The sequence below is a fragment of the Podarcis gaigeae genome, assembly GCF_964106915.1.
Source record: "Podarcis gaigeae genome assembly, chromosome: 15".
NCBI lineage: Eukaryota > Metazoa > Chordata > Lepidosauria > Squamata > Lacertidae > Podarcis > Podarcis gaigeae.
Window position 1 is genome coordinate 31,929,373 of NC_139692.1, and position 283,646 is coordinate 32,213,018.

Below are 283,646 nucleotides of genomic sequence, written 5' to 3' on the forward strand. Positions count from 1 at the left end.
TCGCAAATAAAAGTTTAGCCGTCACCGGGGGGTGGGGTGGGGACAAAAATGATGGTTGAGCTATGTTGAGATAAAGCTATGCACTATGTTTATTCATTGCATTTCTCCATGGAACTCAAGGTGGTATACATGGGTCTCCCCTTCCCGAAGCCCTACAACAACACTGTGAGGTAGGTTAGGCTGAGAGACAGGCACTGCCCAAGGTCAACCAGTGAGCTTCATGGCTGAGCAGGGATTTGAACCCTGGTCTCTCCAAGGTCATAGACTCGGTTTTTTATATACACAAATGTATAAATCATTTTTCAGATTCCTTGACCTTGAAAACACCGTATTTACAACTGCAGGTTCTTAAAATATTTAGATTCCTTAAAATATTTTCTTAGAATTCCAATAAAATTTACTCAGAATTTTTTATTTACTAAGAATTCCAATAAAAATAATTTCCAATAAAACTTCTGATTATTTTTTTTTACTTATAACATTTAATTCACAATTAGTGTGTTTTGCTAAATGTCCCACCCTTGCAAATCAAATATTTCCATTTAAATACTTTTGACCACAGGAAAAGAGAAATATTCACGAAACCTGCAAAAATGGCATAGCAGACATGCAACCCTAGATGCACTTACTAGGCAGCAGGCCCCATGACTTAGTGTGAAGTAAAGATGCATGTTTAGGATTGCCAGTATAATTTTTTTTTTTTTTTTGCTTAGACATGGGGAAAAAACACCAGATCATGTAGGACAGTGGACATTTTAATTCAAAACTTTCTGCCCTCCCCACTCCACACTGCAATCACTACATGCTAATTCTCCAGATTGTATAGCTACTCTGGAGTAAATTCAATTGGACTTAACTCCCAGACAACATTAAGGTGTTCTGTTTTGATATCAGCAACCTCCATTACAAAAGCCACATTGAGCAGTGGGATTTTTGCATTTGCAAAAGCCACTTTGAACAGTTTACATATCTGGAAAGTTGTAATCCTGAACACATGTATTATTTGTTAGCAGCCTCATCCCAACATTGCTCAGGAATTCTTAGAAGCCAAAATAAATCAGTGCAGCTTTGAAATCAGTGGTTAAAAGTAGTTTTTAAAGGTTCAGTCCTCCATCTTGATTCAAAGGGGCATCCAAGGTGGATTCCAATCCACCTTCTGCCCAGTCCTGGTTTACTGTTTCCAGCAGTAATTTAACAGAACTCTTATCACAACTCCAAGTTAGTACTGATAGGGTCAACCTTAAGAGATCGATAAGATCCCAACCACCGCCAAGGAGAGGAGATCACCTGCATGCAGACAGCCAAAATCTGCTCAGAGAGAAGATTACGTGATCATGTCCTGGTCAGAGCCAAACCAGAAGTTGTGGCAATACCAGGTCAGACTATACTTCACTCATCATTGCCTCTGGCATATCTTACAGGCAACCCCGGGGCTGTGGCTCAGTTGCAGGGCATCTGCTTTGCGTCCAGGAGGTTTCAGGTTCAATCCCCAGCATCTCCAGATCAGGACAAGAGAGAACCCTGCTTAAAATCCTGGACAGCAACTGCCACATGGTCTGGTTCACAATGAAGCAGCATTCTACATTCCTAGTTAAATCAGGGCCTTAATAACTTAAGAAGTGTCTGCAGGGTTCCTCAGCTTGGCTCTGAAACAGGGCTGATTCTCAGGGTGCTCCCCACTGTAAACGCATTGCTGAAATACTGTAAATGAGGCAACAAAGAGGGTTGGTTGGTTTGTTGTTGTTTTTTTAAAACAACTTGCTGGATTTCCCCCAGAAAGGTTAAATCATATGGATAAACAATTATAAGAACAAAAGAGGAGCTGGGTAGCTGATCAGGCTAAAACGGAGCCCTTCTAGTCCAGCATCCTGTTCCCACAGTGCCTTAGGCAATAAATAGCACACCCCCAATCAGTGCCTCGCAACCTTTTGCAGTGAAAAATGCACAGATTTAAATTGCATACTGTACACCTTCATAGGATTTGCAGTGCAATTGGAACTGACCTACACTCAGCTAAGTCTACCACAGAACATCTTCTTTCTCCTTCCATTTGCTCTCTCTCTCTCTTCCACCCACGGGACCCCTAGGATAATTAGGTAGGAATGAAAATGCAACCAGTCCCAAAGGCGTAATGAAAACTATCATTCTAAAGCAACGTATTTGAATCCAAGCTGCAGAAGACCAATAAAGCGAAATAAGCCGTTGGACTTTCTCTGACTACGCTACTGAAATATAGATTGCAGAGTTGGAAGGGATCTCTAAGAACCAATCCAGTCCAACCCGCTGCAATGCAATGGGGAGACTGAATTTAGTGGGGCTTTCACAGGCTAAAATCCGACACTTCCTTGCCTGGGAGTAGGTCCTAATGCATTCAACGGGCTTACTTCCGAGGAGACAGGCAAATTTTAGCCTCCCTTACTTAGAAAAAAGCAACCATTAAACCAAACGAGGCTTACTTCTAGGTGGAAAAGCACAGGATTGCCATGCAACCGGTTAACAACATGCAGGAATAAGGGTGGAACTTTGGGATGCGAGTTAAACCGTTTAAATGCACGTTTAAAGCAACACTTACTTCCCGCTCAGTATCCTCGCCGCCATCTTGCTCCCAAACTAAAGGTGGCTTCCGCGGCTTCAGCATGCTCTCTCCTCTCAGCCAATGGCAGCTCCCCGAAAGGTCAGGTGACATTCACGGCCAAAGCATACACTCGGATCCCCGCCGGCCACGCCCACAGGAAGGAGGGCATGCCGCACTTCGGGCTCCCATGCGAAGGTTGCCAGATGCGGCACAGAGACCCCCCGCCATTCGCTCTATGATTCATAATGGTGGAGGCCGTATATGGCTCGCCAGATGTTGATGGACTCCTAATAATAATAATTTATTATTTATACCCCGCCCATCTGGCTGGGTCCCCCCAGCCACTCTGGGCTGCTTCCAACAAAACACTAAAATACAATAACCTATTAAACATTAAAAACTTCCCTAAACATTCCCCCTAATACCATTCGCCCTAGCCAGTAAGGCTAGTAGCCAGGGATGGTAAGATTTAAGAAAGTAAGAGACCAGGTATGGCGTGGTGGATAGAGTTGGATTAGGACCTCACAGGGCTACTGCTGCTGAGTTCAGGTCCTCAATGCCTCAAGGACTGCCTCTCCCCATACAGTATATACCTACCCAGAACCTGCATTCATCTTCAAAAGGCCCTCAGTGAGATCTGGATGGTAGCAACATGAGAATGGGTCTTTTCACTGGTATTCTTGGAGCCATCACTGACTAAATGCAGGTGCCAGGCAACGAAACACTTTTGAGCCAAATTTTTAACCTGCTTGACATTGTGGCCTCTAAGTGGGGTGGATTTGTTAATGCAGCTTTTCGTGCGTATCAATGTTTTTAGCTTTCATTTCAGCTCTATGAAGATTTTTATTTTTGCATTATACTGCAAGTTGCTTTGAGTTGATATTTTGTGAAAAATGTGACTAATAAGTGCAATTGTGATAATGATAATGGTTGGATACATTCCACCACATACAGAAAAGCTGCATAAATTTGGTACTGCCTGCAACAGTTAGTATCCCAAGAAATCTTGTTTTTTTGTTCTCTCTCCCCCACCCTCAGGAGTTTCTTGTTCTCTTTGAGTGAAAGTATACACTTGTATGTGGACAATGTTTAGTAAAATTTCTAGAGGCGAGGGCCCTTACAGCTTAATGCCTCTCCCTCTCTCCCACTTGTAAATTTAAAGAAAGTTACAGTAATATATGCCGTGTTACCAAATTTACATGAACTGCCAAATACTGTACAGCTATTCTCAATCCATATTTTTCTGCAACACAGATTCTGCAAAGAGTCCCAAGTATCCATGAAGTTCAACACTTCCTTCCTAAATACCCAAGGGTTGCTGGGGGATCCCGGATAACGGCGGGGAAAACAGGCAAAATGTCACAAATAAACAATCAGCTTTTATTGTTTGAATTATAAAACATGTCAGATTTTTGGCAAATATTTTACAATTTCATTCCTTCTTTTTTTTCAACAGCCCGTGGAAGAGAGAGCCTTCTTTTCTTTTTTTTAGGTGATGGAGAGTTGGGAGTGGTGGGAGGGGGGGGGGATGATGGAAATTAGAAGATGAAAATTTTGGTGGACTTGCTTTAAAAGTAAAATAAAAAAGGAGGGGGAGGAATCTGACCCAAGTTCCCTCCCGCCAAATGAAAAAAAAATATCCAATTTCACATTTAATTCCACTATCCAAAAGAGGCCATGGGGGTATAAAGCAGCAGGCAAAACTCAGCAAAGTTTGCTGTGAAAAGCCGTCAGAAAGATGGGTTAGGGAGGGGGGACCTTCACAGCTGTTCTTAGTAGGGTCGGTTGCGTTGATCGCTTCTGAAGTCATTTCTGGAAGAGAAAGAAAGGAGGTTGTTTTTTTTAACCCGAATACCTTTGTGTCCAGTGACTGCACCCTAGAACCAGCCACCTGGACTATGGACCTGGCTGGCACCCTTGATAGATAGATAGATAGATAGATAGATAGATAGATAGATAGATTCTTTATTGTCATTACACAAGTGCAACGAAATTGGATGCCATCCCTTAAAAACAACAAAAGCAACACAACAACAACAACCAAACAAACCACATTCCAGCCACACCCACACCCACACCCATCAAACTCCCAGGTCACACTATCGAGTTAGTTTGCAAGCAGTAAAGGTATGGACAGCTTCAATGGGCCAGGTGTAAATTTGTGGACAAGGCACCCTAAGCCAAGTTTTCCAAAAAACTTCCCTTTTCTCATCTCCTTCCTCCAGCCTTTGACTCCTGAGATGTGCATTTCCAGGACCCAACCTATGCCTGTGGATGTAGTATGTTTTAACTGCTTTTAACTCTGAATTTTAAAACTGTTGCAACCCGCTCCGGGACCTGCTGGTGAAGGGCAGGTAACAAATCATCACAATCATCAGCATCTCCTGACCTGCGGCCTATCTAGACATAACACTTTTGTTTTTAAAACTGTTCATTGTACTGTGTCTACTTCTTTTTAAAGCTTGTTCATTTTTATCAATTCCTTCTTCTGGATACTTTAAATTATTCTATGAAAAACACTTGCATTTTGGGGGTTGGTTGGTTTTACAATCAATCCCTCGTCTCAGGGAACTATGGGAAACTGGAGCCATGTAAGGGGGAACCAGGGGCCTCCTAACAGCTCTCAACACGTATCAGAGACTACAGCTCCCAGGATTCTTTGGGAGGGGAAGCCCTGGCAGTTTAAAGTGGTATTGTAGCGCTTTAAAAGTAGGGTGTGAATGTGGCCGAAGACGCAATGATGGGGAATACTGATTTGGGTAAATCCCAGATCTAACATGCCCTTTGGCCATTCCAATAAGTAAATAAATTCAGCACTGACCGGCCTCCCATTTTTCCGCCAAAGCCACCACCTCTGCGGCCTCTGAATCCCCGGTCGCCTCCAAAGCCTCCCCGGCCACGGAAGTCTGGGGGGGGGGGGGGAGCAAGATGAGCAACACAAGGGAACGCTTTCTCCAAGCTGTGGCATCCTGCCCCCCACCCCATTTCTGGGGTTATGGTTTGCTTTGGGGTTGTTGTTTTTTTACACACCTCCTCCTGATGGATGCCCATCATCTGGCCTGGGCTCATCGCACTGATTGCAGGAATTTCGACGGGCAAAATTCATATTGCCGCAGCTCCTGAAGGAAACAAGGAAACACGCGTTTTAGAAAGTGCTCTGGATTTTTTTTTGGGGGGGGGGGACACTTGGAAATGCTAAATTGTGTTGTTGCAATTTTTGTATATGGCGTTCATTTTTATTACTTTTGTTTCCAGCCCTGTGACTGAAAACATATGAGGAGCAGACTACAAATACCATCAATAAAACAGAATGCAATAAAAATAATAGCCAGTGTGGTGTAGTGGTTAGAGTCCTGGCTGGGCTAGCTAGGACGCGGGAGACCAGGGTTGAAACTCAGCCATTAGACCCATCGGGTGACCTTGGACTAGTCACTCACTCTCAACCTAACCTGGACTCAGCGCCTAGCCAGTGGTTAGGGATGGTGCAACTCTCAAGTTCAACAACATCTGGAGGGCCACAGATACCCTATGCTGCTCAGCTTGCATTGCAGCTTCCTATGTTCCAACGTGGAAGAAGATGAAGCCCTTATTCAGATACAGGCCTAAGGATAGGAACTTACGGGTTGGGACAAACCCAGTCGCCACTTTTGGGTTCTCCGCCTCGGCCCTGGAAGCCGCCGCCTCTTCCAAAGCCCCCTCCTCGGGAACCTGCGGTCACAAATACATTGCAGTTAAACCAAAGGCACACATGTGGATATGAAAAGCATCAGAATGGCCTCTGCTCCCTGCTTCGGAGAGAGGGACAGCCAAAAAGAGATTCAGGGGAGAAAGTTGCTCCCCACACTCCCAGTCTCAAAATAACAGCACCTCTGGATCATATGCAAAGGAGACCGGGGAGGTGGTCCTGTTCCTACCTCGGCGACCACCACCACCACCACCTCCATTGCCTCCTCGCAGGAATTCAGGCCGTCTGGTTGCAAAGGAAACCCTGATAACACTGCCGTTGAATTCCTTTCCTGAAAAAAATAAATAAATAATTCTTGGTTTTTTTAAATTAAAAGGAAGGAAAGAAAAATCCACAGCTGCTCAGGCACAATGAAAAAGAAACCTTCCATCACAGATCCTAGAAGAGATGGCTAAAAGCTCGGTTACTTGACTGAGGATATGTACTCCCTGTGCTCTCACCCCCCCCCCAAAAAAAAACCCAGCTCCAAAAGTCTGAGAGAGCTTTCCTCAACCTTTGGTTCCCAGATGCCGTTGAACTACAAATCCCACCATCCTTCAAACACGGGCCGTGCTGGCTGTGGATGATGTGAGATGTTGCACTACAACATCTTGCGTCTCAAGGACTATATGTTATAAAGTAAAGCTAGCTGGTGCCTACAATAATCTTTAATTGAGCCAGCAGGAGGGAGAGAGAAAGAAAGCAGGGCAAATTAGCAAGCCATGAGTTCTCCAGATCCTGTTGTGAAAGAAGCCTCCAGTTCACCATCACTCTTGATCTTAGTTGTTTTAAGACTGCTGCATAAAAAGGAGGAGGGGAATCATGTACTGGCTACCGAGATGAAGGAGGCCAGTCTTACCATCAAACCAGTCGATGGCTGCCTTAGCAGATGGTGGGTCATCAAAAGACACTGTCGCTTCGCCCTTTGGCTTCCCAGTATCCTTGTCTGTATAGAGGTTAATCATGAGTTTGCCAGTTTTCTTGTTAGTCTGGGAAGAAAAAAAGAGAGAAAGGCCTGTCGTCACCCTCCATATAACACAGAACTGCTGTGTCTGGCATTGGTGGTGGGGGACTAATGTGGGGCAGGACCACACAGTGTTATGGTTCTGGCTTTCTCTGATCTTCTAGACATGGCAGATTAAGCCACAAACTGCGTGACTGGTGCCCATGGCGCTCTCTCAAATTTCCAAAAAGTGCCACTGACCTAAGAAGGCTGGCACCTCCTGCTCTGGAGCACCAGCAACTAGAGAAAGGCTGTTGGGTGCCCGAGGGGTGAATCCCCACCCACACCTCAAATATATATCTGGAAACATGTAACAGCTATGTTTTTGCAATGGATGTGCACATTGGTACAAGCGAAAATTTTGAGCGGAGGCTAATAGGTGACAGGTCTCCATATGAACAGGAAGTTGGATCACTAATCTTTTGGTCTTTTCACTCTAAGAACTTCCACTGGTAGAGATCCGGCAAGAAATTGCATCATCAAAAACAGAGGCCAGGTGACAGTGAAGGGGGAAAACCCAGACAGATTTTGGGAGCTGGTTAACAAGAGTTCATCACCACCAAGTCCTACAGGAACAAGAGTAACTTCTAGCTGAATCCATGACAGTTAGGGAAGGTATAATTAACTTCTTGGACTCAAGACAGAAAAGCCAGCTGCTTTCCTACACCCACCATGCCAGTGACTTCCTGAGATTGTCAGAGACCAAATTCAGATAGCTAAGGCACCAACACCAGGGTGTTGTGTGTAAAAAATAAGTCTGATGCCTGCCCTACAATTATGGACACCCACCAAGTCCAACCTTACGTATGCTCCAATCAGAAACCTGAAATGCCTCAGTTTTCTGATTGGTCATTCAACTTAGGAGACGTACCTTGCATTTATCCATTTGAGGATTTTGTTATGAACTATCACCTGCCTCAACGGCATTGTCCCCACAATCTTACCAGGTTTCTCTGTAAGTAGTTTTACTACTTCACCCACCTTAATGACACCTATTTGCTTGAAATACTCCGCAACTTGATCTGTTGAAACGTCATCTCCCAGTCCTTGTACAAAGATGGTGTTGTTGTCAGAGTTGTCAGACTCCGAATCTACATCACAGAGGAGCCAGAGTTATTTTAGAACCTGAAATAACTTCTGCAGGGGCCAAGCTAGAAGGAACAGATTTCCAAGACTACTCAAGTCAGAACAGTCACCGTTGCATCTGCAAGGCTCATCGGCAACAGCCCACTATCTTATGGAAAGCTCTGCATGTATATGGGGAAGTTGTGTCAGAGAACTTAATCATTTTAAGTTTAGGAAATAGAATAATAGAACTGTAGAGTCGGAAGGGAACCCAAGGGTTGTCTAGTCTAACCCCATGTAATGCATGAACCACAGATGAAGAATCACTGTCAGGTGCACATACAAAATCTGTTTCAAAGCTTCCAATGAAGGAGAGTCCACCACACTCTAAGGGAGCCCATTCCACTGTCAAACAGCTCTTACCCTAAGAAAGTTCTTCCTAATGTTTAGTCAGACACTCCTGTCATTTGAATCAGTTGGTTCCGATCCTACCCTCTAACGATTCAGGACCTGCTCTCGGACAGGAATGATCAAATTACTTTAATAGTGGCTGAATTTTTGAGTGCTGTCCATGTAGAAAGACTGGGCCATTATAAAGAGATTTAGTGGTTCTTAATTGATTGGTGAGGTGGTAGTGTTGTATTGCATTATTTATGCAAATTGATTTTATCTGGAGTTAAAGATCTGACTGGGACAAACTTTGTTATGCTGAGTTCATATTTACACCATTTGTATATGGTGTTTGTTTGATAATGTGTGATTTGCTATGCCTAATGAAGGATATTTCATTTCCTACCCTCTAGAGCAGCAGAAAACAGGATCACTCCATCTTCCATGTGACAGCCCTCTTACATCAGCTCTCAAGCCTTCTCTTCGCCAGGCTGAACATAAAGCACCTAAGAAGATTGGTGCACCTCCCCGTTGAAGAGGAAGACTGCTGTGTGCTGCCATTGAAAGTGAAGGAAATAACAGAAGCTGTGGAGCTATATGCTGATATGCTTACCTGTGTCTGGCTTCTGCCCATAATCCCTCTGACCTGAGAAATGGTTGAGAGAAAAACCAAAGGGTATTTTAGCCAAAAAAAAACCAACACCTGACGATACACAAACTGACGACGTAAATGAATTCTGAATTAATGAAAAGGTATATGCAACAAGCCGAGACAAGATTTAGAAGAGATGATTAAAAATGAAGGAAGGTGCATCCAAGAAGAAAACTGGTCACAGACTTTTTTTAAAAACCGAAGGTTGTGGCATCTGCCACCCAGGTTTATGGGGTGGGGGGTCATCTTGTGGGTCCTGGCTGGCCATTCTCAAGTCGTGTGCCGCGATTGTTCTCTCACTGGTAGGTTTTGCTTAGCAGAACTTTGCATTACGCGCCACTAAGTGGCAAGGAAAGGAACAACAACAAAAATCCTTTCATGCAAATGGACAAAAGGAAGAGAAAAGAAACCGGAATCCTGGTTTTTAACTTTATTATTACGAGCACCTTTTTTTCTTTTTCTTTTAAAGCACACGTACACACCAGCCTCAGCTCAAAGAGGGAAAACAAAGAGAACAACAAAAAATAAAATGCTTCTAATGGAACATGGTATTTGGTGGCTTTTAAAGACTATTATTTATTTATTTATTTATTGGCCTTTTAATGTGGAATTTCCACTGAAATGTTTTATTTCCGATGCTCAGCACTTACCACCAAAATTTTTGAAGCCACCTCGGTCACCACCACTGTAGAGGAAAAATTGAAGAAGTGATTCCTTCTTTTAAAGTCTCTACACCCTGAGCCCAAGGGCTCAAAAGCCACACTTACTGAATGTTACCGTGAAGCTGCTGAATGTATCCCCTAAGAAGTGGCACACACTCCTTCAGCAATAAATAACACGTGCTCAGCTCCTGCTCTGGAGCTCTTGTTAATCTCATTGATTAAGAGAAGAGGGTAGGTATGCAGGTGTTCCCAGGCCCACTTCTGCAGCCCCAAATCCCAGCAGTAATTTGTAAGATGCTTTTTACACCTGGGATGCGCTCAACAGGTGTGCATGTGAAGTCAGAGATGCAGCCACCATCCCACGGGGTTTGTTTCTTGAGCTCTGCCCTAAACAAACCATGAGTTCTGTTCAGACCAAGGAGTTTATTTGCTGTGACTGGTTGATCATGGGGTTTTGTTTTGGGAGAGGGGTGTGTATATTCTTAATTGTGCACACGCTCGAGGGGAAAGGTCTGATCTGTCCTTATGCACACTATATAGACAGCAGGTGCATGATAAAGAAATAAAGAGTAATGCAGTTTTCTATTCACAAGGGCACAAGCCAGAGAGAATGCTTGCTACCAGAAAACACCCTACAGTGAATGCTTAAAAATCGCTTACCACAGAATTCCCTTTACACACAGTTGAAGTTCCAAACAGTGTGGGTTTCCTTTTTTCACACTCACTCAATCATTGCTTGCTTTCCTACCCACTTGAGTAATTGCAAAAAATGTGTGGGTGTGCATATGCATGAGCGGGAGAAAGAGGATGACTGTTTCTAGGCTAACAACAGTTAGTCTGGACTAGCAGTCACAGTATTTGACAAGGAAGACCTGGGCTTAAATCTGCATCAGTCATGAAGTTCACTCTCGGCCAAGCCTCCCTCTCAACCTAACCTTCACAAGGTTGTTGTGAGGATACAAGAGGAGGAAGTTCTATGTGCCATCCTGAACTCGTGGCAGGAAGGGTGGGGTAAAATATACTCTGGCTCATTTTTTAAAAGGACAGCCTTTCACGAGTTTGGAGAAATACCACCCTCTGGCTTCCAATAAAATCTGCATCCTTAGCTGTGCAGCACAACATTTGGGTTAGGTTCGATATATAGGTTCAAAGCCCCAGCAGCCTATGAAGCTCACTCCGTGAACATGGGTCAGTCATTCTCTCTCAGGCTAAGGCTGGTCACTATTTGTCAGCCTATCGTAACTCATAAGGCTGCTGTGAGGATAAAAAAAAAGGTGGGAGGGGAAGCTTGTAAACCACCCAGAGCGCATTGGAAGGGTGGGATAAAACAATGCAAATAAATAAATAATTCTGGTCCTAAAATCTAGGCCCAAAAATACATCCAGTTTTTAAACTCCAATCCAGAAGATGCTTCACACAAAAAAAAGGACTGACAGATATATTAACCTACAGTCACGAGCAGACTCATTCCTTATTTGGGAATTATTTTACATATGCAAGGGTAACAAGGGAACAAGCTTCAGAATGCCAACCTTTGCTCTCATTCAAGCCTCCCTGCATTGCAAGAGTGACTCCAAGTCTTATAAACAGAGAGGTCACATTTGGAACCAAACACAGGGCTGTCATATCAGTTTGGGAATGTCATAGCTACCCCTCTCCAAGTTCTGGAGGCTTTCTTTTGCTTTTTAAAAAACAGGATTTAGATTTTCAAATTGCTAAAAAAATACGAGTATATCCAGATCCAAGTAAATGCAAAAAATTAATAATTGTTCTCAGTAAGAGATAATAAAGATTGGCTACATTCACATCATACATTTAAAGCGCTGCAACTTCCCCAAAATAATTATGGGAGGTGTGGTTTGTCATGGGGGCTGCAAGTTGTTAAGAGACCCCTATTCCCCTCCGAGAGCTACAATTCTGTGGGAGGGGAATACTGACCTCCTAACAACTCTCAGCCCCCTTAAGAAATTCCAGCTCCCAGAATTCTTTGGGGGAAGCCATGACTGTTCAACCACATGTCTCATAGAGCTTTAAATGCATGGTGTGAATGTGGGCGTAAAGTCTAGAACGCCAGTGAGGTTTCCTGGACATCAGAGAAGGTTTATATTTAGAGATACTGACACACAACAGAAATTGTATCCAGTTCTAGACGGTTATTTTAATAGTTGTGACCTACTGCACTCAACTATGCCACCCACCCAACTCCTCCACTCTGAACCTGAGCAAGCTACAACCAAGCGCTTCTGAACCACTGCCCTTTCCTTTCTGTGTCACCAAAATACACTCTTCCTCTGCCCTCAAGTAGCAGCGCCTGGTTTCTGTCCAGCCGCACTTCGTAGCTTAAGCTCCCACAAGGGCTTGTCAAGCACTTTAACCTGAGGCACCGAGGGAGCGAGAAGGCAAGGCCTTCTTCCATCATCAGCTTAACTGGGACCAGTGCCTTCTCACCTTCCACCCAAACAAGACTCCAACCAGTGGCAGTCCCACGTGGCCGCAAACCACAACCAACGTTCCTTAACTCCTGACTGGTAGGCACCTATTTCACCAAGTGGCACACTATTTATTCTTATTTAAATTTAAACTGTAAGCCAGTACTTAACTCCGGAATTTGCAGGTAAAGGGATTCATCAGTGCATAATTTAAAGCAAGGTGTGTGGAGCAGGGAAGAGCCTACCGCTGCTAACATGAACAATGGTCAGGGATGTTGGGAGCTGCAGTCCAGGAACATCTGCAAAGCTCCAGGTTCCCTGACCCTGTTGGCCAGGAGATTCAGCTGCAGAGAAGGCAGGTGGAACACCAAAGGCCAGGGTGAAGGAACTAGTTCTGCCCAAGGGCCACATTCCCCCTAGGAGCAAAATGGCGGCAGTGGGCAGGGCAAAGGCAAAAGTGAGTGGAGCAACAGGCGTACATTTGGACAGTACCTTTCGACACTAAGACTATCCCCCACCCAGGCAAGCAAGAGTTCAGGGACACATTCCAGTCAGGCAAAAACATTCAAGGAGAGTATGATGCAGGGCTGGTGAAGGGGATGGCCTGGGGAAGATGGGGTTTGGCTGAGGAAAAGGATGTGTTTTGGAAAGAGTCCTGTGACCCAGATACAGGAGCCCAGAGGGCTGCATTTGGCCCCCTCCCCTGACCAGGGTAGGAAACATATACGCAGCTTTGCCCCACCTTAATAAATCTGGTTCTTTTTTATACCTTGTTTCTGAGAACCTGCAGAGGTGCAATATGGCAAGTAGTCCTCCGCCAAGCTTCTGCCCCCTCTCCCTATTTCCTACACAAGCATCAATGGGCAACCTGAGCTTCGGCTTGGCACATCTCAACAGGCATGCTACCTCTCTCTAGCATGGCCTGTCTAGATGCAAGCTTGCATTCCAGGGGCAGGGAACCCTTCTCAGCCAGAAAGCTGCACCCCATCATGGACAACATCCCAGGGGCCACATGCCAATGGTAGCAAGCGCGAGAATAAGCAGCCATGAAAGAGAATGGGGCCAGGAAGGCTGTGGACCTCTGGGAAATAGGGTACCTTCCAGCCACATTAAAGCCAGACATTTCTACACACACAAGCCTCTCTTCATCCTCCACCCAAGCATGAATAATCACTACAATTTAAAGGACACATTCTAGCCAAGGGAAAGCATTAGAGGTGTGTATGGAGTGGGGCTACTGAGAGGCCTCAGGTTCCCCCACATCTATTCCAATCTCTTTGGAAGAGCAGCCACCACTGCAAATCTTGTTTAGCAATGTGGAAACATTTATTGCCCACCACTGGCTTCACACAGACTGCTTTATGAGGCAGCTTCCAGCACTGCCGATATAGCCTGCACTGTCTTGAAGTTGCCGTGTGACAAGCCTGCTTTTACTAGACTCTGCTCTGGTAAGAAACTGGCCACAGATAGCCAGCCACACAGACAAGCAGAGAATCCCTTCTGTCTGGGCAGGAAATCCAGTATATCCCTGCCTGCCATAAACACTCCACAGAGCTCACGGAGCTTCATCAAACTGGAAATCAACCATCCTAAGTTGGGTTTGAGAATCTTAGCTGGTAACATAATTTAAGGGAATGCTTGCTAATCATGAACAATGGTATACTATTAATTATATTTTCAGTATCGCTTGACATCATGCTGTCTTTAATAGTCAGAATTGCTTGACTAAATCATGCTGATATAGCCTTAGGAACACAGCAGCCAGGGCTTGTATGCTCAACTTTAAATCATTACCCTAAGGAAGAGTGTTCATCCAGTTGGCTTGCTGAGGTGTAAAACAGGGAGAAAAGCTGGCATGACTTTATGAACTGGGCCTGGGGAAAACCAGGCACCCAATCCCAGCTTAGGCCCAAGCTTATGGGTGTCTCAGCTCAATGCCCACCAGGGTCGCCAACTGAACAGAAAAAACCCTAGCTCAACTTGTTCCGGTGGCCATAGCCTTGCTGGGGTTTTCAGGACTTGCACAATTCCAACTGTGGGTCAATGCTTACTGACCTCACCCCAGAGAGCTCACTGCCCATGCATGGGGGCGGGGGTGGACGTAGGTTCCCCATGTGACTTAAAACCTGGCACGATCAAGGTCACACTTTAGATTGCGGACCCACAAATACTGTGGGCAATGCGGCTGGCAAGGAAGAATGGCAGGGTAAGGCCAGGGACCCTGACTAGAGTCATTTAAGTCAAAAATGCCTGAACAGGATTTATAACAGCTGTTTGACTTGGTTTTCTCATGGTACAATCAGGCCAAGGTGCTGTTAAAAGGTGAAGGACCTGTCAGTTGAGAAGAATCATTGCCTGCCTCACTTGTTAAAATGAACCAACAAGTGTAGACGAATTCTTTGCTGAAAGTATGGCTGGATCCTACTGGTCAACAGGCACTGCAGGTGTCCCATGATACCCAATTATTTTATCTTGCAGAAAGAGATTCCATTTCTACATTGGAGAATCTTGGTTGGTATGCCATTCCCACCAATTCTGTCCAGTTTTCAGGCAGTAGCCATCACAGAGTGCTTGAAGAAGAAGAAAATCCACTGCCTTCAAATCTCAAAGGCTCACATGTTTTTGCATGAGGATCCACCCAAGCAAGCCTGAAAAACAGTGGGAGAGGCAGCCACATACAACCTCTGCAGCTACTAGTGTAAAAATCCTTTACCTTAAGCCCAACATCGGGCCTCTGCTGTCAGAATCGAACCTGCTTCCACCTCCTCGGGGCCCACCATAGCCTCTGTTGTCTTCGCCATACCTACTCTTCTCACGACGATCATCTGAAGAATTACAAAGCAGTTACTGTGGACTGATAGACAAGAGGCGTCTCCTAACAACTAGGCACGCTTAACGAACTACAGCTCCCAGAATTCTTTGGGGGAAGCCATGATGTTATCATAGTGTTTTAAATGTATGGCGTAAATATGGCCTAAGTGACCCTGGAGCATTATAGGCTACTGAACCACGTGATGCTGCTTTTGTTAAACATTTCTGGGCAGCCTGTGCTTACCTTGCATGTTCTGGCTATAGCTTTCCTTCTGCTGGGATTGGTAGGACGGCTGGTTCTGGCCGTACGATCCTGGCGGCTGCCCATAGTTGGACTTCTGGTTGTAGGAGCCTTGCTGTGGCCCCAAATCGTGCTGCTGATCGTAGGAGCCTCGGTTTTGGCTGTAACCTGACTGCTGGTCGTACGAGCTTTGCTGCTGTCCCTGCTGGCTGTAACCCGACGGCTGGTCAAACTGCTTTGGCTGCTGGCTGTAACCGGACAGTTGGTCATAGGACCCTGGTGGCTGACTGTAACCTGAGGGCTGGTTATATGAACCTGGCTGCTGCCCATAGTTGGACTTCTGGTCGTAGGAAGTCCTATTGCTGAAGCAGAGGAGAAAACTGATGAAGAAGCATGACTGAAATGTGCAGACGTTTCGTCGGCTTATTGACAATGCATATACAGGACAGAGTTCCAAGGCAGTCAAGACAAAGGCAATGCAGTCAGAGAACTGGCTCATCCAGCCCACTGCTGTATACGGTGAAATGAAGCCATACTCCAGGGCCTGAGACAGAGTCTTTCGCAACCCTACCTAGAGATGCTGGGGAATGAACCTGGGACATTCTGCATATAAAACAGATGCCCTGTCACTGAACTACAATGCAGGAACCACTGCTGAAGAATCACTGTCAGATGATCATCCAACCTCTGCTTAAAAATCTCCAATTTCTATCAACCCCATCACGACCAATTCCTGGACGGACACCATCACCTCTGCTTATATTGTAACGACAAGCAGAATCCCAGCTTAACTCACCCAGCCAATAATCTACACCAGCAATCTTCGCCCCCTGAAACTGGCAGAGAACAATAGAGATTTCATTGCTGGTGTATAAAATGGTCCAGCAAAAGCCTAAGAAAGCCAGAATTAATCTGCATCCCCCCTTCCCTCCCCCCAATCAGGAAGCCAATGCAAAAGAAAGAGTAGTTAAAGAATTAATCTTTCTACAAGTTTTCACTGCTTCGCAACACAGAGAACTTTACAGCAGCTGTAGCTGGAGGATGTTAGTAGTTAAATTAGTGACGGAGTTTTATCAGGTTCAGGCAAAACAAGTCAGTCTCCTTACCTGCCTGATGGCTCTTTCTGCTGCCCCTGACTGCCATAAGACTCCTGGCTGTAAGAGCTCTGGTTCTGATTTTCATATCCCCCATATCCTTGCTGGCCGCTCTGCCCGTAACCTGAAGATCCAACAGGGAACGCTTTAGGTAAATGGTTGCCCCTGAACAGTGCACACATACAAAAATGTCAGCATGCTCAGCCAAACCTGTCTGGGTCTGTCCATAGTTTCCTTGATAGCCTCCATAACTTTGCCCATAAGAGGAGCTCTCCCCACTCTGCTCATAGCCAGGATAGCCCTGAAATCGAACAGGAAGAGGGCAAAAGAGAAGTCAGGCCACAGGCATTTGTGGAGACCAGGGAACTAAACCAAGACAGCCACTACAGCGGTATGCTTTGGGCAGGGAAACCTGGGTTTGAATCCCCTGATTAGCCACAAGGCACAGTGGGTGGCCTTGGGCTAGTCACAGGCCCCCTGCCTAACGTACCATACAGGGTTGTTGTTATTTATTAAGTTTTACATAACTTAGAAGCCAAAATAGGCTTCTAAGCAGCTGTGAGGATTAAATGGGTATCCCACTTTATGTTTTTTTAAGGCTTTACATTTTCCAAATAATTGTATCCCACTTACCCCTCACTCACTGGCTTTACCATTTTGCTGTTTGCTTTATTATATTGCAAGGTACAAATCTTCTTCATGCCATTTTGGCAGAAGGGCTGGGGTGTGGGATATAAATATGATTGTGACATCAATCAGTCACAGGTTGAGGAGGCTGAACAGGGAAAGCTATAGACTACCTCTGTTCATGTGGCTCAAGAAAAAGAACCCTCTGGAGTCTGGAGTAGCTGGCAGCACCAATCCGCCAACCAATTATCACAGGAGCGGAGAACCTTCAGGACCTCTCCCAGGCCTCCAGAGGCTGTTCTGGGCAAGCCATGCCCATATGCCCTATACCTGACATTGCATGTGATATGAGGTGCATGGCAGCTTAGTTGCCTGGGTAAATCATACATCAGGAGAATCAGCCTTATAGTACACTGATACAGATTCAACTCTGGCCTGGAAGGACTTTCCACTCTACGAAATGTAAAGGTAAAGGACCCTTGGATGGTTAAGTCCAGTCAAATTCAACTATGGGGTGCAGCACTCATCTCCACTTTCAGGTCAAGGTCGTTTGTCCACAGATAGCTTTTCTGGGCCATGTGGCCAGCATGACTAAACTGCTTCTGGTGCATGGGACACCATGATGAGTGCCAGAGCACACAGAAACACCGTTAACCTTCCTACCGCAGTGGTACCTATTTATCTACTTGCACTGGTATGCTTTCGAACTTCTAGGTTGGCAGGAACTGGGACAGAGCAACGGGAGCTCACCCCATCAAATGGATTTGAACCACCAACTTTACGATCGGCAAACCAAAGAGGCTCAGTGGTTTGACCACAGCGCCACCCGCGTCTGTCCACTCTACCATTACCACTCTACTATAACATGAGGAATAACTCATGATAGAGTGAGATCATGCTTGCTTTTAATGGCAAGCACTTTATCAATCCACATGTATATTTTCTGCAGTCTCAACTGGGCTCCTTCTTTTGTATCTTATTAGTCACACTTGATCATTCTTCCCACAAAGTTCACTCAAATACTAGCTGTCTATCTCTCTCAAGAGGACCAAGAAAGACATTGATTACACCATGATCCTGTCATTAAAAAAAACTGATGCTGTGATTTATTTATTTTTTAAAGCAGCACAAAAGTGGTCATTTTGCTCACCTGTGGTGCCTGTCCATAGCTTTGATTTCCTTGATTGCTATATCCTGTGTAGCTGGAAGAGAAGGTGGCAGATAAGTGTTATTTCCACACAGCACCTCCCTAGGGGCAAAAAGAAGAATTCACATCTATCTGAGCATCCTGCAGCATCTTAAAGAGCAGCTCTTTGTTGCAGCTTAAGCTTTTGTGAACTGAAGCCAACTTCTGGCACACAAACATTATCCACAGAACATGAAGTTTAGGGAAGGACACAAACTGTTCTTGCAGAGACCTAACTGTTTTCTTGTTGACCAGCAGAAAGTATAGAAACCAGTGACTCTGGAAATCCCTAGTGATGCCTTCTAGCCAGACGTGGCACACGGTCTGGCACTTTGTTCTCTTTGGAAAAAACATATGCACCTGGGCTCTTTAGAGCAGCCTTCTCCAACTTGGTGCCTCCATATGTTTTTGGCTGCAACCCCCATGATCTCCAGTCATCAAAGCTGTATCATGCTGGGGCAGATGGGGGTTGTAATCCAAAACATCTGAAGGGCACCAGGGGAAGGAGAAAGCTCTAGAGGAATTACTGAGTTCCTTTTATAGCACGTCAATAAGTGCTAATTTCCCACTGGACCAACTTCGCATCAGAAGTAATTTGCAAAGAACGCCTTCACTTAAGACATCACTTCAGCACAGACTTATCTCTCCAATTTGTACAGCTTTAGGTATTTGAAACCAGACCAGCGGTCTGGCTTATTTTTGCAATTCAATCTGCACCATATGTAGATTTTTTTTTCACATTAAGGAAGGACCGTAGCTCAGTGGTAGAGCGTTTGCTTTGAATGCGGGAGGTCCTAAGTTTACTCCCCAGCATCTCCAGGTAGGCGTGGGAAATATTCCTGCCTGAAACCCAGGAGAGCCACTGCGAATCAATGTAGATAATGCAGAACTAGATGGACCAATGGTATGGCTCAGTTTGGCAGCTTCCTATGTTGCAATAAAACAAACCTTGTTTAGACATATACGCACACACTTTGTGACTAGATCTGAATTTTATCCACAGTAGTTGAGGCTACTTTATAGATCACCACTTTAATTGTGCCATCCAAATGAAAAGTTTGAATGGGGGGGGGGGCATCCAGTAATTTTAATCAATACAGTATTGTTAGTGTATCAAACCCTTAACAGCTTGGAACCAGCTTACTTGAAAGACTGCCTTACCCCAATTGTGCCCGTTCAACAGCTTCAAAATGTGAAATGGCACTTTCACAAATTCCCCAAAATGTTAGTTACACGCTTGCAAGGAATCTATCCTTTTAGCATGACACCTACTCTCTGAAACTTTGAGCCTCTTATTATTAGGTAGGCATCACTGCTGTACAGTGGAACCTCGGTTTAAGAACAGTCCTGTTTACGAGCTCCACAAAACTGGAAGTGGTGTTCCGATTTGCGAACTTTACCTCGGTCTACAAACGGAAACGGAACAGGAACAGTGGAAGGGCACCGGTGGTGAGAGGCCTCATTAGGGAAAGCACAACTCAGTTGAAGAACAGATTTGGTTTAAGAACAGACTTCAGGAACGGATTAAGTTTGTAAACTGAGGTACCACTGTACTGCTTTTGAAGCCTGCTAAACCCTTTTTTTGTTTAGGCAAACCTATCCAGGTGAGCAATTTTATGACATATTTTTGTTTCTAAACTGTTGGTTTTATCTATACAGTATTTGATAAAAGTTATTATGTCCACTTGTTTTTAAAGTTTGATTTTACCAATATTTTCTTATGAATGTTTTATACTGTTTTTATGTAAACCGCTTAGAGGTTTTTCTGATTAAGTGATATCTAAATCTTGTTAAATAAAGTACTGTAAAATAATACAGCACCGGGCAGGAGAGAAAGGGATATAAGGGACAGGTATTTGTACTTGTTTGCTGTGAGGAAGTACACAAGCTGTTCTTTTTACCTGGTTGGGAGAGCGGGACAGGGAGGCTAAATGGTAACACTGAGCAAAAGGGAGGGTGGCAGAAATGGCTTGGACATAAACTGTAACTCTGCATGTGGGAATTTGAATGGAGGAAAATGATTCCAAAAGAGAGAGGCAGAATGGTAATTACCAACCTTCCAAAAAGCCTCAAGAAGATAATAATAATAAATTTTATTTATATCCCGCCCTCCCCAGCCGAAGCCGGGCTCAGGGCGGCTAACAACAATCAACAATCAAACAATCAGATTCTAAAAAACACATTCTAAAAATATTTCATTATAAAAATCAATTAAAATCAAATTAATGGCAACTAATTAAGCAAGATTCTAAGCAGGTTGCCAGAGGAGGGAGTCAGGCTGCGCCCTGGCCAAAGGCCTGGTGGAACAACTCTGTCTTGCAGGCCCTGCGGAAGGATGTCAGGTCCCGCAGGGCCCTAGTCTCTTGTGACAACATATTACACAACATGGGGGTTCTTGTGTTTTTCTCCCCAGGTTTAAGCCCTATATGGTATCATCATTAGATTTGCATACCTTTGTTGCTGATCTCCAGAATGGCTGAAACTTCCAGAATCTTAAAGGAACAAAAACAAAAATAAATTCCAAGTAGGCACTTATATAAGAAATGAACTTTTCAGCCAAAAATTATGATGAACTGGTTATTTATGATGAGGAGCTCAATGATTTATTTTACATAACGAAAGCTGGCACAACCTCTTAAGAAGTCCTCTGTTCAGATGATTTCAGGCTCTCTTGCAGAGAGGCATGTGTGTTACAATGCTGCTCGTCTGCTTTTAGAAGCAGGGCATCACATCCATACCATACATTAAGGCACACTGTGTTCCCCAAAGAAGCATTGGTACCCCCACAGAGCTACAATTCCCAGTGCCTTTGAACTACAGTTCCCAGGAGTCTATAGGAGAAGCCATGTGTTTTAACTTTATGATATGACTGTGACTAGGGACTTCTAAATTGTATCAGAGCAAGGCTGCCAATACCAGGAAAAACTGCCCAAGCTACATGCAAATGAAAATCAACATTCAGGCTTGATGGGATCTTCTCCTAGAACCCCAAAAGCCACCAAATACAGTCAAGTGTGAAAGACAAACATGTACAAGAACTATTCCACACAGCTGAGTGAAGGTTTTGGCCTCTAGCTTTCTGTCTGCTCCACCACTACCCTTTTTTCATATATGGCAGGGCTGGGTAATATCTGGTTTTCAGTATCGCAATATATCACCAGCTAAACATCACAATATATCACAATGTTTGAAATAAGGATGGAACTATGTAGAGGCGAACACGTGGCAATTGTCTCCAAAACTTTGCAAGAGGTGGGAGAAGTGTGAAGGGGAAGCAAAAAAAGCAGGGAATGACTGGATCTCAAAGCAGGTGTAGCTTTCCTTCTGCCAAGAATGGAGAGAGGGGTGTGGATGGCTGAATGCCCACTGGCAAAGGACCATCATGGATTCATATTGGATTTGTAGGAGTGACAGTAACTCTGTTCCCTGCTCCATTCCAACCTGATAATGGGAAGAAAGTCTAAAAGAGGCCCAGCCTTATTGCAAGAATAGTTCCCTGTATGTGTTTTTAAGAGAGACTAGGAGAGACCCTCCTTTAAAGCCAGTCTTAGATAAATATCCCAGGCCACAGACCCTCACATGCAGCTGCAGTCCTGCACAAAACAGAAGATGAAAATCCCAGCATGTTCATCTGTGGAAAAGATTGCTGGTGCTGGGGTTGAAAGGGTGGGGGACACAAGATAGAGGAAGTTCAGATGTGGGGCCAAAGTTCACAGTGCTTGACAATCATTGCCTTAAGTATTTGATTTTTCGATCCTCTGTTAGAGATGTCAGCAACTGGAGATGAACAATTGAGAAGACAGGTGGGTACTTGAGCTGAGCATGATTTCAGACACGGTGAATGAGGTGTGCAGTATCTACAACTATAAATAACTCGTCTTGGATATCATTTGCTATTTAACATAGGTGCATGGCTAGCCATGTTGAACAGCCACAGAACTCTCTTAAAGATGCTTGTGCCCAGCAGAAGTTTGCAATATGTTTCCAAAAACTGTTTTGCTTCTCTCCTCCCTTCAGTTACAAGAAGCCTATTTCCAACTTGAACTCCCACTGCGAAAGAACTCTAAGACTGCAACAGCCGCTTGGAAAGGGCTATGCTCTGACCACCGCCAAACATTCCACACAAACAGCAAGAGCACATATGCCTCATAAGGCATCCCCCATTAGTAGCCAGCATCATCCTTAACGCTTAAGAACAACCTTCCCAAACCTGGTGCTCTCCTGATGTTTTGGACTAAATCAGTCCCAGCAAACATAGCCAGTGGTCAAGGATGTTGGGACCTACAGTCCAGCAAGCATCTGGAGGACCCTGGCTTGTGGAAGGAGATAGGATTATATTGTAGGCTGAGGCTGAGAGAGGTGTAGAGGGAACTGTTCATATTCCAGCCACGCAAAAACACTCAAGGAAGGTGTGAAACACTGCCAACAAAGGTTGCAGCCTGGGGACAGCACCAAGGGCCAAATAAGGAAACCCAGGGGGGCAAATTTGCCTGAAGCTTCCCAACCCTACCATAATAATATTATTATATTCAATCTTTTCAGATCCAGGACCCACCTTTAATTCAAATATATCTGCATGCCAGTGGTGCTCCTGCTGTGACCCACCTTGTATCAGACATGACCCAGTAGTTGATCCCGACCCACTAACTGAAGACTACTGTATTGCCTTTCCCAAATTACAAAAACATAAAAACTGCAAAATATTACTATAAAGCTGTAAAACACTGAACTATTGCCAACAACATTTTTATTACTATTTTAAAAAACAAAATAATATTGCTATTATACATCCTTCAAGGATTCCAATTTAAAAATAAATAAACCACAAACTGAGGCCCCACTCACGCCCCGACGGGCCAAGAATAGTCCCAAGGGGCCTTGAGCACGTGAGACGAGTCAGCTGTAGGGCGAGCGCGCAGGCGCACTCGCGGGTCAGTCGAGCGCAACCTTTGCAAAAGGGCCTAAAACTTGCGGGAGGAGTCATTGCGCAGGCGCAACACTCTCAAATATGGCAACTGCCAGACCCGCTGGGGTCCTTCCCTCCTCCCAGAGGCCACGCCCCCTCCCGCCTCCCCTTCAGTGACAGCCTCAAGCCCCGGTTTCCCCCAGCGAGGGAGGCGGCCACCTACCCGACGCCATCCCGGCCAGCGACCCCGGCGGGGAAAGAGGTGAGGCGGGGGAAAGACGCGGGACCCCGGACAACCCGCTCCGTCGGCCACTCGCTGACTGACTGACTCCGCCAGCAGCGGCAGCAACAGCAGCGTTGTCGACGCCGCCGTCGCTTCGGCTGCGGGGCGGCGCAGCCAATCAGAGCGGGCGGCGCCTACCAACTGAACAGCGCGCGCAAGAATGGGGGGGAAAGAGATAAATAGGCGTGTTGGAACATACCTATTGACGCCCTGCAAGGGTGTGTGCGAGAGAGAAGAGAGAGCAAGAATATTGTTCCAATCGATCACGGGCGGGGAGGTTTCGTCCGTGTTCCAAAGCGGGCTGTACCACCTTGGCGTACAGAGGAGGAGAGGAAGGGACTGAATGGAACGTACCACTGTGGCTTCAGTGAAATAATAACTTTTGGGGCTCTTTAAAGCGAAGGGGAAATGTACTAATGCATTAATATCCCAGCTTTCAGCCAAGGAGCTCAAGGCAGCATATATAGTCTGTCCCCCGCCTTTTTATTTTTTTCTCACAACAATCCTGTGAGGTAGGTTAGATTGAGATAGTGTTCTGCCTAATATCTTTATGGCAGCGAGAATTTGAACTTGGATCCAGTCCAAACACTGTAACCGCTACACACTGGGTCCCTGTAATTTGTGAAGAGGCAAAACTGTGATATTAAACTCAGTGTGTGATATACACACCATTTTAGCTTGCTTAGATTTGAATGATAGGGAACCTTTGAAAATAGCAGCTTTATACCAGGCGTTCCTTTGGAAATGGCAAGAAACCCAAAAATCCGTACAGTGTTGAGATCAGCTGTTGAAATCAGTGCAACCATGAAAGGTTCAGTTTGCTATCTTGATTCAAAATTACACCCAATTATATCCAAACACGGACAAAAGTTGCCTCCTTAACCTCAGGAGCCATCAAGCAAAATTTAGTGATGATATCTTATGAAGTGTCCAAATAAATAGAGGACCAACAAACAAATTTCCAAACTGTAGTAGATAAAATGTCTCTGATGGCGTGCAGAGTGCATTTGGCTGTGCAATCAGAGCAGTTCCCTCACACATCCTAGCAATAAGGGTTCATGCCTCAGGAGAGCTGTCACCTCTTTTCCCCCACAGGCATGGTTATTGGGGCCTTTAGCTGCTATACAACAGCCAGAAATTCTAAAGGTGTAGCTTTCTTGGCCATCACCATGCCATAAATTAATAGTACTGTACAAATCTAGTTTCTGTGCTTTTAACAGCTGCATCACAGTCAATGCCTCTTAACCTAATCTACCGCAGAAAATTGAGCCAGTAAAACTGGAGAAGAGTTCTGAGGGCCACCGAGAGAGGCATGGAGGGCAAAATGTATTGGTTACATTGGTGGCCTTACCTTTCCAGGCTCAATTTAAAGGTGCTGTGTTGAGTCTTTAGAGCCCTGGATGATTTGGGACCTTGTGATCTGAAGGAAAAGTAGGAAAAACCACTGGGCCGGTAAGATACAATCTAAGTCAAATCCCTTATGAATACACAGTGGAAGTGAGGAACAGGTTTAAGGATCTAGATTTGGTGGACAGAATGCCTGAAGAACTATGGATGGAGGCTCGTAACATTATACAGGAGGCAGCAACGAAAGCCATCCCAATGAAAAGGAAATGCAAGAAAGCAAAGTGGCTGTCCAATGAGGCCTTACAAATAGCGGGGGAGAGAAGGCAAGCAAAATGCGAGGGAGATGGTGAAAGATACAGGAAATTGAATGCAGATTTCCAAAGAATAGCAAGGAGAGACAAGAAGACCTTCTTAAACGAGCAATGCAAAGAAATAGAGGAAAGCAATAGAATGGGAAGAACCAGAGATCTGTTCAAGAAAATTGGAGATATGAAAGGAACATTTCGTACAAAGATTTCCATAATAAAGGACAAAAGTGGAAAGGACCTAACAGAAGCAGAAGACATCAAGAAGAGGTGGCAAGAATACACAGAGGAACTATACCAGAAAGAAATGGATGTCTCGTATACCCCAGGTAGTGTGGTTGCTGACCTTGAGCCAGACATCCTGGAAAGTGAAGTCAAATGGGCCTTAGAAAGCACTGCAAATAACAAGGCCAGTGGAAGTGATGGTATTCCAGCTGAACTATTTAAAATATTAAAAGATGATGCTGTTAAGGTGCTACACTCAATATGCCAGCAAGTTTGGAAAACTCAGCAGTGGCCAGAAGATTGGAGAAGATCAGTCTACATCCCAATCCCAAAGAAGGGCAGTGCCAAAGAATACTCCAACTACCGCACAATTGCACTCATTTCACACGCTAGCAAGGTTATGCTTAAAATTCTACAAGGAAGGCTCAAGCAGTATGTGGACCGAGAACTCCCAGAAGTGCAAGCTGGATTTAGAAGAGGCAGAGGAACCAGAGACCAAATTGCAAACATGCGCTGGATTATGGAGAAAGCTAGAGAGTTACAGAAAGACATCTACTTCTGCTTCATTGACTATGCAAAAGCCTTTGACTGTGTCGACCACGGCAAACTATGGCAAGTTCTTAAAGAAATGGGAGTGCCAGATCACCTCATCTGTCTCCTGAGAAATCTCTATGTGGGACAAGAAGCTACAGTTAGAACTGGATATGGAACAACTGATTGGTTCAAAATTGGGAAAGGAGTACGACAAGGCTGTATTTTGTCTCCCTGCTTATTTAACTTATATGCAGAATTCATCATGCGAAAGGCTGGGCTGGATGAATCCCTAGCCGGAATTAAGATTGCCGGAAGAAATATCAACAACCTCAGATATGCAGATGACACAACCTTGATGGCAGAAAGTGAGGAGGAATTAAAGAATCTTTTAATGAGGGTGAAAGAGGAGAGCGCAAAATATGGTCTGAAGCTCAACATCAAAAAAACGAAGATCATGGCCACTGGTCCCATCACCTCCTGGCAAATAGAAGGGGAAGAAATGGAGGTAGTGAGAGATTTTACTTTCTTGGGCTCAATGATCACTGCAGATGGTGACAGCAGCCACGAAATTAAAAGACGCCTGCTTCTTGGGAGAAGGGCAATGACAGGCCTAGACAGCATCTTGAGAAGTAGAGACATCACCTTGCCAACAAAGGTTCGTATAGTTAAAGCTATGGTTTTCCCAGTAGTGATGTGTGGAAGTGAGAGCTGGACCATAAAGAAGGCTGATCACCAAAGAATTGATGCTTTTGAATTATGGTGCTGGAGGAGACTCTTGAGAGTCCCATGGACTGCAAGAAGATCAAACCTCTCCATACTGAAGGAAATCAACCCTGAGTGCTCACTGGAAGGACAGATTGTGAAGCTGAGGCTCCAGTACTTTGGCCACCTCATGAGAAGAGAAGACTCCCTGGAGAAGACCCTGATGTTGGGAAAGATGGAGGGCACAAGGAGAAGGGGACGGCAGAGGACGAGATGGTTGGATAGTGTTTTCGAGGTTACCAGCATGAGTTTGACCAAACTGCGGGAGGCAGTGGAGGACAGAGGTGCCTGGCGTTCTCTGGTCCATGGGGTCACGAAGAGTCGGACACGACTAAACGACTAAACAACAACAACAATCTGAAGGACTCTGTGCACCTGTATGTATCTGCCAATACTGTAAGATCAGGAGAGGTCCTGCTGTTTGCCCTGGCTGCAAGAACCATGAGGCTGGCTGGCAGTGGTGGGCAGGGACCTCTCAGTGGTGGTTCCACACCTCTGAAATGCTATCTTTGTGGAGATACATATGGCATTATTGATAGAATAGAACTCTGCTGAAAACAGAGTTCAAGGGGACTTACTCCCATGAAAGTCAGTATAAGGGGATTAGAGGGAGGGGCTGAATCACATTGAGTCATTTTATTCTGTTTTAGCGCCAATTGTAGTTGAGCCAGCATGCCATAGCATGGCTGGAGTGTCGGTCTAGGGCATGGGAGACCAGGGTTCAAATCCCCACTTGGCCACATGAAGCTTACTGGGTAACCTTGGGAGCCAGTCTCACTCTCTCAGCCTCACCTACTTTGCAGGGTTGTGTGAAGATAAAATGGTGAGGAGGAGAACCATGTAAGCCACCTTGAGCTCCTTGGAGAAAGATAGTGGAACAGAAGTGCAATAAATAAACAAACAAATGCTGTCTTAAGCCTTTTGTAACCTGTTTGAGTGGATGCCTGAGGGGCAGGGCATAAACCATCCTAACGAAGTGCAGACATGCAAAGAAATGACTCATCAGCCACAAAGTTTAGAGGGAGTGGAAGGGAGTCAAGTTCCAGCAAGCAAACTGCTAGCTGAGAGATGGGAGAATCCACAGGCTCACTTTCCTCCTGAATCTAACTTCCTACTGGATCAGAAGACCGGAGGGACTAAGCAGAACAGCTCCTTTGTAGGTTCGGTGAAGAGGAGGGTCTGTTTCGGGTCTGGCTGCCAGGGGAAATTGTGAGTAACACTTTCTCCCTGTTTTAAGAAAACAGAGGTCTTTTCCCATCATTGCTGATGTGAACAAAGATGGCTTCTCTCTCGCCGGGAGGGCAGTAGCAACAAATCTGGAAGGAATTAAGCTACAGTGGTCCCTTGGGTTAAGAACTTAATTCGTTCCGGAGGTCCGTTCTTAACCTGAAACCTTTCTTAACCTGAGGGACCACTTTAGCTAATGGGGCCTCCAGCTGCCGCCGCACAATTTCTGTTCTCATCTGAAGCAAAGTTCTTAACCTGAGGTACTATTTCTGGGTTAGCGGAGTCTGTAACCTGAAGCGTCTGTAACCCGAGGTACCACTGTATTTGCAATGTATTTTATCCAGTCTGCTGGGACAAAAACATGCTGTGTGCTTTGCCTTTTTCTCTCTTTCCCTTTACTAGATAGCTCAGTTGGTTAGAGTGTGATGCTGATAATGCCAAGGTTGCAGGTTTGATCCCTGTTTCGGTCTCCTGTGTATTTCTGCAGGGTCTTCTCCAGTTCTACAATTCCATGATTCCATTAATCTCCCCCTCCCCGGCCTCCCCCTGAATGTTATTTTCTGCTTTCTTTTCTTTTGCAAGGGACCTTGGCACTGAGCAAAAGTGCCTCTTGCAACAAAATGTTGCAGCATTATCGGCACTCCCTACAGGAGTGCTCCTGTTCAATGTGCCAGCCAGCTAACCAGGCTCCCCTTCAGCAGACCATTCCCTGTCTTTTCCTTTTCCAGCTGACACACAGCATTCCATGGCTGCTGGATATGCATAGTCCTCATTGGGTTGGGCTTCTGAGAAGGGGTGGGGCTGGCTTTTTCATTTGTTTTCCATAATTTTATTTTATTTTTGTGTTGCTGGAAAGCTCCACATTCCTGCAGATATATTCTGATGCAGCCCACTGGTTTCTCTGTAGACCACATTTAGATTCCAGTCCAGTCAACACTTGGCCACTTGAGTTTTCTATTAGAGGGAATAACAATAATCATTCTGCACTTGTAAGACATTGCTCTGTTAGTGTGGAAGCATCTATATTGTGGAACTTCCTGCCTATTGACATCAGGTAGCCGTGCCTTTGCTGTACTCTCTTCAGTGTCTCTTAAAAACATTGTACAGCCATGTACAGTGGTACCTCGGGTTAAGTACTTAATTTGTTCCGGAGGTCCGTTCTTAACCTGAAACGGTTCTTAACCTGAGGTACCACTTTAGGTGCCACGCCGCCGGAGCACAATTTCTGTTCTCATCCTGAAGCAAAGTTCTTAACCCGAGGTACTATTTCAGGGTTAGTGGAGTCTGTAACCTAAAGCATATGTAACCTGAAGCGTACGTAAGCCGAGGTACCACTGTATAATGTTTAGCGTATAGCTGGTTTTAATTATTTTTGAATGTTTTAGTAATTCTTTTTAACTGATCATTTCGCTGTTTTATTCTTTTCGTAAACCTCTTGGAGATTTTATTTAGAGTTGCCCCATTGACTAAAGTGGTGCTTCAGGTTAAGAACAGTTTCAGGTTAAGAACGGACCTCCGGAACAAATTAAGTACTTAACCTGAGGTACCGCTGTACCACCTTTTGGCTGAAGGGAAAGGCCCCCCGAGGCAGCTTACAAATAATAAATAGATACAGAAGAACACAAATTTGAAAACAAAAACCCTAATATTTCAAAAGTATTTAAAATATCCATGGTCCTGCCAAAAAGGCAAAGAGCATTCTCTACAAAAGCATCAAGAGAGGAAAAGAGCAGAATGCTTAAGCATCAGCTCTTCCTTATGAGAAAAGCCCTAGCTCGGGGGTTCAATCCCAGTTTCAATCCCTGCTGGCATCTCCAGGTAGGGATGCGAGAGATTCTTGCCTGAAATTCTGGAGAGCAGTTGCCAGTCAATGTAGGCAGCACTGAGCTAGATGGACCAATTGTTTGACTCCGTATAAGGTAGCTTCCCATGTTCCTGTAAGTGTCCCAGGCAGGGGGATTGGGCAAAGCATGTGGAGATGCTTGTGTTGTGATAGTTCCAGCACTCTCTGCCCTGTAAGACTATTGCTGGACACAGCCCACTGAAAGATTGTTAAAGCTGCAGATCTGCCCTGTGTTTCATCACAGTTTTATTAAAGATGTACATATACAAACCCTGCAGGTGCAGCCGGACAGCATGGCTTCAAGGATGGCGCCTCTGCTGGGCCTGTTCCTCCTCGCCATCTCCACCACCAGCGTCTCCCACGCTCAAAGCTCAAAGGCCTTCCAGAGGAAGCACGTCACGTTCCTGGATCACATAGACCACAACCAATGCAACAGTGAGATGCGGAACAAGCGGATCTCTCAGACCGACAGCGGGTGCAAGCGGCTCAACACTTTTATCCACGCTCCCGAGCAAGCCGTCGACCAGGCGTGCACGGCAGGGGAGCCATACGTGATCCAGAACCAGGAATACAAAAAGAGCCCCAAAAAGTTCCGCATCACAAACTGCAGGCTCTCTCGGGGACACGGGGACGACTGCGAATACGTGGCGGAAGCCAGCAGCTTGAGATACATTGTTGTGGCTTGCGACCAAAACGGCCGGCCGGTCCATCTGGAGAGGACGCTCACCGATGCAGCTGCTGGAAAGCCAGACGACAAGCAGCCAAATTTGAACCCAACCAAGGAACCATCTAATTCTGCAAGTGTAATAAGCGCCCATTGGGTTCGAGGGCAGGGAAGTTGGTGCATGGGACGTTTGGGGGGAGTGCTGCTGTTTCTTTCCCTTGTCCTCTTCTGGTGCCTTTAAGAAGGAAATTATTTGAAGACAAGCTTGTCTCTGCTGCATTTGGTGAAATGGTGAAAGCCAGGGAGCCCCACAATTGCTGTTGCCACACTTGCACAGTGAGGGTCTTCTTCTGAGAAGACCCAAGGAGCATCCTCCAACCAACCAATGGCCAGCCAAATATGCACATAAGAAGAACTTGCTGGTCAGGCCAATGGCTCACCTGGTTCAGCATCTTATTATCATGGTGGCCAAGCAGATGCCCCAAAGGGAAACCCACAAGAAGGACCTGAGCCCTCTTCCCTCCCGTGGCTCCTAGCAACTGGTATTCAGAAGCATTGCTGCCTCCAACTATGGACTTCTTTTGCTCTTTCTGAAGCTTTTCAAATTTTACAAAACCCTTTGTAACCAGAACTGTGCACAGTATTCCCAATGCAGCTGCAACATAGATTTTTATAACAGCATTATGATATCTGTATTTCTCCACACACTGGAGAGGGGCAGGGTCCTGGCAGCTGGACGTTTGATCCAACTGTTTTGGGACTACAATTTCCATCATCCCTGACCACTGGTCCTGTTAGCTAGGGATGATGGGAGTTTTAGTCCCAAAACAGCTGGAAGGCCAAGATTGGCCATCACTGAGCTAATACCTTCCAACCCTTTGTGGGGCCCTGGTGGCAACACAGATGTTTAGGGGTTAGGCCTGAGGATATTTTCTGCAGAAGAGAACACTGCCTTCCTTCTTTTAATACTTAAATAGTGCATATATTTGGCCAAAATAGCACGTTGGTGGACTGGGAGGGTATATCCTTTCAATATGGGCAATTTTTCTTATCTCCAGTATTTAGCTCTTGCTGCAAGAACTATTGAAGAAAATAGTTCTTGATCTTTTCAAATTACATTTATTGCATAACTCAATAAAATAAGTTCTAAACTGGCACATTTTTTGTGATTCTATGCATTTCATTTATGGTATCAGGCCATTTATGGTATGAGAGATGCCCCGAACATTATTCAAAGAGGGAAGTAGAGTGGGCTCCACCTCTGGAAAATTGGGGCCGTCTCTTCACATCCAATACACCTGAGGAGAAAAGTGAACTTTTGAACTTGCCTGGATGTAACTTAAAAGGTTGCCCGAATGTAGGAGGAACAACTTAGCCCACGATCTGCAATGAAATGTATGTCGCTGCCTTTGCTCACTGAGCAATGGGTGGTGATTGTTGAGCCTCTTCCTTGGGATATTTGTCCTTGCAAAGGCCACCTACATGGAGACGATTTAAATCACCTCTATGAGTTAAAAAGGCTGACACTGTTAACAAAGTAAATGGATGTAAGCCAAGCAGAAGGCAAAATGTAATACATGCCGAAAATAGTGTTGCAAGTGACATCTCAGTGTTCGCCTCTACTGTAGCCACGCCCATCATGGACATTGGCTCTCATTTAACCACGCCTCCATGAATTTATCTCATTCAGCCATGCCCCTTGGGAAGCAAATCCGGTCAGCCACGCCCTCAGTGGCCTCGCCTCTCCTTTAACTGCTGTCCTTCACTGATGACGCCTCTCCCTTAACCACGCCCCGAAGGAACCCGTCTCTCCCTCAGCCACGTCCCTCCCCTTTAACTACTACAGGGATTGATGTCACCTCCCACCAATCACCTCAGACCGCCGGGAGCGAGAGAGTCTCCCTCCGCGAGGACCTGGGGAGGCGGTGGGGGGGGCTGTAAAAGGCGCCATCCTATCGGAAGCAGGCACAGCGGCGCCCCGCCCTCTTCCCTCAGCGAGAGAGACAGCCTGCAGGCTCCTTGGCAACGGACGCAACCAGCAAGGGCCCGGAAGCAAAACCAGGACAAGGCGGAAGTACTTCTGATCCCGGCAGTTGGACTCTGAGGGAAGCAGGAGGAGGATGGAGCGGCTGCCGGTGGCGACTTTCCTGACGGTGCTGCTCTCCTTCCTGGCCTCTGGGCCGAGCCTGCTGTGGTGGGGCGCGGAGCGGGGCCTGCCGGGAGACCTTTCTTCCGCCTTTTCGCTGCGTCCCGAGGCGGTGCTGGAGGGGCAGGGTGAGGCGGAGGGACGCCGACCCCCCTTTCTTTTCGACGGGGGGGAATTATTGCCAAAATGGGGGGTAGGGTCTTCGGGGGTCCTGAGTCAAGGGAGGAGGAACTGGGGACTCCTACGCTAAGGGCTGAACCTCAGTGGTTAGAGCAATGTTTCCCAACATTTTTTGGCCATGCCCCACCTAAGCATCTCTCAAATCCTGATTCTCCTATTCACGTGGAGGAAGCCTAAAAGGCCATTCACTGTTGCTAACTCATTCTCGAATTGCTCCCCTTAGAAATCAAATTACCCCCCTGTGGGGCGTGTGCCCCACGTTGGGAACCACAGGGTTAGAACATCTGTTTTGCATGTCTCAGGTTCAGTACCCAACCATATGTCCAGTGAAGGCTGGGGAAAAGAGAGCATGGTCTGAAACCCTGGAGATCTACACAAGATTGAGCTAGGTGGACCAATTGTCAGCATAAGGCAGCTTCCTATGTTCCTCTTTAAACCAGCCCTTAGTTTAGAATAACGTGGACTGGAGCTTTCCTTTGCTTTTAAGTAAAAGCTCAGGGGAGAGCACCTGCTGTGCATGCAGAGGTCCCAGGTTCAGCCCCCAATGACATCTCCAGATAGGGCTGCAAGCGTCCGCCAGTTTGAAACCCTGGAGAACCACTGCCTGTCTGTGTGGGCAACACTGAGCTTGATGGACTTACCCAGTGTAAGTCAGATTACTGTGTTGCTTCTTGTGTAGGAACAGGATATATTTTACCAACATGGCATTTTCCTCCCATCTCAGTATATAGGCTGGTGACCTACATCTGTGTATATGAGGATGTGATCTCCTTGGGATGTGGCGCCATCATCATTTGGTACTTCGCCGGCAGCTTTGAGAAGACTGTGGGCACTGTGAGACACTGCTTCCTCACTGTGGCTTTTGCCGTTTCCTTAGCTCTGCTCTACCTGATGCTCTGGGCTGCCCTTTCCAGGCTCTGGGAAGTGGCAGATGCCAAAGGCTTTGTGCCTGTGGCTTTTGCCATGCTGGCTGCATCCGTTGCCCGCTCCCGGATGAGGAGGACACTGCTGTTTGGGGTCAACATCCATGTGGCACTGGTGCCATGGGTCCTGATTTGCGTGGCTTGGCTTATTCTAAGTTCCTCTCTCCTAGGGAACATCTGCGGCATCTTAATTGGAGACATCTGTATCCTTTTGAATAGATTCCCATAAGCCAGTTTGGGGAAATGCTGAATGGGGCCCTCCAAACCTTTTTATCTGGACATTAGGACCCTCTCCTGGTCAAAATTGAATTTGGTTATTGTGAACTAGGACCTGGGAGAGTCCAGGGTTTAAATTCCTGACTCTGCTGTGAATCTGGCTCCTGATATTGGGCCAGTCAATCTCTCAGTCTGTCCAACCTCCCAGGGTCACTGTAAGGATAAAAAGGAGAGCAGGGGCGAACCACTTATACCACCTTGGGCTCTTTGGCGAAATAGTAGGATAGAAATGTAAAAGGCCAACCAAAATAATCAGGACATCTAGAGCACTCTCATTGTGAGAAAAGGCTACAGTGTCGGTGCCCTTTATTTTATAACAGAAAGAGTGACTATGGGGAGGCTGAGCTAAAGGAGTATAAAATAATGCACCATAGGGAGACAGCCTGGGCTCTTTTTCTAGCTCTTCCTTAGCTACTTGCCAAACTCAGATGGTTATGGCTACTGCTTCGGTGCAGATCTCCCTGAATCAACAGTCTCCCGTCTGGATAAAAAGTTCCCTTTCCGTCTGCTGAAGAGAATACCAGGAATGAAGTATGTTCCAGGATCTATAGCAGAGAGAAGGGCTTCTCAGAGCAGGAAGTAAGTATGTCAGTCCCGGTAAGGGAGTCAGGTGCTCGATTGGCTTTAGATAAGAACATAAAAACATGAATAGCCCTGCTGGATCAGGCTAGTGGCCTATCTAGTCTAGCCAGATGCCCCAATGGGAAACCCTCAAGCAGTACCCAAGCATTAGAGCCCTCTCCCCTCCTGGGGTTTCCAGCAACTGGTATTCAAAAGCATTGCTGCTTCCAACTGCAGAGGCAGAGCATAGCCATCAAGGTTAATATATATTGATAGACCTCTCCTCCATCAAGTTGTCTATTAAATCCACCTTGCTGGCCATTACTTCTTTCTATAGGAGCAAGTTGCCATTGTTTAACTATGTGCTGTGTGATGAAGTCATTTATTTTATCTGGAATGATGCCTCTCTCTTCTCTTCAGGCTAAACCCACCACCCGGTTCTTACCCCACTCAGAGCTATCACAGTTCCTCTCCTCCCTCCTTGCTTGCTGTTCATATGCAACACCCCAGTACATGCCCTCCTGGATCTCAGCCACAGTGCATACCCGCTCCTGTGCTGAATCAGTGCACTGGTTCCCTTGGAGGGTCATGCATCCAGCACCATTTCCAATCTCCGCCAGGATCCATCTCGCAGCATTTCAGTGGGTCTGACTCAGGGGGACCCAAGAGGACAGATTGCTCCAGTTTCCCCCATGCACTTGGGTTTCCAGCTCCTGGAGCAGCATCAGAATCAGCAGAGCTTTGCCGAGTTCACGTAGGGTGAAATTCCTGTATTCTACTGCCTGCAATTCATGTGAGGATCGGCAAAGGTTTTCCCTCCAAGATGGGAGTCTCCTCCACGTGGATGAAGGATTTTTAAAGTTCTAAACAGCTTCAATTCAATGTACCAAGGAAACCACCTTCTCTCCATGTCTTGTGACATCCCCTTAGAATCAGATGATGGTATTCTCTCTACTCGATCATCAGTGTAACACAGAGAGCTCCATCTCCTTGTTATACCTAAGCTTGAGCAATCTTACAAAATGATTTCATGTGGTTTATCTTTTGACAGGGTCTGGCTGGGCCAGAACTGGTAAATTTCTACTGTGCCTTTTCTGTATATGTGTGTGTTGGCCTTGAATCATTATGAGCCCTGAACCCTTGGATGGGGCATCCTACACATGTGATTTCATAAGGGTATGGAAAGGTGGCAGCTAGTACCTGCTTCAAAGCATGGTGTCTTCAGGTGAGCTTTCTACAGGACTTGGGTCTGCAACCACAGACACCCCAAATCAGGGACTGTAGCCTACAGCTCTGATTTATTTTTTACAGGTATGTTCATTTGGCTTTGGGGGTTATGTTGCTACTGATAAAAATCATTGTGACTTTGTATGAAATAATGCTAGTTTGCTTACAGTTCTGGGAAGGGCTGTAGCTCAGTGGCAGAGCTCCCACTTTGTTCAAAAAAGGTTCAATATTCAATCTCTGGTATCTTAAAAAAGACTGGGTCGCAGGTCATGGAGAGCCTCATCTAGTCAGAGTAGATGTGGCCGGTCAGACAAATACTCTGACCCTGCTAGAATGCAGCTTCCTAAGTTCCGTGAAGTGAGGAAAGGGGAGGGAGGAGACTTCAGTCTTATCCCAAAACATACATAAACCAAATATATCTTCTACAAAGATCACTGTGGCTGTTTCCAATCACCCTGTGCCTCACAAGGGGACCTATGTGCCCTGCTCAGTGCCAGCGACACAACCAATTTTATTTTATATTTTTAAGCCAGTGGGAGAACAGTCATTATATCTTCTATTTCCCAGGAGGCCTTGGCAGAGGCTAAGCTGCACAAGCCATTCAGATCTGCGTCCCATGACAGTTGCAAATTGCAAATACCAAAATCCTCTCCCTTGTTTCATTTAAAATCCAGCCTGATGAGCAGTTCTGGAGGTGTTGAACGCTTCCTTGCACCTAGCTGGAGAGGTTACCGTCTACCAGGGTGCTGTAGCAGGGGGATGGACTAGATGACCCGCAAGGTCCCTTCCAAGCTTGGGATTTGACTTTATGACACTTCGGCTGGGCCAAATAAAGTGATTGCCATACTGTGGTTTATGGATGTCTCCTCCAATTTTTGTGTAGAAACCTCTCAAGCTAGCTGGCTCTTTAGTATGATGGGGTGGGGGCTGGTTGCTGGATGGGAGGAACACTCCAGGGGGAGCTGGCTGTGTGCTGTCTGACCATATGAGGACATAGGTCCTTCATTCTGAGCTGTACTTCAGCCATCAGCTGTGCTGGACATTTTCAGTCCCCAGATTCAACGCCTGATGTCGCAGAGATGGGGAGAATGAGGCATTATCCCATCCTTTCTTGTGAACGCTTTGGACAACTGATTGGTTTCCCCCAGGACTGACATTTCCTCCAGTCAACAGAGGTTATGACAAGACATAATAAATCTTTAAAAAATGGACAGCCTGCATGCAGTTTGATCTGGAATATAAACAACTTGTAACATGTGGATGAGCCTCTTTGCACCCTCCCTGTTTGCCCACAAAACACCACTATTCCTCCTGGCCATAATGCTGCGTGTAGATGGTTTTTCCCAGATGCTTTAATGCGGCTTTGATGTGTGTGATATGGGGTAGGTGTGGGGAAGGCCATGTCTGCCCCCATGTTAAAATTCCTTCCCATCAGCCCCAGCCAGCAACTGTAGTCCAACCACACTTGGAGGTCCAAAACACCCTTGTTTGGGGGGGGGGGGGCGGAAAGAGAGAGAGAATGCACAAAACCATTGAAGAAGTTGCCTTACTTTATTTATAGGCCACTTTTTCTGCGGAAAGACCTTTCAAGTGGCTTTATGAACAACTATCAGAGAAATGGAAAACCCACCACGGTAAAAGATAAAATAAAAGTCTAGCCATGCAAAGTAGCTGGTTCTGCAGAAGAACTATCTAAACTTACATGAGAGAGGATATGGAAATCTATAGACTTAATAAAATGCAATCTGTATAAGAAATGCTTTCAAAGGCTAGGATCAAATGCCTACATAAAAGATCAGGCAAAAGGTTCATCCTGCTGCTCACCCTGCCCAGCAAGGTTATTCTGGGGATCCTACAAGCAGGACCCGAGTCCAGTAGCCTTTGCCTCATGTTCCCCAGAAACTGGGCCTCTGGGCAGACACTGTACAGAAGGGATGGGGATTGTCTGCAGCCCTCCAGATGATGATGGACTCCCCCAATGCCCATCAGCCTCACCTGACATAGTGTCACCAGGGAGGGAGGATGGAAGTTGTAGTACAACAATGTCTGGAAAGCTACCAGGTTTGGGGGAAGCTGGACTAAAAATTAGGAAGCCCACCCCACAGTCTCCCATTGAACAAAATCTTGCTGGCTGTATGGAGCTAGCTTTGAATGTTTAGCCTGCAAAAGAGGAGACTAAGAGGAGGTATGATAGCCAGCTTCAGATACACATGGAAGAGAGAGCAAGCTTGTTTTCTCCTGCTCCCGAGGGGAGGACCTGAACCAATGGTTTCAACTGAGAAGAAAGGAGATTCTGACTAAACATCTGAAAGAACTTTCTGACAGTAAGAACTGTTTGACAGTGGAACCAGCTTCCTTCGAAGGTGGTGGACTCTCCTTCCTTGGAGGTTTTTAAGCAAAGGTTGGATAGCCATCTATCAGGGATGCTTTAGTTGTGTTTCCTGCATTGCAGGGGTTTGGGCTAGATGACTTGGGGTCCTTTCCAACTCTACTTCTGTGAATACACATGTGGTCCTCGACAAACCCCAATCACAAGGAGCCCAGAAGGTCCTGCTTCAGCAGGCTGAGGACTCCCATCCCCCTTCTTGGGAGCAGTTGAGAGCTGATCCATGGAACTAGAGGGGCGACACGCACAAAGGCGGCTGATTGGCTGGTCTCCTTTCCTTTGCTTTGACTTTCCACTGAAGATATAAAGATTCCCTCCAGGTAAAGCTGCCCATCCTCTCCTGGGCAGACAAAAAGCCCTCCTGTACTCAGCTATCAAGAGAGAGAGAAAACCAAAATGTGAAGATGAGCTGCCAGAGGATTGCAACTGGAAAGCTAGCAGCCATATTCAGAAGCATCACTGCCTCTGACCCTGGAGGCAGAGCATAGCCATCATCCATGAAATTCAAAGCAACAGGGTAATTACCTGAGGGTCCTTTTTGAAGTTGGATGGCTGTGCACAGGTGGAGACCAAGGAAGAGGTGGGGACGCAGCTGTCCAGCAAGGTCACGGTCCACTGAAGGATGTCAGGGTGAGCTGCTGGAAAGGAACGCCACAAGCCTCTAAGGATCTGCCTGCCCTCTTTGCTCTTTTCCCCCATGGGTTGTGATCTTTTCTCCAAGCCCATCAACCTCAGCTGCTCAAAAGTCTCCCATAAATAACTCTCGTTACAATTCAAATTCGGATGCACGGGGCTCCCTGTCTGTGGAGCAATGTGAAATCTGCTTATCCTAACTCATGGACTATGCTTTTCTATTGTCAAACTTTACCCAAGATCCCTGCAATGCTTTTACACATTCATTTTATCTCTTCAAGACAGTTTGCAAGACAGAAATAGTACCCCACGATTTCCCCAGCCATTCTTCTTTTGGAAGTATATGTTTATATTTTTGATGACAAGGATAAACCAGACCAGCAAACGACCAGTGCCTTTTATAAGACCTCTCTTATTTGTAAGATTCTGAAGATAAACCAGAGGGTCAGTATTTTCTAATGTGAAAGTGCAGTATACAAACAAACCTCTTGTGGGAGCCAATGAGTTAGAAATGCCCTCCGACTGGACCTGTTGCTGGTATATCCTAAATAAACCTATAGGGTAACTTTGCTATAATTCACAGGGTTTCCAGGGGACCTCCTGAAGAGGTGCTACAGCAATTGCATTGGTCCTTACTTGGACTTAACCCATGTGCAACTGTACTCATTCTATGTGCCTATTTTGTAGTTTTGCTTTTCATCTTTTAATTTTAGGCTGTTGTTACAGCTGTTGTTTTTGTTTTATATAACATGAAATTAAATTTAAAAATCCTTTACCAAAATATAAAAATTGCAGGTAAGGACTGGGAAAGTGTGCTGCCTGAAACCCCGTCAGTTGCTACCTGTCAGTGTAGATAATACTGAGCTATATATGGATCCATTGTCTGGATAAGGCAGCTTCCTATTTTCCTATATATTTCCAGCTGTACAGCATTCCTGAACCACATCAAGCAACATGTAAGCTAATAATATATTGACAATATTTATATAACACTATCAAACTGTTTCAAAATTCATAAACAGTGCAGGGAGTCACAAACTAATAAGAATCAAGTATAGCGCTGTGGTCTAAACCACTGAGCCTAGGGCTTGCTGATCGGAAGGTCGGCAGTTCAAATCCCCGTGAAGGGGTGAGCTCCCGTTGCTCGGTCCAAGCTCCTGCCAACTTAATAGTTCGAAAGCACGTCAAAGTGCAAGAAGATAAATAGGTACCGCTCTGGCGGGAAGGTAAACGGCGTTTCTGTGTGCTGCTCTAGTTTCGCCAGAAGCAGCTTAGTCATGCTGGCCACATGACCTGGGAAAAACTGTCTGCAGACAAATGCCGGCTGCCTCAGCCAGTAAAGCAAGATGAGCGCCGCAACCCCCAGAGTCATTCCCGACTGGACTTAACTGCCAGGGGTCCTTTACCTTTACCTTTTGTAACTCTTCCGTAAACAGAATGATTAGAATGGTATGTCACTATAGTCTATGCCTTTTTGTACACATTACTTTGCTTGAGAACTGCACCACAAAATTTGGAGAAGTGTACATTTCAAGGGATGGCTGCATTTCGGTTTCCATATTGTTTCAGAAACTGCAAATTAGGTAGATTGAAAAATGATTTTAAGTGAGAACGGAATTAAATTTTGCCCCATCCCCATGAGACACTCCCAGCCTCCAGAGACAGAAACACCTGTGGCTTACCACCACGTTCCTTTGATCCTATCGCCCAGCACCCAGTCCCAGGTGGTACAATGTGGAGCGGGTCAGGAAGGCAAATGGGACGGGTGGTCGATGTGATCGGTGCTGGTTTTGCCAGCTGGACTAATGCGACATCATCCTGGGCACTTGACGAGCGAGGGGTCATCTTGGCAACTGGATATAGCTCATCTGAAGAAGTGAGCTTTACAGAGTACAAGGAGATGTTTCTGCAAAAGCAAAAAGATGGGCTGGAAGTTACATGTGATGGGGGGGACAAGGGGGAGAGGATGGCGTCGCAACGGAGTCATCAGGCTTGTATAGGAAAGCAGGAGGGCTATACAAAGCTCATTGGGTGACCTGGGGCCAGTCACCATCTAACCTACCTCAGAGGATTGTTGTGAGGGTGAAATGGAGAGGAGGAAAACCAGTTACACCATCTTGAGCTCCTTGGAAGATAAAGGTGGCATATGAATATAGTAAATCAATAACTAATAAATACCTCTAGCTTGCTGCTGGTACAGAAGAAACAAATTAGAAGAGCCTGCTTGGTCAGGCCAATGGGGGCCCATCTAGTCCAGCATGCTGTTCTCACGGTGGCCCCCCAGAGCCCCCCAAGGGAAACCCACAAGCAGGTCCTGAGCACAAGAAGCATGACTGCTGTTGAGGCAGAGGACAACCATAATGGCCAATAGCCATCAATAGCCCTCCGTGAATTTGTCCCATCCTCTTTCAAAGCCTCTTCTAAAGATTATCAAGGGAATTCTACTTGCGGCACTGCACATTTCAGAATATCACAGGATAGTTTCCTGAAAAAGGGCATTTTCTGCTGCTGCTCCTGTTCATGTGAGAAGGCCCTTCCCTCTGCCAGATACGGAGCATGAGTTATCTTGTGAAGACTTTTAATCTTTTTGCTCAGGCTTTCCCCTGCCCACGCAATTGGACCTTAACCTACGAAGGGTATTGTAGAGTTGGAAAAGCATCAGAAAATGGCAGCCAAACTGATCGAGGGGATGGAGCTGCTCTCCTCTGGGGGAAGAGCACTACTGTGCTGAAGTCCTACTCGCCAGCTTCCCATGAGAGTATCTCGTTGGCCACTTGGAGAACAGAACAGATGGGCCTGGGCTCGATCCAACAGTCAGGCTCTTTGAGGGTTCTTTTGTCAAAAGGCAGGGAGTTCCAAAGTGCAGGGTGCTGCTGCAACGAAGGACTGACTTCTTGGTAAGGCGGGATGAGCATTAGCTGGAACTGATCGGCTTCTCGGCCACGAAACCCATCTTCTGCCTTTACTTAACAGGATGAAGTTTTATTGGAGGATTACGAGCCTCAACATTCCTGTTTGTGACCTAACATGGGCTGTATAGTAGGCTGAATTGTGAGGAGGTGGGCGAGCGGGTGGTTTGCCCTTCTTTGGGACACCGAAAGCTTGGTGTCACCAGCTTCTAGCTTCCTCTGATTCCGTGTCTCTGTACTTAGTGCACAGGATACAAGGTTGGATTGCGAGCACCAGTCACCCGTTGCTTTTGACACTGCAGAATTTTGCAATACAAGTTTCTAGCCCTCGGGGCTGAGGAGATGTAATTGGGAATGAGGCAGCTTTCTCAATGCACAACTCAGTGAGTTTGTTGGGGCAGTGCGTCTGCTTCCGGAATGCACAGTCAGCATATGGAATTCTGGTAAGGGTTACAAAAATGCTCAGATTGCGTTAGGGTATAAATAATAATTTATTTATACCCCGCCCATCTGGCTGGGTTTCCCCAGCCACTCTGGGCGGCTTCTAACAAAATATTAAAATACAATAGTCTATTAAATATTAAAAGCTTCCCTAAACAGGGCTGCCTTCAGATGTCTTTTAAAAGTCTGGTTGTTGTTCTTCTCTTTTCTCTTTCTCTTCAAGGTGAGGCGAAAGTATGGAGCCCTAATGCAAAATTTAATCTAAAAGCCTTCTCTCTCTCTCTCCCTCCCTCTCTCTCTCTCTCTCTCTCTCTCTCTCACACACACACACACACACACACACACTTTTAACCAAACCATGTCCCGCTCAGTGGAATATTAGAACAGAATACTGTCGTACCTTGGTTACTGAATGCCTTGCGACTCAAACGTTTTGGCTCCTGAATGCCGCAAACCCGGAAGTGAGTGTTCCGGTTTGCAAACGTTCTTCAGAACCCGAACGTCTGATGCGGTTTACGTGGCTATTGATTGAGTGCAGGAAGCTCCTGCAACAATCGGAAGCCGCGCCTTGGTTTTCTAGCGTTTTCAGAAGTCAAGCGGACCTCTGGAACAGATTCCATTCAACAACCAAGGCACGACTGTATAACTTAAGAGCCTTCTGGATCAGACCAGTGGCCCATCTATTCCAGCAGCTTGACCTCACAGTGGCCAACCAGATGCTCAGTGGTGGTGGTGGGAAACCTGCAAGCAGGATTCAAACACAACGGAACCCCCCTCCTGTGGTTTCCCGCAACTGGTATTCAGAAGCACTGATGCCTTCAACCATGGAGGCAGAACATGGCCATTGTTATAGCTATTATTATTGTTACTATTATCTCTCTTTTTTTAATGTTAGCAGTAACATCAAAGTCACTTCATCAAGGAAATGGGTCAGTTCCTTTTGCCTTTAGCCAAATCCTGTGCTGGACACGTTCACCATTGTGTCATAAAAAATGTATATAAAATTATGCATGGTATGAAGAAAGTGGGCAGAGCAAAGTTTTTCTCCTTTTCTCATAACACTAGAGCTAGTGGACATCCCATGAAGCTGAAGGTTGTAAGAGTCGGAACAGACCAAAGAAAGGACTTCTTCACGCAGTACATAGTTAAACTACGGAACTCACCCCAACGGGAGGGCAGCGATGGCAAACAACCTAGATGCCTTTTAAAGGTAAAGGTAAAGGTACCCCTGCCCATACGGGCCAGTCGTGTCCGACTCTAGGGTTGTGCGCTCATCTCACTCAAGAGGCCGGGAGCCAGCGCTGTCCGAAGACACTTCCGGGTCACGTGGCCAGCGTGACAAGCTGCATCTGGCGAGCCAGCACCAGTGCAGCACACGGAAACGCCGTTTACCTTCCCGCTATAAAGCGGTACCTATTTATCTACTTGCACTTAAGGGTGCTTTCGAACTGCTAGGTGGGCAGGAGCTAGGACCGAAAGACGGGAGCTCACCCCGCCGTGGGGATTCGAACCACCGACCATGCGATCGGCAAGTCCTAGGCGCTGAGGTTTTACCCACAGCGCCACCCACGTCCCATCCAGATGGCTTTAAAAAGGATAGGACAAATTCACAGATATATATATATATATATATTAGCCTTGATGGCTATGCTCTGCCTCTGTGGTTGGAGGCAGCAATGCTTCTGAATGCCAGTTGCTGGAAACGAGGGGACAGTGTTCCTGTGCTCAAATCCTGCTTGCTGGTTTCCCTTTGGGGCATCTGGTTGGCCACTGTGAGATCACCATGTTGGACTTGATGGGCCTTTGGCCTGATCCAGCAGGCTCTTCTTAGGTTCTTAAACTGCTGCAGAAAATCTAACATTCCCAAGTTTTGATTATGTGTTATGCCTACTGGCTAATGCAATAAAACTGAAATATAGCTGTAACCTGCACCACCGGAGTTCATTACTTCAAACCAGCCAAGTGGCTTAAGTTACCATTGTGTACACGCTTACCTGGTAATAAGCCCCATTGAATTCAATGAGACTTACTTTGATGTGGACATGTAGCGGCTTGCACTGTTAATTTCATCAGCAGACAGCCAAGCTCAGATTTCACAGTTATTGACAAAGCCAGATAAATTTGAGATAGACAGGAGGAGCCAGATTTGCAGTTGAGCAAGCCGCGTGCTGAGGTTAATTTGGTGGGTTAAGAAACTTTATAGGATAAAAGATTAATAGGGATCATAAACTGGAGCTCATTCTTACAATTCTACGAAGAAAACACAGCGATTGTTTTTAAACCATTCCTGATGCTGCTTCTATCTCATTTTCCTTATAGCAAGATTATTGATTGATTGGTCAGAAGAACTCTGTACTATGCTTAGGTACTGAATAACTTCTGTGGAACTCTCTGCTCCAAGATGGCCACTGGCCTAGATTAGGCAGCCATTTGCCAAATGGATCTTCCATGTGAGGGAAATATACCTCTAATACCAGATGCCATGGGGACAAAAAGCTGTTAAGGGAAACTTTAAATGAAATGAATGTTTTAAATCATGGTTGTTTGTGTTTTCAGAGTTTGTCCCTGGCTTACGCTGCATTTAATGTAGTAGGAGCTGTTGTTGTTAATAATAATAATAATAAAAATTATTTATATCCCGCCCTCTCCAGCCGAAGCCGGGCTCAGAGCGGCTAACATCAAATGTATAACATATTAACATAAAATCAGACAATCAATTAAAATACATCCTCAAATCAGATCAGAATCAGTATAAAATCCAATCAAATGGCAACCCGCAGATTAGGGTTGGGGACCTTAAATGCTCACCAGGCCCAACTGTTTGTGCTGAACTTATATGGGCCTGTAAGAAAAATTGGGACGCCACTTTCATGCAAGTTCTTATGAAAGGGGAGAGGGAGTCAGACTGAACCCCGACCAAAGGCCTGGCAGAACAGCTACGTCTTGCAGGCCCTGCGGAAAGATGTCAAGTCCCGCAGGGCCCTAGTCTCTTGTGACAGAGCGTTGTTGTTGTTGTTGTTGTTAAACTCATCTGAACGAGTTTCCCCAGCCACTCTGGGCGGCTTAAAAAGGTAAAGGGACCCCTGACCATTAGGTCCAGCCATGACCAACTCTGGGGTTATGGCGTTCATCTTGCTTTATTGGCCGAGGGAGCCGGCGTACAGCTTCCGGGTCATGAGGCCAGCATGACTAAGCTGCTTCTGACGAACCAGAGCAGCGCACGGAAACGCCGTTTACCTTCCCTCCGGAGCAGTACCTATTTATCTAGTTGCACTTTGACGTGCTTTCGAACTGCTAGGTTGGCAGGAGCAGTGACCGAGCAACGGGAGCTCACCCCGTCGTGGGGATTCGAACCGCCGACCTTCTGATCGGCAAGTCCTCGGCTCTGGGTGGCTTACAGCATATCTAAAAACATAATATTGTAATGATAATTGGCTCCAAACAATAATAAACCTTGAACTTTGGGTCCCAGCCAACTCTACAGTTCTATGATTCTAGGAATAAAGCAATAAAGTCATTAAAACAGTTTAAGGGCATAAGCAGAGGTCAGGTCAAACTAGTTTAGCATTCTGTTCTCTCAAGGGACCAACCAGATGCCCCAGTGGGAAGATCCCAGGTAGGACCTGAATGCAACAGGACTCTCCCTGCTTGTGATTCTCAGAAATCCTTTTTCTAATGACCCCCAAAATTGAATTTGCTTTTTTCACAGTTGCTGCACATTGGGTCAATGTCTTCAATGGAGCTATCCACTATGAACCCAAGGTCTCATTCCTAGTCAGTCTCTGCCAGTTCAGACCCCATAAGCGTCTATGCAAAATTAATATATATATATATATATATGCAGGTTTTGGTGTCCTCGGGTGTCTTCCCGTGTAAAAGTTGGGGTGTCTAGGCGACGTTTCGACGAGGTCTCACTCGTCATCTTCAGGCTGAAGATGACGAGTGAGACCTCGTCGAAACGTCGCCTAGACACCCCAACTTTTACACGGGAAGACACCCGAGGACACCAAAACCTGCATTCCTGTACCCGTGAAAATCTACGAAAGCAAATATATATATATATATATATATATATATATATATTGCCGTGGTATGCATCAGTTTACACTTGCTTACAGTGAACTGCTTTTGCCATTTTACTGCCCTTTCACTCAGTTTGTTTTAACCACCCCAAACAATTTGGTCTCATCAGCAAACTGGGCCACATCACTGCTCATCCCTAGCTCTAGAATGTCTTATAAAGTGTGAGTCCCAATATGGATCCTTGTGGGATTCCACTTTCTGCATCCCTCCATTGGGAGAACTTCCCATTTATTCCTACTCTCTGCTTTCTGTGTTGTTATGTACTGTACTGAGTTGAATAGGATTCAGAATGCAGCAGTCTGATTGGTTCTAGAACAATAGGATTCAGAATGCAGCAGTCTGATTGGTCCTAGAACAATAGGATCCAGAATGCAGCAGTCTGATTGGTCTACAGGAGCCACCCAATCCAGCTCCAGGTGGAAGTGAATCTGCAACCAGATTGGCCTACAGGTGAATCCCGGAATTAGCCAATCACGTGGGGCCCATTATGTAAATAATGTATATAAAGCAGACATTCTGGGGGAACTTCCATTCCTCCTCACCACTATGAGCTGAATAAAGAGCATGAAATCCACTCTCGATTCTGAGTATATTTCATGTGTCTTTATGAGTTCCTGATGCACAGGATGACCCTGCCTCTTATCCCATGACTGCTAAGCTTATTCAAGTATTTCATGCGGTACTTTGTTGAGAGTAGTCACTTGAAATAGCCAAAAGATGAATCAAATTGCCAGTGGCATAGTCTGAACAGGGCAAACTGAGGTTCAGGCTGTCTGAAGGACTGTATTTTCCATATGAACCTGCCCGGGCTCTGAGATCTTCAGAGGAGGCCCTTCTCTCAGTCCCACCACCTCACAGGCATGCTTGGTGAGGATGCAGGAGAGGGCCTTCTTGGTGGTGGCTCCTAGGCTTTGGAACTCCCTCCCTAGAGAGGCCAGACTGATCCCCTCCTTGATGTCCTTCTGCCGACTGTTTTATTCCGACAGACCTTTGGGAAATGACTGTTTTTCCTGGAAAGGTTTTTTAAATAGTGCTGTGCTGTTTTTATTATGTGTGTTTTAATAGATTTGTTTTTAAATTGTTTTAATTCTATTAGAGCTTAAATAATAAAATAAATAAATAAATAAATAAATAAATAAATAAATAAAGTAATTAAACTATATCTATATATTTTCCTGTTAGGAATCATAGGTGTGGAACTCCCAAAAGAAAAGACTGTTTATGTATGCAACGACAGCAGCAAGGATGCTCTTAGCCCAAAGATGGAAAGAAGAAAAAGCACCGGCCAGAGAAGAGTGGCAGACCAAACTGATGGAATAGGCCAAAATGGTAAGATTGACAGGAAAGATCAGAAACCAGGAAGACCGAATATTTGTGAAAGACTGGAATAACTTTTTAACATATCGAGAGACCACTGTAAACAGTTGAAATCATTGGGAGGAATACAGTGACACTTGTAAAGTAACATGAACGTTGAATACTATGGATATATAATAGAGAGGTTAGGCTGGCCTCAACTAGAGCCAGGGCCTTCTCGGCTGCGGCTCCAATCTGGTGGAACGCTCTGTCACAAGAGACTAGGGCCCTGCAGGACCTGACATCTTTCCCCAGGGCCTGCAAGACAGAGTTGTTCCACCAGGCCTTTGGTCAGGGCGCAGCCTGACTCCCTCCTCTGGCAACCTGTACAGAATCTTGTTTAATCGGTTGCCATTAATTTGATTTTAATTAATTTTTATAATGAAATATTTTGAATGTGTAACTATTTGATTGTTTGATTATTTGATTATTGTTAGCCGCCCTGAGCCCGGCTTCGGCTGGGGAGGGCGGGATATAAATAAAATTTATTATTATTATTATTATTATTATTATTATTATTATTATTATGTAAAGGTAAAGGGACCCCTGACCGTTAGGTCCAGTCGCGGACGACTCTGGGGTTGCGGCGCTCATCTCACTTTATTGGCTGAGGGAGCCGGTGTACAGCTTCCAGGTCATGTGGCCAGCATGACTAAGCCGCTTCTGGCAAACCAGAGCAGTGCATGGAAACACTGTTTACCTTCCCGCTGGTAAAGGTAAAAGTACCCCTGCCCGTACGGGCCAGTCGTGTCCGACTCTAGGGTTGTGCGCCCATCTCACTTAAGAGGCCAGGAGCCAGTGCTGTCCGGAGACACCTCCGGGTCACGTGGCCAGCGTGACGAAGCTGCTCTGGCGAGCCGGCACCAGCACAGCACACGGAAACGCCGTTTACCTTCCCGCCAGAAAGCGGTCCCTATTTATCTACTTGCACTTAGGAGTGCTTTCGAACTGCTAGGTGGGCAGGAGCTGGGACTGAAAGACGGGAGCTCACCCCGCCGTGGGGATTCGAACCGCCGACCATGCGATCGGCAAGCCCCAGGCGCTGAGGTTTTACCCACAGCACCACCTGCGTCCCCCTTCCCGCCGGAGCTGTGCCTATTTATCTACTTGCACTTTGACGTGCTTTCGAACTGCTAAGTTGGCAGGAGCAGGGACCGAGCAACAGGAGCTCACCCCGTCGCGGGGATTCGAACTGCCGACCTTCTGATCGGCAAGTCCTAGGCTCTGTGGTTTAACCCACAGCGCCACCCACGTCCCATCTATCTATCTATCATCTATCTATCTATCTATCTATCTATCATCTATCATCTGTCTATTTTTCTTATGTATATATGTTTTTAGCTTTCTGTATTTTATCTGTTTTAATTTACGTAAGCCACCTTGAGCCCCAGTCTGGGGGAAAAGGAGGGATGTAAATAAATATAATCATAACGACAATGACAATCATAATTTAGAATAGGGACGGGCCATAGTTCAGTGGCAGAGCATCTCCACTGTGTGCAGAAGGACCCAGGTTCAGTCCCTGGCATCTCCAGGTAGATATGGGAAAGAAAGACCCTGCTTGAAACCACAGAGAGCTGCTGCCGGTCAGGGCAGACAATTCTGAGCCAGATGGACCAAAGGTCTGATTCAATACAAGGCGCCTTCCTACGTTCTTGTGAATAAAAACAAAATATGTCCAGGTGAGAGGGGAACTGTAGGACTGGACTCCAGGGTTGCGACTTCCCAACCAACCCCTGTAGCTATGCTTCAAAGGAACAGGCCCTCTTCTTCTAGGGATGCCACCATGCATTGACCTTTCTGCCCAGAAAAGAAATGTCAGCAATGGCATTCTGGAAACTCACCCAGATTCTACACAGCTCCTGGCGCTCAGCACCCAGTTTTCTGCAACCAGGCTTCCTGCACAAATGGGATCTCCGCCCTTCAGGACAGTGGCAGCCCAAGGCCATTTCCCATTCTTCTGCAGATCTTTGCCACCCCGGTTGCTTTTGTGATCCTTCTGGGTGCCTGCGTTGTCACCCACACCGTTAACAGACAGCAATGATGGTTTCAACAAACAGAATCCGCTGGAATCTAAATGTGGGGGAGAGAACAGGTTTGTATCAGAGTTCCTTTGGGTTCACAAACAACTGGTGTTCTTCATATTCTGCATATTCTGATCCTTTAGAAAAACCAACAATTTGAATTCTAAATATTGAAAATAAGTAGGCAAAAGTACACATGAAGATGCCTTAGGCTGAGTAAAGCCCATCAAGCCAGTATGGTGGTGGCCTCCAGATGTTGTTGGACTCCAGTTTCCATCAGGCCTGTGTGAGATTAAGAAATAAAGGAAAAATTACAAGCAAGGGTGTGCCTCAAACTCAGTCTGGAAAGTCCCCATGAGCTGCGTACACAGGATAAAGAAATCCAAGGGGCGTAGGCCCATATCTGATAATAGATGAAGTGGTTAGTGTAGAGTGGACAATGTATTAGAAATGTGTTGAACTCTGATAAGTAGATTGTAAGCCAAGCCTCTGAAAGAGGGGCGGCAGCTGTAGGGATAAAACTGCTGCGCTTATGCCTGATCGAGGCTCTTCGTATCTACGGGTACGGAGGGTCCGCCTTTGCAAACGCGACTAATAAAAGGGTTAACCTTATATTGAAGTCCTTTGTCTGTTTGTTTCCACGAACGACTTCTCACAATTCTGGCGCCCAACGTGGGGCCCTTGACGGGTGGCTCGAGCGATACTCGGACCCCGGGCAGGCGCCCCTCCGTCCTTTCGGAGTGGCTCGGGGCCGGGATTTGTTCATAGCAATCCACAAGGGCTAAGACAGGACTCAATATAGGTGGGAGAGACAGTCTCGATTATCAGCGGTCAGGGACCGCGAGAGCCCAGCGGGGACGCCCGCCTGTTCACTAGTCGCGAGAAGCGGCGCTGGACTGTATTGGGTGAGTAGACGTGAGAATTTTTGTAAACTGTGTTACGGGGCGGGGGTGAGAGACTCGTCTCTTGAGTGAAAGAGAGGTTCCATATGGACGCGTGAGTGTGGATCAGGGCTCTGCCCTGACGAGAGGATTAGCTTGCGGTTCCGTCTATCCCGCGAGGGAAGCGGCCAGGCGATTCCGTGTGATTGTGATAGAAAGTGAAGTTGGAGACATTGTAAACCATGGGTAAGGGTCAGAGTAAGAGACAGAAGGAGATAAATGTGAAGGGTCCTATAGACCCTAATAGTCCATTAGGGCAAGTATTAATACAATGGAATGAGGATTATATGAGACAATATACAGTTGGTTTGTCAAAAGTGACTATGATTAACTTCTGTAGGGTGATTTGGCCAAAATACCCTATAGGGTCGGACAAAATGTACAACTGGAACCCTGAGGGGGAGACTGAAAGGTATTGGATGACACAATTGAAAAAGTACCTTATAGAAAATAAGAGAAAGAAAAAGAAAAAGAAGTGAGGCAGGATTCTATAAGATTATTGAACTGGTTGGGAAAATTAGGAGTAAAAGTGTCAAAGGAAAAACTGCAGTTCGTGCAAAAGAAAGTAAAATATTTAGGGCATCTGTTGGAGGGAGGAACAAGAAAACTAGACCCAGAGAGAGTCAAGGGAATTTTGGAACTGCAACCCCCAAGAAATAAAACAGACGTGAGGAGGATGTTAGGACTACTGGGATATTGTAGATTGTGGATAGACCAATATGCAAAATTGGTTCAATTTTTAAATCAAAAACTCATTGGGGACGAAAAGGTAACATGGGAACAGGAGGATGGATTAAAATGGGAAGAAATAAAAAGGACTCTGATCGGGGCCCCGGTCTTAGCACTGCCCAATCTTCAGCAACCGTTCCACTTGTATGTAACGATCGGTTCCCAGACTGCTGTAGGGGTCTTGGCCCAAAAGAGAGGGGGGGCGATATCAGCCAGTTGCATATCTTAGCAAAACCTTGGAACCAGTAGTACAGGCATGGCCCACCTGCATCCAGGCGGTGGCAGCAGCGGCTGTATTGGTGGTTGAGAGTAGAAAATTGACTTTTGGTGGGGCCCTAATAGTTCATAGCCCACATCAAATATCTACTGTGATGACGGGGGCAGCCTCCACCTGGATGACGGACGGTCGCTTAGTAAAATATGAAACTATTTTGAGGACAAGCCCCAATATTACTCTGGGAACCGACCGAAATTTAAATCCAGCTGAGTTTCTGATCGGGGAAAGAAAAGAGTGGGAGCCAGATGAACATGACTGTATGAGTACTATACAATTAATGTCAAAAGTCCGGGAAGATTTGTCAGAAGTGCCCCTGGAGGAAGGAGAAAGATGGTACACTGATGGTTCTAGTTATGTTGAAGAAGGGAGGAGAAAATCAGGATACGCTATAGTTAAAGAAGATGGGGAAATTCTCGAAAGCGGGGCTTTGCCGGCAACCTGGTCGGCTCAGAAATGTGAAATCATGGCCCTGACACGGGCTCTCGAGTTGGCAAGGGGCTTAGAGGTAACCATATGGACAGACTCCCGCTACGCATGGGGGGGTGGTACATACTTTTGGTAGAACTTGGCGGGACCGGGGATATATATTAAGGCAGATGGAAAACAAATAGAGCACATGGCATTGCTAGAAAGGCTATTGAATGCCCTTACTGGACCAGAAAAGGTGGCAGTGGTTCATATTTCAGCCCACACCAAAGGAACGAGTCCCGAAGAAGTAGGAAACAGGTGGGCTGATTTGAGAGCGAAGGAAGCCGCCAAGGGCATCCCTAGAGCTGCACTGGTTCAACAGTATAGTTTGAAAGTACCTGTCTTGACCAAAGCGGACACAGAAAACCTGGTTTTTACCCCCCAAGAAATTGATTACATGAAGAAGGAGAGATGGAAACAGAGGGATAATGGATGGGAAACCCCAGCAGGGCAAGTGGTAATACCAAAAGCTATAATGATGGGGATCCTAGAAAAGGTGCATGAGGGTGGGCACTTCGGGACGGAAGCAATGATCAATATGGTAAAACCCCTATATTGGAGTAAGGACATGTGGCCTATGGCACATGCCATAGCCTGGAAATGTTTGATATGTCAAAAAGTAAACAAGACCAGGGCCAAAATAACTGAGAGAGGAGGGAGGCCGTTAGCAGTATGGCCTTTCCAAAGAGTGCAGGTAGATTTCACTGAACTACCCGAAAGGGGGGGGGGCAGAAATATTTATTGGTGTTCAAGGATCATCTCACGGGGTGGATGGAGGCTTTCCCTAGCAGGAAGGCGACGGCACAAGTGGTTACTAAGGCTGTTCTAGAACATATCGTTCCCCGGTATGGTATAATCGAGGCCATAGATTCAGATAGAGGTACACACTTTACCCAGAAAGTGTTACAAGAAGTGATGGCAGCCCTGGGAATTAAATGGGACCTCCACACACCATGGCATCCTGAAAGCAGTGGGAAGGTAGAAAGGGCGAACGCAGAAATTAAAAAACACTTAATTAAATTATACTTGGAAAATGGGCTACCCTGGACGAAAAACCTTCCCCTGGCTTTGTTAAGAATACGAATAGCACCAAGAAAGGACCTGGGAATCTCCCCCTTCGAATTGGTGATGGGAAGACCATACCTAGCCCAGCTGGGTCAGCCCCTGGTAGAATTTAAAGATTTGTTCCTAAGAAAATATTTGCGGTCACTCTCCCAGTCTTTGTTGTCTCTTCATAGACGTGGCGTTTTGGTCCAGCGTCCTCCACTATTGGAACATCAGCACACATTTCAGCCTGGTGACCGGGTCCTGATAAAAGCGTGGAAGGCGGAGAAGCTACAACCTGCTTGGGAAGGTCCGTTCCAGGTACTGCTTACCACCGAATATGCAGTAAGGACCAGAGAGCACGGGTGGACTCACTATCATAGGGTCAAGAAAGCTCCGCAAGATTGGAGGGTATCTGTTGATTCAGACAACCCACTAAAGGTGACGCTTACCAATCAGGGAACCAGGAACCAGAGAGGACTCAAACGCTGACCTTAATGTGCCTATTCTGTGATTGCAAGTGCTTCTATGAATGTTGTTGTTGTGTCCATTGTGAGTGTTGTGTATTATGCGTGCATTGTACAAGGTTATGTAACATAATCTTCATAGAGGACATAATTATCCAATATTGCACAATCACCTTAGAAGGAGAGGTCCATTGTAGTCTGACTAGAACCCCTACAGTGGTGCAAGCAGTGGACCAATTAAGACAGAAACAATGACAAGGGAGGGAGTAAAGAAAGTAGTGATGGGAATTGGCCTGTTGATTATGTTAAGGGGTGTCACGGCCAAAGAAATTCAGAATTGTGACCAGTGCATCCAGACTACTAGGACTGGGACTATGATTACACAAACTCTAATGTATTACAACGTTGCTCCAGAATGTGTGAAAAAATTAGATCCCTGTGTCCATAATCAGACCCAATATTTTAGATGCAAAACTAGAGAAAATAAGACAGAATGTTACGAGCCCCTAGCAGTGGGACCCATTACGTCCAGCATATATGTATATGGATATAAAGGGGGAAATGCAACCCTGTATGTTTATGGGCTAAGGAACGTCCTTCCACTAGCCCCAAATATATTCATTTTGGTTTAGGGATAGATGGAACCGGAAGGGATCCTTATGGGTATCTGGTCATAAAAATACATACCACAAGAGTTAGCAAAAAGCCCATTTCAGTATATGAGAGCTTCGAGGAAGAAATACAGCAGTTAAACAACTTACCCCTACCCTCAAGAGCCCATAACATGTTTTTAAGCCTGGCTGAGACCATCGCCAAAGAGTTAACTGTGAGGAATTGTTTCGTGTGTGGAGGGACAAACATGGGAGACCAATGGCCTTGGGTGGCTCACGAGGTAAATTACACTGAGGTCTGGAGAAATGAAAAGAAATACACATACCATCATCCAGGCAATGAGGTCTGGCAAATATCAAATAACCTGGTGGGAATGGAATGCTTTGTCAGGAACGCGCCAAGTACAGAGGGGAGCACCAAGGTGGGAGATACCCCTTGTGTGGGACAGTGGAATGATAAGCAATGGTGGAGTTCAGATAACAATACCAGAGAATGGCCACCTGCATTAGCTAACATGATTAACATGACCTTTCTCCAGGACCCCCAAAACACCTCAAAGGAATGGACAACCCCAGATGGATTTTATTGGGCATGTGGGGGGTATGCATATAACAGGCTGCCTCTAAATTGGGTAGGGTCCTGTGTATTGACCACCCTTCGACCCAGCTTCTTCTTACTCCCTTTAGAGACGAAAGCTAAGCTGGGTATGCCTGTATATGAAGAAATTGGGCCCAGGAGAAAGAGGGCGATTCACATAGGGACCTGGCAGGATAATGAGTGGCCCCCCGAAAGAATAATTCAATATTATGGTCCCGCGACTTGGGCTAATGATGGAACAGCGGGATCTTTTGGGAGGGACCCAATTTATCTATTAAATCGTATTATTCGCTTACAAGCTGTAGTAGAAATTATAACTAATGAAACCGCTGCCGCTTTAACAAAACTCGCTAAGGAAAGTGCAAAAAGCCGTACCTATATTATGCAAAACAGATTAGCGCTCGAATATTTATTAGCGAAAGAAGGCGGGGTTTGTGGAAAATTTAATCTAACAAATTGTTGCATTGAAATAGATGATAGCGGAAGGGTAGTAAAAGATATAGCTGACCGAATGATAAAGTTAGCGCATGTTCCTGTGCAAACATGGGAAGGCCTTAACTTCAAGGAATTATTCAGCTCATGGTTTCCAAAATTACCTGGATTACAAGCCATTGTAGCTTTAATTGGGTTAATAGCCGCTGGATGCGTACTAATCCCCTGTGTATTGCCCATTTTCGTTAAGACTATTAACAACTCACTCTCCCTAATAGCCCAGCGGCATGTAACCACTCAACTAATGGCAATGAGATACGAACCCATACCGACAGATGAGGAGGAGAGAAATCACTGGGAGCAGCTACGTGAGTTTGAGGCAAGGTATCAAAGAGAGGGGGGATTGTGAGATTAAGAAATAAAGGAAAAATTACAAGCAAGGGTGTGCCTCAAACTCAGTCTGGAAAGTCCCCATGAGCTGCGTACACAGGATAAAGAAATCCAAGGGGCGTAGGCCCATATCTGATAATAGATGAAGTGGTTAGTGTAGAGTGGACAATGTATTAGAAATGTGTTGAACTCTGATAAGTAGATTGTAAGCCAAGCCTCTGAAAGAGGGGCGGCAGCTGTAGGGATAAAACTGCTGCGCTTATGCCTGATCGAGGCTCTTCGTATCTACGGGTACGGAGGGTCCGCCTTTGCAAACGCGACTAATAAAAGGGTTAACCTTATATTGAAGTCCTTTGTCTGTTTGTTTCCACGAACGACTTCTCACACCTGCCAACATGGATCAACAGCAAGGGATGATGGGAGTCGTAGTCCAATAACATCTGGAGGGTGCCATATTGGCTTCCCCCAATATGGAGTATTGGTGTAGACACTTGCAGAGGTGACTTGAATTCTTGTTGAGGAGCACACTTAGAGTGGGCTTCCAGTTCCACAGTTGCAAACTGCTGGATCAAATATGAATCAATGTCATATGATGGCAAGTGACTGACAGGTGGCCCATGGACAATGGAGGAGTTCTGGGTGGAGGGGGCCCTTATTTAGAGTCTTCAGGGTCTCAGCCAGAAAGAGGTCTCTTTCCCTGCCAAACCTACCTCCTAGATCCATTTTTCATTTATTTTATTATTTTATTTATTACATTTGTATACCTCCCTATACTTGTAGGTCTCAGGGCAGCCCACAACACAAAGTTACAATATACAAAGCACAACATATGTAATAAAAATAATAAAAATGTAATAAAAATAAAAATAATCAAAGCATAATAAAAACAATAAAAACAATTAACAATACTAATGTTTACATGCTGGAGGTGTCAGAAATGGAACCTCAGCACTGTATATATCTGGTAATCAGGGAAGAGGAGAAATCAGCTGTCCAGGGTGCTGAAGCCCCGCCCTGGTGATCCTGCCAACTCCCACCTTCCTCGCCTAATATAGTCCATAACACAGCCCTGAGAACTAGAAGCTTGAGAGATGCATGTGTAGGTTTTAAAAAATGAAAGGGGTGATTCTGTGCTGGTGTAGGGCTGCAGAACACAGACAGGCGTGGAAGTTTTTAACAGAACAGCTCAGAGGATTGTGGGCAGAGGATCTGGCCCCTCCTAGTCAATTAGGTCTATCTACATTTCTGGTCCGTATAGTAAAAGCTATGGTTTTCCCAGTAGTGATGTATGGAAGTGAAAGCTGGACCATAAAGAAGGCTGATCGCCGAAGAATTGATGCTTTTGAATTATGGTGCTGGAGGAGACTCTTGGACTGCAAGAAGATCAAACCTATCCATTCTGAAGGAAATCATCCCTGAGTGCTCACTGGAAGGACAGATTGTGAAGCTGAGGCTCCAATACTTTGGCCACCTCATGAGAAGAGAAGACTCCCTGGAGAAGACCCTGATGTTGGGAAAGATGGAGGGCACAAGGACAAGGGGACGACAGAGGACGAGATGGTTGGACAGTGTTCTCGAAGCTACCAGCATGAGTTTGACCAAACTGTGGGAGGCAGTGGAAGACAGGAGTGCCTGGTGTGCTCTGGTCCATGGGGTCACGAAGAGTCCAAACGACTAAACAACAACAACAACACATTTCTGGCCTTTGGCAGACTACAACAGAGTCTATTGCCTCCCTCCTTGGTAAATATATTGGCAGTGTTTGCACGCCGTGCTAGGACACTGTAGCACCTCATAACTGAATTCCATAATTCCAAAATTCTGGTGTCGTGTACAGAAAATAGATCTGTGTGTATCTGATGGATTAAATCTGCTAGTGGGTTGGAGCAGAATAAGCAATGCTTGTTAAATAAGTAGAGAAAATCACAGAAGGAAGGAAGGAAGGAAGGAAGGAAGGAAGGAAGGAAGGAAGGAAGGAAGGAAGGAATTCAGTCTGGCTCTCTACAAGGGGATCATTCTCTGGTGAAGTGCATGATCTCTTTAGAAATGCAGCCTGAAGAAATTAAGGAGAATATTTTTATTTTTATGACATTTATATCCCACCTTTTCTCCAAAGAGCTCAAGGTGGCATAGTAACCTCTTGCCTTCAACATTTAATGCTGCCTTGTTTGCTTTTCAGTGAACTGTAAAAACCTCAAGAAGTCTTTCTTTGTTTGAGAGAGGGATAAAAAAATATTTAAATCAAATAAATAAATAAATAAATAAATAAATAAATAAATAGTGTACTGTACTTTAGCGGCACAGCCCACCTTCAATATGTACGTTCTCTGCATCTACCAGGACTCCGGTTTCATTGTGAGTTTCTTGGTAGCCACGCTTCATTTCCTGGGACACGTTGTTGGGGCTCAGTTTTGACGCTTGGGTGCTTCTGCGAAAACTTGCCGGCTCTGAAGTTCTGGATTTTGGGCCAGCCCTGGAAAAATAAATCAGGAGATGGCAGCCCCCCAAAGAGGTTTTCCTGCCTAATCCCTGCTGGCCTGCCCTCGAAACTTATGCACATTGTGGATAAAGTTGTAGCTTTGTGGTAGAGCTTCCACTCTGGATGCAGAAGGTTCCAGGTTCAGTCTATGGCATGTCCTAAATCAGAACTTTATGGAGAATCATGAGGACTAGTGTCTCACTTTTAGTGAAAAACAAAGCCATTTTTGCAAGCTATTTCCCCATATGCACTTTCATTTGTCACTTTCACTAATACATGCTTCTTTTTCTGGCCCACATTTACTTGCTTTGCAAGGTGGGTTGCGAAATTTTGAGACATGCAAAGTTCAAAGGTGATTGCATTTGTGTTCTCATCACATTTCAGGAAGTCTGGATTCAGCAGATTCACCTTTAAGCGTAAACGGAACCAAATTTCCCCGTCATCCTTCCTTTTGACTCAGTCATCCCCAGTCCCTTCTCTCTTTCCACTTGCACAACAGCAAACTGATAGTGCTTTTCCCCTCCTTGGTTGGCAGCTTTAGAATCCAAGTCTGCTTATTTGACTGCTTATTTTATCCAGCTCCAGACAGACTCAGATTCAGCTGATGCACCAGTCACCCTGTGTTGATTAAATGCATCTTGTATCTTTAAAGATGGATTTTACTAAGTTGGCAACCCTAATAAGCAGAAACACTAGGGCCATCTTGTTTATCTGGCAGTCTAGTAAGGTCAGGTTTGTTAGAGACAAATATAGGAAGATCCTAAACTCTGCACTCATCGGATTTCAAGGACAAATATAGACACATTTATTTTCTTTAGTTAACAGTGAACTGTAGGAGAAGCAGCTTAACCTACTTCAATTCCAGGGTGGATGACCTTCGATATTGCAGGTTTAACACACCTTTAGCAAACGAGTTGTTGATCTGAAAGAAAGAGAGATGTGGGGATGAGAACCTCGTTTAAAACTATTTTATGTACTAAACAACACAAATCCAGTTAAAGTCCTTCCCAGGTACATGCAGTATTTTCCAGGTTTACATGTGATCAACGTCTGGGTCCCTGAGAGAAATACTCTTTTCAGCTGACCTTCTACTGAGTTCTCATAGTGAGGCTAGAAAATCCCTGCTAGTTTGGTGATAAATGAAAAAAGTGTCCAGATATGATTGATTCTGTTCAAAACGTTCCACAAAACACATGACTTTGTTGTCTGAAGGACAAGGCATATGGCATGGATGGAAGTTGAACAAACAGGCTGTTGGATCTCAGTGCTGGCGAAGGGCCCAGCATCCTCCATCACACCTTGAGAGCAGAAGGCTAATTTAAGGGAATGTAGAACAGGGTGCGTAAATTTGCACACCGTTCTGTTATTCAACACTGAACTGCCACCCCTCAGCATCTACCATCTGAGGCAACCTCCTCACTCCGCCTATTGGAAGGGATGAAGGGGAAGCAGTCAGAAAAGTCTAAAACCATCTCCGACAGAAAGAGAAAAAAGGGTGACAGAAGGAGTCACAGAAAGAGAAAGAGTGAAAGGGGTGTCAGATGGAGGGAGACAGCTATATATAGAGAAAAGGGGGTATCAGAGAGGAAAACAGAGTCTCAGAAAGAGGAAGAGAGAAAAGGGGATCAGAAAGAATTATACACAGAGAAAAAGGGGTGTTAGAGTGAAGGTGTCTCAGAAAGGGCAAGAGAGAAAGGGGTGTCGGAATGAGAGAGGTAAAGAGAGAAAGGGAGAGAAGGGGTGCCCAGGTTTTCTCTCTGAGCCCACCCACACTGGCTATGGCCATTGCCACCATCATGGGCGTAGCCAGGATTTATGTTGGGGGGGCAGAACCGAGCTATGTGAGATGTGATTGGTTAAGTATTTTTATTTATTTACTTGATGGAGGAGTGCAGCTGCCTCCTTGCCCCCCTGGCTAGACCCTTGGACAGCATGAAGCCCTTGACAGCTTACCACGTTGTCCTCAACTGGGGGCAGGAAATCAAAGTTCCCCACCGCTAGTTCAAAAGGTGGGGCGGCCCTCCTGGGCTGCTACGGTCTGGTACTCCTTCACGAGGCCCAGTCAGGCGGCCCTGTTGAGCTGCAGCTCCTCCGTTTGACTTCCTGGGGCCTACCCTGTCTCTTGTTTTCAGGCAGGGCCTGGGATTGCGCACTGAATGTTCTCCTGGAAGAGGCGGCCTGCCAGAGAGCAGGGTTTTGAACCCTGGCAAACTTGGGTGACGGCCACCCCTTGGCACGCAAACCTCTGCTCTCGCCTAACCTGTTCCAAACAGGGACCTTTGGACCCTCCCCAAGGCTGTTCCTGATTTAGGTGAGCGTGTCAGAGGAGTTTGCAACCCGAGGGGAGAAAGAGCAGCGAAGAAGGCAAACCTTCGCACAGACACCCCTGCGATGGGTTTTCATGTTGTGAAAGAGCAGCTGAAAATGCAGGCCGGGAGCCACATTCTGAAATGGCCTGGCTTAACCCTCGTCTCCATGGCAGCCTGCTGGGAGCATGAACACAAGCCAAGAAGGATGGGCGGCTCCTGTACTTCTGCTTGGAGCGAGGAGACCTCTGAGGCTCGTGTGCATCCCTTATCTGGTTCAGTTCCGATATGCAGAACTGGCTTTATTACAAGTGCCACATAATACCTGTTCCACATTTGTCAATCTTTAAGTGTGGCGGCAGCTGAACTTTGGAACTCCCTGCCTATTGATCTCAGGCAGACGGATCCTTTGCTGTACTCATTTCGGTGCCTGTTTTGTTTAGGCAGGCCTACCCAGATACGGTGGTACCTCGGGTTACATACGCTTCAGGTTACATACGCTTCAGGTTACAGACTCCGCTAACCCAGAAATAGTACCTCGGGTTAAGAACTTTGCTTCAGGATGAGAACAGAAATTGTGCTCCGGCACAATTGTAACTCCTTCACAGCAGGCAGCAAGAGGCCCCATTAGCTAAAGTGGTGCTTCAGGTTAAGAACAGTTTCAGGTTAAGAATGGACCTCCGGAACAAATTAAGTTCTTAACCTGAGGTACCACTGTATCTAGAATGCCAACATGTTCTTAGTCTATTACTGGTTTTAGTTTTCTGAATGTTTTGGTTTTTTTATTAGTAATTTTATTTATTTATTCTTTTTTGCAAATCGTGTTGAGGTTTTTACATACCGATTTCATAAATCCTAGGAAATAAAGAACAATCTATTGACAGCGTTCGTGCCCCACCCATTAAGTTGAAAAGGTCTGACATGAATCAGTTCTAAGGCAGTCCCTGCCCGCAGGTTCACAATCTGAAAAAGGCAGGGCACGTGAGGAAAAAAGGAAGGGGAGGGCGAAGGAGGAAAGCAAGCTCAAAATAAGTACTTAAAGTTACGGCCAATGTCAGTGGAAGTTATCGTTCTCTTGCTCTTGGAATCCTCTTCCACACAACCATCAAAGGCGGAAGAGCTCTGCCATCCTTGGCATATGGCAAGCTCATCAATGGACAGTGGCTAAGGTGGCAGAAACACCAAGATAATAAGGCCTTACCCTTCTTGTCCCATACATTAAAGGGAGGGGCAGTGGCTGCAATTACTCTGTTGAGGAAAAGGGCACTCCACATATGCTCAGGGGCACTGCATCTTATCCTCTCTAGACCAGCAAACTTGGGGAGGCACCTTCTCTCCCATCAGCCCACCCTCACCTATGTGGTGTAGTGGTTAGAGCAGAGGTGCAGAACCTTTGGCTTGCAACTCCCATCGGCCCCAGTGCCAGGAATGCCAGTGGTCAAGGGAGTTCTTGGGAAGTTTATTCCAAAAACAAACTGGTAATTGTTCTAGTCCATCAGGTCCCACAAGGATAATTCCTGCTCACATCTGTCCCTTTACAAAGCAAGCTATTCATTTCCTTTTAAAAAAATATAATAATGAGATGGTATCTTATCCTCTTACTCCTTTATTTGGGCTCTAAAGAAAGGAAAGGAAATCACAGTGGAATTAAAGCACCTGCGCTTAGTCTTTATATAAGGTATTACATGTGTAAAGATGGCATTTCGTCGCCAGGAGCAAAATAATCCAACTTAATTATAAGCCTGCCAGCTTCTGAGGAAGGCTGTATCTCAGGCATGACCAACTGAGGGGTGGGGGGGGGAGGCTGCTTCCTGCATGCACGGTTATGCAAGACTTTCCTGCATCTGCGGTAGAGGCATACATATTGGTCTCTGTGTCTTGTTCCAGCCCTCCTACTCCTTGAGAAGGTACTGGGAGCTTACCTGGCAAGCCCTCCTGTTTGGTAGTGCTGTTGCTGAATGCCAGATTGGTTCATAATAAGGCCATGCTCATCCATGAAGCGGCTGGTCTGGCTTACAGAATTATAGAATTGCAGAGCCGGAAGGGACCCCAAGGGTCATCTAGTCCAACCCTCTGCAATGCAGGAATTGGAGCTCAAGAATCCCTGACAGGTGGCCATCCAACCTCTGTTTAAGAACCTTCAGTGAAGGAGTGTTCCGCTGCCAAACAGCTCTTACCACCAGAAAGTTCTTCCAAATGTTACTTTGGAATCTCCTTTCTTCTCACTTGAAGCCATTGGTTTGGGTTCTACCCTCTGGAGCAGCAGAAAACAAGCACACATAGGCCCTGGTGCAGTCTGCCACTCTAATATGGCTTTTGTAGTGTATGGTTGCCATATTTCAAAAAGTAAAAAACCAGGGCACCCCAGAAGTGGTTGAGCCTTTCATAGACAAACCCCCAAGTTGTTGAGGTTTGCCAAAGAAATGCAATTTTTCGACTGACTTGCCTAAGATCCAGGACAAAGCGCTGCCTTTTGAAAAAATCCCCCTTTGAAATCTGGACGTATGGCAGCCCTATTGTAAATACGAACTTTTTCTGTTCTTTGCTACTGTGGATCATGACATACATTAAGGTTGGCATAACTTAATATGAGTAAAGATTCCCATTATGAACTTTTTTGACCCTGGTACCAGCCTTATCTCCAACATGCCCTGAGCTCATAATACTTTATGTAAAGATCAGCATATGTAACCTGGTGACCAGCAAAGTTTAATCTACACCTCCTGTAAAAGAATAGTTCCCACCTAGATAATGCTAAAATAACTTTAAGACAGGAAACAAACAAGGAAATCTACTTTAGTCATTGCTCGCTATGGTTATATTCTTTCAACATTCAGTTAAGCAAAATAAACAAAATGGGAAATAGGCAGCAAATTCAAAGAAGAGACAATAGAACAATATAAATATTGGAATTAGAAGAATTGCTCATTTCAGAGTCCTCCTCCCTTTTCCATTAGAATGCAGTGAAGCATTTCTTCCCTTGACATTAGTGTGGGTCCTGTGGCAAAACTGTCACACTCACTTTCTTTAGGCTTTAGAGAACAGGGATTCTGTTACTCTTCAGAGCAAGGTGTTTATGTACTGTAGTATTTGCTGCCTGCTTAAATTGAAATTTGGCTATCCGAAGCAGCATTTATATACTCCATCACTTTCATTTCATGTAATAAAGCAATCTTTCTTTATTTATTTTGTGTGAGAATTTTGTGGGCATAAGGTTCAGGGCAGACACATATTCATAACGAGCGCACATCATATTTCTAGCAAAAGATTCCAAACCTCTTGGTAGTGTGTGTAGAACTACAGGTGAGGGGCACACACACATGTGCATTTAGTCACATACACTGTATGTAACACTCGCATAAACCAAACATCCTCATTTGGCCTCTGCCTTTCACCTTCCGCTTTTACTGTCTTACATACCTTGCCTCCTCAAGGCTTTTTGGACCTGAAAATTGGGTTAGGCTGTTTGCATTCCCCTTCCTTCTCCCTAGAGAAGAGCTCACCTGTAGCCTAATAATAGGAAATGGAAATCTCAAATTAGCATCATCATGAGTTAGGATCAGGTGGCCACTGCAGTGAATTAGCAGAACGGTTTGTTGCAACATTAAAAGGTGTCAATTCATGAAACAGAACAGGCACCGCAAGTAATTTTGCCTGAGGCAATGATGTCACAGGGGGAATAGCAGAGCTCTATGGAGCAGCAGCAGTGACATCATCTGTCAGAACACACATGGAATTGACAGACTCCCTTTGCTCTGCAAGGGAACCCGGCAATAACAAGCCTTTCAAATTTGTTTCTGGCAGATTAGCCTAGGCCCTCAGCCAGCCTTTGCCAAGTTAGTGATCTCCTGATGTTGTTGACCCACATTTATCATCAGCCCTTGTCTTGCTTTAATTTATTGTATGTAAGCTGCTCCGGAAGCCTTCTTGGTTGAAAGGCTTGGTACAAAGGCTCTTTTTAAACTAAATAAAAAATAAATATAAATATGCAAACTTCCCAAAGCATAGCACAAGGCTGCACACACGCCTGTTTTTCAAGAAGCATCTTTTTCAAGAAGGAGTTCTGCAGACTGCAGATCTTTGCAGTGGAATAGAACAAATGCTTGCATCTCAGCCTCAGTGAAATTTTCACCGCCCCATCATCGGTTTCTGGTTCGGAGTGAAACATGAGCGATGCTGCTTTGGAATCAGGGGTCACAAATGTTCTTGGGCCTGCCGTCTGAAGATTGTGAAGTAAGATGAAAGGTGAGATCTGCGAGCATGTGCAGAGTGCCTTTCGTAAATTGCTCAACCCACCAGGTCAGATCAGAGCCTATGACTCCAAAGCCCCATGTGGTCAGTTGTATCACTGCAGCTTCTTAGTGAAGAACCCCACCCTTCCAGATTGACTCCGCCCAGGCTAGTGGTTGGCTCTACCCACAGAACCTTGAAGGATTAAATGTGGGTTTCCTGTCATCAGTGAAGCTTTGCTTGGGTAACATGACCCAACGTGTGTTGTGTTTCTAGTTTTACTGGTTGGTCCAGACTCTCGGCTCGTTCTCAGTCCTGCCTTTTGGTGTGTGCTCTGATTCCGATTGCTCTTTGGCGCTCAGTGCTGGTTCCCAGCTCCTTACTTGCTCCAAGCTGGTCTCATGGCCTCCTCTTTGTACACCCAATGGCCTCTCTAAGGGTAAAGGGACCCCTGACCATTAGGTCCAGTCGTGACCGACTCTGGGGTTGCGGCGCTCATCTTGCTTTATTGGCCGAGCGAGCCGGCGTACAGTTTCCGGGTCATGTGGCCAACATGACTAAGCCGCTTCTGGTGAACTAGAGCAGCGCACGGAAACGCCGTTTACCTTCCCGCCGTTGCGGTACCTATTTATCTACTTGCACTTTGACGTGCTTTCGAACTGCTAGGTTGGCAGGAGCAGGGACCGAGCAACGGGAGCTCACCCCATCGTGGGACTCGAACCGCCAACCTTCTGATCAGCAAGTCCTAGGCTCTGTGGTTTAACCCACAGCACCACCTGCGCCCCAATGGCCTCTCTAGGGTGGCTAAATAGGAAGGATCTGGTATCTACTTACTGAGATGCATTAATGGTCTGACTTTGCATCAGGCAGATTCCTCCGCTTCTATTTAAATCAGCCCATGTTTCAGAACCACGTGGACTGGAATCTTAGCTTATATTTATACAAGATGCTGTAGCTCAATAGCAGAGCTCCTGCTTTGCATGCAGAAGGACCCAGCTTTGATCCCCAGTGGCATCTGGGAGAGACTTCCTCTCTGAAACTCCAGAAAGCCCTTGCTGCCAGTCATTGTAGACAATACTGAGCTAGATGGACCCAAGGGTCTGAGTATAAGGGGGCACCACCAGCAGTTGTGATCGGGAATTTGTTGAACCATTCCCAGTATAAGCAGAAAACCAAAGGAGTTTGTCCACATTGGCTGCAAAGGCACTATCACGAGTGCTAAAACCTTCCGTTTCAAAAAGGTGGATCTGTTCAGTGCTTTTGTTCTAGAAAAAATGGTTCTAGCACTGCAAACCCTTGGGCACCTCCAGGGGAAAAAGCACTGGATCTGTTGTTAAAGCTGAGTCAGAGAAAGAGCAAATATATTTAAAAGAAAATATAATTACATGTTGTTCTGATAACAATCTTGTCATTGCTTCCCTGGAAACTGAAAATGCTGGATGGGGTAGCAAAGGTCACAGAGAGCCATGCAGCATTAGTGACCAATTTGCAATGATGAAGAGGCCATCATTAAAATGATGTTGTTAGATCTCTGTGATCTGTGCCATGCAGAGGCTGCCTAACCTTTAATTTGAAAGGTTGTGGAGTGGCACCTGACAACCCTTGTCGGTTCATCAATGAAAATAAGGATGTTCTTGTGCTCTTAATACAGCTGCCTCCAAAGTTAATAACAAAGTGACGAAAACAATTTGTGGTTTTGATTGCAGGCAAGGGGCATAAGAAGAGCCTGTTGGGTCAGGTCAATTGCATATCTAGTCCAACATTCATTCATTCATTCATTTATTGAACCTATATTCTGCCCTATACCCAGAGGTCTCAAGGCAGCTCACAGAACATCCTGTTCTCACAGTGGCCAACCAGATGCCTCTTCTGGTAAACCCACAAGCAGGACCTTGAGCACAAGAGCCCTCTCTGCTCCTGTGGCTTCCAGCAACTGGTACAGTGGTACCTTGGGTTACACACGCTTCAGGTTACAGACTCCGCTAACCCAGAAATAGTACCTCGGGTTAAGAACTTTGCTTCAGGATGAGAACAGAAATCGTGCTCTGGCGGCGCAGCGGCAGCAGGAGGCCCCATTAGCTAAAGTGGTGCTTCAGGTTAAGAACAGTTTCAGGTTAAGTACGGACCTCCAGAACGAATTAAGTACTTAACCCGAGGTACCACTGTATTCAGAAGCATTGCTTCCTGCAGCTGTAGAGGAGGCAGAGCACAGCCATCACAACTAGTAGCCATCAATAGAGCTCTCTTCCAGGAATTTGACTAATGCACCTTTAAAGTCAACCAAGTTGGTGGCCATCGCTGCCTCCTGTGGGAGAGTTCCGCAGTCTAATTCTGTGATGCATGAAGGAATTTATTTTTTCTGTCCCAAATCTCCTAACCTTCAGCTTCATTGGATTTCCACAAGTTCTAGAGTTAGGTGAGAAGAAGAAAACATTCTCTCTATCCACTTCCTGCATGCCTTGCATAATTTAATAAACTTCTATCATGTCACTTTTTACTCACCTTTCCCCTGAACTAAAAAAATCCCAATTGCTGCAACCTTTCCTCATCAGAAGGGAGTCATTCTCTCTCCCTGATGCTTTTTGTTCCCCTTTTCTGAACCATTGTTCATGTCTTCAATATCCTTTTTTGAGGTGAGGTGACTAGAACCCAGGGCACTGGCTTACACCAAATCAGACCACCAACCTCTTTTGCTCAGTAATGTTTGCACTGCCTAGCAGTGGCTCTCAGGAATTGGGGGCTGGAAGCTTTCCCCAGCCCTATCTGCTACCCAAGCAACAGCAGGAAGCAGAACGGTGCTGCTGGTAACATTGCAGCCTGTTGTAAAAGGATGTTGCGCACCCACAGCCAAGGGTTGTGGAGGTCACATTTCTCCAAATGATTCTATCAATGCCCCGCATCTACTCCATCCCTCAGGAAGATGCATCACATCAAGAGATAAAATTCCTTGGTGGTCAACAAGCTGCTAATAAGCAAAACTCTTCAAGGATGAGATTACTATCTTGCCTTGTTGTTCTGCTGGTATGTCAGCTGAAACGTGAGTGTGGTTAGCAATGCATGAGAGATGCGGTCATAGGACCTGGCCAAGGAGAAAAGCAGGAGCCTCTCTTGGCAATGAGGAAAGGTCTCGTTTTAATTTAATTTTCTGTTTGTGCAGGAGGAAATGGAGTGTGCTCATCACCTCTGCTCTGCCCCGTCACATGGGGCAATGCAAATGTGTGCTGTGATGTCACTGCATTTTCCCAGTCCACTTCCAACAGCTGTTAGGGGCATAAGAAGAGCTGGCTGGATCAGGCCAATGGCCCTTCTAGTTCTGCATCCTGTTTTCATGGTGGCCAACCAGATGTATCAATGCGAAACCCGTAAGCAGTGCCTGAGTGCAATTGCATGTGATTAACCAGAAATTATTGAGAGGCATCTTCTGCCTCCCACAAAGGATCTAGAACAGGCACCCCCAAACTTGGCCCTCCAGCTGTTTTGGGACTACAATTCCCATCATCCCTGACCACTGGTCCTGTTAGCTAGGGGTGATGGGAGTTGTAGTCCCAAAAGAGCTGGAGGGCCAAGTTTGGGGATGCCTGATCTAGAACATAAGAGGACCCATGCCCACCAACATTTCTCCAATGAAAATAGGGATGTCCTCTTCCATAATAACAATTATAATTATTATTTTATTTATACCCCACCCATCTGACTGGATTGCCCCAGACACTCTGGGCAGCTTCCAACATATATAAAAACATAATAAAACATTAAACGTTAAAAAAAACTTCAGATGTCTTCTAAAGGTTGTATAGTTACTTATCTTCTTGGCTCAGGGATCGCGTAACTCCATGCCCCCCAACATTTCTGCAATGAAAACAGGGACGTCCTAAGAAAAAGCGGGACATTCTGGGATCAAATCAGAAACTGGGGTGGCTTCTGTAAATCCAGGACTGTCCCTGGAAAACAGGGATAGTTGGAGGGTCTGGGAACGTGAGTGCTGGTTCAAGGCCAAAGGCCCATCTGGTCCAGCATCCTGTTCTCACAGTGACTGACCAGATGCCTCTGCTGGGAAACCCATGAGCAGGACCTGAGCACAAGAGCTCTCTCCCCTCCTGTGGTTTCCAGCAAGTGGTAGTAAAGGTAAAGGGACCCCTGACCATTAGGTCCAGTCGTGGCTGACTCTGGGGTTGCGGCGCTCATCTCGCTTTATTGGCCAAGGGAGCCAGCGTACAGCTTCCGGGTCATGTGGCCAGCATGACTAAGCCGCTTCTGACAAACCAGAGCAGCATATAGAAATGCCATTTACCTTCCCGCAGGAGCGGTACCTATTTATCTACTTGCACATTGACGTGCTTTCAAACTGCTAGGTTGGCAGGAGCTGGGACCGAGCAACGGGAGCTCACCCTGTCGCGGGGATTTGAACTGCCGACCTTCTGATTGGCAAGTCCTTGGCTCTATGGTTTAACCCACAGTGCCACCCACGTCCCTTCCAGCAAGTGGTACTCTGAAGCATTTCTGCCCCTGACTATAGCAGAGCATAGCCATTGTGGCCAGCAACCATTAATAGCCCTCTCCTCCGCGAATGGTAATGGGAGACAATGACACTGGTGACTCAACGACATCATACCAGGTGTTTCACAAAATAGCTGGGAGGGGGAACAGGGATGGGAGGAAAAATGACTGGGCTGTTGCTTTTATGGGTGGCCATGCACTGGCTGTGAAACATGTCATTCTGCTGTGAACCACAAGGCTCTTCAGGCATCAAAACGTGCATAAATGATGTAAAGCGTACAAAACAGGAAACAGCCTTAGTCAGACTACTGGCCCGTCTAGCTCAGTGTTGTCTTCTCTGACTGGCAGCATCTCTCCAGGAGTTCAAGGAGGGGTCTCTCCCAGTTGAAAATGCAGATGGCAGGGACCATAGCTGTCAACCTTCCCTTTTTTTGCAGGAAATTCCCTTATTCCATCGCCATTTCCTGCTGCTTCCCGCTGTTAGATATCCCGTAGACTGTCCCCGGGACAGGTGAGGCTGCTGATCCCTTATTTTCAAATCTGAAAGTTGACAGCTATGGCAGGGACATCTTCTGGAGGCAGTAAAGTGATGTAACATGATTTCACACAGCTGCTCAAGGGTAACAGACAAGGAAGAAGACCTTGGGGTCATGGTGATGGTTCAACGAAGACATTGACCCTGTGCAGGTCAGTTTTGAAAAGGCAAATTCCATGATAGGGATCATTAGTAAAGGAACGGAAAATAAAACTGCCGATCGCACAGTGCTGTTATACTAAACTTTGGTGCAACCATGTTTGGAATACTGCATACCGTCAGTGCTTTTTTCAGCTAGAGCACACAGGAGCATAGTTCCAGTGCCTCTCAGGTGGGTGCCCCTGCGGGCCAGTGCTCCCCCCCCCTTCACCTGCTTCTTGCCTTTGTGTATTTCCAAGAAGCCCAAAATGAACATTTCAAGTCAAAATGGAAGCTGGCCGGTGTGTGCGAGTCTATACTGTGGTACCTCTGGTTACGTACTTAATTCATTCCAGAGGTCTGTTCTTAACCTGAAGCACCACTTTAGCTAATGGGGCCTCCCGCTGCTGCCACACTGCCGGAGCACTATTTCTGTCCTCATCCTGAAGCAAAGTTCTTAACCCGAGGTACTATTTCTGGGTTAGCGGAGTCTGTAACCCGAAGCGTATGTAACCCAAGGTACCACTGTACTTTTTTAAAGAACTATGACTCCACCTAGCTCCTAGCCGCGATTGGTCAAGCTACAGGGCAGGGCCAATTTGCATTTCCTCTTCTTCAATCCGTCTCCCATGTAGTGGCAGCAAGCTTTCAGCTTTCCAGCCAGCCCTCTACTGTTGCACACATGTGCATTTGCACGAGGGCTCTTCTAAGCTGCCCCAGCCATCTGCCTCAATATAAGAGAACACGGGAGGAAGGCATATTTATTTGACCTGCACCCCAACCAGGGGTGATCCCCAAACCTACTAGGGAGATAGCTTGCCATAGTTTTTAGCACCACTGGCAGTGAACGAAGCTGTTGTCAAACCGGCATTTGTTCAGGGCTGCCCCGAATCACCAGGAAACTAATAATGATAATGATGATGATGATGATGATGATGATGATAATAATAATAATAATAATTTTATTATTTATACCCCACCCATCTGGCTGTGTTGCCCCAGCCACTCTGGGTGTCTTCCAGCACATATAAAAACATAATCAAACATCAGACATTAAAAGCTTCCCAATACAGGGCTGCCTTCAGATGATGTATTTTAAAAGGAGTACAGGAAACTGACCTGGATGGGCCATTGGTCCAATCCAGAAAGGTCTTCATACGCTTTTATGATCAGCCCTGCTAGCTTGTGCACATGCTAGATACATCCTTTTGTCCCACAGGAGCAGCAGGTGCCCACCCTGCTTGCCTTGCCAACTGGCCCACTTGGAAGAGGTTCTCATGCCTTGATTTAGAACCTTTGAAGCATCTCTGTTGGTCTGGGTTATGGGTTCAAATTCCGATGAGATCTATTAGCCCAAATTAAAGGCTTAGTTATCCAACTAATGTGGCATGCGGATGTTCTAGGTATGAATACAGGAAATCCTGGATAGGCAGAGAAGCTTGGGAAATCAGCAGAAGCTGATAATGGTATTGAACTGGAGGCGTACTCCATCTGCATATCAACTCAATCTACACATCAAGCCATGTCAGGGAGAGGCCAGAGTTCAGTTTACCAGGCAGCCAGTCCCTCATTCAATCCCTGGTATCAGCTAAAAGCAGGGGGTGTCTATGGGTGTTATGACGCCTGTGAAGGCATTTAGTGGTGCCCCTGGGTAGGTACCCCAGACTCTGAGCTTTCCGTAAAAAGTAAGTCACCAGCCCTCCTAGAAAGATAGTTATAGGGCAAAATGTACAGGTACCTTTTAAGTTATTCCTCCCAAACAAGACTGGTGCAGCTACCTCATATATTTTTCCTGGTACTGAGAAATGCTCTCTGTTGTTATTAGAAACAGCAGCATCACAACAATATGTGTGTGTGTGTGTGACCCCCAAACCAAGACGAGCAGAACATAGCTATTTTCTAGGATCAGCATGAGGTCATTGGAGTGGTTATCTCTAACACCATGCTCCCCATGGAAGCCATTTTGTGTTATGCCATGCCCCCTCCCTGGCAGCCATTTTGTGATGTGCGTCCCCAGCACACTCTCAACATTTGAAATGTGCCCACTAGTCCAAAAATGGTTGGAGACCCCTGGTTAAAATATCTCAGTTTCAAAGCGGGTGATGAAGAAAGGCTGTTTTCTGCCTGTGGCCCTGTGGGACCGGTGTCAGTCTCAGAGTGGAAAATCCTGATCCAGACGGATGAGCAAGAAGACTTGTGAGGCTGCTCTGCATGCTGTCATTGTAAATGTGAACAGGGGGCACGTTTGCCAGCGCAAACGGGTCAAGCTGATTCAAGCCAGCCAGTCAAGCCACACATACAACAAGGGAGGAAGCAGAAGCTTTTATGATACACTGACACACCATGAGATGAGGGGAGAAACTTATTAGAGATTCATTAGGATAGTGGTCATACTCTAGGACTAAAAAAAATTGCTCCCAATGTTCCTTGCCCTTCTCCCCTGTCAATTTCAGTGTAGGATATTCACCAGACATCCTCCGAATATTTGGATATTTCCTGAACAATCACAATACTATATTGAAAGCCCCTGAATATTTATGCATTTCCCAAATAATCATGAAACGTTCACAAATTCTGTTTCAGATTTGGAAAAAAAACTGACACCCAACGTTTGAACAGCAGGCTAAAACGTTGCTGCATTTAGGATGGTTGCATAGATATCATTTAGTACACGCAACGGATAGTGAAACATTATGCTTACCATATAGTCCAGCTTTGTGGCCTCACTGCTGGAACTTTCCAAAGTTGAGACTCTGTAGCTTGTCATCAACTGAAGTAAAAAAATGGATTTTGTGGTGGAAGTTGTTCCTTTCATGGCTGTGGTTAGCTGCTGTAGAGGTAGCAGACTGGTGAATTGGGTTAGCTGTGGTGGAGAAGATGGCATGGCTGAGGAAATCTGAGGAGATCTCAGCTTTTTGGTAGCAGCTAACCACAGCGGAGAAGCTGAGGTTGCAGTTTTGGTTAGGTGCTGTGGCATCAGCTGCACACTTGCAACTGAACGAGTTACAAACTTCTGTTTTGTGGCTGAACTTAGCTGGGTAGGAGAAGGCCACTTGGTGGCTGGGGTTATTGGTTGTCCAGAAGACTCCTCCATTGGTGAGGGGCTATGTTGAGGCATCACCGGCTTCACATCTGAAGTTAGCTGGTGAGGAGATTCCAGTTTTGTAGTCGTGGTTGGCGGAGGCAATGGTTCTGCAGCCAAGGTAAGCTGCTGTGGAGGCATCCATTGTACGAGAAGGTCCAGCTGAGTGGACCTCAGTTTCGTGCTTAAGGTGGGCTGCTGTGGCGAACTACCTTGTGTCACTGAAATTAATGGCGGCAGTGAAGTCTCTGGATTGGACTTCTCAGTGGTTGATGGAGGAGAACCCACCTTGCTCTGAGATGAGGCCTGAGGTGACACCGACTTCAGGGGTACTGTGGGCTGCTGAGAAATGATCTCATTCATGGTTGAGGTGTGAGGAACAGTCCTGAGAAATGCAAGGCCTTTTGTAGGTGTGGTTGAATTCCTCAAGAGCTCTGCCTTACTCCCACTGTTTGCTAATGTAAGATCGGAGAACTCTGTTGGGGTGGGGACATGTCCACATTATTAACCGAACCAGTTTAGGCTCCCTCCCCTCCCAGTTATGGAAAGGCAGCATACAAGTAAGTAAATGTTACACTCTCATTCAAAGAAGGCACAGATAAAGGAAAGGGCCTTACCTAGAAAACAGCGCAGGAGAGTGAAGACAGTCGCTACCAGCAACAAGAGGAGGAATCCGCTGAGGACTTCCACGAAGCAAATGCAGCACCGTTGCACTTTCCTCTTGCGCTGCGGAAATAGGACCCAGAAATAGCCATTTGACTCTGGCACGTAATAACTGCCTGCGCTGGATCAGACCAAGGGTCCATCTGTTCTGGCACACTGCCTCCAGCAGGGAACAGAAACCAAAACAAAGGAGAGAAGGCACATTCTAGTTTATCAATGCCTTTCTTAAAATGTAGTGTGGAGAACGGGACTTCACCTGATCCCGATTATTATTATTATTATTATTAATATTATTATTATTATTTCATTGATCACAAACCACTGTCTCAAGGCAATTTACATATGATATCATTAAAAACAGTTTAAAACATACATGCACATACCCAAAACCAAATGCATTTAAAACAAGACTAAAAATAATGGTGTAGTGGTTAGAGTGTCAGAATGGGGCCTGGGAGACCAAGGTTCAAATCTCAACTTGGCCATTAAGCTCACCAGGTGACCTTGGGTCTGTCATCAACTCTCAGCCTAACCTCCTTCACAGGGTTGTTGTGAGTGTAAAACGGTGAGGGGACATACCCACACACTGAAGTTACCTTTTGGTAATGGAACTGCACCATTCTGACGTCTTGCAGAGTAGTCACCTTGCTGGCAGAGGTAAACCCACCTGAAATGCAGTAAATAGATATGTGCCCAGTCTTAATACATTAAGTCTTGATGGCAAATTTTGTTGGGTGGCTTTGGATGCACAGGGAAGTATTAGAGGTGCTTGGAGTTTTACTCAAATCATTAAAACGTTTGCAATCTCAAAGTAGTTTGAGCTAAACAGCCCTTGGAGGGTAACCAGAGGGGTCAGAATGGGAGCTGAGAAAGCCCAGGGTTCAAATCCCCACTTGGCCATGAACCTAGGGGCCAGTCACTGCCTCTCAGCCAAATCTTCCTCACAAGGTTGCTGTGGGGATTAAATTATAGAATCGTAGAATTGTAGAGCTGGAAGGGATCCCAGGGTCATCTAATTCAACCCCCTGCAATGCAGGAATGCTGAGGGGGAGAACCATATATACCACCTTGAGCTCCTTGGAGAAAATAGGTGTGCTATAAATGGAATGAATGAATGAATCATTTGTACGTGAACCAGAACACAGGAACCCTTAAAAATCCACACTTCCCAGCTAGAGTTCCCGGAAAGGGAAGGGAAATGTACCAGAAGCATCCATGAGGGAAACAACCTCACCAAGATGCATCTATTAGTGAAAATAATATAAAAATAATTGCATTATATTAGGAACTTGGGGCAATATCTGCTGGCAAGGTCTCCATTGACCTTCATTCCAAGGAAAATGAACTCTGGGAAACCACTTGGAATCCCTGGGTTCTCTCAATGCTGGAAGATTAAGGTTTCACATAACAATATAGTTAAACCAGACAAAAGGAAGGAAGGACTGGGAGGTTTGGGGAGCAGTTGTTGCCTTGGAACAGGAATGAAAGAAGCACAGTGTACATTTAGGGCAGGCATAGGCAAACTTGGCCCTCCAGATGTTTGGGACTAGAATTCCCATCATCCCTGACCACTGGGCCTGTTAGCTAGGGATGATGGGAGTTGTAGTACCAAAACATCTGGAGGGCCGAGTTTGCCTATGCCTGGTTTAGGGTGTGTTCACGCTGTCTCTTTAGAGCACGGCGAAGTTGCATTTGCGCAGCTTCATTACTGCCAGATTGGTTTCTGTCTATGTAAACATAGGGTTGGGGGCGGGGAGTTCGATGTCTTTGCCCTGTGCAAAGGCTTCAGGACTCCCGTCAGTGTGCTGGTTTTGAGAAACCAGGCATCAAACAGCAGCAAAAGAAAGGAAATCCTTCACCCAGCAAGTAGTTAAACTCTGGAACTCCCTCCCACAGGATGGCTTTAAAAATGCAGGCTATTAAGAGTACACTTCACACAATGGTCTATGGGTGTTTGCTTCTGATTTCTTCTTGCTTTTCACTAGTTTTTAACATTTTGTGATGTTATTCTTTTATATTGTTGTAAACTGCTGTGATAAACAGTATATTTATGATACAGCAGTACATAAATATTTTCAGGGCATTTTTTCTGGGGGTACACAGGGGTACGTGTACCCCTAAACATTTTGCGAATCTTTGAACTTTTATCCATTTACTGTATTTATTTTCCCCGATTTGTACGGTGGTTTTCTTGAGTAAAAATGAGAGTGCACCTAAACATTTTTTAAAGGAAAAAAAGCACTGAATATTTTTATGAATGAATGAATAGGATTGGACCAAATTCATGGAGAAGGCTATCGATGGAGATGAGCCTTGGTGGTTGTGCTCTGCCTTCGCGGTCAGAGGCAGCAGTGCTTTTGAATCCCAGTTGCCAGAAGCCACAGAAGAGGAGAGGCTCTTGCAGACCCTCCAAGTGTCCCTATTTTCCTATTTTTATTGGAGAAATGTTGGATGGTATGGAGTTATCCGGCTCCCCCGAGCCATCTGAAGGCAATCCTGTAGCTTGAAAATAGGCATGTCCTACCATACCCACCAACGTTTCTCTAATGAAAATAGGGACATCCTAACTGATGGTGACAGCAGCCAAGAAAGTAAAATACGCCTGTTTCTTGGGAGAAAAGCAATTACAAACCTAGACAGCATCTTAAAAAGTAGAGACATCACCTTGCCAACAAAGGTACGTATAGTTAAAGCCATGGTTTTCCCAGTAGTGATGTATGGAAGTGAGAGCTGGACCATAAAGAAGGCTGATCGCCGAAGAATTGGTGCTTTTGAATTATGGTGCTGGAGGAGACTCTTGAGAGTCCCATGGACTGCAAGAAGATCAAACCTATCCATTCTTAAGGAAATCAGCCCTGAGTGCTCACTGGAAGGACAGATCCTGAAGCTGAGGCTCCAATAATTTGGCCACCTCATGAGAAGAGAAGACTCCCTGGAAAAGACCCTGATGTTGGGAAAGATGGAGGGCACAAGGAGAAGGGGACGACAGAGGACGAGATGGTTGGACAGTGTTCTCGAAGCTACCAGCATGAGTTTGACCAAACTGCGGGAGGCAGTGGATGACAGAAGTGCCTGGTGTGCTCTGGTCCATGGAGTCACGAAGAGTCGGACATGACTAAACAACAACAAGGAAAAGTGGGACATTCCAGGATCAGATCAAACGGCTTCTCTAAATCAGGGATGTCCCTGGAAAATAGGGACACTTGAAGGATCTGGGAGTGTGAACATAGCTTTAATCAGGACAGGCAAAATATGATTACAGCCCTGGGCTGGATTGCGTGCTTTGCGTTTTGCTCTGGGGCTTATTGCGCCTGCAGCTTTAAAGCTACACGTGCAGAGTTATCGATTAATTCTTAACAATTAGCACCCGATGCAGAGCCTGTTTGCTAATCTTACTTACGCATTTCCTGATACTCAAAGCCATTTCCTGTTTGTCGGCCAAGGTTGCCAGGTCTCATGATGCCCATATTCATTTAATTAATTTAGCAAATATTTAATTTAATTTACAGTCTAAATGAAACATTTCATTTAATTCAATATTTAATCCATCTACAGAGTCCACGTTTGTAAAAAAAATAATACAGCAACATGAAAAACAACTTTAACTTCCCCCCTTTTCCCTTTCTCTTTCTCTTCTCTTTCTCTTTTAAATTACAGTATTTCCTCACTCTCTTTCTCTTCCCTTTCCCCCTTTATCCCTGCTCTTGCTCTCTGTCTCTCTATTTCTCTTTCTTTTCTTTCTTCTCCTTTTGGTTTGTGTTTTTATTTAGATTAACACTTTAGTTTTGATCGAAAAGATATTTGATAATGATATTTGTATTCCTTTCTCCAAATTATAATAAACATTATTTTTACAAATCACAATGTTTCCAAAAAAATAAAAATAAAAATACAAGCAACAATAAATAGTAGATGGCTAAAAGAAGGTCACAGAAGGGACTCCAAGAGAAATCTAGTCGAACAACCTGCAATGCAGAAATCTCAATTAAAGCATCCCAGACAGATGGCCATCCGACCTCTGCTTAAAAACCTTGGGGGGTGGGGAGGCAAGTCTGAAATTGGAAGGGCGGACACTGCAGAAATCAGCCCCTCCAAACATTTAAAAAACACACTCCCTGCTAGGGACAAATCCCAGTGATTTATCACAGGTAGGTTCCAGGAAATCAGAAGTGCCCTTGTTAAGCAGAGACCCCTGGAGCAAATGTCTTACCTTCCAGACCAGGTTGGGAGGTGCGGCAGTCACCAAAGATCTATTGAATGTCCTGCAAGATGAAGTGGTAAAATTGCTGCTTGGTCCGTTGAGAACAACAGCACCCCCTCAGCTGGAAAAACTCCCCAGGATAATGGTTCAGAAGGTCCCTGCTTTGAATGAGATACCAACCAGCAACTGGCAGCCCCACTGGCAGCTCAGCGTATTGTTGCAAATGCACCTGTGCTTTTAGCTCCATTATTCACCTGGGAACAGGTGCATCCCGAGGTTGAGTAAATAATAACACAATTACGGGTCAGTGTACACACTGGCAAGGAAGCACCCAAACTGAGGGGCCACCTGTGCTATACATTTAAGACGGTATCATACCACTTAAAATAGTCATGGCTTCCCACCCCGACTCCTGGAAACTGTAATTTGATGGGGGCACCCAGGGCGGTAAGTAGGGAAATGTTGGTCTGCCAGGATGAGAGAAAAAAGGAAAGATCCCAGATGTGTCAAGCTATGTGTGGCAGACTAACTGCAATCGCTCTCTAAGGCTTCTTGGATAGAAAGTTGTAATAAATTGCTTCAAAAATTATGTTTTGATCCACTGACCTTCCTGTCATCTAATGTGCATTCTAGCTGAAGGTTTATTTTCAGGATCTATTGGCCAAACGGGATACGGAAACAGTGATGGTATCTAGATTCTCCACAACCTATCCTGTCAAAAAGAACAAGTTTGGAACTGAGAAAGATCTATGCCAGTGAAATATCCAGACAATGAAAAGCAACTTCCTGGAAGGGCGATATGAAAACATTCCCAAAGAACATGCCTGTGCAGCTGTGGATGTCAGCCAATTGAGGACCCCATTCATTGTATGTTGTACTGTAAGCTATACGAAATTCTGAGGGCTAAATATTTAAAGAAACCCCCTTCAGTGACATTGATAAAATCAATTACCTGCTGTCTAGCTCGAACAAGCCGTTTATGTTCAGGGAAGTTTTTAATGGCTGATGTTTTATTGTGTTTTTAATTTTATTGGAAGCCACCCAGAGTGGCTGAGGAAACCCAGTCAGATAGGCGGCATATTGCTAAAATAATAACAGCAGGAGCAGCAGGCAGTAACACAGCGTAGTTTGCGCTAAAAGCCTCTCAACTCAGGAAAGCCCTAGAGTCTTGTGCCCTGAGTTTTCTTCCTTTTTCCGCCATTTGTATCGATCTGCCAAGTGTTTTAAAAATATTTTAATCATATGCTTTAAACCCCCAATTAGCCATGTATGCCACGAGTCCCATGGGGACTTCGAAATCTGGGCACAGCTCCCATTGGCTAATTACAGTGACGTGTTTCCTCTGCCTTCTTACAATTGCAGCATAGCCTATATTTCATTGAGTAACCTTCTTTGGAAGGGTGGTGCACTTTTCAAGGATGCACTTGCAAGTACACACGCATCAACAACTTAATTCGTTAAAGGAGGACTGTATTTTGAATAGAGCAAGAGCCAAAGGCACAACTGACCCCTCTTACTTGCCCCTGAGATGCTAAGGTCTCTTTGACCTCCCACTTTGGAAGGAGCCTACTAGAAACATAGACTCATAGAATGGTAGAGTTGGAAGGGACCACTATCTTTTACGCAACTCTCTCACACACATCTCACCTCTTCATGGGTGGAAGCAGCCAAAGTCTTGCTGTCCTCCTCTCTTGGAGCTCAGGGTTTAAGGAGCCCCTTGCCCAAGTCTCAGAATCAGTGGTGGAGGGTGGTTCTGCCAAAGCCTCTTGCTGTCCTTCCTTAAAACTAGGGATTTAAAGAGCCCTTTGCCTGGGGTCAGGGATGCGGGTGGTGCTGTGGGTTAAACCACAGAGCCTAGGACTTGCCAATCAGAAGGTTGGCAGTTCGAATCCCCGCGATGGGGTGAGCTCCTGTTGCTCGGTCCCTGCTCCTGCCAACCTAGCAGTTCGAAAGCATGTCAAAGTGCAAGTAGATAAATAGGTACCGCTCCAGCAGGAAGGTAAACGGCCTTTTTTTGTGCGCTGCTCTGGTTCGCCAGAAGCGGCTTAGTCATGCTGGCCACATAACCCGGAAGCTGTATGCCGGCTCCCTCGGCCAATAAAGCGAGATGAGCGCCGCAACCCCAGAGTTGGCCATGACTGGACCTAATGGTCAGGGGTCCCTTTACCTTTACCTTTTTTGCCTGGGGTCAGTGGCCAAGGGTGGATTTTCCAAAGCCTCTTGCTTTTCTCCTCATTTGGAGCTAAGGGTTTAGGGAGCCCCTTGACTGTGTCTTTTACAAGTGCCAAATAATATTCATTCTGCACTTACAATAAATCAGTGATTCAGGGCAGCGGCAGCTACACTTTGGAACTCCTTGCTCATTGATGTTAGGCAGGTGCCTAATTTGTTCCAGATATTTTGCTCCAGAATGCCTATGCAGGCATGTAATTTTAGCCTGCAACCTCAATCCATTATTTTAGTGTTTTATAATTACTGGTTTTATTTCATATTATATATTTTTTAAAAATGTCACTTGTTTTTCCCTGTATTTTTGATGAGCATCTTAGGGTAGGTAAATAGGTAAACGATGTTTCCGTGCGTTGCTCTGGTTTGCCAGAAGCGGCTCAGTCATGCTGGCCACATGACCTGGAAGCTGTACACCGGCTCCATCGGCCAGTAAAGCGAGATGAGCGCCACAACCTCAGAGTCGTCCGCGACTGGACCTAATGGTCAGGGGTCCCTTTACCTTTAACCTTCTGTAGCAGTGGATTAATCAGGCCGGAGTACTGTGTGGGTTGATTTTGTGTTTTTGTGTGTGTGTGTGTGTGTGTGTGTGTGTGTGTGTGAGAGAGAGAGAGAGAGAGAGAGAGAGAGAGAGAGAGAGAGAGAGAGACTCTATGTGCAAGCCAAATAAATGAAAACAAACAAGCAAAGCACACTATGCTTTTACTATGCAAGCAAGCTGGCAGGTTTATTTACAGAATGTGAGTCAGCTTGCTTTCTGACATGCTTGGAAAGGGCACTTCTTGTGACATTGATGTCCTCCAGCACAAAATTTGGGAATAGTCATTCCAAAATAAGCACCAGAATATTTTTGCATCACAGAGTTGGCTTGGGTGGCGTAATTAAGAGCAACAAATTTTGGAAAAGGGTATGTCTATCTGTCCATCTCAAAATATTGTCACCAAACTCAGCACAAGGGTTCCATACTCTCCATACCTTTCCAGGGACAGTTCCGGAATTACCAAAGCCATCCTGTCTTCTGCTTTGATCCCAGAACGTCCCTGTTTTCCTTGCCAGTGCTGCCACTGCCAAGCTTGGAGAGGAGGATGAGCTGGCATTTGTCCTGAGCAGCGGTGGCAGCAGCAGCAAGGGAGCATCCTGTGGCCACCCCATGGGCTCTGCTGCTGACCTCCTCCCTTGGGCAGCTCATAGCTGCTCCTGGAGAGCAGAGGAGGAGGAGGAGAGAGGCCGCTAACACTCAGCCCTGTGTGACAGGTGGGCAGAGGGCAGGGTCGCCCTGGGTGGGAACAAAGGGGGAGCGGAGCGGAGCGTAAAATGTCTTGACTTTTTTTTTATTAAAAACATCTATTTATGCATCCACATCTAATCTCGCCCCTTTCTAAAATTTATTTATTGGTGTGTGCGTTTTGCAAGTCTACCAAAGAATAAAATAGGGTTTAAGGGTGGAGGGCATGCATGCTGCGTTCTGTTGGTGGAATGGTGGTGACATTCACACTTCTTTGGATAGGAAATGCTGGGGGGGGGGGGAATGAGAAGATCAGTTGGAGTGGGGGGACTGAGCCATGTCCCTATTTTCATCTGAAGAATGTTGGAGGGTATGGGGTTCCCAAGGTGGGGGCAGCAGTTGTTGTTGATGTTTGGCCCCCAGCCACCATTTTGAATCAGGTTAGCAAACCCAAACATCACTTTGGCATGACTGTTTGGATGCCGGGCAGTATTTTGAATCAAAATGGCGGACCCCAGTGCGGCTTGGCTGTGACTTTTTTGGCATAGGTTTGGCTATCTCACGATATATTATCGTCAAACTCAGCACGAGGGTTCCTGAAGTGGTCTAGCCATGTTCATTGGTGTTTGAATACTGGGAGCCATTTTGAATGGCTGGGGAAACCTAGTCAGATGAGCGGGGTATAAATAATAAAAGTTTTGATGGTGATGGTGATAATGCTGATGAATCAAGATGGCAGGCTGAAATATAACTTTGGAGTGACTTTGTCCAATTTTGGTGTGACAGGTCCAAACTCGCAAATTGCACTAACCATTTTAAAATCACAATCTTTTTGGGTTTCTACACAGCCCTAGGCAGCACTACATCTCTCCCCACTAGTGCCCCATAAAGATCAGAAGTTTGAAAGCCATGTGATCTCAATGAAGACAAATGTCATTTTTTCTTTTTCTTTTAGCATAGTGGAGCTGGTTTGGAGAAAATGCACTTTTTCCTCTCCCAGGGTGAACTCTGAAAAAAACTGACCCTACAAGTCTCCAGACTTTTCCAACTAGGAAAAGTTGGCTGTGGTAGGGACCTACTGGCTAGGACCTGTAACGTCACTTGCACACCTCTCACTGATATCTGGAGCACTTTTCTCAAGTGCATGCACCTGGTGAGAGACTCTGGGGTCCTTGAGCTTGGCTTCCTTGGAATGAAGGTCAATGGAGACAGTGGTGTCTTTTGGATTTATGGTTTTATTTACACATCTATACCACCTGAGCATAGGATGGATGGGCTCACAGCATTAACACCCTGAAAGATCTGGCCTCCCTAGAAGGTTTCTGGGGAAGCCCCACAGTCAGCTTTGGGTCTAGCTCAGAGCAAGACATACCTATGTGTCTCCAGCTTCCATAATCAGCCTAAACTTACAAACAAAACTCTGGCCATTGTTATTCTATATTACAAAGTGATGTCTCTTGCAACATGACTCTGTGGCAACAGGGCAATCTGGCCCGGAAGCAAATAGGCATGAATTACCACATTCCACCAGCAAAGGGTTGCACACTGTTGCCTGCAGTATGGTTCATTGAAAAGTTTGCCACCTTTCCAATTTTGGAGAGCCTTCCCCATTGGGACAAAGCCAGCTGTGCTAGCCAATCAGTCTCCACCCTCCTCCTCCATCCCTCCACCCATTTCCGCAACTGACCTCTGGCACAGGCTGAATCTAGCAGGAAGAGGCTTAGGATAAATAAGAAACTCCAAGGCAAAGCTGTGTATTGAGATCCAGAGCAAGGGGCAAAGCCAGCTCAGAGACATCAAGTTCATCATTCATCCAGCGGCACTTTTTCCGTGTGGACTTTACAACGTTTACATCAGCTGGGTTGCGCAAGAAAGAACTATCACTGGGATTTATTGAAAGAACTTTCATATCCAACTTCAGAACAGGTTAGTGGTTCTCAACCCTCACCAAAATCAGAGCAGTACAGTGGTACTGCTGTACAGCGGGTTCCGGCAGAGTGGCAGCAGCAGGAGGCCCCATTAGCTAAAGTGGTGCTTCAGGTTAAGAACAGTTTCAGGTGAAGAACGGACCTCCGGAACAAATTAAGTACTTAACCCGAGGTACCACTGTATACAACAACTGGGCATGGAACCACACCAGAAAAACCGTATCGGAAAGCTGAAATCAGAAATCAGCTGGCTTTTGTGGAAAGATGTGTCGACAATTGCCTGTCATAAGCCTGACAGGTTAGAAAAGGTTTCAGGAGGTGTTTAAAAGTTGGCACAGAAGCCACTTACTAAATCTCTAGTGGCAGAGCATTCTGCAAGACTGGGCTGATGACGCTAAAGGCTCAGCTCCTTGTTGTTGTCAAATGAGTCTCGTCAACCCAAGGAATGACCAGTGGTGCTCTTAGAGATGATCTCAGCGATCGAGCTGTGATATAAGGGTTCATGCAGTCCCCTGTTCCCTGGACCCAAGTAGTTCAGGGCTCTGTAAATTACAGCCGACTCACAATTTACATGCATTTAACTTGTGCAATTACAGCTTTACGTGCTGGGGGGGGGAGGGGGGACTGTCAGTAATCTCACCCACTATATCGCACTCACCTGGGGGAGTGTGGTAAGTTAAGTGCTGTGCTTCTTATGGTTTTTATGGGTTGTTTTGACTACACAGTGGTACCTCGGGTTAAGTACTTAATTCGTTCCGGAGGTCTGTTTTTAACCTGAAACTGTTCTTAACCTGAAGCACCACTTTAGCTAATAGGGCTTCCTGCTGCCGCCGTGCCGCCAGAGCACGATTTCTGTTCTCAACCGGAAGCAAAGTTCTTAACCTGAGGTACTATTTCTGGGTTAGCAGATTCTGTAACCTGAAGCGTATGTAACCTGAAGCATATGTAACCTGAGGTACCACTGTTTCTGATTCTAGCTTTAGGCTCTATCCCCGAAACATAACCCCAGTGTAAGCCAAGAGTGGCCTGCAATACAATGGCCTTGAACTTGGATCAGTAGTAAATGAGCAGCCAATGCAGCTGTTTTAACAAAGGCGTTGCATGCTGTTAGCCAGCTGGCCGCCACATTCTGCACCAGCAGGAGCTTTTGAACCAGGCCCAAGGTGAACCCCACACAGAGTGCATTACAGTAATCCAGTCTTGAGGTTATCCACGCATGGACTACAGTGGTCAGGCTATCCCTGCCCAGGAATGGCTGCAGCTGGTGAACAACACAAAGCTGGTGAAAGGCTCTTCTGGCCACAGAAGACAGTTGAGCCTCTAGCGACAAAAATGTATCCCCCTCTCACTCCCAAATGTGATTATTTGACAGCAAGTCCAGTGGATTTCCAGGGGTCTTTTTATTTTATTTTATGGAAGTGGGCTGAAAACAGAAGCAGCAGAATCCTTTGCTTAGAAGAAATGCTTTTCCATGGGAATAGCTGCTGAGTGTGGTTTAGATTTGAACAGAAGGACGCCAACTGATTGGTTAAGTATCTGCCTCGCAAACGGAAGATCCCATGTTCAATTCCTAATGGCATCTCCAGGTAGGGCTGGTAAAGATTCCTGCCTGAAACCCTGAGAGCTGCTGCCCATCAATGTAGACCAGAGGTGGGGAACCTGAGGCCAGCCAGATATTACTGGACTCCAACTCCCATCATCGCTAACCAGCATGGCCAATGGCCTTGGAGCGTAAGGCTATCAATTAGCTCCTAGACACAATAATGGCTATGTTTTGGCTCCATTGTGGGAGGCATCAAATGCTTCTGTTACTGAAAAACCACAGGAAGAGGAGAGTGCTCTTGCAAAAGTCCTGCTTGGTGATTTCCCACAATCATTTGGCTGGCTACTGTAAGAACAAGGGTAAGATTGGCCCTGGTGAATGATGACATCTGCAGACACATTTGCCACAGCCACCCACGTACATTTAGATGTATTTATGCCATGTTCAAAATGTGACACACTGGGTTTGATTTGTATTGAGGCAAAACATCTAATTCTGGGCAGACTAGCTTTGCTGTCTCTTCTACGCTTATCCTGATAAGCTCCAACAGGATACCTGAAAAAAGAGGAGGGAGGGGAGAGCTTGATTGATTGATTAATCAGTATCATACAACAACGACAAAATATGGTGCAACCAATCTGGATTGCTTCAAAAGAAGATTGGACAAATTTGTGGAGGGGGAGGCTATCCACGACTACAAGAGAGAGCTAGTATGGTGTAGTGGTTAAGAGCAGCAGACTCGTAATCTGGGGAACCGGGTTAGCTTCCCCGCTCCTCCACATGCAGCTGGTGGGTGACCTTGGGCCAGTCACACTTCTCTGAAGTCTCTCAGCCTCACTCACCTCACAGAGTGTTTGTTGTGGGGGAGGAAGGGAAAGGAGAATGTTAGCCGCTTTGAGACTCCTTCGGGTAGTGATAAAGCGGGATATCAAATCCAAACTCCTCTTCTTCTTCTACAAGCCCTGATGGCTACAGATCGCCTCCACACAGGAGGCAGAAATGCTTATGGATTCCAGTTGCTGGTAGCTGTGGGAAGGGAGAAGCCTCTTGCGCTCAGGTCCTGCTTGTGGGGTTCTACCTACTATTAGTTAGCACTTTAGAGCATCTTGGAGAACAGGATGCTGGACTAGATGGGCCATAGGCTTGATCCAGTAGGGCTCTGCTTATATTCTTGGAAAAGGGGAAAAGATACTTCAGAGGTATGCTAGAAGCCACCTTGAGTGTGAGGACTCGCTCCCTGGGAGTCACAGTAAATACAACTTCTGCCAGAGCGTGCAGGGCTGCTTCAGCTGGCCTGGGATGAGCTTGGTTCAAGAGCGCGTCAGGCTGTAAAACGCTGCACACAATGGTGCCACCGTATAATTAAAATAATCAAGATTACGATGAGTAATGTTACATATTATTAGCATAGAATTTTATATAATTACTTATATAAAAGCAACCCCATGACCTTAATAAATTTTCCTGCTGATTGAAGCTCTGGAAATGTCAGCAGCCCTCTCCCTGGGGGCTTCGCCTGTTTTGCGGTTAGGCTGATCTCCATTAGAGACAAAGAAATGGGTTTTACGTTTTCCTGAAAGTAAACTCCACCTCCAATGAGTCAGTGATATTATTATTATTATTATTAAGCCTTCAGCAGGGACTTTTGGACCAGTCAGGCTGGTCAGTTTGGCACCCTTGCTGCTTTTTTAAAAATGCATATTTTCCTGCTGCTTCTCTTCCAAAAAGAAGGAGTCACGAACTCTTTAACCTAAAACAAAACTTGCAGCCTGGTTCCCCTTGCAAAAGGCCCGACTAATTGGGCTTCTGAGAATCCACTCGCCTCCCCACCTGCGCATGCGCCGTCCCTTTAAAGTCTGCCTCCCTTCGGCTCCGAGCAGGATGGGATGTACCATTACGCGCGCATATAGAGGGGGAGAGGAAGATTGAGAGGCGCGTTGGGAGCGCCCGCCTTGCCATGAACGGGGACGCTGGAGGGGATGCCGTTTGCTGCTCCCCCGCGTCTCTCAGTGGTAGAATCCTCCCTCCTCTAGCTCCGCCCCCTTCTCCCCTCCCTTTCTCTTTCTCTCTCCCTGCGCGAAGGGAAGGCCCTGCTCGGTTCTTCTGCTGCCGCCGGCTTGCACTTCCCAGCGCCGCTTTCTAGAGGGGGCTCCTCGGTGAGTGGCGGGGGAAGGGGCCCGGACGCCTGGGTTCTTGGCGGAGGGTGGGGTGGGGGGAGAAAGAAGAGCAGGACGCTTGGGTCGCTCTTGCTTTAAAGAGGCTGAGAGCTGAGGCCGGACGCCTGGGTCCCTTTTAGAAACTGGGTGGGGGGAAAGCGGAGAGTAGAATCTGCTGGACGCCTGGGTCCCTTTTGCTTTTGAAAGAAGGAGGGAGAGTAGAGGTCGGTCTCCTGGGTCCCTTTAAAAAAGGGGGGAGGGGGGTACAGAGTCAAAGCCGGACGCCTGGGTCTCTATAAAAAAGGTGGGTAGAGTAGAAGCCGGACGCCTGGGTCCCTTTCATTTGTAAAAGAGGAAGAGAGTTAGCACCCGGACTCCTGGGTCCATTTTGCTTTGAAAAGGAAGATGTGAGCGGAGGCCGGACGCCTGGGTCCCTTTAAGTAAGAAGTAGAGGAAAGTTAAGATTCCTGCAGGTCGAGTAGGGAAAAGCGTCCTGTGCTTGTTCCGCAAGGACGTGGGGGGGGGGGAGAAGGGCTGAAGGCAGCAAACAGCTAAATAAATCGGGGACCCCCTTTTCAAGGGGGCGTTTCAACGGTGTCTTACAGAACCAGGAGTCATAGGGGTTCTCTGGTAGTTAAATGCGAAAGGTGCTGGACTCCTGGGTTCACTTGGGTCGCGGAGGAATGAAGTGAACTCAGACCTCTGAATTTTCTTCTAAGGTCTTAAAATATATATTATGTCTTTGCTAAGTCTGGGACTTCTGAGTTTCTTAGGTGCAGCTGCAGGGCTTCCGTCTTCTTTGAGGAACAAGGAGTATGTTTCGAAGAGCCAGAGTTCCCCAGCATAACAGATAAAAATCAAAGCCTTTGAAAAACAGCAATCATACACACAGATTTTTACTGTTGTTGTAAAATGAAATGTGGATAGGTGGGAGAACCGTGTATGTGTCCTTTGAGGGAAAAGATGGGATATAAAGACAATACAGTGGTACCTCATGTTACAAACGCTTCGGGTTACAGACTCCGCTAACCCAGAAGTAGTACCTTGGGTTAAGAACTTTACCTCAGGATGAGAACAGAAATCGTGCAGCGGCAGCAGGAGGCCCCATTAGCTAAAGTGGTACCTCAGGTTAAGAACGGTTTCAGGTTAAGAACGGACCTCCGGAACGAATTAAGTTCTTAACTAGAGGTACCACTGTAAATAGACGTGTCTCAGGGTTGGCGACCACCTGTGCAGCTCTGAATGTTGCTGTACTGCAACTCCCATCATCCCTGTCCCTGGTAGCTGGGGCTGCTGGGAGCCAGGGGGGGGGGCTCCTTCCTTCTGGACCCTGGGACTTTCAAATCCTTGCAGGCACTTTGACCCTTTCTACATGTATACTTTACCAGAACTGTCTATCAGAGAGAGCTTGTGCTCTGGAAAGAAGTTACAGGGGGAAAGGCAGGGGATAGATAAATATGTAATAATAATGATGGGGATGATGATGACAGCTCAGTCGGTAGACTGTGAGACTCTTAATCTCATAGTTGTGGGTTCAAGCCCCATGCTGGGCGAAATATTGCAGGGGGTTGGACTAGATGACCATTGGATCCCTTCCAAATCTACAATTATTTGACTGGAAGCCAGATTCTGAAGCGTTGCTTGCTGTGGGGGTTATGCAACGTGGACACCAGGGACCTCCTGAATAAGCACAGTGTTTGTGAGCCAGGAGCACTTGTTGAGTTTTCTGGACCGTGGATAATAAGAACCAGCTTCTTTGGGATTAGATGTGACAGCAAGGAATGTTTTGACTGTCATGGCCCCCTGGACTCCAGTCTTTTCTGGAGCATGGGCATCAACAGCTTTTCCCCAAGCAAACCCAGATGTCTTTCACCTGGTTTTACTTGGGAGTCCTGGTTGATGGCTTTTTCTCCCCTTGCCTTTCAAAGCACGCTTTATAGGTGGACTGAGAACTATATGCTGTCCCCTGGTATTGGAGACAGTATGCTGGGGATCTTGAGCACTGTTATGTTCAGGTCCAAGGGATCTGGTTGGCCACTGTGAGAACAGGTTGCTGGACTATTAAACCCCCCCTCCATCCCTTTGGCCTGATTCAGCAACCAGGCACGTCTTAGGTCATGTGACTCTTCAATGCTAGGCGTGACTTCAGATGTTAGTAGCAGATTATAGTGACTCTGATTATAGGAGATTGTTTTATTAGGCCACTTTTGCACCGCCTGTCAGTCAAGGCCTCCAGCTGATTTGTGAAGTAGTAAAAACAAGAAACTATGAAATGCAACCAATATCTTCTTTAAAAATCAAGATGTGAAAAACAGTGCTGGCTAGGGCAAAACTAGCCAAAGGGTGTGTATGTGGGTAGCTTAATGAAACCCACAAGTACCCATTTCCTTCCCCATGCCTGTTTAAAACCAGTAAAAGATTGGGGTGGTGGATAATTAAAGTCACCAGCCCTTTCCATAATTTTATTCTCTCTTCTCTATAGCACTGAAGGAGGATAGTCACAAAAAAGGGAATGAGCCCCCTGGATTAGTTTAACATAATCGCTTTGCTCGATGGCCTATCTAGTGCAGCATCTTGTACATGCAGGACCCAAGCACAAAAGCACCCTTGGACTTCCAATAGTTTCCAGCAACTAGTATATGTGATCTTGAATGTGTTGGGTCTGGTTTGTTAAAAGTGGTCGGATGAGACTCTCTCTTGAGGTGACCAGAGTTCCTCTACGATCTGGATCCCCATGACCACCCCCATCCTGGGAGGAATGAGTTTTCAAAGGGCATCAAAAGCCTTGGCCTCCTTGCCTCCCCGCCCCCCCCCCCAATGTGAGGTACAGTGGTACCTCGGGATGTGAATGGGATCCGTTCCGGAGCCCTGTTCGCATCCTGAACAGAACGTAAGAAGTGACAGCGCGTGTGTGGGTTGCGTTTTGCCGCTTCCGCGCATGCGCGTGACGCCATTTTGACCGTCTGTGCATGCGCGAACGGCGGAACTCGGAAGTAATGTGCTCCGTTACTTCCGGGTCGCCACGGAGCGCAACCTGAAAATACTTATCCTGAAGTGTGTTTATCCCGAGGTATGACTGTAGTCAGTTCTAGGTTAGTGTTGACCTGCCAGCCCTGGTCTGAAATGGAGGCAGAATGCCTTTCCACAGTCAGTATCCAACAAACATGAGATGGTGGGTGCTCCAAACGTCGCAATAGGGTGCTCCAAGCACAGCAGCAGACAGAACAGTTCTGTCTGATAATGAAGAAATTAATTGTCCCCAAAGGTACATCAAATGGCCATGGATCAGTGATCACTTAAAAGCAGACTTCCTCAGACTCGGCACTCCAGATGTTTTGAGACTACAATTCCCATCATCCCTGACCACTTGCCCTGCTCGCTAGGGATCATGGGAGTTGTAGGCCAAAAAATCTGGAGGGCTGAGTCTGAGGAAGCCTGCTTAAAAGTGTAGTAAGTTGATCAACACCCAACATCTGCCTCCATTTCAGTGATCTTTGACAGTGGCTTTACCACGCCAACCATTCCTGTTCATGGAACATTTGTTTGATAATTATAAGTTTGTGACTCCACACACATATTATATGTCTTCTGTTTATGAATTTTGAAACAGTGTAGTGTTATAAAAACATTGCCAGTAGATTATTGGCTGACATGTTGCTTGTTGCTGTTCAGAATGTTCTGTTTTCCAGGCTTGGTTGCGCAGACCTGCTTTGGGTCCAAGCTTCCTGAGCACGTTTGTTTGTTAAAGCTGCATGTGCCTCCCTGTGATTCTTGGAAATTATTTCTCTCTCGTTGCATAAGGCCCTCGACTTTGCTTGTTCCTTTCCAACACACTTGAGGAAGGAACAACCTCAGGGTTTTGCTTAGGGTCTGGCTCCTTGCCAGGCCGTTGGATTTAAAGGGACGGCGCCACCTGTTGGCTCAAGGGCACCATTGCTTCCATTAGGACAAGGTCTCCCAAGAAGCCTAAGCTATTTGGGCAGTCCTGGTCTGGCACTGGCCTTTGGGATAACCTTTGCCATGACTTGGCAGGGTGGTGTCTTCTCTCTGCGTAAGCCAAGCTTGGCATGTGCCCCAGAATGCACTGAACCTGGCCCTGGAATGGGGTTCGTTCCTGGTCTCTGGTTGGCCAGGTGCTTTGAGAATCTCCCTCCCACACTCCAACCAATTTGTCTCACGAAACTTTTGCATTGCATAATATTTCTCTTTCCCTGCCATGAAGTTCTTCCAGTGGAGAAGGTTTAGGGCAGGCATAAGCAAACTCGGCCCTCTAGATGTTTTGGGACTACAATTCCCATCAATCCCCTGACCACTGGTCCTGTTAGCTAGGGATGAAGGGAGTTGTAGTCCCAAAACATCTGGAGGGCCAAGTTCGCCTATGCCTGGTTTAGGGCCACAGTCACTCCATGCATTCACAGTGCTTTGATTCCACTTTAAGCAGTTATGGCTCCCCTCCCCCCAAATTTTCGGAGCTGTAGTTTAAGGGCGGTGGGAGCATTTGCATGAAAATACCCACCACCTGGTTTAAAGAGTGGCCCCATTTTAGCCATGCACAAACCATGTGTTAGACACTCAGATATATAAGCTGGGCAACAGTCACCAAAACAGAATGCCTAGTTGCCATTTTGGGGCCAGATGCCTCAAAAGCTGTATTTTTCAGTACGATTTTTTGGTTCCTGAATTTCATTCTGATTGTGCAGATAAAATTTAACAGGTAGAATTCTACAGGATGTGTTGCTGGTGTGTGAAAAACAGTAAAGATCCGAGGATCCCCAGGCATGTTCCACCAAATGGTGAAGATGTCAGGGGCCATCCTGGCAGTATGTGGGGATAGTCAAATTATTTGGATATCTAAGAAATTCAGTAATCAGCCCTTAGATATATTGGAGACCAAGTTCCTCAAACATTTGATAAATAATCAACTGTACAGCATAACTTTTACTTGCTGGGTGCTGAAGGCAAATTGTGGACAAAAATATCAGGAGACCGCGGGCTTAATAGACTATAGGGTTGTAACAGCATTCAAAATGCCCTAGGCAGTGGGCACATTTTGTGATTGGTGTGGGTCCAGTTGCAACCACATGGAGATCTCTGGGTGGCAGGTTGGTGACTGACATCTCTTCATCTGGCTGGCCTCTCCAGCTTTCTTAACCAGGTAAACAGAAGAGCTTATTTATTGCATTTATATCCCACCTTTTTCTCCAAGGAGTACATGGTTCATTGTCCCCCTTGGCTAATCCTACAATGACCCTTTGAGGTAGGTTAGGAGGCTGTGACTGACTCCAGGGTCACCCTCTGAGCTTCCTGACTGAGTGGGGATTCGAACCCTGATCTCCCAGGTCCTAGTCTGGCAGTCGAACCACTACACCCCACTGGCTTGCTAGAGTATGCTATGGGGCATCTCTATAAATTAAGTAGGTAAATAAATATGAGGAAAACAAAATGTCACTTAGAGAAGGATTCGAAATATTTTCCTTGAAGCTTGCATTTGTTTTATTCTGGATTGTTTTATTTGATGTTTTGATGTGATGTAAACGACTTAGAGATTGCTTCTTTAAAATATAAAGCAATATAGAAATGATATTACATTTGTAACTCGGAAGTCAAATGCTTTGCGAGATGAACGTTTTGGCTCCCGAACGCCGCAAACCTTGAAGTGATGGTTTCGGTTTGCGAACCTTCTTTGGAACCCGAACATCCGTTGCGGCTTCCATTGCTTCCTGCAGCCAATTGGAAGCTGCGCCTTGGTTCCTGAACGTTTTGGAAGTTGAACAGACTTCTGAGGTACGACTATATAATTATTATAATAATAAGTATACAGTCGTACCTCAAAAGTCTGTTCAACTTCCAAAATGTTCATTATTATAATTAATATAATTATATAATTATAATAATTAATACATTATTATTTATTAATCCCCACAGGGGGAAAGATGGAACCTAGACATTCTGTTGTGGTGACCGTAACCTAGGTTTAAGGTGCTATTTGGCAATTGGCTTATATATCTATGTTTCTATCACTGAACCTCAAAAGGGTAATCAAATCCACCCCTCTGGAATGCAGGACTCACAGCTGAAGAGTCCCTTGGGAAAGGCTACCGTAAGGAAAACTAAATAAAAAAAGTTTCTCTTCCAGTAGCACCTTAAAGACCAACTAAGTTAGTTCTTGGTATGAGCTTTCGTGTGCATGCACACTTCTTCAGATATGCACACGAAAGCTCATACCAAGAACTAACTTAGTTGGTCTTTAAGGTGCTACTGGAAGGAAACTTTTTTTATTTTGTTTTGACTATGGCAGACCAACACAGCTACCTATCTGTAAGGAAAACTTGCAGTCTTGGGGACAAGTCTTTCTCTGAGCTGCTTTTGCAAGCCATTTTGGAGAGGGTTGTGTTGAGTGGCTGAGCTGTAACTGATCTCCCTGAGACTCTGTTTGAATAAAGAGACTCTCATCCCCGCCCTGGTATTGAGATTGTGTTGCTAACTGGCATTATGAATGCATAATGCCTCCTTTCGTATTATATAACTGCCCTGTTGCTTATGGCTGGATGCAAGACTCTGGGAAGGGTGTGTATAATCTCTGTGCGTGCCTCCACCCCTCGGCCCAGGTCGTTTTATTCACAAAAGAACTTTTACAGAGTGTTCTTAAGAACCAATCAGATTTCTTCTGAGCATTTCAACAAACCCCATGTGGGAACAAAGTTAAACTACCAAAACTAATTAAGCATGGGGTAAATAAAACAGAGGGGACGCAGGTGGCGCTGTGGGTTAAAGCCTCAGCGCCTAGGACTTGCCGATCGAAAGGTCGGCGGTTCGAATCCCTGCGGCGGGGTGCGCTCCCGCTGCTTGGTCCCAGCGCCTGCCAACCTAGCAGTTCGAAAGCACCTCCGGGTGCAAGTAGATAAATAGGGACCGCTTTCTAGCGGGAAGGTAAATGGCGTTTCCGTGTGCGGCTCTGGCTCGCCAGAGCAGCGATGTCACGCTGGCCACGTGACCCGGAAGTGTCTTCGGACAGCGCTGGCCCCTGGCCTCTTAAGTGAGATGGGCGCACAACCCCAGAGTCTGTCAAGACTGGCCCGTAAGGGCAGGGGTACCTTTACTAAATAAAACAGAACTACAAAGGAGAGCATTTGGCAACCCCTGAGGTCATAAACAAGCAATATACATGATAAAAAGGATGGCCAGGAGGACAGGATCATTATCACCTTCAGGTGAGATCTGTTTACTGGCCCTGATATTAACATCCTGGGATTAACATATCAGAAAGGCTACTTCAAAGAAACCGCCCACTGTCTGTGATGACCCAGGAGCCTGCCTGTTCAAGTGTGTACGTGACTTGTGAAGAAAGAGAAATGGAACAGGGATGCAGAGGTGTGGATTGATCAAAAATCATATCAAAATAGTTTAAACCCAGTCAACGCAATGCTTTCATTGCTGGCTTACTCTATATTTGTTATAATTCCTCATACCAATCCCACCTAATCACTACAATTGGTCCATCTAGCTGAGCACCATCTACATTGACTGGCAGCAGCCCTTCAGGCTTTTGGGCAGCGGTTTCTTCCAGCCCCATGCTGGGGGATGAAACCTGGAATCTTTTACAAAAGCAGGTGCTCTCTCAGGGAGATACAACGCTTCCCTCTAAATCAGGCATGGGGACCACGAGGTCCTCTGAACTGTTGCTGGACTCCCAACTCCAATCAGCCCCAGCCAGCACGGCCAAAAGCCTGAGATGATGGGAGTTGTAGTCCACCAACATCTGGAAGGCCATAGATTAAAGCACACTTTAATGATTCTTTGGGAGTCATTTTGGACTCACAGCTGTCCATGGAGGCACAGGTCAAATCTGTATCCAGGGCAGCTGTTTAACAGCTCCATCTGGTATGTAGGCTGAGACCCTATCTGCCTGCAGACTGTCTTGCCAGAGTGGTACATGCTCTGGTTATCTCCCGCTTGGACTACTGCAATGCGCTCTACGTGGGGCTACCTTTGAAGGTGACCCGGAAACTACAACTAATCCAGAATGCGGCAGCTAGACTGGTGACTGGGAGCGGCCGCCGAGACCATATAACACCGGTCTTGAAAGACCTGCATTGGCTCCCAGTACGTTTCCGAGCACAATTCAAAGTGGTGGTGCTGACCTTTAAAGCCCTAAATGGCCTCGGTCCAGTATATCTGAAGGAGCGTCTCCTCCCCCATCGTTCTGCCCAGACACTGAGGTCCAGCTCCGAGGGCCTTCTGGCAGTTCCCTCACTGCGAGAGGCCAAGTTACAGGGAACCAGGCAGAGGGCCTTCTCGGTAGTGGCGCCCACCCTGTGGAATGCCCTCCCATCAGATGTCAAAGCGATAAACAACTACCTGACATTCAGAAGACATCTGAAGGCAGCCCTGTTCAGGGAAGTTTTTAATATGTGACATTTTAGTGTATTTTTCATTTCTGTTGGAAGCCGCCCAGAGTGGCTGGGGAAACCCAGCCAGATGGGCGGGGTACAAATAATAAATTATTATTATTATTATTATTTGCATACAATTTAGAGCAGGAGGTAGGGGATTGTGCTGGTTAGCTGTGTCTTCTGGTCCAGAGGAATGGATGCCCACATCTTCTCTAGAAAAGGAATTCAGAAAGCAGGAGCGTTGGTTCCAAAATCGCTTTTCTTGAATTTTGACTTTAAAAATCTTCTTGGCCAAAGAGCTGGGGAGGATCTCCAAAAACTAATTCAGTATTGTTCTAAGAGAGGCTGTCAGGCAGATGTTTTCCTATCTCAGGCTGAGTGTTTAAATGTCAGATCGACCCCATCTGAGGTCGCTGCAACTACCCCAAATATGAAATTCTGCGAATTGCGCCAAATTATGTACACTCAGGAGGCCCTTTCAGTCCCATTTTGCTTTCTATAGCCTCTTGTCTGAATAAAACCCAAATTACCTTTAGTGGGCAGATTAATAAGAGGAGCAGCTCTCAAACAGCAAATTTGCTCAGATAATATTTCTGCGCTTGTGTGTGTATTACGTGTCCCACGCCTGCTGTAAGAGACCAAAAGAGCCCTGTGTTTAATGGCTCTTAATGTAAGACACGTGGGGCAGAGAATGTAACTTGACCCTAACTCTACAGCTAATCTTTGCACAAAACATTATAGCTGGGCGGCTTCCATGCATGCTCTCAGACAAGGTGTGCTCTTCAAAATGGATCAACACCTGAGAGGTTTGGGTTTTGCGGTGGCCAACCCTGCAACGTGAGCAGAGACGACATCATGGCTTTCAGTGTTTTGGTGGCATGTGTTTTTTAAAGCCTTGCCTTGCCCTTTTCACATGGTGCTTCCCTCTTACAGATGCACCTGACTGATATTACTTTTAATCAGTCAGGTTTGGTGGTAGAGCATCTGCTGTGTATGCATGAGGTCACAGGTTGAATCCTCGATGGCGTCTTTTGGTAGGGCTGAGAATGTCCCTGGCCTGAAACCATGGAAAGCTGTTGCTGCCAGCCTGTGTAGACAATGCTAAGCTAGATGGAGCTTCGCCCTATGGTGCCAGGGCAGGCTGCAGCAATTAAAACATGATATTAAACTGTTTAAAGCAACTTCCAGTGGCAGAAATAGGGTGGACCCAAGAAGCGTACACCTGACCTCAGGTGTCAAAAGCCAGGGTAAAAAGGCACGTCCTCAGCATTTGCGAGTTCACAGCTTAGGGGGCTACCACAGAGAAGGCCATCTCCCAACCCCACTGAGACTCTGAGGATAGAGGAACAGTCAAGAGGACCCCCTCTGCTGACAGTTGTTGTTTAGTCATTTAGTCATGTCCGACTCTTCATGACCCCATGGACCAGAGCATGCCAGGCACTCCTGTCTTCCACTGCCTCCCGCAGTTTGGTCAAACTCATGCTGGTAGCTTCGAGAACACTGTCCAACCATCTCGTCCTCTGTCATCCCCTTCTCCTTGTGCCCTCCATCTTTCCCAACATCAGGGTCTTTTCCAGGGAGTCTTCTCTTCTCATGAGGTGGCCAAAGTATTGGAGCCTCAGCTTCAGGATCTGTCCTTCCAGTGAGCACTCAGGGCTGATTTCCTTAAGAATGGATAGGTTTGATCTTCTTGCAGTCCTTGGGACTCTCAGGAGTCTCCTCCAGCACCATAATTCAAAAGCATCAATTCTTTGGTGATCAGCCTTCTTTATGGTCCAGCTCTCACTTCCATACATCACTACTGGGAAAGCCATAGCTTTAACTATACGAACCTTTGTTGGCAAGGTGATGTCTCTGCTTTTTTAAGATGCTGTCTAGGTTTGCCATTGCTTTTCTCCCAAGAAGCAGGCGTCTTTTGATTTCGTGACTGCTGTCACCCGCTTTGGGTGTTGCTATCTGCTATCTAACAACAACAACAACAACAACACATATAAAAACATAGTAAAACGTCAAACATTACGCACTTCCTGGTACTAGCCTGTTACTGGCCTGACATTCTTAATTTTTAAAATAATAATAATACTCTCTGCAGTAATGTAAAAGAGATAAACTACTACCTGACATTTAGAAGACATCTGAAGGCAGGCCCCATTCAGGGAAGTTTTTAATGTGTGACATTTTAATGTATTTTTAATCTTTGTTGGAAGCCGCCCAGCCAGATGGACGGGGTACAAATTATTATTAATAATAATAATAATAATAAATATGCTGATCAGTTTGGGAAGAGTCAAAGGCTTCTGTTGTGTCCTGGGGTTATAGCACATGTCCCACTGGGTGGAACTCGCACCCAGATCTGGGTGGGAGGCGAGAGTTACAGGTGAAATCCTAGGCGTTCGCATGCCAGCCTCCTCCTCCCACTGCATCTTGCGTTAGTTCCCTGCCCTATCAACAGTTGCAGTTGTCCCATTCCACACGTACACAACTCTATGCACTGGTCTACCTGGTGGATAGGTCGTTTATCTTTGCTTCTATATAGGTGAGATGTAGGAATTGCCACACTGCTCAGGGGTAAAGCACCCACCTCCCATACAGAAGGGACCAGGTTCAATCCCGGATGCCTCCGATTAAAAGTATCTGGCGGGGGGGGGGGGGCAGGACATGGTATTTTCCAAAATGCTTCCTTCAGATGTGGATGGCAAAGGCAGCCATAGCAGAGGTTACTGTCACAAGAGAGAACATCCCTCTTCTAAGAGGTCCTGTGGCCCAGTGGTAGAATGCTCTACATGCAGAAGGTCCCTGGTATCAATTGCATTTCCAGGCAGGTCTGTGGCAATAAATCAATGGGTTGTTATATACAGTCATATCTCGGGTTACAGCCGCTTCAGGTTGTGTTTTTTTCGGGTTGCGGACCGCCAAAACCCGGAAGTACTGGAACGGGTTACTTCCGGGTTTTGGTGGTTGTGCATGCGCAGAAGCGCTAAATCGCAACCCGCGCGTGCACAGACACGGCTTGCGAATGCTGTGGGTTGCGAACGTGCATCCCGCATGGATGAAGAGTATGGATTTGATATCCCGCTTTATCTCTACCCTAAGGAGTCTCAAAGCAGCTCACAATCTCCTTTCCCTTCCTCCCCCACAACAAACACTCTGTGAGGTGAGTGGGGCTGAGAGACTTCAGAGAAGTGTGACTGGCCCAAGGTCACCCAGCAGCTGCATGTGGAGGAGCAGAGACGCGAACCCGGTTCCCCAGATTACGAGTCTACCCCTCTTAACCACTACACCACACTGGCTCTCACACTGGATCATGTTCGCAACCCGAGCGTCCACTGTACCAAACAGATTGGGACTTGGGGGTCACCATGCCAGAAAGGTTGGGTACCATTGGGCCAAAAGTCATGCGCTTAATTTAATTCCTTTTGGTTGGGTGATAAAAACTTTGTAGAGACAGTTAATGCGCTTTTTGACACAGTAAGTTTGATCTGAGTCAACCAGTCCCAGTGTTGTCTACACAGACTGGCAGCTGCTCTCCAGGGGGGACATTCCTAGTCCTACCTGGAAGATGCAATTGGGGGTTGAAACTGGGAGCTTCTGCCTCCAAAGCAGATGCTCTGTCACTGAGCTGTTGCCTGTCACCTAAAAGCAAGCTAAGGTTCTAGTCCTCATGCCTCTGGACAGATGACTGAATTAAAACAGGAACATGATGATGATGCTTTAAACTGAGTTAAGCCACTGGGTCCATTTGGCTCAGTAGTGTCCGCCTTGGCTGGCAGTGGCTCTTCAGGGGATATTTGCAACCCTCCGTAGACATGCCAGCGATTGAACCTTCTACATACAGAGCAGACCACTGAGCCTACAGCCCTTTCAGATTGGCATCTGTGACAGGCAGCTAAACAATAATAACATCACAGAGTTGGGAGGGGCACCAGGGGTCATCTAGTCTGACCCCCCGCTGCATGGCTCACAGCCAAAGAATTCCTGACAGGTGGCCACCCAACCTCTGTTTAAATGCCTCCAAGTTCTTCCTAATGTTTATGATGCAGAACTGGTTGTCCGTAGTGCTAGGCACTGTTCAGGGGAGGCTTTTGCCCTGGAGTCCTTTGTCCCTTTTCTGCGCTCTCATCTGATCACCTGGCTCCTGAGGAACGTGACTCTCAGCTGCCCTTCCCAGCCACAGGCGGATAAGCCTCCATTGTGTTGCTCCACGGTTGCATCAACCCTGCTTGCACAACGTGACTTTGGAGCGCAGAGAGCTGGCACAATTTGTGTGGGAGGCTGGGCTCAGCGCCCTGCAGGAGGCATTTCTGTTCTGGGGTGGTTGTGTGTGGGCCGTTGTGCCGGGAAAAGTTGCCACGCCGGCCTCTTTCCTCACCCGCATTTCGATGTCAAGTTTAGCAGCTGGCCTGGAATAGGGGAAAGCACCGGGTTGCTGGCCTAAAACAGGGGTGTTGGGTGGATGAGATGACGGCAAACCACTTCTCTTCCTGCAGCTCTCCAGGGCCACCTGGTTTCTGCACGACTGAGGAAGTCCTTTGCCCACACGTCACACTCAAGCCTTGCTTGTTGACACGCTACCAAGAAAATCACAGCTTTGTAGGGGATTATTGGCCCCGTGCCCACGCTCACCTATAAGAACGGCAGGGAGAAATCCAGGTGTTTTATTTGAGAGGCAAGGCCAGCAGGGAGAAGTGGGAGTTCAATTTACGACACCAATCTGGACAGTTCGGGAGATGTCAGGGTGGCAGTCCTTAGCTGGAAGATTCCCCCCCCCCTTTAAAATATAAAATGGCGTAGAAATGGACATCAAGAACCACAAGCCCCACTGGTGGAAAGAATGGCACCTAGACATACCATAACTGAGCTTTAAGGTGCTATTTGGCAATTAGCTTAAATATCTGAGTTTCTAACTCGGCCCCATTCCATTTGATTCCAGTTATTTATTGCATTTATATCCCCTTCTTCTCCAAGGAGCTCAAAGTGGTCTACATACTCCCCCTCCCCATTTTATCCTCACAATGACTACAGTGGTACCTTGGTTCTCAAACTTAATCTGTTCCGGGAGTCTGTTCGACTCCCAATACCATTCGAAAACCAAGGCGTGGCTTCCGATTGGCTGCAGGAGCTTCCTGCACTCAATCAGAAGCTGCAGTGGACAAAAATGTTTGCAAACCGGAACATTTACTTCCGGGTTTGCCGCGTTCAGGAGCCAATTTATTTGGCAACTAAGCCGTTTGGGAACCAAGGTTCCACTGTAGTTTATGCTAAGAGGCAGTGACTGGACCAAGGTCACCCAGGGAACTTCGTGGTCACCCCTGGTCTCCCAAGGTCCTAATCTGACACTCTAACCACTACACCACTAGTGGCTCTCGAGTCAGAACATTGGTCCATCTCATCCAGTATTGTCTACACTGACGGGCAGCAGCACTCTAGGGTTCCAGACAGGGAGCCCTCCCAGCCCTACTTGGAGATGGTGATGGAACTTGGGACCTTCTACATGCAACGCACCTGCTCTACCCCTGAGCTATGGCACTTCCTAACCTGCTTTTACGCAACTAGAATCTTGGTTCCTCTAGCTCAGGCACCTTCTAGGGTTTCAGGCACAGGATATTCCATCCCTACCTGGAGATGCCAATTGGGGATTGAATTTGGGGCCTTCTGCATGCAAGGCAGGTGCTCTTCCACTCAGCTGTGGTCTTTCCCAAAGGATGCTGGACTGGGTGAGCTTCTAGCCTGATATAAATTGGGGCTCTTGTCCACAAGGATTCTTTGCTTTCAAGGCACAGAAGCACGACCACCTGATCTAATCCAACTGCATTCTTGCACCAGATTGGAAGACAAATGTTGTCCTCTCTTGAACTCTGCCTCCTTTCTCTCTTCACCAAACTCTTCCAGCATTCTGCTCATTCCTCTGAGCCACTCCCGTTTCAAATCCTTTCTTACTTATATATTCACACCTTGTTCTTTGACCTGCCTCTTTTTCTCCCTCCTCTTTGCCATTTCATCTTCCTCTCACTCTTTTGAAGCCCACCCTTTGCCTTTCCTGCCTCTCAGGCTCGCCATTGGCTGGAATGCTGTGACATCAGAGCATCCTTTGCATGGCCCAGTCCCTCTTAAGACATCAGAGGCTGCCACCATTTATTTATTTTTACCACCTCCAGATGTTTTGGATTGCAGCGGGCTGGGGCTGATTAATTTGGGGTCACAACTCCTATCAGCCACCAGCCCGCTGAAATTGGCAAAGGTTGGCTTGAAATGCAGATGAATCAATGCAGAACAGAGTGTGTACTCTGCGTTTACTTTTATAAACACACCTGTCAGGTCACCAATGCTGCCTGGCCTGTTTAACTGCTAACTGCCATGCTCTATGAATTCCCTGCCCACTTCTCTTCCTCTCAGGGAAAGCTCTTTTCAGGAGGCAGAAGGTCAAAAATGCACTCAGTAAAGGGCTGTGCCTTTTATATAACCTGAGGACATTTTTGGGTCTTTGAGCCTCTTCCCCCGCCGCCACCTTCCCACAGCTCAAGCAGGAAAGGTGCGCACTGATGAGCCATGGAAAGTGGGTTTTTCCCTCTTATACAACTTGTTGGCTCTTCCCACGCCCTCGATTCCAGAGTCCCAGCTTTCTTGGAGCCTTTCTGAAAGTTGAGATGTAGGAAACAGCCATAATCAGACCCTGCTTAGCTTTGCATATTATCAGGGCTTGCGCCAGGCATAGGTCAGCAACAAACATCACCCCAGGCCAGTGAAGTTAAATCTTTACTCAAGGATACGAACCACAGAGCTCAAGCCTCCACAACTCTTCCTAGCAGGTTCGCCCCGATAATGCAGTTGCAAGGATCCCTCTCTTAGACTCCTCCTCTCCAGGCTTTCCCCCATGCAGTCTGCACACAACAAATCTTTGCTCTGCTCTTTTCATTCCTCTGTGTGTCCTGGGAGACCAGCGGGGAGGGGAGCTGGTTGCAGCAGGAGGGGGAGACTTCCTGGATTCTTCAGCTGCCTCTTGGACCCCACTCCTCTCCAGCCTCTGCTTCAGCCTTGGAGTCTGAACCGCGCTCTGCCACAGCCTCTTCCTGCTCACTAAACCCTGTTGCCTCTTTAGCTTCTGAGACCTCTTCCTCCCAGTCTGCTCCCTCTTCTCCCTTTGACTACTCATTGCCCATCTCACCACCAGTCCTCTGGCTCTGAGCCTTCTTCTGCGGGTTCCCCAGGGGGTTCCCCAGCCGCTGCCTCACACAACTCCTCTGCATCCAGACAGTCCATGACACATATGCGCTAGAAGTTTTATTTATTTTAGGATGTGAGAGAGAGGGTGTGTTGGGTGGGAAAGAGAGTGAGCGAAGGGACTGTGGAAACGTCAGTGACGGAGAGGAGGGGTGATTGCTTTGCACTCAGGAAACCAATCATTTTATTCTCTGCAGTCAGGCTGTGTCTTTATCCCATTCAACCCCCAGCTAAAACAGAGACGAAAAGCCCACATGCTTCATTGTTACTAATTTCATTTCTACACTGCTTTATATTTTAAAGAAGAAACGTCAAAGTGGTTTGCAGCACTTTAACATTAAAACATATTAAACATTAAAACATCGCTTTAAAACATTAAAACATTGCTTCAAATGAAGCAATCCGGAATAAAACAAATTCTGAAGTGGGTGCCGCTGTCATTTCCCTTCTCTCTGCTGTGGCCCCGTGAAAGTCAAACACAATCCACACACAGAATAACAGGGAAAGGCTGTGTCTCAGTGGTTAGAGCACCTGCTTTGCAGGCCAAAGGTCCTAGGTTCAATCCCCAGGTAGGTTTGGGAGAGACCTTGGAGAGCTGCTGCCAGTCAGTGCAGACAGTACTTGGATAAATGGGCCAGAGGTCTGACTCAGTATGAGGCTTTCTTTATGAAGTTGTTCTTTGGTGCTGCTGGTTTGGATTTTGTGTCTTTCGCCTGTTACGCCATGCTCTCTTTTGTAGCAAAGAATAACACGAGCTGCCTTGAAGTTGACATCTAGAAAGGCAGGATAAAGCTTGTGCCGTTGTGAGAGAAAAGGAATATTTGCCTTCTCTTTGTGGAGTAGACTCACTGGACGCACTCATGAGCCTCCCACATGCCTTGCGAAATTTTATAAGGTGTGGCAGTGCTGACAGCGTGCTGTCAAACTCTTATCTCAAGTCAAATCTTCGAAAGTTGTAGCATATACATCACACTACCTTGCTCCTCTCTGTAGGTGGCTGCAGCTACTCTGTTTAAGAAACTCTGGCTATGCTCAGAGGTGCTCTTTATTATTATTTCACAATATTCTGAGGTTGCTTCTCGCTGCTACAGAGCTGATCCCTGCTCATCTCCCCACAGCAGGGAGGATGCTTTGGTTTCAGAAGTTCTGCTTTCTTGCCAAGACCTGAAACCGATATATGACATGTGACGGCTATCTCTTTCTCCCCCTCGCTTTAGTTTTCCCGTTGCCATGGGGACAGCATCATCCAAGGATGACTCTCCCTCCGCAAAGACCCCAGAGGCTTCGGTCCCCTTCAGTATGACGGACGTCTTTCTCTTCTCCATCATCATCGGCCTGCTGACGTACTGGTTTTTCTTCCGCAAGAAGAAAGAGGAGGTCCCCGACTTTACAAAAATCCAGCCGCCAACGGGGTGAGTGGGTTGGTGGTGAGGTACATGGGTTTCACCCAGGGCGACATACACCCAACAGCTTCAGAGAGGCGAGTGCTGGAGTCACGTTGCACATGCAGCCTTTGGAAAGGGTTTGGAAGCTTCCGCTGGCCCCAAATCCTGTGGCCAGACTGGTGTCTGGGCCCAGGTACAGGAAGCACGTTAAGACAACTTCAGTGGCTAGCAGTCTGTTTCCAGGCACAGTCCAAACTGATTATGTCCTACAAAGCCCTAGGTGTCTTGGGCACAGGCTACCTGAAAGATCGTGTCTCCCTACATGAACCTGCCTAGTGAGTCCCTTCTCTTGACCCCACCAACACCAGAGGTGTAGCTGGTGGTGACCCACGACCAGCCTTTTCTGTGGCTGCTCCCAGATTGTGAGATCCCCTCCCAGGAAAGGTCTGACTCCCTCCCTCCCTGTTGTCCTCCCACCAGCAAGCTAAGACCTTCCTCTCCAGGCAGGCCTTTAGAAACTCACGTGCAGGAAATGCAAATCTCTGGGCTTTAATGGGTTTTCGTTCCCAGTTCTAAATGCACCTTTACTGTATTTTGACTACTGTTTTCGGATCCTTTGTTTTACGATGCGTTCTATCATGTTTGCTTTTAAAATGCGGCAAGCCGCCTCGAATCCCAGCTTGGGGAGTTAGGCCGGGAGGGAGAGTTCCCTAAATATGCCTCAGACAGGATGATTCCTCCGCACCATACTAGCATATTTCTTTCAGCTGGATTTTTTCACAAAAGCAATTCACGGTATGAAGCGATGAGGTTCAGAGGCAGCTGACCCAGATTGCCAGGTGCCGCTGGCTGGTATCAGTCAACGATGCTGCAGGGCTTGTGGTTTCTCCTCCTCTGAAATGCGATGGCAGCATAATTGGGGGGGGGGAGGTTGTCTATGCAGAATCCTTTGTCCAGTTCACCTTCCACCTTTGCTCCTGCTATGTGTAGATGGCACCTATTCCTGCAGGTGTGGTGACCCTCAGGCCTGGGGGGCGGAATGTGGCCCTGCAGGCATCTCTGTGTGGCCCCTGAATCTTTCCTCAGGCCGCAGCCCCTCTCTAGCCCTGGCTGTAAGATATTTTTGCCTGGCTGTAAGGTGTCCTTGGATGCTGATAAAGCCCCTCGCTGGCCTGGATGGAGGACAGAGAGGGGTCTGTGAGGATGTCTACAAACCAGGCTAAGGTAAAAGTCTCAGTTGGCATCAGGGGAAGACCTTGAGGGTGCCATTGTTTCCTCAGTGGCATGCTAATGGTGGACGTTGCATTTGCAAGTGTCCTCCTTAAAGCTGGGGGGGTAAACGCAGGTCTGCATTTAACAGCAAGCAGGGTTACTGGATCCTGGCCTTTGCCTCCCACCTGACTGATGGGAAGATGCGTTAGCAGGTCGCCAGTTCAAAGTCTCAACTCTGCAGCAAACATACGAGGTAATCTTAAGCAAGCCGCTGTCTCAGCCTCAGTTTCCCCCATCTATAGAATGGGAAGAATGACTCTGCTTAGGGATGTTGCAACTCCTACGGGGCTGTTGGGTGCTTACTGCGCGGAGCGACTTAATGGTGTTTTGCAAGTGCTGCACAAGTGCTTTGTCATGATTTTAAAGTAATCGTACAGCACTTCCAAAACACTGTAAGCAGCTTCCTAAGCCCAGGGGAGTATTTGAGAATTGCTTGTTAACCACCATCACCTCCAAAATTACCGTAGCTCAGAGGGGCAAAGCTGTATGAGAAAGGAGTACATCTAGATACCAAAGGATTGCAGCAGAGATCATGTGGAGCATGTGTTCTGGGATGGTGCAACCAGTTCAAAGTCTCAACCTCTTAACCACACCACTTTGCTTTATGGTGTGGAGGAGGCCTAGAGGGTGCCCCACCCAGGGCTCTCTGTGTGAGAATGCTGTCATTTTCCCCAGCTGGGGTCAGCAATTGGGCCTTCCTCAAGGGATTGGATTTTGTTTACAAAATAGCCTGGGGAGCAGGGGGAGGAATCTGCGGTTTGGTTAATGCACCTGCGAGAGGTGGAATGCCATGGTCCCAGTTCGCAAAAGAAAGGTCCTGTGGAACTCGCTCCCACAGGAGGCAACGATGGGCGCTAACCTAGATGGCTTGAAAAGGGATAGGGCAAATTCATGTAGCAGAGGGCTGTCGTTGGCTCAGCCCTGCCCCCACAGTTGCTGTGGCCAGGAATGCTTCTGAAAACCAATTGCTGGAAACCACAGGAGGGGAGAGGGATCCTGCTTTTCCCCAGGGACCTGGCTGGCCGCTGTGAGAAGAGGAATACTGGACTAGATGAGCCTTTTACCATTCTAATGATAAAAGAGGGAAGGAATAAGTATTCTCCAGAATGCAAAAGGTATTACCCGAAAGGGGAACCAACACTGCAGCCCTTTCCCCCCAGGCAATCTCCTCATTTTGCCATGGGGCTGGCTGGCTGTTCCTGTGGGGTGATGCTCCCATCTCGCTTCGTGACCTTGCAGTGTGATGGATGCCCCCACTTTACAGACATTTTGTCCCCTGTTGCTGTCTATCCGGAACGTGTGCGGAGAAGGGCAAGCAAGAGGATTAAGGGTTTGGAAATGAAGCCTTATGAGGAACGCTTGAAGGAACTGGGCATGTTTAGCCTGGGAAAGAGGAGACTGAGAGGCGACATGAGAACCACTTTCCAATACCTGAAGGGCTGTCGCATGGAAGATGGAGCAAGCTTGTGTTCTCCTGCTCTGGAGGAGAGGACCCAAACCAATGGATTCAAATGACAATAAAGGAGATTCTGACTCGATAGCCTGACTGCAAGAGCTGTTTGACAGTGGAATGGAATTCTTCAGAAGGTGGTGGACTCTCTTCACTCCATGTTTTTTGAACGGAGGCTGGATGGCCATCTGCCCGGGATTTTTTAGCTGCAATTCCTGCATTGCAAGGGGTTGGACTAGATGCCCCTTGGCGGCCCCCTTTCAGCTCTCCAATTCTGTAATTCTATCTCACAGCCTGTTGGCCTCAGTCTCTCCTTTCCGGATGTGCTCCATACATCAACAGCTGTCTTTTCTTCTTCCTCCTCACTAGAGGAAAATGCATTAACTTCTCTTAATAAATGGAACAGAGGAAGTGTTTATTCACACTTACAGTTTGCCCCCCTTTCCCCCCCCAGGCAGAGGTCTGACCAGGCATGACCTTTTGGGGAGTTTAAAGGAGTTTGTTGAAAATGCATCTTTTGCTTCGTTTGACTATAGCCAAGTCTGCTGTCATTTCACTTCTTCCTGCTTCCATTTGACTGTGAATAATATCTCTTTTCTGCCTCTAATCTTGGCCCCTGATCGCTGGCTTCCCTTTCTTTGCACCCTCTTTCCCACGACCCTCCTCACCGATCGCTTCTCAGGTGGCCAGGAACTGAAGCGATGGTTTCTCCAACAGCAGCCTGGTGGGAGTCGAGAGTCCCAAAACATTTGGAGAGCCCTAGGCTGGCGGGGGTTGCCTTACAAACCAGACCCACGTCACTCCCCAAACAATTGCTCAAGTCATAGAATCATAAGAGTTGGAAGGGACCCCTGGGGAGCATCTAGTCCAACCCCCTGAAATGCAGGAATAAGCAGCTGTCTCATAAGAGCATCGAACCTGCAGCCTTGGCGTGAATCAGCACCATACTCTTCTTATGTCCTTATGTTAACTGCAGCTGCCGGGATTCTTTGGGGGAAACCGTGACTCTTTAAAATCATTTGTTGATGCTGCTTTAAATGCATGCTGCAGATGGGGCTGCTGCGATGGAGGGTCTCTGGGTCTGGAAGCCCTGCGTTCAGCCATTCCTTCTGTCGCAGACTCTGCAGCTTGCCTTCGGTGCAAAAGCGGGATAATACAAACCAGCTTGTGCCAAGATATGCTGCGTGTTAATTCTGTGGCCTCTGCGTGCTGCATTTCCCCCACAGCGAAGGCCATGGGGCAGGCTGGCCGTGGGGAACAACTTTTTTTATTAAAGAAAGTTTTGGGGGAGAGGATTAACCTTTTAGGACACTCTCCCCTCCGTTCGCTTCCTCTGCACACCCCCCTTGAGTCTTGTTCTGAAAAAGGTCCTGCAGGGACAAGAACTCTGGGGAAGTGACAGAGATGCTTTTAATTATTTAATTAAGAAATAGCGCTGTGATGTAAACCTGTTGTTAGGGCAACGGGCGTTTCACTCCGTGAGATGTCTCTCTCTCTCTCCCCCCCCCCTTCAACCCTTGAATGGTTAGAGAGATGGGGAGTGTTGCAAGGGACCCTGGGAGTTTTCATTCTTGAGTTTCTCTCCCCCCCCCACCGCCACTCATTCCTTTCTGCTCCCGCCAGATGTTGGGAGTATAGTTGGGTTCGTGCCGGACCCTCCGGGTAACTTTTGCAAAGGCAGCCGGCACGAATCCCAGTGGGATCGAACCAGTCTCTTTGCAGGGACTTGGTATGCAGAGCTCTGCTCCGCTCTTAAACAAAAGGGGGGCTGTGGCCGCTGGCTTTTTAAGCTCCGGGAGAGGGCTCAGGGGGGCGAGGGACCCCTCGCGTGCGTGCCTGTCTCGCGGCGGAGCGCGGCTCAGCCCTCCTGGCTCCCTGCAGCTGGCATGAAAGTACAGGGTCGGAACCCGCCATGGGTTGCACATACTCGTCTCCACCCGAGGAGGGTCCTCCGGGGAGGTAAGTGAGCGGATGTGCCCTTTCGGGAGGTTTTGTGGCTCTGTGCCTCGGATGCAAGGCTGGCTCTTCTTGAGCTTCCTTGAGCCAAGTGTTTTGGATGCAAAAACTTGCCTGGAGGCTGGCGGAGGGGAGCTCCGTGGAGAGAAAAGCGCTCTGCAGTTCGCAGGGATGCTGCCATGCGAGGCTGGTGCGTTGCAGGAATGGCTCAATCCTCTTCCTTTTTCTCTCTTCTTTCCCCCATCGTTTTGGGGAAGGGCAGAAAAGAGCCTCTGCTTTGCATGCAGGAGGTCCCAGGTCGAAACCTCAGTGGCGTCTCCGGGGAGGCCTGGAAGAGTTCCTCGCCTGAATCCTTTGCTGCCAGTCCGTGTAGGCAGTACTGAGCTAGATAGGCCCAAGGTCCAACACCACCAGGATTTGTGTTCCAGTTTGCCAAAGCACCCAAAACTTCATAGGGGCTAGCCTGCTCTTTCTCGAAGGCCCAGGTGTCAAAATTAGGAGGAGGGGTCCTGTGGCTCAGTGCATGGCAGGATGCTAGCTCCTGGTTCAACACACGCCTCACCCTGCACCCTCAGTTAAAAGATCATGGAGAGCTGCTGCCAGTCAGAGTAAGTCCAGGCTAAGCTGGATGGTCCATTGCTCTGACCTGGCTCCATAAGTCTCTTTTCCAGACTAATAATAAATCTGTAGGTCTGGAGGCACATGAGGCCACTAGCCACCAAATCTGGGAATCCTGTATATGCCACTCTGCATTCTGCAACAGAGGAAAGGCAGGGTATATACATTTAAGGAAATTATATTAATAATAATTGTTCTTTGTGCAAGTTCACTGACATCAGCCTTGTAAGGTGGGTCAGTATCGTGTTTTCCCACCCACCCCTTATTTTGCACATTTTTACTTATTCATGGTTCTCGATATTCAGCATTGGTTTACTTGTTTGGAATAGTTAGCTTCCCTTAATAGATTATTTACCATGCCGGCTCGTATCAAGCCTCCAGGTTGGGAGGCAGTATATCTGTCAGTTTCTTGGGAGCACCAAGATGGGGAGGGGCTTCTGCCCTGCTTGGGAGCTTCCTGATTGGCTAAATCTTGATGGACCCATAGTCTCATCCTTTAATGTCATCATTAGTCACAAGAGGAGTGGAACCTCCATTTACAAAACCAGTCTATCGTTGATGACCAGATGTAACGGGGATCTGCTGCCGCCTCTGCCTGGTCATTTCCCAGAAGAGCGTCTTGGCCAGATAGTGTGGGAAACAGGATATTGGACCAGAGAGGCCCCTGGATCTGATTCAGCAGGGATTCTCGGATAGTTTTTAAAAGCATTCAGCTATGCAGCCGCTGTCACAGTTAGGATGGCAAAGGCGAGAGGAGAATCCCTTTTCCGATTCATGCTTGCAGATACCCATTGGGCTTGAGGGCAAGGCATAGTCCCTTCCGAACAACTAGCCAGGGCGGTTTTTGTAAACCAGAAGAGTTGAGCCAAAGCTGTCAGTATTGTACGAGTCATGAATTATGAGAGTATGTGGCTACATGGGTCTCCTGTGGACTTCACTAGCAAGACTGTTTTAATCGGTTTAGAAAGTTTCCGTGCAAGGAGCCTGCAGATTCAATTTCTGGTGTAACTGCACTTCCTGCTTAGAAAAAGGACCCATTAAATTTAAGAGGAATAGCTATCCCAAGTAAGAGTGTTTACCTGGGGTTTCCAAAGGCATCCCTTTACCTGCTTCTAAAGTTCCTTTTAAAAAATTACATTTTGCAGTGTTCTCTTTTCTTTTTTAATCTTTTGGCGGTGGCTGGCAGGGTGGGCTGATACATATTTTTGATTTTGCATCAAGGTGATTTTAAATCTGCAGCAAGAAAATCGAACTTGGTCAGTAGAGCATGAGACTCTACTGATGGCTAGTTGACTTGGATGGCCCTCTCCTCCACGAATTTGTCTTGTCCTCTTTTAAAGCCACCCAAGTTGGTGGCCATCACTTCTCTCCTGTGGGAGGGAGTTCCACTGTTGTTTGTCTGTTCTGAATAAATCAGTCCTGTCTTCTTTGCATGCCAGCGCAAAGGGCTCACATGCTCTCTGATGTGAGTGCTGTGAAATGCTGATCCACCATGGACCAGCAAAGACAAGGGGTGTGTTGTTGACGGTTTCAGCTTACAGATTCTCTGGCCATGGCTATACTGTTGGCAACAGCAGATCTCCTCCTGTAAAATGGGAGGAGAGAAATGTACCTCAAGAGTAGCTTTATATCTATATCTATATCTACCCTGAATCTGCAGGGTTAATATCCTGTCTTATCCTTCTTCTTTTTACTACAGCTCCCATTTATTCTTGCTTTTATTCATTTATTGTGTTTATATCTCACCCTTTTCTCTGTTGGGCGCACACATGGCATTTCCTCCCTATGAGGTAGGTTAGGCTGGGACTCAGTGACTGGCTGCCAACGTGGCTGAGTGGAGATTCGAACCCTGGTCTCTCCCAAGTCCTAGTCTGGCACTCTTAATTACTCCACCCCCACTGGCTCTCCTGAGATGAAGCTCTGGTCTATCTGCCTTGCCCATCTGCCTGTTGCCAGTTGTAATTGTTATTATTAATTAATTCATTATTTGTACCCTGCCCATCTGACTGGCTTGCCTCGGCCACTGTGTAGCCCTCGCTGACTCTTCCCCTCCCCTTTGAAATCCCCTCCGAGCTCCGCCCTCACCCCTGGCCCCACCCACTCCTGCTCTGACCCTGCAGAAAGTGACTGTGTGTGTGTGTGTGTCATAGAATCAAAGGACAATAGAATCAGAAGGGACCCCAGGGTCATCTAGTCCAACCCCCTGCAATGCCTCTTTGCGTGTTGTGCTGTGCTTGAAATCCAAAGCTGGCAAACCACGCTGATTCCCCCCCCCCCCTTTCCTTTCCCCGCCTGCCTCACATTCTTCTCCTATTGTGAAACAGGAATGGGAACCAATTCCATGTCTCTGCTCTTGGCTGCTGTTAGGAGCAGGCAGGCAGCCAGCTCCTCTCCTCCTCCTCCTTTGAAAAGCATCCTCGCCTCCTGCGGGATCCAATTAGGCCTCTCGCTCGCTCCTCCTCCTGTCTCTCTCTCTCTCTGTGTGTGTCTCCCCCATGCAAAATAAAAACATCTCCATCTCTTTCGCCTCTTGAGGCCCACGCCTCCCACTTCCAGATGTGTGCTTCGTTCAGGCCAATTTGGATGTCCCTCTCGGATGAGCTGTCCTTGTTGCTCACCGCCCGGAAGCGCTGCTTGCAAAAGCCTCCTTGGACCCTCCTGGACTCTTTTGAAGCTCTTGTTTGCTTGCCTGCCTAATGAGCTTGGCTCTCTACTCCCCTTCTTCTTCTTCTTCTTCCTTTTTTTTGGGGGGGGGGAGGGGGACGTCTGCCTCCTCCCCCTCTAGACAGCCTGGCCTCTCTCTCCAAGGCTGCTGCGCTAAAAGGCCTTGGCAAGGCAGCCTCCTCCCCCAGGGCAAGGTCTGTTGTCGCAACAGTCCCGCCTGCGGGGCATCAGAGCTGAAAGGGGGCCCCATTGGAGGCCAGCCAGCCAGCCCCTACCTAGGGTGCAAGATCTGCGGTGCTGGTTGCAACACAGCCCCCGCTAGAATCATAGAATTGCAGAGTTTGGGGAGACTCCCAAAAGCAATGCAGGTAGCAGCCTGGTCTCTCCAGCGAAGGAAAAGCAGCCTGTTCCACTGTCAAAAAGCCTTTCGCCCTTGCAAAGTGTTTCCGAACGCTCACCCAAAACCTGCTCCCTTGCAATGGGTCCCCCGTGGGTCCTGTTCCTGCCCTCTGGAGCAACAGGGGACACAGGAACAGGCTGCCGAATCGGGCCAGTGGCATCCTGTTCTGACAGTGGCCAACCAGATGCAATTGGGGAAACCCGCAAGCAGGATTCAAGCAGAAGAGCCCTCTCCCCTCCTGTGGCTTCCAGCAACTTTTATTCAGAAGCATTGCCTCGGTCCTGTATACCTGAAGGAGCATCTCCACCCCCATCGTTCAGCCCAGACACTGAGGTCCAGCTCTGAGGGCCTTCTGGGGGTTCCCTCACTGCAAGAAGTGAGGTTACAGGGAACCAGGCAGAGGGCCTTCTTGGTGGTGGCGCCTGCCCAGTGGAACGCCCTCCCATCAAATGTCAAGGAAATCAGCAACTATCCTACTTTTAAAAGACACCTGAAGGCAGCCCTGTTTAGGGAAGTTTTTAATGTTTAATGCTGTATTGTGTTTTTAATATTCGATTGGGAGCCGCCCAGAGTGGCTGGGGAAACCCTGCCAGATGGGCAGGGTAAAGATAGTAAATTATTATTATTCTTATTGCTTCCTCCGACTGTGAAGGCAGAGCAGAACCAGCATGGCTAGTAGCTACTGATAGCCGCCTCCTGCTCTGTGAGTTGGTCCAATCCTCTTTTAAAGCCATCCAAGCCGATACCTTCCTGTGGAAGCGAGTTCCATAGATTAACACTTCCGTGTGCAAAGAAGGACTTTCTGTTATCCGTCCAGAATCTTCCACGTTCAGCTTCATTGAATGGCCAAAGACTTCTAGTGTTATGAGAGAGGGAGACAAATCTTTTCCTATCCCCTTTCTCCCGGTTGTGCATCATTTTACAGACGTCTGTCATGTCACCTCTTACACCCAAATACTGCAACTTCTCCTCATAAGGGAGTCATCTTCTTGATCATTTCAGTTGTCCTTTTCTGGACAGGGTAAGAAATCCATTGTGAACCCTATAAGCATAGCTTTTTGTGTGAGCAGGACTTTTATTGAATATTTACAAAAAAATGGTAAACAGATATGGACATTGGCAGGACTTTTCTAATAACCTGCAGTTTTGTAAGAGCATATAAGTAGATGGATAAAAGAATGTTGATTTAGAATATGCAGGAAATGATAAAAATGAATTTAAGGAACCGCAGAAAGAGGAGGAAGTTGAGTTTTGAAATTTTAAAATGACTGTGAAACTATTGAAATGTATATAACTGAAAATCATAAATATATGTGTGTGTGTGTGTGTGTGCGCGCGTGCATATATATATATATATATGTGTGTGTATGTATGTGTATATATATATATATGTGTATGTATGTATATATATATATATATATATATATATAACTCTATCTCTCTTTCCTCCAGAGAGAAGACAACAAATGAGGGCAGCTTCATTGAGAAAATGAAAAAGACGGTATGTTTGGCTTTTATTATGTTCATACTTTTCAGCTAGTAGGCTAGAAATGGAAGCTGCCTAAGGCATTGTCCACAAGCCTTGATCCTCTGCTATGGAGTGACTGAGCCAGCTGAATGGTGATACTGGTTAGGAATGCAGGAAGTAGCTTTGTCCCAAGTCAGACCATTGATCTGTCTAGCTCAGTATTGCCTACACAGGGTGGCAGCAGCGGCTCTCCAGGATTTCAGATTGAAGTCTTTTCCCAGCTATTCCTAAGGATGATTCTGGTCCTTGTGGTACTTAGGAAAGGGCTGGAATGGGAAGATAGCTGCCTTATACAGAGTCAGATCATTGGCCTGTCTAGGTCAGTATGGCCTGCACTGGCTGGCAACAACACCGGGGTTTCAAGCAGGGAATATTTCCCATCCCTACCTGGAGGGATTGAACCCGGGATCTTTGCATGCAAAGCTGATACTCTGCCTCTGAGCTATGGCACCTCTCTGCCAATCAAGTGGTATACAAATGTTGTTTAATAAAAAAAAGAACCCACCAGAATTTATGCTGCATGCATTTCTCCCTAAAATACTAATATTTTTGCACTCATCCCCCCCCCACCCATAAACTCTGAAAATACAGTGGTACCTCGCAAGACGAATGCCTCGAAAGACGAAAAACTCGCAAAACGAAAGAGTTTTTTGTTTTTTGAGTTGCTTCGCAAGACGGATTTCCCTATGGGCTTGCTTCCTTTGTTTGTTTCCTTTGTCTTGCAGTTTGTTTCCTTTTTCTTAAAACCGTGCATTCACTTTGAGGAGCAACTCATAGCACACGGTGTGGTAGCCTTTTTTGAGGTTTTTGAAGACTTTGGTGATTTTTGAAGCTTTTCCAAAGTCCGTGCTACGCAAGATGAAAAAATCGCAAGACGATAAAACTCGTGGAACGAATTAATTTCGTCTTGCGAGGCACCACTGTATGCATTTCTTGAATTGAGGACCAGCTTGCAAAACTCAGAAGAGCATGTGGAACTGTGGTCCAATCTGTGTACTGGGTCAGGAAGTGCAAATTTGGGTCGATTTGCGTCAAACCCCCACAAAACTCTCCCCCATACCTTCCTGCTGTCTGAAATGGGTGCAGTTCAGGGAGGGTGTCCCCAGTGTGGAGCAGAGCAAGTTTTCATAGACAGATTCAGAAACCCTTAAGGTGGAGGTTTGGACCAGGCCTTTAGTGTTGAGCGATCCCAGAGTTTTTGAACCGACTTGAGTTGTCTTTCCTTCTCAGGGCAGAAACATAGTGGTGTTCTATGGATCTCAGACGGGAACTGGTGAAGAATTTGCCAACCGCCTTGCTAAAGACGCCCATCGTTATGGGATGCGGGGCATGTCTGCCGACCCAGAGGAGTACGACCTGGTATGTTCTCTGCAAAATCCAGCCCTTTTGGGTCCTTGACGTGATGAGGGACAAGCCCTGCTCTGCTGTTCCCACAAGCAAGGCCTTCCCTGAATTGCTTCAGTAATTCCTTTGTGTAACTTTGCCTTCTTGCAACCTAAGCATGGTACTCCCCTTCACATTGGAGACGTGGGATGAGTGGGTGACATAATGTGCTTTCAACATCTGTCTTGCACACAAATACTTGGCTCGTCCCAAGAACGTTTCCAACCAAAGGAAGATAGCTGCCTAAGATCACATGCCCAGGGGTGTTTGGGATTCTTCTGGGAAACTTGACATTCTCAGGAGCTGTCTCCTTAACGTGCCGCCCCACTCTCATTCCCAGGCTGACTTGAGCCGCCTCTCTGAGATCGATAAGTCGCTAGCGGTCTTCTGTATGGCCACTTACGGAGAAGGGGATCCCACAGACAACGCCCAGGATTTCTACGATTGGCTGCAGGAAACGGACGCTGACCTCTCCGGCCTCAAATTTGCAGTGAGCATTTTTATTTCTCCCTCTGCCATTCTTTTTCCGGAGCCCAGGTTTGACATATCTATGTGGTATGTGTGTTTGTGTAAAAGAAGCTGCATTGGGGCTATTTCAGGCTCTTTGCCTCAAAATCTAGTTGCATCTGTTGCGTATTTAGCAGATTATTATTTTTTTAATCATGATTTTTATTGAGCTTTCCATATTTCATTTCATTGTACATATCCAAAGCTTACATTATTACTCAAAAAGAACATCGACCTCCTTCCCTCCCTCTTTCTGACTTCCAAATTTCAGTGATAGGCTCTCTTTAGCATAAATGACAACTCCTCTCTTTTTAACCCTGTCCAATGAAATAAACTATTGGCCCAATCTTTTGTTGATCAGTACTTTCCTATGTAGCCTAATCACATGTGTTTCCTGTAAACAAATTAAGTCCAATTGTTCCTTTTTCAATAAATGGAAGACCTTCTTCCTCTTCTCCGGGGAGTTAAATCCATGAATGTTCCAACTTAATAATTGCAGAGACATGGTGTAGTTATTCTATTTACCTCCAACTGCTCCCAAAAGTTCTTCTTCTTCTGACGGTGGTATTATTTTTCCTAGTTTATCCAATCCCAAAGGTGTTGGTACTGTGTCTAGTACTCCTGGTTTTAAGGCTCTTAGCTCTTCTGGAACTTCTTTTTGCAGGTCTTCTTCGTAGTCTCTCAAATTTTTTTCCTTGTCTTCCACTGATCTTATTTGGAGTTTTTTCCCTTTAAAGGTAAAAGATAGCCCCTGGGGGAATTCCCATCTAAAAACAATTCTGTTTCTTCTCAGTAGGGCCACCAGATCTCTGTAGTTGGTTCTAAGATCCAATAAATATTTCGGAATGTCCTTAAAAATCTCCACTCTTGAGTCGTTGATTTCCAAAGTCTTCTGGAAGTGCGCACTCAGTATTTTGTCCCTCTCTTCTTTCGTTCGGAGGGCAACCAAACAGTCTCTCACCCTGTCCTTTCTCCCTCCCTTTCCAAGTCTAAACGCACTTACTATCTTAAAGTCTTGCTCCACCTCCAAATTCCAAAAATTTCCAAATTCCTGTGTAAGGTAATCACTGAAGTTATCTTTTTCAAGTTCCGGTACTGCCCTGATCCTCAGATTGGTCTGTTTCTCCCTCAGTTCGATCATAGACAAAAGTGACTGATGGTCCCCAATCTGCTTGCGCATTGGTTTTATTTCTTCCTCTACAGCCACTGCTTTTTCTTTTGCTTCCTCAGCTATTTTTCGATTAGACACAGATTCTTCCAGCAATTTTTTAATAGATTCTGTATTAGAATTCACCTTCTGCCCCAAATTATTAATGCTCGCAGTATTTTGGTCTATTTTAGTTGATTGTTCAGTAACTTGTTTGTTTAGGCCTTCCAATTTTTCATAAATTTTATTTAACACTGAAGTAAAATCCCCTTCTGAAGCCATTCCTTTTGGCCCAGCTTGTACAAAATCTTCCCCCTGTGTCACAGGAGGGCCGGGAACAGATGATCTACGGTGCTGGGAAACTGCGCTGGGCTGCTGGATTCTAGCCTTGCTAGATCTTGTTGTTCTATCTGTCATCACACTTTTGTCTGTGAATCAAGGTCAATCCCATGGTCAGGTCTTACCGTGGAAAGTCCCCAGAGTCAAGAATGGAAAAATCCCCCAGCTGGGTGTGCAATTTCAATGTTCCTCTAGGGGGACACTGAAACAGTCATTAAAGTTACAATAAAGAGTCTTTTCCAACTTTCCAAACTCCCCCTCCAGAAAGCAAGCAACAGTTTCAAATCCAGAGAAGACCTTCAGCAAATATCTCCTTTGCAGAGTTAACCATTAAAAAGTTACAATGTCTATAAGTAGTGCGACTCTCACAGCAACAATTCTAGTGGACCTGGCAGTCCGTTCCCTGGAGTTAAGTAATTGTCTCTATTTTTGTTCCACAAGTAGAAAAAAGTCACTTTTCCCTCTCCCCCCCTCCTATAGCCTGGGGGGGGAGTTCTTTTGCTTTGATGTTCGGATTTGAGGCTTTTAGAACACCACTCTCCAGGTCTTAGCTTAAAGAGTCTTTGCTTTGAACTGTATACAGAAACGGAAGGCGGACTTCCTGTTTACACTTTCCTGCTTCAGTGCCAAATTAATCCTTTTTTTCCTCCTTTAAGTCCCAATTCCTAAACTTCACCTACTCACGGGTTGTTGTTTAGCAGCTGAATTGTCCCAGGAAAAAGGTCAGCGCTCTCCGGCAACAGCTTTGCGGCTTCACCCCACGGAAAGAGCGATCGACTCTCAGCACCGCGCCAGACTCCCGTTGCGCTCCGGAGCCCCTTACGGGGTCCCTTCGCTGATCCGGGGGGCGCTACCGGTGCCCGCCGAGTCCCACGGTCACAGGCTTCTCCTGCCTGTGATTTTTGCAAGGGTCTCCGTTTCGCCGTAGCGGACAACCCGATTTCCGCGGAGCTTCTCCCTCCGAACTAGAAGGAGAGCACCATTGCCATTGGTGCCGCCTCCGGAAGTCTCCTTCCCTCCCTCTTTCTGACTTCCCTATAACTTTAACACAGTGTTTCCCAACCGGTGTTCCGCGGCACACTAGTGTGCCGCGAGACTTTGCCTGGTGTGCCGTGGGAGGGAGGCGGGCTCCATGTGCTTAGAGCAACAGGCTGCCGCCCCAAGCCTGCCAGGCGCGCAAGGCTTGGGGCGGCAGCCTGTTGCCCGAAGCACAGGGAGCCCTACGGAGGGCTCCCCGTGCTTCGGGCGAGTGTCTGCAACCCTGCGCGCCCGGCAGGAGCTCCTGCCAGGCGCGCAAGGCTTGGGGCGGCAGCCTGTTGCCCGAAGCACAGGGAGCCCTACGGAGGGCTGCCCGTGCTTCGGGCGAGTGTCTGCAAGTCCGGCGCGCAAGGCTTGCAGACACTCGCCCGAAGCACGGGGAGCCCTCCGTAGGGCTCCCTGTGCTTCGGGCAACAGGCTGCCGCCCCAAGCCTTGCGCACCTGGCAGGAGCTCCTGCCGGGCGCGCAAGACTTGCAGACACTCGCCCGAAGCACGGGCAGCCCTCCGTAGGGCTCCCTGTGCTTCGGGCAACAGGCTGCCGCCCCAAGCCTTGCGCGCCTGGCAGGAGCTCCTGCCGGGCGCGCAGGGTTGCAGACACTCGCCCGAAGCACGGGGAGCCCTCCGTAGGGCTCCCTGTGCTTCGGGCAACAGGCTGCCGCCCCAAGCCTTGCGCGCCTGGCAGGAGCTCCTGCCGGGCGCGCAGGGTTGCAGACACTCGCCCGAAGCACGGGGAGCCCTCCGTAGGGCTCCCTGTGCTTCGGGCAACAGGCTGCCGCCCCAAGCCTTGCCGCCTGGCAGGAGCTCCTGCCGGGCGCGCAGGGTTGCAGACACTCGCCGGAAGCACGGGGAGCCCTCTGTAGGGCTCCCTGTGCTTCGGGCAACAGGCTGCCGCCCCAAGCGGCATATAGTCAATATAGGCACAGAGTTAATTTTTTAAACATTTTCTAATGGTGGTGTGCCTCGAGATTTTTTTCATGAAACAAGTGTGCCTTTGCCCAAAAAAGGTTGGGAAACACTGCTTTAACATATTTATTGCATTTCTATAATTACTTCTTTACCTTATATGATATTTTTTAAATCACCCTCTCATTTGTAAATTAGCTCCTTCTTTCCACATTACCAAACATTTTCATGTGTTTACAATTTTCTTTCAAATAATATATATAAATTTGCTCCAGTCTTTTTGAAATCTTTTGTCGGGTCGATTCCTATTTAGCAGATTTATTGCGCTGCAGAAAGTATGCTGGGGAGACCACATGTTCAGGAAACAATGAAGAAATGCAGAAATATATTTTGCTTGACTTTAATTACAAAAACAAAAACTCCTCTTACATTAAATCTATAAGTATGACCCATTCACCAGGGTACTGAGAGAGGTACACGCTGCTGACACAACTTAATTAACACAACTTAACAGCACCTGCTATACTGCTTCACAGCTGTAAAACTAGGTCATGATATTTACTCGGGCCTTTAAAGAGATGCACATCTTGTGAAACAATAATGAACCTTAATATTTAAATAAACCATTCAACAGCTTCTCCCAGTGAATCTGAATTCTGAGTGGCAAATAACCTCAGTGATTTTAGCCCTGAAACATACCCAGCCCCTTAAACCTGCAGTGGCTCTCCGCCCCCTGCTCTTGCCATATTGTGGCTCTCAGGGAAACTGACGAAATGAGCATCTCATCAGAAGAATGTGGATGTCATGGACTGGCTAGATTCAGAGGAGTGGGGGAGGCACCAGCTGGGGAACCCCCAGGGAATCCCCAGGGGAAGAAGGGTCAGAGCCTGGGGATTGGTGGCGGGCTGACGATGAGTGGTCAGAGGCAGAAGAAGGAGGAGACTGGGAGGAGGAGGTGTCAGAAGCTGAAGAGGCAACAGGGTTTAGTGAGCAGGAAGAGACTGTGACAGAGAGCAGTTCAGACTCAGAGGCAGGAGAGGAGGGGGACCAGGAGACAGAGATGAGGCAGGCTGTCACAGAATCCAGGGTGTCTCCCCCTCCTGCTGTGACCCACTCACCACCTACCTGGTCTCCCCAAACACACAGAGAAATGAATAGAGCAGAGGAGAGATTGGTTGTGTACAGGTGCAGTCTCTGATCGCTTGCCAAAAACCCAGGAGAGAAGGGGACATAGGCGGCTGTGGGGAGACAGGGGACCTTCAGTCCTTCCAACTGCCTCATTGGGGCAAGACCTACAGGGAGGAGTTGCTGGAGCTCAACATAGTGGCAACGACTTTGACGCAACCTCCCCCAGGGTCCAGACCCGAAGACCTGTGGTTCTAGTTCCTTTCTCCACCCTGCGCACAACTTTTAGGAAACACGTCTCACGGTGTTGGTTTTCTTTGCTAAACAAAGCCAAAGCCTTCGAATCTTTACCAGACCAAAACTGGTTCCTGAGCTCCAGAGAGATATGCCTTTTGCAAAAAGAGCCAACAAGCTGAAGCCGGTTGTTGTCGTTGCTTTCTTAGGTGTTTGGCTTGGGGAACAAGACCTATGAGCATTTCAACGCCATGGGGAAATACGTGGACAAGAGGCTGGAAGAGCTTGGAGCCCAGCGGATCTTTGAACTCGGGCTGGGAGACGACGACGGGAAGTAAGTGAGCCTTGGTCAGCCTGGATAGCTCAGTTGCCATGGGTTGCAGGTTCAAATCCCTGTATGGGACAGCTGCATATTCCTTCATTTCTGGGGGTTGGACTAGATGACTTCTTTGGGACCCTTTCAACTCTACGATTCTAGGATTTTAGGACTTCAAGTGCCAAATTTGTCCTTCTCTTCTCACCCTTTAACAAATGCTATTCTGAATGCTTTAAAAAAAAAAAAAATCTGCTGGAACTGCTGAGAAGACTAGAAATGCAGCAGCCATGAAGTTGAGCATTTGTGAAAGTGGCTAAGAGCAAATGGCTTTAAACCAGCTGGAAGAGTTTGAGTGGCAGGTTCTGCTTTGAGAAAAGTGGCTCGGACTTTAAAGAGGCATTTCCGTGATTGTGGAGAGGGCTGAGCGTGAGAGAAGCAAAAGAAGTTGCGGGTGGGGTGGGGGAATGAACTTTTTCTCTAACCTGTGCATGCAAGAAGCTTTTAATCCATGATCCTGAAACAAGGCTTGAGATGCTAGGCATATAATAATAGTAGTAATAATGATGATAGTGATGATGAAATAAACAACTCTCTGACTTTTAGAAGACATCTAAAGGCAACCCTGTTAAGGGAAATTTTTGATGTCTAATTTTTTTTGCCATTTTTTATGTGCTGTGTGGTGCCCAGAGTGGCTGGGGAAACACAGCCAGATGGGCGGGGTATTATTATTATTATTATTATTATTATTATTATTATTATTAGTCCAGTGCCCTCCCAGGATGGTCTGGCATCTCTCTTCTGCCTTCAGGGTGGTGCACTGGCATTCAGCTTGCTGCTGTTTTGTTCTAAATGACAACTTTGCTTCCCACCCCCTACCCTGCCATCGCTTCTCTCGACAGCCTGGAAGAAGATTTCATCACGTGGCGTGAGCAGTTCTGGCCAGCAGTCTGTGAACATTTCGGTGTGGAAGCCACAGGAGACGAAACCAGGTCGGTCCTAAGAGATGGTGGCAGTGGTGGGATTGAGAACCGCTGCAGAGGGAGCATCAGTTTGAGTGTGGGAGATGGGGCTCTGCTGTTGGCTTGCCGTGTGGCCACAGCTGGGCCCCTCTGGAGTGTATGCATCTACCTTTCACTCTGAATGAAGTTAATGGGCTTTCCCCATTGTTTTCAAAGGATTTACTCTTGAGTATGTCTGATGCAACCCATTGTCTCTGTCTCAAGATTGGGAGCAGTAAACTCTTTTGAACCTGGTCCTGTCCGATGATGATTAATTTTATTTCTTGAAAATATATCCCACCCTTCCTCCTCAAGGCAGCAAACAGCGTACTGTTTAAAACAAAAGCAAAACAACCTTTTAAAGCAGATTAGAGCGCACTAGACACATTTAAAACAACAAACACATAAAACCAATTATAGTTCAGTTTTTAAAATAGCAGTTTAGAAAGTTAAACACATGATTTCATCTGGTGATCCCAAGGGGTTGCTTGGAACAATACTCTTTAGCCAGCAATGCGCCTGAGTCCACAGGAATTGCATTTCAAATGCCTGCTGCAGGCCAATAACAAGGGATACAGGTGCACCTCACTAGGCAAGGCCACCACTGAAAAGGCCCCGTCATGTGTCAGCGCCACCTAGGCAGCCCCCAGTGACAGCAGCACCAACAAGGCCTCACCTGCTGATCACAGGGTCAAATTTGGTTAGTATCACAGAAGGCACTCTTTTAGCTACTAGGCTCCCAAGCCATGTTGGGTTTTATATGCTAGTACCCATGTCTTGAAGGGACCACCCCCGAAAAGGCCCTGTCACGCCACAGGTCACGTACACAGACCCCTGTCGATGTTTCTGGAACAGTCCCAAGTCTAAGAACTGGGCAGTACCATCTGCGTGGCTCTCCTCTGTTGTCCTCTGGAGAGCTGAGAAGCTGGCCGTTTTGTCCTTGCCTCTGACTTCTCCTTCTTCTCCTTCTCCAGCATACGGCAGTACGAGCTGGTGGTCCACACGGACATCAGCCCCGACAAGGTTTACACGGGTGAAATGGGCCGCCTCAAGAGCTACGAGAACCAAAAACCGTAAGTGCCACATTTGTGGGAGCAGCAGGGTTGGTATCAGGACTGCCCCCCCCTGCAAGGGTCGCTGTAAGTTTGGGCCTCAAACAGCATTGCAGTAATTGACCTGCAGGTTACCAGAGCCATAGTCCACTGCAGCCAAAATTTAGGTGCTTCCACAATCTCTTACACATGTGGAACGGGTATTATATGGCACCGCTAACAGCACTAGTTCCATTATAATAATATAATAATAATAATTTATTATTTGTACCCCGCCCATCTGGCTGGGCTCCCCCAGCCACTCTGGGCGGCTTCCAACAAAGATGAAAAATACACTAAAATGTCACATATTAAAAACTTCCCTGAACAGGGATCCATAGATCAAAGAAGTCTAATGTGTGTATATCGGGTAAGACAATCTCAGAGGTAAACTGGTCCCAAATTGTTAAGGGCTTTATATACTAATAGTAACACCTTCTCTACTACTACTACTACTACTACTACTACTACTACTACTACTATTATTATTATTTAGTTTTTCAGCTTTTAAAATTTTACAATTATCCAACAACCAGCATAAAAACAAGGTTCCAAAGAATCTCCTGAACTTCCCTCCTCCCCTTTGTGGGTATTAACCTTTTCCTCCTGCATCTCTTATATTAATCCAAATCTTTCGCATCTTGATTATACCCAAAATTCAACATTAAAATACAAGTGCTATTCCAATCCTAATGTTTTTAGTTGTTTGCACTGGTTTTTCAGGCAAATTATGTATTTCCCCCATTCCTTATTAAAATTTTGGTCTTTCTGGCTTCTGATTCCTTTGGTCATTTTTGCCTTTTTGGCATAATCCACCAACTTAATCTGCCATTCTTCTCTGGCAGGGACTTTGTCTTCTTTCCATCTCTGGGCCATTAACATCTGAGCAGCAGTGGCCACATACATAAATAGTCGTTTCTGGTCTTTTAGCACCTAGAATTCCTAAAAGAATAAAAATAACATTTTTGGCAATACCTTCATTTTGATATCCTTCCCAATAATGATAAGTTCAACTTGAGGTGAAGGTGTTACTATTACTGGGGTGGGAGAACACATTCATTTTGGGGCAATCCTTGGAAGTGTCAAACCCCGTGTCCCCACTGCAGTGCAATCGATGACTTCAGGTACGTGGGGCAATAAGTCTAATGGGTCTTCTTGGTTCATTCCAGGCCGTTCGATGCCAAGAACCCCTTCTTGGCGCCTGTTTCTGTGAACCGGAAGCTGAACCAAGGCGGAGACAGGTACCTCATGCACCTGGAACTGGATATTACAGGCTCCAAAATCAGGTAAAATGTCTAAGAATGAATTTGATTCACCTGCATACCCCATCTTCCTTGAGTTTGTTGCATGACTTGAAATCTGAAGAGCTCTCCTGGAGCAGGAGAAAACAGAACCTGTCTGGGGCTGTCCCTTGATTCTCACAGTAGATGTCTCTTTCAAGGAATCCCATCTGCAGAATCCCATCTCTCCTGTCCTCCCTGCCAGCAAGTGATGTTCAGAGATAGACTGCCCCTAAAAATGGCAGTTCCATTTGTTTAACATTGGCTGGAGAAGAACAGTTCCTCTTGCCTTTCGTGAACCTCTTGCCTGCCTGCTGTTTAATCGGCACAACATTTTGCTTTGTACAGTGGTGCCTCGCAAGACGAAATTAATTCGTTCCGCAAGTTTTTTTGTCTTGCGAGTTTTTCGTCCTGGACCTCTTCTGAAGGCCGGCGGGGGCCGAAAGTCTTTGCTCCCCCCCGCCTGCCTTCAAAAGCCGTCCGGGATAGCGGGAAGCGCTTCCCTGCTATCCCGGACCGCTTTTAAAATGCTGGCGGTGGGGAGCAAAGCCTTTCGGCCCCTGCTGGCCTTCCTGGACCTCTTCTGAAGGCCGGGGGGGGGGGGGAAGGCTTTGCTCCCCACCGCCAGCATTTAAAAGAGGTCCCCGGAGATTTCCCTATGGGCTTTCTTCTTGCGAAGCAAGCCCATAGGGAAATTTGTCTTGCGAAGCAACTCGCAAACGGAAAACCCTTTCGTCTTGCGGGTTTTTCGTCTTGCGAGGCATTCGTCTTGCGGGGCACCACTGTACTTCTAGGCATTTTAACCATCTTGCATTTTCTGAGGGCATAACTGATCCCTGAAGGGTACAAATACTCTGCTCCCCACCCACCCCAATTTGCATAAATTCTCCTAAAGTAAAAGTGGGCCTGTTTTTCTCTGGTCTTTCAATCCTTTCCCCATGCCTAGCTTATGATTTTGCATAAAGGAAGATTGGAGCTAGGGAGGCCTCTATTAAAATGGATATTTTTTTGGGGGGGGAGGGAAGAAAATGCCAAGGATGTGTGATGGTCATGGATGATGGGAGTTCAAGGATATCTGGAGGGCCACAGATCTCTGTCTCTAGCCTAAATGAGTGCAGCATGGTGGAAACTCTCCCTTCGGCTCTTCCTTGGAAGTAAGCTCTGCTGAACTCAATGGGACTTCAGTTCCAACTATAAATGTGCAGGACTTCGCAGCGAGCAATGCGACGTCTTCCTTAAGTTGATGCTGCTGTTTAGACAATGAGGTGTTGGCAGCTCAGGTTTTTTGAAATCGTACTTCCAGGAAGCGAAGTGCATGAATGCAGAATAGGGCTGCCATGCTTCTGGAATCTCCTGGATTTGTGTGCTGAAAATAGCGTCTGGGCGGAATTTTCAGAAATTGGTTAAAATGTCGGGGAAAACCCTGGCGTATGGCAGCCCAAGGGTTGCTGTAAGTTTGGGCCTCAAATAGCATTGCAGTAATTAACCTGCAGGTTACCAGAGTCATAGTCCCCTGCAGCCAAAGTGTAGGTGCTTCCACACTCCATATCGGAAAGCTTAACAACTTTGCCCAAAACAAAAGAAAACAGCTTTTGAAATATGGCAACCCTAGAGACGTCCAAGAGGATTCCATCGGAATTATTTTCATGGATCACTACACAGAATATAGATCCCAGCCTTGTGCAATAATCACTCTCTTATACAATCACACGCTGAGACCTGATCAGATGCATTTATGCCACTGTATTTCTTCAATTGCGTTTTAAGTGGAATATAGACAGACCCACGGTCCATCTAACACAGTATTGTCTACACTGACTGGCAGTGGGTCTCCAGGGTTTCAGGCAGGGTTTCTGGCCTCCCCCACCCCTACCTAGAGATGCCATCTGGGTCTCCTTGACCCCAATTCAATGCAGCCTGGGAGAGTTTTGTTCATGGCATGTGCCATGGGGCTCTTGAGCGCAGAGTGGGGCACTCTGCTCTGAAAGACGGACCAGGTGAGACAAGGCCTCTCTCTTCATCTCTTTGCCAGATACGAATCTGGGGACCACGTCGCTGTGTACCCAGCCAACGACACTTCGCTGGTCAACCAGCTTGGGGAAATCCTTGGTGCAGATTTAGATATGGTTATTTCCCTGAACAATCTAGATGGTGAGTATTCTCTCCCCCGCCCCAGAAAAGCAGTCCTTCCAATTTATTCCCATTCATTTTGTCAAGTTGATGAACCGCCCAGTCTCCAGAACGGCAGTTCTCAAAATGTAAATAGCTCATGTAAGCGTAGAGATGATCTGCGCTCAAATGATCTTTCACCCCTGCATTTGTTTACAAGACCCTTGACCTAGCTGAGTGGAGGGAGGTGATCTCAAGTCAACAGCTCACTAGGAGATAAGCCAGGCACCCTCCTCTGAGAGCAGTGTCTGGGCGGAAATCGCTAAAGTGTCTGGGATGTATGGCAAGCCCTGCCGGAAGTCTAGATTTTGGTGAATTTCCTTAAAAATAGCTCAAAAACTACTTCTTTTTTGAGCTTTTGCAAAAAAATGCTCAGCAACTTTGGCCAAAACAAAATAAACCCTCAACAACTTTGCCATATTTCTGAAATATGGCAACCCTTACCCAAACCTCCTTCATTATTATTTAATGCCTTACAGCACATTATGGCCACATTCACACAATACATTCAAAGCACTCTGGTACCACTATAAGCAATCCTGGCTTCCTTCAGAGAAGTCTAGGAGATGGAGTTTGTTATGGGTGCTGAGTCTCTAGGAGTCCCCTGTTCAGCTCCCAGAGCTAAAATTTCCCATAGTTCTTTGTGAGGAGGGTTTGATTGCGTAACTCCTCTCGGAATTGTAACTGTCTGAGGGGAATGGGAGCCTGCCAGCAACTCTCAGCACCCTCAACTAGCTGCATTTCCCAGAATCCTTCATTGCGGGGGGTTTGACTAGATAACCCTCGGGACCCCTTCCAATTCAACAATTCTATGATTATAAGATGTGCCCTTAATCTTCTCCCCTCCTTGGTGCTCCTTTACGTACCAAACAAGAGGTCCACCCGCCTTCTACAGCGCAGTAGGCGTAACTCTCCAAGAATCTGATAAAATTGTCTACTCACATAGGCATTTCCAAATCTGAACGCTCTTTATGGCGTCAGGCAGAGTTGCACTTGCTGTACAACACTTGCTTCTGCTTGCACAATCTAATTCCATGTTGGTGCAAAGAAGCTTTTTGTAAAGTAAGAAAAACAAAACAGCTATCCAAGTTGGAACGAGCTTTCTGGCAGAACCAGTTTCTCTTCCCATGAGGTACTGGATCTAAAGCTGTTTGGCGCCCAGCTGTCCAGTCTGGTTCCTTGGCTTGAAGTCTAGCCTGCCTTCCAGAACCTTTTCCCATGCTCTTTATGAACCTGAGATCGCCCATGCATTTTCTCCTTTTTTACCCCATTGAATTCACAGTTAAGTGGTGGTGGAGACCCAGGAGTGCCTTGAATAACTCTGTCATCTGCAGTTTCTTTCCATTTGCCCAGAATCCTTGAGGAGTTTGGCTTTCCCTCAGGCAGGCTCCTTGCCCAGTGGCCGATTGAGGCCGTTCAGGGTGTCGGTTCTCGTAGCGCTCATTTCTTCTTGCTTGTCCCATTCATTTGCTGTCATTTTTCTTCAGTTGAGCCTCTCTGATTTCAAGCGTGAAAGGGCTTGCACGAGTTCCCTTCAAAAGAACTTGAGAAGAGCCATGCTGGATCAGGCCAGTGGCCTATCTAGTCCAGCATCCTGTTCTCACAGTGGCCACCCAGATGCCTCTTCTGGGAAACCCACAAACCCAAGAGCCCCCTGCCCTCCTGTGGTTTCCTGCAACTGATATTCAGAAGCATCTGTGCCTCCGACTGCAAAGGCAGAGCATAGCCATTGTGGCTATTAGCCCCTGATAACATTTTAAAGCCATCCAAGTTGGTGGCCATCACTGCCTCCTGTGGGAGGGAGTTCCATAGTTTAACCGAGTGAAGGAGGACTTTTTTCTGTCAGTCCCCAAACTTCCAGCATTCAGTAAAATGGGATGCCCATGAGTTCTAGTGCTATGAGGGGGAGGAAACCTTTTTTCTCTATCCATTTTCTCCATGCCACGTGTAATTTTATAACCTTTTTTTTAAAAAAAAATTGTTTATTTGGTTTTCAGATCAAAGTTATACAATCACATATCCAATATGCAACATAAAAACAAGATTCCAAAGAATCTCCTGGACTTTTGTCCTGCATTTTTTATTATTATAGAAATCTTTTACATTTCCATTATGTCCAAAATTCACCATTAAACTACAAGTGTTATTCCAGTCCTACTAAGTTATAATTTTTCCCCATTCCTTATTGAAATTTTGATCTTCCTGGTTTCTGATTCTTCCGGTCTTTTTTGCGAATTCAGCATAATCTGCTATTCTTCTCTGGTAGGGACTTTATCTTCTTTCCATCTCTGGAAAACTTCTATCCCGTCACCTCTCACTTGCCTTTTCTCTAAACTAAAAAGTCCCAAGAGCTGCAGCCTTTTTTTCACAGGGGATTCGCTTGTGCCACCAAAACTCAGTGAGAGTGGGGGTCTGCCTTAATCTCAAGAGAGAGAAAATGGGGAAATCGCAGGGTGGGAGAGACCACTGTTGAAGGCAGCCCTGTTTAGGGAAGCTTTTAATGTTTGATGCATTACTGTATTTTAATATTTTGTTGGAAGCCGTCCAGAGTGGCTGGGGAAGCCCAGCCAGATGGGCGGGGTATAAATAAATTATTATTATTATTATTATTATTATTATTATTATTATTATTATTATTCTGAGCCCCAGTCACCTGGACTTCCATAGCTGATGCAACAGCTCACAGGACATCCCCAGGGGTGGTTCTTGGGGCCATCTTTATAGGGGAAGCCCCATTTCCAAATTGAGACCACGAACAGCAGCATCAAACTGCTTTGATAACCATGTCCCATGCAGGCCCACCAAAGGGTTGGGGAGCTGCCTGGACTTTCAGAAAAAGACCCCCGCAGCAGTACTTGGTGGCAGCGCAGCTCCCCAACTCTCCCCTCTCTGCCTCCTTCCTGCAGAGGAGTCCAACAAGAAGCACCCGTTCCCTTGCCCCACGACCTACCGCACAGCCCTGACCTACTACTTGGACATCACGAACCCGCCCCGCACCAATGTCCTCTACGAGCTGGCGCAGTACGCCACAGACCCCACCCAGCAGGAGCACCTGCGCAAGATGGCCTCCTCCCACACCGAAGGCAAGGTAGGTCCCGGCCACATCCTCCGCAGCTAGCTCCCCCTAGTGGCGTGGAGGCGATGTCTCGGAAAACGTTGATTAGGGTTCTGCAATTCCAGAGCTGGTCGTTGTGTGTCGGGCGTGGTGGGTACACTGAGTGGGGCAGGGGCTGCTTTTCAGCCAAGTGTGTGCATGTGCGTGCCTGTACCTGCTTAACCCTTTCCCTATCAAGAGTTAGAGGAGTCTTGTTCAGTGGTCCAGCAGGAAACAGCACCTGGTGGTTGAAGAGAGCTGAATCACATACTCCCTGTCTGTGGCTTCACCTCAGTGAATGTCTGATTCCTGCTTTGATTGATGAGAGGCAAAAAGTCGTATTTCCCCCCCCCCCCTAACCTAGGAGTCCTTCCAATTGATTCCCTTTTGTTACGTCAAGCTGATGAACCGTCCAGTTTCCAGAATGGCAGTTCTTGAAATTTAAATTGCTGGAGGTTTGCCCTGATTTTTCACCCCAGAAGGACTTGCTTTCAGCTCACGTAAGCGTAGAGATGATCTGTGCTCAAATGATCTTTCACCCCGCATTTGTTTACACGACCCTTGACTGAGCTGACTGAGGGAGGTGATCTCAGGTCACCAGCTCACACTTAGCTTGGTAGGACAGGGAGCAACAAGTGGTGGTCTCCTGGCCCTTTCCGCCAGGATTCTCCTTGCAGACCAGCAGTGTCTCTCCAGGGCTTTGACCAGAGAGAGAATTCCCTTTGCCTCCCCATCCCTACCAACTTGGATCCTTCGTGGTGCTGAAAACAAATTCCTAAGCTGAGCACATGCTCAGGTCTGTTCAGCCTTAAGTATTTGTCTTCTGCCATAGAACTGACCTTATAGTCCTTTTGCACTAAAATCTTCTCTTAGTTCTCTGTGTCTGCATGCATCATTGTGGGTCATTCTAACAAGTGAGGGCAGGGAGGAGCACCTCTTCGGGGGACGGCCTGTAGCTCAGTAATTCCCAAATCTTTTTTGGGTCGCTGTCCCCTTTGAGTTCTATGAACTCACTCCCAGTGCCCCCTACCCTCCTAAAAGCATTATTCAGAAGAGCGGTTTGCGCAGAATAAAATTTAAAACAATAGCAACAAATGGCACATTTAATTAATCCCATTAAAACTATTTAGTTTAATTCAACAAAACGGATGAACTTGATCCAGTGATACCAGCTTTTTGATACATCATCATCATTATTATTATTACTGTGTTGTTTTTGTTATTATAATTTGTATACTGCCCTATGCTTGTAGATCTTGGGGCAATTCACAACATAAAATTACAATATAAAAACCACAAGATACATAGCAAAATCTACACCTCTGGGAAACCCCCCCCCAACAGCCCTCCTTGCCTTTTAGCACCCCACCCCCAGGTCCTCCCGCCGCCCCTGCCCCCAGGGGGTGCTACTTCTCCCTTTAGGAACCACTGATGAGCAAGTGCATCTCTTTGTGGGCCTGCCCAGCATAATATGTGGCTCACCGGAGGGCGTCTCTTCTTTCCTTGATCCACACAGTCGCTGTACCTCAGCTGGGTCGTTGAAGCCCGGAGGAACATCCTGGCCATCTTGCAGGACACGCCCTCCCTCCGGCCCCCCATTGACCATCTCTGCGAGCTGCTGCCCCGCCTGCAGGCTCGCTACTATTCCATCGCTTCAACGTCCAAGGTGAGCACCGGGTAGCATAGGGAGAGGGGGGGAAGGATGTGTTCCGGGGCTTCCTTAGGTTCCCACCCTAGCACGCCTTGTCTGCTGGTTATTGTGTGGCATTCAGTTCTTTCCATCTGCCAGCGCTAGCCTTTAGTGGAGGTTAGGGACATAGGTGGTCTAAACCACTGAGCCTCTTGGGCTTGTTGATCAGAAGGTTGGTGGTTCGAATTCCCGTTGCTCTGTCCCAGCTCCTGCCAACCTAAAGGTAAAGGGACCCCTGACCATTAGTCACCGACTCTGGGGTTGCGGCGCTCATCTTGCTTTATTGGCTGAGGGAGCCGGCGTACAGCTTCCGGGTCATGTGGCCAGCATGACTAAGCGGCTTCTGGCGAACCAGAGCAGTGCACGGAAGCGCCGTTCACCTTCCCGCCAAAGCAGTACCTATTTATCTGCTTGCACATTGACATGCTTTCGAACTGCTAGGTTGGCAGGAGCAGGAACCGAGCAACGGGATTCAAACCGCCAATCTTCTGATCGGCAAGTCCTAGGCTCTGTGGTTTAACCCACAGCACCACCCGCGTTCCTCCTGCCAACCTAGCAGCTCAAAAACATGCCAGTTCTAGTACTCAAATAGGTACAGCTGTGGCAGGAAGGTAAATGGTGTTTCCATGCGCTCTGGTTTCTGTTGCACCAGAAGCAGTCTAGTCATGCTGGCCACATGACCTGGAAAGCTGTCTGTGGGCAAATGCTGACTCCCTTGGCCTGAAAGCGAGATGAGCGCCGCAACCCTGTAGTCGCCTTTGACTGGACTTAACCGTCCAGGGGTCCTTTTTTTTTAGTGGAGGATTCCTCACTCAGGACTGGTCAAACTGACCTCCTACTTCCCTCACGCCAGCTGCACTGACAGTTGTCATTCTGTGCCTGGCCCTTCTGGTTCTTCATTTTAATGCAGCAGCCTGGATACTTTTGGGGGTGAAGGGTGGGGGAGAGGAAGACAGGGCCTGCTGAGCCGTTCTATCCCACCTTGGTCATCTGCAGGGCCGCCGCTGGTTGTTCCTCCAGTGTCATTGGCCCAGGCCTGTGACTTGAAGCTCCTCCACCAACCCTGCCATCAGCCTTCTCCCTCTCTTCTCAGGTGCAACCCAACTCCATCCACATCTGCGCTGTGCTGGTGGAGTACAAGACCAAGACGGACCGCATCAACAAAGGGGTGGCCACTAGCTGGCTGAAGAACAAGCAGCCCAACGAGAACGGGCACAAGTCCACAGTGCCCATGTATGTCCGGAAGTCCCAGTTCCGCCTGCCGTTCAAGCCTAGCACTCCCGTCCTGATGATCGGGCCTGGCACTGGCATTGCCCCCTTCATGGGCTTCATCCAGGAGCGGGGCTGGCTCAAGCAGCAAGGTGGGTGCCGTTCAAACAAGCCCACCCCCTTTACTGGGCTCTGATTGGCCATGCCAGTGGCAAATGGGATGGCTTGTTGTTGAATTCCAGTGGCAAATGGGATGGCTTGTTGTTGAATTCCACAATCTGCACTAGGGGTGATGGATCTCAAGGCCTAGAGTGCCCTTGGGACTCTGGCCGCTCATTGGCTGTGCTCTGTGCCTGCTGCAACTGCTTTTGCCTGCCTGAAATTTGTCCTTGCATGACTTAGATGGAGAGGTGTCTCTGTAGAAACCTCTGGCTTCTCCATGGCTTCCGCAGTTCTTTTCCCCTGTAAAATGCTGGGGTGGGTGCACGAAGCACTGTCTAGCTCTGATTTGACTTAACAGTGCTTTGTAGGCCAGTGCTGCCAGGCGAAATAGCAGTGTTGTGAAGTCCAATCAGAGCAAGGGCGTGAAGCGCTGCCCTTGCTCTGAACTGGCTTGCTGATACAATGGAGGTCAACGCTGTCAATGTTGGTGTTGCCTGAAACCAAATCAGAATGAGGGCACTCCTCCCTGTCTTGGCTCTGGCACCTTGGGAGGGAAAACTGGATGGCACCCTGCAACCCACTTCTTTGTCTTTGAGCTCCTTTGTAGGGGCACAATACAAGTTTAATAAAATAAAATAAAATAAAATGAGTCTTGCAATTGGGAGCTCAGTTCAGAGCAGGGCTTCAGATAGAGGCGCAGTGGGCAGCCTCCATCACAAGAGGGGGCACCCTGTCAATAAGTTGCACCAGAGTGAAGGATGGGGGCATTTTTTCCGTTCCAGGCAAGGATGTGGGCGAGACGGTGCTTTATTACGGTTGTCGGCACGAGAACGAGGACTACCTCTACAAGGAGGAGCTGGCCAAGCTTCTCAAGGAAGGGGCCCTCACTCAGCTCAACGTCGCTTTCTCCAGGGACCAACCTCAGAAGGTATTCCTGCGTTGGACTAGATGATCCTCTGGGCTTCCTCCAACTCTGTGATCCTGTGCCACCTCACTTGCTTTTTACAGGGCTTTGTCAGTCAAGCGTAATTCTGACACGGCAGTGAGGCCATTGCCCTCCTCTTTTCCATTCTTGTCTTCCTCCTCTTAATTAAATTGACGTACTGTCCTTCATCCGAAGGCCACGTGGCGGTTCACCGCTTGCAACATAAATTTTGCAACATAAGGATCAACACAGTTATATAAATGCAACTCCAATAAGGAATGCAAGGTGAAATGCAAATTGTCATAAGAGCATCAGCATAAAAAGGAGGACGGAATCAGCAGTGGGGCATCTGAAATACAAAGGCAGCACACAAATCACTTCTAAGGGTTGACAGGTCTCTTCAGGGGGTAGGAAAGGGGGCTGATGGGAGAGGAGGGGCACCCCCTTGTCTCTCTGCCCCCCCCCCCCGGTGCAGCTGAGAAACATGGCATCATGGCAAAGAACTCTTGCCAGGCCGATATACGTGCTCCCCAATTGAGTTTGTGGTAGGGCCACTGCGATTGTCCACCTGGGCACCTCTCAGTTGTCTTCCTTAGCTCCTCTCTGTTTAAATGTGCCAAGTCACCTTTGCAATCATAAGGACTAGAATCTTTTCCGTGTGTGTGTGTGTGTTTTAATGAATCTTTTCCCTGTGTGTGTTTTAATGAAGCAGAGGATAAGATTCTGTAATGCCTTCCGGGTGTTGCTGGAATACAACTCCCATAATCCCTGGCCATTGCCTGTGCTTCCTGGGGGACCGATGGGGGCTAGAGTCTATCAACACCTGGAAGTTACCATGTTGGCTGCTCCTAGTGGATGCCACACGGAATGCTAACCCGGCACCCTCCAGATGTTTTGACTACAACTCCCATCAGCCCCAGCAAACTTGGAAAGGGCCGAACTAAAGTGTTTAAGGCAGGCATAGGCAAACTCGGCCCTCTAGACTACAACTCCCATCATCCCTAGCAAACAGGACCAGTGTTCAGGGATGATGGGAGTTGTAGTCCCAAAACAGCTGGAAAGCTGAGTTTGCCTATATGTGTTTTGAGAGAGAGTTAGGGTTGGTGGGAAGTTGCTTTGTGCTTCTTACGATATGACTGCCGAGGATACAACTGGGAGACTTCACAAGCTTGAACGACTTCTGTTCCCCATCCCACCCCCTTAATCTGCTTCTGCTTTTCTAGATTTACGTCCAGCACCTGCTGAAGAAAAACAAGGAGAATGTCTGGAAGCTGATCCACGAAGGAAATGGGCACATCTACGTGTGCGGGTGAGTAGGGGGCTTGGTTTTGGGGGTGCAGAGCCCTCTCTTGAGGCAGCTGCTGCAGTCCCTTTGCCTCTATGAGCTGCAGAAGATGGAGCAGACAGGAAAAGAAGGAGGCCAAGACCGGAACTGGTAGCTGGGAACTGCGCAGGAGCAGAATTTTTGGCTAAACGTTTGGGAGAAACTTCCTGAACGCCTCAGCTGCTCCGAGACCGGAATGAGCTGGCTCAGGAGGAAGTGGACTCTCCTTTAGAGAGGAGGTATGCAAGCAGGGGACGGTTGCTGTGTCCTGCCTTGAGCAGAGGAGCTGGACTGGGTGACTCTCTTAAGGCAACTTCCAGGACTTTGATTCAGCTCAGAAGTGAGGCTACTCTACACTCCTGGCAGTGGCTCCCTGGCCCTGCCTGGATATGCCGTTGTGGATTGAACCTGAGACCTTCTGCATTCAAAGCAGGTGCTCTGCAACTGGGCTAAGGTTCTTTCCAATCTCCCGTTATATCTGTAAGAGGAGACAATCCTGGGCAAGGCGGACTTATGATAGTTTCATGTACAGGTATTTACTGGAAGTTCTCGAGAAGTGGTGAAGCTGAACTTCTCCACCAAAAGGCTGTGTATCTCAAGAGCCATGTTTCAGTTGAAAGAAAATGCCTCTGTCTTCCAAAACGATGGGGAATCTGTCTTCAAACCCAACATGAGTTCCTTTTGTTGAGCAGGGTTTCCTCCCAGAACCTGGTGCCTTCTGCTCTGTCACTGAGCTGTGAGCCATTAAAAATTAAGACATAGGATTTGAATTGTAGAATTTTAGAGTTGGAAGGGAGCGCATGGGTTATCTAGTCAAAGCCCCTGCAATCCAGAAATCTCAACCAAAGCATCCATGACAGACGGCCATCCAACCTCTGCTTAAAACCTCCAGTGAAGGAGAGTCCACAACCTCCTGAGGGAGTCCGTTCCACTGTTGAACAGCTCTTACTATCAGAAAGTTCTTCCTGATGTTTCAATCAAGGGCAATGAGTGCCCTTGGATGCAATGAGTCATCCACTCATTTTCCAAAAAAATGTTTTCCCACGAGGTCGCATTAAGTTGCATAAAACTCCTTTCACAGTTTGCTTCAGCCTAACCTGAAGGTTAGGGACGCGGGTGGCGCTGTGAGTTAAACCACAGAGCCTAGGACTTGCCGATCAGAAGGTCGTCGGTTCGAATCCCCGCGACGGGGTGAGCTTCCATTGCTCGGTCCCTGCTCCTGCCAACCTAGCAGTTTGAAAGCATGTCAAAGTGCAAGTAGATAAATAGGTACCGCTCCGGCGGGAAGGTAAATGGCGTTTCTGTGCGCTGCTCTGGTTCGCCAGAAGCGGCTTAGTCATGCTGGCCACATGACCCGGAAACTGTACGCCAGCTCCCTCGGCCAATAAAGCGAGATGAGCGTGCAACCCCAGAGTCGGTCACAACTGGACCTAATGGTCAGGGGTCACCTTTACCTTTACCTTTTTAACCTGAAGCTGCCCACTGAAATTTCAACCCTCTGTGTGTTTCCTCACCCTGCCCACCTGCATCCTAAAACCTGCCCTTGAGTCAAATCTGAAGAGACTTCCGTGTGGTTTGATTGTTAAACTAGTGAGAGACCTGGTTGGGTTATGAATGCAATAAATAAGGGCTGCACTTGGCCTAACAGGACCTCCCCCTCTCTGTGGGGGCCTTCCTCTTTGCAGCGACGCCCGGAACATGGCCCGCGACGTGCAAAACGCCTTCTACGAGATTGTGGCTGAATACGGGAAGATGAACCAGCAGCAGGCTGTGGATTACGTCAAGAAGCTGATGACCAAGGGGCGCTACTCCCTGGACGTCTGGAGTTAGGGTGGGCGGTGCTTGCTGGGTAGGGGGGGTGGTTCTCAGTGGGTGGCTGCAGGAGGGGCAGGGAAGGGACTTTCTCACTTGGCTGCGCATCCTGCCCCCCTGTGGGACTGTGCTCAGGTGTGCACACCTGGCTCCCTCCTTGCTCCCTCCCATTCATTCCATGTTAAGAGTGTGCCGCAGGGCGACTTGGAGGGTTTTCCAGGGGGTGGGTTAGGCCACTTCAGGCCAGAATCACGTCGCGCTCACTCTCTCTCTCTCGACAATTGCTGCTGCTGCTGCTCTTCAGAGGACTTCTGGGTGTGCAGCGTTTTTCATCCTCCTTTCTCTACATGTCAAAACTTACTTTCATTTTTTTGGGAAACAGAACTTCGCTCCAGTCCCATCTGGCGGGCATCTCTGCATCAGGAGAAGCTGCAAAAGCGGGGCTCAGGTGCTGACCTCCTCCCCTTAACTCCTCGGAAGATGCGTAGCTTTCATTTAGCCTGCGGGAAACGATCAGGCCCCCCAGACCCGTTCCCCCCGCCCTTTCCCAAGCTGCTGGGGAAGGTGCTCCTGCCGCAGCCAGAGATGGCATTGCTTTGGGTTTTAGTGACCAGTGACCTGTGCTGTTGGGGGGGGTCCTCAGTTGGATAACAGGGTGGGGGTCAAGTGGAGAGCAAAATGACATATTTAAGAAGCCAGCAGTGTGAGCGGAGGGGGGCTCTCTTCTCCTCACCCCCTTCACTTCTTACTGTGCCTAGAACAAGCTTGGAGACCTTATACAATCTGTGTGAAATTGGATCAGACGCGGGAGGTGTGCATTTGGGTTGGCGGCTGTCCTGATCTGATACCTGTGCTGAAGGCAGATTGGTGCTGCATGCTGGCATGTCTCAGGCTCACCTGACTGGGGATGGCAATGCTGCCTCTTTTGCCTGCGTCCCCTCCTGTTACAGCCTCATTGGATGAAACTCTCCCCTTCTCTGCTGTGTCAGCAGACAGCCGTGGAGGGTGGCAGTGGATCAGGGTGACACAGTCCAGTCTGTGCTGGAGGACAGTACCTGGCTGACCAGTCCTCTTTCGTTGGCACTTAATTTCCCTCCCTCTCCCCCCCCCAAACAGTGGGGAAGTCCATTCCGGACATGGCGGCCCCCTCCGGCCAGTTCCTAGGCCCACCTGTCATTTCCCCCTTGCTGAGACCGATGGGGTGCTGCCCCTGGCATGAGAAATGTGTGTGCCATGGCCAAGCCCAGCCATGGCGCTTTTCAGTCCCGGTGTGGCTTGCCTCCCCAGCCATGCAACTTAACGGTTCGTGTTGAAGCTGCCAGTGTGTGCCCAAGGATGTACGTTTGGATTGAGTGCTAGGGTGAGCAGCCTGTCCACTGAATGTACATAACTGTAAGGAGACTTTGCTCTTGAAATAAAATATGGCCTGATTCTTTTGCTCTGCCTCCTTCTTGGGGCTTGTGGAGCTAAGCTGGAACTGGAGTGATGCTTCCAACCATACCTTCCACGGATGTACCAAACCATTCGTTGATACATTATCAAGGCACATGTAGTGGGCAGCAACCCACTCACCAATGCTGCTAATCTTTACAGACTGCCGATGGGAGAGAGCTTTTACTACAGGGTTTCCCAAGCTGAGGTCTACTTGGAGTCCACAACGTGGTCTGTAGATTTGGGGTTGGAGATGGGAGGCAGCACAGCCAATGCATTATTTCTTACACTGGGTTACCATTTGAATTGTGTGAAACGTAAGGAAGGAATCACAGAATTGTAGAGTTGGAAGGGACCCTGAGGACCATTTTAGTTCAACCCTCTGCAATGGAGAATTATGCAGCTGTCCCATATGGTGCTCGAACCTTGACAACCATGCTCTATCGTGTGCTTAGGAAGCCACAAAGCCAGATGGCATCTGGCACGGTGCATTACAACGGCTACAGCAGACCGGGGGGGGGGGGAATCCTGAACGGGTCTGCAAGGATCTTCAACTTTCAAGTGGTCAGGGTGTGTTTGTGAAGTGTGGGAACCACTGTAACTGTCATGGTGAGGGTAAGAGGGAGTGGTGGTCTGCTTCTCCTTTTCAAAGCCCCCTAAGCTCATAGGGGCCAACCAAGCATCTTTTGCCATCCGCATAAGAGCCTGCTGGATCAGGCCATCAGAAACTTCCTCCAATAGTGGAGATGCTTCACAGCCATGCATTTGTCGATAACGTTTTAAAGCCATTCACATTGGTGCCCATCATTACTTCATCAAAAGGCTTACAGTTTAACAAAGCCCATAAGTGAAGAGCTCATGGGATCAGAACTGTAGACTTGGGAGAGATCCCCCCCCCCTGCAATGACGTAAACGCAACTCAAGAATCAATGACTGACAGCCACTCTAAGCTCTGCAGAAAAATGTGCAAGGAAGAATCTCCTTGTCATTTGAATCTATTGGCCCAGGTCCTGCCTGCTTGCTCCACCTTCCATGGGACAGCCCTTTAGATAGTTGAAGAGGACTATAAGGTCACCCTCTCAGTCTTCCCTTCTCCAGGCAAAGCACATCTAACGCCTCTCTCTCTGTCCTGTACAAAACACTGCATCCCATGCAAAAATCGCACAACCTGAACAACACTTGCATTTTCTCTCTTTCCTTTTACTATTTCACATATGCTGCTTTCATGGGAGGAGCAAGGATAAAGCAGAAATTCAACACAGCCACCTCGCTGGCTGCTTTAGGACTGCAGCTGATGGGCAAGACCTGCTATCCTGCGAATTGGAGGCGTTGCTTCAAAAGAATGAATGAAAGCTGAACTCCGCACTTCCCTCAGATGTTTGACGCTCTCCCAGAAGCTCCTGCTCAGAGGTGCCTTGGCACTTGCACAAGACTCCTCCTTAATACAGGAATCTCTTTCAGCCTGAGGACTGCATTTGCTTCGGGCAATCTTTGCAAGTGGGTACGAGCAGAACAGCCTAGTAGACTGTACTGCCCTCCCCCAAAATCAGGGTGGTTTTTTAAAAATGCTTACGCAAGCAAGAGGCATTATCACATTTCAAGGACACATTCCCATCACAGGAAGGCAGGGAGAGAGAGGAAAGAGTTCTTTCCAAATGTAAAGGCATGCAAAGGAAGCTATCCTTTTCTCTTGCTGCCCAGATACCTTGCTGTAAAAAGCCACCCAATGTCCCATCTCTTGTCTCTCATCACTATGCAATGGCCCAAAATATGCCTTCCTGTTCAGCTGGACCCATTAAAAGCCAACCGTGCTGGCAATTGCAATGGAGACTGTGCAAAACCCTGACCCATTCCTCTCCCCTGCTGGTTGAAAGGCAGGAGAGGCACCAAAAGCATTTCCCTTTTTTTCTTTTATTCCAATAGGTTTTTTCCTTTTTTTAATACGACATGCGTACATTCTTTAAGACGATTGTGACACAGACCAGCTCCTCCCAGCTTCCTGAAGACATCGATATGCACACAAACACACAAAAGACACCACAAAGCTTGAACAAGACACTGTCCCCCTACGACACCATCACGTAGCAAATCCAGACCATGCTGTTTCCTAATCCCCATTTTCCTGAAAGCCTTTGGAGGCTTCTGAACAATGGCAGCGCCGGACCCTCAGCAGCGGAGGCATGCCATCCACTTCTCACTGCTGGCCAACCGCCAAGAACCATTCCTGGGTCACAGGAGGGGGAAAGTTGCTTGCGTGCAAGGCTGGGGCAAGCCTCCCTTCTGCCGCCCATGCACCCTGGCCTGAGGATGTAAGAAAGTGGACAAGGATACAGGACGAGGGTCCCTTCTGAGAAGCAGAGCAGCACTCCAAGGCAGGAAGTGGTGCTCTGTATGGCAAAGGCAAAGACTTCTTTCTCTTGCAAGGCGGTTCAAAATGGGGCAGGGGAGGCCCTGCACAACATCCTCACTACTTAATACATACTGTGGCCTCAGTTGAACCTGCTTCCTTGTTAAAGGTCTGCTAGAAAAAAGCATGGCGGCTGTTGGCAATCCATCGCCTGCTCTTGTAGGAGGGTTGGGCTCAAGGGTACCATAGAGAGTCATGTCCAAGTGGGTCGCTCTAGGCCTCCAGCATGCTGCTATGATCCTGGAGAATCTCCTCCCACCGTTGAGGACGAGGTCCTGTCCTTGGCGGAAAAGGGAGCAGGAGTTGGCCCATTCACACGCCGCTTTGTTTGAAGCACTGGTTCAAAGTCAGTGGACTCTGGGAGAGTTGCGCCCAGCGCTGAGTGGATTGTCCGTTCAAGACCAGCTGGGGCAGGACCAGCGCTGCCTCCAGCCAGGCGAAAAAAACGGCAGAACACCAGATGGCAATACAGTTTTGTTGGCGGGGGTGAAGGTGGGGGGAGAGGACAAGGAGAGGGGGATGGGACAGGCAAGCCCCGCAAGCCCCGCCCCCTTTACTCCACCTTGGCCTTGTCCTGGAATTTCTGGTGAACAACCCGCAGGGTGGTGAAGAAGTTGCCGGTGAAGAGGACGAAGAAGGGGAGGCCACACATCAGCACCTGCAGGAGGAATTTAAGACTTGGTGAGACTTTGCCCTGCCAGGAGGGTGGGTGGGGGAGACGGCAGGGGGTGACCCCAGCAGTTCTCCCAGGTGGTAGTTCTTGGAGATGAGTGGACATCCTGTCCCCATCCAAAGAAAGAAGCTGTCACAGACCCAACACGATGAATGAATCGATTTACTGCGGTCGAGGACCAGAGTGTGGCATGATAAATCTCATTTGTTTGAACTTGTTCCAAGAGCTGTTCAAAAGAACCTCTATTTCTGCCCTCATTTTACATCCTGCTTCCAGAGCTCCAGCAAGTTGTGTATCCCCCCCCCCCCCGGTCTTACTTGCCTTTTGGCTCAAGGTCCACGCCCCCCCCCCCCCGGTGAAAGCAGGACATTTATAGAATCATAGAATTGTAGAGTTGGAAGGGACGGCAGCGGCCATCTAGTTCAACCCTCTGCAATGCAGGAATCACAGCTAAAGTTTAATTTAGCCAAATTGCATTACCATCTATCCCATCAAAAAAATAATTATATCCTGCCTTTTTCCTTGACAGGGATGTAAGGCAGCTTACAGATAAATTAAGAACAGCTAAAGATGTTTTTAAAAATAGTTAAAAAAACCAAACACTAATAGAATTCAAAACTTTAAGATCTACTGAAAACCATACACATAAGTACAATAAAAACAGCATAGCACCAGCCCTTTCATGAAAAGCAATCAGTTCCCAAAAGTCTGTTGGAGTAAGAAAGTTCTCACTCCCTCATTAAATAATTTGCTAGTTTTCTTTTTGAATAGGATCTATAAGTTGCACCTGGCCTGCAGAGAGGCCCATGGTTGGTTCACACAGCAGCAACCAAAATCACACACCCTGCCCCTCGTACGGAAGGGGGAAAGGAGTTATGGGAGGCTGGGGTTGGAAATGATGGCTCCACCCAGAGGTTCCCCAGCCCCCCCCCGAAGCAGCCTTCAAAGTGGGGACCAGGCCTTTAGATAGAAAAGAGAAGGGCTTTCTGTCCTCAGGAGGGTCAGTGTTGACAATCCTAGCCTAGCCGGGCCAATAGCCCGATGCTGCATATATGGAAGCTTCCTCTGAACGTTTCACTTGGTTAAAACAAGAGAGGGAAAAGTAGCTCTCTGCCCCAAGGAGCTCTTACCTGCCACTCTTTGCATTCTGGGTGCCTGGCCAGTTGGAAGAGGGTGAGTGCATTGTAAAGCTGCCAGAACTACAAGAGTCGGGGAAAGAGAAGGGAGCATAGACATTGATTTTATTTGCAACATGTTACACAAGCTGGTGTGGACCAGTGGTTAGAGTGCTGGACTTTAGGGATGGGGAGACCAGGGTTCAAATCCCAACTCGGCCACGAAGCTCACTGGGTGGTTTTGGGCCATTCGCTGCCTCTCAGCCTAACCTACCTCACAGGGTTGTTGTGAGGACGAAATGGAGAGGGAGGAGACCCAACTGCACCACCACCTTAAGCTCATGGGGGGGGAGGGGGGGTGTAAACATAGCAAATAAATAAATAATACCCCACCGTTTCCATCTCACGTGAAAGTGACAGGTGGTTGGTGGAAGGACCCCGAGTGAGAGGCAGGGGATTGAAGATCTCCCAGGGTGAGAGGTGGGGAAAGGAAAAGGGGAGATATGGGTCGCTTTCTTTCAGAGATACTTCTGTATTTGTGTGCTGCCTTTGCAGTTGAGATACCGTGTTGCTGATTTTCTCTCCTTTTTATGCTGTTAGGAGAATCTGCATCGTACTATGCACTCCTTATAATAATTTTATTTTTTAATGTTGCATCAATATGACATTATGTTATTTGCGGCGTACCTTGTAAAAACGCCCTGTGGGCTTCTGACGAAGGGTGGCATATAAATTGAATAAATAAGAACAAAAGCCAATCTTTTTCACAAGCCAATCAGAAGCCACACTTTGGTTTCCGAACATTTTGGAAGTCGAACAGACTTCCAGAAAGGACTCCGTTCGACTTCCGAGGTACCACCGTACTGCCTTCCTCTCCTCTGGGAAGTTCAGGAGGGTGGGGTTTCTCCACCAATCCTCCTCAGTCTCATCTCCCTCAATCCAGTCCCTGACATCCCACCATTCCTAGATGCCCACCCCCAAGATGCCACGGCACACTTACCTGGCCAAAGAAAAGGAATGGGAGCAGGAAGGTGAGGCCTCTCCACATCCAGGACTGGAATCCCTCTGTGGGTGGCAGGAGAAAAAAAAGGTATGCTGCAGAGAAGTGAAACTACCGTATTTTTTTGCTCTATAAGATGCACCAGAGCATAAGACGCACCTAGTTTTTGGAGGAGGAAAACAAGAAAAAAATATTCTGAATCCCAGAAGCCAGAACAGCAAGAGGGATTGCTGCGCAGCAAAAGCAACAATCCCTCTTGCTGTTCTGGCTTCTGTGATAGCTGCACAGCCTGCATTCGCTCCATAAGACGCACACACATTTCCCCTTACTTTTTAGGAGGGGAAAAGCGTGTCTTATAGAGCAAAAAAAAAAATAAAACCAACAAAACGGTGGTTGCTTTTCTTGCACTACACCTTGCGGCAGGAGTCTTAAGCAGTGGCAACCATCTCACAGCTGGACTGCAGCTCCCAACAGCCCCAGCCAGAAGTGGCGATGGGGAATGCAGAACAGCTTGAAGGGTGACAAGCTTGCCTCTCCTAAGCTTGGGCTTCTCCTAAGCCTGGAGAGGCTTGCCTCCTCAGCAAGAGGAGAGGAGGCCAAAGCAAGAGATGCCACTTACCCACCGTGAGGTCCATGGTGTGCCGCTCACCCAGGGCTCTGAGACGGTACAGGCAACCGCTCTGGTAGTAATACTGGAGGAACTGGACAAAGCCTGTTGGAAGGAGTTGGTGAGAAAGGTCACTGTCGCGGGTGGCTTGGAAGGCCAATTCCAAAACCTGGCTTCTCAGATGTTGCAAAGGCTTTCAGAGCATCAGAGGTAAAAAAATAATAATAATCTGTTGGGTCCCTTCCAACTCCCTATTTTTCAAGAGGGTCCTGGGAATTTGAGCTTTGTTCTTTTAAACGGACTTTTTTGCTTGCTAAGAAATGGGACAAAAGTTTGAATCATAAAGAGGCAGCGTGGTGTAGTGGTTAGTGTTGAACTAGGGCCTAGGAAAGACCAGGGTTCAAATCCCCGCTCAGCTGTGAAACTCACTGGGTGCAACCTTGGGCTGGTCTCAGCTTCTCAGCCTAACCTATCTTACAGGTAGAGAGGTGTGTGTAGTAACCAGTTGCTCCACTCAGTTGCCTCTGACCCTGCCCACGGCTGTCAGGTGGCCCTCAGAAGACCGCCTAGAATGGAGTTTGGCCCACCAGGGCTCTAAAAGGCTTCCTCACACCTGCCTTTCCGTTCCATCCAACAAACCCCTTTCTTTCTCAACAAAGAAATCTGAAAGTTTTGCTAGTCTCACCCGGACAATTCTGCTCGCAAGCTCCTGTTGTGGAACTGGAGGCCTGTATCCTACTCAAGAATAGAACCACTGAAATTAGCACTACTGAAATTAGTTCACGTAGCCCACTTCTGAAAACGTGCTTGGCTAATTGAGCACGCTGCCCCACCCACATGGTTCTGAGGCTCAAGGGAGCTCTTGGGTAACCTTCCTGCTTCCTTGTGGGCAGCTTCACTTACTTTGATACATGGAGAAGGTGAGAAACTGATTTCTGAACTTCTGGTACATGAGACCGTCTGGCCTGCAAGGACACCAAGAAAGTGAGATCAGGTGGGGGGGGGGGAGAGAAAATGAGAAAAGGAAAAGTATGCTCATTTAGAAATGTATAACCCGTTCTCCTAGCGCAGGGTGGGGACCCTCCATCCCATGGGCCAAATTGGGCCCCCAAACTGTGACAACCTGCTCCCGTTGTGGAGCAGGTATTCATTTCAAACAATTTATATAACACTTTGAGGGGGTTTTTGTTCGTTTGTTTTTATCCTTTTTTGAAAACCACTTTGTGGTTTTCTCTAACAATCATAGAACCGTGGAGTTGGAAGGAACGCTGCGAGGTCAATAGAGACCCCCAGCTCACCGAGAGCAGGTCTTCTCGGAGTTGGGTTGCTTGGGAATGCAGCCCAAAGTAGGTGGAAAACTCCATCTAAGGCTTCAACTCCATTGAAGGGGGTTGGACGAGATTACCCTGTGCGTTGCTTCCAGCTCTGCAGTTCTCTGAGTCTATGATTGTTAAAGAAAACCACAGAGTGGTTTTTTTTTAAAAAAGGAATAAAATCAATCAGTAAAAAAAACAGCTATACAAAACATTAAAATAAGAATTAAAATCAGTGATAAGATAAAATAAACCCACCAGATTAAAACATATGTAAGTTTCTACATATCTGGACAGGCTTGCCAGAACATAAATGTTTTTAGCAGGCACCAAAAAGAGCACAGGGAAGGTGCCTGACTGGTGTCAACAGGCAGGGAGTTCCTAAGTGTGGGAGCTGATGCACCTAGAGTTCAATCCTACCTGGTTGCTATCTCCCCACCCATCTTGCAGGCAACTTTGACAGGTGGGCGGCACCACACACCTGCCAATCATCTGATGGGCAGTCCTACCCACTTGTAAAATTGGCTGGTGTGGTGTGGTGTGATTCAGATAAAGTTCTGGCCTGCTGGGCCAAAATTGCTCCCTGGCTCCATTTAATGGCAATGCTTGCAGCAAAATAATTCAACAGGAAAATGAAGAACAGGCACAACAGATGAAAGCATCAAAGAAGGTTCAAGAGAGTTTCCTCCAACAATGCTGGGCTAGGTAAACTTCCTACGTACATATGTTTAACCGAGGGAACTCACTGAAGCAGGATATGATCTTTTCCACCACCAGTGGTGGCTTTAACTAGGGGAGCGCACTGGGCAGTACAGTGTAACCATACATTCACAGTCTTGAAATATACAGCACAAACCTACATTTTCTCAGCACAAGGGAACGTTTGTAGCTGAGCCATAGATCTTGTGCTTTGCATACAAAAGGGTCCCAGGTTCAATCATTGAACTCTCCAAGGGTCCGACTCTGCAAAAGTCGGCTTCCTATGCTATTACTTATTTATTGGGACAATTTATACGCTACTTAATGCCATGGTTTCTAAGCAGCATCCCACGAAGTTACAAGAAACCTTGCAGAAGATGAAATCAGTTAACTACAAAAATCAGAAAATGTTTATTTAAAATGACTACTGGGGAAAAACAAAACCTTGAGAACCTGTGTGATGTGGTGGTTAGAGTGTTGGACCAGGGTTCAAATCCCTGCTTAGCCGCAAAGCTCACTAGTTGTGACCTTGGGCCAGTCACCACCTCTCAGCCCAACCCACCTCACAGGGCTATTGTGAGGATTAACTGAGTTGGGGCGAAAGATGCACACCAACCTGAGCTCTTTGGAGGAACAGGTGGGATATTAGCGCAACAAATAAAATGAAGGGGGCCAGCCAGTTTGGTCTCACCCAAGAGGGAGTTAGGCCCCCAATACTGAATTCAGAAATCCAGGTGAATGTGAGCTGGGCCTCTGAGCCACAGGGGACCACTGATGGCCACCAGGACATCATATAATGGCAACAGAGAGGATGCTTAGCTGAGGACTCACCAAGTCAGCATGACGCCGGAGAGGAAGGTAGAGATGTAGTGATGGAAAACCCACCAGCCTTTAATTCTGGGGAAACACAAGGGATGGGGGAGGGGACTTTTGTTAGAGAGTGTTAACTTTAAGCCCTGCAGCTCAGCATACTTGCTTGGGAGTTCCTCCTCAAGATGACGAGGGAACATCAACAGGCAGCTGCAATGTGGCTCCAAGGAGGGCTATCAAGCTGCTAGATGCAACAGCCAGTGGCAACCTGCAACACCTTGGCTCAGAGGTGACCAAGCAGGTGCCCATGCCCCAGACTCTCAGCTTTCATTTTCTTTCTTTCTTTTTAAAAAAAGGAAGTCTCCAGGCCTTGTAGGAAAAGTTAAGGGGCAAAACGTGCAGGTGCTGTCTTTGAAATGTCAGCCTGCCCAAACATGCCTATCAGTGTGAGTCACAAAGGGTCCTAGAGGAGATAGGCAAACAACCAGGCTGTTAACATTTATATTAATGCTAACAGCCTGGCATTGTTTGTGCATGCTAAGTGACAAAAATAAATACAAAATCAGTACCGTTTTGAAACCGGTGGTGCAGTTTTGAAAGCTTCAGTCTGCTATCTTGATTCAAAATGGCAACCAATCATGGAAGGATATCTTCTCCTTGATCTCAGGAAGTATCATGATGAATGAGCTTAAGATCTCTTAAGAGGTGCCCAAATGCATAGCAAAGAAGCAACTATCCAAAATATACAGCTGTACGAGGAGAGGCCATGGAAAAGATCCCAGCTTCCATCTTGCAGCCCTTCTAGTTAGGGGTCAGATGGAAGGTCTAGGAATGGCTTCTGCTGCCAATCTCTGCAGGCACAGCTGCGCCAGGTGGACCACTGGCAGCTTCTTATCCTACCACTGTCTCTGTAAGCCCAAGAATCCCTAGTTCTGCTCCTGGCGCTGCCGGTTAAGGTTGATCTCAAGAAGCAAGACTTGGAGAAAGTCTTGGAAAGGTCAGAGGACACTGCCCTGGCTCATCATCTTACCAGCTCTGTCTCCAGAGCTTTCAGTGGGTCTGGACAACTTACTTAGACCCGTTGTTGATCAGGATGCTCTCGCGGATGGTGAGGGTGCAGTAGTACCAGACCAGGAGGAAATTGAAGACTGCATCCGTCACCCTGTGGCAAACAGTAGAGAGGGAAAGGGTTACTGTGCATGGTGGAAGAGAAGGGGTTCGTACTGGTCTTCCTTCTTTTGCCTGCAAGGCACCCTGCAACCTTTAACAACCTCGGGTTGTTACAGCCAGTCCATCAGACAGTCCTCAGTGGAGAGATGGGCAGTTCCCTCCGTCGGCTCTGCTGTGACAGGCTGGCCCTATCAGGCCTCTTCACCCTCAACTGGTGCCTGGGGGCGGCCAGCCCATCAGGCTGCATCAGTGGGAGAGATGGGCAGTAGCATGATTCGCTCCATCAGCTTTGCCGAAAGACCAGCTCCATCAGGCACTTCCCAATCCTGAATGGCGCTGGCTGGCCTTTATGAGAACAACTCTCTAAGAATGGGTTCCGCAGCTTGATTTCTGTCCCCCCCTTCTCTCCCTCCCTGTTTTTCCTTGTGTGGTGGTGGTGGTTTCTAGACTGTAAGCTTGCAAGAAGGGACTTTCCTGTTTATAACTGATTGTACATAAGGCTCTCCGGAAGCCTTTGGGGCCAAGGAGCAAGGTGCAAATGCTCTAAGGAAGAAAGAAAAACCACTGCTTCAGAGGGATGTCATTCAGGCGAGCAGGGATAGGAATGATGGCTCACTTTTAGAAGATTGGAGGAAATTTAAAGACTATTTGAATAAATATTGTAATATAAAAAATTAGAAACTACTTGAAAGTAGCAAATAGGCCTAGGATTAAATTAGGATATAATTGAATAAATGGGACTTAAATACTAAGAAAAGTGAGTACGTTGGATTATAATTGGAGATATTTTAGTTTAATAATGATATTGGAAATGATATTGTTACATTCATTTACAAGGAAACTCAGAAGGGAGGGACTGGAGGAAGTCAATTAAGATGTTTATAAGGTTGGATTTTTAAAGAATTAAGTTTGTTTTTATTGTTTATTTGTTTATTGTTTTGTCTTTGATGTATTTTTTTGTTTTTGTTTTCGTGTGTCATTTTGTTATGTGATATTAGTTATAATTATATTTTTTTCAGGGGGGGGAAGGAATGATGGCTCACTTTTAGCAGTGCGGTCCCAATCCAAGGCTGCCGCAGACTCACCTGGAGTTAAGCAGGAACCGGCAGGTGAAGGAGATTATGAGCAGGATGATGGTGAGGTACAGCTTGAACTTCTCATACTCATCCTTGTACCTGAACCTAGAACAGGGAGGCAGAGCAGTGAATGGACTTTGCCTAGCACCCAGCTTCCAAGGCTCAGCCTAAGCTTTTCTTTGTGGCTTGGGACACAGGCTTGGCCAACCCCCGAACGAACCTGCCTAGGCATTAAGATCATGGAAGATGCCTTTCTCCAGGTACGCTGAGGAATGCAGCTACTGGGTTAATTCTACATGAGTCAGTAGAGATGCTTCAGTCCCCACAATGCACCTGCAGGCATCCTGTGACTTATCTGGGTTACTGGGCAGATCTGGCAAACAACTTTGTGTATAAAAGGGCTCAGGTTACAGCAAACTGTCTGGGTTGTGGTAGGAGATTTCAGGAATTGCAAGAATTGTTGAAGGCTATCTGTTGCCACTGCGGATTTGAGCGAAAGAGATCATCTGAAGAAGCAGCTGGAAAATTGCCAGGCTTCAGAACTCAGTGAACTCTATCAGTTGCAAGAGTCTGCAAGCAACTGAATTCAGGATTTGGCTGTGGACAAATAATGAGATTCATCTATGTTCATGAAGCCTGGAAAAATTATGCATACAATATACAATAGTTCTGAAAACATGTGCTTTTTCAAAAGGACATTTCTCCATGTGTCTCATCAATCACCATCTCACTTTCCCTTCTCTAACTCTGTGGAAAGGTGCTCTTGATTTAATCACCCAGTTATGCTGATTGATTAATCAGCTAAGCATTGTAGCTATTATATTAATGAAGCTTTTAGTCCTCACGGTGGCAAAACACACTGGAACGCAGGTGAGCAAGGCCTGTTGAAATCTTAAATCTTGAATAATGGATGGCTAAGATTTTCAGTGATGGTGGGTTTCAACGTGTGTGCCCCTCTTATAAGTAGCAAAACCAGAAGTTATGCAAAATAGTAGCATATGACAGAAGCACGCAAAATGAGAAATCATGCAAGCATTTGCTTATTTGCATAATTAATGCAAACCACAGAATTCAGCTTCTGCTGGTGCAGAATTCTAGCTGACCTTTCCCATCTCTCTGCCCCCGCCCACTCCAGTCTCCAAATTCTCCTTCAGCTACAAACATTTCCTGTAGCCCCGATTGCAAGCATTCTGCAATTCCATCCAACTGTCAGGTGGAAGGCAGGCAGCAGCACTGGGTAAGGAGCATGGCACCAGGCATTCCAAGAACCTCAGCCTTCAACAAGACAAACAAACCCGCCCCCAAAACAAGTTCATAGTCTATATGAGTGCAAACCACAAGGCAAGCAATGAAGCAAAGCGTTAGGAGATCAGCATTTACTTTGCCTGCTTGCTGAGCAGAGTGACATTCACGTTCCCCAGCACGAGACTCAGGTACAACCTGGATCACAACAGAAAGAGGAGATAATTAAACACACCTCTGCAACACACACCCTCAAGCCAAACTGCTCCCACACGCCAAGCGCACTCAACATCTCAGACTGCAGACTGCTTAAGAAGAGCAATGCTGGATCAGGCCAGTGGTCCATCTAGCCCAGCATTTTGTTCTCACAGTGGCCAACTAAATGCCTGCGGGAAACCCGCAAGCAGGATACAAGCACAAGAGAACTCTCCTCCCTCCTGTGGTTTTCCAGCAGCTGGTCTTCAGAAGCATTACTGCCTCTGACTGTGAAGGCAGAGCAGAGCCATTGATAGCCTTCTCCTGCATGAAGTCTCAGGCCTGCTCGCGTTTAGGGTATGAAATGTTAAGCTATGAAAACAGTCAAAAGCAGAATTGTAAAGGAGTGTGCGCGCTCATTACAAACACTGAGTAATTAGGACAGGACTGAGGGATTTGGGGGCCCTCCAGATTTGGGACCCCCGTTGTCCCCAACCACTCACTGGGGCTGATGGGAACTGTAGTCCAACAGCACCCGGAGGGTTCCCCACCTCCTGATGTAGGACCACACTAGGAGGAACATCTTCCTGTTCTCTTGACAGCAGTCAGCTGCAAATGGCTAAAATGGAGCCTCTCTTTCTAAAGGAAGTCTCCCTTAGAATATAAAAAACTCAGAACCAGCCAACCAACCAGGGAGGGCTGCTACTTTCAAGTGAATTCCTTCAGAGACATCTGGTGGACCACTTTTGAGAAAAAGGGTGTTGGGTGGGAGCCATCAGAGTCCCATTAACCTCCCAGCTGCTGGACTTCCAGAGCTAACCTCCGTTCATTGTAAGTACTATTTAACTTGGAAAGAACCGGCAGCTGAGTCTTGCTTCCCCCTCTTCCCTCTGTGTGCCTTTTTCCTTGTGTGCTACAGCTTGATTGTATGCAACCGCTCTGGAAGCATTCATTGGTCAAACAGCAGAGTTCTGATGCTCTTATAAATAGAGGGTGTGGGCCCTTACCCATTCTTCTTGGGCAAGTAGGCCTCCATTTCAAAGAAGACATCCTGCCGCTCTTTGATCATGCTCTGGAGCTCCTGGAAGGACTCTTTCGGTTCTTCCTCATTGTTGTCGGCAAGAGAGCACTTGCACCTGGGCAAAACAGCACAAGAGAAGTCATGCAACCATCCAAAGCCCAATGAAACAGCAGCAGAAACACACCACTAACAAACAGCAAAATCATCATCCATCATACGTCCTGTGCCAAAGACCTCACTGGGGAGAGTGGACAGCCACATCTTGAAGGCTCTTGCAGTGTAACTGGAAGCCAAGTGGAGCTGCTATCCTATTTAAAGAGGGTCAGGCAGAACCCCATCTACCAGTCCCTCTAATGTCAGATTATACAATAGTTTATTGTAATAGTTTAGGATTTGGCTGTGGACCAAGAAAGAGATTCATCTATGTCAGGCATGTCCGAAGTCCATTTTGGGGGCCTAATCTGGCGCACCGGTCGCTTTAATGCAGCCCTCGTGGCAATATATATCCTGGGGTAAAATTGTTTTAAAAAAGCTCAACAACTTTGGTTGGCCCTCACGCATGTTCACTTCATCAAATCTATGTTCATGAAGCCTGGAAATTTTTTACATACAAAAACACACAACAGTTCTGAAAACGTGTGCTTTATAAAGGGATATATCTCTGCATGTGTTGCATCAATCACCATTGTATAAAAAGCACTTTCCCTTCTCTTCCTTCTCTCTTAGAAGGCCTCTCCTAAGATCTCCAGATCTTTGTACTTGCATTAAAACTGTATATATTGTAAATGACACATGGCCTAATTGCTTGGAAAGGTGCTCATGATTTAATCACCCAGTTAACCTAGTTGATTAATTCACTCTTCTGTTAATGAAAGCTTCCAGACCTTGTGGTGTTGAAATCTTAACTACTGGATTTTCAATGATGGTGGTGGATTTAGGTCCCTGTGTCTGTCTCACGATGAGCTAGAAGGGCAGTTAACTACAATTTCAGTAGCCCAGAAAGGGAAAACCTTGAAAAATCTGCATTTTTCTTTGCAGTGTAAGTACTTATGGAATTTGGCTGTTGTGGAAGACATAACACATAAATTGCATGTCGCTAGAGGGACGGAGGGCTCAGAATGTGAGAATTTATTTCTTACGCTTCAGGCTTAGATGCCCAACATTCACCCTCCATGCCAGCTCAGGAAAAATGGATACCTTGATTCTTGTTGGTATGTTACCACTTCTTCCTCTTATTATTGTTTGCTTGCTTTGTATATGCTGTGACAGAATACTGTACCCAGCTTTTGCACTGTGGGGTTGTTAGCAATGGTCATTTATAAAAAGAATATAATTGTTGCTTGCAATCCTTAACTGGTATGACGAATACCTCCTCCTACACCTTTTGGTTTCGTTGGCCTATAATCTTGCTTTGTTGACACTCGTGGCAATAAAAAACTGACGGGTCACCGTACCAAATAAATTTGGACTTGTGAGTTGACATACCCAAAAGGTTGCGAGCTGCAGGACTAGATGACAGTCCCTGCCCACCCGGTTGCTAAACCCACATTGCTCAAGCGATGCTTGACTCAGCAACGTTCAGGCGGTCCTGATGGCTCCAGTAGCCAAGCCACAAATTGACCCACGGCAACCTCCCCCAGGGAAGCAGGCGCTGCCGCCGCAGTTGCCCTCAACATACTTTTTGAGGGCCAGAGAGAGCTCCTTCAGCTGCTTCTTCTGCCGGCTGATGGAGCTGGAAATCCCATCTTGGAGTTTGGTCAGCTCCTCCAGCTTCTGCTTGTACAGCCTGTGAGTCTCCTGGCCAGAAAGGAGGGGAAAGGGTGTCAACTGAGGCTGCAGCCTAAAACCTCTTTAAGAGGAAGGGAGGTAAGAACATGTTTCATTATTACGTCACCCTCATTCCAATGTATTTTATCATTTATTGCGTTTACATCCCACCTTTTCCTCCAAGGCACTCAAGGTGGTGTTCATGGTTCTCTGCTCCTCACTTAATCCCCACAACAATCCTGTGAGGTCAGTTAGGGCTGAGAGGCAGAGACTGGCCCCCCCAAGGTCACCCATTGAGCTTCGTGGCTGAGTGGGGACTTGTACCCTGGTGCCGAAACTCTAACCGCTACACCACACAGGCTCTCTCTCTTCTCTTCAATGAGTCAGGACTCAGGAGACAACCTGTTTAGGGAAGTTTTTAATGTTTGATGTTTTATCATGTTTTTACTGTTCTGCTGGGAGCTGCCCAGATGGGCAGGGTATTATTATTACTATTATTACCAGTTAACCACTCAGGCCAACACATGCACACACACTTTGACATTGGAGACTCTCTCAGCCCAATGGTGGGATTGAGCACAGTGAGGGGCCATGTGAGGGTCTCAGACACAGCAGAGGCTGCACAGTGTTGGCCCCTGTGATCAGGAAGCAGCACAAAGCTTCTGAGTCGCCCTGGTATAAATACCTGGAGATCAGCCACCTGTCCTAGCAGCACCTCCAGCTGAAGCTCTTGTCCCAGTTCCAGCCTCCCTCAAAGGGCATCCCCAAGCCCAGCTTTGAAAGCTGACACCCTAGGTCGGGATTTGGGCACTGCTGCTCCCAACCCCAACAACGGCACAGTTGGAATCCAAAAGGTTGGGGAAGGGGGCTCCTGGTTGGCAAAGGCTGCCTTAAACAGACAAAAAGAAGGACGGGGGGCTCATTTGCAGTGGGCTTACTCCCAGGAAATTTTTGGCAGTGTTTACAAAGGTGTCTGCTTGTATTACCCACTTATAATCTATATACGCAGGCTTGCTGCTTTCCCATCCAAAGTTGGTTGTACGTAACACATTTCTTTCTATCTACCCTTTCTGTCTGAAAGTTGCCAAAGGCAGCAAAGCATCTACTTGAGAATGAAACAAAATGGAAGTTTCTAATCGCTTCGTTTTGCACGCATGAGAAGGGGGAAAGGGAGTTGTCGCAACTGAGCCTCTTGGTTCGAGGAAAAGGGGAGGCATTGCTTAATCTGTTGCATTTTGCAAGAGAGAAGAATAAATTTTCATCTGAGGCAAATGTACATCAGAGAGACAGAGCAGTGAACTCTGCCATTATTTAAGTTTCAGTGTGATCATTAAAAAGGTGTGTCCTAATTATTCCAGATTCCAGGGTGATCCAGAGATCACTTGCATCTCTGTGGTGAGCACGTAAAATGACTTTAATGCCACACTCCTCAGCCATTAACTCACAGGGCACACAAAGATGGCCACTAGCCAGATGTCCACAGCGTATAAGTAACCTGACAGTGCTGCCATGAGATAACATGTGCAAACAAAACATCATCAATTATAGCCGATCAACCAGTTAGCAATCTGGAAATATTTTGATCCGTGAAAGCAGCCTCCCCTCACCTAGTATTACCCAGACTACAACTCCCATCAGCCCCAGCTGGATGAACTAAAATGTGTTTTTTTTTAAGTTGGAGGGTTTTTAAATGAGGGGTTTTTTAAACACTACATGAAGTTTATATGATTATGCATTACATGGAGCAAGTGGACAGAGGAAAGTTGTTCTCCCTGTCATAACACTAGAACTTGTGGACATCCAATGAAGCTGAATGTTGGAAGATTCAGGACAGGTAAAAAAAAAGTCCTCCTTCACTCAGCACATGGTTAAACTATGGAACTCAATCCCACAGGAGGCAGGGATGGCCACCAACTTAGATGGCTCTAAAAAAGGATAGGACAAATTATTGGAGAAGGCTATCAATGGCTATGCTCTGTCTCCATGGCTGGGGGCAGTAATGTATCTGAATGGCAGTTGTGCTCACATCCTTCTTGCTGGCTTTCTAGAGAAGGAATCTAGAAGATCCATTATGCCCTTATGTTCTGAATTGCTGGTGGATAGCCCTATCTTAGAAATGGCATGATCCACTCTTTCGCAAACTTATGTACATCTCCAAAAAACCACAGAAGATGCTATCATGTTGCAATACAGTACAGCATCGTTTACAAATTCTGTCCCAGTTCTTGCTGCAGGACATTTTTTTTTTTTTTGGCTGTATAAAACATTTGAGCAGACACTGTAAGGCAGGACTGTGTGCACGGATTATAAACAACAGAGCTACAAGAGGGGATGGCTACTTCAAAGGTCCCAAGAGGGATGAAACTAAATAATTAGGATAATATGTCTAGCACAGTCTACCTATTAAGACCATCATCTTGTTTTTGACAGTGGCTCTCTATTTTCATGAAGGAAAAGGCTATCTGTGGCTTCTAGCCACAACAAGAACCATGGTTTACCTCCACCATCTGAGGCAGCCTGCCTCTAAATGCCACTTGCTGGCAATCACAAGGGAGAAGAGGGCTGTTGTGCTCAGCTCCTGCTTGCAGGCTTCTCAATGGGAAAACTGCTTGGCCAGGATGCTGGATTAGGTGGGCCATTGGCCTGATCCAGCCGCCAGGCTCTTCTTAGGCCTCTGAAAAGCTTACAAGACACACACACCCCCCGCAATTTTGTGTTCAGAGTCATGTTGCTTCTGATACTAGAAATGAGGTTTAAACATCAGGACTAGTAGCCACTGATTAAAAGCCCTATTGTTCAACTGTTTTTATTTAATACGGGGGAAGGATACTCTGTATGTGCTCCTTGGTAGCTTCAACTGTGTTGCCAGGGAATGCACTGTGCACATGCTCAGAAGCACTCCATCTCACAGAGGGAGCAGAATTAGAAAGCACTCTGCACATGCCCAAGAATGTGCTCCTCTTCAAAGTTATGGATGGGCTAGGAAAGCGCTCCACACATGCTCATAAATGCGGCTTACTTTTCACACAAAGCAGAAGGAGGAAAGAAAGAAGGGCGGGCACTTTCTTCACATTCACGTGCGCATGGACGTAGTAGGTAAGAAGGTTCAGACAAGGACTCAGGAGAGCCGCTTGGCCATGAAGCTGACTTGGTTTCCCTGGACCAATCAAACACATTTCTTCTGCACACTCTACCTCAGGGTAGATGTGAAGATAAAACTGGGGTGGGCAAAAGACATGGAGGAAAAGCAGGATGCAAACCTCTGCTTATTTCTGAAGTCCCAAGTGAGACAGAAGAGTCCAGATATGCTCAAAGCTGCTTTCCTCTTCACACAAGCCGGACAGGCACTCTGTACATGCCCAGAAGCACTCATCACACACAGTCACTCAGCACCCCCCATAGACATTTTGCTATAAACAAACAGGGGGAGGCATTCTGGACATGCCCAGAGGCACTCTCTGTCAACTCAGTGACTATGCATACGCCCAAAGAGCTCTCGCCCCACAGATATACATAAAACACGGGAGGCATTCTGCACATGCCCAGAGGCACTCAACACACAAAGTCACTCAGCACATCCCCAGAGGCACTCTTGCTACACAGAAAGAAAGGGGGAAGGCACTCTGCACATGCCCAGAATACCTCTATCTTTTTATACCGAGCTAGAACCACCACCCCGGGGGTCAGGTCCCGCCACCTCACCCGCAGCACGAGTAACGTCACTCCCCTCCCCATTATGTCACTTCCCGCCACCTCCCCACCCCTATCCTGCCCTCCCCTCCCCTGGAAGGTGGGGGGGCGGCACCTGCACGCGCTGGAAGCCGTCCTGCAGCTCCTCCCAGTCCCGAAGGCAGTCGCTGACCGAGGCCCGCCGGCTCATGGCAGCGACGAGTACAGCGGCGAATGAAGCCTCTCAGCGGCGCTGGGGGGGGGGGCCGAGGAATAAGAAGGGGAGGAAGAGAGAGTGGCATTTCCGGAAAACAGCTCCAGCCAATCCGCGGCGGAGCCCCACATCTCGCCCTCCGTAGGCGCAGCCAATGGACGTCGCCTCTAGGCAGTAGGGGGCGGGACGTATCGAGGGGCAACCGTCGTCGCGAGGGCACGGAGAGGTGAGGGGCTGTGAGCGGGGCGAGGGAGTGGGCGGGGCTTATGGGATTCTGGCGCTTCCTTTTGTCCTAGAAGCATGATCAAGGAGACTTTGCCATGCATCATATTGTATTAATTTAGGCATACATGATGCAGATGTATGCATATTTATAGGAAAATAAAATTGTTGTACAGCCTTCCCCTGGGAAGCGTATGCAAGTATGAATAGCCATTTCAGGGCTTCTGTTGGAAGATTCGGGAGAGATGAAAGAAAGTCCTTCTTAACACAGTTGCATTGTTAAATTGCGGAACTCCTTCCCGCAGGAGACAGTGAACGCCATCAACTCGGATTCTTGGGGAAGGATGATGGGAGTCTCAGCTCAAAACATCTGGAAGTTGCCAGGTTGGAAAAGGTTTGTTACATAGAAACACCTGTCTCCCATTTCTCCGCCCACCCACAAAATGAGTTGCCCAATAGTTGTATCTGAGCAATATCTGGAGGGCCAAAGGCTCTCCATTCCTGCTCTAGGATGAGTATACAGTGGTACCTTGGTTCCCAAACAGAATGCGTTCTGGAAGTCCGTTCAACTTCCAAAACGTTTGGAAACCAAGGCGCGGCTTCCAATTGGTGCAGGCGCGCCAGAAACAATAGTGGAAGCCACATTGGACATTCAGCTTCCGAAAATGTTCAAAAACCAGAACACATACTCCTGGGTTTCGATCGTTCTGGGGCCGAAACGTATGAGTACCAAGGTGTTCGGTAACCAGGGTACCACTGTATAACTTCCATTGTATGCTGACACACCTATTTATTATCCTGGCCCTTGACAACCGAGCTCCCTCTCTCTGGATACAAGCTTTTCTTCTGAATATAAATTGTTTTAACTGATATTCAGCCGGAACTCAGTTCTGGCACCTCTCAGGTGGGATGACTGACATCCAATGCCCTTTTCAAATGTGTTGGATTATTTGGTGTGATATTACCGCCAAGCACGGGGTGGTGCTTTCCCTTGTATCATGGTTGGAGACAGGAAATCGTCAGTGATGGTGGCAGTATCCTGGCTGTGGGATGCTCTCTGTAGAGATACTCTGCTATCGTCTACTTTACTTGCCTTGCTGGCCTAATTCTTCCCAGGTTTCCACAGGGAAGTGATTTCTTATCATTCCTGTCTTTGTGTTTTTACGGCCTTTTAATTTTCTCCAGTTTTTAATATCCCATTATTGTTGTTTTTCATGCTAATACTTGCATTTTTCTCTTTTATTGTTTGGTGCCTTTTGAAAAGCTTTTGCTGAGAGGCGGGACAGAAATTGTTCAAGTTCATAAACAAATAAAGACAGGCCAGAAAGATCCCCGGTGCAAGTTCTCGATGATCTTGATAGACAAGTTCCAGATACACAGAGGCGGAATGTATTTATTTCTGAATAAAGGACACAAAAGCTCCTAACACCACTCAGCTCTGTACACAGGAGTAAAGGGAACCTGTGAGATATGTCATAAACCTGGCAGGATAGAGATAATGAAAATGAAAAATAAATATTATTTATTTTTAAAACTCAACCTCCAAAAATATAAGAGTTCTATCTCAATCACCACCACTCGAAAGCTGTTGAAATTCCACTGGAGGAAGCCAGCAGTGATTCAGGGACTTTCTCTGTCATTCGCTCTTGGTCAGTAATTCGGTTCGGAGATATCGGTGATGTCGCTCAGGTAGATGCGTGTCTCCCATTCTGACAGCTGTCGCACAAACCCCCGATTGGGCCGCATGTTGATTTTGCACTTCTGAACGTAGCTCCAAGACTTCTACAAAAAAAGCAAGCAAACAGCAGAAGTAGCAGGGGGAGTGGGGAGGAATCTGTCTTCTAACAACAGGGAGAGGAGGGATCTGGACACTCCACCCCACCCCCTAGAATCTTGGCCAGGTAACTAATCTCCAGCTCAAGAGTCTGGTGATGGGAAAAACATCCTTACCAAAGAACTTGGTCTTTCTGCCCAGCCTTATCTGGTGACATTCTTTGTGCAAAGCAGGCACATGGAGCTTTACAAACAACGAGGGCAAGGTCATTTTCTGTCGTGCTTCTGGATTTGGGCAGCCACAAATGAACACCCCAAGGAGGGGTAAAAGGCAGGATATATGGATGGTAAGGAAGCAATCCTTCCTGCCCGCCTCCAGCCTCCACTCACCTTTAAGTAAAGCCTGCAGGAATGCATGAGGTAAGCCATGACGGCTGTGCTGCACCTGCTTATGCCCATGGTGGAGAAAACCAGGACTCTTTCCTTGTGGATGTGACTGTCTAGAGAAGAGGAACAAAAATAAATGCCTGCGTGGTAATTGAACATTCTAAGCAAAAGGCTCTTCTCAGCTTTCATTGTAGACGTCGAGTTTGTGAAAGTGACCAGGAGAGGCTGTAGGGTTTGGGTAAGGCTTGCTGGCTAAATGTGGTCAGCCCTACCATTAGGCAGAATGAAGCATCCGCCTTAGTCAGGAGATTCTGGGAGGCAGCAGCCCCTAAGATGGCCCACTGCTCACAGTTGTGGTGGAAGACATTGCCTCATCATCAGGGTGGAAGGAATTTTCAGTGCCAGTCTGCTGTCAAGTCAGCTTCAAAGGGGCACGTGCACTATTGGGTTGCTAAATAACCGTGGTCACGCCCACTTCCTCCAGTGCACCTGCCTGGCTGCAGTACGTCCTTGAACTGTAATAATGCCTCGTGCTTGTGCTGATGAAAAAGTGTGTGTCTGCTTGTATGTAGAATAATCTCAGGCTTTTGCGTAGCTGGAATTTGGTCTCAGGCTGTTGGGAAATGTAGCACACACTGCATCTGGTCGGCACCAGACGGGCAGTGGCTGATGTATAACTCCCTGAGCCACACAAACCCTCACTGACTTTGACACTGGACTTCATGGTGAGCTGGGGAGATTAAAAAAGAAAATTCTGGGTTGATGGGTATATTTTTGGACTGGGGAGAGGAGTATTGGCGCGTTGAATTTTTATGTTTATCTGTTGGTGGGTAGGGGTATTGTTCGGTTTCTTGTTGGTGTACTGTACTGCTAATTTTTTTTGTTACTGTTACAGGGGGAAGGAGCTGGTGGGGTTGTTGTTTTTTGTTTCCCCAATATGGAATCTTAATTCCCACCACCACTGACCTTTCTATGGTATAAGGCATATATATTTAATATAAGTTTCTTGGAGAGCATTTGGGTGACAAGCAACTAATAAATTTAATAAATATTATTAATATTTCCACAACCAGGAAGTCAAGTGTATAAGATTTTTCTACAGGGCTTGGAAATTTCTGGCCTGCAGGCCAGATTTAGCTTGGCATGGGTTTTAATTTGGCCTGGAAGGCTGTTCCCCCCCCTCCCCACAAAAAAACCCAAACCCCCCTGTCCTGCAGCCTGATATTATATGTGCATGAGACCGGGGTGCGGGGGAGGTAGAGACACAGCTGGATGCACTGCGTGACCAAACCAAGCTCCCCATGGGGAATTCAGGCAGACAGGTGATTCTGCAGAAAGCATATGGCTGGCAAAGCTCCTTTGGCTTGTGCTTTCCGAGTGTCCAACTATGAGCTGGGTTCTGGGTGCTTGGGAAGCGCTACACAAAGGATTTTGACAAAGCGGGTGGGATAATCCAGCTATCAATTGGGCATCTGATAGGTGAGTTGTCCCAACCCTCCTGTTAAAGTTGGCCTGCAAGGGTATGATAGTGCTGAAACGGCTCCCCACCCCTGTCCTACCAGTTGAAGAGCATAGTGCCCCTCCTTGGTGTTTCCCCATGTTTAGGGCATGGGATAAGAGGAAAAGCCACCTTGATCTACTCACCAATGAAGTGGCAAATCTTGGGAAAGTAAGAAAAGATCTCTGCATCTGGAGAATCCGGAATGGGGATATGAAGCAGTCTGTCACTGTCTTCAAGGAAACTGGGGAACAGCAAAGAGAAGACCTGCTGGGGCACTTGCAAAAAAACCCTCTACCAGCCCAGAAAAGATGGCAAATGATGCAGGTATAGTCACCAACCTATTTACCCAATGGCAGAAATGATGGGAGCTGGAAGTCCAGCACCATCTGGAATGTCACAGATTCCAGTGTTTAGTTCAAGTCCCCAGCCCACCTTGAAGCCCAAAGGGTGGCATTGAGCCAGTCATTCTCTCTCACCATACCCTACCTCATGGGGTGGAGCAAACTCTGTGAAGGTTAGCTCCCTGGGGGAAGGGGAGGGGATAAAAAGGCAACAAATAAAGGGGGAAGAAGGGCCCACAATCAGACACCAAGGACAGTGTTGATAATGGCAAGCCCCAAGAGGTTCATGGCTGAATGGGGCTTTGAACTGGGATCCCTTTGTTCCCAGCCCAACACTCTAACCCAGCGGCTCCCAAAACAGGCGGTACCCCAAGGGACAGTGAGATTCTGGGAGGGGGCACTAAGAGGCAGTGTCTCCACCAGCTTCATTCAGCCCAGACACTGAGGTCCTCCTCCAAGGGCCTTCTGGCGGTTCCCTGGAAAAAGAACTGACAGCCAACTACTGCTCAGCTGGTTGACACTGGAACTTACAATGTGCCAGCTTCTTCGCAGACATTGAGATGGGCTTTGATTTTCAGATCCTTCTGTATTTGGCTGTCACAGGCCTGGGCGTAATTTCCCATGTACAAGCGAGCTGGCAGGATCTCCACTGGGTAGGGCTTAAAGGCCTCTAGCTCCTTTAGGGGAAGGAAATATCATCATCAGTAGCAGCAGCAGCAGCAGCAGCATCTTCATATTTATTACTCACCCATCACCAGCAGGACCATGGCATGCTCAAAATTAAAACAGTTAAAACATATTATATCCACAATAATAGGATTGATCCCGAAATATTCTTAGAGTGGTTTAACAAGCTTCCCTCTGAGAATTTTAGCTCTGTGAGGAGAACGGGGCCTCCTAAAAACTCTCAGCACCCTCAACATACTACAGCTCCCAGGATTCTTTGGGGGAAGCCAAATGTTGTGAATAAGGCCTAGGTGAGTTGTGGAGAGTTGCCTAGAATATGCAGAAATAACGAGTGGACCAGGGGAGGATGGGTCTCCTGAGCTTCTCTGGAGGTAGAGAAGTTCAAGGGACTGCCAGCCTGGTTTCCTCTTCAGGCACCTGGCTAAGGGATCAGCATAAGGTTGCCATACGTCCCGATTTTCCTGGACACAGCCGGAACACTGCAGTCGGAAGCAGTGTCCAGGTGGAAATTGCCAACATGTCCAGGAAAATCCAGACGTTTGGCAACCCATGTCAGCAAGAGCTCAGCAACTTTTGTGTCTGGATTGTCACTATTTGAAATATGGCAACCCTAGATCAGCAAGAAGTGACTATAAGGCACACCTGATGTCTGAAGAGGCAACAGAGTTTAGTGAGCAGGAAAGGGCTGGGGAAGAGAGCACTCCAGAATCAGAGGCAGGAGACAGAGGGGGAGCCAGGAGACAGAGATGAAGCAGGCTGCTGAAGTATCCAGAGAACCGCCCCCTCCTGCAACAAGCAAGCTCCTCTCTCCCCTGGTCTCCCATAACACGAGAGGAATGAAGAGGGTGAAGCAAAGAGAGACATGATGAAGGAGCCTCAGCTTGCTTGGGAAGGACCTGGAGCAGCAGTGGAAAGCAGGGGTCCTTTAGTCCTTGCAACTGCCTCATTAGGGCAAGACCTACTGGGATGAGTTGCTAGGATCACTAGGCCTGTGCTGTTTGGGTTTCTTTGAATAAAGAGTTAACTTCACTGACACTGGTGTTTCGCAGGCTCCTGACAGCTACTCTATCTGGCACTTGGAACTCTCCCCAGGCCATCCTCATTGGTGGTGCTTCACACCTGGGTGTTTTGGCCGAGCTGGAAGGAATCCCTGAGCTCTGATAACACCTGGAATGATTGGAGGGTAGAGGGGGAGTGAGCCTATGTAGAAACCAGCCTTCTACACAAAGGTAAAACATACATTCACTGGTGTGCCCACTCTTGCCTCTGGACCTGCCCACTGCCATGTGGCCCAGGGAAGGTTGTGCTTCAAGGAATGCGGCCCCCCACCCTGGTCTGAAGGCCCAATCAAAAGGGGGAGAGAATGCACCCAAGGTACGCCAACACCCCATACCCTGCCAAAAATATGCACGCTGAGAGCAGCAGCCCAACCTGAGGAGGAGATGGCAACAACCTCATTAAGAAGTTGAAAGCCTGCTCTCTGAAGTCTCCCTCTCACCTGAGGCATCCAGAATATCTTCTGGGTTCGCAGGTAATGGTAAGTCGCTGTGAACAATTCGTACCCGCCCCTCAGGACCAGGACTGGGTAACTGGTGAACCGCTGCATAATCCTGGCACAGCGAGCTGCGGATCCCACTGGGGCATCTAGATAAATTGTGAGAGACATGTGTTTAAAAAGAAAAGCACTCCAGAGGCACCCGCTTCTGGCCTTGTCACCAGCGGAACCATTGGATTTGCTATCTATTGGATTTCTCCCATTACTTTTTTAGCCCACCGTTCAAAACAATCTGATGACAAACTCTGTTACCTTTTCCTCCCACTGTTCAAGACCACCTGCCTATGAAGGCATGCCTCTTCCCATATACTCCCTCCCCTGGAGTGTTGTAGTGTGTCTGATGATATCACATAGAGACATAAGAAGCTGTGTCAACCTGAGTACTGTCTACACCATGGTTTCCCAAACTTGGGTCTCCAGCTGTTGTTGCACTACAACTCCCATCATCCCTAGCTAGCAGGACCAACTGTCAGTCATGATGGGAACTGTATAGTGGTACCTCGGTTCTCAAACGTAATCCGTTCCAGAAGTCTGTTCCAAAACCAAGGCACTCTTTCCCATATAAAGTAATGAAAACTGGATTAATCCGTTCCAGACTTTTAAAAACAACCCCTAAAACAGCAATTTAACATGATTTTTACCATCTAATGAGACCATTTATCTATAAAACGAAAGCAATAATCAATGTCCTATACTATAAAATAATTAAGAAGGTATTGTAGATGATTAAAAAATATATATGTTTTTACGTGCACTGATGATAGTCGTCGTTTGGATGGGGGGCTTTTATCCATTTCCACAGTTACACAATCAATCAATTCATCAGTTGCTGAACTAGGTTCCACACAGTGACAAAAACAGATTAACCAAAAAAGTATCAAAAGCAAAAACGCAAAATAAACAGCAAAAACAAAAGCGCCAAACTCAATCCATTCCAGAAGTCTGTTTGACACAGCTTCTGATTGGTGCAGCTCCCTGGAAACAATAGCCGACAGCCGCATCGGACTTTCGGCTTCTGAAAACGTTTGGAAACCAGAACACTTACTTCCATGTTTTCAGTGTTTGGGAACCAAGGCATTTGAGTACCAAGATGCTTGAGAACCAAGGTACCACTGTAGTCCAAAAGCAGCTGAAGACCCAAGTTTGGGAAATCCTGGTCTACCATGACCAGCAGTGGCTCGCCAGGAATTCAAGCAGGAGTCTTTCCCAGCCCCAGCCTGGATTTGCCTGGAACTGAACCCGGGACCTTCTGCATCCAAATCAGGTGCTCTGCCAATCAACTAACTGCCCAACCATGCTGACATCCACAGGGGGCTTTTTGATCAAAACCTGCAGAGCCACTTTCTTTTGCCCTCAGATCTCAATAATGTGTTTTGTTCACACCAAGTGCAGTGAGGAGGACACTTCAAAACCAGACCCTTTGGCTCGGCATAGTGTCTGCCTGTTTTGCTCATAGCTCCCTGGCTTGTCTTAACAACCTCTAGACTGCCACCATCGTGATTACAGATAGAACTTACTCTCCTCAGAAGATGGCTTGGTTCTTAATTTGTTGATGTCCTCTCCCATGTCATATGCTGGGTGGAGGAGAGAAAAAAAGGAGAAATTTTGTAACAGGTTATTAAGAGCTTTTACTTCAAGATGTGTCCCAGCCCTTTTTAAGCTTCGCTCTTGCGTGAGCTAGGATTATGAGATCAAACAGCAAGCCTGCGCAATCTGCAGCAGAAAGAGGAAGACTTACGGGTTAGTTCTTTATCCACTTCATACAAATCATAATCTATGTCGTAAGCAGCATCCACCGAGGTAGATTTGCCATCGTATACCACGCAGTATCGAACGCACTCCAGATTGACGGACGGAGGAACTATGAATTTGCCCAATGCATTCTTTAGAAAGAAAGAAGGGTGGGGGGGCTGGATTAATGACTTTGTGAAAAGGAATACACTTCTTACTGTGTTGCATGAAAGATACTTGCATTCTAAAAGACGTGTGTGCTTGGAGCCCTGTTACCTCTTAGGCCCAGGTCACATCTTGTACCTTTCGCATCAACGGAACTGTAGGCACAGAGACCCTTTCAATTACCTTTCTGTTGTTTTGTTACCATTAGCATTCTTTGTTCAATTTATGTCGCCTGCTCCAAAAGTCTCTCAGCGACCAACTTTAGATAAATAATTAAAGAAAACAGCCAGCAAGTTTAATGCTAAAACAAATATCCGTCCCCCGCTTTAAACAAATAATGCATTACACCCAATTGTCTCAAAAGCCTGGTAAAAGAGGTATGTGAGGGGAGGGAACCTCAGAATTGGGGGCCAAATGTGGTCTCTAGACCTTTCTAATTGGCCCTTGGGACTCTCCACAGGCTAAAACTCCTCTTCTCTTTTCCTCAGGCCAAGCCCCACACCGGTCCTACTTTGTACTCTCCTTGAGTGTTTTTGCCTGGCTGGAATCTGACAATGCTTCTTGCTTGCCTGGTTGGAGAATGGAGGGGCAGCACACGAGAGTCAAACTGATTGCATTAATGTAAAATTTACATCTCCACCCACTTTCCTCTCTGGTTCCATTTCCTGCTGGCATGTGGCCTCTGGGAGTTTGCTCAGAAAGCAATGTGGCTATTGGCCTGAAAAAATTCTCTTAACTCTGAGGCATGTCTTAACCTGGCACTGAACAGATATTGATGTGCGCGCCAGACAAGCCTTATGGTACAGTGAAACAGCACAATCGGATGCATATTTACACATAATTAAGTCTCACTGTGCTGATGATTATAGCTTTAGTTGGATTTTTAATCTACTTGTATTGTGAAATAACCAGCCTCATATAACCAACATGCTTAAGTCTAATTCATGCATGAAGGGAATAATACCATGCAGAAGATGTTCTGCCAGACTTAGCTATGTCCATTCCCTTCACCTTGGGAGAAATTAGGTAGTCAAGCCTTTGTTCGCCTCTAGCCCACCTGGGAAGCTCAGTGTGTGAAGAGGTTTGAGCTGGTTGCTCCAGCTCAAGCGCATGGCTCTCACCAGTCATTCTTAGTTTGTATACTAATAATCTAGGAACTTTGACAACTTTGTAACTAACCTAAGTTTTACTGCCTGTGCAACTTTTCTGAAGTACATGAACATAAACCATTTGTGGTCTTCTCTTATGCTGGGGAAAGAGGGAACCTTTGGAAAAAAATATTTTCAGGGGATATTTTGGAACACTGGAAAGAGCATATTTTAAAGGTTTTACAGCCTGCATTTCTGTACTTTACTACATATTTTGTGATGTTAAATCTCTGCAGGGGTTCTCTCACCAAAAAGAAATTTGGATCTCAGAATCCAATGATCTATTGCACCAACATATATAACATGGCTTTTATTTTATTTTAATGGTTTAATTGCTTCCTCCAACCTTTGCCTTACAGTGAAAGGGCTCCGGCAGGGGAGAATCTAATGCTTCACTTAGGGTCTGTCCAACAACAGGAGATGGCTGCAAACAAACAACCAAGACACCCCAAAATGTCACTCACCTTTCTGACTCGTATTGCTGTCATCAAGTGGCTTTCATTGTACTCCCTCCTCGTACGAGCATCTGAAAACAATGCAACAGAAAAGAAAGACACGAAGAAAGCAAATGACTGAACTGAAAACAATGAGAAATTTTATTCCGCCTTTGCTATTTTTTTCAAACGCTTCTGCATTCTCTTCATTTCTACTCTACACGAACTGTTTATCTTCAAAACAATGTGATTTACTTCTGTGAAAAGGTAAGAATTCCCCCTTGCCCTGTATTTCTGCCTGAGTCACTGCTCTGGTTTTACCTGGGGCAAGTAATCCTGTTGCAGGTCTGCAATTGGAAGGGACACCTGATGCACAGGGAGCAGAATGACAAAGCCCCATAGAATATGGGGTTCAAGCCTTTACAAGGCTGGTGGTCTTAATGGCTATGTAGCATCTCCACATTCTGTGGCAGGTCAATCTGCTTGGTCACTGCAGACTAAATGGAACTTGCATCTCTTTCAGTGAAGCCCTCGTTATATTCTTACACCCAATGCCAGCAGAGGCCTGATGGAAGTAGGAGCAGTCACAAAAGCGAAAATCAAGGAGGCATGCACCGGTCAGTGAGGATGCATTCATGGGTCTCAGGGCAGCCTTCAATTGTTTAAGCAATTTCATTTCTCATCATTTGGAAACAGGAGGAAGTCAAGAAACCCTTGACATGCTTCTGTAGGGTGGAGAAAGATACTAATTTTGCAGCTGAGGAAACAGGCGCAGGTCAATGGGCTTGTTATTAATGATACCTTGCTATAAGGATTAAGTGTATGTACAATGTCATTTGCAAGCTACAGGGTGGTTGATGATAATGTGACAGGAAGTCCAACTGATGCCAATGGGAGAGGTAAACTCTGAACAACCACAAGCAACACACAACTAATCATGTGCTAACAAGTATTTATACAAAATACATAGACAGAAAATATATCAGAGTCACAAATAATAGAAGTCACATAAATGTTCAATGAACAAAAATAGAAGACATAGTCAGTCAGTATGAAAGAACATAACTTACCCATTAAACAGAGATAGTTTGGTTCTGCTAGTCTAGAGATTTTTGTGGACTGGTTCAACATATTATACAGTTCTGTTGGTTCACACAATGCCACCCCAGCCATGATGCTAGACAAGAATGATTCAACACTGAGGACACAACTGTATTCTCAAAAAACTGAACTCCTGTAAACGGGCTACTTCACATTCAGGTAGTTCATCCACAAACAGAAAAAGGCTTCTTCATATCTCAGCTTGCAGTCTGGAAATCCAGGTAGTTTGTTCTGTGCAGGAATCTGGGTGTCTGGATACTGTTCAACTGAAAAAGCAAAGAGAAAATGTGGATTGTTAACCAGGGCTTCCATCTAGTTATAGAAATCACACCACCTTTCATGAATTAAAAACATAAGAAGAGCCTGCTGGATCATCTAGTCCAGCATTTTATCCTCCATTGTCAGTGAAGACAGAGGGACGCCAACAACAATATAAAATAAATAATATAGATGCATATAGAGATATGCAGTTAAACTCTGGCACTCATTTCCACAGGAAGCAGTGATGGCCCCCAACTTGGATGGCTTTAAAAAAGGATTGAACCAATTCATGGAGTAGACTATCAATGGCTGCTAGCCACGATGCCTATGTTCTGCCTCCACAGTCAGAGGTGGTAACACTTCTGAATACCAGTTGTTGGAAACTGCAGGAGAGGGTGATGCTTCGTGCTGCCCCTGAAGCTTGCAAAAAAAAAAGAAAAGAAAAAAAAGACTTGCTCTCTGTCTCTGGAGGTTCATGGTTGTATCTAGTTAAGAATATACTCACTGAAATCAATCAAGTAGGTGTAGTGTAGTGGTTAGAGTGTCAGACTAGGACTTGCAGTACCAGGGTTCAAATCCTCAATCAACCATGAAGCTCACTGGGTGACCTTGGGCCAGTCACTGCCTCACACAGCCTAACCTACCTAACATCATTGTTGTGAAGATAAAATGGGGAGGAGAAGAAACTATGTATGCCAACTTGAGAAGCTTGGAGAAAAAAAGCTGCAATACAAATGCAATAAAAATAATAATAATAATCATGCCCATTGGACCTGCCACTGCAGGAGTGATGCAAGGATGCAATGGGATGAAGCCTGCAAATCACCCTTTAAGGAAAGACGGGTTATCACTGCAACAGCAAGATTTTAACTGTATGCTTCTGAAAAATAAGGTGAGACCAGACCACAACAGGCAGATTGTGACCATTTAGTCGTTTTGCGTAAGAAATATATACTCCATCTTGCATCACAAACTGGTGCGATTATTTAAAAAATGAACAAATATCATCATGGGGACAAATATCATCATGGGACTGAAACTGCCTTGGTCGCGCTGGTTGATGATCTCCGGCGAGCTAGGGACAAAGGTGAGAGTTGTTTCCTAGTTCTGCTGGATCTCTCAGCGGCCTTTGATACAATCAACCATAACATCCTTCTGGACCGTCTAGAGGGGCTGGGAGCTGGGGGCACTGTTATACAGTGGTTTCACTCCTTCCTCCTGGGCCGTGTTCAGAAAGTGGTGGTGGGGGATGAGTGTTCAGACCCCTGGGCCCTCACTTGTGGGGTGCCTCAGGGTTCCGTCCTCTCCCCCATGCTTTTTAACATCTATATGAAGCCGCTGGGAGAGATCATCAGGGGGTTTGGACTGGGTGTCCATCAATATGCGATGATACCCAACTTTACCTCTCTTTCAAATCAGAACCAGTGAAGGCGGTGAAGGTTCTGTGTGAGTGCCTGGAGGCGGTTGGAGGATGGATGGCGGCTAATGGATTGAGGTTGAATCCTGACAAGACAGAAGTACTATTTTTGGGGGACAGGGGGCGGGCTGGTGTGGAGGACTCCCTAGTCCTGAATAGGGTAACTGTGCCCCTGAAGGACCAGGTGCGCAGCCTGGGAGACATTTTGGACTCACAGCTGTCCATGGAGGCGCAGGTCAATTCTGTATCCAGGGCAGCTGTCTACCAACTCCACCTGGTACGCAGGCTGAGACCTTACCTGTCCGCAGACTGTCTCGCCAGAGTGGTGCATGCTCTAGTTATCTCCCGCTTGGACTACTGCAATGCGCTCTACGTGGGGCTACCTTGAAGGTGACTCGGAAACTACAACTAATCCTGAATGTGGCAGCTAGACTGGTGACTGGGGGCAGCCGCCGAGACCACATAACACCGGTCTTGAAAGACCTACATTGGCTCCCAGTACGTTTCTGAGCACAATTCAAAGTGCTGGTGTTCATCTTTAAAGCCCTAAATGGCTTCGGCCCAGTATACCTGAAGGAGCGTCTCCACCCCCATCGTTCTGCCCGGACGCTGAGGTCCAGCGCCGAGGGCCTTCTGGTGGTTCCCTCATTGTGAGAAGCAAAGCTACAGGGAACCAGGCAGAGGGCCTTCTCGGTAGTGGCACCTGCCCTGTGGAACGCCCTCCCATCAGATGTAAAAGCGATAAATAACTACCTGACATTCAGAAGACATCTTAAGGCAGCCCTGTTCAGGGAAGTTTTTAATCTGTGATATTTTAGTGTATTTTTGGTTTTTATGGAAGCCGCCCAGGGTGGCTGGGGAAACCCAGCCAGATGGGCGGGGTACAAATAATAAATTATTATTATTATTATTATTATTATTATTATCAATCAATCCAATTCATGAAAACAAATAATAATACTAATAATTATTATTATTGACTGAATTATTATTATCATCATCATAGCATGATGATGAATGATGGAAGCCCACCAACCTGAGTGGCCTCGGGTTCCCGTTGCTATGACACCTGTGGCTCCCGTTGCCATGGTGCGTTTGTCAACTGTTGCCGCGGTAACCATGGTACCTTGTGTTCCACAATGCCGGCGGCTGCGACGTCATAGTCACGGAGGCCACGCCCACCTTCGTAGCGACTGCCTTGCTTGACAGCTAGGTTGGCTCACAGCGGGCGCTATAGGAGCCCATCGACGGGCGAACGGGACACCAGGCTCTATCTCTTCGTTATCGGATTGGCTCACCACCCCACGGCCTTCCCTCACTCTCGTTAGGCCCATCGTCTCGTTCTTGTTGTGGAGCGAGGCTTCACGGTACCCAAGGCCTGACGCCACTGCCGGTCTTCTCACGCTCGCTGATTATCGCGATACTTTGGCGCAACGTCTGCCCATAGGACACGGGGTCCTAGACGCAACAGACTCTCGCGAGAGTTGCAAAAAACACCCCTATTCCCCGCCCCCCTTGCATCTAGCTCTGTTCTATTCGTAGGACATCAAAAGTACCTTTTATCGGTTTTAAATATTTAAATGTTTAATTATCGGTTTTGTGTGGTTGTTTTTTTCTAAAGTAGGTTCATCTCCATTCATCCCCTTCCCCATTGCTCTACTCTCCGGATAGTTTAAAGGCTAAGGAAAAATAAATAAACTGACATTCTCAAGAACTGATAGGTATTCTGTATATTGGCTTTATGCCCTTTCGCTGTATCTGCACAGGAAAAATAATATCAGGTCTCAATCTTCAATTGTACTTTATTAGGGTTATTCCCCCTCCCTTTCTGCTACTGTGCAACTTCACGAAAAAATGTAAATATTTGTTAGTGTTTACAGGTTATTATTATTAACATGAAGTTTTCTGTCTTTGTGTAAATGACACCCAGGGTTTAAATCAGCATTCACGTTTAAAAAGGCGGCCAATCGCTCTTTTAAATGGATAAATGAAAATTTGAAAGTTACAGGTCTTTGAAATAAAGCCTTTGTGTATCCAGTGCTCGCCAGACGCAGACTTAAACCAATCCAAATTAAGGGACGTGATTTTACAGCGCATTCCCAATCAATGTATATGCAGAAATGAGTCCCATTGAATTCAGTGGGGTGTTACTTCCATGAAAATGGGATTAGAATTGCATCTACATTTAAATCCATTAATTTAAATGGATTTACTCTGAGTTTGCAACTCACTGTAGGTAGGTGTGTGTGGATGTGTGTAAGATTCTTCCACCAACGCCAAAACGTATTTTTGATTACTATATTAACACATATATAAAATGTGTAAATTTTTTAAATATATATATATATAAATATGAATCAAATTCCCAGACAGGTACATAGCTTGTGAGGCAGTGTGTAAAAACATCGCGAGAAAACGCGAGAGGGGCTTAAACGGGGTGGGCACGGCGAGCGTGGAAACGGAAAGCGCAAAGCGGCAAGAGACCGAGCTCTCGCGAGACAACGACGGCGAAGTCTCGCGGTGCCCTCGCTGCCTGGAGGTCGTTCCCGAAGGAGAAAGAAGCCGCTGACTCTTCCCACGCCGTTCGCAGCCGATGACCATGTTCTCCCGCCTTACCCGGCCCGCCTCCGCCGCGCTCCGCAGAGGGTTCGCCACCTCCTCCCAGGTAGTTGAAGCGGGGAGGCGACGGGGCCCCGCGAGGGTTACCTGACGTGGGACGAGGCAGCGGCGGCAGCGAGTAGCCGTGGCTTGGGCCTGCTTGAATGAGATAGTGCGCATGCGTCTGGGGTGTCCTGTGCTCGGCGCTGTGCAAGGCAGCCAGGTGTCGGTGGCGCTGCACCCCGCGTGGTTACGAGGGCTGGTCGGCTGTTGCCCACTTGATTATTTTTATTATTTCTCTGCTGCATTTTAATCCAAGGAGGTGGTCACATGGTTCCCCTCCCTCTCCATTTCATCCTCACAACAACCCTGTGAGGTAGGTTAGGCTTGGAGGCAGTGACTGGCCCTCAAGGTCACCCAGAGAGCTTCCTGCGGGGACTGGACTCCCCCAGGTCTTTAACACCACACTGGCTTGGTGTTGGAGATTATAGCTGACTTCATCTTTTCCCTTTGAGTTGGTTAATTCATTCAGTCACATACACTTGCAGATGAGAGAGAAACTTCCTAATGTTGAGTGGAGGTGTAATCCATTCATCTGCATATACAGCTGAAGCATTTTGTCTTAAAAGGCATTTATTTGCTGCATCTCGCAGTCATTGCAGCTTTTATGCGAAATGCATTTGGCATATACAGCGGGTAACGCTTTCAGATTAAGAATTATACAAAGGTAAGATTCAGAGAGCACCATGGGTGTTCCTTATTTTAAATAGTAGCTGCTGGGAATTTTGCAGCCTCCACAAGGAGAAAAGTTGCATAAAAAACAGCTGTGTGTCCTGGATAAAACCATTATAATTAAAGCATTTTGTCTTATTTTGGTCATCCCCTTGAGAAATGTAGTAGTCTTCTTTATTCATTTTAAAATAATTCGTTTTAATTCATTCACGCCAAGAGCCAGTGTGGTAGTGGTTAGAGTGTCAGACCAGGACCTGGGAGAGAACAGGGTTCAAATCTCCACAGCCATGAAGCCATGACCTTGGGCCAGTCACTGCCTCTTGGCTTAACCTACCTTACAGACTTGTGGGAATTAAATTGGGAAAGGGAGAACAATATATGACACCTCAAGCTCTTAGGAGAAAAAATGTGAGATATAAATGCAATAAATAAATTTTACTTCCAGAAGGAATCTATGGTTTCTTACAAATGTTGTTTGTTGACCAAAATGTTTTTTAATCTGTCCAGTCTCTTGACTAAGGCTCTAGAAGTCTTGGTAAGGAAATTCTATTGGGAATGGAGGAATGTGCTTTTGGGGTGGGGGAAAAGAACTGCTTGTTAAAAGTCCACTGGAAGGATCTTCAGTAAATTGCTTAGTGTGAATAGCTGCCTATAAGCCCAGGAAGGTGTGAAAAGCCAGTTCAGATAAAGATTTGGGCTAATACTGTATTTTAAGTCCCATTCAGATGGTAGGAATGGCATGACCCTTTTGCAGATGACTGAGCAGAGGCTAGATTGAAAAAAAGATGTGGAAGAACTTGTATTGGCAGTGTCAGAATGGGATGGGAAGACTCAAACTAGTGATGGGAGGAGCACAAGTCAGGCTAGCATGGTTGGAAGGTTTGCTGAGGAAATGAGCATCACTTTGTTGGGGATACAGGATGGAAGCAGCAAGACTTAGAGGTGTGTGTTGGTGGAGGGGCAGGTTCCTGATGGCAAATGACCTTGTGGTCAATAAATAAAGTTTCATGGCATTGTCTGCACCAGTTCCTTTTAGCTTGATGCGCCTCTCAGAATAACACAAGGACTCTCATCCTATTACTTTTTTTAGGCTTTGTTCCTCATTAGTGCTCTGCTTCTTGGTTGTTTGCCAGGAAAGCATTTCATTAACAAGTTCAGGCCTCGCATTTAATTTGTACAAATGTCTTGCAACATCCTTCATCCCGGCTACTTTACAGACCTTTCACCCTTCCTAGTCTTTTGCAACTCCCACCTATTAACGGTAACATTTCTGCTCATTTCTTTTCAGGGTTGGGCCTCTCCTGTTCTTGCACAATTGCCGCTACTTCCTATTGGAGCAAAAACACTCCCTTCTGAATCATCTGTGTTCGCTGCAGAAAGCTCTGCAATATCAGTGGCCTCTGATTACATTAAATTCCTGGGCTTTGCAGAGGGAGGGAGGTGGGAGACAGAATCTGTTACTCTTCAGTTCACTGCCGGCCTTCAACTTGCAGGGCTTTTGCTCGTGCCTGTTACTTTCCCCCCATTTGCTCCACTTAATTCTATTTATTCAAAGATTTGTAGCCAGACTCATTATAAAATAGCAAGACAGTTAATATGATAAAATTAGTGCAATAAACCAGTAAAAAACAAGGAAGCACAAATACTAGAGATGTCCAGAATTTTCCGTGGAACTGGTACTAAAAAAAACTGCACAGGAGTGCTTCCTTGAATGTTTTAGCCAATTGGTGGACCGTTATTGTTGTGGTGGCCTGCTTGTGTCTTTAGAGGAGTCATCTTTCTCCAACCTGCTTCTATCCAGGTGTTTTGGACTAAAACTCCCCGTCAGCCCCAGACATGGCATGATACAGGTCTAGGAGGGGCAGGAGCCAGATTGCAGCTGGTTCCAGGCACACGTGGTGGTGGCGGGATTGCTGCCTTGCTTCCCACAGATGTTGCCTGGTGGATCGGCTGTGGATGAAGGCAGTTCTATGTAGCAAAGAGCTGTGTTGCAGCTGGCTATATTTTACCCCTGTGGATGGGTCAGTGGCTAGAGCTGTGGAAAAGTGTAGCAACTCTTTGAACTCAAAGCTGTTTGACAAGAGAATGGACTTCCTATGAAGACAGTGGCTCTCCTTCATTGAAGGTTTTTTAAGCAGAGGTTGGTTGACCATCTGTCATGGATGCTTTAGTTGAGATTCCCGCATTGCTGGATTAGAAGATCCTCAGGGTCCCTTCCAACTCTACAATTATATGATTCTAATAGTTTTGCACAGCTGCATTTATCAAGATACATAAGCAGGAATCTATCCTGGTTTGGCTGAGAATGTGGCATGGGGCTCAAGCTCATTAGAGGGAGAGGCTTCCTCAGCGTATTTTAATATTAAACGGGACACTGTAAAATATTAGTATCTTAAGTGTCCTCTCTATTTGAAATGCTAGTCTAAACTCGTTGTCCATCCAGTCAGTCTGATTTGCGCCAGTGAGGGCCTAAGCTTCATTTCTGGGCAAACCCAAATATTCTAAAAACCTGGAGCCTCTTTTTTTGAATTATTTAACAAAAATTGCATACTGCTAAACTGAAAATTAAATCTCTTGGTGGTTTGCAAACAATATAAAATGCACATTAAAATTGTCACCCAAAGTATTTAAAATACAAGTTTATAAAAAGCAAAATGATGGTATTCTAAGATAAAATTATGGATTAAAATACACATCAGCTTTATGTGTCTAGTTGGCTTGTTCAAACTGAAATTCCCCCCTTCCATCTTCTGGACTCTAGAAGTAATAGTGGAGAATGGGGGATTAAAGTATGTGCAGATCTTTGGAGGTGAAAAGCAGTGACTGTGTCTCTTTAAGCATTTACTTTGGGCAGGGGAGAGGCTACATGCCCATGGGACAACCTATCGGGGAAGGACTGCGTGCCAACCCTTCTTTCTATTTCTCTCCCCTTCATTTTTCCTTCCTTGCCTGCGCGCGCACACACACACACACAGTTAGACGCCAGGGGTGCAGGTTGCCCATCCTTGATCTAACTAGCTTATTGTGACAAGAGCTTTTGTGGGTGCAGTGAGCTGGCTTGATGAGACAGGGCTTTCTGTTCACCAGAGCATTCCACCCAAGGAATAAAATGTGTGACTTGGCAGGCAGCTTTATTCTGTTTCTTGTCAATTGTTAATACAAGCCCTGAGAAAGTTATCCAGTTTGTTAATCTGGCCTGTGAATCCTCTTGTCCCTGTTGACCTTGAAAAATCCTCCATTTTGAGTCTCAAAGCCCTGAGGTCAGAGTGCCTCCAAAGGCAGGGGGAGCAGTTCAGCCAATATTATCCTCAATGTTTTTCCTTTCCCTCCTCCTTGGGCTATTAACCACCTGTAACGCAGGCATTGGGATCACCTTTGCTTGGTTCAGTAGTCTTGGCAGTTTCCTTCTTTCAAAACTACCCTGTCAGCAGCATCAGTCTGCCATGGAAGTAATTGGAGAACTTGGCAGTGGCTTAACTTCTCCTTGGCTAAAGGATAGAAGTCCCTCTTGTCTATCAGCAAAGCTGCTTACAAGTCTCCTATGGTCCCTAATCAATTACTGCTAATATATAGTGGGGAATTCTTAAAGAAATGAAGGAGAAGGGTTTGGTGCTCACTTTCCAGCCAAGCCAGAGTCTGTGCTAAAAAAGTGGGGCTTAAGGAAGGATTTGATTTAGTGTGATTTAGTAAGCTGCATATTTTTTTTTACAGAAACTCCTGTATAGGATATAGGGTGCTCTTTCAAATTTGAGATATTTAGTTCCCGGAAGGTTACAAGTTCTAACCAAGAATACCAATTTGTTTGGCTATTGCCATAAACATATAAAGTAATTTGTATACTGATCTCTCATGTATGTTCAAAAACTCTTCCTTGGATCGGGAAAATACTTAGACCTCTGGTGTTTGGGACAACCGGGGTACTGTTTTGTGTTTCCGGAAGTGAGACAGGAACTGTTGGGTGATGAAGCAAGATTTGGACTTATGGCAGCGTTTGCCAAGCTGGTACCCTCCAGAAGGTTTGCACTACAGCCAGCGCAGGGCATCCAGGCTGTCATGCAAACTTCAGATTTTCTTCATGTTATGATGAAGGATGTGATGTGACCATGTAAAGCTTTGGGAAGCTCTGCACAAGAGTAACACTTGACCACTTCTGGTTAGCGCCTGAGAATATTCCATTTTAAATCATTTTCTTCTCTTTGCCTGCTCTTAGAACAATGCTAAGGTGGCCGTGCTTGGTGCTTCTGGTGGGATTGGCCAACCTCTCTCTCTCCTACTGAAGAACAGCCCCTTAATCAGTCGTCTCAATCTCTATGATATTGCCCACACTCCTGGTGTAGCAGCTGACCTCAGCCACATCGAAACGAGAGCTGAAGTGAAAGGTATGAGTTGCCGGTTAAGCTTCTGGCCTAGTGCTCTGTGTTTATATATAATTTGTGTGCTCCTAATCCACAACGTTTATAGATGTAGTTCGTTGTAAGAACCCATAATGGATATGCATTCCCTAGAACTAGAGTGAGCTCGGCCACTAGCCAAAGCTGACAAGTTACTTCGTGCCACCTGAGCCTCAAGCAACATTGATGGATTCAGAAGTATCCCTATGCAGGTACATCTGGTCCAGGGAACCACCCACTAACCATGTTTCCTTCTTCTCCGAATTCAGCTTCAGATTATTCACTCCTTTGCTTTCTCTAAATGATTGTAATAATCATTCATAACTGGAACAGGGAACCTGTGGCCCACCAGATGTGGATTAACTTGGACTCCCAGTGCCATAGCCACTATGGCCAGTGGTCAGAAATTGATGGGACTTTGTAGTACAGCAGCAACTAGAGGATTCCCACCCCTGGGTTCCCACCTCTGATTCATAGCCAACCTTCCATCCATCCAGTCTAGGGAACCACCCACTAACTGTGCCCCAGTCTTATCTGGATTGAGCTTCATTTTGTTGGCTCTCATCCAGTCCATTACTGAAGCAAGACAACAGCACATCCACCGCCACACCTGCGGATATAAAGGAGAGGTAGAGCTGTGTGTCATCAGCATATTGCCCAATGCAAGGAGTACACACTTTAGATTCTCCCCACCCCGCAAAACTGGACAGAGAGCCTGGAGGGGGAGAGAATGTCTATATACAGCAACTCCCCTTCTCCAACCCTCAAGTCTGCCCTGGTGCTGCACTCAGTACCCAGGTGAGCACAGCCAGGTAGGACCAAATATGGACTTTAGGCTGAGAAATGTTCCCCACCCCTACACTAAACCATAGTTTAGCATTGCAAGAATGAGCTGCAAGGAGCCATTGGCTTGGGCACTTCTCTGGTGTGGCTGTAGAAAGGGATTAAGAAGCATTTGCTTCTGTTTTGGATTGTGTCATCTTGCTGCTTATTGTGTCATCCAAAGCCAGACAAATGTGGTAGATCTAATCTATCCCCACAAGGTTTTTCAGAGCTTTGCACACAAAGTCAAATTGTTTGCAGAATGGGCTGGTTGCTGTGCTGAAAAAACTAGAAAAGTCTTGGGCTACCTACCGCTGCAGGCTTCCTATAAATGTACTTGCCCAGTGGAAAAGTGTGTGTGAGGTCTTGGAAAAGTTCCTGTTCTTCTCTGCTTTGGAAAAGGTGGAGATGCTTGTCATAACTGTGGTTGGGCAAAGGGTATTCAGGCTAGTGATGTGGCATCAGTGTGATTTGTGTTTATTGCAAAGGCATATCTGTGTGCTAAAGTGCAAACCCATGAATGCTCTGGAGTGTAGAACAAGGGAGAGCAGGGTGGTTCCTTTTTTGTGTTGTGGCTGTTAGCAGAGTTGAAGCTTTGGCCTCATCCTTCCAATTCCCACCGTGAATCACGTTGGTGGGAGGTGGAACTACAGTGACAGAGAATCTCTGCTTATCTACCTCTCCTGATCTATCTCTGCCCTCTTATTACTGGAGGACATTGTAAGAAATGCAAGTTTGTGTGTGCGTGGCTGCAGTGGCTATGAATCTCTCCATGAGTTTCTCTTTCCCTGTTGGAAGGTTGCTTGGAGAGAAACACATTCCCATTTGCAGTATCCCACACTCTGAATTGAGCAAGCAGCAAAGGGTGGCCCTTTGTTTATCCTCCACAGTAACTCTATCTCTGTGTTGAAAAGGACAAAGCTTCAGTCACACTCAACTGCAGGTTTAATTAAAAATGATATAAAGCTATTGAGAGGGTTCTGTTGGTTGGTGCTTGAGCTTGCTCAGCTCAGAGCTCTGTTTGTAGATTCCACCCCCATCCCACCCCGTCTGAATATGCCTTCCCAATTTGAGTAAGTGAACTTGTCTGGCTAGCTTGCTTGACATCCTATCTGCTGCTGCTCCATGAAGCTCTTAATCTGCCTATATTTGTGCCCCATTGAGAATCAGTGCATAGTGCTGTTACTAAAGCAATAAACGGTTTGGAACCCACTTACCTGAAGAGGCATCTTGGCCTGTCCATGTCTTAAGATGAAGGTTAAGGCATTTTTATTTATCCAGATATTTTAATTGGTGTAATATTCAGGGTGAATATTTAAATGTTGATTCCTGATGTTAGTGTGCGTTGTCTTAAGTTTTAATTATAAATGATGTGTTGGGTTTTAGTTAATTTATTGTCTATATTGGCAAAATCTGTTTAGATGAAGGGTGGTATAGAAATGTGTTAAGTATTGACTGGAAGCTGCAAGGTGCTGCATCTTGATGCAATGGAATACTGCTTCAGGATGCTATTTTTAAAATAAACAATAGAAAAAAATAGGTTCATCAACAGCAAATTCCTAAGCACCGCTCATGTCGTGGTCTAAATGTGTCTTCAGTTCCTGCACACACACATAATTCAGCATGTTGAGTTCATCTGGATGAGTGATCTGCCAATAGAAAAGTGTAAATGCAGCTATCTTTGTTTCACTTCAGGTTTCCTAGGACCTGAGCAGTTGCCAGAGTCTCTGAAGGGCTGCGAAGTTGTTGTTATTCCAGCCGGTGTTCCTAGAAAGCCGGGTAAGTCTTTTAATCTACGGAAATTCTAAAGGAGTAAGGAGTACCAAGTCATGTGGGATTGTTGGGTGAGTGCACCTGGCATCTCCCGGTGCCCCTGTTGAGGCACTCAACTTTGTGCCTGAGGAATAGGTATAGTATTCCGGGACAACTCGTACCTCTGCCTCCCCTTGTAGGCCAGTGATCAAAACAGTTCCTGCTTGAGCTTCTATTAGACTCAAAGGGCTGTGCATAAGACTTCACTTGGTGGCTCTTCAGTGAAGCTGGATTAAAGCACTTGACACCTTGTATTTTATTTTTATTTATTGTGTACAATTATTTATATCCTGCTTTCTGAGGTAGCTTACAGGAAACATAAAACTGTATTTTTAGAAACCACAATAAACAACGTCAGCATGCATAAACTGTAACTGGGAGTCTTCCCACCGGGCAGTTGGCAGCAGAATGGCCTGAGGAGAAAGCGCCGCAAACTTAAAATAGCTTGTAATATTTTATTAATTCCCTCCCTCTCTATTCTCCAGGCTTCTCCCAGTTGCCATAGGAAGGCCCATAGCTCAGTGGTAGAGCACCTTCTTTGACTGCAGAAGGGCCATTGTTCAATCCTTGGCATATCTAGGACTGGGAGAGATCGATGCCTGAAACCCTGGAGAGCCACCACTAATCAAGGTGTAGATAACACTGAGCTAGACTGAGCTAGACAAGGTGTAGATAACACTCAGCTCTCTGTGTAAGGCAGTTTCCTATGTCCCCATAATATACTGCCTTGTCCAACATTTGCTGACCTGAATTCCTTCCTGCAGACCTTCAGAGCTTCTAATCCCCACATTATAAGAATGTTTGGGGGGAGGAGAGAGGTAGGCTGGAGCCCTTTTAGGCAGTGCGAAGTCTGTTGTTCCTTGAAATACTTACCTGCTTGTTGTGCCTCCTGCCACTGTCTCCATCTGACACTTGAGAACTTTGCTCATGGGCTACCCAGTGCTGCAGGCATCCACAGACATGCTTGCCAACTTCTGGCAACCATGCCTTTTAATTTAAATTTGTCAAGAGCTCCTACCCTCTTCTGAAACCTGAGGGGAAAATCAGTTTGAGGCCTTGGGGAGAGACCCTGCTCTTTCATCAGCTTTGAGGGGAGGTATTCTTTGTTTGGCATTCCAAGTGGTTCAGTGCAATGCAGCTGAATCCTGAAATTCAACCCAGCTTGCACAATTACACTGGGCCTAAGAGGTACTTGGAACACTCAGTGTGAGGTTGCCACCAGGGGCGTCATTCCTCCCTCCACTCTGGAGGGGGTCAGGAAGAGCCAAAATTTTCGCTGCCTGCTGCTGCCAGAGGGGGTGCTTCAGCCTACTCTGTTCCATGCTGGCAACCAGAGATGGTTGAAGTGCAGTGGTGTTGCAGACAAGGGAGGCACCTGCCTTTTCCTGGGGCATGTATGTCAACATCACAGGTGGAGCCTCTTTTTCAGCCCAGGGACTGCATTCCCTCATGGGCAGCCTTCTGCCAGTCAGTGATGGGCAGGGGAATGGATATACAACTCTTGCTTTGGTGTGGTAGACTACATTCCAGCCATGCAGAAGTCTCCACATCTCTCCATTGCCCTTCTAGGCAAGTAAGAGGCGTTAGCACAGTTCAAAGGCACTTGTGGTGGGTGTGTAGCAGGACCAGAGAGAGGCATGGTCTAGGCAGTGTTTCCCAACCTTGTGCCTCCAGATGTTTTTGGCCTACAACTCCCATCATCCCTAGCTAGCAAGACCAGTGGTCAGGGATGATGGGAGTTGTAGGCCAAAAACATCTGGAGGCACAAGGTTGGGAAACACTGGTCTAGGGAGTGCCCTGAGGGCCAGAGAGGTATGGAGGGCCACAGACTCTCTGGTGTGTAGTGCCCAGCTGGGGACTTATCTATGAGTGTACCTATGATGTGATTTCTCTTCATCTGAATGGGGGTTACATAGATACTGGAATGCAGCTAGTAAGTTTCTCCACTGTGCTCTGTAGGCATGACCCGTGATGACCTTTTCAACACGAATGCCACCATTGTTGCTAACCTGGCAGCCGCTTGTGCCCAGCACTGCCCTGAAGCCATGATCTGTGTGATTGCAAATCCGGTAAGCAAATTCCAGCCTCCTTTTGCCTGTGAGTAAATGAGTGCAGTGTGTCTGACAGTAGCCGGATTGGGAAACAGGTGTGTGCCTTTTTCTCTCTTCTCCCCTGATATAGAGGGAGCTTTTGTGCATTTAAAAGGGCAATGATTTTTTCTTTTTGCTTTCAGGTCAATTCTACCATCCCAATTACTTCTGAGGTCTTTAAGAAGCATGGGGTATACAACCCCAACAAAATTTTCGGCGTCACAACACTGGACATTGTCCGAGCAAACACTTTTGTGGCTGAACTGAAGGTATGTTGTTGCAGTCTGGGCTCACATTTGGCGTTTAGGACTCCATTAATGTCCTTAGGTCTCACTGTAACATAAGGATTTGTGGTGATGGAACTTCCCCAGATTTCTGTCTGTGGTACAGGCCCAATTAGAAAATGAATTTTTGGCTCTGTCCTTTCATAAGCCCAAGTCCTTGAGCTGCCTCCACTCCTGCCAGAAATGGCTCTACTGTAGAAAATGTGCCTGGATTTTAATTTTCTTAAGCCAGTGTTTAATGCTACAAACCTTGTTACTGAGTGCAGATTTGGGACTTATCTTCCAGCATGTGGATAATCTAAACAAGGGACTGTGAACAGAATCATGGTTCAGAGAGTAGCAGCTGCAGGAGGACGTAGCCAGTCTAGAGGGCAAATCATATTACACCTAAGCAGGGGCAGCCAACGTGGTGCCCTCTGGATATTGTTGAACTGTTGTTGAACAACAGCTGGATTCCTTGTACCCTTTAATCTTTCCTCTGCAACTATAGACGGCTGAATCAAACTTATAAAAATTGTAAGCTGCCATGTCCAGCAGGCTGTTGACTGGGTGGCAGACATCCTTCCGTAGGTGACACATTAGCTGTTACTTGGGTGGTTTGGTGTTCAACAGCCTGGTTGCTGCTTCAGGGTCTGCTAGGATAATCAACACCCTAACTTCCTTAGATTCTGCGGGTCCTTCTCTGCCTGTCTAGTCACAAAGCAGAAGGCAGCTTGACGTTTCAACGCCCTGTGATCTCTTTGCCATTTAGGCACACTTTGTGAAAGACATGGAAGGCCTATTGTCCTGGGCCAAAGAAAGACTGATCTCTGGCCAGCTGCTGTCCTCTGAAACAGAACAGCATGTCCTCCCTTCACCTTGGCATAAGGTTGCAGGGATAATAAATAGAAATCCCATGATGTGGTTTTGATTTACTCCTTTGCACTTCAGCTGCAGGCCAAAACATTTCCAGATCTATTTCCGCATATTATTAGCCCGCTCTTGGAGTTGGGAAGAAGCGGTGGCCGAAGAACCTCTGAGCGCAGTTCTGTTGCACAGATAGTGGGTTCAAGTGTGAAGCTGTATTTCCAAATCTGTGGCCTCTCAAATCTGTGCTCATTGCTCTTTTGCAGCCAGGGCACTTTAAATACCTGCTTTTTCTCAGGGTTGCAGTGTTGGGTTACCTTGATGTTTCCGTTCTGCCCCCACCTGCAGTTCATTTGCATTTTGCAAATTAAATTGAATATATACCTTATAAAGGTTTTTGCCTTTTACCACTTCTTTTTGGGAATGAAAGATAAGCATGGGAATTGGGAGAGACATAATGGCAGAGGTGCTAGAGCCTCACTTCTTAATCACGCCCTGGAAGGGCCCAAGTCTTAACGGAACATTTCCCACTAGTTTGAGCGTTTCTCAGTTCCACGAGGGATAGGAACTCCCGCCCCCACCCCCCAATCATAAAATGAAAGTCGGGATCTTGGGAATATTGGTTCTGTATCATCGCAATCCATGTGCAGGTGCAAAGAGCATGCACATATATTTTTTTAAAAAATTTAAAAAAAGAAAAGTATGTTCCGTCATGCAAAAGTACATAATACATGTATTTTGGGGATTGGTGCCCAGAACCTTCCTTTCAATTCAACAGTTCAGTTTTATACTTTAATAACAACAACAACAACAACAACATGCATCAGATCATTTCCAGATTGGAAGTGGATGTACCAATCTTTGGCTGTGTTCACGCCATATATGTAAAGCACTGTGATACCACTTTAAGCCAGCCTGACCTCCCCCAAGGAATCCTGACAGATGTAGTTTTTAAATGGTGCTGACTGTTGTTCGGAGGCTCCCTATTCCTCTTCTCAGACTACAGTTCCCAGAGTTCCATTGGAAGAGGATTGGCTTTTAAACCACTGGGAAGTTTAGCTCTGAGGAGAATAGGAGTTTCCATAACAATTCTCGTCAACCTCAAAAAACCCCTACAACTCGCAGAAATCTTTGAGGGAAGCCATGATGGTCATAGTGCTTTAAATGTATGGTGTTATTGTGGCCTTTATCAGTCCTTAAACTGATACCAGCCTGTCTGGCCAGCAGCCCATCGGTAGGCACAAGTTTAAAGGGCTGGTGTACTTGCAGTACTGTTGGGTCTGCTGGCCTTTTAAGTTCATATGATTGCTGCTAATTGTGGTAGAGGCAGCGTGCCAATTCCTACTTCTCAATGAGCCCATCCAGCTTGCTGCAGATGTTGATTACAGATTCTTGCTGAAACCTGCCTTTCTTCCACAGGGCTTGGATCCAGCTCGTGTAAACGTTCCTGTGATCGGCGGCCATGCAGGAAAGACTATCATCCCTCTGATTTCTCAGGTCTGTGTTAGAGTCCTAACTGTTCCAGAGTTTCATGATAGCTCTGGCTCTGGAAAAGTTGCCTGTGTGTATATGTGGGGAAAGTGTCTGTTATCGGAAGTATAGCTGCAGAGCCTTCCAGGGGAGTTTGGCTATGAATGGGAAGAGAAAGGCTGATGTGACCAATTGGAAAGAGAGGCTGAAAGCACTATAGTCCGTCTTATCTTAGAGCATGTGATAGTGAGTTCAGAGGGGGCTTGCACAGGAGGCAGTGATGGCTACTTGGTTGGCTTTAAAAGAGAATTGGATAAATTCATGGAGGAGAGGGCTATTGATGGCTACTACCCTTGATGATTATCCTCTGCCTCCACAGTTGGAGGCAGCCATGCTTCTGAATAGCAGTTTCTGGAAACCACAGGAAGGGGAGAGTGTTCTTGCGCTTGGATCCTGCTTGCTGGTTTCCCAGCTGTTTGGCCACACTGAGAACAGGGTGCTAGACTAGCTGGACCATTGGTGTGCTCCAGCAGGCTCTTTTGTTCTTGCACATTAAAATTCTCCTGATCGGCCGATGACAAAATTCTGCGTGGGGAGCTCGGTGACGCAGTCAATGCCAGAAGCTTGAAGTCAGTGGCTGTCAGCTGAGAGGCACTTCCTTCAGGCTCTACTTCCTGGGTGTGCTACTGATTTCCCCATGGGGGCAAGTGAGTGTGATTTGGAGGAAACACCCTTGTGGGCCAGATAGGAATCTTTGTTGAGCCTCATTCAACCTGCAGGCTAGAGATTCCCCACCCATGTTGTTGTATCCAGCCAAACTCTACTTGGGAGTCAACCCATTGATACCAGCAAACCTGAGTTATGTCATTTAATTCAGTGGGTCTCCTCTGAATGTGACACATATTGGATACAACCCTTAATCTTATAAATGCTTAAGCAGGGTACATGTAACACTTGTTAAAATAATTTTAATAAAATAAACAAAACTTAATATATGACTCATACATGGCTGAATCATAAATCTATTCCTCCTCCTCTTACAGTGTACGCCCAAAGTAGATTTCCCTCAGGACCAGTTGACAGCCCTTACTGGAAGGATTCAGGAGGCTGGGACGGAGGTTGTCAAGGCAAAAGCAGGTGCAGGTAGGTTGACTCACAGGAACGTTCCCCCTCTGGATTCCCATGTAGTATCCTTAAGTGGGGCAGTGCTACCAGTGGGGCTTAGTGAGTTAACAACCGCAGGCTTCCCCCTTGTGCCCCTTCCTCACCAGGTGTTTTGCCGGCCAGCAGTGCAGCTTGTTCTTCTTGTCCAGCTGGACTGATCCCTCTCCCAGCCCAGCAACCACAAAGGAAGCAGGTGAAAATGCTCCAGCTGAGGCGAGAGTGTTGAGCTTCCCTGCAGCTCTGCAGTCCCAGAATAGCTGGCAGCTGGGAGTGTTCTTTGTGGCAGGGCCAGTGGAAGCAAGGGCCCTACAGTTTCTTTCTCTGACCAGTGGATAGAGTTTAGGTTGGTCCGCCCCCCCCCCCCCAGCCGCCTTCATATTCTTCCTGAGAGGCAAAGTGGTGCAGTGTCCCAGTGACCCTTGTTCCCATTCAATGAAACTTTAGACACTTCATAAAGGGCTGTATGAGATGGTTATTGCCATGAAGGTGACAATCCAGATTTTAAGACATGGCATGAAAGGGAAAAGGAGTAAGGTGTAAAAGGAACAAAGGGCCAACTGAAATGGGAAAAAATGGTTCAGGAGGAGGAGGAGCCATATAGTGGCTGGTATGTAGTTTAGCTGATGAGTTCATCTCCCATTGCTGCAGATGAATTCATTATTTTGCAGTCTTTAAAGTGGGGGTGGGTAACCTGTGGTCCTCCAGGTGTTATCAGACTGTAACCCCCCCCCCCAATTATCCGTGGCTATTGACCATACTGGCTGCTGGGAGTTGGGAGTCCAACCACATCTAGACGAGGGCCACAGATGTTTTTCTGTCTTGTCTTAAAGCAGCCCTGTTAAGTGGGGGAGGAGTATTACTGTCCTTGTAATTGCAGGTCAGGGTATCCAACGTGGTACTGTCCAGATGTTGTTGGACTCCCAATTCCCACCAACCCCACCCAATGTGGTCAGTGGTTAGGGATGGTAGGCATTAGGAGTAAAAAATAATCTAGAGGGCACCATGTTGGCTATTACAGATGGGCAGCTGAGGCTGAGAGAGAATAGCTGGTCCATGGCAAAATGCAGGACCCCTTGATTATTAGCTCAAGTTGTTAGCTAGTAGGCTGCACCAGCATACATCTTTTGAGGCATGCTGTGTGCTGGGAAGCTTGCTGTATTCCTTTTGGGGAAACAGTTGGCCTGTGGGGGGCAGGGTTCACCACTGGAACATTTCTCACATCACTCCGGATGATGGCTTCAGAATTGTGCTGGCACGTTAGGTAGGCAGACCCCTTGTCCGTGTTCCTCCACACTGTTGAATGTTTTCCCATTTTCCCCCAACAGGATCAGCCACACTCTCTATGGCTTATGCTGGTGCCCGGTTTGTTTTCTCCGTCCTGGATGCGATGAATGGGAAGGAGGGGGTCATTGAGTGCTCTTTCGTCCGGTCAGAGGAAACCGAGTGCCCATATTTCTCCACGCCACTGCTGTTTGGGGTATGGAGCTGTGGTGACACTTGTGTCTATTTGCATATATGTGTAGACCACCTTCCGACCATTTGATTCTCGAATTCTGCCCATTTTTTTCAGGCATATGCCTGTCACTGGCATTGCGTTGGAGAAGCCTTGGTCTCAGACTCATAAACCTAAAAAGACAAGATACCCAAACTAGGGGAAGGGGGAGTGGAAGGAAAAAGGATAGAGGAGGGAGATAACTTTGACAATGCCAGAAGGAAGTGGTGGGTTGTGAACGGGCATTGAAATCCCTCTGGGGCCGGGCTGGGTGACCTTGCTTGGACAGAGAGAGCAGAGTTCAGGGCAAGGGTTTTACACCAGGCAGATTTTGCAAAGGAGGTCTTCAGCATTACCTGGCCCTAGGTAGTTTAGGGAAGCCTTCTCTAACCTCCATGTGTTTTTCTTGCTAGGGCTGATGGGAGTTGTCATAGTGTTTTAAACCTGTGGTGTGAATGTGGCCTTTGTAACAGAGACTTTTCCAGCTAAAGCAACATTTGTCTCTCTAGTGTCTGCTTCATTGTGCTAATCTCCCCACACCTCACTTCCTCTCTCCTTCCCTTTTAGAAAAACGGCATTGAGAAGAACCTAGGCATTGGCAAGATTTCTCCTTTTGAAGAAAAGATGGTGGCAGAGGCGGTTTCGGAGCTGAAAGCTTCCATCAAGAAAGGGGAAGAGTTTGCCAAGAGCATGAAGTGAAGATCTGTTGATGACAAAAGAAGAGAACTGCAGCCCCCTTAATTTATTTTAAGGTGCATCATGTCACTTTAAAGGCTTCCGGAGCAAAGCATTGCGTTCTGCTTCCAGGCCTTGATGTTGGCCCTGCCCTATAAATCTGTTGATTGGAATTCCATTCCATAATTAAAAAACAACCTGTTTATTTTTCCCCAATGTGTTCCCTGGGTGTAACCAGTGTGTGGTGATCTGAGTGTGTGTGTGTGTGCACGCACATGTGCGTGTTCACATGCATGTGTTTGTGTGTTCCCTAAAAGAGGCACTCGCAAGATCAGTGCTTTGAGACACGAGAGCTTTTCCACAAGGAAGTTTTGGGGTCGTTGTAGGGTTATCCCCACATACCTCTTTGGGCAGATGTTGAGGTGGTTGGTGGGGAGTCCTAAGATAGCTTTGCTTCTGTGCAAGCAGATTGTTATGCTTTCAGCCCTGTGGTGGAGACATATGGCCCCTCTGATGTTTCTGCACATACACGTCTTGATGGGAATCAGGTTCCCCGTGCCTGATAGAGCAGTACATAGCCTCCAACATTTCTCTAATGAAAATAGAGACGTCACATTCAATAACGAGAATCTTACTATTTATACCTCACATACCTTACTAAGCTGCCCCAGCCACTCTGGGCAGATTCCAACATATATATAAAAACATAATAAAACATTAAACATTTAAAAAAACTTTCTTAAACAGAATTGTCTTCAGACGGCTCGGGGGTCAGATAACTCCATAGCCTCCAACATTTCTCCAATGAAAATAGGGACATTCTAAGGAAAAGTGGGACATTCCGGGAACAAATCAGAAACTGGGATGTCTTCTCATAATCATGGACATCCCTGGAAAATAGGGACACTTGGAGGGTCCGGCAGTGTGTTGTACAGGCTAAAGGTAGAAAGGCTGGATGTTTGAATACTTAACACATGGAACATGTCTGACAAGATAGCAAAACACTTTCCCTTCTGGGCTCATGTATATTCAAGGAATTTTACTGGAGGGCAGGGTCTGTAAAGTTGTGACCACCAGCAGCTTGGAGGGGAATAGTTTGCAGATACTTCCTCCAGCACCCTGAATCTGTTGCTTCTGCCTGTAGGTGTCATGCTGTCCCTGGAATGCAGATTCTTTCCCTGCTTGTTTATATGGTGGTTGAAATTCGGCAGTGAGATACTAAGACCCTCTTCACATCATAAAGCCATTACGATACCAATTTATGATACATTCTGAGGTTTATAGAATTGTAGAGTTGGAAGGAGACCCTGAGGGTCATCTAGTCCAACCTCCTCCAATGCAGGAATCTCAACTAGATCATACATGTGAGATGGCCATCCAACCTGTGCTTAAAAACCTCCCAAGGAAGGAGAGTATGTTCTGCTGTCAGAAAGCTCTTCCTGATGGTTAGTTGGAATCTCTGTGGCTTGAAGCCATTGGTTCAGGTCCTACCTTCCGGAGCAGGAGAAAACAAGCTTGCTTCATCTTCCATGTGACGGCCCTTACGATATTTGAAGATGGCTATCATACCTCCTCTCAGTCTCTTCCTTACCAGGGTAGACATATCCAGTTAACACTGAGAGAGCAGGATGCTGGACTGGAGATGGGGGATTGGCCTGATTCAACAGGCAGGCTCTTAATGTGTTCCTGGACAGGGGAAGTGGACAGGCAGGAACAGCAAGGATGAATCATAGAATCATAGAGTTGGAAGAGACCACAAGGGCCATCAAGTCCAACCCCCTGCCAAGCAGGAAACGCCACCAGAGCACTCCTGACATATGGTTGTCAAGCCTCTGCTTAAAGACCTCCAAAGAAGGAGACTCCACCACACTCCTTGGCAGCAAATTCCACTGTCAAACAGCTCTTACTGTCAGGAAGTTCTTCCTAATGTTTAGGTGGAATCTTCTTTCTTGTAGTTTGGATCCATTGCTCCGTGTCCGCTTCTCTGGAGCAGCAGAAAACAACCTTTCTCCCTCCTCTATGTGACATCCTTTTATATATTTGAACATGGCTATCATATCACCCCTTAACCTCCTCTTCTCCAGGCTAAACATGCCCAGCTCCCTTAGCCGCTCCTCATAAGGCATCGTTTCCAGGCCTTTGACCATTTTGGTTGCCCTCCTCTGGACACGTTCCAGTTTGTCAGTGTCCATCTTGAACTGTGGTGCCCAGAACTGGACACAGTACTCCAGGTGAGGTCTGACCAGAGCAGAATACAGTGGCACTATTTCTTCCCTTGATCTAGATACTATACTCCTATTGATGCAGCCCAGAATTGCATTGGCTTTTTTAGCTGCCGCATTACACTGTTGAGAAGTAGATGCTGCAGGAGTCGGCCTACAGGGACCCACACTTCAACAGATACCCAGCCCTGACACCTGCCTCAGAAGCCTCCGTTTTCTGTGTGCCAGCCTTTCAGATGTTTGCCATGCCCTCCTCATGCCATCAGGCCTAACAGCAGGAGAGAAATCACCGAAGAAGGACAATCTTGCTTTTTCTCCATTTCTTCCTGGTTGGTGTCAGTGATGCAGGGCAGGGCGGGTGGGAAGATGCCCAACTCTAGAGCAGCCTTAATAACGGCTATTTGGGAAGCACCAAGAAGAAAAGGTGGAGATAAAGGGGAACAGGGGCTTTTTAAAACACTGAAATTGGTTTGGCAGTTACTAGAATGTACAGATTCTGAAGCCTCATTCACACCCTGCATTTAAAGCACAACGTTCAACAGTCGCCGCTCCACGCAAATAATTCTGGGACCTGTAGTTTGTTAAGGGTGCCAAGAGTTGTTAGGAGAACCCTATACTCTCCACACAGAGCTACAATTCCCTGGGAGGAGGGATTGATAATTAAACCACTCTGGGAACAGTTGCCTGAATTTCCTTAATAACCGGGAGGGAGAAAGTATAAACTTTATCACAGAAATTCTACCCAGCAAGGACAGTTTTAGTTTTCCCATCTTAACATATCCTTTTCGATTTCCATCCATGTCTTAACAAAATTATTTTGAAATAACATACAGTTCATACAGTAAAAAAATACTTTATTTTTTTTTCACTTTTAAATCCAGTTTTCTCCATCAGTCTTTTGCTAGTCTATAGTCATTTTGTTTTCCTGACGGTTAACCTTAAAACCTGCTAGCATGCCAGATCCATTTATCCAAAAATCTTCCTGTACAATTTTCTTTATTTTCCAGACAATGGTTCCCCTCTCATCACTTATAGTCTATTGTAATGTCTATAGTCTGATATCAGCACAGTTCACTAAGTTGGAAATTTATGTCCGGTCCTCTCTTAGTCTGCAATACATTTTAGAAAAAGAATTTCAAGCATTTCACAAACTTCCAGCTGACCTTCAACAGACCTCACTTGTGATACTTTCATTTCTTTAATCCAGATGGGGTAGGTGTTAAGCCCTTGCAGACTTTAAATAATAATAATAAAATTAATAATTCTCTCCATTTTTAATCAAGGCAGGACCCTCTAATTTCATCCCTCAATCTCGATAGTCTCATTCAGATTACACCTCACTGTCCACATATCTGGAGGCACCTTTAATTTTGATCCAATATTCCAAATGGTGAAGGAGCTCTGTGTCTTGCAATGGCGGGCTTGGAGTCTGCCTCAGTGGCGGAGGGCTTGAGACACAGCATCTTAACCCCCTTGCTTCTTCAGTAGCAGGAGCAGGCACAAAGACACCCACAGGTGCCCTTGTCCCCTGACTGCCTTTAGGGGTTTTCGGAGGGTTATACAGCCTCAGGTAACCCCCTCTCCTCCGTCTGAGTCTGGTCCCAGAATGGGAGAGACGCCATTTTAGTAGCTGGAGTCAGTCAGGGCCCTGCCTTCTCAGGCCAAGTGGAAAAGGCCAGCAAGGCACAGCAAACACTGCAAGAAGGTCTGGGATGTCGAACAATAAAGCTAATAAGTGAAAAGTCTGCTCCGTGGACACACTCTGCATCCCCAAGGTGTGGAGACTCGGTTACCTTCTTCAGGTGCTGGCCACATACATGACAGCTGTCATTGGACTATAGCCTTCTGCAGAGGAAAGAGAAAGCTGGATCAGACGCCTTTTGTGACACTACAAAACCCACCATTAACAGGTGCAAGAGAACCCAGAAGCAGGCCCTAGCCAGGAAAGACTGGCCTCCCTCAGGCTTGGGCTCAATCGCTTGCCCCAGAGGACCTCCATGGGCCCTGCAGCCTCCTGGGCAGAGGTGGAAGGGCAGCACCAGGGAAGACGGCCGGACATGCCTCTGGCATCATCCTGACACCCCAGGGACACACATTATTTGCATTAGTTGCTTTGGGAGCCTCTTAGAGGGTGTGGGGTGGAAGTATTCAAAGAAATGAGTATACGAAAGTGAGCTGCTTACTTTGAGGTCAGGGAGCCTTTTGGCATAAGCCAGCAGCGAAGCTACGCTGCTGGCAGCCAGTTCCCTCAGCTTCTTATCATTGGCGACCGCTGTTCCCCACACCAAGCTTATCCCAGAGCTCTGCGCTACTGAAGGAGGTGAGGATGGGTGACCCACCTAGGCCTGTGTAGTCACCCCCCCCCACCAGGCCTCAAGCCTCAAGATGTTTCAAAATTACTTTCTCAGTAGTTAAAAGCATTAGCTAAGCATTTTGCTCTGCTGTAACAAAGGTAGTTGAGAAGAACAATGCTCTGTGCTCCCCAGGCCTTTGACCTTGCCGGCCGCGCATAGCTTGTTGCAACTTTATCCAGGAACTGCGCTAGTAGAACAAGAGAGAGAAACAATTCTATGCAAGTTCAGGAGATTGGGAGGGAAGGGGGATTTGAAAAAATGGATAAAACCTGCTTGTAAAATGTTTTCGGTTTGTGCTTGCTGTGAATGATCCTTCTACCAGCCCGGAAGGTAGAATAAACAGCTTTTTCTCTGGTTTAACCCTTTGGTGTCTCTGTTGACTCCGTCTTCCCTTCCCCGGGCATGCAATGCTCTTCCTACCCATGAAAAAGGCCTAAAAAGGCTACACTACCACCACAACCCTTATCTGTTAAAAGAAACAGCTTTTCAAGGTCCAGTGGCTGAAATGGCAAAAGTCAGGCTCTTAGTTCATAGTGAGGTGAGGGCTTTTCCGCTTCAGAGACTGCAGAATTGGGGGCAAAGACCACAGTCAGTGGGCAGAGGGTCTGAGGGATCCAGTCCCTACTCTTTTGTTTTCCCCTGTACTAACCTCAGGCTCTGGAAAAGCCTTGAAGAGCTGTGGCACAACTGCAACAAAAGAAGGACATGGGGATAAGTTAGTTCATTCCTTATTCCAAGAGGCTTCTCTTTGATTTCCCTGCTTCTACTTTTACGAAAGTCCTACACAGGGGTGGCACAGCCCAGGTCTTAGGGGCCAATCTTGGCCTGCAGCCCCCAGAATGTGGCTCACAAGAGATTGTGGCCCTCTAACTGACAACTGTCACCCAGCCCTATCCTATCAGCTGCCTCTGCCACCTGCTTCCTCCAGAAATGCCTTTTCTCTTTTCTCAGTCAATAGCATCTTCATCAGACCCCACAAAACTGGCTGGCCACTGGAGTGGGTTTCCAGATGCTGGACCAGATAAGCCTTGGGTCGGATCCAGCAGTCTGGCTCTTTTGATTTTTTCCCCCTAGCTTCCCCTCCCCCACAAATCTTATACTCTGAGCTGCCACCCTAGCCTATTCCTGCCCTTCTCTTCTAAAAAAATGGTGGCAGTGGGCGGTGGGGTACTTACTCACTTTTTGCCACAGGCTGCTCCTGGCGCTGGAGTGGGGCCACTTTGTTGCTCCTCTTGATGTTCATAAAATTTCTCAGTTGCCTGAGCCTAGAAGAGATGATGCAGGACAGAAATACGTTTAGCCTAATAGAGAATTGCTGGCACGACTAACAGGAAAAAATCGAAACCAGCTTGACCAGACTTTCCTAATGGACTGGAAGAAATTTATGTTGTATTTGAAGTAAAAGGTAAAGGGACCCCTGACCATTAGGTCCAGTCATGGCCGACTCTGGGGTTGCAGCACTCATCTTGCTTTATTGGCTGAGGGAGCTGGCGTACAGCTTCTGGCCAGCATGACGAAGCCGCTTCTGGCAAACCAGAGCAGCGCACGGAAACGCCGTTTACCTTCCCGCCGGAGCAGTACCCATTTATCTACTTGCACTTTTGACATGCTTTCGAACTGCTAGGTTGTCAGGAGTTGTATTTGAAAGATAACTGTAATTACCTAACATCGCTTGTAGGATTACAAGAAGTTTTGTAAGGAGGACTATATAAATTATTGTGAAAAGGACTAAGATTAACTGATGTAAGATTGGATTTACAGCAATAAGCATGGTAATAAAATGCAAAATTAGAAAGAAATTTAGAAAACCATTAGAAGGGGTTGAAGAAAGTCTTAGCCTGTGATAGCCAAAGATTTGTTATGTGGTTTTGGAGTTGTTACATTAGAAAATTTGTGCAAAACTCAATAAAAATTATTATTGTTGTTAAAAAAGAGAATTGCCGGCACATCTCTACCAATTCCTTCCATCTTTCTCCCACTGAATGAAAGCTGCAGTTAGTGCAGGATGCTGCAATGTGATTGCTGACAGGAGCAAGGCATTGTTGACATATAACACCTACATTGTTTTACCTTCTTGTAAACTGCTTAGAGGTTTTTAATTTTTTATATATATACAATAAAGTGGTATATAAATTTTACAAAACAAACAAATAAAATAAATAGGGAGGCGGGGGAGGTTTTTGCCCCATCAAATAGCAGAGCTTTGGGTCATTCATTAACATTGATGGGCATTTCTTCACAAAACACTTAAATGGTTTGTCAAATTGGCAGCCGAAATATGTGCAAAGGACAACTGGCTTGCAAGGTTGGAAAGAGGGGTTCACACCTATTCATGGAGGAAGAGGAGAGTATTTACGGTTATGATCTGAAATAGCTACAGTATGTAGAACTTCCAGGTCTGGAGGCAGTGTACCACTGAAGCCACCTTGTAGAGGACCACCAACAGGATTGGGCTATTCCTTGTGGGCTTTCTGGAGACATCTGGTTGGCCACTGGACTAAACAGGCCTTTGCTTTCCTTTTCCTGCTATGCTATATCCCGTGAGGGATTGCAACACTCCACCCCAAAGGAAAGAGAAGTATTGCCAGCATTTAAAGGCCGCCTCTGCCTAGTTTTTTGAGGACAGCCCTGCCCAGAGAGGGAGGAGTCCAATAGATGGGTTCAAGAAGATGAGCAGAAGAATGTTGGGCAGCTGAGAGAAGAAGGTGGTAGAGTCTTGCTTAGAGACAGAGAGACCCACAGAAAGAGGGGAGAATGTGTATTGGGCTTGATTGTTGGAGAGATGGAAGATCGAGGTGGGGAGACATGTAGCAGTTAGAGTGCTGAACTAGGAGGACCTGGAAGGCCAGGGTTCAAATCCCCATGAAGCTCACTAATTGACCTTCGCCCAGTCTTTTTTCCCTCAGCCTAGCCTATTTGACAAGGTTGATGTGAGGGTGGGGAGAACCATATATGCCATCTTGAGCTCCTTGGAGGATAGATGGCCTATGAATGTAAATAATTGTAAAGGCTATAGGGGTTGCTCGTGCATACGTTGCCGCCACTCCTGGCTAGGTTACCTGGTTGAACCCTTTCTGTCTGGACAGCCCTTCACTTCGTGGCTGTTTCAGTCGCTGGCAGAATCCGTCAGTGGGCGGTTCTTGACCTTCTTCCAGCAAAGAAGTTATTTGACGCCAAGTCTCCTCCTACTCTCCCTGCGCGGAAGTCTTCTGCGCAGGGAGGGTGTGGGCAGCGGAGTACCCATGCTCTCCCCGCTGGTCTCCGGGGAAGAGTCCTGGAGCCTTCTCTCCGATTCCCCCATCTGCCCCCCTTCACCCCTGGTGTTACGCTGATTTCCTTCCCCAGCAGATGGGCTGCCTCTCTCCCTGCTGGGACCCTCTCCAGCATCGCTCTGGAGCCTTGCCTCTGCCTCTGGCTCCGATGGCAGTTCCCTGACAATAATGAACGTAATTGATGAGATGGGAGAGGAGAGGAAATGGGAAAGAGTGTGGAGGAGCTGAGCTCTTCGGGAGGGGAGCTACTGGCCAAGAAGATTTCAGGGGGCTGAGGCTGTGCAGGGGATCCCAGGATCCCACTCCAGGAGACAAAGAGAAGGGGAAGAAATCCTACTTACAGTGTGAACTTGGTGTCCAGAAAAAGTCCCTCCGTCCTGTCTACACTCCCTAACTAGCTAAGATGCCCACCCACACCTAACTCCAACCCTCACCCCACTCCACCCCACCCCACCGCAGCCCTAAACCCTAAGCCCAGCCCTAATCCTATGCCTAACTCTACCTATCCCTCTATATACAAAATGAATATAATATGCACAGGTGTGCACTAAAATAAAAACGGAAAATAAAAAATATTAAAATAAAGAATAAAAAATTAAAATAGAGAACAAAAGTGTCTGTGTGTGTGTGTGTAAAATTAAAATAAAGTATTAAAATAAAGAACAAAAGTAAAAAAAAAAATAGAAACAATTAAAATAAATTAAAAATTAAAACAATTAAAATCAGATTTAAAAAATCAAATAAATAAAATAAAAGTCAAAATGAGAAAATCCAAATCCAAAGCCTCTCCTAAATCTCCTTCTGCCAACCGCATCCACACCTCTATCTCTCCTGATCTCTCCTCACTAACCCACAATGGACCCTTGCAGTTGGTGGCTTTTAAGTGAGAAGCAAAAGATGTCACAAAGGAGGGCAAGTCATTGTTACCGTGGCAACTCACCCACATTGACCCTGGGCCAATCTTGCCCTCCTGTTGTTTCTTCAGAACTTTGAAGCACCTGCTGTTCCGTCTGCAGGTTTGCTGAAACTTCTGTTCATGTTGTTATATCAGATCAGCCACATTTCCAAAGGGAGACAATCCCAAAGTCCCTTTAAATGCAGTAGAAGATTCCCAAGTCTAAGGGTGTCCATAGCACAGGATTAGACAATCTGCTTTGCATGCATCAACATCCTCATCCTCACAGATAATCCTGGATGACATCTCTGAAACCCTGGAGAGCTGCTGCCAGTCAGTGTAGACGATGCTGAGGTAGATGGGTCAATGTCCGACTCTGTCCAAGGCAGTTTCCTATGAATATTCCTCTTAAGTCATTTGCCCCTGAAGACAAGCAAGCTAACTTGCAGTAAGGTCAGTGGGTGTAAGAACAGAAGAAGAACCTCCTGGGTCAGGCCAGTGTCCATCTAATTCAGCATCATATTCTCACATTGGCCAACCAGATGCCTGTGGGAAACCTTCAAGCAAGAACCAAGGACAAGAGCCCTCTCTCTCCCCTCCTGTGCTTTCCAGCAAATGGAATTCAGAAGTATCGCTACCTTTGGCCGTGGAGGAAGAGCGTAGCCATTGTGGTTAGTGGCCATTGAGAGCTTTCTCCTCCATTAATTCCCTAAACCTATTTTAAAGCCATCCAAGTTGGTGGCTATCCCCGCCTCCTTTGGGAGAGAGTTCCATCATTTAACTGTGCTGCGTGAAGAAGGACTTTCTCTTGCATGTCACGAGTCTTCCAACATTCAGCTTCATGGGATATCCGTGAGTTCTAGTGTTATAATAATAATAATAATTTATTTATATCCCATCCTCCACAGCCAAAGCCGGGCTCAGTGCGGCTAACAACAGCAAAAAATAGCAGAGTTTACATAAAATCACAGTCAATTAATTGAAATACATTCTAAAATCAGTTCAGAATCAAATTAATGGCAACCACTGGGCTAGAGTTCTATGAAGATTACAGAAGGAGAGATGGGGTTAGACTGTACCTTGGCCAAAGGCCTGGTGGAACAGGTCTGTCTTGCAGGCCCTGCAGAAAGATGTCAAGCCCCGCAGGGCCCTAGTCTCTTGTGACAGAGCGTTCCACCAGATCGGGGCCACAGCCAAAAAAGTCCTGGCTCTGTTTGAGGCCAGCCTAACCTCCCTGTGGCCCAGGATCTCCAAGATGTTTTTATTTGAAGACCGTAAGGTCCTCTGTGGGACATACCAGGAGAGGCGGTCCCGTAGGTAGAAGAGAGGGAGGGGGAAAAATTCTATCCATTTTCTCCATGCCATGCCTAATTTCATCATCTTTTGTCTTGTCACCTCTTACCTTTTCTCTAAATGAAAAGGCCCAAAAAGCTACAACCTTTCTTCATAGGGGAGTTGACCATAGGGGAGTCAAACGGGCAGTCCACTTTCAACTCCTAAAGAAGTCCAGCTCTATAATTCTATGATTCTTTGATTCCAAGTCCTGACACTTGCTAGGTCCAAGAAAGATGGTGGCAGAAAGGGCCCTGCAGAAACAGGACCATGCACTAGGAATTCCATCCTCCAGACGTCTGGTCTGAAACCACTCTCACTGATTTTTGATCACAATAATGTGCCACTTGTCTTCATCATGCTATGGTAGAGAAATCTGTTAATTTCATTTTTTCTCTCTCCAGTTTCTCACCCCCCCCCCTTAAGTTCAGTTCTCCTGCATCAGTTTTGCAAGGAAACCAAACCCTGGAAGCCCTAGAGTCTGTCACCACTCAGGGAGCGATCCAAAATCAGAACCGAGGGTCTAGCTGATGCTTTGGCCCATCGACTCATTTCCTCTAAATGCCCTGGCTCCTCGCCCAGTGTTTCACCACAGAACTCACTCGCTTTATTTCTTTATTGCTAGATTTCCCTTCTCAGAATGAAGGTCGCAAGGTAAAGCGGTTGTGGAGATTAATAGCTAATTCCTGCTACAACCAATGCCAGCGTGTGTGGGAATCATGCCAGCAGCATGTCGCCAGGCCACAAGCAATACGTCTCCATTGCCTTGCTCGGAATCTCAGAAAGTTGCAGCGCTCCTGGCTGAAGCCAAGAGGAGCCTGAGGTGGTTTGGGCTGAATTCTGGGTGGTAGATTATAGACTGTTATGTGCACCCCCAACCTGTGAGTGGCAAAAGACTCCAACGTCGCTTGCACTTTGGTTTCTTTGACATGAAGGTCAATGGAGACGGTGGTGTCTTTAGGATATTTGTATCTACACACATGTACAACCAGAGCATAGTGCCAGGGACTGGGCAAAAGAGAAATGGTGGAGACCGCCTCCCCATCCTGACGCTTCCAGGGAGGAGGAAGAAGAAGACAGAACAGCGGTATCACCCACCAGATGTCAAAGAGAAGAACAACTACCAGACTTTTAGAAGGCAGCCCTGTTTGGGGAAGCTTTTAATGTTTAACAGACCACTGTATTTTAATACTTTGTTGGAAGCCGCCCAGAGGGGCTGGGGAAACCCAGCCAGATGGGCGGGGTATAAATAATAAAATATTGTTGTTGTTGTTGTTGTTGTTATTATTATTATTATTAGTTCTCAAACTTAATCTGTTCCGGAAGTCCATTCCAAAACCAAAGCGTTACAAAACCAAGACACGTTTTCCCATAGAAAGTAATGCAAAATGGATAAATCCATTCCAGACTTTTAAAAACAACCCCTAAAACAACAATTTGTAAAACTTTTAAAAACAACCCCTAAAACATGAATTTTACTATCGAGACCATTGATCCATAAACTGAAAGCAATAAACAATGTCCTGCAGTCACACAATCAATCGGTTTTATACTCATATTCAAACACACCCACACAAACACCCCTCTTTCAAGGCCAACATTTCATTCATTCTTCCCCACTCACAACACTTGGCCATTCAGCTTTATCCAAGAGTGTTGCATTGTTTCACAAACTGTGTCACATGTACCAAGACGTGTTGGCTCAAAGTTCCCACCAGCGCCCTCAGCCCTAGAGGAGGACTCTGTTCCTTTCATAAGGGCAAACAAAGGAAAAACAGCCTTCACCAGCAAAGCCGAAGCACGTAAATCTCAGTGGGTGCGCTGGGAAGCTACTACGTCCTTGATGGAGGAGCACTGTAGAGATTGGAAAGCCCTACATAAAGAATAGAAATGAACTATCCTCCATGCACACAATAGGCATGCTAAAAATAGATTAGATGTGAAAAATGAAACAAAAAAGAATAAATAAACCTGCACCCAGAGAAACAGGAACTAGTGACCTGTATACATGATGCAAACCAGGGAAATTATACATCATTTATCTTCAAAATAACTGGGAAACTTCAATTGGTCCAAGATGCAGCAGCCAGATTACTGGCTGGGGTTCCATTTAGATCTCGAATAACCCCTTTTCTAAATGAGCTGCATAGGGTGCCAGTTCATTTCCAGCTCCATTTCAAGGTGCTCATATTATTGTACGAAACCCTACATGACTTAGGTCCCAAATACCCGAAAGTATCTATTTTTAGAACCCAGCTTATTTCTGCTAAGTTGCTTCAAACTGTTTTTAATATCACATTTCAATTTCTGTAACCTACCCTGGGAATTCAGGGTGACAGTCCATTTGGCTCAGTATTGTCTACACTCCCTTGGCAACAATGACTCTCCAGGGTTTCAGCCAGGGGACATTCCCACGCCTACCTGGGACATTCCCACGCCTACGTCTATTTTTGGTAACCTGGTTTTTATTCATTTTTGTCTTTAAACTGTTTAACATGGTTGTATTGAGATACATCTTCGCAAGTACACCGCCTTGCCCCTGGGGCCACGCAACATCACCTAAGTTGTACTGCCCGTGTTTTCTTGATGTTGTGTGAAAAAGCACATGAATCTGACCTTTGAAGAATTAGTAAGTAAACCAATTTTAACTTTGGAAAGAAGCTTAGACAGGGATATTTTACAGGCCTAACAGCCTTTATTTCCATGCTTTACTTTGCTGCATGTTTTGTCATTTTAAATCTCTGCTGGGGCTCTTTCGCCAAAAGAGTATTTGCCTCATATCTGGATCTAGGGATCCAGGGAATTCTTCTTTTATTCTTTTTAAACCAATAGCAAACATTAACCTAAAAATACCAACATAGAAATGGTTGCCAAGTGGTGTAAAAGGACAGGGTCCTCATTTTTTACATGCAATCCATAGAATTGTAGAGTTGGAAGGGACTCAAAGGGTCATCTGGTCCAACCCCCTGCAATGAAAAAGAGTTTTGCCACAGAGGTTGTACATCAGGGCCAGCAGAGAAGAGCCTCATTTGTGCTGGAAGAGCCTCCACATAAGGTTGTGAGACTCCTCCAAAGGCATGCGGGGAGAAGCTCCATGGGAATTAATTGATATTGTTATAATTTGGCTATTAATGGGGGAATATTGGAAAACTAATAAGATTCATTTGCAAAAGAGAAGCTCCATAGGGAGCCAGTGGAGGAGGGGGCAGTATGTCTAAACCAGGGGTCAGCAAACTTTTCCAGCAGGGGGGCCGGTCCACTGTCCCTCAGACCTTGTGGGGGGCCGGACTATATTTTGAAGAAAAAGAAGAAAAAAGAACGAATTCCTATGCCCCACAAATAACCCAGAGATGCATTTTAAATAAAAGGGCACATTCTACTCTTTACACAGGCCAGATTTAGTTGATTGATCCTTAGTTTGCCTACCCATGGTTCAAAGTCCATTTTGGGGGTCTAATTCAGTGTCCCAGCCAGTTTTATCTGGCCCCTGGGGTGGTTTATTTCTTGGGGTCAAATCCTTAAAAAAGCTAAAAGCTCAACAAGTTCAACCCTAAAAAATGCTCAACAACTGAAGGGGGCTCTTAAAAGACTTTAGCTGCAAGAAGCTACCAAACAGGATTCAAATTGTGTAGTTTTACATTGGTTGAAACGTTGTACATCTGGAATTATAAATTGTGTTCTTTCAAGAGAACAGGATTTTATTTTTCATTACTGTCATTTTACAGCTATGTTTGAGATTAGTTTATCCCGTTAGAATTTGTTGGTTAGTTTCATTTGTAAGCCGCCGTGCCAGATAAATGCCCCTCAATCGACCCACACAGCACTGGAGGGAAAGAATACAAAACGCCTCATCATTATGGAAGATGATCCAATATCAATTCACTTCAAAGCATAATGTGACAAATCCAGCTACACACCTCGCTTTGGGTAGCGCAAACGTTTTGAATTTGTTGTAAAATAGGCAGTATCAATCACAATTAAACATTCACATGGCGAGTCTGCGTCTCAACACGAGTTACTAACAGAGAGAGTCATCTTTTGCTCAGATTTTGCTTAGGAGATTCCCGTGAAGATCTGGTTGGCTGTTGTGAGAATGGACTGGATGGGCCCCCACTGGTCTGATCCAGCAGGCAGGCTTTTCTGGTGTTCTTATTTTCATTCATTTCATTTATTATATTTCTATACCACTTTTCACCCGCATGAGTCGCAAAGCCGTGTGCACCCAATAAATAACAAGGACATCACGATTACAACACAAACCATATAAAATAATGAACAAATACACAGTTAAACAATTACAAACCATCAGTTAAAACAATCACCTTCTATAAACCACTATTAACAAAACAACTTAAAAATGCGCTCAAAAACAGCAAAACCACAAGGAAAGTCATATTATAAAATTCACAAAGCGTTACAGCACTCATAACCCACAAAACAGTATTGACCACATTAACAAACCATCAACCAAAATGAAGCTAAGCACTGTTGAATTCACACACTCTCTTTCTCTCGCCACCCCCACGACTCATAGTCTTCCTCTCAGTTCATCAAAAGACACAGATACATAAGGACCGTGGCAGCCATATAAATTGACCCCCCTCTGAAGGAGGATTGGTTGCTAAACGCTCTGAAAAGTGTAATTCTGTGAGGGGAATAGGATCCTCCTGGCAACTCTCAGCATCCTTAAAAGACTACAGCTCCCACAGCCCTTTGCAGGAAGCCAAGACTGTTCAAATTGTTAACATAGCATTTTAAATGTATGTTGTGCTTTTACAAAAGCAATGTACACAAATTAATACATTAGCAGGATTTTTTTTAAAAAAAAAACCCACTTGTAATATTATAGACACCATGTACAAAAATCGGAAGTAAATCAGAGATAACGATTTTATTGACATGCATGAATGAGAATATTATAAAGGAACCAAGGGAGGAGGTGGAGGGAAGTCAGGTGATTCAAGTAATCCCATACTGTGGATTCAATATGGATTGTGTGTGTGTGTGTGTTCCTGGGATGTGCCAGGGGAAATGGGCTCTCGCAGGCCAGGTCTGTTGGTGCCAAACATTCTCTCTGTCTCTGTGTGGATGACCTCACTGGTGCCCCCACACCCCCTGCCATCATCGGCCAGTGGAACCTTGACCATATTTCACTCCGGGGATTCTGAACCTTCTTCATGGTCAAATGAGTTAACCATCTATTGAATGGCTTTTTCCTGTGCAATTATTTGCTGCCTTCCTAAATCTATAGCCATATAGTCGCTTTCAGTTTATCCTCATTTCCTTCTATTATTATTAACGACGATGCTTATTTCTTTCTGCTGTTATTATTATTAATTGTTATTATTTCTTGATTTCTTCTCCTGCGTGCCTGGCGCGACCCAGATTATTCCTTGCCTCTCTCTCCAACACCTACTGATCTTAGGTATATTATTATTTATCCTCATCCTCATCTAAATAGCAGCGCCGCGTTTCCCCCCAGCAAAAGAATCTTTCATTCCCTTCGGCACGTCCCCACCGGGACTTGGATTGGAGCAATTTATCTCAATTTGACCTGCCGGGCTCCTGGGCTAGTGATGTCACACAATTCAATTACAAGATGGATGGATTCCTTGCGAGGAGGAAGGGAGTGCTGTGGCGAGTGATTAGGCACAAGCCGTGTGTGTGTGTGTGTGTGTTTGTGTGTGATGCCGAACCTGTCTCATAACTTTGCAAAGTTTTCTCCTCTGTGAAAGAGGAATCTGTATTTCTATCTCATTTACAGAGCTCTCCAAGACTCCTGTAGAATTTTTCTGTTTGAAGGCTTGAGCTTACCCTATCATTAGGGAATATTGGTGTGGGTCATGTGTGCTGGTGTGTATCTGGGGAGTGATAAATAGGTGTGCCCTATTTTTTTGGAGGGGGGATGCGGGTAGCACTGTGGTTTAAACCACTGAGCCTCTTGGGCTTGCCAATCAGAAGGTCGGTGGTTTGAATCCCTGCAACGGGGTGAGCTCCCATTGCTCTTTCCCAGCTCCTGTCAATCTAGCAGTTCGAAAACACACCAGTGCAAGTAGATAAATAGGTACCACTGCGGCGGGAAGGTAAACGGTGTTTCCATGTGCTCTGGTTTCCACCATGGTGTTCTGGAAAGCTGTCTGTGGACAAATGCTGGCTCCCTCGGCGTGAAAGTGAGATGAGCACCACAACTTCATAGTCACCTTTGACTGAACTTAACCATCCAGGGGTCTTTTGCCTTTTACCTTTTTTACATAGGTGTGCCCTATTTTTTTATATAAAAAGAAATGGGAATTATGGAGTGTCTCAGCTGCCTCAGCCTGTGAGGGAAGCAGCAGTGGAGCAGACACAAAGGCGGAAGGGAAGCAGAGAGAGAGATGCAGGCAGAATAAAAGGTCTGAACAGAACATGGAAATTGATTGTAATTTGGGGGTTCCAAGTTCTGCTTCTGGGTTCCTTTCCGCAAAGGCAAGCAAGTATGCGTAGAGAGAGAAGCAAAAGAGGCCAACAAGACTTATTCTCTGAACATCTGGTGTTCTGAAGGGGAGCTCTGGCCCTGCAAACCACCACCACCACTTACACAGTGGCAATTTGCAGTTTTTAGCCCTCCTGAAAACTGGCCAGCATTGTAGCGTGAATTTCTCTGAAAGCAGTGACCAGGAACCATCTGGCCTCCACATTAGGAGCAGCTTCATAAAGGTAAGAAGTGTTTGACAGCGGAACAGACTGCCTCAGGAGATGGTAGGCTCTCCTTTGCTGGAGAAACCCCACTTCCCAACAGCTCCTACCTTCAGGAAGCTTCTCAAAAATTGCTTCCCTGCTATACGCCTTCTGCTTCCACTTCGGCCCTCTGGAGCAAACGGTTATGCATGATGGATATTAAGGACTCCCCTTAATCTTTTCTCCAGAAGCTGTATTGCAGTGATACTCTATTCGTTTCATTTTTGGAAGTCGCCCTGAATATTTATTAGAAATGCTGGAAATAGATAAGATAAATGCTTCCTGAATGCCAAAAGAGTGCTGAGGAGGGATTGTTAGTCCTTGTCAGCAGCTGGTTCTAGGCAACGGCCAAATTGAGGAGGTGATGATGGGTGGGGTGGGGGCCAAGGATCCCCTCACTATCCTAAAATATGGCCTCCTTAGCTTTTCTCTCTCTACATGCACCTGTTTGTGTTTGTAGAAAGAGCCATTTGAGGAAGAACTTGGGATCCCAACCAATAGGATAAGAATTTGCTGAACCAATTTTTAAGTGGAACACAAAAAAGGGAGGCGTGAGGAAGTCAGGAAAATAAGTTAATTAAAGAGGACAAAAGAAAAAAGAGGGTTTTTTTTTCTTTTTTTTTCTTTTTTCTACGTTAATTGTTTGTATTTTTGTAACTTTCTGTTTTTGTGCTTTTGTGTTTTTCTTGTGTTTTTCTTATTGATTGTTTTATAATTTCTTTATTGTGAAAACTGAATAAAATATTATTATTTTTTTTAAAAAAAGAACTTGGGATCCCAATCAATTACGATCTGAGCACATGGATTATAAGGTGATCCTTTTAGGAGATATGAACTGCGTTGTCTCTACATATATGGACAAAGCACAAAGACAGGTGATTTCTAAGGATGGGAGATTACCTAAGACTTTTTTCGAAATGACCGATAATATGGACTTGATAGACATTTGGAGATTAAGAAACCCTCTCGAGAGAGAGGGGACATTCTTTTCAGAGTCCCAGATGACATGGACAAGAATAGATCAAATATGGATTACTAGTGGAATGGCTCCAATGATAAAAAAAGTGGAAATCTGCCCAAAGACACGCTCCGACCATAACGCGGTAACGCGGTAAAGATGGAAATGAAGGTAACAACAGCTGGTTCCTTTAGATGGAGAATGAATGACACCCTATTTAGAGATCCAGAAGTTTATAAAAAGGCCCAAAAAACCTTGAGGGATTATTTTGAGATAAATCTGAGGACAGAAGTGGAGAAAAGAGTGATCTGGGACGCAAGTAAGGCCGTGATGCGAGGTTTCCTAATACAGCAGAATTCTTTAAAAAAGAGGAAACAAAATGAGAAGAAAGATAAGATTTTGGAAAAAATAAAAGAAGGTGAAAAGAAATTGAGGTCTAAACCAAAGTCTCATGAGATTTTGAGAGAAATTAAGTTTTACCAGATGGAACTGAGGAATCAGGAGATAGAATGGAAGATAAAGCAAATGAGACAAAGGACATTTGAATCAGCAGACAAATGTGGGAAACTCCTATCATGGCAATTGAAGAAGAGACAGAAATTAAACACTGTCACAAGCTTGGAGGTGGACGGAAAGAACATTTCTAAGCCAAATGAGATTAGCAACTGCTTCCAGAGTTATTTCAGAAGACTTTATGCACAAGGGCCAGAAAATGAAGGAGAAATAGAAGATTTCCTTAAGAAATATGGACTACAAAAAATTTCGCAACAGAGTGTGCAGACTTTGAATGAGAAAATAACTGAGCAAGAAATAGAGGGTGCCATTCAGAATATGAAACTAGGGAAATCTCCAGGACCAGATGGATTAACCTCCAGATATTACAAAGCGCTAAAGGAATGGTTAATTCAGCCGCTTAAGGAGGTTTGTAATGAAATATTAGAGGGGAAGAAGGCACCTGAATCGTGGAAAGAAGCTTTTATTACACTTATACCAAAGACTGAGGTTGATAAAAAACAGATCAAGAACTACCGCCCTATATCTTTACTGAATGTGGATTACAAAATATTTGCAGATATTTTGGCAAAAAGACTGAAGAAAGTGTTGGTGGAGGAGATTCATAAGGACCAGGCAGGCTTTCTCCCGGGTAGATACCTATCGGATAATGTAAGGAACATAATTGACATAATAGAAATGCTGACAGTTAATAGCAATACAAAGGCAGTTTTGATTTTTGTGGACGCGGAGAAAGCCTTTGACAATATTTCTTGGAATTTTATGAAGAAGAATCTCCATGGGATGGGGGTAGGCCAAAGATTTGAAAATGGTATAGGTGCAATATATTCGGAACAAAAGGCAAAATTAATTGTAAATAATGTGGTCACGAATGAACTTCTTATAGAAAAAGGGACACGACAGGGATGCCCAATCTCCCCGTTACTTTTTATATTAGTCCTGGAGGTTTTGTTAAACATGATAAGGGGAGACCAGCTGGTGAAAGGGGTTCAGGTCGGAGCTAGAGAGTACAAACTGAAGGCTTTTGCAGTTTTGACCCTACAGGAGCCAGACACTAGTACAAAAAGAGTTTTAGAACTAATTCGAGTTTTTGGTCAGGTTGCAGGATTTAAGTTGAACAAACAAAAAACCAAGGTTTTGGAAAAAAAATTAACAAATGTGGAAAGAGAGAGGTTTCAAGAGGAAACTGGACTAATCATGACAAAAAAAGTGAAATATCTGGGAATCAATATGACATCTAAAAATGTGAATTTATTTAAAGACAATTATGATAAATGCTGGACTGAGATTAAGAAAGATCTAGAAATATGGTCAAACCTGAAGCTTACCTTGCTAGGACGAATTGCAGTGATTAAAATGAATGTATTGCCTAGAATGTTATTTTTGTTTCAGACATTACAAATTGTAGATAAACTGAATTGTTTCAAGAAGTGGCAGAAAGATATATCTAAATTTGTCTGGCAGGGCAAAAAGCCCAGAATAAACTTTAAGATACTTACTGAGTCAAAAGAAAGAGGGGGATTTGCCCTGCCGGACTTAAGACTGTACTATGAATCAGCAGCCTTCTGCTGGTTGAAAGACTGGCTACTACTTGAAAACGCAGACATTCTGGATTTGGAAGGTTTTAATAATATGTTTGGTTGGCATGCATATATCTGGTATGGCAAGGTTAAAGTGCACAAGGGTTTCAAAAACCATATTGTTAGGAAAGCACTGTTTAATGTTTGGACTCGGTATAAGGATTTGTTGGAAAATAAAACTCCCAGGTGGCTATCACCAATGGAGGCTAAAGAGGTGAAGAAACTTAATACGAGAACTAATTGGCCAAAATATTCTGAGATTTTAGAAATAGAAAGTGGCAAACTTAAATTGCAGAGCTTTGAGAAGATAAAGTCCAAGGTACGAGATTGGCTCCATTATTACCAAATAATGGAGGCCTTTAAACAAGACAGGAAAATAGGGTTCCAGGTGGAAAAATCGAAATTAGAAACTGAATTGTTAGAATCCAATACTAAGAACCTATCAAAGATGTACAACTTGCTGTTGAAGTGGAATACAATTGACGAAACTGTTAAATCAGCAATGGTTAGATGGGCACAGAACCTAGGACATGATATTATGTTTGCTGATTGGGAACAGTTGTGGACCACAGGTATTAAATTTACGGCTTGTAATGCCTTAAGAGAAAACATTATGAAAATGATTTATAGGTGGTACATGACCCCAGTCAAGCTTGCTAAGATTTATCATCTGCCCAATAATAAATGCTGGAAATGTAATGAAACTGAAGGAACCTTCTACCACCTTTGGTGGACCTGCCCGAAGATTAAAGCCTTCTGGGAAATGATTTATAATGAATGAAATTAAGAAAGTACTTAAATGTACTTTTCATAAGAAACCAGAGGCATTTCTTTTGGGTATGGTGGGCCAATTGGTGCCAAGGAGGGACAGGGTCTTTTTTATGTACGCCACAACGGCAGCAAGGATTCTACTAGCAAAATATTGGAAGACACAAGAGCTACCCACGCTGGAAGAATGGCAGGCGAAAGTGATTGACTTTATGGGACTGGCAGAAATGACTGGCAGAATCCGTGACCAGGAGAAAGAAACTGTGGAGGAAGATTGGAAGAAGTTTAAAGTGTATCTTAAAAACCGCTATAAAATTGAGGAATGTTAAAGTGTGAAGGGAAAGGAAGATGTATAATTACAGCTATATTTATTCTTTTTGATTTAATGCGATTTGGAAAAGGAGAATAAGTTAAAGTTTAATTGGCTGAAAAAATTGTAAAACTAGGATGCAAAAAGGGGAAGGTATGGGGAAGTCCGTGAAAAGAGGCTTATGAAAAGGAGGTTAAGAAAGCAAAATTTATGTTTTTGTTTGTGTCTGTTGTTGTTTGTATTGTTTGGTGTTGTTTTGTTGATAAAATTGGAAAACCAATAAAAAATTATTAAAAAAAACAAAACAATTACGATCTGAGCACAAGCCATTATCGTGATGAGGCAGCGAAAAAGGCTCACACGATCTCATTAACAGAACCATAGTTTCCAAGTCCTGGGATATCATTGCTCCTCTTTATTCTTCACTAGCCACCAGGAGGACTGAGTCCAGTTCTGAGCATCAAATTTAAATAAGGATGTAGACACATTTGGGCAGGTTGAGGGGAGGGCAGGAAAGATGGAAAACAAGTCCTAGGAGGAAAGGAGCCTGGATAAGAGAGGTTTCTTCAAATGCCTTGAAGGGCTGAGACATAGAAGAAAACAGATTTTTTTTTGTGATTTAACACGCGCTCATATGAAATATCCCCAGGTGATGTACAGCCCAAAAACACTGGAATAAAAACAAGGAAAAACATCAGTAGAAACTGGTACAGACCCTCCAAGTGTCTCTATTTTCCAGGGACAGTCCCAATATCTGGTTTGATCCTGGAATGTCCCACATTTCCTTAAAGGTAAAGGGACCCCTGACCATTAGGTCCAGTCATGGCCGACTCTGGGATTGCGGCGCTCGTCTCACTTTGTTGGCCGAGGGAGCCGGCGTACAAAGTCATGTGGCCAGCATGACTAAGCCGCTTCTGGCGAACCAGAGCAGCGCACAGAAACACCGTTTACCTTCCTGCTGGAACGGTACCTATTTATCTACTTGCACTGGCGTGCTTTCAAACTGCTAGGTTGGCAGGAGCAGGGACTGAGCAACGGGAGCTCACCCAATCGCGGGGATACGAACCGCCGACCTTCTGATCGGCAAGTCCTAGGCTCTGTGGTTTAACCCACAGCGCCACCTGCATCCCTTCACTTTTCCTTAGGATGCCCCTATTTTCATCAGAAAAATGTTGGAGGGTATGGAGTTATGCGATCCCTGAGCCAAGGAGGTAAGTAACTAGGCAACCTTTAGGAGACATCAGAAACAGCCCTGTATAGGGAATATTTTTTAATGTTTAATGTTCAATTATGTTTTTGTATCTGTTGGAAGCCGCCCAGAGGGTATGCTGGTGGACAAAGGATCTCAGGTTCGATAGACCTCTGTCTGAACAATACAGGTTTCAGAAGATGTCTTAAAGCAAGTGGGGTTGGCCCTTCCAAATTCCTATTGTCAAGGTATCCCACAGGCCTGCTATGCTAAAGACTCAGCCCCTGGTAAACGTAAGCCCCTCTGTGTGGCAGGATTTCGCCCTTGGGGCTGAATGGCTCCTGCTCCTGAGGTTCTTCCTGAAGCTACCGCCTCCATTTACAGGAAATATCTGCAAGACGTTTCTACGTGTCCCGCGGCATCCGATTTGCGGATACTCGGAGACGGCAGAGAACTGACAGCTCCTTCGAGGCCAGATGACGGATGTCTTAATCACTGACCAAGAACGGTCAGCTCACCTGTCAGGGGAATGATATAGCGATTCAGTCAACTGGAGGAATGGAAGAGAAACCTGGCACAGATCTGGAAGCTGTTTTCGTTCCCTCACTAATTGGTCGATCTTTTCTGTTTCCTGAAAATAAAGAGAAGTGGCTGTTGTTGGTCTGCGGAGGGCACCATAGATGTAAACAATGTTCCCTGTGTGGTCTCTCGACCTGACCTGAATCTCCGGTTTTAATTGCTGTGATGAACACAAGAGCATAGGAAGAGCCAGCTGGATCAGGCCAATGGCCCATCGAGTCCAGCATCCTGTTCTCACAGGGGCCAAACCAAATGCCCCAGTGGAAACCCACAAGCAAGACCAAAGCACAAGAGCCCTCTCCCCTCCTGAGGTTTCTGGCAACTGGTATTCAGAAGCATTATTGTCTCTGACTATGGAGGCAGAGCAGGGCCATCATGGCTAGAAGCCCTTGAGAGCCTTGCTCTACATGAATTTATCACATCCTCTTTTTAAAGCCATCCAAGTTGGTGGCCATCACCACCTCCAGTGGCAGGGAGTTCCAGGGTTTAGTTATGCACTGCATGAAGAAGGACGTTCTGTCCTGAATCTACCAACACTCAGTTTCATTGGATGCCCATGAATTCTAGTGTTATAAGATAGGGAGAAAACTGTTTCTGTATACACTTTCCCTATGCCACGCGAAATTTTATAAACTTCTATCAAGCCACCTCTTAGTCGCCTTTTCTCTAAATGAAAAAGGTCCCAAATGCTGCAACCTTTTCTCATAAGAGAGTTGCTCCAGTCCTCCAGCCATTCTGTTGTTGCTTTAATAGGATTGCTTTATTTTAGATTTTAATTATGGATGCTTATATTTCAATGCATGCATAACTGGTCTTTATACTTTGTTGGCCACTTAGAAGCCTAGGATTGTGTCAAACTAAGTTTCAGACTGATAGAAATTAATGTACCTGTTACTTGCATCCATTAATTTCAGTAGATCTGCTCTGAGAATGACTAAGGCCCCATCCGCACTATGCATTTTTTTAAAAGTACCATACCACTTTAAACAATCATTGCTTCCCCCCAAAGCATCCTGGGAAGTGTAGTTTCTTAAGGGTGCTGAGAATTGTCAGGTGACCGCTTTCCCATTCGGTAAAGGTACCCCTGACCATTAGGTTCAGTCGTGGACAACTCTGGGGTTGCGCGCTCATCTTGCTCTATAGGCTGAGGGAGCCGGCGTTTGTCCGCAGACAGTTTTTCCGGGTCATGTGGCCAGCAAGACTAAGCTGCTTCTGGAGAAGCAGAGCAGCGCACAGAAACACCGTTTACCTTCCTGCTGGAGCAGTACCTATTTATCTACTTGCACTTTGATGTGCTTTTGAACTGCTAGGTGGGCAGGAGCAGGGACCAAGCAATGGGAGCTCACCCCGTCACGGGGATTCGACCCGCCGACCTTCTGATTGGCAAGCCATTCTGCAAATTGTAGCTCTGGTAGTGTTAGACCCTGGACATGCAGTGAGCCCCACAACACCGTTACAATTGGGCTTGGACTGGCAGGCTCAAACGGAGGAAGAAGATAAAGCAGGTACTTTGCAATCAGTCTAAAAGGCACAGCATAAAAGGAAAAAGGGATGAGGAGGGCAGAGGAAAAGCAAAGCAAACTCAGCCAGCAGTTCTTAAATAGCAGTCCTCATAATGACCAGCTGTTGGGGCACCAGTTTAGGGACAGGAAGAGACTAATAGAGGAGACTGAATGAACTGGTGTTCCCATCTCTTCCACTGAGGCAGCTTGCTGGAGTGGCTGCTTCCAAGTGGCAGTTAAGGAAAAAGAAAGATTGTGGGACCACCCCCAGCTAACCAACCTCACAGGGTTGTTTTGAGGATAAAATGGGGTGCACCACACCAAGTTCCTTGAAGGAAAGGCAGCATAGAAATGAAATGAAATGAAATATAATGAACTAATGAACAAACGTTAGCCCCAGGAGAATTTCTTTCTCCATTTAAAAGGCTATTAGCTTCTTGTACCTTCGTTTCCTAATTAATGCCTGGATGGAAAAAAATGAAATAGAATTCACCCCCACTTCCTTTTCCAGTTCCTCCTTTGGTCGCTGCTGCAGAGCAGATGGTTTAAAAGGCAATTGAACGCTCTCCCCTTTCCCCGAAATCATTTAAGCGAACGGTAAGTGATTTTGTTAAAGGGGGGAAAACGGATCTGTGTTTGTGCAGCAGCCTTTGAACCGGAGCTCCTTTGATGTGTCACAAGCGCAGAGGGACCATCGCCGTGTTGGCGGGTCTCCTTGGGACTCCAAAGGGCTGCGGAGCTGAAGGCAACTCGGTGATCCATCAGCGCCGAACAGGATGAAAGAGGCTGGAATGGCGGGAGATGGGGAGAAGGCAGAGGAAGGGCGGGGGTCTCAAAGGAAAATGGAACCGCCTCACAAAGCAAATTGGACAAGCACAGCCAGAACTGGACACACCTGGAGTCAATATGAATAAACCTGGGTCTCACATTCTGAGAAAATGTGATTTTTAGCCGATTATATATACACAAATTGTGCCAATATCAATCAAATCCATGTGCCAGGCGGCAGCAGATTTTGAGTTAGCAACAGCTCCCCCTGCTCTGCTGCCCATGGATTTGGTAATCTGTATCTCTCCTCTTCTTTTGCAGCATCTGACTTGCATCCATCTTTGGATATACATCTCTTCAAGTTCTCTCCATTGTTCTCTGTTTAGCGTGTCCACCCAATGTATGGGTGGTGCTCTCCAGGGCTGGGCCTGCCCTTGAGGTGAGGCAGTTGCCTCAGGCGGCAGGCTGAGGGACAGCTGGGAAGAGCGACAGATCCTGTGCCGCTCGCTGTCTTCTGAGCTTGTTGCCCTCCTCCTCCTCCTCCTCCTCTTCTTCTGTTTTGGCTCAAGTGGCAAAACATCCTGGGCCAACCCTGGTCATCCTCTTGGTCTTTCAAAATTGCCCTCCTCCTCCTCTTCTTCTATATTTATACTCTGTCTTTTCCCCTGACAGAGACTCAAAGCAGCTTATAGATAAACATTAGAACAGCTAAAACATTGGGGGGGGGGGGAAAGGAGAATTATAATTAAAAAACAATAAAACATTGATAGAATTAAAACTATCTCTGTCTGTCTTTCTATCTGCATGGGACACGGGTGGAGCTCTGGTCTAATCCACTGAGCCTCTTGGGCTTGCCGATCAGAAGGTCAGCGAGGGGTGAGCTCCCGTTGCTCTGTCCCAGCTCCTTTCCCCCCCATTAAATTTTCTGTTTTACAATTTAGAGTATTCATTTAAACAAGCTTAACGTATCAATGATTTCCCTTCTTCTCTTTCCATGGTTTGTTTTGCATAACATAAATCCCTGCATATTTTACATAAACTAAACCATTATTACATCCATCAGAACTTATTTACACTGAATTTATCTTAATGCTGTCATTGTTTTCAAATATACACAACCCCACCCCCATATATTCAATAAACATGTTCCAATCTTCTTTAAAGGTTTGTTCTTCTTGTTCTCTTATTCTATATGTTAGGTCCGCAAGCTGTGCATATTCCATCAGTTCAAGTTGCCATTCTTTGGTTGGGACCTTGCTCGTCTTCCATTTTTGGGGCTAACAAAACACAGGCTGCAGTAATGGCATACATAAATAACCTTTTTTGACACCTGGGAATTTCCATCTGAATTATCCCTAACAAAAAGGACTCTGGTGTTGTTGGTTTTTTTTGGGGGGGGGTTCTTTTAAACATTTTTTTCCAGTTCATTATGAATTATTTCCCAGTACTCCCACATATTTACACCTGAAACCTTCAATGAGCCTCCTCCAGCCAGCGCTGCATGGATTTGTGCCAACTTCCTTCTCGTTCCCAGAATGCCTTGCCAAAAAACCCTCTGTGGAAAAGGACACCCTCTTTTTTTGCAGTGACATCACACCATCCCCCGTTACCCTGGCAACCTCCCTCTGTGACTGGCAGAGCCTTGTGCCTGGTTGATGACTTCCACTGAGGGACCAATGGGATGGCCATCAGCTCCATTGTTTCTTCAAGGACCTGAGGAGATTTCACCCCTCCCATACCCAAGAATCTCCTGATCATCTCCTGAGGTCTCTGCTGACTCTACAGAGAGGAGGAGCAATGTACTGCTCTCTACTTAATTAGTCAAGTGAGTGAATATCTGTGTGTGAGAGAGTCAGTCAGTGTGTCGGAGAGAGAGTGCAAGAGATCGTGTTTATAGATAAGACTGCTGCTAAGATCAGCTGCAGGCACTCAGAATATAGCATTGATTTATGCTCAGAATATTTAGCTCTGCATATAGTTTTGTATTATAGCTGTAGTTATAGAATAAAGGAGGATATTTTACAGAGCTGCTCTCCGAGTGGTTTATACTCTGCAAGACTCTGCAAAACGCTGCTGCGCAACGGCTGTATTATTGAGACAGTGAATCCGGTGCTCTCAGCTCCAAGCTGTGAGTCCACAGCACTGTGACCTGTTCCTGTGGGAAAGGAGGTCTCTGGCAGTGCTACCCAGCTCGCCTAGCCCAGTCGGGGCTGTAGTGCATGAGTCCAGTTGGTACACTGCCTCAAGGGCGATGCTGACAGGACCCACCATCCCCAGGCTGGCCTCCTGAGGGAATTAGCTGGTGCTATTCCCAGCCCTTGTTAAGTCCAAGAATCCATGTGTTTGCTCAAACTCTGACCCTTCACTGAATGGAGGGATTATGGGGAGGCTGCCCGCCCCCAATTCATAACAATATCTTCAGTTAGCTTGGACCTAAACCATGGAGGGCTTTATCAGTCATAACCAGCATTTGGAATTGTGCCTGGAAACAGACCAGTAGCCAGAGGAGCTGTTGTCTGCTCCTTATAATCGGCCCTGGTCAATAATCCGGCTGCAGCTATTCAACTGAAGCCCAAACTCTTTCTTTTAGGGTTAATGGATGCGCAACTGGAAAAGGACTATGGAAGATTATTCCTATATGATTACGGCGGTGAGATATGCACAAAGATGGAAAGATACAGTCCTACCTACTACGAAGGAATGGTTGATAAAATTATCAGACTCAGCTAAGATGGCCAAGTTAACATGCTTAATTAGAGAAAAATCATTACTGACATTTATCAAGGATTGGCATCTTCTTACGGACTTGAAAGAGAATATTAACTTGTAATATCAGGATTTGGAGATTGAAAAAAAACATTGGCTTATTGAATAGCTGGATTTTAATGAGTGAATGCTACATTTAGCTACAGGAAAGAGAAAGAGAAGTATTTTTTCTTTTCTTCCCCTCCTCTCTCTTTCTCTCTTTTTCATTTCCTTCCTTCCTTTCCTCTTTTTCCCTTTTCCTTCTCTCTTCTTCCATTCCTTTTTAGGTAAGATTTTAGAAACATTTCTTTTATTTGGATGTATGATAAAAATATACTTTGTATTGAGTATGAACTTTTGAATAACTTTGGATAAGTATTTATCTATATCCATCCATCCATCCAATCTGGCTACAGCTCTCTGAACCAGTCAAAGTTTCTGACCATTTTTCAAAGGCAGCCCCACCATGTGGGACTGCATCTCACTAATCCAAATGGATGTACCTAAGGTGTGTTTCATTGCGGTCAAATCAGACAGCTCACATCGCTACTCAAGCTACTCAGCCTTTTCCACTACATCCCTAACTTTTGATCTTTGTCAAATCCAGTTTTATGTTTTTCTATCTTTTAACGCTATTCCTAACATCGCATGTTCCATGGCATGTTGTGTTATTCTTAAGCTGTTTGTATGTCTCCAGTTCTCCACTAAAGGTAATATGCATATACTGAATACTTTACCTTTCAAGTCTAAGGAAATATTTTCATTTTTCATTGTAAAACTGAGTTTTCCAAAGGCCGCCCATGATGGTTTTGTTGTTCGTTTTATTTCCACTGTTTGGTTTCCTCTTCCCCGTGTGATTTCTTTTGTCCAAATAGATGTATTCTCCAACTTGCTCAATTTATTTAAACCACGGTTTATTGTTGCCTCAGTAACAATGGTTTGTTCAGGCGAAACATACCGGACCCAGGCAGTGGCGTAGCGTGGGTTGTCAGCACCCGGGGCAAGGCAAGTAATTTGTGTCCCCTAACCCGTGGATTTGCGCCCCCTAACCCTAACCCCCAGATGTTGCGGCCGGTGCGGCTGGCCCCCCCTGCACCCCCCACGCTACGCCACTGGACCCAGGGACATCATGCTAAGCTATGCCCACTGTGGAAAGTGTGCAGTAGGAAGGCTGAGCTTATGCTCAGTCAGGTTTTTAATAAAGCCAACTTTTAAGGGTTCACATGCTGTGCAAATGTAGCCTTTGTCTGCTCCAGAAGGACTCTCCTTCCTATCTCCTTATGTATTTGCACACTCCTCTTATTAGAAAAATAAAATTCGACTTAAAATGGCATTTCAAGGTCATGCCGCTGCTCCTCCCTGTCGCTGGGGAATCCTCACTTTACCAGCTTCTGCTGAAGAGGCTTTTTGTGAGGCACCAGCAAACCGAGAGGCAGAGAGGCGATTGTCTCCTTTGCTCTGCGATGAGACGCGCGATGGAAACGGGATTCCTCTCGGCTTTACAAAACCAGCCTCCTCCGGGAACACGAGAGGACAGAGACAGAGTCTGCTGCAAAGATAGCTGGCTGCGTTTTCATTTCCCGCTGCCTCAGTCTCCTTGCTTCCCATCCGATCTCTTTCTCACTCATTCTGCAGACAGGCAGGTCTCCTTATCTCTCCTCAACCATTTCCCTCTTTAGTCTCTTGCAAATATGCTGTTTGGGGCCTCTGGATGGTAGGAAGTTCTAGGATCAATCTCTGGTTCCAGGTTGGGGGGGGCACCTCAGACATAGGGGCTAGATGTGGCCCCTTAGGCTGCTCTATCAGGCCCCTGGCATAGCTCCTGGGCCATGCCTCTCACTCGTGATTTAACCAGGAACGTGTCCTTGAACTGTGACAATACCTGAATGGAAGATGGAGAGTGAGGTGTGTCTGGCCACACCCATCACTGGGATGATGTGGCCCCCTAGAAGGCTACCCAGGAAGGAATTCGGCCCTCTGGCTGAAAAAGCTACCCCTCCCCTGCTGAAGCTGCACTTTGTTTGTTTTTAAATATGATTTTTATTAAATGTTCCGTTTTACAATTTCAGATAAACATTTTACATACTCAAGATTTCAGTAACTTCCCTTCTTCTCTTCCCATGGTTCATTTTACATATCTTATATCCCTGCATATTTTACAAAAGCTACACCAATCAGTTTTCCATTATTACATCCATCAAAACTTATTTACGCTGTTGATCTTAATGCTGCCTGCGTTTTCAGCTGTACACAATTATTTCCCATATATTCAGTAAACGTTTTCTGATCTTCTTAAAAAATATGTTCATCTTGTTCTCTTATTCTATATGTTAAGCCACAATTTTGACAAGGCTCAGCTGGTGATTTTGTGAGATCTGTTGAAAGCCAGTGTGGCATAGGGGTCAGAGTGCTAGACCAGATGTGAGAGACCAGAGTTCACAGAATCGTAGAGTTGGAAGGACCCCCAGTGATCATCTAGCCCAACCCTCTGCAATGCAGGAATATGCAGATGTCCCATACGGGGATCAAACCTGCAACCTTGGCATTATCAGCACCACACTCTAACCAACTGAGCTACCCAGGTTCAAATCTCCTCTCGAGCATACAGCTCAAAGGAGCAGTCACGGTCTCTCAGCCTAAACCTACTTTGCAGGGTTGTTGTGAGGATAAACATGGGGAACACTATGTGCGCCACTTTGAGTTCCTTGGAAGAAAGGTGGGACATAAGGATATAACGTAACAACGACAACAACAATTTGCAAATATATAAGCAAGCTCTGAATGGGCAGGGGACGCGGGTGGCGCTGTGGGTTAAACCACAGAGCCTAGGACTTGCTGATCAGAAGGTTGGAAGTTCAAATCCCTGCAATGGGGTGAGCTCCTGTTGCTTGGTCCCTGCTCCTGCCAACCTAGCAGTTCGAAAGCATGTCAAAGTGCAAGTAGATAAATAGGTACTGCTCTGGCAGGAAGGTAAACGGCGTTTCCGTGCGCTGCTCTGCTTCACCAGAAGCGGCTTAGTCATGCTGGCCAAATGACCCGGAAGCTGTACGCCGGCTCCCTCGGCCAATAAAGCGAGATGAGTGCCACAACCCCAGAGTCGGCCACGACTGGACCTAATGGTCAGGGGTCCCTTTACCTTTACCTTTACTGAATGGGCAGACTTTGCCAGATTAGTGTAGCCTGTAGTGAAGATCCTCAGGCCTGGAAGGGCCAGATGTGCTCCCCACCCCAACTCCCTATCTGCCCCTTGAAATTCTGTCTAGGCCACACGCCCCTCTTCCTACCCCTCCTCTGCCTCACTGTGCCCTTTCCCCTGGCTTTTCTGTTTATTAATGACTGAATTTTTTCCAGTTTATATCCTGCCCTTCCAGAGGAGCCCAGGACACCAAACACGCAAATACAGTCATACCTCAGGTTACAGATGCTGCGGGTTGTGCGATTTCGGGTTGCGCACAGCGCCGAACCCGGAAGAACCGGAACAGGTTACTTCTGGGTTTTGGTGCTTGTGATGTGCAGAAGTGCCAAATCGCGACCCACACATTCGCAGATACAGCGTTGCCAGCTGCGGACGATGCGGGTTGCGAACGTGCTTCCCGCATGGATCGCGTTCGCAACCCGAGTGTCCACTGTACTAAAACAAAAGGCAGTGTGGTATAGTAGTTAGAGTTTTGGACTAGGACCTGGGAGACCAGAGCAGCCTGATGGATCAGGCCACTGGCCAAACTGGTCCAGCATCCTGTTCCCACAGTGACCAACCAGATGCCCATGGTGGAAAACCCACAAGCAGGATCCGGGCACAAGAGCAGCCCTCTTCTCTCCTGTGGTTTCCAGCAACTGGTATTCAGAAGCATTACTGCCTCCGACCATGAAAGTGGAACCATTGATAGCCTTCCCTCCATGTATTTGTCTAATCCTGTTTTAAAGCCAGTTTGGTGGCCATCGCTGCTTCCTGTGAGAGGGAGTTCCATAGTTTAACCATGTGGAACTTTCTTTCATCTGTCCTGAATCTTCCAACATTCAGCTTCGTCGCATGTCACCAAGTTCTACCCTCAACTAGATAAATGTACAGTCATACCTCATGTTACAGACGCTTCAGTCTTTTCAGGTTGCATCCCGCAGTGACCCGGAAGTACCGGAAAGGGTTAATTCTGGGTTTCGCTGCTCGCGCATGCGCAGAAGTGCTAAATAACACTTTGCACATGCGTACAAGCGTCAAATCACCCCGCGCACCTGTGCAGATACGACACTTGAGGTGGCACTCTTTTTAGGTTGTGAACGGGCCTCCGGAACAGATCCTGTTTGCAACCAGAGGTACCACTGTAGTTATCTAGCATCATAATACAGTGGTACCTCAGGTTTAGTACTTAATTTGTTCCGGAGGTCCGTTCTTAACCTGAAACTGTTCTTAACATGAAGCACCTCTTTAGCTAATGGGGCCTCCCGCTGCCACTGCACTGCTGCTGCACGATTTCTGTTCTCATCCTGAAGCAAAGTTCTTAACCCGAGGAACTATTTCTGGGTTAGCAGAGTCTGTAACCTGAAGCGTCTGTAACCTGAAGCGTATATAACCCGAGGTACCACTGTAAATGTGTTCATCTGTAAGGCACTACAAGACCTTAGTTGATTTATCCGGGACAAGGATCAGACATTATAAGGACCACCCCCGATAAATAGAGGAACTTGGGGTACATCGTATTTAATCTCCAAAACCCTACAGCCTTTGGCCTTTGCTCTCGGAGGCTTCAACCTGGGCCGACTCTAGCTATAATTCAGCACCCTCCTTCCTCACTCTGCCAGCACCCACCCAGGGAGGAGACGTTTCATTTAAAAGCACTTGATTCACCCCCTCTCCTCCTCCCTCTCCTCCTCCGATCGGCAAGATTAAAAAGCGTGCACCAGAGGTTGTTTTCAAGCAGAGTTGACCTTCTGTTCTGGCTCCTGATTGCTGTGGAGAGCCGAACGTTTTAATGGGCTGGCGTCTTGGAGATAGATGCCGCCGGGAACATAACGGATGGCTCCATCAATTTCTAACAGTCCTAACTAGTTCACTCGACACTTCTGGAATGGCAATGCTGCTAGCAGGGTGCTGCCGCGTTTTGCTGGGTGCCCCCCCAACCCCAAGTCAGCTCAACCTGGTGCCCTCCGGACATTGCTGTCTCCAATGTCTCCAGACATTGTCTTCAAAAGAGGAATAAACAAATTGATGGAGGAGAAGGCTACCAGTGGCTACTAGCCATAACAGTTATGCTCTGCCTACTCCGTTGGAGGTAGCAATGTTTCTGAATACCACGGTCTTGTGTTCGAATTCTGTTTGCAGGTTTTCCCATCATGGGCATCCGGTCGGCCACTGTGAGAAGAGGATGCTGGACCAGAGGGGCCGCTGGCCTGATCCAGCAGGGTCCTTTTTATGTTCTTGTGATTATACTTGGGGCTCATCCACTGGTACCTGGACTCAAGGAACCCACGTTGAGGGCCCCTGGAGACAGGGCCAGATTAAGGTCTTTAGAGGCCCTAAGGCCTCCACATGTAATTCTGAATAAAAACAACTGGAAAAAAACAAAGTGCACACTCGTTTTATGTATTAATTATAATAATATGATATGATATGATAATATAATATAATATAATATAATATAATATAATATAATAATATAATATAATATAATATAATATAATATAATATAATATAATATAATATAATATAATAGAAAGCAAATCCAGAACTCATAATTCAGAATAATGAAACATGGATTTATTGCCACACATGCAGGATCTGATTCCTTTGCATTATTTTGATTTACATTAACAGGACAGTCACACCATGCCAATTCAGGTGGGGATGAGTAATGAAAAGAGACCAAAAACAGGGGGAGGAGTGTGGAGGGCAAGGAAGTCTAAGAAAGTCCTGATTCCACCACCCCACTGATGTTCTTTTTGAAATATCAAATCCTTTCCTTCCTTCCTTCCTTCCTTCCTTCCTTCCTTCCTTCCTTCCTTCCTTCCTTCCTGTCTTAAAACCCACTCTCCCTGGATTCTAAGGGCTGGCGATGTGTGGAGTGGGGATTCTTGCTCCCCCAAGTCTCCAGTTGGGGGAGCACAACATAATGACCCTTTTCCACCTGCCTCTATTGTTCCCTCTATAAACATGCCCCCTTGCCACATTTAGGCTGGGGGGAAAGTCCTCTAATAGGACAAATACTATAGAAGGCTTTTTTCAAGCTTACATTTTGGGGAATGTATCTTCCTGAAGGGAAGCCTCTTGCCTCCCCTGCTACACATCTCCAGGAATTTTTTTTTTTAAGTTAAACATCGAAAAAGCAAGATTATTTTTTGTTGCTGAATTGCTGGCAGGGGGCATGGAGTGGGATAAATGTTTGTGTTGGGGGCCCACAACAGTTCATCCAGTTTGCCAATCAGCTCATGGGCTTAAATATTTTGGTGTGGTTGCATCCTGCACCGCACATCCTTTATTTAGCAGGGAGTTAAACTAGATGATATCTGAGATCCCACTCTGTCATTCCACAGCTGACCCAGGAAGACTTGTGCCATATATATATATTTCATAAAATTTATACACCAGTTGTTTTGGGAAAAAGACCCTCAAAGTGGTTTGGAGAAAAGCTAACACAATAAAACACCCACAAAGAAAAATTAACTACGATCATTTAAGGCTTATGAAAGATTGAAAATAACAATAGACTAAAAACAAATTAAAACTTGCACCAACCATTTGGACAGGCTTGCCTAAACAGAAATGTTTTCAGCAGGCACTGACAAAAGTACAGTGAAGGATCCTGCCTGATATCAATAGGAGTTCCAAAGTGTCAGTAAAAGGTAAAGGTAAAGGGACCCCTGACCATTAGGTCGAGTCGTGGCCGACTCTGGGGTTGCAGCGCTCATCTCGCTCTACTGGTCGAGGGAGCCGGCGTACAGCTTCCAGGTCATGTGGCCAGAATGACTAAGCCGCTTCTGGTGAACCAGAGCAGCACACGGAAACGTTGTTTACCTTCCCGCCGGCGTGATACCTATTTATCTACTTGCACTGGCGTGCTTTCGAAGTGCTAGGTTGGCAGGAGTAGGGACTGAGGAACAGGAGCTTACCCTGTCACAGGGATTCGAACCACCGACTTTCTGATCAGCAAGTCCTAGGCTCTGTGGTTTAACCCACAGCGCCACCCACGTCCCTAAAGTGTCGGTGCTGCCGCACTAAAAGATTGAGCTCCTACATGATCCACCTTCTCTAACACACAGGTCATTTCCCCTTTCTGGGTAACTTTGTTTGCTGGTTCCCCGTTTGAGTGACGCCCCACCTGGATGTGAATTGCAGAGAGGTGGGCGAGACGCCACAGCTCTTGGCTTCCCTCTCTCCAGGAAAGGAAAATTAATTACCGGCTGTTAGCATTTGGATCCAGCTCCTTGTTTTCGCCACACAATGTGTTTACGAGTAGCCCTCCAAAACAACACCATCCAGGCGCTTGGAAACGGACGCCAAGGTGGGGATGGAAGTTTTAGCGCAGAAGGAGCTGGCAAGGGGAGGAGAGGCAAGGATCCAAAACCCGTGTGAATCATACGGGACAAAGTCCTGTTTACTAAATGCCACCTTCCCCATCGCTTGCAAGATTTAATATGGTGGAGGTGGATAAACATCATTCAGGAAAAATGCAGGGCCTCCAAGCTATGCTTTTGCTGTGCTTGATTTGATTTATTGCATTTATATCCCGCTTCCCCCCTCAAGGAGCTCAAAGTGGCGTATGTGGATCTTCCACTCCTCATTTAATCCCCTCAACAGCCCTGTGGGGCAGGTTAGGCTGCAGTGGTGTGCACTGAAACTTTTCGCAGGGGAACAGTTAGGGCCAGAGGCATCAGCTTGTAAGGGCAATTGGGTTGTGTGTGTGATGTAGCGCCCGTGAGCATCATGCCTTTTTTTCTAAGCCAGGCAGAAACTTCCCGGGCTTTGGGAAGGAGGCAACAGGCCTCTGAGAGGATGCTGGACCCTGCTGTCTCCATCCTAAAGCTACGTGGGCTTTGGGAAGGTGGTAGGAGGGCTCTGGGAACCGTCAGAGCATTGCACCTCCCTTCCTAAGCAGGGCAGAAGCTTCCCAGGCTTTGGGAAGGAGATGCCAGGGAAACATTTAGGCAACTAATCTAGTCCCCCTAGCCCAATGACCGCACGCTGAGAGGCCGTGACTGGCCCCCAGGGTCAGCCAGTGAGGATTTGAACACTGGTCTCCCAGATCCTAGTCCAAAAGTCTAACCACTCCACCAAACTGTCTCGCACCGGTTCAGAATAGCTGGAGTGGAATTTGGAACCGTGTGGGCTCCAAGGTGGCTGGTGCCCATTGGGTTTGGTAGGGTAGAAGGAAGGGAGACCAACAGTAGGGGGAGCTAGAGGCAACTAATTCTAGTTTCGTCCTTCACCTCAGTTATACAAGGGCAACAATGAGACTAAGGACTATGGTCTTTTCATCACCAGGCAAGGACCTTTTAATTCACCCGGGTTTCCTAATTATATTTCAGTTCCAGGCTGTTTATGCAGTCTGTGCTTAAAAAAAACTTTCCAAAAACTATGTTGTTGTTGTTGATTTTAACAATGATACTTTGCAATTCTAGTTTTTCATTTAAATCACCCAGGGAATATTTATTGATGGGCAGATTTATAAATTTAATATTGACGGGTGCTAAAACCACAACTCAATCTTTGTTTTTTTTATAAAAAAATTCCAGTGGTAAAGAAGAACAGACGCTTACTCTGTGGGTTCCTCCTCTCTAAATATTGATTGAATGATTGATCAGATTGATTACATTCCCATCCTGCCTTTCCTCCCAAAGACGCTGACACTGTGGGTTCAAAAATAGAAGCAAACATGCACCGGTGTGAGGAGTAAGGTGTAAATCCATGTCAGGAATTTTCCCTCCTCTTTGGCCATGTCCTGGCTGAAAGCTGTGCACCTAAGACTATAACTAAAGTAAGCATTATGACCTCGGAAAAATCCCAAGGAGAAGTTCAACAAGCCACTATTTTGGCAACTGGCTCCAAAGGCAAGGATGGAGTCCCTTGTCCTCTTAGCGTAAAAGTTCTCCTATCTGAATACGTTGGAACAAAAGCTGTACATGACTACAAGGACTATTTTATATTTAGAGATGGTGATATGCTTGGAAAATGCAGGGACTGAGCAGATCCCCCTGCTGCATCGTTGTGACATTTTCATTTGGCAAAGAGTGATCCAATGCTTTTGTTCCATCATGTTAATAATTTCTTTCTTCTCTAATAAATACAAAGTCTCCCAAATTACCATGTATCACCGTGACTTCAAAATAAAATAATGTGTATTAAAAGAAGCAGAAGCAAACATAATACCATTCAATATTTTATTCCATCAAGGGTATCACTTGGGAGAGGAAGGATCGTCTTTGGTTTCTGTTGTTTTTAAAATGAGAAATGTTGGTTAGTTAACTGCTACCAAAACTCTACTTTTTCACCCGGCTCTTATCAATGTGATTTTGCATAGATGTCCCTTGCAGACCTTAAACCCCTTTCCAATAAATCTCTTCACCCCCCCTGCAAAATAATACCAATATTAATTATACTAATAAACACAATTACAGTGGTACCTCGGGCTACATACGCTTCAGGTTACATACGCTTCAGGTTACAGACTCCACTAACCCAGAAATATTACCTCGGGTTAAGAACTTTGCTTCAGGATGAGAACAGAAATTGTGCTCCGGCGGCACGGCAGCAGGAGGAGGCCCATTAGCTAAAGTGGTGCTTCAGGTTAAGAACAGTTTCAGGTTAAGAACGGACCTCTGGAATGAATTAAGTACTTAACCTGAGGTACCACTGCACATAAGACGAGCCCTGCAGGATCAGGCCAGTGGCCCATCTAGTCCAGCATCCTGTCCTCACATTGACCACCCAGATGCCTGTAGGAAACTCACAAGCAGGATTTGAGCACATGAACACTTTCTTTTCCTGTGGTTTCCAGCAACTGTATTTGGAAGAATTCTTTCCTCTAGCAGTGGAGGCAGAGCAGAGCCACCTGGGCTGGTAGCAATTGATAGTCCTCTCCTCCAATAATGTGTCCAATCCTCTTTTAAAGCCATCTAGGCTGGTGGCCATCACTCCCTCCTGTGGCAGGGAGTTCCACAGTTTAACTATGTGCTGTGCGAAGAAGTATTTTCTTTATCTGTCATGAATCTTCCAACATTCAGCTTCCACAAGTTCTTGCCTTATGAGAGGGAAAGAGGGACGATTGCCAATCTTTTTAGAACATTTTTTGTCACATGTATTTCGTTTTATTTATTTCCAATATCTAACAATTACAAAAATAGAGAGAAAAACAAAAACAAAATCTCAACTCACCCCACTGCAGGATGGATCAATCTAGTTAAGTTTGCCAAAGTCCAATCTGTGATTTTGGTAGTTGCCACTCTTCAGGGTTAGGGACGCGGGTGGCGCTGTGGAGTAAAACCTCAGTGCCTAGGACTTCCCAATCGCATGGTTGGCGGTTTGAATCCCCGCGGCGGGGTGAGCTCCCATCTTTCAGTCCTAGCTCCTGCCCACCTAGCAGTTCAAAAGCACCCCTAAGTGCAAGTAGATAAATAGGTACCACTTTATAGCGGGAAGGTAAACGGCGTTTCCGTGTGCTGTGCTGGTGCCGGCTCGTGACCCGGAAGTGTCTCCAGACAGCACTGGCCCCCGGCCTCTTAAGTGAGATGGGCGCACAACCCTAGAGTCAGACATGACTGGCCCGTACGGGCAGGGGTACCTTTACCTTTACCTTTTACTCTTCAGGGTTATCAGTACACTATTTTATAAAAGGTTGCCATATTTCAACAAAATCGTCGACATCATTTGTCTTACTCAATGCATGTAATGTCTTTGTTAATTTTTGTGACAGACCATACATTCTGTTTCCAATGAGAGATGCACAGATGTTCCAATCCTTTCCATTTTTATGCCACATCTGTTTGCCGCTCTGAGCTCTTTGGAAAGGAAGGGTGGGATATAAATTCAAAATTAAAAAATACTAATTTAAGAAACAAACCTTGCAACCACTTAAAAGAGAGGAAGAAGCCAGTGGCCAGTGACATTCACCTGCCCCGTGAATGTTTTTGTGCACAAATTTAGTGGCTGAATCTCCTGGGGAGTAAAACCAAACCAATGACCCTCCCACAATACAGACATTTCCAAATTTGAAGTGCGTGCATCACTCCCTTTCAAATTGCATGCAAGCTCTCAAATATGCAAGCCATTAAAAAAGAGGAGAGAGAGAGAGAGAGAGAGAGAGAGAGAGAGAGAGAGGAGCTAAAGCTCAGAGCAGGCTCATGAATTTTTCATTGTCAGGGGAAAGAAAGGGCAGCTGAAATTGGCTAGGTGGGCTTCACACTGTTATCTTGCATGGCTGCTGCGACAGCACAAGGATTGCCAGACCTCCAGGTCTTGCCTGAAGTCTCCAGGTCTGCCTGGCTCCCAGCTGCCAGGGCTGGTAGGACTTGGAGCCTGACAACATCCAGAAGGCTGGTTAGAACAGCATAGGCCCCTTATCAAAAAAAGACAGTGTGGTGCAGCTGGTAGAGTTTTGGACTAAGACCCGGAAGACCAGGGTTCAAACCTCCACACAGCCAGAAAGCTCACTGAGTGACCTGAAGCCAGCCACTGCCTCTCAGCCCAACCTACCTCACAGGGTTGTTGTGAGCATAAAACAGCATGGAGGAGCACCATAAATGCAACAAATACTTTCCCTCTCCTTGCCAGTTTCACTCCCCTCTCCGTCTGTCTCTTGTCTTGGGCCGAATCTTTCTGAATCATCCTATAAAAATACAGTGGTACCTCAGGTTAAGTACTTAATTCGTTCCAGAGGTCCGTTCTTAACCTGAAACTGTTCTTAACCTGAAGCACCCTTTAGCTAATGGGGCCTCCAGCTGCCGCCGCACCGCCAGAGCACGATTTCTGTTCTCATCCTGAGGTAAAGTTCTTAACCTGAAGCACTATTTCTGGGTTTGCAGAGTGTGTAACCTGAAGTGTATGTAACCCGAGGTACCACTGTACATTTCGTTGGTGGTTAGCAATAGGAAACTTCCAAGTCCTCGTATGCCACAATAAATGTATTTGTCTTCAAGGTGCCACACGGCACACACATAATTTCCTACCTCCCTGTGTGTATATATCTCCTCCTTTTCTTTCAACACACATCATCCCCACTCCTATCCAGGAAGAACACAGATACCTTTTGGGCACACAGATGCTTATTTTTGGTTTCTGTTAGTGTCATGGGCAGACATCTCTCCTGGCAGCTCCAGGGGGAAATCTCAGAAATGCATCGTTAGAGCTGACATGTGTAGCAGTGTGTGTGTGTGTGTGTGTGTGTGTGTGTGTGCTGTGGAAGGTGGGGTGGAGAGATTTTTTGCAAAACTAGCATCATATTAGCACAAATATTGGAGGGCCAGATTGTTCCAGCTCTACCGCCGATGGCAGATTTGAATGACTGCTGTGACACAGTGGAGACCCATGGCCTTTAAAATGGTGTTGGACTCCAACTCCCGTGAGCCTCCACCGTAATGTTGAACGGTCAGGGATGATAGGAGTTGATGTCCAGCAAATATTGGGAGGGCCACAGCTTCCCCACCCCTGCGTTTAAAAAGAAAATGGTCGGGTTTCTAGTCCTTATGCTTGAAAGTAGGTACACAATGGCTATTGTTATTTCAGAAGCCAGAGGATTCCAACTCCCAGCAGCCTCAGCCAACACGGCTAATCATCAGGAGTGATGAAAGTCAGAATCCAACTACATCTGGAAGGCCACAGCTTCCTCATCCTTGCTTTTAAAAAGAAAACGTCAAGTTTCTAGTCCTTGTGCTTGAAAGCCAGATATGCAATGCCTATTGTTATTTACAAACCTAGACAGCATCTTAAAAAGCAGAGACATCACCTTGCCAACAAAGGTCTGTATAGGGAAAGCTATGGTTTTCCCAGTAGTGATGTATGGAAGTGAGAGCTGGACCATAAAGAAGGCTGATCGCCAAAGAACTGATGCTTTTGAATTCTGGTGCTGGAGGAGACTCTTGAGAGTCCCATGGACTGCAAGAAGATCAAACCTATCTTAAGGAAATCAGCCCTGAGTGCTCACTGGAAGGACAGATCGTGAAGCTGAGGCTCCAATACTTTGGCCACCTCATGAGAAGAGAAGACTCTCTGGAAAAGACCCTGATGTTTGGAAAGATGGAGGGCACAAGGAGAAGGTGATGACAGAGGACGAGATGGTTGGACAGTGTTCTTGAGGCTACCAGCATGAGTTTGACCAAACTGTGGGAGGCAGTGGAAGACAGGAGTGCCTGGCGTGCTCTGGTCCATGGGGTCACGAAGAGTCGGACACGACTAAACAACTAAACAACAACAACAAAATTGTTATTTAAGAAGCCAGAAGATATCAACTCGGCCAGCATCGCCAGTTGTCAATGGGTTGGAGTCCAGAAATATCTGGAGGATCATAGATCCTCCAACCTTGGACTGCATGAGGGGTTTTTTTAGGGGATCGCCCACCAAAATGGTTGAGCTTTCTGTGGGGAAATCACAGACAAAAATACCGGAGGGGAAGGCAACTGCTGGGGGAAGAGAATCTCAGTTAATTAAGCATTTTCAATGCTTTTCAATAATTTTTGTGGATCTAGGGGGGCAGCTGCCCTCCTGTCCCCCTGGCTATGCCCATGTGCTCTACCACTGAGCTACAGCCAGTCACTACTTCACTTCCTAAGTCTTGCAAGCATCCAGCTGCTAGCTGTAGTTTTCTGCAAAGTCCACAGTTTTTTAAAAAGGTCTTTTGCAATGCAAGTTTCTTTAAGAGAGGTTTCTTGATCAAGTTCTCAAATGAATGAATGAATGGAACTTTATTTGCGTCAGCCGTCGGCCATAGCAACAAAAGACATTGCAATATACACAGAACAAAATAAAAAGCCAGTTATATAAAACACAGTTTAGGGTCCTGAATCAGCAGTCAAATAGCGGACCTTATTCTGATTGCCCCATGGTAGCTCTGTTCTGTCTCCACACTTGGAGGCAGCAAATGCTTCAGGATACCAGCTGCTGAAACCACAGGGGGAGAGAGGGCTCTTCTGCTCAGGTCCTGCTTGTGGGCTTCCCAAAAGGAGGCATCTGGCTGGCCACTGTGAGAAGAAGATGCCATTGGCCTGATGCATCAGATTCTTCTTATGTTCTTACCTTCTGCATGCAAAATAGATGCTCCAGCATGGAGCTCCCTTAAGGAATGCTGCAACCTTCCTGATTCCAGCTGTGTACCTGATGATGGCCTGCAACCTTCCTTTTGTGCTCCGACCCACAACTTTCTTTCTCCCCTGCCCCACAGGGATCCATCCACCCCACAGTCACTTTCCTATCCCGTTTCAATCTTCTCTCTTCTACCCAAAGTGTCCTCAAGCATTTGCTCTCACCCAACCCCCTCCTCGACTCTACCGTATATATAAAGGAAGGTTTCCCTTCCTGATTTATGCAGGGTGTTTGCAGGTTTTATGATTGCCATTTACCGGTTTATTTAGGGATTTTAATTTCTCTGGCTGTGATTTACCGCACCGCACAGCAGCAGCAGCAACACGCCAAGCTTCTCTCTGCTACAGTTACAGCGTTCTGCTAATGTGAGGAGAGCCGCACAACAGATCCCAGAAGTTGCTTCAAATTAAAGAAGCGTCTGGGAAAATAAATTGATAAAAATGAGACAAGGTTTCACACACACACACCCCACCAAAAAAAAATCTCTGTTATGGAGGAATGGAGAACTTTAAACAGCCTTTCTCAACCTGGCCATATGTTTTGGACCACAGCGCCTTTCAGCCCCAAACCAAAAGTTTAGGACTATAGCCCCCATCAGCCCCCAGCAAAGATGATTCACAACACCACAACTTGCAACAGATCCTGCCCAAATGTTTCTGACCACAACTGCCACCTGCCTCAGCCCAGATATTTTGGACTTTAATGTCCACCAGCCCCAAACCCAGATGTTTTTGATCACTGCTCCCATGTGCTTCAGTCCAGATGTTGTGGACTACAAGGCCTATCAGCTGTAGCTGGTGCAGGGAAGCCTGATCTAGAACAATGGTTGGCAACTACAGTGGTACCTCAGGTTACATACGCTTCAGGTTACAGATGCTTCAGGTTACAGACTCTGCTAACCCAGAAATAGTAGCTCGGGTTAAGAACTTTGCTTCAGGATGAGAACAGAAATCGGGCGGCGGCAGCGTGGCAGCAGTGGGAGGCCCCATTAGCTAAAGTGGTGCTTCAGGTTAAGAACAGTTTCAGGTTAAGTACGGACCTCCAGAATGAATTAAGTTCTTAACCCGAGGTACCCCTGTACTGTAGTTTAAAAACTTAACCTCCTTGGACCAGAGACCTGCTTCTTTGTTACTCAGCTCTAACAATATCAAATGGGCTATACTGTATTAAGAAACAACAAGGGATCCTGGGAGTTGTGCACTCAGGACTGGCCCACCCATGAGGCGGGGTGAAGCAACTGCCTCAGGTGGCAGAAACCCCTGAGGTGGCACCTACACTGCCACCTCCACTGTTGGTGGAGAAACGCCACAGGCATCAGTACCAATTTCGGCTGAGATGTTGGCAGAACCTGCTGTTGCCACCATCACACTTTGCCCTGCCGCCACATAGCCTAAGTAAAGGGTGCTTTGGCAGGGGCAAGGAGTGGATGGCAGCAGGGCAGGACGGGCCTTACTGCATTGCTTCCAGCAGTAAAACCAGACTTGGTGCCCCAGTGTGTACTAAAAGACAGTTTAGAACAGGGTTTCCCAAACTCGGGCCGCCAGCTGTTTTTGGACTACAACTCCCATCATCCCTAGCTAGCAGGGCCAGTGGTCAGGGATAATGGGAATTGTAGTCCAAAAACAGCTGGCAACCCAAGTTTGAGAGACCCTGATTTAGAAGTGTAACAAATAAATGCAATCAGGATGCGCTCCTACTAGTCTTTTCTCATTATTCCTCCCCCCCCCCACTTTTGGAAAAACTATAAAATGAGAAAATGCACAACTATCAGCTACGAAAATATGGCAATATGGAAAAACTTCTGTATCGACCAAACGTCGATTTCCAAAGAGGTTCTCTTTGATTCCTGCGGTTTGTTTGGCATTTCCCTTTTTAACATTTCCCTTTGCCCTTTCCCTGTCGAATACTTTCGGAGCGGCTTTCAAAGCCAACGGCGCCGAGTGCAATAAACCGAGAAGCTCTCAGACGCTCCTACAGAATCCAGCGTGATCCCCCCCCCCCTCTTTCTCCTGCGCCTCCCGCTCTTCTCCTCTAGGGGGCTCTGTGGATCGGGGAGGAGGCCGTCCCTTCTTGCACCAAGCCAGGGCCGGCTCTATGGCACGGAGCTGTCCAGCACTTCAGGAGGCGAAGCTCAGTAGTGGAGGATGCTGCAAAGAGGGAGCCAGAAAGAGCCTTGAGGGGAGCTGGGTGCGCTCGGGAGCGGAGAGGGTGGGCTTTGGGGAAGGTGCAAGAACAGGGTGGGGTGTCCCAGGGCTGGTTAGCCCTGGGCTGGAGGGCCCAGGGAGCCAGGAGGACTGAGCTCCAGCGGAACCAAGGAGAACGAGGCTGGCAAGAGCGAGGCCAAACCCCATCTGCAGTTATTGGCACGGACACAAGATTGCGCTTCCTTCTCCAGCAAGGTAGGGAAAGGAGATGTGGGGCGGGGGAAATCCTAGCTGGGGGGCTGAAGGTCTACGCTCTGCCTGCGACTGCTGGGGAAGTGGGAGCAAGGGTGGGGGGAAGCATTACAGATCGCAAAGGCTTGTTAGAAGACACAGCAGTTTTGGTGTCAGCGTCTGGGGCGGAGGGAGGGAGGCAGAGCTAGCGGGAGGTATCTTGGCTGCAGTCCCATCTGCTGTGTGCTTGATATTTCTTTGCAAAGAGCAGGTGGGGAGGGGGGGAGGCACCATGCAAGGGCTGGGGGTGGGGAGGATTGTCCGCCGTTGTGTCTCCCGCGAGGGGAAGGCTTAGAAAAGGCTGGCCTCTCCCAACAACCCTGTTCTCCTGCATGCGTTGGAAAACAAATAAGCTAGGCTGGACGGGATGAGACTCTGGTTGAGGTTGGATCGATGCAAAGGGAGGTGGGGGGGGGGTGCCATGCCTCTCCCCAACAACACACGCCCAAGACCTCGGTTTTCTAGGATAGAAAAGGGGGAGAAATACTCACAGAGAGAGGGGGAGGGAGGGGGAGAGGGAGACAGAGACAGATGGAGGGGACACTGAACTACAGTAATTTGACAGCTCTCCTTCAGAGGCTAGTGGGGAGAAGGACAGACACGGGTCTTCTCCTTGACTGGCTGAGCTCAGTTGTCTAGGGACACGGATAGTGGATGCTGGGATGTCAGAGGCAAAATAGTTGCTTTGGTTCCCCCCTCCCCCAAAAAAGGTTGGGTCTCCCCCCCCAACGGGTTTTTCTCTCTAGGTTTGCAGTCAGGAGCAAAAGAGGGGAAAGTTTTCCAGGGGAGAGAAATGCCGTTCTTACAGGAGAGGAGATGGAAGGGTTTCCTCAGGGGCCTCTCAGATGTCCTCCAAGCTCAGGGGGCGTTATCTCATCGATGCAATTTTGACCCAAGGTAGCTGGGAGAAGAAGTTTGCTCAATTTGAGGATGGTGTGCAATCTCTGAATTATTCATCGTGGAGGGCTTGGAAGGATTCCCAGGAAATTCTGAGCTGTAAATATGAAGGGGCGTTGCTGGGAGGGTGGTGGGTTTCAGTTGATATTAGATCACTGGAATAACTGCTCTTCTGATAATAGGGATGTGCCTGTTTTTTTGGTGGAGGTGTGTATGCCTATATCTATATTTATATATCTGGGCATGTGGGGATTTGCACAGTAAGTCAAAGTTTTGTGTATTGAATGTGAGTTGACATACAAGAATATGGAGAGGAGAGGGAACCCTCACAAACTTTGTCAACATTTAAGGAAGCAGTGAAGGGTTTCGTATGAAATTATTCTTAACAATAATTATAATAACAATAATAGCTATTATCTAACATTTATCTCACACTTGATATTTTTAAAGTGCTGTGCATATGTTAAAAGGTGAGCAGTCCCCACCCACTGGCTCACAACCTAATAGACATGACACAAAAGGAAAAAAGGAATGAGGAGGGAAGAGGAATGCAAGCACTGGGACATCTGCTCCTTCACTAGCTGGAGGACGAGGCCAGACTGCTTCTCGCTTTGACCTGGTGTTCTTCCTGGGGGGTCATGGTGGGGGTTCAACCTCTCAGTGGCCCTGGTTTGGTGCTAGAGGACAGTCTGCTTCCTTTCTGCTCCGGAGCCCCAGGACAATTGACAGTTGAAATGGAGTCTTCCGCTCCCCCTAGGAGGCAGGGAGGAAGTAAAGTTACTGCTGCTGCTTCTTTGGCCAATGGATGGGGCCATGCAGGGGATACATCTTTTCCAGGGCCCCTGATGCCCTGACTAAGGGCAGAAGGGACAATGTGCTGCTCCCCTTTGGTTTTGTTGTCCTGGGGCATCAAATAATTACAGGAACAATGGCAGTTTCAGGCAGATGCCGTGGCAACAAAGCAGCATAATTATACCCAAATGGAGGATAAGCCTGTGAATGCACTGTAAATGTCGGCTAAATGGAGCCTTCATGGACACAGACATTGCACCTTGGAGTCCCAGGTGTCAGGGGCAAATAATCAAGGTACAGTCCTTACCTTCATGCCTGCCTGAGGGTACTCAGGGTCACCTGACTGGCTGATAGAGAGAAGTTACAATGGTTCATATCTGAAGCTACCTTGTTGCCCTTGGGGTGGGTCTGGAGGCTTCAGCTGCTGCAGAATGAAGTAGCTTGGTTGCTTGTGGGGGCAAGCTCCCACCAGTATATAGCACCTTGCTTGTGGGATCTCCATGGGCCGCTAGTCTGCTACTGGGCCAAATTCAAAGTGTTGTTACTAAAACACAAGTCTCCATACAGCTCAGAACCAGGTGACTTAACAGTTCGCCTCCTCCTTTATACACCCAGTAGGTCACTGCAGAGGAGTTTCTCCTGCGAGTTCCAAAGATCTCAGAATCCTTCTCTGCAGGACCTCAGACCAGGGCCTTCAAGGTGGTTGCCCCTGTTTCTATGGAACAACATTCCTGACAACATACAACAGGTAGCCACTATCTGCATTTTCCAGAAATGGTTGAAGACCCCTTTGTTCTCATGGCCTTTCCTGGCTGCATAAGCAGGTGTTTACCATAAGTGCCCACTTATTGGGGTTTTAGTCTTAGAAACATAAACATGTAGACCCTGAGGATCATCTAGTCCAACCCCCTGCAATGCCGGAATATGCAGCTGTTGGGGATCGAACCTGCAACCTTGGCGTGATCAGCACCACGCTCTAACCAACTGAGCTATCCAGGCTTACTTTGAGCATATTGGTTGTTTTCGTGTGTTTAACGGTTTTAATTATCTTATGCGTAAATCGCCTTGAGATGGTGGTTTAGAGGTGATATAATAAGAAAAGAATCCTTGAGTTGTAGTAGAGTTGGAAGGGACACCAAGGGTCATCTAGCCCAACCCCCTACAATGCAGGAATTTCAGCTAATGAATCCCATTATCATCATAACGGTGATGGTGTCCCACCGTTACAGCAACTTGCCCAGGATTGTCAACTCCAGCAACTGGCATGTTTGGAACTTTGAGAAAGTGCCATAGGTGCCAGTCACCAAAGAGGGGTGTGTGTGGCACAATGCAAAATGGGTGCCACTTTGGGAAAGAGTGGGAAAAGAGGCAGGGCTGCAAAATGATGCCCCGCCAATCAGCCGCTTCATCAATTGCGTGTGGGGAGCCCACCTCCTCCCTTGCTGACGGAGAGATGCTCTTTCCACATCTCATCTGTTCTAAACAGAAGGGAGAGAGGGTGCCCAGTCCTGGCATCCAGTGAAACGTGGGCATGTTTGAGGAGCTGTGTTCAAGGTAGGAGGGACCAAGCCAATGCACACAGGAACTGAGCAGGAAGAAGGACCTCCTGGATGAGACCAATGGTCCATCTGGTGCCGCATTCTGTTATCACGGTGGCCAAGCCTGTGGGAAACCTGCAAACAGGATCTGAGCACAAGAGCCCTCTCCCCTCCTGTGGCTTCCAGCAACTGGCATTCAGGAGCATTACTGCTTCCAACTGTGGAGGCAGAGCGTAGTGATTGTGGCTGGTAGCCATTGAGAGCAAAGTGTCTCCTGCGCATTACGGTTTTTGGAGCGGTTATTTATCTTTTGCAGGTGCATAGTGGTGACCACGAGCCCCGGTCTGCCCTGGCTGGCAGTGGCTCTCCAAGGTTTAATGCTGCTGGAGATCTTCTTTTGATGGATCGAACCCAGCCAGGGGGCACCTGCTTAGCCAAGGAGCTGCTGCATCTCTTCATTTCATTTCTGAATCGCATAGCACAAAGCATCCCAAAGCCATTTAGCAATAAGAAACCTACAAAGAAACAATTTTGAGTCCAGCACAGATCTAAGTCAAAGACCATTCTGTCTTTTACAAAATTGCAGTTCAAGGGTCTAGAATGCTTCATAAGCATGGCCTGAATAATCCTCACAACAACTCAGTAATGTTGGCCCCCACCCATACACCAACCAATCTCTTTCCTGGGCAGAGGTCTTCCCCCTTCCACCCCTGTGTGGCAGTTGCTCCAGCTCTTTATAATTTCTTGCAAAGCTTTAAGCATGTAGCATTCCTGAGGGCTTTTTTGTGGGTGGGTGTGGCCTCACTTGTAGCAGGGCTCACTTGCTCGAGCCATTCCAAATCACTTAGGTTGTGACTCACCCAAACTGTACACCCATCTGTCTGGAGTGCGCTTCCAGAGGTGAAGTCAAACCACTGTGTTAGCAGCCTCGAAGTGACTTTCCTGGGGCGCAAGCCTGGGCGGTGTGTATGGACGTCCTGGGCTGCTCAGGCCCTCCTCTCAGCCTCACTGATGTGGTCCAAAGGAAAGCAAAACCATACATTGGGCAGCAGTTTGGCTGCAGGAGTTGCCGGAAGGAGGTGTACAACCATTTTAGGGACTCCAGGTTTGCGTAGGGTTTACTCCTTAGTCTTTTCTCCTCCTGAAAATATCCCACAAGGCAGTGGGGTTTAGAATCAGTTTCCCTTCTCCTAGATGGGCTGCCTTCTCAGGTGGCTGAGCCCCATCTGCCCCTCACTTTCCCCTACAGCACAGGCAGAAACCACCTTCTTGACGAGTGGACCCACAATTGGTCTCATCTGCTCAATCCGCCAGAGCCTGTCTTCACAAATAGAGGGAGTCCCTAACTCACAGAGGGTTTGAGACCCATTGGCTACCTTCATCTGGTTTAGCAGTCAAAGTCGTTCCCAGGGTGTGGCCGCTGTTGCATGCTGACAGCTTCTAGGAGCCACAGGTAAGAGCTGAGTGAAGGGTGGGGACCAAAGGTGAACTATCTCTCTGAAGGGGTACGACGTGTTCCCCACCAGAGGTACTAGGTAAAGGTAAAGGGACCCCTGACCATTAGGTCCAGTTGTGACCGACTCTGGGGTTATGGCACTCATCTTGCTTTACTGGCCGAGGGAGCCGGCATACAGCTTCCGGGTCATGTGGCCAGCAGGACTAAGCCACTTCTGTCGAACCAGAGCAGTGCACAGAAACACCGTTTACCTTCCCGCCAGAGCGGTACCTATTTATCTACTTGCACCTAGGCAAAAACACGTAAGGAGCGGACAAAGAAGGGCTAGTGAGGGGTGTGGCTTAGTGGAAAGGGTGTGGCCTAGAAAGTAGGTGTGGCTCGGGCAGAGTGGGAGTGGCCCAAGAAGTCGGCATGGTCTGGGGAGATTTCTGAGTGCCAGATAGATCAGCCAAGAGGGTCACCTTTGGCCTGAGATGCCCTGTCACTGTCCTATGACTCATATATTGGGATGCCTTGTGCTAAATCCTGCTTGTGGGTCTCCCACCAAGGTAAGTGGCTGGCTACTGTGAGAACAGGATGCTAGTCTGGATGGGCCACTGGCCTGGGGCAGCTGGCTCTTCTGGGAGCTGTAGTTTGTTAAGAGTGCTGAGAGAGGAGAAGACGAAGAAGATGATGATGATGATGATGAAGAAGAGGGACAACAACAACAACCTGCCCATCTGGCTGGGTTTCCCCTCCCAGAACTATAATTCCCAAGGTAGTTTAACACTCAGTCCCTCTTTACTCTGGGTTACCCATAACAAACTACAGCTCCCATAATTCCTTGAGGGAGGATATGACTTTTTAAAGTGGTATCACAGTGCTTTTAACGCATGGTGCGAAGGCGGCCTATGTCTTCCTGATAACTGTTTTATATTATTTTATACATGGAGCTTAGACACCCTTTTATTATTAGACTTGTAGAATCGTAGAGTTGGAAGGGACCCCCCCCCCAAAGGTCATCTAGTCCAACCCACTGCAATGCAGGAATCCCAACTAGATCATACCTGACAAGCGGCCATCCAACCTCTGCTTAAAAACCTCCAAGGAAGGAGAGTCCACAACGCCCTGAGGGAGTCTGTTTTACTGTTGAACAGCTCCTACTGAAAGTTCCTTTTGATGCTTAGACGGAATCTCCTTCCTTGTAACTTGGTTAGAGACCTACCCTCCAGAGCAGGAGAAAACCAGCTTCCTCCCTCTTCCATGTGACAGCCCTTCAGATATTTGAAGAAGGCTATCATATCTCCTCCCAGTCTCCTCTTTTCCAGGCTAAACATACGCAGCTCCTTCAAGTGCTCTTTGTAAGGCTTGGTTTCCAGACCCTTGATCATCTTTGATTGCCCGTCTTGTCAACGCCCATCCCATATAACTATATTATTAATATAGTTATAACACTTTGTCAACAAAACAAATTAAATGCTCTATAGGGGGAGGGCAATTGACAGGAAGAGAGGGACGTAGTTGCATGGGGCATGTAACCCTCTCAGGACTTCTGCACCTTTGGTCCTGCTCACAGTTGCTGTGGAGGAAACCACTGGGGTGTTTTAGGGCCACCTAGTGAAGGTGAAAGTCAGAAGACGTGAGCCTCAAGCCTCTCTGTCTGGCCCTTGGAACTGTCCCTGGCTATGCTCCTCAATGACTTTGCCTTGCACTCTCCTTGAGTGTTTTTGGCTGGGATGTGCCCTTGAACCCTGATCTTGCTTTTACGGGCATGAAAGAAACTAGCTGATTTTGGATAGGCAAAACTGGCACCCCTTGTTGGACCGATCTTTGCGTCTGAGAACGGCACGCAGACATTAAAACATTGCCCAGACCAGAATTCAGCCCTCAGGTTAAAAAAATAAAATAATGTTCAGGTTTCTTCTTCTTCTTTTGGCTAAGGAAAAAAACAATCTGCATATATACATGCTGTCTGGCAGTTTCCCAGCTTTCATACTACATACTGGAGGAGGTCATTTTAAGGAGAGAAGCTAAACAAGGCAGAGGGTACTTTAGGTGTATTGGTGTGTTGGCGTGAGCGTTTGCAGAGCTATAGATATATTTTTTCCTCCCTTTCCATCCCTCCCCCCGCCTCGCACTGCTGTCGCCATTCTCTGGACAGGTGGCACACCAACTTACATAATCCTATCAGCCCAGGAATAGCTGCTTCTCTTATATAACTGTGATCAATGAGAGACAAGACGGGATGGAAAGCCGTCAGACAGAAAATAAGCCAGGTGGGTCAGAGGAAATGCAAGGCATCGCCATGCTGGCCGCAGCTGCAGATTCATGCAGCACAGGGTTAAACTGTGGAACTCAGTGCTACTGGACGCACCTATGTTCTTGTTATGCATACATATTGGGGAGGGGAGAACCTTTGGACCAGATGTGGCTCCTCAGCCTTTGCTATGGCTGTCTTCAGGGCACACACCCCACACCAGCTGTGTCTACCAAAGTGCTTTTGGCTGCCAATAATGTGTCCTTGAATTGTGATTGCAGAAGGGTCATAGTTCAGTGTTAGAGCACCTGCCTTGCATGCAGAACGTCCCAGGTTCAATCCCCTGTGGCATCTCCAGGTAGGGCTGCCTAAAAACCTTGAGAGATGCTGCCAGTCAGTGTAGACAATACTGAGTTAGATGGACTAAGGGTCTGGCTCAATATAGGGTCGTTTAGCGATGTATGAGAATGCCTTTTGCTTCTACAGATGAGAAGATCTATCCTTTTTGGTTCTTTCCTTTCGGAGGAAATTCATTCCTCCACCTTACACAACAATTTGCGATTATCTTTTTTCGGAAGAAAAAAAAACATTGTGAAAATTCATCAGCATCGTAATGCAAATTTCTCCTAAAAACCACATTTGTTTATGCAGATTTGACTAATTTGCACATTTTTGCAAACAGTTTCCCCTAATGTAAAATCTATTTCTGCATTTTATTTCCCGCCCCTGCCCCCAGTGCAGGCGGTTTTGGTTGGGGAACGACATTTGCAAAATTCATATAGGTGTGCACTTCAACGGAAAGTTGTGATTCAGTTCTCAGATTGTTTTGGAAAGTGTGAATTTGATGGATGCATCTTTCAGTGCGAATTGAATCAGATTTCTGTTCTATCAGTGTTCTTTATGGCATGAATGTGGCGTTGGATGACATTCCCATCCATGTTCGTATGGGGAATGCCCTCAGACAAGAAAAAAGAGATCTAGGTCCAACCATGCAATAAACCCCTTTAAAAGTTTCCACTCATGAAAGGACTCCCACATTACTAGGGATCGAGGGATCAGCGTTCCACATTCCCACACCAGTTTGCAATTTCTTTAGCGGGGAAAAGATTGCATGAAAATGCACCAGTTTTTGCATGAGAATTTCCCCCAACTAAACACATGTTCCTGTGCAACTTTGCACCCATATCTGCAAAGCAGCTTTCTCTCACAGGATGCATTTGGGTCTGTTAAAATTTTTTTGCTAATATGTGCATTTATCAAAGGACACTTTACCCCAGTCAATGCATGCTTGTGCATCTCACTTGGCTGGAGAACTGCCTTGCAAATTTCGAAGAAGTGTGGGTTTCGAAGGACGGCTGCGTTTTGGTTGCTGCATTGCTTTGGAATGTGCAGATGTGGGAGGTTTGCTTTGAAAGGTGAACTGAATCAGATCTCTCTCTCTCCCACCCTTACGGTGTCACTGCCAACTGAGCTGGCGCTCTGTCCCAAACCCGCTTTTAACACTGCGGCTGATACAACCAACCCCTGCTGCCTGTTGTTTGCTAGGAATTATGACACTTAAAAGGAGAACGACAGGGAAAGAGTGACGGAGAGAAAGAAAGAGAGCTGGACCTTGATGCCGGGAGAGCCAAAATGTTTTTTCTAGCCATTGCAGCCCTGTCAGCACATTCCTGCCAAGAGATGAGATTTATTGAAGCTGTTTACCTGGCGCTCTGCTGACTCCCGAGACTTAAGAGTGTTAGAACAGAAGAAGAGCTTGCTGGACGAGGCCAATCGCCCATCTGGTCCAGCATCCTGTTCTTCCAGTGGCCAAGAAGATGCTCCAGTGGGAAACCCACAAGCACGAATTGAGCAACAAGAGCACTCTCCCCTCCTGTGGTTTCAAGCCTCTGGTATTGAGAAGCATTGCTGCCTTCAACCATGGAGGCAGAGCACAGCCAGCATGGCTAGTTGTTGTTGTTGTTTAGTCGTTTAGTCGTGTCCGACTCTTCGTGACCCCATGGACCAGATGTCAAGTCCCACAGGGCCCTAGTCTTTTGTGACAGAGCTTTCCATCACATCGGGGCCACTGCTGAAAAGGCCCTGGCCCTAGTTGAAACCAATCTAACCTCCTTGAGGCTTGGGACCTCCAAAGTGTTATTTGTGGACCTTAAGGTCCTCCGTGGGGCATACCAGGAGAGGCGGTCTCATAGGCATAAGGTATAAGCCACGAATTTGTCCATTCCCCCTTTAAAGCTATCATTGTTGGCGGCCATTGTTGCCTCTTGTGGGAGTGAGTTCCATAGCGTTAACTTGGCACTGCATTAAAAAGTCCTTCCTTATATCTGTCCCAAATCTTCCAGCATTCAGCTTTCTTGGATGTCTATAAACTGGTCTGACTCAGCTTAAGACAAGGTTCTCTTTTCTTATGAGAGACTAGGGCTGCATTCACAGTTTATTCCATCCCCCCGACATCTCTCTCTACCTGTTAATCTCCATATCAGGGGTGCCAACTTGAATAAAATATTGGGGACATGGGATGGGGTGGGTAGAGTGGTTGTGCTTTGCATGCAGAAGGTTCAGTCCCTGGCATCTCCAGGTATGCTCCCATCTGGGGGGAAAGAAAAACACAGAGAGCTACTGCCAGTCCGTGCGGACAATACTGAGCTAGATGGACCAGTGTTGCAACTCTATCTAAGGCAGCTTCCCTATGTAGGTTATGGAGGAAATCTGGTGCCACCTGGCACTCCAGACTTGGACTGTCACATTGCTGCCTGCCTGGCACTCTGTATTTTCATGTTTCGCAGATGGAGGACTGCTCTTGTTTTTGCTCAGCACATATCATGTGTGCTCACCGGACTGCAATTCCAAGGGATGAGGAGTGGCTTAAAAACGGAGATCAACAATAGAAAATAAATTTAGAATGTGTGAATGTCAGAATGACCCGCTGGGTTGGGTCAGCTGCCTACGCAGTCCAGCATCCTGTTCCCACAGTGGCCAGCCTGTGAAAAGCCTGCAGGCAGGACCTGAGCACAAGAGCCCTCTCTCCACCTGTGGATTCCAGCATCTGGGATTCAGAAGCAACCATGGAGGCAGAGCCATTGATAGGCTTTTCCTCCATAAATTTGTCAGATCCTCTTTCCAGGTTGGTGGCCATCGCTGCTCCTTGTGAAAGGGACTTTCTCATCATTATCCATTTTTGTAGGAGATGTCAGGGATTAAACGGGGAGCTTCTCGGGTGCTCTACCCCTGAGCGATGCCCCATTTTATATGTGAGCATTTGAAGGTGCCTTCAGCTGAGCCAGACCAATGAACTATGTAGCCCAGGGCTGTCCTACGGAACTCCTTGCTGCAGGATGTTTCTGGAAAGGCTTCCACACACATGTGTTAAACATACCCACCCATCATGGTCTAGATTCAGCTGCGATTACCCAAAGGGAGCCTCCACTTGTATACATTATCAGACCCTCCAAGTGTCCCTGTTTTCCAGGGACAGTCCCACTGGCCATAATGGTTCAGAGTGGAACCTCCATGGGGTAAATTAGGAGCTGTAGATAGAACTGGGTGGTTTTCAGTGGGCCTCCTTGCTTTCTGAGTCCTACTTTGCTGACATAAGCTACAAGAAATGAAATGCTTCCCTCCCTAAATTAGGCTGCTGAAACAAAGGGGTTTTTTGAGGGGGGGGAAGGGGGAGGGGATTTTTGTGCGAAGGGTCTATGAGCACAGTACCGATCTTCAATCCCTAGGCTGAGCATGTTCTGAGAGGCATCCTTGCTCCTTCATTTTTAGCATAGAGCCGCCCTCCTGAGATGCTCAGGGTCTAGAAAAATAAAATAAAAATAAATTCTGCAAACCTGAAGTCTGCCTGCCCTTGGTGCACAGTATATCTCTCATCCCCAGATGTTTTAAATAAGGTGATTGACTCTCCTGCATTGGAGGGTCTGAAGCAGGGGTTGGCTGGCTTTCTTTAGCTGTGATTCCTGCAATGCCAGGGGCTGGACTAGATGGCTCTGGGGACCCCTTCCAACTCCACAATTCCAAGCAATGAGGCAGTTGGTGTTGGTGTTAAAGCCCTTTTCATAAGCCTCCCAAAAGCATCCCACTGACCACTGTTAACAGAAGGAGTATTAGAGTAAACATGGCCACTGTTTGCTCCAGCAACGTGATCCCTACATTCTGCAGTCAATGGCTGATATGCAGCCAGGTTACCATGGGGAGAGGCAGGCACTGTGTCTGCAGGATTCCCCTGGGGGACTCTCACAAGTGAGTGTCAGGGTCTGTTTACTAGCATCTGTTTGGCAAGCGACGGAGGGCTTGCACCTGGGCGGGGGCGGGGGGGGGCAGGGGGGAGCAGCGAGCCACGTCGCTTCTCCAAAGGGCTCATGGGCATGCCCCTTTAAATAATGAATATGCATAATAATTTGTTGTACTGTATATTTTAAATGATGGTGTTTTGCTGCCCTGATGGATTTGCTGTTTTGTGTTTTAACTATGCATTGATTATAAATTTTGTAAATAGAATTATAAAACCCACTTAGAAGCCACTTTGGCATAGATCTGTCGGTGTTACAAAATACCTGTTCTGCATTTGTAAGAAATCGATCTTTTAGTGTGCACTTTGGAACTCCCTGCCTCTTGACATGAGGCAGACGCCTTCACGATATTTTTGTCACTGCCTGCTAAAAGCGTTTTCATTTAGAATGCTGCTGTTTTATTTTTAGTTTAGTTTATTACTCTTTTCAATTGTTTTTACAAATACTGCTTTATTGTTTTTTAAACTGCTGTGAGGTTTTCTACAATCAAGCGGTATATAAATTTTATGAAATAAGTAGGGAGGGAGATAAGCCACATATAAAACAACAATAATGGTTATTATTTATTAATTAAGCTTAATAATCCATTTTATAAACAAAAGTATATCAAAGTGACTTACAACAGCAAACAAACAAACAAAGAATAAAATTTAAACCAGCATAAAATAGAACATAGGAAAAGCTAAAAGATTATCCTATTTTTAGGATCCACACACTTAAGGAGGCAACAGATAACCAACAGCCAAAAGTTTGAAGGAAAAGAAATGTTTTTGCCGGACACCTAAAGATATGTAATGATGGTGCCAGGCAAGTCTCCTGGGGGAGAGCATTCAACCAGTGGGGAGCCACCACTGAAAAGGTCCGTCCTCGTGTTGCGACCCTCCAGACCTCCCATGGAAGGGAACACAGAGAAGGGTCTCAGATGACAATCTCAGGGTCTGGGCCAGTTCTTATGGAGAGAGGCGGTCCTTGAGCTATTGGGGTCCTAAGCATTGACAACAGAAGTAGGCTATTCCTGTCCACCATAATTTTACAGTAGTTTCACATTTAATGTGGATAGATCACTGGGATTAAAGTGGTGGGTGGGTGTGAAATCCACCATTCAGTCACTCTAACAACCAAACTTCTGAATTGACGCTCACAGTAAAGCAATGACCAGGAACCTGTGGCCCCCCAGATGTTGTTGGACTCAGCCCCACCTGCAATCCCCAAAGGTCAAGGTACAATGGGAGTTATAGTCCAACAACACCTGGAAGGTCACGGGTGCTCCTCCACACCTGGAATGAAGGGGGTTTAAAGTGCCATCTTTGCAAGAAAGCTTCCTGATTTACAGGTCGGAGTTACATCCACTTCGTGTGGTGCAGTGGATAGAGTGTCGGACTAGGACCTGGGAGACCAGGGTTCAAATCCCCACTCAGCCATGATGCTCACTGGATGACCTTGGGGGCCAGTCACTGCCTCTCAGCCTAGCCTAACTCACAGGGTTATTTCAGGAATTAAATGTAGAGGGAGAGAATGAAGTATATCACTTTGAGCTCCCTGTGAGACTGGGGTGGGATATAAATGCAATAAGTAAATAAATATACTTCATTTTTAATGTTTTTATTACTTTCCGTTAACAATACAGGCAGTGCAGGGAATAGATATTTTCTTAATGCTATAAAATATGAGTATGGGCATGGAATCGGGAAGAAATTTAAAACAGCACCAGAAAGGAAATGGGAAAATCATGACCAACTGAGAAAACTGTGGTGCCAAAGAAAACCAAGATAGCAGCAGCAGCAGCAGCAGCAGCAGCAACAACAACAACAACAACAACAACAACAACAACAACAACAACCTGCCCATCAACTCAAGGTTTCAGTAGCTGGGTATGAAATAGCAAGAGGCTTATGACCTCATGCTTTGCTGCTGTTGTCTCATTCCAGATAGAATCCACAGGAACAACCAGAAAAGCAAAGTGAGGGTCCAGGCAGGAGAGCAGCACCATGGACAGCTCCAAGTGGAGCTATAAATGAATGTTGCTCCAGCAAAGATCCAGATCCAATTGTGGGCTTAAATAGACTGGGTCCCATGCCATCTGAGGAAGGGAGTGCACTCTGCGATGGAGCGCACCCCGCCGCTTGCCTCCACTCTCGCCCTGCCTTGAGATCTTTGCTGCCACCAGATAGGAGATTAATTATCTTCCAGGCTGCTGCTTATCAAACAACCTCCAAACATTCCCTGGGGTCTCTCTGTTGCTTCTGTAGGTGGCACCGGTGGAGGCTATAGCCACGAGGCTGTTTGCATTAAACTGAGACCACACAGGTTTATGAAAGAGGAATTGATTTACTAAGGAGGGAGGGAGAGAATATGGAATATAAAATATGCAAAATGTTACAAACGTTTGAAACCATCACCCCTTGCTCTTTCTTTCTGCTACTTTCCCTCCCTCTATCAACCCTCTTCTCTTTCTTACCTCCTGGCACCCTTTCTCTCTCTTTCTCTCTTTCTGCACTACCCCTTCCTCCTTCTGTGCTGTCTCCATGAAATTATCCTAGATCCACATGAAATTGGGGCAAGGGTCAACATGGCTCTAGGGCCACTCTAGGGAGGGAGCTGAACCCTGAAAAATGACAAGAAAGTAACTACTATTATGTGGGGTATTTTTTTTTTAAAAATGGCATTAATAAAAGACAAGAATATGGATATAAGTAGAACAAGAATTCACCAAGGGATATCACTTCTGAGGAAAATCAGGACTGTCCCTAATAAATCGGGTCAACCACAGCGTGCACAACTTCAATGTTTCTCCCACTATTTGAGAAGTCGCACCTGCCAAAATTCTCTTTTATTCAGATGTTTGACAGTTCTATCTCTCTCTCTCTCATTTTGCAGCTGGTCAGGCTCAATTCTAAAACAAAAAACAAAGAACCACCCAAAATGAAAATCTGGTTCACTTACAATAAGCAGTTGAATGCCATGGGAGGGTGGTGTGGTGTGGTGTTGGGGTAGCATATGCTAAGTTCTGACATTCAGTGGATTTTAATAACTACTGGTTGGGAGGAGGCAGCATCAAAACCTTCGGGGGGGGGGGAGATATCGTAAGCTGGGATTTAGCGCATCGCTGGAAATAATATAAGAAGGATTTTAGGTGGAATTATAAATGGCTGGGGGGTATTATATAAAAAGTGAGGGACATCTACCGCTGGGCACTTCTCTGTTAGTCAGTGTTTCAAGAGCACTTAAATATGTATAAGATGCTTGGGAAATAAGAAATAATCACCCCTCATCCAGGACTCCTCGTTGGTGGTAGACATGGTGGAAAGTCTCACCTGGACCATTTTTAAAAATGCACTAACCCAATCTGCACGCCTGCTTCTTGGGAGAAGGGCAATGACAGGCCTCAAGACAGCATCTTGAGAAGTAGAGACATCACCTTGCCAACAAAGGTTCGTATAGTTAAAGCTATGGTTTTCCCAGTAGTGATGTATGGAAGTGAGAGCTGGACCATAAAGAAGGCTGATCGCCGAAGAATTGATGCTTTTGAATTATGGTGCTGGAGGAGACTCTTGAGAGTCCCATGGACTGCAAGAAGATCAAACCTATCCATACTGAAGGAAATCAACCCTGAGTGCTCACTGGAAGGACAGATTGTGAAGCTGAGGCTCCAGTACTTTGGCCACTTCATGAGAAGAGAAGACTCCCTGGAGAAGACCCTGATGTTGGGAAAGATGGAGGGCACAAGGAGAAGGGGACGACAGAGGATGAGATGGTTGGATAGTGTTTTCGAGGTTACCAGCATGAATTTGACCAAACTGCGGGAGGCAGTGGAGGACAGAGGTACCTGGCGTTCTCTGGTCCATGGGGTCACGAAGAGTCGGACACGACTAAACGACTAAACAACAACAACAACAATCTGCACTTCCCAGGCAAAAAGTGGGTCAGAATGAAGTTCTCTTCTTCTTTTTGCACATCTGCAAATTTTGGGATTCATCTGGAAAGAAAAGCAACCCCAAGATGCATACAAAGAACTATGGCTGTGCTCTGTCTCCACAGTCAAAGGCAGCAATGTTTGTGGACACCAGCTGCTGGAAACCACAGGAGGGAAAGATGCTCTTGTGCTCGGGTCCTGCCTGTGGGTTTCTCACGGGCATCTGGTTGGCCACCGTGAGAACAGGAAGCAGGACTAGATGGGCCATTGGCCTGATCCAGCTGCCAGACTCTTCTTATGTATGTGATGCGTAGCTTAGGATAGCAAGTTTTTTGGGGGGAATGCATATTTTAGGGTACAATGGAGACAAAAATGAGTATTTTGTGGAAGAGACACGTTCCCAAACAATTCAAATGTCTGTGTGGATTTTACAAATAAAATAAGATAAAATGATTTTTTTCAGGTGGATACAGAAATGGAGCAGGCTTATGACACAGCATGTACAAAACTGACGGAGGTCAGAAATAGATGGATCTGCCCATCCTTTGTTGGTGGAGGCCTGTAACCCACAGGAATCCATCCATAGACATCCAGATTTCTTTGAGAAGGTGATGCTGAGATGCCTACTATCTGTGGACATTAAGGCTGCTGATACCTTCCTCCACTTATAAGGAGCAGGTTCAAAAGGAGCAAACAGCTTCCTCTGGAGATCATGTTCCTCTCCCCAATTTTGCAAACGGACATCGGAAGCTGTCTTATATCAAGTCAGACCATTGGTCCATCTAGTTCAATATTGTCAGCACTGACTGGCAGCAGTTTTCCAGGATTCGGGGCAGGGGTGTTTCCCAGCCCTACCTGAAGACTCTAGGGATTGAACTAGATACTGAACTGTGGTGCTTCCATTAAAAATAACATTAAAAAGTCGCTGGTATTTATGGTTCTGATTTAAACCAGAACATAAATTACATAGGAAGCTGCCTTACATTGAATCAGATGTTTCCTCCAGCTCTGTACTGTCTACACCAGGCATGGCCAAACTTGGCCCTCCAGCTGTTTTGGGACTACAACTCCCATCACCCCTAGCTATTAGGACCAGTAGTCAGGGATGATGGGAAATGTAGTCCCAAAACAGCTGGCGGGGGGCAAGTTTGGCCATGCCTGATCTACGCTGTTTAACCTCTAGCCCTATGTGGAGATGCTGGGGATTGAATCTAGGACGTTCTGCATGCAAAGCTGGTGCTCTCTGTCACTGAGCTGTGGCCCTTCACCTCACCTGCAATACCTCAGTTCCCATCTCAGCGTGCACTGGGGCAGCCCCATTTCTTCCATCGTGCCATGGTTGTTGTCCACCTGAGATGGCATCTATTATTTTGCTCTGCATTCACCCAACATCTGGAGCTTTAGAAACCAAGGGAATGTGATGGGTTTTGTGATGTAGCAGCAGCAACAAAACAGGCTGGAGGCTGTATGATACATTAGATGCACACACTTTTATTATTATTGAGGTCGTAGTTTCATTTCATTTCATACCTGGCCTGCACCTTGAGATCTTTCATCTTGCAAGGTTCTCGTAGGGATATCATGCGGAGGGCGAGAAGTGAGTACAGTCTTGCCTTGGTTCTCACACCTAATCCGTTCCAGGAGTCTGTTCGACTCCCAAAACAGTTTGAAAACCAAGGAGGTGCAGCTTCCGATTGGCTGTGGGAGCTTCCTGAACTCAAGCAAAAGCTATGTTCAGGACATTCGGCTTCCGAAAAACATTCACAAACCGGAAAACTTACTTCTGGGTTTGCGGCGTTCAGGAGCCAATTTGTTTGACAACTAAGCCGTTCAGGAACCAAGGTACCACTGTACACCACTTTGAGCTCCTTGAAGAATAGCCCCTTTTGGGATTCCTGCAAAGGTCACACACACACACACACCGAAGTGACATTTGCTTGCCCTGGTTTGAGGTGCTGTGTGTGGTGGGAAAGATGGCAAAGTATGCCATTAGAAACTCAGAATTCCAGGGCTCCCATGACATCTCTGCAAATTTAAAGCAGCTTCAGATGAGTCCAAGAGGCGGCTCATTCTGTTCCTCTTCCTTTTCCACCCATCCACCCTCCCAAACTCTGACTAATGGGAATGTCAGGGCATGGAGGGAGAGGAGGAATTGCATCTCCTATTAGATTGATTGGCACCCATCACTGGTTGCTAAGCAACCTGGTTGCGGGTTCACCCGACTGTCTCTAAATGGGCTTAGGAGCCAGGGTGAGGGGCATGAATTGTGGGTATATATATCTATACACACACACACACACACACAGAGAGAGAGAGAGAGAGAGAGAGAGAGAGAGAGAGGAAGATGAACAAACACACACAGGAGGATGCTTTCCCTGGTCCAGCAATGAGGCAGTTGCTAAGCAACAGGACTCCTTCCTGACTTTCCTTCCGCAGAATCCACAAGCATATATTTTTGGAAACAGCGGGGGGGGGGGTATTATATAATTGAGGTGGGAGGAGGAAGTTAATTTAAACCACATCTGTTGGCCGTAGATTTGGCAAGAAGTCCAGGCCCAGGTCAGCAGAGTCCTCGATAGGCAGTTCCAAGTGAGATCTTATCTTACTTGGGATGCTGTCTAAACTCTGTTGAGAGGAGTAAAGAGGTTAAATCCCCTGCTCAGAGTGGGGTCACCAACATGTGCCCCAACTAATTTCCCTGGTTTATTATTATTATTTAATTCCAGCCTCTCTCTCCTTGTTCCAGCTGTGCATCTCCATTAACAAAAGTACAACATGGGTCTCCCTCTCATCACCACCTTTGAAAAGGGCGACATGTTTGATGATGTTTGTTTTTGAGGACAATTTTGTCATCATAACAGGCTGTGGATGTGCTCTGGTCCTGCAGAAGCACTACAGCACCACTTTAAACAGTTATGGCTTCCCCCAAATAATCTTGGGTGGCTGAGAGTTGCTAGGAAACCCCTACAGAGCTACAATTCCCACAGTGGTTTAACAGTCCATGCCTTTTCCCAGGGAACTCTGAGAATTGTTATTCTGTGAGGAGAAAACAGGAGTCTCCTTATGACACTCAGCACCCTTAACAAACTACATTAGAGGGAAGTGAGTATAAAAATGAATATATTGGACAAAATAACACAGAGAGAAAAAGCATTATATCAGAGAATAATGCTGGCACAAATGTGTACATTAGTCAAAACTGCATATAACAATGTTGTTTATTAAGGGAAACTTTGCACCAAAGTGCTGATGGATTTTCATGAGGATTATTGTAATGAAAATTCACAAATTGCTGTGGGAAATTGAATTTAAGAATGGGAAAAATGAGAAGCAGGGAGTTGAAATTGACCCTTTTATCCATCTATGTGGATGAAGAATTACTATTAAACTCGTGGTGAATATGTGCTATGGGACCTCTCCACTCCTTAGTGGATGAATATATAACTCATTGACTTTTCTTGCGCTGCTTAAAAAGGATCCCTTTGCATACAGGTATATCATTTTCTTTGCGTCCAAGATCTCTTCGGCCACAGCTTGCAAAGGGAATCTCATTTGCTCGGTGTAGGAAGCACACCGATGTGGGGTGGCTGTTGTGGAGGGAGGCAGCCAATGAAACCTTCAAGTAGCTTATCTCCACATTGCCACACAGAGGGATCCACCAGCATTTTCCGGATTTAGACACACTTAGGTCAGTGCTAAATTGGCAGCAGAGCAGAAAGGCATTTGCAAATCCAGAGGGAAAGGTCAGGTACGACATCAGCAGCAGTGGGGCGGGAGAATGCGGTTGGGTTAACCCAGAAATGTGAACCACACAGGCTCTGGAGCATGCTGTAAAGGAGGTCAGAATGAAGGAAGGAGAAGACACATCTGCCTCCACACACACACACACACACACACACACACAGAGAGAGAGAGAGAGAGAGAGAGAGAGAACATTGCACCCTCCAGCATTTGGCAGATGAAAATGGGGACATGCTTCTCATTCTTTCCATTTCTGATGTTCAGGCTGTGCATGCCATTCATTTTGTAATCAGAATGACACCACCCAAGTCCAAGGGGTGGGAAATCAGGGTCCCCCCACAATAGCCCAAATGAGGATGGAGCAGGAGTGGATCCAGCTGGACTACTGTGGACAGTTCTGATCACCTCGGAAAGGACATTGCAGAGTTGGAAAAGGTTCAGAAAAGGGCCACCAAAATAATCAAGGCAATGGAGTGACCTCCCTCTATGAGGAAAGGTTGCAGGGCTTTTTGTTGAGAGAAAAGGCACGTGAGAGGTGTCATGATAGAAGTTTACAAAATTAGGCATGGCATGGAGAAAGTGGATAGAGGACAGTTTTTCTGCCCCTCTCATAACACTTGAACATATGGACATGCCATGAAGCTGAATGTTGGGAGATTCAGGACAGAGGAAAAACCATCCTTCATCATGCAGCACATCATTAAACTTTGGAACTCACTTCTTCAGGAGGCAGTGTTGGCCCCCAACCTGGATGGCTTTGAAAAAGGATTAGACAAATTCATGGAGGAGAAGGAGGCCGTCAATGGCTACTAGCCCTGTTGGCTATTCTATGCCTCAACGGTTGGAGGCAGTAATGCTGGAAGGGGAGAGTGCCCTTGTGTTTGGGTCCTGCTCGTGGGTTTCCCAGCAGAGGCATCTGGTTGGCTGCTGAGAGAACAGGATGCTGGGCTAGATGGGTCATTGGCCTGATCCAAGAGGCTCTTATGTACTGGTATAGGCACGTTGCCAAGTGGGAGCTCTCCGTGGTTCTGAAACAACCAACCTGTCTCACCCTGTGAACTTTTGCATTGGACCAGAGCAGGCCAGTTAAGTCTGGGTTCTCTCTGACTGTATAGATTGCACCCGATCATGGCAAAACGTACCAGATTGCCTTGCCCCATATATGCCCACACAACGACTTTGATTGGCAGAATGAGCGCTTCTTAAGATCATTGCTACTGAATGTACATTCTGCTGCAAGCCACTGCTAACTGTGGCTCCCAGACATGTGTGCATGTAGATCCCACATTTTTTCATACACAGACTATGTCACACTTGACAATTCCAAGTAAACACTTAGAGAATACACGCCCCTCCCCAAACACAGAAGAAACAGTCCGAGAAACTGAAGCACCCTCCAAACATGTGAATTGACCTCCAGTGTCTGAAAGAGGGCAGAACTGTGATTTACCCCATTAGTTGCCTTTGAGGACGAGGCAGCTCAAGATGGATCAGCGCCACGCTTATTAAAAGAGCTGCATGAATGATTAATAACTCTCCGGAAAGCGAGATGTTGTCCAGACAAAGCTGTGCCTTTCAGCTGAGATACAGCCTCGCGTCAGCTGGATATCTGAGACGCTGCCTCCTCTGCCCTCGCCGGAGCATCGCCATCCTCGGGCTCTTCTCTAACTGTGCCACTTCCAGCTGGAGTGGCATTGTGCGGGCCCACATACTGTTCTTTTAAGCCATGGTAGGGGACCCCTTTTCAGCCAGAGGGCCACATGTGCTCAGGGGCCAACTTTACAGGGACAACATGCAGGTGGTGAGCAAGCTCCCAGGTGGGGCAGGGTGAGAGAGGAAGGCAGGTGCCTCACAGAGTGGTTTGTCATGCCACTTTGTGAAGCACCTCTCCCTTCCATTAAACAGCTCACCTGGCCACCTGACACCCATGCCGCTCACTCACCAGCCTGCCAACATGCTGCAGTTTTCATGGCCCCCTGTTGGCAGTGGGGCAAACTGCAGTGTGACAACAGCCTTATATTCTTATGTACAGTATATAGGAATAGATAGAGATAGATAGATATAAATAACTTTACATACTTTAACCTATTGTAAACTGCTTCAAGCTCTCCAGATAGTAATACTTAGTTTACTTAATTATTAAATTTATATGCCAAGTTGTTTCTCCACCTGTTTTTGCCTTGGCCCTGCCCACCATTGCTTCTGGCCTCTTCCACCCTTGCACCAATATATGATTCCTACCTTTGTGCTCTGAAAATCACCTTCCAAATTTTCAAGGTCAGAATTCTCCATGGATGATTTCTCAACTGAATTGTTGAGACCAAGTGAATGCTAGCAGCCACCTGGGAAATTCTGGACCCCCCCCCCCTTTTTGGTGGCCACCAAAAACAGAGGCCTGTACCTAGAGTAGACCTGTTGAAATTTGTGAATGTGACTAACTTAAATCAATTAATTCCAGTAGTTCCAAGTATTTATTTCTTTCATAAAATTTATACACTGCTTGGTTTAAGAAATCCACACACCTCAAAGTGGTTTACAGGGAGAACAAAGCAATATAATTATCAGTAAGAACTGTTAAAACAACTAATTGCACCATTCAAAAAATAAAATAGGTGATAAACTAAGAACAGATTAAAACATATAGTGACATTCTGCATGTCTGGGCAGGCTTGTTTAAGCAAATCTGTTTTTAGCAGGCACCAAAAAGAGCACAGAGAAGGTGCTTTCGCAGTATCAATAGCCAGGGTTTTCCAAAGTGTAGGTGCTGCCACATCAAAAGATCAATTTCTTACAGTTGTGCAGTGGGTGTTATGGGGCATCTGTAACAGTGCTGGTTTTGCAGTTCGAAGTGGTTGACTGGGCATATGTGGGGTTAGGCCACCTCTCAGGTAAACTGGTCCTAGGTTGTTAAGGGACCTTACTTGGATACAACCCAGAGGAAGGGGGCAAGTGGGGGGGTGTCCTGTGCCAATTTCTTTTCTTTAATCATGTATTATTATTTTTTTAAAAAAACAAACCATAAACTGGGAGGGGGGGACCCACAATCCTGTACTCCCATTTTTATTTGCTTGCACAAGTTCAGCTGCAATCCAGAGGAGCTTTGATCTTAATTATATTTCCTCTGCCAAACAAAGTATGACATTAAAGGAATGTGGGAGGGGGGAGAAACCCCTTTGTAGCATCTAGCTATTCCTCTTCTCGCCCAAGATTATTGTCATCAGGTGGATTTTGATGCCTAATGAGATGGCAAAGCCACCGTCTCTCTTTTTTTCTCCTTCTGGAGGCCGATTATAGGGGAGGGCCGCTAATGTTTTTGAGCCAGTGGGCACCAGTAAAATTGCAGTCTATTGTTTCTTTACACACAGAGACCTAGATTACATCCCCCTAAGTTAGCAATGGGAGGAAACAGGCACCCCCACCCCCATTTTCAGCTATCAGCTACCCTAGAGGTAGCTCTTCCAGATGGTGCTGGAGTCCAATTCCCATCACTCTCAGCCAACATAGCCCACAAAGAGGGGCTGATGGGAGTTGTAGTCCAACATCTGGAGCACACCACACTGGCTACCCTTGACCCAGCCATTCAGGAGGCTTCAGGAAGATCCAGCTCTTGGGAGCAAATGAGCCCATCTCTAAAACAAAAGAGGCAGTTGAGTTTTCACAGCAATCACTTCTAAATTGGCCATAAAGGTAAAGGTAAAGGGACCCCTGACTATTAGGTCCAGTCAGCGCCGACTCTGGGGTTGTGGCGCTCATCTCGCTTTACTGGCCGAGGGAGCTGGTGTACAGCTTCCGGGTCATGTGGCCAGCATGACTAAGCCACTTCTGGCGAACCAGAGCAGCACACAGAAATGCCGTTTACCTTCCCACCGGAGCGGTACCTATTTATTTAATTGCACTCTGATGTGCTTTCGAACTGCTAGTTTTTCAGGGTCCCTAAATTCTTAGCTTTGAAGCGTACAGAGCAACCCCTCCTCCTTCTTTCCACACATCTTCTCCAGAGTGACCCCAGGAGCCTGTCCTCAGTGGCCAACTTACCTCCTTTCACTCTGGCTCCAATCAGCACAAAGGGTGAGAAGACTTCTTAGTGGCTCCCACTGTTAAATGATGGAGACGTCAAAAAGCTGCCTTCCTTTGCTGAATTACACTGCTCAAACAAAGTAAGCTTGAGATAAAGGATTATGAGCTCAGTTCAAATGCCTAGACTCAGAATGTGCTCAGAGGCACTCTTGCTCTTTAATTCTACTTGTACATCCTTTGCATCTGGCCTTGCTTGGTAGATCTTGGGGTTCCAAGAAAATAGATCTGACCAACTGGATGTCTGTCCTGCTTTAAGACATCTAGTCTAAACACTTCCATCCCTGATGGTCCGCAAGTTCTCTTAAATCAGCATTTTAATTTTTTTCTTGCTGAGATTTGCTCCCATCCTTAGTTGTTCATAACGCTGGAAATTTTGCTCTGCCGAGCTCAGAGGGGGCTGGGGGAGGGGGCAGAAAGAGATTGCTGAATGCCACCGAAATGCTGTGCTGAAGTCACATCTTTCTGATGCCCTGTTTTGGAGAGGGGGCTGCAAAGCGAATGTTTGGCTCTTGGAATGAATGTAGTTTAGTTTCTTATTTATATCCTTTTGTGTTGAAAGAATAAGCAGAAGAGCCTGCAGAACAGTGGAGCAGCTTGCAGGACAGCAGGGGTACCATGACCAAGAGAGGGGTAGAGCTAGTAAGCATAAACAGCAGAGCAGTCAAGGAGTGTGTGGTTAGGAGATAACGGTAAAGGTAAAGGACTCCTGGACAGTTAAGTCCAGTCAAAGGTGACTATGAGGTACGGCACTCATCTCACTTTCAGGCTGAGGGAGCCGGTGTTTGTCCATAGACCTTTCCGGGTCATGTGTGCAGCATGACTAAACCGCTCCTGGCACAATGGAACACCGTGATGTAAGCCAGAATGCATGGAAACGCCGTTCACCTTTCCGCCACAGTGGTACCTATTTATCTATTTGCACTGGCATGCTTTCGAACTGCTAGGTTGGCAGGAACTGGAACAGAGCAACGGCAGCTCACTCCATCACGGGGATTCCATCCACTGCCCTTCTGATTGGCAAGCCCAAGAGGCTCAGTGGTTTAGACCACAGCACCACCCGTGTCCCTGTGGTTAGGAGTCCCTTTTGGTTCAGCTTTTGAGCCAAAGAATCTATGGTGTGCTTTGAAGGAGTGTCTGATCTGTAGGTTATCTGCATTGCGTTATTAGTCCGAGGAGTGGAAAGCCATTCAGTTTGCTGAAAAGGTGGATCGAATAAAATCCTTAAGTGTCCCTTGGCCGGCCGGCCTCTGACATTTTTTACTGAATTGTATTTCTGGGATAATGTGAGTCTGGGGGCATCTCTGGGAATGTTTGGGGGGTGGGGGGCAGGGCTAACTTCCCTCCAGCCACCTCTCAGGGAGATGCTGAGTCCCCTGCGGCCATCCTGGTGGCAGGATGGCTGGTCAGATGGACAGGTGATTGGCAGATCCCAGACTCCCCAGGGAACGGCGGGTGGAAGGAATGAGTTGCTAAATAATTCAGGCAGTGTTCCTGCCTCCCTTGACGCCCCTTTTGTTAACAAACATCATCATCCCTTCCGGAAAAAAACCAAACCTAAGCATGTAAGCGAGGAGACAAAGGAGAGATGTATATTACCATCTGCCAAATTAGACTATCTGTAACCCTTGTTTTGCACTGAGAAGGGCAGTCCCAGGGAGAGAGGAGGGGGGAGAGACTCCTTTTCATGGTAGCACCAACCAAGGTAATTGGGTGGGGGAGCCAAAACATCAAGGAACCAATCTGTATATGTGGACTGTACCATTTTCAGGCAGCAGGTGGGAGGTCAAAAGAATCCTATGCAAAGCCCTGCTTTATCAAATCAGAGAATCGTAGAGTTGGAAGCGAAGAAGAAGAAGAAGAGTAGTTTGGATTTGATATCCCGCTTTATCACTACCCTAAGGAGCCTCAAAGCGGCTAACATTCTCCTTTCCCTTCCTCCCCCACAACAAACACTCTGTGAGGTGAGTGAGGCTGAGAGACCTCAGAGAAGTGTGACTGGCCCAAGGTCACCCAGCAGCTGCATGTGGAGGAGCGGGGAAGCGAACCCGGTTCCCCAGATTACGAGACTACCGCTCTTAACCACTACACCACGCTGGCTCTCAGACCCTAGAGAATCATCTAGTCCAATCCCCTGCATTGCAGGGATATGTAGCAATGGCCCATCTAGTTCCTAGGTGTCCTGCTGAACATCAGAATTTTTCCAGGAAGCCCACAAAGAAGTATTGAAGGGAATAAGCCTCCCCTTGCTGTTTTGCCATCCGGCACTGAAAGCTAGACTGCCTATCAGCATGGAGGTTCTGCTTCACCAACAGAGCTTGCAGCCTTTGCATTCCGATCCTCCATCCATTTGTAAAAGATGCTGCAGTCGCATCCTGAACCTTCAGTCTTTCAGGGGGCTGGGCTGCAGGGCTTCTGAAGACCTCTTCCAGCTTGACAATTCTTTTCGAAGTTGTGAAGTGTGGGTAGGGCTGTAGCCCAGTGGTAGAGAATCTGCCTTGGATGCGGAAGTTTCCAGGTTCAAGCCTCAGCACCTCCAGGTAGGACTGAGAAAGAACCCTGCTTGAAACCCAGGAGAACCGCTGCCAGTCTGTGCAGCCAGTACTGAGCTAAAGGACCCAATGACCCGACTCAGCATGAGGTAGCTCCTATGATTTGTCAAAATCTTTTTGACTAACAAGCCTTTCCTCTGGTTAAAAAGGCAGGTGAGGCAAATCAATGTTCTTCGATCGCTCAGTGGCCCCTTAATGCAGCAACCTCTTTCCAGCCAGACCCTGGCAAGGCGGGTGTGTATGTAGAGAGAGAGAAATATTTTGCTTTCCCTGAAATTAGCTTCTGGAGAAGAAAAGCCCACGTCCGCCAGTGCCAAAGAAAGCCAAGCCCCTTCCTTGGCTTTTGAGGACAGGAGGAAACCACATTCATCAGTGATTAACTAGGTTTCCCATTGAATAAGCCGCGGTGCCCTGCCCGGTCGTGCCCCAGGTGTCTGCCTTGCTAATCGGCTTATTGAGAGAGAGCAGCGCTTGTGCTTTGATGCTAATGCAGGCAAGTGGAGCGTTATCAGGCGTCCCGGATTCCACCTTGGCCGGCTGCTGCGGGAGATGCTGCCTCCTGTTTTGCCTCGCTGCCAACCTCATGTTTCGCCAGTTAGAAGAAATCGCCTTCTGGAAAAATAAGATGGGCCTTCCCCTTCTCTATTTTTTCCCCTCCTTTAAAAACTAGAACCAGCATAAGAACATAAGGAGAGTCTGCTGGATCAGGCCCACCTAGCCCTGCCAAAAGCCCTGTGGGGAAAAGGGGACATCCTGTTTTTTCATGGCCATTTAGGGTGTCGCTATCTCTCACACTCACATCCTGCACTCTCGCCACACACAAAAACTCACACACTCGTTTTTGGGCGCCGTGCAATATATTGCCCTGAAAATAGTGCTTTTGGGGGGGGGGGATGAGAGTAAGGTGCGGGTTAAGTGACTTGCCTGGGAGAACATCCCAGAAGATCCTGGTTTGGGGCCTGAAGGAACCTCAAGAGACAACTGTGTGAAACAGGGTGGCTTTTGGTCTGATCTTGCAGAGCTCTTCTGATAGTCTCACTAGAACCAAGAGAATGCAGCTTCAAATCACATCAGGGGCATTTTAGATGGCCGGCGGATGGCCATCACGTCACCCAAGTCCTCTGTTCCCCAGTGGCTGCTCCTGGGGGAAATGGCTCGCTCGTGTTTACATGGCAGAAGGAAAAGCTGGAGTCGTAAGATTGGTGGGAGCATCGGGGCACAGCGAGTCCCCTCCGCCAGGCCCAAAGCAGACGCTTGACTTTTAAAACAGGGAATTCTGAAGCTGTTTTCCCCCAAAGCTGCTGGTGCTTGGACAAATGGGTCAGTTAAGAAAGAGAAAGTCGGAGATCACGATAATTGCTGCATTTTAGATGCTTTTCTTGCTCGCTCGATTGAAACTGCTTGAGGGGCGCTGCAGATGGTGGTGGAGGAGGATAAATGGGTTGGCTTAATTAGATTTATGGCTCATCCTGTTCCCAAAGACTGGGGGCAGATGTAATCACCCTTGTATTCAAAACAAGGGGTGGATCACTCCCCACACCTTCCATATTGTATCAAGGAGAAATGGCTGTGCTTGGGTCCAAGCCGGGGTCCTTGATGTAACTCTCCAGTAAGAACATAAGAAGAGACCTCCTGGATCAGGCCAATGGACCATCTAATCTAATTCTCACAGGGCCAAACTAGATGCCCCTAAGGGAGGTCGTCAAGGAGGACCTGAGCACAAGAGCCCTTGTGGTTTCCAGCAACCGCCATTCACAAGCATTGTTGCCTCCAACTGTGGAGGCAGAGCAGAGCCATCGTGGTTAGTAGCCATTGACAGTCCTCTCCACTGAATCTGTCTAATCTTCTTTTGAAGCCATCAAGGTTGGTGGCCACCACGTCCTCCCTTGGGAGGGGGGTCCATAGTTTATCTCTGTGCTGTGTGAAGAAGGATTTTCTTCTTCATCTTTCTTGAATCTTCCAACATCCATCTTCATTGGATGTCCACGAGTTCTAGCGTTAGGAGAGGGAAATTGTTTCTTTCTAAACTTTCTTTATGCCCTCCATAATGTTATAAGCCACTATCATGTCACTTCTTTCTCGTCTTTAAACTCCAACATCCCAAATGCTGTAGCCTTTCCTCATAGGGGAGTGCTCCCCATCTGGACTTTAAGCTGCAATCATGGACACTCTTGCAAGGGAGAAAACCTCCTTGATCTCTCTGGGACTTACTTCTAATAAATAAGCTTTGATTGCTTGGATTCACTCCCTTGCTGTCCAGGAGAGCTGTCCAAGGTTCTGAAAAGCTCTTGTGCAGAGGTGGAGAACCTTGAGTTTGTGGGTGAATGAGGCCCTCCAGGCTTCTCTGTCTGGCCCTCAGAACTCTCTCTAGGCCATGCCCTTCACAAGCTCTGTTTCACACCCATGAGTGTTTCTGCCCAGCTGGAATGTGTCCCTGAATTCTGATAATACCTCGTTTGCCTGGAGGGGTATCTCAGCATCTCTAGAAACTAGCTTACCATAGAACAGTGAAATTTGCATTCGTTGATCCACCCATTTTTGCCTTGGGTTCTATCAACCACTGATATGTGGCCCTCGGAAGGTTCTACAGAAGGCAATGTGGCCCTTGGGCTGAGAAAGGTTCTAGTGAGAACATCAGAAGAGCTCTGCAGGATCAGACCAAAGGCCACCCTGCTTCACACAGTTGTCTCCTGAGGTTCCTTCTCCTCATCATGGCTAATGGCCCAGTTGTGGATTTATCAAATCCTTTCTTAAAGTCATGTGGCAATGAGCTCCACAAGTTACTTGTGCACTTAGTGAAGTAGTCCTTCCTTTTATTGACCCATCACTTCCATTGGGTTGCTTCCGCTGCCACTTTTCTGGCAGTACCAGCCCAGGAATAAAAACAGCAATTACAGCAACAAAGACTAAGCTGTATTATAAATGGCAGCTATACCTCAGTTCAGCTGATACCAGCAGTTTTTGGTGCCTTCTCTTTTTGACTTTTTCTACCTCAGCTAGCTGTTTATTAGAAGAACTTGTCTCTGAGTTTGCTTATTTCTTCCTCACCCCCATCTATTGTCCTTTCATGTCATGGCTTTTTAGAGTGTAACCCTGAGCACAGAGACTCTCCTCTCTCTCTTTTTTTAATGACTTGCAAGTGACTCTGTAGGATAGCGATGGGAAATCATTAAGCAAACGAGCACATTCTCCCTGCAGTCTCCCTGCAGAGCACCTGTTCCTGCCACCTGCAGATCACCTGTGCAGCTTAAAATCTCTTTCCACCTGTGCAGCTTAAAATCAAACCATGTGGGCAAAAGAAGAGTGCTTTGTGAGGCCTGACAATCAACTGATCCTTGGTGCTTGCAAAGTGCAGGCTTTTGCAGACACCGACAACCAGCTGACTGCTGACATCCTGCAACTCTAGCCTGGATGGACAGCAGATTCTATCTATCTATCTATCTATCTATCTATCTATCTATCTATCTATCATCTATCATCTATCTATCTATCTTTCTATCACATTTATAACCCACTTTTCCTCCAAGGATCTCAAGGTGGTGCCTATGGTTCTCCTCCTCCTCCTGGTTCTTCTTACAACAACCCTGTGAGGTAGGTTAGGCTGAGGGACAGTGACTGGCCCAAGATCACCTAGCAAGTGTCATCATGACCAAGTGGGAATTTGAACCCTGGTCTCCCAGGTCCTCATCCATCACTAAAACCACACTGGCTCTCGGTCAGGGGTGTCAACTTGAATAAAATATTGAGGGGCCCAGGTAAGCTCAACCCTGCATAATCAGTCACAAGACACAGTGTTCACACACCATTTGAATGGCAGTGTCCATCAACTTTGGGGGCCCCCATTCCCTTCAATATTTTTTGTGGGGAGCAAAGGGACCTCGGCCCTTAGGAGTTGGCTCCTATGCTCTCAGCAACTTGGGAGGAGCCCACCCAAATAACCAGTTCATTCAAATGCACTTGCGTTCTGACTTTTTTGCCATTCAGCATTGCACATTCTGAATCTGAGGGGTGATGCTGGAGGTGGGGGAAATTCCCCTTGAGGGGGTGATGACACTGGGGAAATTTGGAGACCTGAGACCTAATTTGACCCACCTCTGAAAATCTCCATTGCCAACCCCCCCTCTTTTAGATGGGGCAGGGGGACAAGGCAGCTCTTACTCTCTCCAGAATGGTGTCTTTCAAGGGCTTATGCTCTGCTAGGATTATAGTTGGCGAATCTGCTAGGGCTGAGCCTCTGAGCTTTTGTGTGTGTGTGTGTGTGTGTGTGTGTGTGTGTGTGTGTAGCAGCTATTTATAATAGGATTGTTCTATGCTGCGTAGCCATCTCTTTACACCCCCCCTCCCATCGCCCGGCACCACATCCATGCCTCCTGTGTAATGCACCAGCTTTTATTAGCTATTAGTCCTATTACTCATGTCTGTGACTTTATTTCATCCTGCCTCTTTCCCTCGCATTGTACTTGGCTTGCCTATAAAATGCCCCTGACTGAGATTCTGAAAAGGAGAAAAGGGATCAGAAAGCCCAAAGTGGGCACCGTGGGGAGTAGGGGCAGCGAAGCCCATTAGTGGTGCTGTTTTCCAGGATCCCTCCCACAAGTCTGCCAGAAATTCAGATTATTTTTAAAACGGTGGCTGTGGATTGGAGGGAGGCTAATTGTTTTTCCCAGCCCGTGGTTTCTTTCTTCTTCTTAAAAAAATAAAAAATAAAAATCAACTAGCTCTGGGACTCAGGTCGGCCTGTAGGTCAGACGCTCTCATCTCATTTTGGTTCCTCGGTCAAGAGATGAAAGTGACAGGGAGTCTGGCTGCACCACGAGATAGACAGATCCATCAGTTTAGCTTATGCATTTCTCCAGTCTTAAACATCTCCTGGAAATTCATCAGCATCCGTTCACATTTCCCTTAATATGCATGTTCATACACAGTCTTGCCTAACATATACAGTGGTACCTCGGGTTACATACACTTCAGGTTACATACACTTCAGGTTACAGACTCTGCTAACCCAGAAATAGTACCTTGGGTTAAGAACTTTGCTTCAGGATGAGAACAGAAATTGTGTGGTGGCAGCACAGCAGCAGGAGGCCCCATTAGCTAAAGTGGTGCTTCAGGTTAAGAACAGTTTCAGGTTAAGAATGGACCTCCGGAATGAATTAAGTACTTAACCCGAGGTACCACTGTACAATAAAGGTATGTAAGGCATTTCCTCTGAATGTATTTCTGTACAGTGGTACCTTGGGTTACAGACTCTTCAGGTTACATACGCTTCAGGTTACAGACTCCGCTAACCCAGAAATAGTACCTCAGGTTAAGAACTTTGCTTCAAGGAACAAAAATCATGTGGTGGCACGGTGGCAGCTGGAGGCCCCATTAGCTAAAGTAGTAGCTCAGGTTAAGAACGGTTTCAGGTTAAGAACAGACCTCCAGAACGAATTACGGTAAGTTCTTAACCTGAGGTGCCACTGTATAGCATTTTGTTATTGTGATCACCATAGTCATTCTTTATTGTGTTTATTAGAGATTTCATTGAAGGTGCTGAGATTTCTTAGGAGGCCCCTCTATTCCCCTCACAGAGCTGCCATTCCCAAAGAAGTTTAACAGTCATTCTCTTTTCCCAGGGAAATCTGTGAATTGTAGTTCCATGAGAGGAACAGGCAGTGCTTTTTTTCTGGGGGGACACAGGGGTACGCATACCCCCAAACATTTTGTGAATCTAAGTTTGGCCTCATTGAGGGGCAGTATTTCAATAGGAATAGGAAAATGAGAGTACCCCTAAACATTTTTTTAATAAAAAAAGCACTGGAAATAGGGGTCTCCTAACTCTCAGCACCTTTCATGAGCTCCAGCTCCCAGAATCCTTTGGGGGAAGCCATGACTGTTCAAAGTGGTATCATAGAGCCTTCAATGTATGGTGCAAATGTGGCCTATGTCTACTCTGGGAAGGATTAACACAAAAAATGACTTTGAGGGCACAATCTTATCCCCAATTGCTACACACACACACAGGCTGAGGTGAAAGGTGAGAGGGTGGGTATGTTGATGTGCCATCAGGCCTGGATTGGGCGTGATGTCATCATGTGACATTGGTGGGGCTGGCGTGGGAGTCAGTGGGATTCTGGGCCAGCTCTGTCCCTCCCAGAATCAACCACCAGAATGTCTTATTTGGGGCTCCCTATTGGTGGGGATCCTGCAGGTGGGTACTTCTACCTGCCCATATATTTGGTAGGAAGCAAAGGGAGGTCTAGCTGGCATTGTGACGTTGGCATCGGAAGCAAGGGACGAATTCAAGCTAGCACCAAGAAGATTGGTCCATCTAGAAGAAATTCTTGTAGAATGGAATGATCTACCTTCTCCCCCCCACAACACATTGCGCTGTGGGTTCTCCTGATCTCTCCCAAGCCAATTTAGGGGTGTCAGGGCAAAGAAGAGGGGGGAAGCTCTGTTGCCCTATCAGGTCCTTGTGTGGGCTTCCACTGGTGCAAGCAGTTAACTTAATCTGGTCCGCTGGTCAGTTGGAGTAGGTGGGAAACATCTCCACACAATCTACCATGCCTGGTGCAAATTGTGGTTTGGACTGCACCTCCAAATCTCTCCCTGGACTTTTCACAATTTGCCAGGTGGTTTTGGGCAGGTGTGCATGGGAATATATTTAGGTTCCTCCTTTTTCGTCCTCTCACAGGCTTTGAAGCATCAAGCAGAGGGGATCCCAGTTCCCGGAGGAAATGTGTTCTTGAGGAGAGAAGGCCTGGAGCCTGCTCAGTGACGTCCACCTAAGGGGAATGCATCCCATCTTTTGAGAGGTAAGCTTCCGGGATGACGGGACAAGGGTATTGCTGTATCTCTGTGCTAGGAAGAGGATTGGTTTGCAAGTATAAAAAACCAATGACAGTAACAGTGTGTTGCTTGAACTTCTGAATGCTTCTTTCTATAGAAAATGCACAACCAAAGCTGGGTTGAGTGGAAATCTTTCTGTCTGACAGTGGCGGAAGCTCAAACCGTGACTGCATTGAGGGCAAAGCAGGAAACTGTTGCTTTTATCTAGGCAGCATGGGAAATTTCACTCTTCCCACCTAGAAACAGTACAAAGGTAAATATGGTGCCTTTTGCTCCACCCATTTTTGCCTGCTAGCTCCTCCTACCACTGACATGCGGGCCTCAGAAGGTCACACAGAGGGAAATGTGATCCTCAGGGTGAAAAAGGTTCCTCAACCCGGTGTACTGTTTTGGGGGAAGTGAATTAGGTAGGCCCACATGAAAGAGGTTAACATCTGGTTACCGCAGCAGCCATTTTCTCTGAGATCCACCAAAGCACAGAGCTTCAGAAACAGATTATCAGTTGGCACACCTGAAGTGTGGGGGGCATATCAGTGCCTTTGCTCCTCCCTAGTAAATCTTGTATGTTTTGCTTCATTTTTTAAATTACTTTAAGCCACTTTGGGGAATACAGTTGGTACACACAGCTTAAAAGGTCAAGGTAAAGGACCCCTGACAGTTAAGTCTACTCAAAGGCGACTCTGAGGTTGCGGCGCTCATCTCACTTTACAGGCCGAGGGAGCTAGTGTTTGTCCGCAGTTTTCCAGGTCATGTGGCCAGCATGCCTAAACCACTGCAGTGGGACACCATGGCGGAAACCAGAGCGCACGGAAACACCATTTACCCTCCCACCGCAGGGTTATCTATTTATCTACTTGCACTGGCATGCTTTCGAACTGCTAGGTTGGCAGAAGCTGGGACCGAGCAGCGGGAGCTCACCCTGACGCGGGGATTCGAACCGCCAGCCTTCTGATCAGCAAGCCCAAGAGGCTCGGTGGCTTAGACCACAGTGCCACCCACGTCCCAACTTAGAAATGCTCTAAATAACTGAGGAAGTCTGTAAGTAGTCCTGTCAGGAGTGCTACAAAGTGCAACACAAAGCGGTTGTGAGGTCGACCTGCAATTGTGTGAGTGAAGGGAAATCCTGCTAGGGCCCAATGATGCGCAGTCCACAATAACGCTGGCTACTGCCTGCCTGCTAGCTGGACTCTACTGGCTCAGAATGTTCTAGGGTGCCAAAGAATGTTCACAAACATTCCAACTTCTGAGTGACATTGAAGATCAAGTCGGCTCTTGTGAGGGAAATGGGAAAGCAAGTTGGGCTGAGGTAGGAAAAGAAAGGAACTCAGAGCATCAGGGAATATTCACAAACATTCCGACGGTCGAATGACCATTTCAGGATGTCAGAAATCAGGGAAATGGAAGGTCAGTTGGGCCAAGGGAGAAAAACAAGCAAACTCAGAGAGCTTTGAGGTGTGGGTTTTGGGAGCAAAGGATCAGAGGCTTCGAGGAGTCAGGAATGAGAGACAGGTGATGAAAACACGCATTGGATAAGGGGGACCGTATCCTCTTGTCTGCAGAGGGAGCTATAGTGGTGGGTGGGTGGTGGAGCTGTGGGGCTGCCCTCCTTACTTGGCTGCTGCTGCTGCTGCTGCTGGGGTAGGACATGGCAGTGAGGAGATCAGGGCTGCCTCAGAGCTGCCCCACCATAATCCCAGAGCCGTCTAGGTAGGCTGCAGTGATGCCAGTGCTGGGACAGCTCCAGAGCTCTGCACCAGCACACTGGCCGCTACCGAAAGGTCGGTTCAGCAGTCACAACAACAGTGACAACTGGGTATTTGGCTTCAGGTCTCTCTCTTTTTAAACAAACCAATTAAAAATAACAAGGACCCAAAATGTGCTAAGTAAGGTTGGTCACTGGGCAGGGTTCCAAGCTGTCTTCCTCCTGCTCCTCCACCTCGAAGGTGGATCCCCGGTGGAAGACAGCCAGGATGTTTTTTCTCGGGACGTTGAGCGGAATGCAGCCAAAGCCAAACGCCCCATAGTGGGGGTCAGGTAAAGTTGCCCCACACTGGACCCAGTTCTGCTGGCCTGGCTCCCAGTAATGGATCGCGCTGGAATAGCGGTCGTTGCTGTCGCCCCCGAAGACATACACCCTCTTCCTCCAGCAGACGACGCCCGGGTAAGAGATGGCGATGGGGAGGAGAGGGACGGAGAGTTCTTGGTTCACCGTGCCATCGCTCAACAGGCAGACACAACGGCCGGTGAAGTACCGGGAGCCTTCGTTGCCTTCCCCGGAAAGCCCCCCGACCACAAATATGCAGTCGCCCAAGGTGACAGCGCTGGCCTCATAGAATTCAAAGGCCATGGGGACCTGGGACCAGGCGCCGGATTTGATGTCGTAAACCAGGAACCCCTTGTGAGGGACGGGAAGTTCGGCGTCATCCCTTTCCCCGCCGACGAGGTACAGTTTGCTCTTGAGTGTTACAGAGGCAAAATAAGTCAAGGCAAAGGGAAGGCTGGAGATGTCCGTCCACTCCTCGCGCTCCAAGTCATAGCTCTCGGCGCACACGAGAGTCCCGGTGCTGTCCCAGCCTCCGGCAGCGTACAGCCTTTTCTGGCATAGGAGGAAGGCATGCCACGCCCGGGCTGTGGTCATGGGAGGCAGCTTGGACCAGTGGCCCCCAAGAGTGTCGTATACCAGGAGGTTATTGGAGTAGGAGCCATCTAAATGCTGCCCGCCAGTGATGTAGAGCTTGTGGCCCAGAGAAACGCAGCTCGGCGAGGTCAGCGATTTCAGGTCGGGAAGCTGCTCCCACTGCTCAGTGGACGGGTCGAAGAAGTGGACGTGAGAATCCAGCTCCTCGTCCCCCAGGCTCATCTTGCTCCATTTGGGGAGCCCCACGCACACAACGCCCTTGTGGTACATGCCTTGTCGTAGGCCTCTGCTGGCCCACAGCCGTTCAGGGACGCTGAGTTCCTCCCACGGCAGTCGGACGCACTCATAAAACTCTTCTGTCTCAGCCCGGACCTCGGCCAGTTCCTCGGGGCTCAGGAGAGAGAGGCGGATGTGGTCCATCAGGGCTGCATGCTTCAGGAGGCGCTCGTCAGGGTTGTGGTACACCCAGCGACGCATGGCCCTGTAGATGGTCAGTTCGGAGTCCACCTCCAGGCCGTCCGAGGCAATTATGCTGACCAGGACACTGAAGTCGAGGGCAAGGAAGGCTGTGAGCTCGATGAGGTGCTCGAAATGGAAGGCAATGTAGCGCGAGGCCGGGCGGAGGAGAGGCCGGTGGTTGTGGGAATACGCCAGCACGTAAAAAGCCAAGCAGTTCTCCATGGAAATCCTCTCCATGAGGAATCTGCAAGGAGCAAAGGAGGAAAGACTTTTCTCATATATGGCATGGGGAAGAGAAAATAGGTAGACTGGGACATGCTTTTCTCCCTCTTTCATAATATCAGAACTTACAATATTAGAACATAGCAGAGCAATTGAAAGTGCTGCTTTTGACCTGCAAAGCCTTATTCCTCAAGGACTGCCTTTCTCCATATGAACTAACCTGAACCCTGCAACCATCATTTGAGGCCCTTCTTCATGTGCCCCTTCCATGGGATGGTGGCAACAGAAGAACAGGGCTTTTTCAGTGGTGGCTTCCTATTTGCGGAATGCTCTCTCCAGGGAGGTGCCATCATTACATATCTTCAGGTGCCAGACAAAAACCTTCCTTTTTAAACAGGCCTTTGGCCATTAACCCCTTAGATGGGATGTTTTAATGTATCCCACCCCCTAGTCTTACATATGGTTTTTGTTGTAAGTCATTTTTGTAAGCCACGTTGATTTGCCATGGCAAAAAACAAGGAGACTGAAGAGAACACGCTGGTTCTGAACTGGCTGTCCAACCCCACAGGGATGTATCTTTAGATGAATGGCAAAGTTGTGGCCTTTCAGCACTTTGGACTCCATCAGTGGTCAGGAGTGATGGGGAATTGTAGTCTGGAAACATGTGAAGGGCCACAGTTTCCCCTTCCCTGTTTTTGATGCACTGACCTACCCCTTCCTTGTTACCTGGTGATGATTTCCAATGCGGACATGATTTGAAGCCTGCTGGCTGCTGTGAACAGATCTTCTACATCTTCAGAGATGAGGAGCAGCTCCCCTGTATAGATGTAATCCAGGAGCCTCTGGAGGGAGGAGGCGGTCAAATCCATCAGCACAATTTCGCCCTCCCGGGATTCCTTGAAGGTGCTGGTGAACATTCGCTGGAAGTAGAGGCTGATGGAAGCCAAGACTGTTCTGGAGGGAAAGAGGAGAGATGCGCTAGGATGCATCACACACAGAGAAGAGGCGATAGAGAACATGCTTTGCACCTGGGCTGATTCTACCATTAGAAAGAGCGAGGCAGCTGCTTCAGGCAGGAGTTGCTGGGGTGGTGGCGGCAGGGACTGGCAGCAAGGATTTGAAGGGCAGGGCCATTTGTGTCATGTGTCCTCCCTCTGGTCCTGACCTAGCCAGCCACTAAGGATGCTGTCCCATCAGATGTATGAGAGTAAGAAGCTTCAACTTCCGGTCTGGTTAGCTTTCATACATGCACTGGGGTGGAGAGATCCTGCTTGCTTCAGGCAGCAAAATGTCTTGAGCAGGCATGCAGACCGTCTGGGCCAAATCCCCAGCATCTGTGGTTAAAAGGAGCTTAAGGAGCAGAGTGAGGAAAGAGGCTGACCTGCAGCTGCCTGCCAGTACGCCACCAGCCAGATGGAAGAGCGGTCTGGCTCTTTTTCTAAGGAGGTTTTGCATACTAGGGAAGCGAAGCGCAACCTTGCTTCTGTGGACATCACTTAGTATAAGGCAGCTCTCTGCAAGAAGAAGGGCTGTAGCTCAGTGGTGGAGCAACTGCTTTACATGCAAAAGGTCCCAGATTCAAGAGCCAACATCATCTCTGGTAGGGCTTGGAGAGCTCCCTGTCCGAAATCCCAGAAAGCCACTGCCAGTCAGTGTAGGCAATAGAAGGACATAAGAAGATGAGAAGAACCTGCTGGATCAGGCCCATCTAGTCAAGCATCCTGTGTTCACAGTGGCCAAGCAGATGCCTGTAGGAAACCTGCAAGCAGGACCCCAGCATGAGAATTTCCACCCCTATGGCTTCCAGCAACTTTAGCATTTGTGACTGTGGAGTCAGGGCATAGCCATTGTGGCTTGTGGACATCAATAGCCCACTCCTCCTCCATGCATTTGTCCAGTCCTCTGTTTAAGCTATCCAAATAGGTGGCCATCACTGCCTCCTGTGGCAGGTAGGTTCCATAGTTCCATAACACTGAGCTGGATTGATCAATGGTCTGACACAGCATAAGGCAGCCTCCAATTTTCTGTCCCCGCCTTGATGCAGGTCAAATCCACTTTCTGTGTGTCTCGGCCAAAGTAACTTTGCACCTCTTCTCCTAGAATGCCTTAGCATATACTCCTACAGTCATACCTCGGGTTACAGAAGCTTCAGGTTGCGGACTGCCAAAAGTACCAGAATGGGTTACTTCTGGGTTTTGGCGGCCACGCATGTGCAGAAACGCTAAATTGCGCTTTGCGCATGTGCAGAAGCACCAAATTGCAACTTGTGCGTGCGCAGATGCACCACTGCGGGTTGTGGATGCTGCAGGTTGTGAACGTGCATCCCACACGGATCACGTTCGCAACCCGAGCGTCCACTGTACTTGATAAATGGCCTCTGCCTTTTCCTTAAAGTCACTCCTGAGATGCCCCACCCCAGCAGAGCGTGGCTTGGAGTACTGCTGGCTTCTTACCTGTGGCAAGGGAACTTCCTTCCCTCGGCCACCAGGGTGACATCACAGAGCAGTTGCGTCTGGTACAGCTGCCTGATACCTGCAGGGGTGAGAGGATGACATGAGGGGGTTAAAGGAGGCCGGTGAGCAGGTTTCGCTTCAACACACCAGGTGATAGTGCAAGTACATTAAAATGTTAAGCATGAGGTTGCCGGATCAGGCCGCATTGCAATAAATAGCATAAAATCAAGAGGACAACAGAGCGCCACATAAAATTTGCATGTGCTAATTAATGCACCCAGCCCTTGCTAAAAGCAGGATTGAATTCCCCACGCAGCACCAGCTGATGTGTGGGGAACTCAAACCAGCTTGCTCGCTGTCTCCCCTGACACCAACTGTGATGGGTGGGAAGAGGCCCCTGCCTGCCTATCACCTGACATCATTGTGATGTCAGGTGACTGAGAGGCAGCGGTCCTGCCCACCTGTCAAAGTTGCTGGAGAGGGGGTGGGATAGAGAGAGAGGAAAATCTGAACCACTGGAGGAAAAAGGTTCCCCTTCTCTGCTCTATAACATAAGAAGCAATGAAAAAAGAACAGAATGTTTCAAGGAAAAGGTACAGTGTTCCTTTTCTTTATAGTTGGGCACCTATAGGAAGCTACAAAATGTTTAAGATTAGGAGGGAAGGATTCTAGGCAAACTTGCTTTCCCAGCGAGCATTGATAGTGGGGATGCTCCAGCACAAGACTCCTGCAGCCAACCCGGTTCTTCTGCTTGCTTGTCATGCAAAATCGAACACACAGGGATAGGGAAAGTCCCTGCCAAGCCTTTAATTTATTTACCACTTATTTTGTAACTTTTATAAACCACTTGATTTTTTTTTTAAAAAAAAACACCTCTTAAAGTGGTTTTAGAAAAGATGAAACCATAAAATTACCAATAAGAAAAAAGAACAACAATTGGAGACTTCCAACAAGTTAAAATAACAACAGGTTAAAAACAGATTAAAACTGGGATCAACTTTCTAAGCATGTGGACAGGCTTGCCTAAGCAAAAATGTATTTAGCAGGGGGCCAAAAGAGTACCGAAAAGAGCAATCTAGGCTTCTTGAAAAGAAACTGTCACAAATCTTCCAACATTCAGCTTGGCTGCATGTCCTTGAGTTCTACTGTTTTCAGAAAGGGATACAGACTTTTCTCTATCCACTTTCTGGGGTGCAGGGGAAAGGCACCCATGAGGGTTCAGTTCTGGGAGCCCTGGTGCTGCAAGATCTGATTCAGGGGCCTCCTGCTGGCAGCCAGCTTCAGGTTTGGCGAACCCTCCAATTGGCAGCATTGGGGAGCATAGGATCCAACTCCTAGGGGCCGAGGGGGGTTCAGCCTCTCCAATAAAATATTTGAATGGCCGCCACCCCAAAAGTTGATGGCCATTGCCGTTCAAATGGTTTGTGTGCACCGTGTCATGTGATTGGTAATGTGGGACGGGGCTTATCCCCCCAAATACTTTATTCAAGTTGGCACCCCTGTTAGGAAGCCGCTCTGGCTCCTTAGCCTGCAATTCTGTAGCTTCTGAGACTCCAGGGTCGTCACACTTACCCTGCTTGATGATGTGTTTCAAAGACAGTAGTCCGCTTTGGGGGTCATCTGACCCCAATTCTTTCTCCCTCGGAGCCTCTGTAGTCTTAGCCATTGGGGATGTCTGGCGAGGAAAGCTGTTATCCCCATGAACAAAGATACAGAATGTTAGGTCCATAATGTTGGGGTTATTCAAAGGGGTGCATTCATTTCAACCTGTTCACACAGACCTAAAAATGCAACCTGTAAAACACAGGATCATAGAATAGAATCATAGAGTTGGGTGGGACCTCAAAGGTTGTTCCTCTTGTTGTTCTGCTACTAATAATAATTGCATTTATAGCTCTTCTTTCCTCCCAAAGAAACTCAAAGAAGCTGACATGGTCCATCTAGCTTAGTATTGTCTGCACTGACTGGCAGCAGCTCACTATGGTTTCAGCCCTACCCAGAGTTTCCAGGGATTCAGCCTGGGATCATCTGTGGCAGATAAGGTACTCTACCACTAAGCTATGGGCCATTTCCCTAAGAATAAATCAAGATTTCAGTCCTCATGGTTCCGATGTAAATAGGAATGCAGGAAACTTCCTTATTTTTGGTCTCTCTAGCTCAGTATTGTCTAAAGAGCCAGTGTGGTGTAGTGGTTAAGAGCGGTAGTCTCGTAATCTGGGGAACCGGGTTCGCGTCTCCGCTCCTCCACATGCAGCTGCTGGGTGACCTTGGGCCAGTCACACTTCTCTGAAGTCTCTCAGCCCCACTCACCTCACAGAGTGTTTGTTGGGGGGGAGGAAGGGAAAGGAGATTGTTAGCCGCTTTGAAACTCCTGAAGGGGAGTGAAAAGTGGAATATCAAGTCCAAACAACAACTCTTCTTCTTCTTCTTCTTCTTCTTCTTCTTCTTCTTCTCAGTGGTAATGACTCTCTAGAGCTTCAGGCAGGGAAACATTTCTGGCCTGACCTGGAGAGATACCTGGGATTGAACCCTGGAATCTGCATGAAAAGCAGATAACCTAACCACTAAGCCATGTGGACCTTCTCATAGGAAGCTGCCTTATACTGAGCCGGATCCAATTAATCTAACTCTTCAACATTTTCATTCAGAGAGAAAGAGAGAGAGAGAGAGAGAGAGAGAGAGAGAGAGAGAGAGAGAGAGAGAGAGAGAGATGTATCTATAGGCTGTGTTTTCAGCACCACTACACAAAGCAAAACAATAACAAAGTCAAGTTAAACCCAAGCAGCTGCATTACTCCTTTTTAAAAAGCATAAAACAATCCAGAATCAGACAGCATTAGTGACACATTTTCTAAGAGGGTTTTTTTTTTTAAAAGGAAGATAGTCCTTGTCCATAAATATGCAATCCAGAGAAAAGGACAGGAAAGAGGAAATTAACTGAGGAGAGCCTTCACACTGAGAGGCAGTCTACCTTTCCACTGCCCTTATCACCCTTATTTCAAGATGGGGAAGCTGTGAGCCTGCAGGTGTCATTGGACTCCTCTCAGCAGCCCTGATAATTGAGCTTGCTGGGTGGGAATGGCATTGGTAGGGGTGAGAAACATCAGAGCTGCTGCTGCTGCTGCTGCTGCTTCTTCTTCTTCTTCTTCTTCTTCTTCTTCTTCTTCTTCTTCTTCTTCTTCTTCTTCTTCTTCTTTGCTGAGGTTGGATGGCCATCAGTCAGGGATGCTTTAGTTGCACTTCCTGCATTGCATAGGGTTTGAATAGATGACCCTTGGGGTGCCTGTCAGCAATTCTATGAGTCTATGATTATTTATTGATTTATTGATTTCCCACCCTTAACCATAAGGCCCCGGGGCGGATTGCAGCATTAAAACACAGTATTAGAAACCATTCAAAACAACGTAAAACCATAAAAACAAGGCAGGTCCTAAAAAACATACATCTCAAGTGTCAAACGATCAGGGCAAAGAAGTACAATGTCAGCATTCTCCAAAAACTGTATAATGAAGGTGTCCAGATGAACCTCTGTGGGGAGGGAGTTACACATCTTAGGGGCCACCACAGAGAAGGCCCTCTCCCCTTGGGCTGCCCCTCGCTGAGGGTGGAGGAAATTTGTCTATAGGGAAGGAGGTCCCTTTCAGATATGTCAAATGTTCCCCACTGACCCCTCCCCCCAAATGGGTGGAATGGAGGATCCAAGGGTTTCTTAAGCTGAATTAAGTATTTGTATAGTAGGATTATAAAAATAATCATATTGTGTTATCAACATACGTGATACATCACAAAGCAATTCCCAAAACTGGCAGGGTCCTTCGCTCCAAGGAGCCTAAAATTTGTGCTTTAATTGGTGGGCAGGGAGCAACTGAGGAGGGAAGGGAGAGAAGGTAAGAAAGAGGTGGTCAAATGCAGGCAGACTGTAGGCAATGAGGCCCACCATACCTGGGCCAGGGGGAGGAGTCAACAAGCCCATGGGGAAGAGAGCTAGACAGGTGAGCTGGGGAGAGCTACCTCACAGGAGTGATGAGGAAGCATCATCTCGGTTGCCCGGGTAACCAGGATTCAGTGGGCTGGGGACACATTGGCCTGGTTGCCATGGTGACAGGGGCACAGATACCTTCTACCTTTAGGCCCAGCAGAAGTGAGAGCCTTGGGTGACACCCACACTGCACAGTATCTCTTCCCAGAGTGACAGTTCCCAGCTCCTCGTGGGAGGAACCATGTGCCTTAAATGTGTGTTAAAGAGTGTGGATATGACCTTTAAGGATCTCAAATGAGTTGTGAACATCGTCCAAAAGGAAGCAGGCAGTCAAAATCTATTTTACGGCTGTGGGGGACAGACATTGAGCAACTTTAGCCTACAGCAAATGAAACATCTTAAGCTCCCTCGCTCCTCACCAACCAGTATGGTTGGCAATTTACCTGGGTTTATAGCAACAACAGGTGGAAGTGTAAACCAGTACATCTTCTAGGATCACTTGGAAGAGCCAGCGTGGAGTAATAGTTAGAATTTTGGGTTTTCAACCTGGGAGACCAGGGTTCGAATTCCCTCCTGGCCATGAAGCTCCCTGACTGACCTTGGGACAGCCACTGCCTCTCAATATAGACCAGTGTTTTCCAAACTTACAATAGCTGCAACCCCTTTTTGAGAGTCCAGTCTTTATGGTGTATCCCATTTCTTGCACAAAGGTGATGGGGGTAGTTTTAATAATACTATTTTATCTAAAATAAAGTAAAATTTGAAAAGGATATTGTGTACCTTTTGAAACCCTTTCATATATCCCCAGGTATGTTTCCCACACTTTGGGAAACACAGCACTAAGGTGAAATAAAAATGCATACATTCATGGAGATAATGTAGAGAATTTGCATTATATTAGAGGGAATTGCTTGTTAGAGAAGATTGCATACAAAAATGTACACATTAGGAGAAATTCACACTGAAGGGCTGATGAATTTTCATGAGATCTTGTGTTTTTGTTTTTAAATCACCAACTGATGTGGAGAACTGAATATTGCAAAAATAAATAAAAATGAGACGCCTAGAGGACCCAAAATTGTCCAATAGTGCCCCTCCTTCCCTGTCAAACATGAAAAGCAAACCAAACACAATGCTGCTTTTAAAATATCATTGTTGGGCACCAAAAATCAATGGGTGTCCATTACAAATGTGAGCTGCTGAATGAAGATCCAGTAAATGTGCAAACATTCAGAGAATACCCAGTGAACAGTCAAGGTCAACCTTTGCAGAGGAGAATGCAAGGGGACGGGGATATGTTACGACTTCTAGAAGAGGGCGTCTGTTTCCAGCACATTTTCAGGCTTGCCTGAGTGAGACGGCTGTTTTCATACAGACGCGGTGCTCCACCTCTCCTCCAGTAATTCCTGCACAATCATTCTTATCTCCTGCCGAATCCACCTCCATTAAGTGGCTGATTGCTTAATTATAAGCCTCTATTCTGCCCTCATTCCCTTCTGTTCCTCGCTAGCAGCCGGCAACCGTCTCTAGTCAATTCCACGGCCAACAGGGTTAGACAGCTGTATTTATATTTCTGCTTGGTGTTTGAGCGCTCCTTCAGAATTAGCTGAAAAGCACTCCCGGGCTGTGTTGTGCCACAAATGCCCACTGCCGGTAATATGCCATCGACGTGGGCGGAATTGCCAATGGAGGCACGAATCAATTCCTTGCAAGGGGAGTGAGGAATCTCATTCAGCCTGAGGACCGTATTCCAACTAGAAGGAGGTTGTTGTTGTTGTTTAGTTGTTTAGTCGTGTCCGACTCTTCGTGACCCCTTGGACCAGAGCATGCCAGGTACTCCTGTGTTCCACTGCCTCCCGCAGTTTGGTCAAACTCATGTTTGTAGCTTCGAGAACACTGTCCAACCATCTCGTCCTCGGTCGTCCCCTTCTCCTTGTGCCCTCCATCTTTCCCAACATCAGGGTCTTTTCCTGAAGTTCTTCTCTTCTCATGAGGTGGCCAAAGTATTGGAGCCTCAGCTTCACGATCTGTCCTTCCAGTGAGCACTCAGGGCTGATTTCCTTCAGAATGGAGAGGTTTGATCTTCTTGCAGTCCATGGGACTCTCAAGAGTCTCCTCCAGCACCATAATTCAAAAGCATCCATTCTTCGGCGATCAGTCTTCTTTATGGTTCAGGCTACTCCAAGTATCCCATAGAATTGAAGAGTTGGAAGGGACCCTGAGGAATGCAGGAATCCCAGCTACAGAAGCCCTGACAGATGGCCACCCATCCAACCTCTGGTTAAACACTCCTAACCCTCAGAAAGTTCTTCTTAATGGGCTGCCTCATTCATGGGCCAACTTTGCTGAGTCATGTCACAGGGTGGATCCTGGCGATGGAGGTTAATTGGGAGGAGGCAGCAGAGGAGAGCAGGACAGCTCAGTGTGTCTATGCTGTAATTTGCAACCAGCACCTGCCAGGTTGAAGCTTGCAGCTTCCTTATTAATATTTTTTAAAATTATTAACCCTGACAAAAGAACAGTGGCAAGAGAAATTGACGGACTATGCGGAATTGGCAAAATTGACATACAAACTGCGCGATAAGGACAACTGTGACTTCAAAGAATAATGGGAACCTTTTACAGAGTACTTAAAGAAACAACAAAATGAATTGGGCTCCTTGGCAGGTTTTGAATAAACAGACACAAATTTATTTGTTAATATAATAGACGGATAACTTAGAGATTTTTACATTTTTAGAACATGCAGAGAATAATATGTGTTAATAAATCAGAAAGAGAAACTGAGCGAAGTTGTAGGGGGGAGGGGGTATGTGGGGGAGATGGGAGGGGGAAAATACAATTGATGAAATAATTCGCTATGTGAAAATAGTCAATATTTTTTTTAAAAAAAATTATTAAAGGGACTCTCCCCCACCTGGAGATTCCAGCCCTCTCGCTGCCACCTGCAGGGGGCCAGGCAAACCTGTCTGCATTTGCCTTAGCAGAACAGTCCAGCTATAAAGGCTTCCTGGCTGGGGCTTAGAACTCTGCCTGCACAGTCTCTTTGCCCAGCTGCATTCACACAGCAGTTTATTCCATCTCCCCGGCGATTCCCTACCTGTTTATTTCTGCATTATTCTTCTTTGGCGATCCCTCGTAGCCGAGTAAGATTGTCTTCCATAAACACGGTTTTAACAATGAATCCGTAAGTGACTGTGGAGGCCAATTCTGGATCCACGCGTCCTTCCACAGTGGGGACATTAGTTCCCGGGCAGAAGTTGATTGAACTTTCACTCCACAGAAAAGCGACTTCCAGTAATATAGCAGAATATGGCACAAGTTTAGCGCTTGTTTCCACATCACTGCTTCCAGAAACAATCCGTTTGCAAGTAGCATGGAAATGAATGCTAAACCTGGGCTATATTCTGCTGCATATTCCCGGAACTGCCTTTTAAGTTGTGTGAAAACGCAAACATAATGCAGACACTAACAGGTACGGAAAGAGAATAAACCGCTCGTCGGAAAATAGGACCTTTCTTTACACTGAGTCAGACCAACTCGAGGACATCCAGTGAAGGTTGGAAGATTCAGGGGACAAATAAAAGAAAGGACTTCTTTGTGCAGCATATACAGTAGTTGAACTATGGAACTCACCCCTCCAGGAGACAATGAGGGCAACCAACTTGGATGCCTTTAAAAGAGGACTGGTCAAATTCATGGCGGAGAGGGCAGCTGATGGCTACTAGCTGTGATGGCTGAGCTCTGCCTCTACAGCCAGAGGCAGGAATGCTTCGGAATACCCATTGCTAGAAACTGCAGGAGGGGAGAATGTGCTCATGCTCGAATCCTGCTTGTGGGTTTCCCTTTGCAGCATCTGGCAGATTTAGGGCAGCATGGCCGGTTCCCCCACACCGGGCGTTGAACCGAGGGGGTGCTGCAGGGCCCCACAACTATGACGTAGTGCAGGGGTCAGCAAACATTTTCAGCAGGGGACTGGTCCACTGTCCCGCAGACCTTGTGGGGGGCCAGACTATATTTTGAAAAAATAAATAAATGATGCAAGAGCACCACGAGCTTACCTGTGTGTTGCAAGCGGCGGGGGCTGGCAGCAGAAACGGCAGGATGATGAGTGGCTTGCAAAAGGGCTCCGGAGAGGGGCTGCTTAAAATGGCGGATGCTTGAGCACTGCTGCTGCTGGCACCAACAAAGCCCAGCCCCCTTCCTCCTCTAGGCAGGGCAGGGAGAAGCCAGGAGGAGGGAGGGAGGAAGCGGCGGTGGCGGTGCCATGTGTGAGAGAGGGAAAGAACGTGAGATCCACGTGGCGATTCCCAGACCGTCCACGGGTCAGATCCAGAAGGCAATTGAACCTGATCTGGCCCACGGGCCTTAGATTGCTGACCCATGACATAGTGCATGCACAGAACGGAAGGTGCTGGATTTTGGCTCTGCTGAAATTTGGAAGGCCAAAGTCCACTCCTGCACTTGTCTGGCCCCTGTGAGAACAGGATGCTGGACTAGATGGGTCATTGGTCTGATCCAGCAGGGCTCTTCCTATGTTCCACGGAATCTCAGAATCGTCCACACTGATCAGGAGCGGCCCCCCAGGATGCCAGGCAGCCTTTTCTCCTAGCCTTACCTGGAGATGCCTTGCAAAGCAGATGCTCTATCCCTGAGCTAAGCCCTTCCTTCCTCTTGCCAAAGCCGACCCTGTCAAAAGCTACCAATCTTCAGGGAAGGGGGGGGGAGCTATGGAGCAATGTTCCAGATTAAAAATAGAACCGGGGTGGTGGTAGTTATATTCTCAGATCCTCTTTCCCTCGCAAGCCACACACTGTTTGGGTCACTCCTTTCCCGCCTAATTGGTGTTTTCATCGCGTTCAAAGCTGCCATTCCCTCTGGTGCATACGCTTATTTATTGGGCATTTCTCTTCTCCCGCTCTCTCTCTCTCTCTCTCTCTCTCCCACACCCCAGTGCTGCCGCCAATACTTTTGCACGCAGGAAGATGGAGCTGGCAAATTAGCATCTTGATTGTGCAAAAGCAGAAGAGGAGGGAAATGAGGCAACTTGTCTTTTGCAGAGTCCAGAGCGGTGTGTGTGTGTGTGTGTGTGTGTGTGTGTGTGTGTGTGCCATGCTTGAGGAAGATACAAGCAATTACGCTGCCCCTAATAAGAGGCTCATCAAACGCCAGGGCAAACTCCCCCTGGGGTATCCCAGCTGCTTGCACTTTCAAGCCAGGACTGGCATTAAATATTCTGATATCTGGACAGGAATCCTGATCAAGGTCTGGGAACTGGGGGGAGAAAACACACACACACCCCAGTCTAATTTTCCTCTGATTAGGAGCTGCTCCAATTGCTCAAGTCCTTTAATCAGCAGTGCCCTGGCTGGCCACTGCAGTGGGAGACCTGCTGCCAATCCAGCCACTACAGTCTGGCTGCAGAATAAGAGGCTGAACCAGTGGTGAAAGGATGGGGAACCTCAGACTAGCAGCCTCAGGGCCCAGTAGAACCTCAGTGGAGCCTCAGGTCTCAGTTGAGCCTCAGAGAACCCTCAGGATTTGGTGGAGCCTCAATGGAACTTCAGGCCTCAATGGAGCCTCAAGTTTCAGTGGAGCCTTGGTGGAGCTTTGGGTCTGAATGGAGCCCTCAGAGGACCGTCAGGCTTTGGTGGAGCCTCAATGGAACTTCAGGCCTCAATGGAGCCTTGGTGGATCTCAGGCTTCAATGTGGCTTCAGCAGAACCTCAGGCTCCTCAGTGGTGAAGTTGGGTTATTTTATGCTCCGGGCTGAATGGGCTTGTGAAAGGCAGAGATGAGGAACCTCAGGCCCAAGTGCCACATGTGGTCCTCTGGGCTTTTCTGCCTGGCCCTTGGGACTCCTCATATCACACACCCTTCTTCTCCAGATGTTTCCCTGTTTATTTATTCACATCACCTGTACCTCTCCTTTTAGTCAAAAAGGCTCTCAGTGCGGCTTATGAAAAGCAATCCTAAGGCACTCCCCTGCCCACTGGCTCACAATCTTAAAAAAAGGGACAGGTCACACAAGAAAAAAGGAGGAGGAGGGAGGAGGGGAAAGTGAGCCTCTTGAGAAACTTCACTGGTCCCTAGCATGCTGCTATCCCAGAGCCTCTGAGTAAGAGAGCACCTGGCCTTTCACTTAGCTCCTGCTGTGTTTTAGGATGCAGAAATAAACATGTTTTTTCTTTCTCCCTTTCCTCAATCTCAACAGGGTCTACAGAAGGCCCCACCCACCCACCCACCTAAATACACACCCGGCATTCATGGCTCTCTACAACAACGGTGCCAGGATGCCTTCTCCACAGGAGGCCTCCAACGGCTTCCCCCAGGCGGGGGCCTCGGGCACATGGCACAAGCCAGAGGACGAGGTGAGGCTGGTGGAGGCCGGTTTGGTGAAGAAGGCTCACCGGGAGATCCTGGACCATGAGAGGAAGCGGCGGGTGGAGCTGAAATGCATGGAGTTGCAGGAGATGATGGAGGAGCAAGGGTGAGCGCAGCATTCACTTACTATGCATTTACTGCTGCTACTACTACTACTACCACTACATTTATATCCCATCTTTCCTCCATGGAGCTCAAAGTGGCATGTATAGTTCTCCTCATTTTATCCTCCTAACAGCCCTGTGAGGTAGGCTAGGCTAAGAGTGAACGCCGGGCCCAAGGTCACCCAGTGAGCTTCATGGCTGAATGTGGATTTGAACCCTGGTCTCTACCAGGTCCTTGTCCAGCACTCTAACTATTATGTTACTGCTGGCTGCTATTATTATTATTATTATTATTATTATTATTATTATTATTATTATTCCAATTCTATTTATTGACTTAGTTTAGAACATTTGTAAACCTCTTAACATTTTGAAAACCTCTAATATAAAAGCAAACAATATCCTCAAAGCAAAAATACAACCCAAAACCGGTAAAACAGCAGCACAAAAGCATATCATTCTAATTATCGCCGTCAACACCCGTATTGTGAGATGTGCATCTGAACCCACACTTGCGCACATTCAATGCACAGCTCTGAGACAATTGGGATCGTTTTGCTAGGGTCAGGACGTGCCTCCGTTCTGAATATGGGCAACATAGGAGAGTATAAGACCACCAGCCTCTGCTTGTCCGTCTCCTTCTGGCTTACAGTTCCAGGGGAGGCCAAGTGGACACCAGGCCAGCTGGCAAGGACCAGACCTTGGAGAGCTCTCAGAAGGCTGTGCTTGCTGGGACTGGCTATTGCCCCAGTGACATGCTGAGGCCTTTTGAGGGCCGGCCGGCCTGAACCTCTTATTCACCCCACCTGCTCTGAGGAGTTGACTGCTCTTTTGCCCTGTTCTGTAATGGCTACTTTCTGCCATGCGGAGGTGATGAATTGGAGAGATGTCTTCTCAGTTCAAGGAGTTCTGATAGGCCAACAGCTTCTGGCCTGGATGGTGAGTTTGGTGCAGTGTGAGCGAGTTCAGGCCCCGGTAAACATTTTGGGGGGGCCTCTCAACAAGGGCCAACCAGTTAAAAATATTTACACAAGATAAAAATAAACGTGCAGTCTTACTTTTGTTAATAAGAAATATGATATTTGCACCTGTTGACAATATTGCAACCCAATGACTAATAACAATAATCTAAGCACCAGCATGATCGTGGCATAATACAGTGGTATTATGTGTATCACACAACCTACAAACGTGATTATGTATAACAAGTTGAGGCTGAGCTGTCATACTGTCAGTGTGCAAGAGCGAATATTCGTAGAGACTTGGAAATACTCAGAAATGTTCGGCTCACGGCACAAGTTCGCAAGCTGCTGCTCAGAGTTGTACATGTATTGAATAAGAAGTGCATATTTTGTTAAGAATTATAGATAGGCGACTCCCGACCTAAGCCGGGGTTACATTCTGGGCACCTGGGCACATCAGCGAAATGCACTTAAGTGGGGAGCTTCATCAGAGAGGGGAACTAGGGTGATTTAAGAGGCATTGGACAAACATTTTTATTTTATACCGCACTTTTGCCTCCAGATAATCAGAAAGGGCAGGCAACAGTGCAACCAAGCAATACAGCTTCCCGCCCAACAGCTGCTGAGTGAGATACTGCTGCAGCCGTAAAAACTCTGTGCGCCATTTTGGAACCCACAGGTTCTTTTTAAAAAAGCCTTTTAAACCTTTATTTCTGGACTTTGGGCTCACTGGCATCCTCTTAGGGCTCTGGGGAGTGTCTCATGAGCCACAAGGACTTTCCAGCTCTCTCCTACCATTTCCAGATTTGAATTGATTGATTGATTGATTGATTGATTGATTGATTGATTGATTTCCAGGCGATCCACGTATACATGACCACACGTAAGTGGCGAGATGCCTGTACAACATACTCAAGATAGTCGGGTCCTGAGTCCCCTTCCAGACCACCAGGTCCCAGTAATTTGTACCAGCTCCCCTCCCCTCTTGTCACCCCGAGTGGTAATATCTTCTGTCCCTCTGAGCCAGATGGAGGATTGTGTCCAGAGAACACAACATCCTCGGCTGTAGTCTGAAGTGGTAATGGTGCTTAAATTTTGCATGCTTAAATTAGTCCCCTCCCTATATATGTGTGTGTGTGTAATCATGGGAATAAGGTACGGTTTGATTGCTGGTAAAACATGCACGTCTGAGACAATATGGTCCCCCAAGGACTGGACCATCTGCCATTTTGATCACTCTCGAATCGCTCCCCGAATGCATTTGAAGTGCTTGCCAACCCACCATTCAACCTTGTATGGCTTACATTTACTGCAGGGTGCGATCCTATTTGATGGTGAATTTTGCCCCTGAGAGGGCGGCCAAGAAAGCGGGGTCATCAAAGGGTCAGAATGGATGATGGTCTGCTCCCTAGCGATGGAAACTCAAGTCCCCAGGTGGTTCTGTCTTGATTCTTTTAGTACTTCAAGGGATGGATGACTCATAGGGATTTCCGTGCTGGGGGGTTGGATAGCAGAAGGCGACAGCGATAGCGTGACGTAAGATCCTTCTTTCTGACAAAGAGAAGCAGCTGGTCCCAGCTCACCCAGCTGGTCTGTGACTCAGACTCTGACTGTAGCAGCGATCTCTGGTGGGCTGGTCTGGTCAGTTTCACTTCCTCCACAGTGACAGGATCGCTGAGGAAGAAGCTAGGAGTGG

At 46.7% G+C, this 283,646-nt stretch overlaps 10 protein-coding genes and 2 long non-coding RNA genes across 23 annotated transcripts in view; 5 read left to right on the forward strand and 7 right to left on the reverse strand.

Annotated features, from left to right (window-relative positions):
• Positions 1-3,934: 3,934 nt before the first annotated feature.
• Positions 3,935-23,722, reverse strand: TAF15 (TATA-box binding protein associated factor 15). Of its 2 annotated transcripts, XM_083714672.1 has the most exons (16): positions 23,589-23,722; positions 20,912-20,951; positions 18,424-18,475; positions 16,857-16,947; positions 16,659-16,770; positions 15,556-15,914; positions 15,214-15,325; positions 10,060-10,094; positions 9,371-9,403; positions 8,284-8,393; positions 7,159-7,288; positions 6,490-6,591; positions 6,196-6,283; positions 5,606-5,694; positions 5,397-5,481; positions 3,935-4,387 (listed from the first exon to the last, which is right to left on the reverse strand). In XM_083714672.1, the coding sequence occupies exons 1-16, from the start codon at positions 23,596-23,598 to the stop codon at positions 4,348-4,350; spliced, it is 1,488 nt and encodes a 495-aa protein (XP_083570798.1). In that variant the 5' UTR covers positions 23,599-23,722; the 3' UTR covers positions 3,935-4,347. The 2 variants fall into 2 exon arrangements, with proteins under 2 accessions (XP_083570798.1, XP_083570799.1); XM_083714673.1 differs by lacking the exon at positions 16,857-16,947 and having other exon boundaries at positions 16,659-16,811; positions 18,424-18,522.
• Positions 23,522-31,712, forward strand: LOC310832697 (angiogenin-like). Of its 2 annotated transcripts, XM_083714879.1 has the most exons (3): positions 23,524-25,079; positions 27,185-28,030; positions 30,170-31,712. In XM_083714879.1, exon 3 carries the CDS (start codon positions 30,185-30,187, stop codon positions 30,794-30,796), a length of 612 nt encoding a protein of 203 aa, XP_083571005.1. In that variant the 5' UTR covers positions 23,524-25,079; positions 27,185-28,030; positions 30,170-30,184; the 3' UTR covers positions 30,797-31,712. The 2 variants fall into 2 exon arrangements, with proteins under 2 accessions (XP_083571004.1, XP_083571005.1); XM_083714878.1 differs by lacking the exon at positions 27,185-28,030 and having other exon boundaries at positions 23,522-23,627.
• LOC310832781 lies at positions 31,370-32,539 on the reverse strand. The gene is made up of 2 exons (XR_014558435.1): positions 32,429-32,539; positions 31,370-31,853 (listed from the first exon to the last, which is right to left on the reverse strand). It is a non-coding gene; the product is annotated as an uncharacterized lncRNA (long non-coding RNA).
• A 14-nt stretch (positions 32,540-32,553) lies between these two features.
• On the forward strand, positions 32,554-36,724 carry RHBDD2 (rhomboid domain containing 2). The gene is made up of 4 exons (XM_083714775.1): positions 32,554-32,829; positions 33,606-34,007; positions 34,509-34,659; positions 35,062-36,724. Exons 1-4 carry the CDS (start codon positions 32,676-32,678, stop codon positions 35,402-35,404), a joined length of 1,050 nt encoding a protein of 349 aa, XP_083570901.1. The 5' UTR covers positions 32,554-32,675; the 3' UTR covers positions 35,405-36,724.
• A 676-nt stretch (positions 36,725-37,400) lies between these two features.
• On the reverse strand, positions 37,401-81,203 carry LOC310832558 (uncharacterized protein). Of its 3 annotated transcripts, XM_083714536.1 has the most exons (11): positions 80,990-81,203; positions 77,798-77,849; positions 74,184-74,254; positions 73,542-73,650; positions 72,544-73,400; positions 58,991-59,058; positions 57,967-58,130; positions 49,521-49,749; positions 40,570-40,793; positions 38,780-38,892; positions 37,401-38,625 (listed from the first exon to the last, which is right to left on the reverse strand). In XM_083714536.1, the coding sequence occupies exons 3-11, from the start codon at positions 74,205-74,207 to the stop codon at positions 38,398-38,400; spliced, it is 2,016 nt and encodes a 671-aa protein (XP_083570662.1). In that variant the 5' UTR covers positions 74,208-74,254; positions 77,798-77,849; positions 80,990-81,203; the 3' UTR covers positions 37,401-38,397. The 3 variants fall into 3 exon arrangements, with proteins under 3 accessions (XP_083570662.1, XP_083570664.1, XP_083570663.1); XM_083714538.1 differs by lacking the exon at positions 80,990-81,203 and having other exon boundaries at positions 38,780-38,889; positions 77,798-77,955; XM_083714537.1 differs by lacking the exons at positions 77,798-77,849; positions 80,990-81,203 and having other exon boundaries at positions 74,184-74,340.
• On the forward strand, positions 41,393-137,933 carry POR (cytochrome p450 oxidoreductase). 4 transcript variants are annotated; one of them, XM_083714530.1, is made up of 17 exons: positions 41,393-41,403; positions 86,822-86,866; positions 103,695-103,889; positions 113,675-113,723; positions 114,981-115,109; positions 115,474-115,623; positions 120,637-120,761; positions 121,643-121,732; positions 122,716-122,814; positions 124,002-124,118; positions 126,145-126,263; positions 129,188-129,369; positions 130,892-131,041; positions 132,159-132,426; positions 133,219-133,364; positions 134,585-134,670; positions 136,371-137,933. In XM_083714530.1, the coding sequence occupies exons 3-17, from the start codon at positions 103,708-103,710 to the stop codon at positions 136,513-136,515; spliced, it is 2,037 nt and encodes a 678-aa protein (XP_083570656.1). In that variant the 5' UTR covers positions 41,393-41,403; positions 86,822-86,866; positions 103,695-103,707; the 3' UTR covers positions 136,516-137,933. The 4 variants fall into 4 exon arrangements, with proteins under 4 accessions (XP_083570656.1, XP_083570655.1, XP_083570654.1 ...); XM_083714529.1 differs by lacking the exons at positions 41,393-41,403; positions 86,822-86,866 and adding an exon at positions 82,913-83,165; XM_083714528.1 differs by lacking the exons at positions 41,393-41,403; positions 86,822-86,866 and adding an exon at positions 84,864-84,898.
• Positions 49,917-57,867, reverse strand: LOC310832771. Its single transcript, XR_014558425.1, has 3 exons — positions 57,344-57,867; positions 56,045-56,890; positions 49,917-49,982 (listed from the first exon to the last, which is right to left on the reverse strand). It is a non-coding gene; the product is annotated as an uncharacterized lncRNA (long non-coding RNA).
• Positions 137,934-139,823: 1,890 nt separating the features above from the next.
• On the reverse strand, positions 139,824-157,136 carry TMEM120A (transmembrane protein 120A). Of its 2 annotated transcripts, XM_083714776.1 has the most exons (12): positions 156,829-157,010; positions 152,935-153,053; positions 151,243-151,371; positions 150,179-150,238; positions 148,808-148,903; positions 147,625-147,714; positions 146,574-146,639; positions 144,634-144,695; positions 143,743-143,835; positions 143,124-143,188; positions 142,139-142,207; positions 139,824-140,993 (listed from the first exon to the last, which is right to left on the reverse strand). In XM_083714776.1, exons 1-12 carry the CDS (start codon positions 156,901-156,903, stop codon positions 140,889-140,891), a joined length of 1,029 nt encoding a protein of 342 aa, XP_083570902.1. In that variant the 5' UTR covers positions 156,904-157,010; the 3' UTR covers positions 139,824-140,888. The 2 variants fall into 2 exon arrangements, with proteins under 2 accessions (XP_083570902.1, XP_083570903.1); XM_083714777.1 differs by lacking the exon at positions 150,179-150,238 and having other exon boundaries at positions 156,829-157,136.
• Positions 157,137-158,498: 1,362 nt separating this feature from the next.
• STYXL1 (serine/threonine/tyrosine interacting like 1) lies at positions 158,499-171,101 on the reverse strand. 4 transcript variants are annotated; one of them, XM_083714783.1, is made up of 10 exons: positions 170,756-171,101; positions 167,921-168,217; positions 166,881-166,942; positions 165,111-165,255; positions 164,890-164,946; positions 163,316-163,461; positions 161,662-161,807; positions 160,933-161,030; positions 159,292-159,401; positions 158,499-158,910 (listed from the first exon to the last, which is right to left on the reverse strand). In XM_083714783.1, the coding sequence occupies exons 2-10, from the start codon at positions 168,021-168,023 to the stop codon at positions 158,779-158,781; spliced, it is 999 nt and encodes a 332-aa protein (XP_083570909.1). In that variant the 5' UTR covers positions 168,024-168,217; positions 170,756-171,101; the 3' UTR covers positions 158,499-158,778. The 4 variants fall into 4 exon arrangements, with proteins under 4 accessions (XP_083570909.1, XP_083570908.1, XP_083570907.1 ...); XM_083714782.1 differs by having other exon boundaries at positions 170,666-171,101; XM_083714781.1 differs by having other exon boundaries at positions 170,812-171,097.
• Positions 171,102-172,119: 1,018 nt separating this feature from the next.
• Positions 172,120-188,216, forward strand: MDH2 (malate dehydrogenase 2). The gene is made up of 9 exons (XM_083714778.1): positions 172,120-172,294; positions 177,170-177,338; positions 179,868-179,951; positions 181,944-182,053; positions 182,218-182,343; positions 184,624-184,701; positions 185,718-185,817; positions 187,164-187,315; positions 187,898-188,216. Exons 1-9 carry the CDS (start codon positions 172,223-172,225, stop codon positions 188,027-188,029), a joined length of 1,023 nt encoding a protein of 340 aa, XP_083570904.1. The 5' UTR covers positions 172,120-172,222; the 3' UTR covers positions 188,030-188,216.
• Positions 188,217-232,064: 43,848 nt separating this feature from the next.
• The window catches only part of SRRM3 (serine/arginine repetitive matrix 3), a 103,664-nt gene continuing 52,082 nt past the window's right edge, over positions 232,065-283,646 (forward strand). Inside the window, exons 1-3 of the mRNA XM_083715363.1 lie at positions 232,065-232,389; positions 264,596-264,716; positions 280,715-280,990. Of these exons, the coding sequence (XP_083571489.1) occupies positions 280,767-280,990 (224 nt within the window). The 5' untranslated portion in view covers positions 232,065-232,389; positions 264,596-264,716; positions 280,715-280,766. The remainder of the gene's footprint in view (positions 232,390-264,595; positions 264,717-280,714; positions 280,991-283,646) is intronic.
• Positions 266,567-274,592, reverse strand: LOC310832562 (kelch-like protein 25). The gene is made up of 5 exons (XM_083714546.1): positions 274,464-274,592; positions 272,095-272,210; positions 270,523-270,601; positions 268,796-269,023; positions 266,567-268,091 (listed from the first exon to the last, which is right to left on the reverse strand). The coding sequence occupies exons 2-5, from the start codon at positions 272,186-272,188 to the stop codon at positions 266,630-266,632; spliced, it is 1,863 nt and encodes a 620-aa protein (XP_083570672.1). The 5' UTR covers positions 272,189-272,210; positions 274,464-274,592; the 3' UTR covers positions 266,567-266,629.

Coding starts and splice junctions, on each gene's coding strand:
- LOC310832562 (XM_083714546.1), bottom strand. CDS start 272,188: ATGGCTAAGACTACAGAGGCTCCGAGGGAGAAAGAATTGGGGTCAGAT. Junction 270,602..272,094: donor GAAACACATCATCAAGCAGG/GTAAGTGTGACG, acceptor TCACCCCTGCAG/GTATCAGGCAGCTGTACCAG. Junction 269,024..270,522: donor AGGAAGTTCCCTTGCCACAG/GTAAGAAGCCAG, acceptor CTTTCCCTCCAG/AACAGTCTTGGCTTCCATCA.
- MDH2 (XM_083714778.1), top strand. CDS start 172,223: ATGACCATGTTCTCCCGCCTTACCCGGCCCGCCTCCGCCGCGCTCCGC. Junction 182,054..182,217: donor TCTGTGTGATTGCAAATCCG/GTAAGCAAATTC, acceptor TTTTGCTTTCAG/GTCAATTCTACCATCCCAAT. Junction 187,316..187,897: donor CCACGCCACTGCTGTTTGGG/GTATGGAGCTGT, acceptor CTTCCCTTTTAG/AAAAACGGCATTGAGAAGAA.
- LOC310832697 (XM_083714878.1), top strand. CDS start 30,185: ATGGCTTCAAGGATGGCGCCTCTGCTGGGCCTGTTCCTCCTCGCCATC.
- TAF15 (XM_083714672.1), bottom strand. Junction 18,476..20,911: donor TCTGGAGATCAGCAACAAAG/GTATGCAAATCT, acceptor CTTCTCTTCCAG/CTACACAGGATATAGCAATC. Junction 9,404..10,059: donor TGGCTTCAAAAATTTTGGTG/GTAAGTGCTGAG, acceptor ACCATTTCTCAG/GTCAGAGGGATTATGGGCAG.
- LOC310832558 (XM_083714536.1), bottom strand. CDS start 74,207: ATGGTGCAGTTCCATTACCAAAAG. Junction 59,059..72,543: donor CCACAAAGCTGGACTATATG/GTAAGCATAATG, acceptor TCTTTCTTTCAG/ATCAACAACTCGTTTGCTAA. Junction 38,893..40,569: donor AGGATCAAAGGAACGTGGTG/GTAAGCCACAGG, acceptor GTTCCTTTCCAG/CAGCTCACCCTGACATCCTT.
- RHBDD2 (XM_083714775.1), top strand. CDS start 32,676: ATGGAGCGGCTGCCGGTGGCGACTTTCCTGACGGTGCTGCTCTCCTTC. Junction 34,008..34,508: donor CATCTTAATTGGAGACATCT/GTATCCTTTTGA, acceptor TGCCAAACTCAG/ATGGTTATGGCTACTGCTTC. Junction 34,660..35,061: donor AGGGCTTCTCAGAGCAGGAA/GTAAGTATGTCA, acceptor TCTTCTCTTCAG/GCTAAACCCACCACCCGGTT.
- POR (XM_083714528.1), top strand. CDS start 84,879: ATGGCCAATGGCCTTGGAGC. Junction 129,370..130,891: donor CCTCCCACACCGAAGGCAAG/GTAGGTCCCGGC, acceptor TGATCCACACAG/TCGCTGTACCTCAGCTGGGT. Junction 132,427..133,218: donor GGGCTGGCTCAAGCAGCAAG/GTGGGTGCCGTT, acceptor TTTCCGTTCCAG/GCAAGGATGTGGGCGAGACG.
- TMEM120A (XM_083714776.1), bottom strand. CDS start 156,903: ATGAGCCGGCGGGCCTCGGTCAGCGACTGCCTTCGGGACTGGGAGGAG. Junction 144,696..146,573: donor TCCGGCGTCATGCTGACTTG/GTGAGTCCTCAG, acceptor GTGTCCTTGCAG/GCCAGACGGTCTCATGTACC. Junction 140,994..142,138: donor CAGAATGCAAAGAGTGGCAG/GTAAGAGCTCCT, acceptor TTCCTCCTGCAG/GTGCTGATGTGTGGCCTCCC.
- STYXL1 (XM_083714783.1), bottom strand. CDS start 168,023: ATGGCTGGGGTGGCATTGTGTGAACCAACAGAACTGTATAATATGTTG. Junction 166,943..167,920: donor AAACTATCTCTGTTTAATGG/GTAAGTTATGTT, acceptor CATTGTTTTCAG/ATGCTCGTACGAGGAGGGAG. Junction 158,911..159,291: donor CCTGCAGGCTTTACTTAAAG/GTGAGTGGAGGC, acceptor CTTTTTTTGTAG/AAGTCTTGGAGCTACGTTCA.